The following is a 286,030-nucleotide window of genomic DNA, read 5'->3' on the forward strand; positions in this document are numbered from 1 at the left end:
ATGTTGACTGGACATGATTGTACACTTTTTCTGTCAACTTCCTAGAAAACATCTTTATTTCCTTACTTTACCTTAAGGTGTTCTGCCGAGGTTAATTTACTAAACAGTTTATTCACAACTGGCATGACAGTTCTAAATTTGAGTGGAGAGGAACTTTTAACTGTGTTTTCTAAGGTTGGTGATTGTCTGGGAACTTCTGGGAACCCCACTGTTCCACTGGAACAGTGGGGTTTGAGTTGTGAAACATGAAACACATTGTGGATACGCATGGTCCTGGGGAGCTTGAGACGCACAGAAACGGGGTTAACAACGGAGTCTACTTCGAACGGTACTGCTGTCCAGGTGAGTATGCCAGAGCCGGGGTCCTGTGGCGATCCGCCAGCTGTTTGTTTCTGTCTGCCGTGCGAAGAAGGGCAGCTCTAGTGGCCCGCCATGCGCGCTGACACGGCCGCAGGTGCTGCTGAACAGAGGGCACAAAGTGCTCACCTTCGATTGCAGGGAACAGGGGAGGTTGGTACCCCAGGGAAGCCTCGAACGGAGAGACGCCTGTGGCTGACGAGGTAAGGCTATTGTGAGCGTACTCCATCCACGTCAGTTGCTCGCTCCAGGTGGTCTGATTAGTGGATGTCAAGCAACGGAAAGCTGCTTTGAGTTCTTGGTTGGCCCATTCTGCCTGACCGTTGATCTGTGGATGAAAACCTGACGAGAGACTGACCTGGGCCCCTAAGGAGGTGCAGAACTCCTTCCAAACACGCGAGGTGAACTGTGGACCTCGGTCCGAGACTATTTCAGCGGGGATCCCGTGGAGGCGAAACACATGAGTTGACAAAAGCCGGGCGGTCTCCAGGGCAGTGGGGAGCTTGGGGAGAGCAACAAAGTGGGCAGCTTTAGAAAAATGGTCGACGATGGTGATGATGACTGTTACCTGATGACGGCGGAAGACCAGTGACAAAGTCAACTGCAATGTGGGACCAGGGGCGGCTTGGCGTAGGTAAGGGATGAAGTAGGCCGGCAGCGGGCTGGTTGACAGGTTTATTCTGGGCACAGGTTGGGAAGGCGGCGATGAATTCTTGGATGTCCTTGGCCAGTGTAGGCCACCAGGCAAACCGCTTGATGAAGGTGATGGTGCGATGAATGCCCGGATGACAGGTGAGTTTGCCCCCGTGGGCCCATTGTAGCACTCGTGAGCGAACAGACGTGGGAACAAAGAGCGATCCCGTGGGACCAGTCTCTGGATCCGGTTCTGTCCGCTGGGCCTCCCATATGGCGGACTCGATCTCCCACGACAGGGCTCCGATAACGCATGTGGGAGGGAGAATGGGAGACTTACGGGTGTGATCCTCTGAGGTGGTGAATTGGCGGGAAAGGGTATCGGGTTTCACGTTCCGAGAACCGGGCGTGTAGGTGATGGTGAAGCAGAATCTGGTAAAGAACAGAGCCCACCTGGCTTGTCGGGCGTTTAGTCGTTTAGCCGACCGGATGTATTCGAGGTTCTTGTGGTCAGTCCACGCCACAAAGGGTTCTGCTGTGCCTTCTAGCCAGTGGCGCCACTCCTCCAGGGCGAGTTTGATTGCCAGCAGCTTCCGGTCCCTGATGTCGTAGTTCTGCTCTGCAGGAGAGAAACGACGGGAAAAGTAAGCACAAGGGTGGAGCTTTCCCTCTAGTTGCTGGGAGAGAATGGCTCCGACCCCTACATCCGAGGCATCCACCTCTACAATAAACTGCTGCTTGAGATCCGGTTGCCGGAGGATGGTAGCCGAAGCAAAGCGTTTCTTTAGCCGGGAGAAGGCCTCCTGAGCTTGATCATCCCAGCAGAAAGATACCTTAGGGGAAGTTAAACAGGTTAGCGGCAAAGCAATCTTGCTGTAGTCACAAATGAATCTCCGATAAAAGTTGGCAAAACCGAGGAACCGTTGAAGCTGCTTACAGTTAGGTGGAGTGGGTCAGTCCAAGACTGCTTGTACCTTAGCTGGATCGGCTCTTAAATCGCCCTGTTCCATAATGTAGCCCAAGAATGACACAGTACTCACACGAAATTCGCACTTTTCCCCTTTAACAAACAGGCAATTCTCCAGGAGACATTGCAGGACTTGTCTGACATGGCGTACATGATCAGAGAGAGAGTGGGAGAAGATAAGGATATCATCAAGGTACACAAACACAAAATGATTGATGAAATCGCGGAGCACATCATTGACAAGACCCTGAAAAACAGCAGGAGCATTAGTTAGTCCAAACGGCATGACCAAGTATTCAAAATGGCCCAGGTGCGTGTTGAAGGCTGTTTTCCACTCGTCTCCCTCTCTTATTCTAAGTGACATCTATATCTGAGAGTGATGAGTTTCTGAATTTCTTTGTGGATAAAGTTGATCATGTCCGTATGAGCATTGGTTCTTCAATACCATCGGTTTGTGTCTCTGGGCCACCTCCCCCTCATTTACTGTCAGTGTTTAACCCAATGACCATACATGACCTTTCACTCCTGCTGGATAAAATGAAAATTACCACTTGTGCAAATGACATTCTACCTGCTGGGCTGTTTAAAAATGCTCTCTCTGTCATTGGCCCCTCTATTGTAGAGATATGCAATGCCTCTCTTTTAACAGGTGTGGTCCCTATGTTCTGTAAGCATGCTGTTGTTGAGCTGATATAAAAAAAGGCAGTTTGGATCCAACTCAGCTTAAGAATTATAGGCTTATCTCTAAGCTTCCATTATTATCGAAAATTCTGGAAAAAGTAGTTGCAGATCAACTTACCACTTTTTTTAGAAAAACATGAAATTTATGACAAATTTCAGTCAGGTTTCCGTAAACATCACTCAACAGAAACCGCATTACTTAAAGTCTCTAGTGGCATTATGATGTCAGCTGACTCCGGATCATCCTCAGTCATGGTTTTGTTGGACTTGACATCTGCCTTTGACACTATTGACCATACCATCCTGATTAACAGGCTCCGGGACATAGTCAGTGTGTCCGGTCTGGCTTTGAAGTGGTTTCAGTCATACCTCTCCAACAGATCCTTTAGTGTTTTTGCGAATCGGTTTATGTCACATTCTAATGATCTGACATGTGGGGTACTGCAGGGTTCAGTTCTGGGTCCTATTCTTTTTCTTTTGTACATGTTACCTCTACGACTTATAATTAGGCAGTTCCCTGAGGTGTCTTATCACTTCTATGCTGATGATATTCAGCTCTATTGCTCTTTTAAGCCGATGGAAGTCCATAAACTATCCTCTTTAATTAAATGTTTAGCTTCCATTGAACAGTGGCTTGGTGACAACTACTTACAGTTGAACTCTGAGAAGTCAGAAACATTAATTATTGCCCCCGACAACCAGATATCTCTAATCAAACAGCATCTTGGTTCTCTTGGCTCATCTGTTCACCTGAGCCTCAGGTACCTTGGTGTGATGTTTGATTCTGCCATGTCCCTAGAACAACACTCTCGCCAGTTAATTAGGAACTGCCTTTTTCAGCTAAGAAACATCTCCAAACTGCGAACTTTGCTGTCTAAGTCTGAGTTAGAAATGGTTATTCATGCTTTTATTTCTTCTCGCTTAGATTATTGTAACAGCCTTTTTCTTTGTTTGAGCAAAAGGAATCTTGACCGTCTCCAGTTAGTCCAGAATTCTGCTGCAAGGCTTTTAACTAAGACACGAAAAAGAGAGCACATTACACTAGTGTTACGTTCATTACACTGGCTTCCAGTACATTTCAGAATTCATTTTAAAATTGATTTGATTTGATGTGATTTGATTTGGTAAGCATTTTGCAGATCGAGCTTAGTGAAAACGGTCGCCCCCTGCAGGAGTTCAAGCGGATGATAAGAGTGGCAGAGGGTATTTATTCTTAATGGTAATGTTATTGAGACCCCGGAAATCAATACATGGCCAAAGGCTTTTATCCTTCTTGGTTACAAAAAAGAACCCGGCAGCCACGGGGGATGAAGAGGGGCGAATCAGTCCATTAGTCAAGGATTGATTAATGTACTTCTCCATGCATGCACGTTCAGGTTGGGAGAGGCAGTGTAAGCAACTAGTGGGAAGAGGTGCACCTGGGAGCAAATCAATACTGCAATCGTACAGGCAGTGAGGAGGAAAAGAGCGGGCTCAATTCTTACAAAAAACTTGCTTGAGATCATGATACTCAGACGGAACGGCTGAAAGGTCAGGGGGCTCGTGTGGTTGTGGGTTAGACTGTTTTACGGGAGTAGCTGCTTTTAAACAGGTCATGTGGCACTCCTAAACCCCACCCCAGAACCCTCTCCTCTAGGGATGGGTACCGGTGTTCTGACATAAAAGGTAGTAACCAGACCGAAAAGCAGCACGCATTTCGGTGCTTTACTTCGGTGCTTTTTTTTTCCTGAGCTGTGATACACTTTAGATTCTAGCCAATCATTTTACGTTTCCGAGGATAGTAGGCGGGTCCAGGTATGTACGTTCTTTTAGAGCAGAGCTACAGATTAAAAATGCCCAAGGCGAAGCGGTCAAAAGTCTGGCTGTACTTCACAGCAAAATATGCAAACTCAGCAGCCTGCAACAAGTGCTTTAAGCTGATACTGTGATACTGTCAAAGGAGGTAACACCTCAAATCCGATGAAACACCTGGCGACGCATAGCGTTTTTTTTAAAAGCTGAGAAATGTGCCGTATTTGATAGCTTGCTGCGAGACCTCACACCGTGCACATCTACTGCGGGTGTGGTGCCTGTTATCGGACCCGGAGTTAGAAACATCCCCCAAAAACCCGAAGAGGAGAGTCCTGGCCCCTAGCCCTGCCAGTGTAGCAGAAATGATGACGGATGATGATGGCAGCAGCAGCTGTTCTTCTCTGCGTGAGTAGCTTAATGTTGTTCGTGTGTAATTTACGTTGAGTAGGCTAACCACGTTATTACATTAATGCATGTAAGGTGAACTAGCAAACGCCATCATAGCTACATGCGGCTGTCTTCTTGTTTGATGGCGGATACTCCCTTCACCCTGGCCAAAAAGGCTAAAATGACCAAAGAAAAAGTGGAAAACAGTTAAACATGAGAGGTTTCCAGGAAGGCGTGGACCGAGGGTGTGAACCCGCCATGAGTTCCGCCCTGGCAAAACAGGGGAGAGAAGGAGAGAGGGGGAGAGAGAGGGAAAAAGAGAAGGAGGGCTAGGAGTGGAGAGATTCTGATCAGCACCTGGCTGATCCTGCAGGTCGTGACACCATCTCATGAGAGCCAAACTTATTTCTATAATTGTTCCCATCTCAGAGAGCTTGGATTCAAGGCTCTCATCACTTGAACTAAAGGAGCTGGGTAAAGTCCCCCTCATGCACAGGCAGCTCAGCTTACCTTCATATCTCTTCAGAAATGAGAAAGCATGAGAAAGCATGCATCTGAGGTTTTTTTATGTTTGTTATTTTTCTGGTGACATAAACAGAATCAGGGTTTTCTGGGACTAGAACCCAACCCGAGTTGACTTTATTTGAGATCTCCTCCTCAACCATCTGTGTCAGCTCCACAGCACTCTCACATTCCTCATGGGTGACATCAAGAGCGGCAGCAAAGCTGATTGAGAGAGAGTCTCCCAATACGGGTCTTATTTTTCTCACGGCTATGCTAAAGCTTGTCTGGGACGATGCATCTGTCAGTCGGTCCTGAACTGCTACAAGTGAAGCTTGAATGATGCTTGCACTAAGTGATTTCATGACATCAGTAATCATATCAGCTAGTGTAGCTTGGACATCTGAATCCCAGACTGCATTTTGTATCATGCCCCACTGCAATCCAGAGAGCCTATGTGAAGATCGCGGTCTGTATGTCTGTGTCTATATGTCAGGTTGGGTATCAGACGCCACCTCTCTAGGGACATCTCAGGCCCTCCAAGGTATGGAGGCCTATCTCCCCCCACCACCACTTCCCCTACCAGTGGCGGACTCCCTCAGGTGTCGGTGCGTTGGTGGTTCTTTGTGTCTGGGGATGGGCGTCCAGGTACACACCGGCTCACTCCTTGGCGGCCGCTTATCGGGGCCTGGAGCCTGGGGCTCACTTGGGCCACTTCAGAGGTGGGGTGCCCCCGGCCTCTCGGCCTGGGGCTCGGTCACTCAGGCAGGGCTGGCTGCCGGCGGAGCTCACGGGCGCGTCACTGCAACTCCCCCTGGCTTCTGCTCCGCGGCTTCTGAGTGAACCCTCATCTGGGACTCTCCTCAGCCCTTTCTGGGACAGTGGCGCGGCTGCCCCTCTGTTAGTCTTCCTTGGTCTCTTGTGTTCTGGGGGCCTCTAGATGTCTGGAGTTTTGATCTCCTCCATACCTGCTTCATGCCCTGGAGGACGGGGCAGTGGCCCCCCCCACACCCTCTAGCAGATCATTACATGAAGGAACCTTTTAAAAAAACAAGCGCGTCCATGCTCACAGGTGTACACACGGGTGATCACACCCACAAACTACACCCTTTTTGGCTCCTACCTCAAAGCACACTGTGTTCTGTTGATCTTATGTGCTGCACAATAATGTTTATTATTTAGTATTTACTGTCATATTCCCATATATCATTGTGATGTTGTTTATTCTATTACTCTTGTTCTCTTCTGCTTGTTTTCTTTTTTCTTTCTCAACAGGTGATCCAGGTGATTATTCATATAGCACCAGTCAACAAATCTTGTCTCATGTCACTTCATATTGTAACGTAGAAAACAATGTTGCAATTATATGTTAATTGTAAATAATAGGCCATGTGTTCTTTCTTAAATCTGTGTTTATCTCAACACATGCTGAAACCAGCAAACTTACAGAATATACACAAAGTAATTCTGAAATCGCACCTCTATAATGTACAGCTTTTTTTTCTCACCTTGTGTCAAATCTTTTGCTTCTCCAAACGGCTTCAAATTGTCCACCATCTCCTTCAACAGTATCATTCTGGAATAATAACTCCTTGTGCCCAGCCATGTCAAGAACAGCAGAGAGTTTTAGATGTTCACATTGAAGAACAGCCTTTACTTGTCTCAGTGTTGAATTCCATCTTGTGATTAGGGATCGTTTTCTGTTCACCAAATTCAGCTTCAAATACATCTTTGAATGTTATGCTTGTGTGCAGTAGAGAGCTGAGCTTAGATAACTTTGAAAAACTTTGAAAAATAAGGTGTGGATATGATAGTAAAAGTTAGTAAACCTCTATTAAAGTCCCCCCTCTACAGCCTGTTGTTTCTTAGATTCAGCAATGAAACTGAATTTAAAACAAAACATAGATGACATTTTGTCACCTTGGCAACCACCAAGATCCCACTGCCTGCACATTTATTATGATGATCTGGGAACAACAGAGATATCAGATCATCTGCAACTGCAAGCCTCCCAAAAACATCAGATTATTGGAAAATGTTAGCTGCTAACCTGAGGGCCACTTTCTACCATACTCAAGTGATCGAACTTTGTTCACACATGAACTACAACAGTAGAAATCATGAGGAAACAAGTAAAGACCTCATCGAGCAGCTGGAGGAGGCTTCTAGTAATAAGCCCAATAACAACAGTGAGACAAAGGCTCTCACAAATGACAATCAAGCAGTTGTCAAAATAGATGATCTGATAATTACCCTGCAGGAACAAATCAGCCACCCTACCAAAGAGCAGTGTGTGGAGTCTGCCATTCAAACCACAGAGGCTTCACACACAGACTCTGTAGGCCTGAAGTCTTCTAGAGAGGCTGAATTGAAGCTCCAGTGTAAGAATCAACAAGAGCAGATAGAGATGCTCCAGAAACAGCTCCTAGGAGCTCAGAACCAATTAAAAAGCAGACCGTTAAACATAGCCAGGAGCAGGAGACACTCCACATGGAAATCAGTGACCTGAAGTCCCAGCTCTGCTCCAACAAGGCCCTTCATGATTTGAAGGTAGAGACTCTTGACCGAGAGCTGAAAGAAGCCAACGTTAAAATCACACAGGAGCCAAAAGAACAAAATTCAAACACAGCAAATGAAATCCAAAAATTGGAGCCTATGGAAGCAAAAGACACTGGAGGACAGGAGAAGAAAAAGAGGCCTCTCTGCCATCACCTTGAACGTCTTTGCAGGAGACTCTGAAAGGAAAAGACACTGGAGGAAAGGGGATGACAGAAACTTTCTCCCTCTCCCTTCTCACTTTCTCCCTCTCCCTTCCCTTATCTTTCCTGCTTGGCTTTCTCATGTCTCTGTCTAGTCTTGTCTGCTTCTCTCCCTCTACCCTGAAAGAGTCTCGCAGTCTTTTCTCTAAAACCTAAAAGAGGAATTATGGATTTGATCAACTGGTCCATGAATGCAATTGACACCCTCTTCTCGACGAGAAGCCTGGGTGTAAAATTGACATGCAGTGGTTCGGACTAATGCAAGAACACCACCATTATTTCATGCGGCTACCATATCGGCGCCAGCTGCGGTCTCAAGGCTGGAGCTGAACATAACAAACAATTTCTGCCCTGATAACAAACGGTGTTTAGACTCTTCGTTCCAAACGCCCTTGTACATTTATCTCCAAGGCCGAGTCGGACCGCGGGTCTGGGCCCAGCGCTGGATGAATAGCTGCAGGGCAGGATGGCTGTGTCTGGCTTACTTCTCACCCCTTACCCAGCCCTGTTGCTTGTCATGTGCTTCATGATGTTGTGATGTGGACATTTATGTGCTCTTTGTGCAGAGGAGATTTTTTGTTTTCTGTTCTCATGCTGTCCCCCCATAGGAGCCCAGCATGAGTAGAGGTCTCTTTTTTTCGCTTCCTCAACTTGCCCATTGTATTGTACATTTCAGTGTTTTTCCATAATACTACCAGTCTCCGACCTGTCTCCCCATGTGATGTCTGTGTTGTGTATGCAAGGTCGGGAGGGGGATCCCGGGGGGGTCCCATTTTGCTGCAGGGCAACTTGGATGTGACAAATAAAGGCATTCTTGACTAAAAAGAGGACTTGCTGCCATCAATTGCAATCTCTAGTCAGGAGCCTCTGAAAGAAAATGAAACCAGAGAACAAGAAAAGGAAGATAAAGAGGACTCACCTGCATTGTCTTACAGGAATCTGTACAGACAATGCCTCCGATTAAGAAGAAGAAGAAGCGGAACTGGCTGCTTCACCTTTTCACTTAAATGGTCTCAACATTATGTCCTGGAAATCATAGTTATATACAACTAAATTGTCAGTGAACATTTGAACCCCAGTCAGTCGAGACAGATGGCCACCCCTTCTTGGGCCTGGTTCTGTCGGAGGTTTCTACCTATTAAAAGGTAGTTTTTCCTCCCCACTGTCGCCAAGTACTTGCTCATAGGGGATTTGCGGGCTTCTCTGCAAATATGTAAATGGACGATTCGTCATCAAGTGAGGAATCATCCATTTAAAACATATTTGCCACTCATATTTAGTTGTATATAAATATGATTTCTGGAACACTTATATTATAGACTAATATTATTATATTAGTCAATTATAGACTAATTTGGACAATTGGAAACAAATAAATGAAAAAATAGGAAAAAATAGATGTCATTGTTTCATATAGATTGCAAATACGTCACCTTTTCTTTGTTACACTTGCAGTGCTTGTGGTCTTACATTCTTACGATTCTGTTCTTTTTATGAGAATGAAGGTAAAGATAAAGCCAAGAAACAAACAAATTTTCATAAGAAATCTTTTTTCTGCAGTAAGGGAAATTAACACAGCAGTGTGTGTGTGTGTGTGTGTGTGTGTGTGTGTGTGTGTGTGTGTGTGTGTGTGTGTGTGTGTGTATTTCTGGTCCTTACACACAGTCAAAGCCAAACAAATCCCCCTCAATTGATGGTTAACAGACACAGGTCCAGTGGAACCCTCTTCCACAAAGGGTCCACCTAATACACATAGTAGTTATTTCAATAATTAAGCCATGAGCTATAAGTGTTCCCAAAATGTCCTTACCCTTGATTACAGACTGTGCTGATGTCCTGAAACAAATGGCAGTTGCATTAGATAACTACAGAGCACTTTATAAGCTGCTACTTTAATGAGCATTGGGGTTATTTGCATTCAGTGTTTCAGTGTTTCTGACACAAGGGAAACAAATTCTGTTGGCGATACCTATCTTGGCACCTTCGTTGTGCAGGTGAAGCCACAGGCAAGATATGCTTCATCATATTTTCTAGTCTTTGGCTTGGAAGGAAGTTGGTTTGGAAGTCTAAGGAGCTTGGAAAGAAAAGCGTCTGGACTTCGTTCCTTGAAGACGTTTTGCCTCTCATCCGAGAAGCTTCTACAGTTCTAAGGGTCAATGGTGGAGAGTCCCAGAGGTTTGGAAGCATATTTGGCGATGTCTTATCTTTTGCTTTGCGTTTGTGTGGAAGTCTAAGCATTCTTTTTTTAATTCATACCATGCCCCCTGCAATGGCTCTGCCACCTCATCCCTCAGGAGGGATATTAAATATGTCGGACAAAGATTGTTAAGCTTGGAAAAAGAGGACAGAGAAAGATTCATGGATGTAAGGAAGGAGGTCATGGAGATGCTTGGTGTGAATGAAAAGGATGCTAGCGATATGGTGAGATGGAGATAGATGACGGAGTAATAATAATGAATAGGATTTATATAGCGCTTTTCAAGGCACCCAAAGCGCTTTACAATGCCACTATTCATTCACTCTCACATTCACACACTGGTGGAGGCAGCTACGGTTGTAGCCACAGCTGCCCTGGGGCAGACTGACAGAAGCGAGGCTGCCATATCGCGCCATCGGCCCCTCTGGCCAACACCAGTAGGCGGTAGGGTAAAGTGTCACAACGACCAGGACAGAGAGCCCGGGGATCGAACCGGCGACCTTCCGGTTACAGATACGCTTCCCAACCCCCTGAGCCACAGTCGCCCTGTGAGTAAGCAGAAGAAGAAGTTTGATCTGGATTTACTAATATGGGAATGACTGGACAGCATCCCTTCTTCTTCTTCTTCTTCTTACAATTTTAACAGCAGCTTGCATCCAAAGATGTTGCACTACTGCCATCTCCTGGGTTTTACTTTTACCTCACTTCCAAATCCTTAGATCCTCTGAACAGCGTCCCTCTTGAGAAGCAGCTCATTACAAAAAATAAACAAATAAAATAAAACAGAAATGCTTGCTCTTTCGTCCAGCCTCCAGATCAGCAGGTGGCGGTAATGCTCCGGTAAGCTGACTTCCAGCGCAGTAATGCGAAGAAGTAATCGCAGGAGGAGACACCTCGGCCTGCAGCACTCAGTAGCCCGACAGTGGTCTGAAGCAGGACCATGCAGGTGTGATTTGTTGCATTCTGTGATTTAATGGTAAGTCATGTCAAAGTTCACTGCTCGAGTGACAGTTTGAACACTAAGATTCCTTTATGGATATATATATATCGAACTGCAGTGCGTTTATACCACTACTATGAAGCGGCTAGCAGCAGTACCTCCTAGCGTTAGCTGTGTGGCTACAATGGTAATCCTCCGCTTTAGATGAAGGTAAAACATGTGTGTGGCTTTCCTCCACGCTTGTTTTTAACGTTGTTTTTTTTCCCGCTCATCCTTTGTCAGCGCATAATGTATTTTATTTTAGTATGGCTTTCACAAAGTATGCTAACGAGACGACAATCGGCGGCATACAGCTTCTTTGTAAACCGGTACTCTTAAGCTAAACCGTAAACAAATCTCTTTGTGTTTAATGGCGATGGATGATATTTTCCGAAGCTTGTTACTTGTAATGGGGGAAAACAAGAGGAACAAAATAGATTTGCACGGTGTATTTCTTTCATAATCTGCAAAATGTATGTTTTGTTGTTGTTGTTTTTTTGCAGTGTTAATTATATTGCTTCTAGGGCTGTGTGGCCAAAATGATAATCATGACTGTTTTGATTAATATTTAGCACGATTGTTCCTTTTTTTTTAAGTGGATATAAATATTTTTGATTGTCAGGTAGATAACAGTGCTTTCACATCCACGTTGTGCAATATTGCCCTTACTGCGCAAGTTTTCACGTGAAAATGAAACTGATTCTCGGCTTTCACCTAAATGCTACTATTACACTGTGCTCCATTCCTTTTTCTCAAAATATCATTGCAGACTATCAGGCACTAATTCATCTGACCTGAATGCATCTTTCAGAAGCAAAATAGGAAAACTAAAAATTAATAAATAAATATGCTATCATGGAATGAAATCATCTGAGAAGAATTCAAGGCAGACTATGCAGAAACTTTAGTGTTTTAAAGGAAAAAAATAATTGCTTGAGGAGATAATGTCTTTTTTCCTAAAGCCTTTGTTAATCACTGTATTTATTAGACATGTAGCTTTAGCTGAAAGGATTACAACTGCATTGCTGATTTCAGTGGAAATGATTTCTATGCATATCTGAGCTGTTGTTTCCAGTAACAACCATTGTTTTGTTTTTCCTGGCGTTCTTGCATTCATATATCTGCATCCTGAGTGTTTTCAGCCTGTTAAATAGGTTAGTTCTCTTACTTTGTAGCACAAACACAGCTTAACAGCATTGTTTACATATTATGATTTGTTTGAATTTAATTTTTGTGTTTGTTTTTATATCTGTAGGAACATGTTTCACAATCCACTGTTCATCTTATAGCTATGTTAGATAATTATAGTAGGTTAAATCACTTGCTGCTCTCTGTCTTTCCATGCCTCAACCGCATGTTTCTGAAGTGAAAGCAATTTAATATCTGTATATATGCTGCTCAGTCATTGCTATATAACACAAAGTCAGTTTCACTTCAGAACTATCAGTCAGTTCAGTTACAGGGCTCTCAAAATTTCAAAATCCCTGGTAGCCCTTCGGGCAGGGACTCTTCAGTTTTTGGTAGCCCAAAATAAATGTAAGTAGCCCGAATAAAAAAAGAGAGCAATTTTTTGATTGATGTTTTGTTTCCTGTTTTGTTTCCTTTACAATATTATACATTAAAGTATAATATTGTAAAGGAAACAAAACATTAATCAAAAAAATGTTGAAAAACAAATTACAACATTGTATAAAAATTACAATCATCAACTCAAATACTTGGTTCTAATTGAACAGAAATTTCTATGAACTTGTAAGAACTGTAGGACATGAATCAGTCTGTGTCAGATCCTGACTTTGAAATTTCCGCTGAAGTCACTTCAGAAATGACCAAAAATAGAAACTCCTGAGCATATTTAAAGATCTCCGCACTTAAACTACACTGATTCTTTGTTTTGATGATGTTCAGTTTGTCACTGGTTCATTAGTATTTCATAGAGACAAGTGGAACCAAGATCGAGGCCATTTGCTTTTTGAAGTTTGCAAAGACTGCTAAATTTTGCCAGTGGTAGTTCACTCTTTGCAACATAGTACGCTGTTCTAAACAGATTTTTCAGGTTTATTTTTAGTATGTTATTTGCAATTGGTGTTTGTTCTGGGAAAGATATTGCAGACTGAGCAATAATGCATTTCTTGCATTTCTCATGGGTTCTAATGGGGGCCTTTCTTAAAATGACTGGTCCCAGTAACAAAGGCGCTTGTCGACTCAGAAATCGAGAGAAAACCAACAACACACCCGGCAGAACATTATGTTATTTACACGGGTGCACATAAGTGGTCCGCATGTGCGCATTCCCTGTCAAAATAAAAGACGCGCACCAGATAAGAAGTTGCAACGCGCGTTTGCGTCCATATAAAAAGCACTGTTTTTGTCCGCTAGAGTGGGATTTTCACGGCACATTCCGCACCACATCTCTGTGCGTTCATCATTTGTTTGAAGCCAGCTCACCTCCTGCAACCACTTTTCTGAGAATACGCGCTTCTTTTGTGGTTCGGACTCCTTCTGACATTTCTTTGGAGGTGGAGGAACACCAAAGTAATTGCTTAAAGGAGCTTCTTCGACATCTTTAAGAGTTCTAAACAAATGTCTGTCCTCCTCCAGAAAATCTTATGTATGCAAACACGCGTTGCAACTTCATATCTTGTGCGCGTTTTTTATTTTGACAGCGAATGCGCACCTGCGGACCACTTATGTGCAGCCCTGGTTATTTAGCTCGTCATATTGCAGCCACAGAAATTATTTTGTCCATGAAACCATAAAGCTGCACTTTCTTTTTGCCTTATAGTCTGATTTGTCATAACTTTTCCGTTTTGTGGTAAGCTTTTCTTTGGCTGTCACTTCTTCACCCTGACCTCTCTTATTTGGCTCAGCAGAACTAAAATATATATCCTGCTGCTTTTACATACACACACATAACGGTCAGCGATTCTCTGCTCAATCAACCTCTCATATGTTTAAGCTTGCTGCGGGAGATTTCACTTGTCATGTTTGCATAGTAAACTAACGATTGATAAGACGATGTCAGAGGAATTGGTGCGCAAATTATCTTCACTCACCAATCAGTGCTGTCGCTCTCTATACACAGTTCGCGCGATTGCAAAGTGAAAGCAAAAAACAAGCGCAAATTCAAACGCGATTTCAATATGTCACATATTGACAGTGGCTCACCGATGCCAATGACATAATTACCCAGCTACATTTCTGAAAGAATGCAAAAGCATTGGCATATATTTTTCCTTCCTACAATAGCCCGACGGGCAGGGCAGAGATAGATTTTGGTAGCCCGACTGGAAAAATCGCTAGCCCCGGGACGTCGGGCTAGCGATTTTGCGAGCCCTGAGTTAGGAAGCATAAAATATTGTGAATCTCTTTTATCTTCTTTGGTGTAAATGAAAGTGAAAATGGATGCACTGGATAGGCAGCAACAAGATAATCTGCAATAATAATGGTTTTGCAGTTGAGCAGTGTGTACATGTAACAGACTTGAAAGAAGTCACTTTCATTTGCTTCAAAGCAGGTGAAATTGACTCGCAATGGTTGATGCTTCCTACCTGGACAGATGTAACGGTGTAAAATTTACATTAAATATAGAAAGAATTGCATTCGTAGGACTGTTGTTGTATGTAACCAATCTAGGTACATGTTATCCACCTGATAGCTGATAAAAACAAGGTAAAAGACTTCCTAAACTGGGTAGCACTACATTACTTTGAACCAGTGGAAAATACACATGAAACTTTGACAAAGACCTTGGTGCCAAGATTGTGGTGTACTGCTTTTGATATATAATAGAGGCTGCACTGTCATCTGAGGTTACTTGTCTAACCAGCTCACTCGGGGTGCTTTGTTTTTGTCAGCATTGTCCTTTGTTGAAGATGTTTATTGATTATAATTTTACTGGTGGTGACAATCAAGTGTGCTTGTAAGGGAAGTAGGTTTTCATGAAAGCTGTTTGATTGTTTCTGATTCTAGACATAGTGGAGAAATTGAGTAAATAAAATACCCTTTTTGTGCTTTAGGTGTGCAAAAGATAAGCAAATGTCAAATGAAAGCCAACAATATAGAGAGATTTCCCTGCCATTTAAAACCTGGGCACAAGGGGTGGGTGATCTGATCCGTGGTCCAGTCTTCCTACTGTGTGATTGCCAATAATGAATGCCATTCCCAGCAAAGTAGAGAATGGGATTAATGCTCACCAATTAAAGTAGTATTATTTACCCTCAGTCCACAGCCCGTGGTGTAATTGAGCTTGTTTGAGTGAGGTTTTGTTTTTATACACAAATGAATGATTTAGGTTTCATAATTAATATCCATTAGTGGGTAGCTATTAAATGAACATCTAAGACTGTATTAGAGCTTAACATTATCCTGATTCTACTAATGTATATTTTTAAAACAATTTTTTAATAAAATGGCTCACCTGTCTCTTTACCCTTTCACTTTGCTCTCCCACACAGTCTTACACCAACAAATACACTTGATGAGAGGAGATTCTTACAATTATGAAATTCATTTCTAATCAAATTAACAGACAGAAAATGCCCAGCTTTTATTTATATATTTTTTCCCATTTGATAATGATGAACCAATTAAGCTGATCCACAATCGCCCATTTATTTCAAAGAAAGCAGGGATGCAGACTCTTATGTCTTTTAGTGTCAGTTGTATGCAAAGATTAGATAAGAAAATACACCAAGTAAATAAAATTGCAATGAAGAACATAATGCTAATATTAACATAATGCCTTAATTGGGAATCAAGTACAAAATCACCTTCATTGGCAATTGTTCCCTGAGATCATTATCTAATGGTACAAACGTATTGAGCACAGTGGTTATATATTTTAATGAAGTGTGCATGTCCATTTTTGTGTTCATAATGTAATCCATAAGCATCTGTTGAAGATGCCAATACTTTGGGAAAAGGGTGAGCATATCTGTTTACTGCTAAAGAATGTAATTGTTAATTATATACAGGGTGAACATGCATAAAAAGGTGCTCTTTACTTAATTTCTGGACTATCGTCATGTTCATTTTTCCATTGCCTCTTGTTACCAGCTGAGCCTTCCCACTTAGACTGCTTCCAAGTTCTCCTCCCTGAGTGTGACCTAGATTCAGTGGGGCTTTTATTGTCGGTGGTAAGCTACAGTCTTTCTCTGGTGCAAGAGTGTGTGTGTGAAATGTTGACACAGACACTGTAAAGTGCACGCAAGTGGGGTGACTGGCACTGTAATGTAGTCTTGGGTGGTTCCAGACTGTGTTAAGTACAGTGTTTGCTGGTCCAGAAAGGGAACTGTTCTGATTTACCAGTAACCGGCTCGAGTAAAATAATGAGCCAAAAACCAGAGGTTTTTTTACCATCCTGAGAGCATGGATCTTTTAAAGTAAAAAAAAAAGTTGTTTTTTACTTGTGAAAGTAAAAATTAAACAGTAGGAAGTAGCTATAGATAGGGTTGAATTTAGTTATACATATAAAGAAGTTCATTTTTACGTGTGAAACTTCGTGCTAGCTGTTGTGATGCTTGCGCAAAGTTACCTAAGTGGTCACTTTGAGAAAACGGAAACTAAATAAATAAAAGTGAACATCATAAGGGACTGGGCAGTTGTGTTTTTAGATGCTGTTTTTTAATTGGAGCATTTGCAGCCCAGTATGACCGTCAGGACATTATGAAACTCCAATGATGTGAGCTACTTCTGGGAACATTTTCTCTTTATTCAGATACTTAACAGTATCAGCCACTTGGTGTACTTGTCCTTAGTTATTCCCATTTTGTTGTTGGGTAACATGAATCCAGGTGTTACACTAAATATTGAATTAGTAGTTTCTGTTAATTTTAATTTGGTAATGACAAAGGCATTTAATTTAAAGTGCCTCTGCTGCATCAAGGGCAATGTCCAGTCTGCCGAGTAAGGTCTGCACTGGTGTCAAGATGGGTCTAGATTGATGAAATGATGTCTACTTGATCATCATGTAAGATACTGTTATTCAACAAGATGAGGGCTGGAACTTGGAATTCTAAAAGGGCAGATGGAGAAACTCAGTGACAGGCTATAAGCGACAGGCTAAGGCTATAGGAGCCAGTTGAGTTGGTTTGGGCATCTGACAAGGGTGTCTCCTGGGCAAGGTGTTCTGGGCATGTCCCACCGGGACGAGGCCCCGGGGAAGACCCAGGACACACTGGAGAGATTATATCTCTCAGGTGGTTTGGGAATACCTTGGTATTCCCCCGGACAAGCTGGAGGAGGTGGCTGGGGAGAGGGAGGTCTGGGCTTCTCTGCTTAGGCTGCTGCCCCCGCGGCCCTGGCCCAGATAAGCGAAAGAAGATGGATGGTCCTTACCAGACTTTCTTTCTTGTGTCTGTGAATACTGCAGCACCACCCATAGCAGACCTTTCCTCTACTGACCCCCTCCAGTCGCTGGGAGTGTGGGATGTCTATTCCCTGCTGGTTGGTGCTAGGTTTAATCAGTTGAAAAGAGGGGGCTGCACCTAAAAGTCACGGGTGCCCATAGTTTGCATGGAAGAAACTGACTTGTCTCACCATTAATTCTCCAAAATGTAGTAAAACTTAAAAAAGTGAAAAGCGAACCAAAAAAACGAAAATGTTTGCCTTAAAAACTAAAAGTTCCCCCTTTATGAAATGCATTTGCAGCAAAAGGGTATAACTTCTATGAAGACAAGCCGAGGCGGTCACACTCAGTATCACTGCTTGTGGAAGCACTTTGAATTAGTTTGCAGAGGAGTTTGTGTCTTATATGCAGACAAAAATGATCACATAAGGTTTTCAGCACTGTACCCCTTTTTGTGACCAATTTCACACATGCAATCACCAGCAACCACTAACAACTTGTTGGAGAATACACATTGTTCTGTCAGGATAGGTGGTTGCGAGATGGTCACAGACCAGCCACTAGGCCTGTGTCACTGGGGACTTATTCAGACAGCTTTATCCGATAGACTGATTGACTATAGCCGAGCTCTGAAACATTTTCACAGTTAATGCACAGTTAATTGGTAATTGTGCTCTGAACTGCAGATGCCCCAGATGATTGGTCATTCCTGTTACATGTCTTTGAAGTCTACCTGAAAGACGCATGCATAGTTGGTGCATTATAATGCAAGTCTCAGTGGTAGAGTTCACGTGTTTGACCAAAAAAAACTGTCACACACATGGATGCTGACACACTGTCTGACACAACTTACGTCATTTGGACCTTACCGGATCTATGGATACAGAAATTATAATAGGTTTTAGGCATGTTAAACCTCTATTGATCATCGTTTTTGCCTAGTGTAGATCATGGGAAATGAATGCTGACTTGCACTACTTGTCATACAGTTTGAATTTTAAACAAACTTCGGAGTCAGTTGTTTCGTAATACTTTTCTTTCATCCCTCCAGGTCCTAATCCAGCATGGAAAAGCAGAGGAGTCAACATGCATCTTGTGAAACACATCTTTTTCGAATACCAGGGTTTTGAGCAAACCCACTGATGGCCACATGGAGACCAATTTTCTTGGTGCCTGGATAGTTTTACTTGTACATACCGGTTAAAAAATGATGCCATCTGTACATGGACAAAATCATTTCATAATGGAAAAGCAGAAGTCTGGGAACAGTGCGTCTTCAGGCAATTCAGCCGCAGAAATTAACTTCATCTGCACTGAGTGCGGTGATGGATTCAGTCAGTACGCTAATGTATTGGCACATATGGCAGTTCATGGACCTTTGGAGTCATTTTCCTTTGATGGCTCATCCAATGGATTTGAAGTCCCCCGAGAATATGTGCTACAAGAAAATGGTACACTGACAGTTGTGAATGGTTTGACACAGTCACATTCTCCTTTGAAGCCAGTATCTCCTGGAGTTTTGCCATCACATTCACATTTCCCATCCTCTGTAAGGCCAGTATCTCCAAACGTAAAATCGCAGCCTGCTCCTCACAAAGAGGTATTCAGGCCAAGGCCGTCTGATGTGAACTCGGACAAGTCTCGCCAGGGACATTACCGCTGTGAAATATGTAATAGATCATTTAATAGCTTGCAGAGTTTACATCGTCACCAGCAATATCGAAACACAGAACGAGGATACAAATGTACTTTGTGTTGCAAAATCTTTGAAGATAGGCAGGATCTCAAGAGACACCTCCATGACCACTTAAATGAGAGGTTTCACTGCTGTCGTCTTTGTGGTAAGCGATTCCTGAAAGCAGATGCCCTGAATGCTCACCAGAAAGAAAATCACCCTATTTCCAAAGGTACAGCTCTGGGTAAATCTGAGAATAAACAGGAAAAAAAGCTTGAGAAAACATATCCTTGTAAGAAGTGCAAACTGAATTTTTTCTGGATGTCAGATTTCCAGACACATTCCCTCTACCATTGCAAGGGGAAAGAGCCTGATGCTTTATTTGCATCTGAAATCGAAATTGACATAAATTCTAAGGACCTACACAATGCGCAACTTGAAAACTGCCATAGTAATGGCACAGCGATTGAGATGCAGAATGGGGAGACTAAAATCTTTAGGCGTTGTAGCGATGACTATGACTACTCTTTCAGAAAATATAGATGTGGTTTATGTGGGGATCATTTCCAGAAGTTAGCAGCTTTAAAGGAACATCATCTCACACATCAAACTCAGGAGGAAATTGATCAGATGAATCAAGAGTCCCAAAAACCTTTAAAGCAAAGAGTCCAACCTAAAGCCAGACGTAGAAGAGGGGGTAATCCAAATGGAAAGCTCCATCCGTGCAAGCACTGTCATCGTGTCTTTAATCATTCTAGTAGTTTGTCCCGGCACATGAGATATCATAAAGGTACAATGCACACATGTGTATTTTGTGGTAGGCATTTTCCTCAGCGCTGCGATTTGAGGAGACATGTAGTCATGTATCACAAAGCTGAATTGGATAAGAAGCCAGGTTTAAAACACTTGTACACAACTCCACCAAAAGGTCCTCCATACACTTCTCTTAGTAATAGTGAGAAAAACATGAGCCCTGCTAATGAAAACACCAAGAGCTCTTCTGACTATGAAGCTGTAGCTTCACCAGAGCAGAATCAAAATGATAAACAATCAGGAAAAGCAGGTAGAGTTAACTACAAGTGCCAGGAATGTGGAAAGAGATTTGGGCTGTTATGTGTGTACCAACGGCACTTGCGTTACCACAAAAAGGAACCCAACAAGTGTCCCCAGTGTCCAGCTCAATTTAGGAATTCCTCATCCCTTGAGCTTCATCTTCAGAATCACCCAAGCACTGAGGAAGTGGGCGATGCTGGACAAACATCTCATGGCACTGGTACTAGTGTGGATGTTGTCTTGGAAAAGGGTAATGCAGAGGACATAGAGGATGACTATATGGACCATACTCAAAATGATAAAGGAAGTTCTTCAGAGGCTGTCTATGAGTGCACAGAGTGTACTGAGACATTCTCATGCTTGGAGACGTTCCTTCAGCATCAGACTTCTCATGGTTCAGAAAACAATGGGTAACTATCCTGTCAGACGCATTTTTCATTATTCCTGCCAACAATTAAGCTGTAGGGAGTTGAGTCTTTTTGACTTTAGAATGCATCTAATTGGATAACTCTAAATATGGACTGTAAAGTTTGTTTGTGCTGGTCATTTTATATAAGTACTTTTATACATTTTTCGTTGGCATGCCATGAAAATTATGTTTGGTGAATTTCAGAGATTAAACTTGGAAATGAAGCACAAGTGGAGACCATACCAAATCCGTTCTTTATTAAAATCATTGTGAAAATGGGTTACAAATGCAGTGTTTGCGTGTGTATGGCTAGAATGCATATTTATTTCTATTTTTCTGTCTCAAACTATTGTTGCAGTTGAAAGTAAATATGTTGTTTTCTCCATTGTATTTTTAATGGTTACCTATGCTGTCAGTGTAAGTCAAATTGCTGCATTCATCTTTTACTATGTAACTTTTTTAAATATTTTAAATCTTATGCATACTTCTTTATTTTGAAAGGATTGCATTGTCATTTAGTAGGGTAATTGTGCCAATAAAGTTGTAACAAGAAACAACTTAAGATCCTGTTTTGCTCTTCAAAAAATCTGTAGTCATGTTTTTCTTTTTTTTTCTTTTTTTTGCATTAACATAAGATAAGAAACCACTTCTGTTGAGGAAATATCGACACTTGTCTTTCTTTGGTTGCAATCTTTGATAGTCAAAAAAGTTATTAGTTGACAGCAGGTCACAGTGCAGTGTTAAAACTAGGGATGTTCCTGGCTACTTTAAGTAGAAGAACATGAAAAATCAGGCAAACTAATCTTAAAGTAACAAAACACTCAAACTGCCAAAACTGAGCATAATTAAAGTTAACCATTGTGCGGACAGTTGGTATGGTTTAAGAACCATTTAAAGCTGTTAATCACATTGTTCACAACATTGCATATATATTTTAACCAAGTACTCGGTCACAGATTTCTGTATAATATATTTAGCTACATCTCCAGTAAGTATGTTGTCCCATGGTTGGAGGTACTCCAGTCTGGTAGTCCTTTTTTGGCTTTGTCCCAAGTGCTAGTTGAGGTGGCCCTCCAGAGCAGAGTTCCACCAGCTATTATCGTTGAGCTGAGTCAGTGTGACCATTAGAAGAAACACCTTTGTAAGAGGCAGCTGAATGATATGAAGGACCTCAACAGCAGTAGTCTGGTCGGTCTGTAGGTAGACAAGTGCAAGACTTAAAAATGAAGGGGCAAGGACTAGCTAAAAAAGCACAATAGACACAACAGGGAGTGCAGTGTTGAAGATTTAAAAGGCCCATTATGGTTATTGCACTGGTCATGTCGCATGCAAATGTTGATGCCACTATTTAGTCCACTACTGAGAGCGCAGGTACTTAGTATTCTGAACCATAGGTATGGCCACTCAGACAAAACCTCTACATCAGTGCCAGGATAGGAGTAGAAGTTGTTGAAATCAGAAACAACAAAACTGCAGATTTTTCTTTGTAAAGTCTCATCTTCTTAATCTCATGTAAGACCTGGGAAACTCTGAACTTCAGCACTGATGGCGATAAAAACTGACACAATCATACACTCATGGTTTTTGTCAATCGATATACAGTCACTTGAGCCATGCGCTGTTATTCAACGACAGCAACACTAGGGTATAATGGGGCCCTAAGGTGATGTATCAAGCCTAGAGCAGGTGCTTGCTTGTGTTTTTAGGTGGGAAGGTAAGGTGTACTCTGCGTTTGTACCCCATGATCAATCAGGTCACAAACTTATATTCTAATGTCCGGGCCCATTGATGGTGGAACATTTGGCAAAAATCACCTGAACGGTGGTGCATACCATGGATAAGCCGATGGCACACTAAAATTTCTATCTGAGAATTCAATCTTCGCACACTACTTGCATGTCAAATTAAGAGCATCGTGATGTTTTTTTTTCCACTTCCCCAAAATGCAATTCAAGTTGAAGGGCAACTGGTCTGACAAAGGTCCTGTATGAATCACAGATGCACCAGTGGGAAACTAGTAATTGTTGATTCTTGCAGGAGCACTGTAGGTTGCAGTACTGTAGCTGGGTTTATAAATGGTATAACTTCAAGTTATACAAATCTTTTAACTGCATGAGAGGTGACACACTCTTTGTTATTGCTATGGTAAGCCATCCATTGCCAATCTATCCACAATTCACTAGAATCTCTACTCTTACAGTATTGATCAGAAATAAGTGAAACTTGCACACATAGGGAAATGGGGGTTTTATGGATCAGCGGCGGGAGCGTGTTGGCAGTCAGACTATCTACATGCCTACCTATGATACAGCCGATCTTTTGGCTACTCTTGCTTGTACTGTTGTTGGTCCATCAGCCTACCACAGAGAAAAGTGGAGTTATATAAACAACTGTAGAGCTTCTCCATAGGCAAATGTGTCAGCAAAAGACGGGTACAGTAGCAGCCTTGGTCACACAGGTCTAGAGATTGGACAGAGACCCCGTGGAAAGCTCTGGTCACAAGGGAAAGATGTCATCCCCAACCAGTTGCCAATTGGTTGTTGGAGGTTAGTGGCTGGCAACAGGTGAAAATGGTCACAAAATGGGTGTTGTACCAAAAAAAACACTTGTGAATGCTTTGTTCACAAGCAGATTGCCTGTAATTTCCAGTGATTTGTCAACACTCACTATTTACTTTCCAAGTGGTAGTGACAATTGAAGAATTTAACTTTGCATCAAAGTTACAGTTTCACTGCCACTTGGCCAATTTCATGCTACGGACTGCCAGTAACTTCTAGCAAACACTTTGATCATAAAATGAATGAGCTACTATGTCATTGATATTCTGATTCTAAATGTATTCCTCTTCCATAGACAGTAACAGTAGTGAAGAGCACTTATCCTTAGTGGTTAGTTGCAGTTTGTGTTTGCTTTTTATTGCATTTACCACATTTAACTTCTCAGGCAATAGCACAAGAAAGCATTGTGCTGGTCAGTGTCAAGAAATGTACCATTTAGGCTTTGGCTTTTGCACCATCTGCACAGGCTGTGTAGATGGCGCCACTGCTGTCTGACGTCCCTGTCCAACCCATACAGTCCTGATATCAAGTATGTATGGTCAGTCACTTTTTAAACACATGCTGCGTTCACAGCAGCAATGGTCCTTCACTGTACATATTGGCCCGACTAGGGTGTAAAACATATCTATCTCCTATACCATTCTCAAACTTTAATACAATAGGAAGTTTTTAATCCTGCAAATGTTATGCAGTCTCTCACTCGCCTTCCACCCACACAGGAGTAGGAAGAAAGAAATTCAGTCCTGGACATATCCCTCAGGACCAGTCTGAAGGGAGGGTGAAATGTGTGGTCATTGAAGGCTAATAACACTATATCCAGCAAGGGTAGGGTCAGCACCCTCAACACCAACCAACAATGGACAAACAGAGAAGAACATTAAAGACTGCAGTTTTTCACAGTCTTATCAGATCAACAGTGTGGTAGCCCAATTGGATTTGTTCGGGTATGCCTATTGGCTAGTACATCACTGTACCCACAACTAAGCCCATATAGACGACTGAACCCATTGTCTCTTATGTGCTTGCTGTAACTGATAAGACTTCATCTAAGAAGGAGCTGGTTAAATTTCTATTAGATTGCTATGTTTCTGGCAAATATTTCCTTTAAATTCAATAACCACTGTCAAGAGACATGGAAAAGACTGACATATATAGCTGACTACATAGTAGAATTACCATCCATGCATTTTCTTAACGACTTGTGTGTTGAAGCCTATCGTGTGTCACGGGGCTGGAAGTAGGGCCTGGACAGTCAAGGCTGAAATAGAAAGACAGACAACATCCACTCTCACATTCACATCTATGGCCAATTTAGAATCACCAGTAAACCTAAAATTCATGTCTTTGGACTATGGGAGGAATCCGGAGAAGAGAATACACACAAACAGACACCCCATCTGGGCAGTGAATTCAAACCCATACCTTCTTGCTTTGAGGCAACATTTCAAAGAGCTGCTTGTTTTTCTGGTCTTTCTGACCAAAGTTCTCTACACTAGCAACCACATTTGGGTATATACTCTAAAGCACTTTATTCTGTTCACTTAATCTCTTATACAACCAACTTTAAATCACTAATTAGCCGAATATGCATGTCTTTGGACTGCAAGAGGAAGTTGGAGCAACTACACAGGCACAGGGACAAGTGGCAAACTTAATACAGCACGGTTCCAATCGAGCAGGAGATTTGACCCAAAACCTTGCTTCTGTGGGACGATGCCAACTACTCCACCACTGTCAAAGCTGTTTAAAAAATAATCAAGGGAAATACATGGACCGAGCTGACGTCTATTAGCTAAAGTTCTTGACAGTCCCTGTCCTTAATGCACACCATGTATTTTAAACTGGTGCCTCACACCGAGCTTTACTTATTAGTAAGTAATTGTTAAGCTGAAAGGCCAACATGTGTCCAATCTTACGGAGTGTGCACTCGGGAAACATAGTCAGTGGCGTTGTATGACTTTGAGGAATGTCGAGCTAATTAACCATTGTCATACAGTCTAGGCCTGTATGACTGGGTCCTTATTTATTTAATCCTAGACTGCATCATTACTGTCAAAATAGTGGACAAGCCATGTGGTTGGTGATCACATGTCTGCAAAACCTCAATAGGTGTTTTGCACTTTTTAGGATTTTCCGCCAAAGTGTACATAAATGACTTGGGGTTTAAGAGTTGGCATTTATGCAACTGATGTCACCAGCACAAAATTTCAGTACCCATTTTTCTTCACTTCTTGGGGGTTGTCCCTTTTCTTCATATACACTCTAGGGATTTGACCAGACATGATTTTCACCCATTGACAGATGGGAAATAGACTCCCACTGGTAAAGAAAATGGATCGATGGGTGGAAGTTACTAATAAAACTGTATGACAAGGATTTAATACCACAAAAAGTATCTATGATGTATTTATCATTTAAGGGCTGGACTTTTTTTGTTGTTGTTGTTGTAGGAAAGTGGGGGGAAAAATCATCTGGGCAAGTGCATGCCAATTATGTTGCAATACCAATTGCTACCACCGTGCTAATATGGCTCCATGTTCCAGTGCTTTGTCTGGCTTGTTCCAAATTGCACTTATTCTTATGGCAGCCAGTCACTGACCCTCGTCTGATCACTTCTGCAACAAACTTATCAGTCACAATCACATCTTTAGAAAATGCTTGTTAGTTTATTTTTAAGTTCTCAACTTAAGGAACCAATCTGCTTGACAGATTATCAGTAAACATTAGATCCCCCCATCACCCCACCCAGCGTTGCAGACACATAGGGGTATGCCTTTCCAAGTTGTGTCATTTTCCAAAACTGACAATGCAATAACTTAGGACTGCTAATTTATGGGAAAAACCATAATCTCAACTATTTTGGTCACTGTCCTGATCTTGTATTATTAACATAATTATTCATTGACTTTGCAAACATTGTTTACTAGGTTAAACTTAAAAAATGTGACTTTTATAGGGTATATCCAGAAACGTTTAATACAATTCAAATGAAAAACATTAAAGTGGTGAAAAAAAATATTTTTAGGAAGTGGGTGACACAGGGTTATCCAGTAGGAAGTTTGGCCCAAACTAGTTGGTGTTTCTGTAAAGTCACAACAAACATTGGCCTCTGCCCTCCTGGAGCTTCTACCACACAATGTGTGTGCTGGCAGATGGGGATAAAGAAAGGCCTAGACAATAACTGACTCATGTTGCTTGGAAGAACTGCACAGTAGCCTCTGGGAGAGCAAAGGAGAGCCAAAGCAAACAGCAAATGTACACCTCAGTTGGGCACTGTTGAAAGGGACCAGCTGAGAGACCCTTAGGGACAAGCATTATGGTCCTTTTACAGGTTCACTTTGAGAAATCTTAAGCTGAACTGAACAGAGATTGATTTGGGGGTTTTAGAGTGGGGTGAAAGAACAGAACTCTTAATGGGTGTGCTTGATTTACTAAAATATATATTTTTTTAAAATAACATTTTATCACCATTTTCTTGTTTACATAATTACTGAAAGCCAAAATCATATTTGAAAATTAAAATCCATGCCCATTTTAGACAGCATTTGCTCAGATATGTGGAAACATGAGACGGCAGATATAACTGAGGTATCTCTCCTCATTTCCCATGGTATTCCCACCACTTTCCATCCACATGAACAAGCACAGCGTCACAAAACCCCTCCAGGCCAGAGAAATGGAGGTGGGTGGTGGGGTTTCTTTATCCAGATTGGCTTTTTATGGACAGTCTTGGGATTTGAGCCGATGACCCAAGAGCCACAGGTATACTGACTGGGAAGACTTTTATTAAGTATGGTTTTTCTACCATTTCAGACAGGATCAGTTTAGTTTTCCAGAATAGTAGGAAATTACATAACATAATCCCCAGAAAGTCATGCAGGAGAAGATAAATATCTATGGGGCAAACCTTGACATTAGGGAAAAAGACTAAAATGGTCAGATCTCCACTTTCTGATATTTCTAGATTGAATCCCACATGACAAACAGTGATCTAACGAATTCCATATCAGTGGAGCCTTTTCTTGCTGCTTGGGGGTGTAAAATCTGGTCAGAAACAGTTGAACATTAATTTGCAAAACTTTTGTAGTACACATTTAATTTCATCGAATGACTTATGGTTAATTATCCAATTAACTGCCTATTCCTTAAAAGGTTCATATGTTAGGAGCATGAGAGCACCAGTAAAATAGCCCAATGTCTGGTCACACTGTTATCAGACTGATCCACGAGCTCCTGTTCAGTCTTTTGAACATTTTTTCCCTCCTATGGGAACTGGTTCTCATGTGCCTTCTCAGCCAAAGGGTTTTTTTTTTCTTTTTTGTCTGGCTCACCAGCAGAAGAAGAGGTGGCGCCATTTTGTGTGCAAGTCTTGCACACAAAATGGTTGTATGCGACTTGTTAACCCTTTAAATACCAACCACATCCTGCACAGCAGACAAGTAGGCACATAGGTCTGAGTGCCCAGATAAGTTTGGTGATGCTCGTGCAACATCAGCAGAGTACTGAAACTGCACAGGGGAGCAGGAAAGCCCCACTGAGGACTTCATTAATGGGCGCAGTCACCGTCAGCGCAAGAGGTACAGGGTGTTTGTTACAGCACGTAGGGAGCGCAGGAGCAGCAGCTGCAGCAGCACGCAGAGAACCGCAGCGTGGTCGCCCGGAAGAGATCCTCCTACCGCCCAGCCAGACTCTGAGAGCCATAGAACATGAAGGGGCGGGCTCAATTGGATTCCTCGCACATTGTCATTGGTTGTTAGCAGATATTGTGTAACATGCGCAGAATTTCGGGCACACTGTCCGTAATTGCGCAAATTCAGATAATGGAGGCGGATCTAGCACTGCTATCATCGACAAAGCGAGCTTTGTTGCACCGGACTTAAAATAAAACGCTTTAGTGTCTTTGACTGAACAACCTCCATTAGCTCACTGAAAGGAAAATAGAAAGATTATCCTGACGGTATTGCACAGGAAGACGGAAGACATCGACAAGGAGGACTGCCGCTTTCTCTTTACACTGGCAAACAAAGCCGATGCTTCAATGGGAGCCTGTTGAGTGGTTATTACAAGACGGGACATCTAGCTGATAAACCACAGGGGAAGAGTGGCTGTGATGCACGCAAGACCAGCGCGGAGCTTTGATCTGGTAAGGGGGTCGTGCTAAAGACCAGCCGCAGCGTAGCCATTAGCTGTTGGGTGCCAATGCTAGCTAGCACGGTGCTAGGCACTAAGGTAGCTACTGTCAGAACATCGGCTATCGTCAATGTAAAATTAACAGACACGTGGCTGGAGTCGAGAGCCGCACCGCTGCCCTATTCGTGGTTTTGTTGACCCGAATGCATCACAGCGCTTTGTTTTGGTCTGCACTCTTGCGTCCAGGCTCGCTAAAAAAAAATCAGTGTCTAACATCAGGGCAAGAGGAGCACAACGATTTCAGATGGTCACACAATAAATGATGTAAAGCGCTAATCTGTTTAACCCAATTTAACAGAAAATAGCCTGTACACTGGAGCTGTTTTTGTACTCTTAAGTGTGGGCTCGTTAATCTAAAGGGTCATTAGTAATATGCATAATAAACCCATGTGGTAAAACACATCTATATATTGCTTTACCTGCCAGTGGTTCATTAGAGCTCAGGTTGCTGTTGGAACGGTAAGACAGGTGTGTGGTTTAACCCACTGTTATAATGAGGTATAGTGGGCAGACCTGCTATTTATTTACACTATTTAACACAATAGTTCTGCCCCATATTAGCTCAGCTTTCTGTTTGTTATTAATGTGGTCACAGTGTTGGTGTTCTCTGTGACCCTCCAACAACAAATGCACAATAAAATTGATATTGCTAGTAATTTCATTTAAAAAAAAAAAGAAGTTACTTTGTGGTTTGTATCAGATTTTACAATAATAATCAAATAAGTGCACTTTTAAAGTTTTCTTTAAAAAAAACAACAACTCTTACTCTTAAATTTTACCTCAAAAAACGAGTTGAATGTGATAGTTAACAACATTTTTTTAATCATCCTAGAAAGCTTAAGGTTTAGACTAATAGCAAAAATAGTGAAAGGGAAACACCTGGAAATACCTGGATTTCATATAATATCAGTTTATCATACTTGTTCCGTATACATGTTTTCTTGTAAACTGCTCTAATTTTATTCATATACATATTGCCTTTCTCATGGCTAGTTTCGTTGTCATCAAAAATAGTGTATTATTTGCTCAAAAGGTGACAGAACTGTTTAATGAGTAAGGTATTTTAGCATTTGTTTAAAGATCACATTTTGGTTTTTATGACACTGAGCTACACAAATAATTTGCTATTTGACTAAAAAGCTTTTGTTTTTGTTGTTGTTTTTTGTGGATAACCGGTCAACACCATGTTAGTTAATAAATACCAGATTCATAGTGCATTCATTGTACCTCTTGAAACAGTATCCATAATGAAACACCTGAAGCCAAGCTATTTGGCCTGAAGCAACTTTAAAGATTTGGGAGGGAGAATCTGCTTAGGTGCTAGCATTTACTACTATTAATATTATTATTATTATTATTATTAGTTGTAGTATTGTTATTTGTATTTTAGGTTGTTGTGGAAAGTGACATGATACCTTATGAAGTTCTATTAGCTATTTTGTAACATCTTGTGAAATCAAGAGTCCTATATCACTTAACCATTTGTCACCAAGGCAGTTTGAAGGCCAGTTGGGACTTATTTTGCCTCAAGTCAAACCAGATCCTTTGCCCCAAAGGAACTGGTGGGGACTGCCTAGTGTAGAGATCCTGCTCCATAAAATATTTACATACAGGCTCAATGTAACTGTAAAATTGCAAAAATACACTCATCCTTAGATTTACTCTTCTGGAGTGTACTTTAATAATTTGACCTCAGACATGTTCTACATCTTTTACACCGTCATGGCAGGTGGAACATTCTCAATTTATCAGCAGAAGGTCTTTGTTTTTAACCGGTGTTTTGTTAAGTTCAGTTTTAGTTTTGTTTTGTAACAGTTCATGAGTGCAAAGAGCACTAATTGGTCATACTGGTTTTGTTTTTGTTTCATACTTGTGCTTGAAGGTTTAATTTTCACTGTGACACAGCAGCCTAGACATGGCTAGGGTGCTATATAGTTGTAAATTTTTACTTAAGACAAGAGTCCTCTAACACCCCCCAACACTCCTCAGTTTGTTATCTGCCACTTGTGTTAGCTTGAGCCTTAATCCTTGTCCTTGGTGAGTTTTGTTGAAATAAAACAAATCTCTGCAAGCATGTGAAGTTTTATATAAGTTGGGTCTAATTTATTGACAGCTATCATTGGTCAGAGTTTTTTGTAACTCACCACAGTTGGATGTTTTGACACATTTAAAATGTGCTGATCATTCGATCTTGTTTGTTACTGCTGCACTAAATTATAACAGAATTTACTTTAAGCTTTGTTAAAAATCAAATCAGCATTTTAATCAATTCAGCTAGTAGTTAGTAAGCACACCAGTGTAGAATTGTTTTGGGTAGTCCAGTTGCAGGAGTTGGAGAATGAAGGTGGTAGATGTGGATATGGAATTCATATGTGCCTCTGTCCTATTTTGTGTGTTGGTTTGCAATTGCATTGAGGGAGTGTGCACAGTACCAGAGTGGTGGAAGACTGAAAAAGGCACCTTGTTAAGATGGGCTTCACAACAGTTCTTCTGTGGGTTTAGATGTAAGTAATATTTATTCATTGGTGGCACCATCCTGTTTTCCTTTTGTTGTTTCATTGACATTTCCAGAATCCCGCATTTGTTTTGTCTTGATCACAGATTCGGACTATAATGGCCTTTTTCCACTAGTAGCTACTTGACTCGACTCTGTTTCGGTTACAATTGAGTTCTATCTAATATGCGAGGGGTACATATAGCAATGCAGCCAAAAAGTCCTGTCATGTCATTTGTATGCGGAGGATGCTGAGGCAATGGTACACCTGCTTCTCGATATATGGCTTTTTGTTTCTGTCATGACAAGTGGTGCAACGGATCAAAAATCTCACAGTTCAGATCGGATCACGGTTTTAAGTCACGGATCGGATAAATTTTTGGATCAGCAAAAATAGAAAAAAAGGCAAAAATTCGACTCCCCATTTACTCAAGTATTTTTTGCCTATTAAAAAACATTCAACTGAAGACTCATTCCACGGACTTATATAAAAACAAATTAAAGTGCAATAGGTTTGAAAAGGCTGGTTTCAGTCATAATGCAAATGTACTGTTTATAAGATTGGGGAAACCTGCAGTCAGCTGAGACTGAAGAAGTTACTTGGATGAGTGACAAAACGTTTCTCCCACAAAACACTACGTCCAGATGAACAGAATCAACTTTTGGAGATAAAGTGTAATATGGACATTATGGACCATGCTGGGCATCCTCTGCACATGGCCATAAACAACCAGAGGAGTCTGTTCAGTGACGGGTTGCTTCTCCCAAAGTCAAGGACCAGCAGACTTAAGAAGTCCTTCGTCCCACACGCCATAAAACTGTTAACTCCTCGCTGGAGGGGAGAGGAAGGGGAAACGGGAACAAAGGAGGGGGGAACAAGTAAGCTGTAGTGCCTTAGTTTTTGTTAATATCCAGCTGTGTAATAGACTCACAATACTTGAAATGTGCCGTTCCCTTGTATTCTTATTCCTATTTATTCTATTTATCCCTTTTGTATTCTCTGTATTTATATATGGTATATTTCTGCTCACATTCTGCAACTTCTGTCAGTGCTGTGCTACTGGAAACTGAATTTCCCGGAGGAACCCATCCGAGGGATAAATAAAGTTTCATCAAATCTAATGTAATCTAAAGGGCAGTACAGGGCTTTGTATCTACCACTCCGCTGTGATATAACGAGCTGTCACGGTCACGTGGCTTTCCGTTGTCCTGGAGGTCCACCCGTTTGTAGTTAGAGCAACAGAAGATGCCTGGGACAGTTCAGCCATACCCTTAAACTTTTCCTGCTCATACATGCTTGGAATGATCTTGTCACACTGAAGTGGACGCGCAACGAGATATCATAGCGTGGCTCAAGCACGTTCATCACAGTTTAAACCCCCTGTTTTGCACAACGGAATACGGCCTCCCATCTGCAGCTAAACACCCCAGTAGCTTTTGTAATAGCTTTAGCCCGGTCGGATTGGGCAACAAAAGCCTGCTTAAATGCCGCAAGCTCCTCTGCTCTGCCACTTGGACCACTAGCACTGGCCATAACTACCGCTTGACAGACTGACCACGCGCACCATACACATACTTTTCTTTTTCGAATCTTCGGATCACGTGCGTACCGAACCGTGGAGTGGGATCGGTTCGGATTTCGGATCAACCGTGATCTGTTGCACCACTAGTCATGACTGATTGATTGATTGATTGGGTGACGCCACTGACTAACCTACAGTCTGTTGACAGCATATTGTGGGATCACCTCAGATTGCTTGGCCCTGGCCGAGTAGGTACTAAAACAGGAACTTGTACCTGTTAAGACCACGTAATGGATAACCCTAAAAACTGAGTCAAGCCATTCAGAGCTGACCAAAGTAGATACTAGTGGGAAAAGTACCTACTCGGGTTGACTCGTTACAGATAGACTCAAGTCAACTTGCATCGACTGGTTTTCCATTACAATCCAGTAGTACCTTGATTGCGTGCTTGTCGTCACAATGACGTGTCTGCGGGTCCTGCAATGCTAATAATATGCGGCACAAATGCTACAACAACGGTGGACATCGAAACTGAGATATACCCGCTGCTCGGTCTGTAGCTTTTCACACCCAGGGAAACATGGCGTTGGTTTTTTGTTGCCATTTCCTACGTTGCCGAGTTTCAAAAATGGCGGTTTTGATTTTCGGGACGAGACACTCTCATGACTCATCCAGTGACGCTACTGGACAGCCAATCGGTGGCATGCAGTCTGACAACAGCATATTTTAGTACCTGTTTGGATCGCTTGGAATCCCGGCCAATAAAGTCCTAAAAAAAGTAGCAGGTACTATGCTGAGTTGATCTGAGTAGGTACTAATGGAAAAGGGCTTAAGTGTGGTTTTGCACGATGATAGTTGTCTCTTGGGCAGTCAAAGACGATGTCGTCACCAAGCAATAGCATGACAGAGAAAGTTTTCCAGTTGAATGCCAAAGGCTTTTATATTCTTCCCTGCACTTTGTGCACCAAAGATAGGGACAAATAGCTGCCATGTTGGGTTGAAATATGTACGAGTCTTAGGCTTTACCATCATTACAATGATATGTCATTATAGGGTTCTCAGAAAATCAAAGATTATACAAAAGCTGAGACTTTTTGCAAAATGTTATCCAGTTGCTTTGCTTTCTATTTTGTTTCCTTCTGCTCCTGTTCCAGTAGGTTATTAGAGAGGGGTGAAAGTGCATGGTGCTAGAGGAGAGGACTGGATTTGTTAAAATGCAAAAACAAACTTTTCAAAAACAGGAAGTTTAAGATTCACTGCAAGTCAAAATCATGCTTGAAAGCTCCCTCCTCAGTTCCCTTGGTACTTCCTGTACTTCTCGTGTGTATTAACTGCCACAGCTCCACTAAAACACTCTTGGATAAAGAAACTGAAATGAGGGGTGGGGTTTCTTTGTCCAAATTGGCATTTTACATCCAGTTTTGGGATTTAGGCCCATGACCTTGGAGCCACAAGTACACTGACAGGCAAGAGCTGCAATGAGTGTGAAGTTTTCAGACAAGATCTGTTTAGTGCTTTTTCCACAATCAGAGACATTATTAAAGACTTCCCAGAAAGTCTGCAGGAGAGTAAACAGTTTATAGTGAAAATCCTGAAATTGGGGAATAAAATGGTCAGGTGTCAAGCTTTAGCATTTTTCTAACAAGAATACATGGATTGAATCTCACTTGAGAAACATGTATCTAACCAGTTCCTTATCAGTGGAGCGTTTCATTGCTGCTCCCCTCGATGGCAGGTCTACTTTACTCAGTCATGTAGTAAAGCAGCTCAGTCTGTCTAGTCACAAAGTGTCAGACTGATGCAGGAGCTCCTGTTCAGCCATTTGAACATTTTATCTGCTCTGTAGTAGTTTTTTTTTTTTTTTTTTTTTTTTTTGTTGTTGTTGTTGTTGTTGTTGTTGTTGTTGCTGCTGCTTGTTTTTGTCCGCATGGGCACTCGTTCTTGTGTGCCCTTGCAGCCTAAGGGAGTTTGTGTAATAGGCCAGGAGAAGAGAAGAGGGTGCCATTTTGTTGCAAGTCTTGCACACAAAATGGTTGCTTCTTGTTAACCCATTAAATGCCTATCACATCTTGCATAGCAGACAAGAAGGTGTATTGGCTTTGCAGCATTTGGACTGACCTAGTAAGCACAATACCTCAGTAATGGTATACTGGAAAAGAAGGGCTAAATTATGATCAGCACAAAAGATGATCTTTACAAAGCCAACTTTACTGGTTGTTAACAACATTTCTAATTATTGCTACAGAAAAAAATCTTCACAGTGGCTGATCTGTGAGATTAGTAGCAAGTAGGATTCATTTGTTGATAATGCTAACCATCCTTTGTTCTTTTGCTGATATTTGTTTTAGCTCAATCAGACTAAGACTGTAAATGTGGGCTAAACCACAACTTTTTTTTGTGCCATGGACCGGCCTTTAAGGTGTTACGGATAAATACAAAAAAATAAAACCAGTACCGGTACAAAAAAAAGCAAGATTTATTCATAACACATGTGAAAATACCCAGGGAAACTGAGTTAACGATAAAAACCCTGAAACCATTAATTTCACACCCAAGCCTCATCTCTCGCGGCCCGGTACCAAACGACTGGTCCGTGGCCCGGGGGTTGGGGACAGTTTAGACAGTGCGGTAGAAACAATGATATCCTCATCGGTCTTTTGACAAAAAGACAAATGGCACTGAGCATATAGCTTCTCAAAAAGAAAAAGGCAGTAATATATGAAACAGTGGAAACAAACACTTCGAAGTTCTTCCACTAAAGGTCTCAGGGCAACACGCATGAATGTTGATTCTGTTGCAGGCGTTTTGCTTGCTTTTGACAAAAACACATAAAGCAACTAATGAATCTTGGGATATAGTTTTATTTTTTTTATTTTTTTAAAGGTGATGGGATTACATACTAGGATTATTAGGCTAAAATGGCACCACACAGACCACCACAGTTGCCAGCTTGGTAAACAGTGTCTTGCATGGTCTATAGGGGCTCTGTGTACCGGAATATGCTGCTCCTGTAAAGCTTGCATAGTACTTTCTCCTTGCACTTTCTTATTGTAGTCAGATGCTAAAGTGGTGTAAAGAAAATTAAGTTAGTTTAAATTGTGGGGGTCATTGGGGTGAATCATAAATTTTATTGAAGGCTAGAACCATCACCCAGTTAAGAAATTGCTCACTTTATCTGTGGCCTCGCTTCAGTAAGCAAGGGTAACAAATGACCCCTGCCAGGGTGCAGTCACTACCACAAGATGTTTGTTCTTGCAGATGGGATCAAAATGAGGTCTAGGTAGTAAGTGACTTAGAAAACTGCTCAAGTAGCCACAGGGAGATCAATGGAGATTCTAAGGGGCTCATTATACCCATGGCAAGTGATGTCACAGTACTGACGCAAGGCATGCTTTGTTGTTGTTTTTAGCCATTTATTCATCTCTCAGGTTTTGTAACATCGTACCGGTGCTGAGGCTGGGAAAGCAGAATTGAAGACGATTGCGTTAGTTTGTTTACCGCCATTTTAATGATATCACTGAGGAACTTCAGAGCTCCACAGATTATCCAGAGGGAGATGTTCCAATTCTAAAAAGATTATGTTTTCTGGAAAAATCTTTTACGCCAGATGCCCTTCCTGTTGTGGAGAATTTGTAAGCAAGCAATTCAATCTTTGCTGCCTAGATATCATTAGAGCAGCTAAGAGATTCTCAGCTTTTCAGAGTTTCTGGGGAAAAAAACTTTTAAGAAACTTCTGCAGCTGATTCAGAGGGGGTTTTTGTGAGGAGATTTAGTCTAGCCTCAAGCTTTAATGGTGACACGAAGGACTGTGGTGAACTCTCAACTAGCACATTCAGCAACCAGTGTGGCGAAAGTAATAGCCCTTTTCAATTCGTACCTACTTGGATTGGCTCGACACAACTTGACGCAGTTCGACTCTGCTTGACTCTTTTTCCAATACAGTGGAGTACCACCTAAGGTGCGTGGGGTCATTGTAGCAACATGGCCAAAAGTCCTGGGACATCATTTGAATGCAACACGAACACCACAACAAAGTAGGATGTTGAGGCGTGGTGTACCTGCTGCTTCGGGGTATCACTTTTTGTCACACTCTGCGATTGCAGTGTTGTTTTTTTTGTGCAGTTTGTTGATGTCACAATTCCGGACTCGGAATGCTTGGAACACCAACCAAGTAGGTTCTAAAAATGGAGTCTGGAACCATGTACTACCATCTAAGGGAAAACCGTGACGAACTGTACTGAGCCGACCCGGGTAGGTGGTAGTAGTAGAATCAAGCTATTAAGCCCTTTTTCATTAGTACCTACTTGGAAGAACTCAGCATGATTCATCACGGTATTCAGGGTTTTCCATTAGGTCATAGTACCTGGTACCAGGTACTCTTTGTAGTACCTTCTCAGCCGGGATCCCAAGTGATCTGAGCAGGTACTAAAATGTGACGTCGTCAGACTACGTGCCACTGATTGCCTGGTCAGTGGCGTCATGAGAGTCTCTCGTTTACTAAAATCAAAACCACCCATTTTTTATTTTTTTTTTAAATTCAAAATATTTTTATTGAGTAATTGTGGATACAGTTTACACAGAAAAAAAAAGAAGAGGGAAGAGATCAGCAAGCCACTGAACATGGGAGGGCGGGGCAGCAGCCTTCCACTTCATCAAAATGGCACGCCTAGCCAGGAGGGAACCAAAAGACGGCACCCTACGCTTTGCTCTGGAAATATACTTATCATCCTCTCTTGTTGTACCAAAGAGAGCAAGTTAGGGGGTTGAAAGCTAGTTTCAAGCCTTGTGCAAAGTGCAGAAAATCTCCTCCCAAAAATTTGCCAGGGCAGGGCAGGTCCAAAACATGTGGGTTAGATTAGCATTATCAGACCTGCATCTGACGCTGCACCGGTCCGTCGTGGTGAAGAGGGAGCTGAGTGTAAAAGAGAAGCTCTCAATTTACTGGTCGATCTACGTCCCTACCCTCACCTATGGCCACGAGCTGTGGGTAGTGACCGAAAGAACGAGATCGCGGATACAAGCGGCAGAAATGAGCTTCCTCCGAAGGGTGGCTGGCCTCTCCCTTAGAGATAGGGTGAGAAGTTTGGCCATCCGGGAGGGGCTCAGAGTAGAGCAGCTGCTGCTCCACATCGAAAGGAGCCAGCTGAGGTGGTTCGGGCATCTGACAAGGATGCCCCCTGTGCGCCTCCTGGGTGAGGTGTTCCAGGCATGTCCCACCGGGAGGAGGCCCCGGGGCAGACCCAGGACACGCTGGAGAGATTATATCTCTCGGCTGGCCTGGGAATGCCTTGGTATTCCCCCGGATAAGCTGGAGGAGGTGGCTGGGGAGAGGGAGGTCTGGGCCTCTTTGCTTAGGCTGCTGCCCCCGCGACCCGGCCCCGGATAAAGCGGATGAAGATGGATGGATGGACCTGCATCTGTTACAGCAAGGGTTAGGGCTGTTCGATATAACGATATATCGGATGACGATATAAAAACATCTATCGTTTCATTTTACGCTATCGTTTGTTTCATGGTGTCACAAAATAAACTGTTTACGGCAATATTTTTTTCATCGTTTTGATGGTCACTGTAGTGGCTATATTCATTTCTTAAAGTTCTCTCTTTCTCTTATATTTAATATAACCACACTACGGATGGATAAGTGCCTGCTTTTATGCATTGTCGTTAGCAACAATGACGGTAAAACCATCGCGTGTCCGCTTGTTTATCTTCCACAGAAACCTTTCACAATAAAGCTCAAGCTCCTGTTGAGACTTTTCAAAATAAACTTAATAGTATAAGCGGAAGTTGGGGAGTGCCAGATCCTCTTCAATCTTAGGTTTCTGTAGTTGCACCTTAGCTACTCGAGGTCGTTTACCCTTCCAAATATAAGAGGAGATTATAGACTCTAGAGTTGTAAAGAAAGACTTGGGATGACGACTGGTAAAGATTGGGGGGGGTGGGGGGAAGAAAAACCCCCCCACCAATTTTGAATCCTGGCAACGAGGGAAGTCTGAACAAAGCCACAGACTGAGCAGCAGGTGTATTCTTGCCTCAGTGTCCACCTTTGTTGTAGTTGTTGAACAATCAGAGTAGGTACTAATGGGGCAAAAGGGGCTTTAGTTTAAGTAAGATGACACCTTAGTCTGGCACAGGTGATAGATTCCTGACAGATTAGAGCAGCAGCAAGCAAGCATTAAATAGCCTTTCAAAAGGTCACTGAACAACATATTGATTTTAATTTTTTCTAGACAGAACTTGTTGACTAAAGTTGAAACACGTGGTGAGTCTGTTTGGACTTTTAAAAGTACTAATTAAGTGCTGAGCCTCACAACAACAATACCAATTTTACACAGCATTTGGTCAGATGTGTAGCAGTGAGATAACAAATAGGACTAAGACTTTCCTCCCAAGGTCCCGTGGTACTTCCCACTTCCCACAGCACCACAAACGAACACTAAAACAGTCTGAATGTCTCCTTTTTAGAGGTAAAGTATGGAAAGAGGGTTTTGTTTTTTGTTTTTTTTTTTTGGATATTACAGAAAATTCCTACGGACCAGTTATTTTCAGACATACACCAGTATCAAGCATTTGACCTTACAGAGACTAGTGCAGCCAGCAGAGAAGTCATTTAGCTGTTATCCAAGGAAGCATTTTACAATGAATCTCAGGATTTAAGCCTATGACCTTGGAGATACAAGTGTACTGACAGGCAAGAGCTGCAGTGTGAGTGTGGCATTTCTACAGAGTCAGGTGGGATCAGTTTACAGTTTAGCAGAGGACCTTTGGAGTAGCATGGAGCAAAGTCTGACATTAAGAGTACAGATTGAAACAGTTGGATGTCTGGGATTTTATGTGCAGTTGAGTAAAGCAACCTCATCTCAGTGTCAGACTGATCCATGGGCTTCTTTTCAGCCTTTTAACGATTTTGCCTGCTCCTATTCCAGAATTTTTTTCCTTTGTCCCCTTTGGAACTGCTCCCTGTGTGCCTTCACAAGCAAAAGGCGTTTGTGTAATAGACAAGCAGAAGGAAAGAGGGTGCCATTTTGTAGCAAGTCTTGGACACAAAATGGTTGCTACTTGTTAACCCTTTAAATGCCAACCGCATCTTGTACAGCAGACAAGAAGGTGTATTGGTTTTGGAGTTTTAAACTGACCCAGTAAGCACTATACCTTAGCAGTGGTAGACTAGAAAAGAAGTGCTAAATTATAATCAGCACAAAAGATGATCTTTACAAAGCCAAGTGATTTATGTTTGAAATGAGTAAGAAGGGTAGCACGATCCTTTTTTCTTCAGGTGTTTTGTTAATGGGAACCTACATTTATTTTTGGCTTGTGTTACACACATGTTAAAACGGCGTGTGGTTGAGGTAGCTTGTAGCTTGAAGCAATGAAGCAAAGCAGCAAACTTCATGAAGGCCAACTGAACGTGGTCTCCTGGACATGGAAACAATGTATCTTTACCAATACAATATTTTTGGAGTTTCATTTTGCAATCCAGATCTGTGCCACTTGAAAAGATTCATTTGCTGCCCATGACTCACATCTCCGAGGCCTCAAGGTTTTACCATGATCTTTCTGACACATGGCTCTTCCAGAATAATAAGCCAATAGTATAAACTAGTAAAATAAAACGCCAATTTAAAAATTACTTCTAAGGAAAAGCACAAAAATTAACAAGGGAAATAATATGTATTATTGACTTGACATTAAAATACTGCTTCCTTAAGTAGAAGTAAAGGGTAAAATCCTGTAGCTGTAGGGTAAACTGGAACTGCACAAACCAGCACTATTGCCAGCTTGACAAGCATTGACTTGCATGGACTGTCACAGCTGGCTTGGTTTGCAAGAACATGCTGCTCTGTTAAAGCTTACAGTGCTTTGGCCTTGCAAATTAGATAGAAGATACAGTGATGTAAATAAATCTAATTCTGTTATTATTTCCCCTTTTGGGGGGGTTGGGAGGGTATTGAACCATAATTCCTATATTTAAAAAAAACAAACAAAAACAGAAGCATGGCATGGGTCTAAAGCTGCTCATCTGATTTTGATCAGTGAATACTGTCCTGATAAGGTGATGGTTTCAATGGTTAGTGTCACATCTTACTAAATATGATGTTCTTATACTGAAAAATACAGTTCCGATTTGAGTGAAAACTATGAAAAAGTAAGCGGTTCATTGGGATGGGCCTACATTGTAATTGAAAAGTCTTTGCATTGTGGGGTAGGCAGAGCAGGTCAGCCACTATTCAGAAGGTCGGTGGTTCGATCCCAGGCTACCTCCTAGCTGCATGCCAAATATCCTTGGGCAAGATACTAACCCCATGTTTGTCTACTGGTGGTGGTCAGAGGGCCCGGTGGCGCCAGTGTCCGGCAGCTGTGGCTACAATGTAGCTTGCCGTCACCAGTGTGTGATTAGATTTTTGTGTTTAAATAAAGCCGTTGCTTTTTAAAGATCCTGATTCTTATAAGCACAACATAATTTGTCAAGTGCCACACTCATAAGTAAAGACAGAAAGCAGCCATGTCCCCAGTGAGGAGCACTGAACCCTGGCAGTCACTGCTGTGACTGAGTGAGAGGGAAGTGCTCACGCTGAGAGCAATGGCTAGATCACAGCTACTTATCCAACAAAAACTAAACTAAAAATGCAGTAACAATGTGTGGGAGGAAAAACTAAGTACACTCAAGTTTTCTATACCACTTCGTCAGTCTCTTAAATTGTTGTGAAGGAATTTTGGTCTGTTCTTCTTTGTTTCTTCAGTTCACTGAGGTTTGCGGGCATTTGTTTGTTCACTGCTGTCTTAAGGTCTGGTCAAGGTCTGGACTTTAACTAGGCCAATGCAACACATGGATTGTTTTCTTTTTCAAACGTTGCGTTCTAGATTTGCTACTGTGTTTGGGATGATTCTTCTGTTGCATGATCTAATTTGTACACGGTGCCAAAGCTACTGTTAGTACTCAAAGTGATGATGATGACAATAATAATGATGTTAACATATTTTATTTATTTTTGTTCTTTTACAGAAAACTGAAAAAACATCTTGAAGATTTGGATGGCAGCAGACATTTTACCACCAGGTAAAGAAGAATTTTAGTGTTAAGCTTTTGAGTGTGTTCTTTCTTTTTGTTTTAAAATGGCACATCTATGTCTTGAGTTCAGGACTGGTGTATAGGTAAGTAAACAAAACCGAAGTACATCAGGTAACCTAAATTAGCTCAAGTGGAATACGTTCCACAAACTAGCCCAATAAAAAATCAAAAACCGTATGTGATGTTTTTGAATTTTAAGTATTTGCTTACAAGATAATCGTGTGCACCTCTGGATCTCTTCCAGCACAGATCCCCTATTGTTTGCTCAGTTGAAGGTCCATTCTGGCCACTTGCCCCTGCGTTATTAACAAAGATCCAACATTTTCCCAAAGAAAATAACTTCTGTTTTAAACTGACCTGAGTTTTGGATGTATCATCAAGACAGATGACAATAGATGGTTACTGGCTGTGACCCAGCAGTTTACAATTGAAGACTCATCATATTCCAAGCTAATAAGCAGCACATGAGTTGAGGAGTCCAGCCAGTCATATTTTTTTTCAACATTCAGTGGGATGTGCACTGGGAAGTTGTCCACCATTCACACAGGGATAGGGACAGAACAAGATTTCCATAGAGCAATCTACAAATAGCAGCAGCACTGAAAAGGGTCTGGATGTGTTTATCTGGAACAATAGTAGTCAAACTATTATTTAAAAAATGGATATTCACAAAGTCCCGTCGTTTGCCCTTGGCAATGTATGTTCGTCTTTCCAGGCCTACAGATTCTGCAGTTTCCTACTTCTAGAGTCCCATGGAGTGTGCATCCATACTCCTCCAACATGGGCTGAAGTAGTCAGTAGCCAGGCTACTTCTGGCTTGAAGTAGTCCATAGTCCAGTAATTTAGTCAGCTTTTTTTAGTTGTTACCAAGTACCCAGAGTTTAACCATTAAGGGGATTTTTACATTAAACATTTCAGACAAACACTTGGCAACATCTTTCTACAATTCATGAACTTCAGAACATTCCCATAGACCAGGGGTCGGCAACCTGCGGCTCTTTAGTCCTTATAGTGCGGCTCCACGTGGTTTGGGAAAATAAATTTGAAGTATTTAGCTAAAGTGTATTTTATTTATGTTAGGGTTTTTTTTATTATGTACTTCTAAATTGGAAGATTATTGTGACATTGAAATATAAAAATAAAATTATATTTTGATATTTTTTCATCGCTCAAAATAAGCGTCACACTCGCGGAAGCCGGTGTACCCGCTGAAACGCCGTGCATTTATAGAGACTTTCAACCCCAGGTAGGCCAGTTATGGATCTTCGGATCCACATTATGTCGGCAGCTGTTCTCCTCCGTGAACTATGTTAAAAACAAACACCGCTCACGCCTCACAGATGACAGCTTACAGTCCTGCGTGAAGATGAAAGTGACTTCGTACAGCCCCGATTTGCAGACGCTGTGTGCAGAGATTCAGGAGCAGAAGTCCCGTTGTAAACATACCACGGCAGACCTGACGATGTTTGCATGAACATGCTTTTCAGCATCTCTTTATTGACCACTTTTCACACACGGTTGCTGTACGCACACAGCCGGCTGTAGCTTTTCAGCTCACAGCCCGACATATACCAACAACAGCAGAGAGAGCACAGACGTTAAACGGCGAGCCACGATTGCGGGTGCCGCTCAGGTGCTGGGTGTCTTTCCTTTTGTTATATTTCTTTAAGAGTTCAAAATGTGTTAATTACATGAATAAAATGTAATTTTCTCTGTAGCACTTCATGGATTTCATAAGCAACACACTTTAGTTCACACAAAGCATAAAGGTAAAAAACAATATATACAGTGTTATCTTCATTTTAGATGTCAAAAAGTATTTGCAGCTCCCAGTGTTTTCTTTTGCGTGGAAACCGGCTCCAAATGGCTCTTTGGGTCTTAAAGGTTGCTGACCCCTGCGATAGACAATGGTGAAGAGATAAGATAAGATAAGATATACCTTTATTAGTCCCACAAGTGGGAAATTTCATGTTAAGGCTGCTGACCTATTGCACGCAATGGCGGTGTAATCTTACCCTCCGACCATACACACATTACACAAAAACATCACATGAGGAAGATAGGTCAGAGAGGTATAACAATGGAAAATGCACCACATGAGGAAAGATAAGGAGAAAAAAATAACTCCCCCCAGACTGAGCTCCAATAGGGAGATCCGTTTGAGAACAGAAAAAAAACACCTCTACACATAGCACATGAAAAAACTCTTAATACACCAAAGAACCACATGACAAGCAACAGGGGTGGGTAAAGGGTGAGAGACGGCCAATGTAGACAGTACATCTGGGCCTGGAGCCTATGTGCTGGTCCTCGATCCACCGTCAGCATCGGAAGGGAATAAGCGTCGAAGGTGTTTGGAGGGGGAGGGGGGATGAGTGTACATCTGCATGTGTATAAATGTCTGTGTTTGTGTGTGTATGTGTCCAGAGTTCAGCTGAGACAGTGTCCTTCGCCCTGCCAGGCTAAGTAAACAGTCTTCCAGCCAACCCAGGTGGCCTTGAATAGAATGGGAAGAACAGTCTAAACACAGTCATTATCAGGGTGTTTTTGTTCAGCTTCAGCCTTGAGACCGCAGCTGGCGCCGAAGGGGTATCCGCATGAAGTGATGGTGGTTTTTACTTTAGTGCGAACAACTCATATGATTTTCAAAGCTCTTCTAACAGTCTGACACTGGTCTCTCAATCTCCCGTTGGAGAGCCGCGAGCTTCTCCAAGATCTTATCCGTGCTGCACTCAATGAGCCCATTTTGAGAAACTCATGCGTCGTCCCATCGTTTCAATCCCAGCGGGCAGCCTTGTGGGGGTTTGAACAGCTGGTTCCGCTTTCTTAATTCTTCGATAAGTCAGGGCCAAGCCAGCTCCGATCAGCAAGAACCCTGTTATCATGGTTCCTAATAGGTCGATATCTTCTGCACTCAGGCTCACCTGAGCCCAGACTTCTTGTTAAGAAAAGGGTGTCAATTGCATTCAGGGACCAGTTGATCAAACCCATAATTCCTCTTTTAGGTTTTAGAGAACAGACTGTGAGAGTGTTCCAGGGAAAAGTAATACAAAAAACACGAGACTAGACAAGGACATGAGGCTAAGCAGGGAGGAGAGGCCTTCGTCACCATCTGGCCTTCGTCAAGAGCAAGAGCAGAAAAAAAGTTCCTCCTTCAACTAAACGTTTGGTACAAATGTCTGGAATGTGATTGGACATATGATAGAGTCTGACGGGTGTTATACTGTACGTATGAGTGCTTTAAATTGCACAAGTTTAAAGCATGTTTTTATTGTTTGTTTTTGTGTTTTTAAACAAAACAAAACAATGTTTAAAAACATTTGTTTTCTTGGATATCCCTTCTCCATGCATCTAACTTATCCGCTGCTGAGTCTGAGGACGAAAGCGTCAATAAGTTATAATGCATAGAGAGAAAGCCTTTCCCTTTTATATTCCCAACGCATACCACCTCTATTTTTGTTAACGTGGAAGCTGATGTTAGTTGGGCAGTCATGTAATACCATCTGAGACTGGGGAGTTGGAGTCGTCCTATTTCATAGGTCAAGTAAAGTAGCTTTAGACAGAGCCTTGCCCTCCTATTACTTCAAATAAATTGGTTAAATAGTTTGTTTAAACTGTCAGAGAATAGAGTTGGCAGCAGAGGTGTTTGGAAATAATATAAAAAAAACTTTGTCATTTTTTAGTATATCTAGTATATCTATCTACCTATATAGGCAGATTTGACCATCGATTTAGTGCTTCTGTGACTTCTTTTACAAGTTGGTCATAATTTATTGAGGTCAGTACCTTGGGATCCCACAGGCAAATGAAACCACGAAGAGGCCGCTAGCAAAGCTGCAACCACGAAGTACCTGCAGAGGGTCAGGCAAGTCCTGAGGAGTAAGCTGAATGGTAAGAACAGATCCGGGCTAACGCCTACACCCTGCCTGTGATCAGTTACATTGCTGGAATAATAAGATGGCCAAAGGAGGAAATAGAAGCCACTGACATCAAGCTGGAGGGTTTCACACAAAGTCCAGCACCCTTAGGCTGTATGCTAAGCGTAAGGAAGGAGGCCGGGGACTGGTGAGTGTCAGTACCACAGTCCAGTGTTAGACAACAAACGCCCACGAATACATCAGGAAGATGCCCCCAACCCACCGCATGCTCAAGACTAAGAGGAGGAACCATCGTGGAAGGATAGGCCCCTGCACGGTATGTGCTACCAGCAGATAGAGGAAGTGGCTGACATCCAGAAGTCCTACCAGTGGGTGGACAAAGCTGGACTGAAAGATTATGTGAATTACCCTCAGAAGATCTACTAGATGATGTGAATGCAGCACTATTGGACAGTACCTATGGTACCAAAGTACGGTATCATTACCGAGACTAACCAGCTAACACTACGGCAGCAGTGATCAGTGAGATGCTTGGCTACAAGTTGAAAAGCCACACGAGCAGTACCCTAGGAGACTAGAGGCCAAAGTCAAGGTAGCACGAAAGGAGGTTAGCTAACTATCAGGGCTGCAGAAAGGTGCAATGAAGAATGTGGTACATCAGAGAGATAGAAGGCAGGAGAATAAACCAGCTGTTCCCCAGAACCAGACAAGATGAATTGGAGGAGATTGATGTGAAATTGATTAGAGAGAAGTCTATAGAACTGTGAGAAGTGGTGAAATTATGGACAGTGGAACACAAACCTGAAACAGAAACTGTAAAAGTTGGACCTTTTGCTTTCAGTAAAGCATCAGTTATAATTTGAAGGCAGATGTTCTCTGTTCCTGGTTTGCATCCCAATTCTTCAGTTTTGGCTACTGCTCAGCAAGTCATTGGCACCGCAGGCCATGCCACATACCCCGATTGGCCGACTGAGGCCAGGGAGCCACCTGGCCAAACCTAAGCCCACCCCGCGTGACTGAGAGAGGGAATCGGCCTGGACCGTCGGCACCCCCAGCCACAGGTGCAGCAACAGGGCAATGACAGCTCGGGCAGCCGCCCACTTCTCCAGCAGCAACAGCGAAGCTGGAATCAAATTAGTAGGTCGATGATCTGTGCCTGCTACTGTGCCAAACATATTGTTTGGAGTTCTGTGCAAAGAGTGGAGTTTTATTTCTTATTAAACCAAAGACTTTTTTCTTTAAAATGCCGTATGGGTCTCATAGTTGCTCAGATCTAGCTGCTCTACCATAAAAGTCTGTAAGGCAGGGGTGGGCAACTCCAGGCCTCAAGGGCCAGTGTCCTGTAGGTTTTAGATGATCCAACACAGCTGATTCAAATGGCTAAATGACCTCCTCAACATGTCCTGAAGTTCTTCAGAGGCTTGGTAACAAACTAATTATGTGATTCAGGGGTGTTGACCCAGGGTGATATCTAAAACCTGCAGGACACCGACCCTCAAGGCCTGGAGTTGGCCACCTCTGCTGTAAGTGCTGCCTATTTGGTCATCTATTATGACACCTGAAGCTCCATTACAATACTGGGATTTGGGCACCCCCCTGACCAAGAATCAACTGACTTAGATATTAGGTATGGCCAGAAAGCCTACTGAAGAGGTTCTCAACTTGGTGGCTTCCATGGTGTCAGTTTCATTAGCCTTGTAAATGCGGACTCATCAAGTTGTAGACACAGGCCTTTCTCAGATATTATTTGGAGTGCCATAGCGGATGTGAATACTTCCAAAATAAGAGATTGTAGTTGCAGAGAAAACAGTTATAAAATATTTTTTCATATAATTTTTGACTGTAGAGTGGTGGCAATACCAATTTGATCATTGAAACTTTAATTTATACTAACAACAGCAGTGTGAAAGAGGTGTGATGTGTTTTTTGTGATGTTTTCTGTAGCTTGTAAAATGTTCAGAGCAATAAAAATATTCATTTTAATTTTTACACAGGTTTCCAATCAGATGTAATTCACATTTCTCTGGACAGTCCATAGATGTTTAAAATAAGGTGAGATTTTTTTATTTTATTTTTTTATTTTTCTGTGGATGGTTTTGGTTTTAATTTGTATTTATTCATTCTTTGTTTATCTGTGTTTTCAGGCTACAGTAAGCCTTAGTTACTACTCCGTATTGAGGATGGCGCATGGGTGGGATTCATATTTCCATAATCCCCCACCTCTACCATCAGATCCAGGGACTTTGAGAAGGACATCTGAGTCAGATGGGTGCCTTTCCCATCATATTGAGGACTTCACTGGACATCATGGCTTTGCCAGCGCTGGTGCTTCACATGAAGCCCCTGTCTTTAACTCGGACTTTAACACAAACTATTGCTCAGACCCCAGTGTTGTGAATTCCAGGTCAGATTATGTTTATCAAAGATACTGTGGTGAAACACAATGGCAAGCTGATGGAGAACAAATGGGAAAGGATTACTTGCAACGATGTGAAAATGGTAATATCCCGGATTTTGCTGCAGACGGATTGCAAACATCTGACTCTTTTCCATCATCTTTTGGAACAGACTTTCAAGGACTTAAGGAAGATTATGAAATGCCAAGTACATCATTTCTTGAGAACTACTCAGATGTCAGTAGCTGCTCTGATGCAGACGCTGGTGAAACAAGACCACCTTGTAAATTCATGGCAAGTAAGTCCTATTCAAATCCTAAAACTGATGGTTCCGAAAAACAAGGCTCATCATCATGGTTTTTTACTCATACGGATAATATGACTTTTCCGACTGAGAGTTTGTGTTCAGATATGTCGGAGACTGATGTACTTTTATCGTCAAATTTGAAGGCACGACAAAACATAGTTCAGTCTCCAGAGGACAGTTTGGAAAAATTAGAGAAAACAGTTACATCATACACAGGACATCATCAGTCCTCTACTACCTCCTACATGAAGACAACTACCAAGAGCAAAACTGAGCTTGAAATAAGTGAATACGGTGGTTTCCAAGATGAAAAACAAAGGAAAGATGTGGAGGGAGATCTTGCACATACTCATTCAGACCTCTTGATAAGTGGTCATGAAAACTTTGGTCATGGAATAGATGAGTATCCAGATGACAGTGAGGAAAAGCAAATTACTTCAGCTTCTCCAAATATCATAAGTACGTTAAAATATGATCAAGTTCCCATAAATGAAAATGGCTCACAAAAGGACATGAAAGAACTGTTGAACCAAGAAAAGGCAGGACTTAATCATCCAAACTCAGCAGATGGTCAAAATGGAAATATGGGTCAAGATGTGCAAAACAATGATGAGGTCTTTGAAGGGGAAACGAGAGAATCAGATTTACTTGAAAACAAGATTTCAGATGAACATAAATCCCAAATTCCCAAATCCAACAGAGGTCAACTTGAAAATAAGGATTCTGACTGCCAGAAGAAAGAAATTCAGACAGATGCCATTAAATCCTCCAAGGCATCCAATTCTAATGCTTCTACACAACAACTGTGGAAATGCACAAGGACCAGTCATGATGTTAAATCTAACTTATTATCTACACAAAAGTCTGATGAAAGTGTGGCTGGTGAAGTTTTTAGAAACCTTGATGAGCACAGTGAAGATCTGTTGAGCGATGTCAGTATTTCAGGGCTTTCAGAACCAAGTTTGATGCTTAAAAGCTGCAGCAACAACATACATCTCAATGTAGATGAAGTACAAGCAATTGCAGGAGAAAAGTCAAACGTTGAGATTTCTCCTGATCCAGAATGTAGTGGCCGAACTGACACTAAAGACTATTTATGTATGGACACTAAAGATGAGAACAAGCAAGGTGCAGGCATTCATGTAGGATCCTGTTTAAAGTTGAACAGCTTGAGCCAAGGTGCAAATGCCCATGTAGACACAGAACTTTCAAGTGCAGCAGAGAAGACAAATATGACTTTTTCTTCAGATTCAAATTGCAGTCATCTCTCTGCCAGTAATGAAGGTCTTTCTACAAATACTAATGACTTGAACAAAGACAGTGTTGCCACTCATCCAGATTCCTCCTTGCAACTGCAGACGCCTGGTACGGATACACATCCCTCTCTAGAAATGGAAGACACTAGTCAATCGGAAAAGAAAAACCCAACCTCTCTTCCAGATCAAGATCATAGTGATCTCAATATCACCAGAGACAGTCTTTCTATTGACATCACTGACAAGGACAGGCAAGGTGTTGATCATCATTCAGAATCCTGTTTGGAGCCAGAGAGCTTAAACACAGATACACATTCTTGTCAAGAAAGGACATTTAAAACTTCGCTAGAAACAACCTCGGTCTCCTCTCCAGATCAAGACTGTAGTGGATCCAGTGTCACTGTTGATACTAGCAACAAGAATCTCAGCCATTCAGAATCTCCTTTTAAACAAAAGAGCTTAAACACAGATGTGCAAACCTCTGTAGAAATGGAATTCAAAAGTCAGTCTGAGAAGAAAAACCCTACCTCCCCTCTAGATCAAGACTGTAGCAGCCCTAGTGCAACCTGTAAAAGTCCCTTTGTTGATGCTGTTGACAAGAACAAGGGAAGCGTTGCTGCTAATCCAGAATCCTCCCTTCAGTTAGAGTACTTAAACACAGACACACATCCTCTTCTAGAAGGAAGCAAGGAAAGTCCAACCTCCCCTCCAGATGTAGATTGTAATTGTCCCAACATCACCAGTGACAGTCTTTCTGTTAATAATACTGACAAGAACAAGCAAACTGTTCCTAGTATTTCACAATCCTGTTTAAGCACAGACACGTGTCCCTCTAAAAAAATGGAAATCAAAACCTCTTCTCCAGATCAAAATTGTGGCAACACCACTGTAACCGATGACGGTATTTCCATCGACACTAGTGACGATAACAAGCAAAGTGTTGCTGCTAATCCAGACTCTTCCCCACTGAAAGAAAGCTCCAACACAGACACACATGGCTGTGTAGAAAATGAATGTATAAGTCCCGCTGATAAGGCAAGAGCAACCTCTTCCACAGATTATGAATCTAATAGCCATGTGGTGACAAGTGACTGCAACAGGCAAAGTCCTAATAGTTTTGAATCCTGCTTGCAATCAAAACCCTCAAGTTCCAACACAAATTTTTCAGACTGGGCAAGTTCAGAAGTGAACGCAAAGACAACCTGTTCTCTTGATCAGCAGCAATCACTACGTGAAAGTCCAGTTGGCCAAGAACCTCTGGGTCTTGGGGAGGATTGGTCTGAAAATGCTAGAGACTCATTTGAAGACATGGACATCTCTACAGAGGAACAGCCAGACATGCTGTATGGTGAACCTCTGTCCAGAGATGACTCCTCATGTGACACTAATGAATCACAGTATAAAGAAGCATTTGTTAATGAAACTGATGGGAAGAACATGGACCATTCAGGAGGACAAGCTCCGCAACTAAAATCCGCAGCTGAAATGAGGAAAATGCTGCAACCTGTTGTAATATTGAAGAGTTTGGAGTCAGAAAACGGAACAAGTGACTCGTATTACTGTGCAGATTGCAAACACACAACTTGTAGCACAGATCAATCAATTGAACACTACCATTGTTGCCATACAGTGAACAATTTTGACTTTTGCAAAAGTTGCAGTCTCTATTTGGTGAAAAATGAACAAGCTCGAAAACATTTGTGTGGTGACGTTAAAGACGGGTCTCAGCGTCCTTCAGATCCTAGCCCACAGAAAAAGGGAAATCGCCAAGGCAACCATAGGTGCAATAGGTGCAGACTGACATTTTCAAAAGTAATGCATTATATCAAGCACATGCGGACTCACACTGGGAAAACACCATTTAGGTGTAATGACTGTGGCTCTTATTTTGCACAAGGCGGGAGCCTGAAAAGACACAAGCGTGTACCTGGTAGATGCAAGCAGTCCAACCTCCCAGCTAAAAATCCTGATGTGGCTGTGAGACAAACTGACACACCAAAACAAAAGGATGGGGTGCAAAGTAACATAGATATGCCAAAATGTTTTGTTAAGCTTTTCGACATCTCCCAGACAAATCTGTGTGGATTATGTGGTAAAACCTTCCCTACTGCAGAAAAGGTTAAAAAGCATCTCTATAAAGTACACCATGGAAAGGGTACAGTAGTGTCGTTAAACCAGAGTCCCACAGCAGTCAGTGAGAGTGATGAAAAGCAGGAGAAAACTCAAGAAGTGGAGAATGACATAATAGGAAAATATAAATGTCCTCTATGCCCACGGCTTTTTAAGTACTCTTACAATCGAGCGCGACATTTGCGTGACTGTGTTCGAGATGCGATATATGGTGGCAAGGAAAAAATTGCTGGTAAATATCGATGTCCTTTGTGCCACACTATGTTCACTATGACATCCAATCGATATAGGCATATTAAAACAAGCTGCCTCAGAGAATTTCTTAATCAACTAGCAAAAGAGAAAGCAAAAGAAAGGACAACGGTTGAGAAAGAAACAGTGGAAAGAAAGCGAAAAACACAAACGGTTGAAAAAGAGCAGAAAATGCAAACGAGGGAAAAGGAGAAGAGAAAACAACCACCATCAGCTTTGACAACCTCCACGTCTGTGCCACGATACAAATGCAACCTCTGTCCTGCAGTTTTTTGTTACGCTTCTGGAAAGTACAGACATATGAAGAAACACGAGTTGTTTAAACTCACTGGGAAAATTATCAGGTACCGGAATTCCATTTTCTCCACCAAGAGTAATCCTGAAACTTTAAATGGTACACAGAATGAAGATGGAAAGGAAAACTTGAACTCAGCTGAAGCAAAGAGCAATCTCAGTTGTCGCTTCTGTGGTAAATATTTCAGCTCTTCACAGTCACTGAAGAAGCATGAACGCAATCACCGCGGTGAGAGACCATACCGCTGTCTGGAATGTGGAAAGGGATTCAAGAAGCGATCCCATCTGATTGCTCACAAAATTATTCACCAGAGGAGGATACAGTGCACTGTCTGCAAAAAGATTCTACCGACTATTGGAGAACTGATCCAGCACAGAAGTTCACATCTAAGGAGGGGAACGCTTCAATGTCCAGACTGTACTATGCAGTTTCAGCATCCCGCACATCTCCTCAGACATCTAAAAACCCACAAAAAAAGAGAAAACAGGGCACTTAGACTTGAAGAGGGAACAGAATCAAATCTTCAGCAAACCTTGGAATCTGTGGAAGAAGAGGATGAACCAAAGCAAATGCAGTGTTCCTTATGTAAAGAAGTATTTGATGATGCCCAAGTTCTAAGAAAACATTGTCTCACCCATATATCAGGGTCTTCTTCAAACCAGTGTCCATTTTGCAAACGAAATTTTAACAATCGCCGTTATTTATTGCGCCATATGATCAAACACACTGGGGACAAACCCTTCTCTTGCGCCAATTGTGGAAAACAGTTTTACCGTAACATATGCCTTAAAATTCACAGTCAGAAGTGTTCCCCTCCTGAAACCCGAACTCTCGAGTCTGAAACAAAGACAAAAACACTATATCCGTGTCCCTATTGTCCACGGAAATTTTCTAAGAAAGACCGTTGGAAAAATCATCAGCATGCCCACAAGATAAATTCTGTGCATCCATGCTCAAGATGTGGGCAGTACTATGGACCTAATAAAATGAAACAACATCAGAGGAACTGTGAAGAGACAACAGAGCTGAGCACTGGCTTATCTCATGACACCAACTATAATAAAAGCAGTCTACCAACAAACCAGGATACTCCTAAAATGTCTACACAGCCCAATGCAACCACTCTGCTTCAGTTTAAATGCCCCTACTGTACCCGGAGGTTCAGGTTCAGGTCATTATTCTTGAGACATCTGGTCTCACATACTGGTGAGCAACCATATGCCTGTATGCACTGTGGTCAGAGATACAGATCAAAGACATTATGTTTGCAGCATGAAGCTTTCTGTGACGGTGTTAACAAAGATGCGCTATCAAAACTCAAAAGCACTGCTGCAACGAAACCTCCCAACATTCCTTCTGCCATAGAGGCAGAACCAAAGCCCAATGCACATGGTGAAACGGAGTACAAGTGCAAATTCTGCACCAAGACTTTCATGAAACCAAGGTACCTGAGACGTCACATTCTGACACACAATGAAGTAAAACCATATCGCTGTAAGGCCTGTGATAGCTGCTTTTCAAGGTACGATCATCTGAAAGTACATCAGACTCGCTGCAAAGGTAAAAAAACAAGGTTGGAGGTCCGTATTCCCAAAATCAGTTTAGAAGATGTTGGCAAAGGTTGGCAAAATAAGTTTGGCATTGAGAGTGCTAAAGAGCAGGAGATGTTTGAGTGTAAGGTCTGTTCAAGAAGCTACACAACTCAGTCTAAACTTTCCCGACATTTCACCATGTTCCATGCCACAAAGTTATTCAAGTGCACACGCTGCGGCTCCTCATTCGCTCATGAAAAATCTCTGAAAAAGCACAAAAAGATGAGAAGGTGCAGAAAGGTCTTGAGGGAAACAGCAGCTGCTTTACTGCAGGGAACCTGTCCTCCAGCAGAAAACATGCCAGGATCTCTTGATGGGATCAGAAGCCAAATGCTGAAGAGGATCCAGCCTTGCTTTAACACGAAGTACAAGTATGTTTGTAGCTATTGCCCCCGTGTTTTTGGAAACAGCTGGCAGTTAGGTGTTCACAACCGCCTGCACACAGGAGAGAAGCCATATTCATGTGATTATTGTGGTGAGAGATTTATAAGGAAGGATTATGTCCAGCGTCATTTTCCAAAGTGCCCCAAGAAACACCAGACAAGTACAGTTCTCTGTGACCTATGTGGTGGCTTTTTCCCTGCAAGCAAGCTTGAAAATCACAAGAAAGGTTGTGGTTTAACAACAAGCTCATCACCAGTTTTCCAAAGCCAGCAGTCAGCCACTCATGACCCACCAAAAGGCTTTTCTTGTGCATACTGCAGCTCCCGATTTCTGCTTTTTTCACAGCTCCAAGAGCATTTTTTGAGCACGCACAAGCTGGAAACAATGACTCATCCAGTGTCAACTGCCCCCCTACAGCAGCTTCTGTCAGGCATCAAAGAAGAGCCTGTGGATGAGAGTTGTGATGAAAGACTTAGTGACAATTTAACACAAAGTCTTAATACCGCTATTAATATGGAGCCCTCCAAGCAGTTTTTTTGCCAACAATGTAATATGTTCTTTGCAAACAAAGCGGGACTAACTGGTCATCTCCGTACACATGCAGTGGGCCATCCTTTTAACTGCAAGTCCTGCAATAAGGGCTTCTGGAATAAAAGTCTCCTCCGAAACCACTACAGGAAGTGTAGAAATGGACGTATTCCAAACCAGCAGTTGGAGACACCTTTAAAAGCAAATTTTGATTTTGCTCTTAATCACTCTGCTCTTGCGTTTGGAGGCGGCTCTACAATGACTAGCACTGGGCTTTTCTGCAACGATGATTTAATGGACGAATCAACAAAAAATTCAGAAGGAAATGAGGTGCAAAGCAGCTCAAGTAAAGAGAAGAAAGCCGTGCAGTATCAATGTTCAGAATGTGAAATGAGCTTCACAGATGGCTTAGTGCTCATCAGTCACCTTGAAGACCATGGAAGACAGGAACAAGAGAAAAAGCGCAATACATGTCCTAAGTGTGGGCGGGTGTGCACTAGTCAAGGAAATCTGGAAAAACACATGAGGATGCACACAGGCGATCAGAAATTCCCTTGCTTCGACTGCTCCAAGCTGTTCTATACCAGGTCTGATCTTGAAGCCCACAGAACGTGTCACGATCTAAGCAGGCCATATGCTTGCAAACTGTGTAATCAGCGGTTTTGGACAAGACCATCTTTATGCAGCCATTATAGGGAGGATCATGAAGATGATGTATTTAGTTGTCGATTCTGCAGCAAATCGTATGCAGTAAAAAAATCACTAGCAAGACACTACAGAAACTGGCATCCAAAACAGTATAAGGATATCAAGGCTGCTGTGAGGGAAAAGAGCAGCAGCGAACAGCACTCAAGCAGCCAAGTGAGCACAGCTGGTGACAGCGAGGAGGATGAAAATAACGGCAGCGAAGACAGTGACTCAGACTCCGCACCATACTTCCCGTGCCACGTGTGCGGAAAGACCTTCCCAACGTCAGAAAGCCTTGAGGATCACCAGCTCTGTCACCTGGGTGAAAAGCCGCATGAATGTGAACAATGCGGTAAATGCTTTTTCCAGGCATCTCAGCTGCAGCAGCATCATCGAATGCACAAGTCTGAATTTCAGTGTCAAACATGTGGCAGAGGGTTCATGTCTCTCTTTGCCCTGCGTAACCACAAGCACAGTCATGGTAAAAGTCGCTCACATCGTTGTTCCAAGTGTCACCTATTTTTCAATGGACCTTTGCAGCTAGCAGAGCATATGTCGACCCACCGTGAAGAGAATTTTCCATGTGATATTTGCAATCGTGTGTTTCTGTCAAAGAGTAGCAGAGCTGAACACTGGAAAACCCATTCCACATCAAGTGACCATCCTTCACCTTCAGTGTCAAGGGGAGAACGTGAACAACCTGCCTCACGCTCTGAAAGCTCATTTGTATTCACCTCAGAGCTTAAATACCGCTGTGGTGTTTGTAGCGAGCGCTTCAGAGATCCAGAGGAGCTCTCAGAGCATGGCTGCATGGAAGCTAAAGAGCGACCATACTCTTGCACCGAATGCAATAAACATTTTCTTCATGCATCTCATCTGAAAAAGCACAGGAATACCCATCAACAGTTACAGTCCAATCGTATATATTCTTGTAATCAATGCAACAGTAGCTTTGCTTCCTCTCAGCTCTTCTTGACCCATCTTAAGAGCCATATTGGCACTGTAGCAGAAATTAAACAAGAACTTGATGATGAAGATGGTGAACCATCACATGTTTTTAAGTGTCCAGTTTGCAGCCAGTGTTTTCCATGTGCCATGGATCTGTTTCATCATTTCCCAACGCATCCTGATGGTACAATTGAAAAAATTAAATTTGCCTCTGGAAGCAAGCTTAAGGAACACGAGCAGTATAAGCTGACCTCAGCTGCTGAATATGAATGCACAGAGTGTGAGCAGGGCTTTTTGGGAGAAGCTGCTTTCCGCCAGCATAAGTGTTCCGGGCAACAGCAGGCAACAAAAACAGAATGCTCAAATCCATCCTCTAAAAAATCCAGCCCATCATATTTTCAAGCAGCAGAGGAGGAGGAGGAGGAGGAGGAAGAGGTCGATGTTACAGGAGACGACTTGTACAACTGCCTTGTCTGCTCAATGCGGTTCACCTCTAAAAATGTCCTTTTGGAGCATCAAAATAAAGAACATCCAAATGAGAAGCCATTCACATGTGAGCTTTGTGGAAAAACATTTGCCAGGAAGCGATACCTGAAAGAGCACGAGCGCAGGCATCGTCAGAAAGCCCAAAACGAAACTCAGGCTGAGAATAAGTTCAAATGTTCCCAGTGCGAATGCAAATTCACTACAGCCCAAGAGCTGTCTCTGCATATGAGAAAGCACGCTGAAAAAGACGTTGGAGAGTACCGATGTGACATGTGCTACAAGTCATTTAGCCAGTGGTCTCTTCTTAAACAGCACCAAGAAAGTCATGTTGGTGAGGTTGTGTATGAATGCACAGAATGTGACAAAGCCTTTGCTTTTCCTCACCTGCTGGAGGAACATCAACAAACTCATGCGGGGTCCACTGAGTAATGGTTCCTAAATACCACATACTTTAGTTACAGGTATTCAAGGGAAGTTAAGGTGTCTTCAAACCCTCTTCATGCCTTACATCTAACAGTAAATCTCCACTTGTAACTGATAATTAGAATTACTCCTTATTTGTTTCCTCTTGTGCGTACTTGGAAAGCACTTGGAGAGATATGAGACTAAGATTTTCTGTGATGGATCTTCTCCTGGGTTTTTATTCCCCTTGTATATACTTTTAGTTCTGATGTTGGGATTTGTATACAATAAATAAGTAACATAGTTTCTTGACAGTATTTGTAAAATTGTCAAAAGAAGTTTAATATTCTGTTTAAACAGAAAAGGCATGACAGAATAATGTCTTGGATTAAGACTTAGATTTCTGATCTTATATTTTTGTTTGTTTGTTCGGCATATATTTTGAAATAGTTTTAAACAGTTTTTTTTTTTTGGTTTTTGTCGGTATGTAAAGTAGACTTTACACTGGTCATTTTAATCCATTGATATTTTGTATGGTATGACCGTTCATGTAAAAAGTATATATGTCTATATATATATAATTTGTAGATTTTAGTTTCTTTTCCTTTGATTGTCAAAGGGTGCTTTTTGATAAAGAAAAATATCTTGTACACTCAAAAGATATTCTGATTGAATTTTCTTTCCACAAACTGATGTTACTTTTGAGAAATTTGAGTTCATGCATTTAAGTAAAGTCAGTGAGGAAAGCTATCTGTGTCTTTGTGTATTTGTTTGCTCTGGGGAAAAACTAACAGAATAGAAGCTGTGAAATTTTTTTAGCTTGTCAGGAAAATGATTAATTTAACAGGAACAGCTGATTGGAGGAATTCACCAACCAAAATTAAAATGATAAAGTTTTTCCAAAATTCGTACATGTTCTTACTTCTTTTTTTTTCTTTTTGCTGAAGACCATTATCAATTTGAGAACTCAAGATGATGACCGTTTTCACACAGTCGACAAAAAAATACATGGGGGGGTTGTCTGTTTTTTCAGATAAAATAAAATGGACTTGCATTTTTCTGGTGTCAAATACTTGTTCAACCATGCTGAAGTCAGCTTTAGAAGACTTAAATAGTTAAATTTTATTAAAGTAATTTGCAATGCAAACTGATTTTTTTGGTTGTAGTAGAAGTAGTAATACCTTTATTCTTCAATCACATCAGGATGGACCCTGTTACATTACTCAGTAGTTCCTTAGTTCTCGCATATGGCCTCTGAAGTTGTTCTTGTTTATGGTGGATCAGGATTTGGAGGAGGCCTGAGGTTAATCCTCCAGCTTCTGCACATATGTTGAAGTGTCCTTAGGTAAGATACACCCCAAATATCCCCTAATGTGAGTTTGCATGTGTGTGTCCATCCTCATATAGGTTGTTACTCTCCATAGAGACAGTAAATTATGTCTCTGGATGGTGCTTGCACCAGTAAAAAAAGTGCTTTGAGTGCTGGATAAAAGTGCTATATATTTCAATCCATTTAGAGAGGGTAGAAGATTACCCTGTATAATTTTTTTTTCTTTTTACAGATTAGACAGACACTGGTGATATTACTGCTGTGAAACTTGGGGTTCAGTGTTGGATACCTAGCCTTAACTAGTTAAAAAAAAGTAAGATTAGTTAGCATCGAGGCAATTTTGTCATTCCAGCACACGTATTTTCATGAGGTGAAATGAACTTTGCACTCAAGTGCTCGTGAAAGCCACCAAAAGTAATAGCAAAATATACAGAAATAAGGAATACCGAGATATTTACAGTTGACGTGTATATTAGAAAACCGCTGTTTTTAAATTTAAGAAAACAGTGTGTGGCGGATAGTGCAAAGACAAGTGGATTCACATGTCTATTACCCTTCGGCTGCGAGCAGCAGAAATGAGATGGCAACAGAGTTCAACGGCCCTCAGGAAGAAGCTGTTCCTCAATTGACATTGTAGTTCACAAGTTGTGCTTTATCCTGAGAAAGTAGAGGTTATGGTGTACCAGAAAATGTTAAGGTCTTTAGTGGGGAGTGTACCACGATACATAAAGCTGCAGACCACTTCCACAGCTGCTCCCCTAATGTACATAGGTGGAGGGAAGGTTTTGCTGCTACTGAAATGATTATCTCCTTTGTTTTCTTGACATTGATGCAGAGATCCCTGCACCAAATCTCCAGCTGCTTTATCTCCTGTCTGTGATCACAATCATCATTTTTGGTGCTGCATTCCACAATTGCTGTGTCATCTGCAAATTTCACAATATGACTGATGTGATGTTTTATTTAGCAGTCATCAGGTGGCCACCTGATTAATATTGTCTTGGAACTTTCTTTGTTGCCAAAACAGCCTTGACTTGTCAAGGCATGGACTTCACTAGATCCCTGAAGGTGTGCTCTGGTATCTGGCAGCAAAATATAAGGAGCAGATCCTTTAAGAACCATAAATTGTGAGTTGGAGCCTCCATAGATGAGACTTGTTTTCCAGCACATCTCACGGATGCTTAATTGGATTGAATTCTGGGAAATTTAGAGGCCAAGTCAACAACTTAGACTTTTTGTTCTCTCCATTCTTGAACCATTTTTGCTTTGTGGCAGGCCGCATTATCCTGGCAAAAGAAGCCACAGCCATAAGGGAATACAGTTTCCATAAAATAATGTACAGGGTCTGCAACAATGCTTAGGTAGGTGGTATGTGTCAAGGTAACATCCACATGGATAGAAGAAACCGAGATTCCCCACCAGTGTCAATGTCCCACAGTAAGCAAAGCACACACCACACACCATGTGATGTAAAAAAAAAAAAAAAAATTAAAAAGTGATTAATGAGACAAGGCTACCTTCTTCCATTCTTCATGGAGCTCATTGTTAGTGCTTTAGGCCAGTGGTCCCCAACCTTGTTTGCGCCACAGACTGGTTTATGTTCAACAATATTTTCACGGACCGGCCTTTAAGGTACAACAAAATAAAACCAGCACCGGTGTCCAATAAAAAATTTTTTTTATTCATAATACACAGGAAAACACCCAGGGAAACAGAGTTAACGATAAAAACCTTGAAAACCATAGATTTCACACCCAAGCTTCAGCTCTCGCGGCCCTGGGGTTGGGGACCGCTCTTTTAGGCAATGGATAAGGGTCAGCATGGGCATCCTGAGCACAATCTTATATTCCTGTGTTGTTGTTCCTTGATCATTAAAATTAATGTTGGTCCAGGTTGACATTGCAAGTGACCAATAGCTTAGACTTATATTTCTCATTGTTGTGATGTCATAGTTTTGTGACATGGACTCATAACCATAACTATAGCCCCTAAACAGACTCACCCATTCCTAATCCTGACCCTAATTGCCCCTTTGTTGGATTTTTCCTGAGTAGACAGTGACAGGTTTTTTTTTTCCCCATGCAGAAAAACTATGACATCATTACAATGTGATTAGTCACTTGCGATTTTGAACTTGGAACAACATTATTTATGGTGATGCAGGCTGATAGCTTTCAGTACCAGCCCTAACTCTTTTGGCAGTCTGACCTACAGTAACTCCTATGTTGAGTCAGACCACACAGGCCAGGCTTCACTACCCACATGCATCAGTGAGCCAAGGCAGCCCATGAACCTGTTGCTGGTTCACCACTTTTCCTTCCTTGAACCACTTTTGATAGATTCTGACCACTGCAGAATGGGTAACATCCTACAAGAGCTCTAACCCAGTCATCTAGCCTTTACAATTTAGCCCTTTTTCAGACTTGCTCAAATCCTTGCACTTCCCCATTTTTCCTGCTTCTCGCACATAAACTTTGAGGACAAAATGCTCACTTGCTCCCACTCATTAACAGGTGTCACGATGAAGAGAGCATCAGTGTTATTGACTTCATCTTTCAGAGGTCATAATGTTATGCCTGATTAGTGTATGTCAATAGAATAAACAAGAAGGAACTCGGCACACATCCCTGAGGGAAACCAGTACTGAGGATGATGGAGTAGGAGATGTCATGGATTTTTACAGACATCAGGACATCAATGGGCTTACTGAGTGTATCAGTGACTATATAACCTTCTGCACTGACTCTGTTGTTCCAACTTGAACTCTTCATTATTACCCAAATAAAAAACCATGGCTGGCTAGGAACATCAAAGCCCTCCTCAATGGCGGAGGGGCGAGTGGCGCGGAAGCAGTCTGAAAATCCAGTGGTGGAGAAGGGTTGGAGGATGGCAGAGGTGACCTTACCAGTGGGGTACGTTGAGCTAGGACTTGTGTGAGAGCAGTTAGTTCCTTATTGCTGTGGAGCAGCATCTCTTTGTGACGCCTGGCCCGACGTACTGAGTCGTCTGCTGACTCCATCGTGGCTGGATTGTTCTGTCACGTTGGATTAGTCAAAGTCAAGTCAAAGTCAAAGTCAACTTTATTGTCGATTCTGCCACATGTACAGGACATACAGAGAATAGAAATTGCGTTACTCTCAATCCCTAGATAAATAGCAAATGAACATTTAAATATATTTAAATATAAAAGTGATTAAAAATGCAAGTAAAATAATTAAAAAGTAAAAATTTAAATAAATACAATTTTACATATAACAAGAAAGCTATATAATATACAATATAATGGGTAAGTGACATTGAGTGTAAACCAGGCAGAGTAGTGCAAATAGGCAAATAGTGCAAATGGAGATTTAGTAGTGTACGGTAAGAGAAAGTGTAACAACAAAGTCTTATGAGGTAAGAGAAAGTGTAGCAACAAAGTCTTATGAGGTAATGGCAGTCCAATGCTCCACAAAGTGACTGGTAACTGGTGCAGGCCAGTGAGTGAGTCAGAGAGTGTGTGTGTTTGTGTGTGTGTGACAGAGTTCAGTGAGACCGTGGAGGAGAGAGGGGAGAGGGGGCAGAATCGGGAGGGAGTTAAGCTTCCTGACAGCCTGATGGATGAAGCTGTCCTTCAGCCTGCTGGTCCTGGCCTGGAGACTCCGCAGTCTCCTCCCCGACGGCAGCAGCTTGAAGAAGCTTTGCATTGGGTGTGTGGGATCAGCCGCTATGCAAAGGGCTTTTTTAGTGAGACGGGTGCTGTAAATGTCCTGGAGGGAGGGGAGAGAGACACCAATGATCCTCTCTGCAGCTCTCACTATGCGTTGGAGGGTTCTATGACAGGACGCATTGCAGGCTCCAAACCACACAGTGATGCAGCTCGACAGGATGCTCTCGATGGTGCCTCTGTAGAAAGTGTACATGATGGGGGCTGGAGCTCCTGCTCTTCTTAGTTTGCGGAGAAAGAAGAGACGCTGCTGTGATTTCTTGGCCAGTGCTGTGGTGTTGTACGTCCAGGAGAGATCCTCTGTGATGTGCACACCCAAGAACTTGGTGCTGCTCACTCTCTCCACAGACGCTCCGTCAATGGTCAGAGGAGCATGTTGGGTGTGCATTCTCCTGAAGTCCACAACAATCTCCTTCGTCTTCTCCACATTCAGAGAGAGATTGTTGTCAGCACACCACGTGGCCAGGCGTCTCACCTCACTTCTGTAGTCGGTCTCATCCCTGTTGCTAATGAGACCCACCACCGTTGTGTCGTCCGCAAACTTGATGAAGAGGTTGGAGCTGTATGATGGAGTGCAGTCATGGGTCAGCAGAGTGAAGAGGAGGGGGCTCAGCACACATCCCTGCGGGGCCCCCGTGTTTAAAATGATGGTGCTGGATGTATTACTGCCAACCCGTACTGCTTGAGGTCTTCCGGTGAGGAAATCCAACAGCCAGTTGCACAGTGAGGTGTTGAGCCCCAGCTGGACCAGTTTTTGAATGAGCTGTTGGGGGATTATGGTGTTGAATGCTGAACTGAAATCTATGAACAGCATTCGAACATATGAGTCATTTTTGTCCAGGTGTGTGAGTGCCGAGTGGAGTGCAGTGGAGATGGCATCATCGGTTGAGCGGTTGGGCCGATAGGCAAACTGGAAGGGATCCAGGGAGGGGGGCAGGACAGTCTTGATGTGTTGCATGACTAGTCGTTCGAAGCACTTCATCAGGATGGGAGTAAGTGCAACAGGACTAAGGCAGGAATCAAATGCAGGACTTGGAGCTGTGCAATCAAAGGGAGATTTTTTTTTTTAACAATATCAGGTGAATGATATACACATATACAGTGATAGGGGATGAGGGCTCCAGGGATTCCAAGGGAGAGGTCCAGGGCAGGGGTAACACGTTCACACTCCTCTTCGTCCCACTCACTCTCACTCACATAAACATGGTCCAAGGGAAACAGGCAGGGGTCCAGGAAGATCTGTACAATGAGACCAAAACGGCCTTTAGGAGAAAACCAGGAAACACGATGGAAGACGAGGAAATTCACAGGAGAGTATATTGTATTATTTAATTTAGGTGAGTCTGTTACTGTCCTTTTTGTCTTGGAGCAACATAAATAACCACATAATTTCCTTAAGGATCAATAAAGTACTCTGATTCTGAGTCTGACAATGTCCTGTTGGTTAAGAAGTCTGAAACCCAATTGCAGAGGGAGAACCTTAAACCGAGCACTTTGAGTTTTTCCACTAGAGTCTGGAATCATTGTGTTGAAGCCAGAAGTAAAGTCTAGGAAAAGCAGATGTACATGTAAGTTCATATAACATATATGCATGTACATACTCCATAAATGCATGGCAAAACATAGGGTGGGCAGTTTTGACAGGACAAGACTCAGCTGTATAACTGCACCTAAAGGACAAACATCACTCTTTTGATGATGCCAATGTTCACATTTTGGACCAAAAAGACAGATGTTTTCAAAGTGGAGTAAAAGAGGCATTCTATATCCACAGTGAAAGATTGTCATTGAACAGAGGGGGTGGCTTACAACACCAACTGTCAGCCATCTACAGTGCAGGCGCCTCACAACCCTCTCACATTTTGCCTCAGGTGACCTCAGGATGTCACATGATAGGGTGATGCAAGGTCTAACAGTGGTTTCACCCAAAACCTCTGGTGATAATGACCCATGGTTTTTTCACACTTTGGATCATGTGATAAGGCACATGAGTAATAGTGAGTTAACAACCCTCTTAAGAGACAAACCCCACAAGGATTAAGTACCTGGGACTCTGCACCATTTAGTTTTGGAACTGAAGAAGCTTCTTGGATAAGAGGTGAAACATCTTCAAGAGAAGTTTTTAAAAATCAAGTCACATTATTTCCAAGCTCTTTAGACTGCCATGACTTACATGACTGAGAACCTACACAGACAAACATATAGGTTGTTACTCTCCAGGCATGTGAGGGCCACATAACCACTCATGAAGTGGTATCATCTATGAAGCGGCTTTTGACACTGACTTTCTGGTGATGGGGACGATATCAACGGTAGCATGAGAAGGAGGGAGGCGTCAGGTGGTGCCCCCATGGCCTAAGTGTGAGAGTCCCAGAGAGAACAGGCAGCCGGCCACCCTGGCACCCAAGAAACCCCCGCCACTAGCAGAGCAGTATAGTGTGCTGTTTCCCCATGTTTTTATGGTGACATGCTGTTAAAAATGTAGGCAGGATGTTCATCAGATTTACTTGATTAATGTCTCCAGCTATGACATAAAATGCCCCGATGCATATTTTGGAGCGATCAGGTTTTTCCTGTTCAGCTCCTTCAGTGCCATGTTAGCATTAGCACCTAGTGGGATGTAAACAGTCATGACAAAAACCACTGTAGACTTGTGAGGCAGATAGAGCGACCAGCATTTAATGGTCAAAAGTGTAGTGACTGTTTACCAGAGCACAGTTTATGCACCAACCTTTGTGTATGTACACAAACAGATTTCCTCCTCTAGTTTTCCCTGACAGATGGTTTTAGTCCACATGGAAAAAGTAGCAGGGTGTTGATGTGGAATGGGAGTCTGGCATCCTGTTGTTCTAGCCAGGGTAGACATGCCCAAAGTACAGCACAGTTCATCATCTCCCAGCCTCAGGTGAATTAACTCGACCTTGTTGTAGAAGGAGCGCACGTTGGCCAAAAACGGTTACCTTTTAGCTTGGCTAGCTAACCAATTTTTTTTTACCTCCTTTTGTACACTGCTTCTTTTTGTCTGCACTACACTGTGCTGTGCTAGTCCTACTCTCCCTTACATGCTTTTTCACACAGGCAGAGATGTTATAAAACCCGGGTATAAACCCCAGGAACCTGGAAAAGGTGCTATGTGCTTTGGACACTTGTGTTTATCATTCAATACGCATTTTCTTTATTACACACAGTTTTTGCTCTATTTACTACTTGTACAATAACACCCGGTCAGCTCTAGTCCACTGCTGCAGTCTCTCTTTTGCCAGTTTTGGTCTCTTCTCTCCACGCTAACCTCAGTCCCAGCCTCCTACACTGTGAAGGAGAGGCATGATTAGATGAAGGCTAGCAGCTGTGCGAGCCAGCCTCCCCTGGCACTGCTCCTGAACTGACTGCATCAACCCTCCCCTGCAGCTGAGCCACAAACCACACCCCACCACAGTGCTTCATCGCTGTGCACTGTGCTCTAAAGCTTGAGTTTTACACATGTTAGCCAGTACAGCACAGTGGTGCATCAGCTGCTTTGGATCAAGAAGGTCCTAGGTTTACTCTGTATTTATAAAAATCAAAACATTAAATTAGAAAAAGGAATACTTTCTGTGAACTAAATCAGTACAATCAAACATCTTGTACAACTAGACTACTGAAAATTACAAGTGAAGGTGCCTAAAGTTATGATCTATGATTGCCTTTATTTGGGGGGTTTTCATTGGAAACGGTTGTAGTAAAATCCATAAATGAATAAAAAATGTCAAGTAAAATACACAAAAAAATGCTGAGTTGAAGGACTAGGTGCTTTAGTGGTTACAGTAACAGCTGCAGTTATCTTGGTTTCATTGAAACTGATCTTTTTTTCTGGGACAAATGGTTGCCTTCCTGAGCTTGAATTTACCAGATTTAATTAGATAGCTGGAGTGAAATCATTTACTTAATTAACATATAACATTAGAACTAGTAAAGACACTCACGGAACACATTGTTAAGTAAACCTTGCAAGCACTTGTTTGGATCCCCATTTGCCTTCAGACCTGCCTTAACTTTTGGCACAGATTCAACAAGGTGCTGGAAGCATTCCTCAGAGATTTTGGTCCATAGTGACATGATAGCATCACACAGTTGCTGCAGTGAACTGGCTGCCATGTTCAAGAAACGAATTTGAGATGGTTTGATCTTTCAGGGGATGGGGATGATTTGAGCTGAGCTTTTCTGGTGCATTATCCTGCTGGAAGCAACCTTCAGAAGATGGGTATACTGTGTACAAGTGTACATAATTAATTAGCTGGTGAGTTAATTTTCTATGGCTCAAGAGGACATATAGATTGTAATTATTCCAATAATAAATGTGTACATTTGATATTTTTATATTTATTTTACTGAGATCTTTTAAGTACTTTTTTTTTCAAATCACAATTCCTAAAAAGTACATGGCAGAAAACCATCAGAGAGGAGAGAACAACAGATCTGCTGTATACAGACATAAAGGATGCATACAGCTCATTTCCCCTACACCTATTTGGTAGTTCAAATAAAAGTATGGTTAACCTCACCCCTGCCACACCCCTGTAGTCAAAAGTCAGGCTGTGACAGTCAGAGGACCTCTTGAGGCTCTGCAGAAATGTTTTGAGGTGCCTGACTACAAACCTCTCTGTGAGTCGCATGGAGAGGATTTTGATGGGATCACAGAATTAACCATGGACTGTATACACTGCACTGAATCCATAATTCCAACAGAGACTGTGTTATGAATCTTGTAATCCAGTTTTGAGATCCCTTCCCAGACGCCTTAACGCCCACTCACACTCTGGGTCATCTGACCTCAGGAAATCACATGATAGGAAACACTGGCTGATTGTGACCCACACCCGTTTTCACACCCTGGCTCATGTGATTAGGTAGAGGATCATCAGGGGGTCCCTCCTTTGGGGGGATACTCCCACTGGGTTTAAATCTGGGACTCTCCACCATTTGATCTTAGAACTGAAGAAGCTTCTCGGATGAGAGGTGAACGTCTTCAAGCAACTTAAAGAAGTCCAGACGCTTTTCTTTCCAAGCTCCTGAGACTTGTGAAGAGATTGCTCTTCAGCCACTGAGGGACTGGAAGGTTGTGCAGATTCTCAAAGAAAGGGAAGGTGCTAGTTTCTTCAAATAAGATTTCGATGTGACCCTGTCTACTTATTAGCCCTGCGACACACTGGCGACCTGTCCAGGGTGTACCCTGCCTCTCATCCTAAGACAGCTGGGATAGGCTCCAGCGCCCCTGCAACCCTGAAAAGGATAAGTGGAAGTGAATGGATGGACAGATATACATACTCTGGCTCATAAATCAGAACAAAATGTTTTCCAAAACTTGTTAACAGGACTGTGATCAGAAAATCACATTTGGAACTCAACACCAGAAAGGATTCTGACTTTTTGCGGACCAAGCTCTAGCAACAGTTGTACGTGGGCTAAATGGCTCATGACAATGGGCAAACACCCCATAGTCCCAAAGCATCCCTTACAGGACACACTGAGGGACACAGTAAACACAAAACACATGTAGATAAGCAAGCTTCCATGTACACTTGTATATCCTTGAGAAGATGAAGAGCTTGTCCTGCATTTTATGACAAGGACAAAAAAACATAATTGTTCCTCCTGAATCTGAGGTTTGACTAACAAATAAACTCTCCTTTTTATCATCTTAGCATAGATATTCCTTAGAAGCTTAGGAGCGTGATCCCTAGTTTGGACCCATAGTTGGAGCACTCCCTCTGGTCCCCCTTCTTAAAGATGAGAACCACCAACCCAGTCTGCCAATCCAGAGGCACCACCCCAGATTAGGGGGGTCACTGTCTTTTGGCCACCAGAAACACTGTTCACACTGAACACTGTTTATAAACCAGTGGGGTTTTAAAATTTTGAGTAACAAGTGCGAGTACTACCTTGGTTCAAATGCAGGCAATTTTTCAGAGTTATTCACGTTGGTGTTGATTCAACCATTTCACTGCTATCGTGCAGTTCTAAGTGGTAAGTGCAATTAAGTCAAATTTACTGGAATAGTCATAAGTTAGTGCCACAAACTGCAATATGTACAGTGAAACATCTACCCATCTATCCATCCATCCTCCTCTGCTTGTCCGGGGCCGGGTCGCAGGGGTAGTAGTGATGGGATTTCCGGCTCTTTTTAGAGAACCGGCTCTTTCGGCTCAACTCACTAAAAAGAGCCGGCTCTTTCGGCTCCCAACCGGCTCTTCAGGTTGTTTTGTTGGTTTAATTAACTTATTATTATTAACAACAATATATAATTATGCACAAAAGGAATTACTAATGTAAAAAAAGAACTGTGGTTTTATTTATATATGTTTATATTAGAGATGGACCGATCCGATATTACGTATCGGTATCGGTCCGATACTGACCTAAATTACTGGATCGGATATCGGAGAAAAATAAAAAATGTAATCCGATCCATTAAATATCACGAAAGCACCTCACAAAACTTGCAACACGCCGTAACTCACCTCAGAACGTTAGCACATCGGAGCAGTATGCATCACGTGATAGAGCGGCTGTGGCATGCGGGACCTGTGGTGGTCTGGATAGCATTTGGAGCTTTGCTAGCAACCTGGCATTTCATCTCCGACAAAGTTATCCCCGAGAGAAGTAAAGCAAGTGTGTAAATCCATCTCTGAATGTTTGTAAAGCATTCCTGCGTTAAGCTTAACAAGCGACTGCCTCTTCTTGCTGCTACTTCAATCATGAAACTGCTTAATGATCAGCTGATCGGCTTTTCTGTCGCGACTCCGTCTCTCTTCTTTGTTTTTGGCCCACTTTGCACCAGAAAGAGGAAACCAGCGGCTGAACAGCAGCACATTTAAGCTTGATAAGCTGTTGTTAGAATTTATTTAATATTACTTTCTGCACCAGGATCCTTTTCTACGCAGCTGACGGCTGTAACTGTGCAGGGGCAGATCTAGCAAAGTTTAGCTAGGGGGGCCGATAGGGCATTAACAGGGAAAAGGGGGCACAAAGACATACTTTTCTTTCTTATTCTCATTTAAAATGTCTGGCTGTTATTAAATAATTAGCTGAATCTTACACCCAAAGTTTTAATCTGATGTAAAATGTATAGAAGTCCATTACTGTATATAGTAACTGTTAAGTCTAATATACCCTAGTAAGCTATAGTACATTTTCCTTTGGGAAGGTACCATCTGTGCAGTCTGCAATTTTGTTGAAGAAAGATGTTGAATCTATTTAATATTTCTTGAAAAAGAATTGATTTCTGTGCATTTTTTTTCACACTGCATCAAATACACTACCAACATTCAAACAATATGTGGACTGTCCCACCAGGGGAGAGAAAATTTTAGACTTACTGTATGCTAACGTAAAGGATGCATACAGCTCCTCCTCCCTCCCCCCACTTGGTAGGTCAGATCATAACCTGATTCACCTCACCCCCCGCTATGTGCCAATTGTGAGGAGGGAACCTGTGAACACCAGGACTGTTAGGAGGTGGTCAGAGGAGGCAATAGCGGAACTACAGGGCTGTTTCGAGGTGACCGACTGGGAAACACTCTGTGAGCCTCACGCCGAGGACATCAATGGGCTTACTGAGTGTATCACAGGCTACATAACTTTCTGCACCGACTCCATTGTTCCAGCTCAGACTGTTCATTGTTACCCAAATAACAAGCCGTGGGTGACTAAGGACATCAAAGCCCTCCTCAACAACAAGAAGAGGGCTTTCAGAGGGGGCAACAAAGAGGAGGTGAGGAAGATCCAGGTGTTACTAAAGGACAAGATCAGAGAGGCTAAGGACAATTACAGGAGCATGAGAGAGGTGTGGAGGGGCATGAAGACCATCACTGGATTCAGGCCAACCAACAGCAGGGGAGCTGAGGGAGGTGAGAATAGAGCCAACGAGTTGAATCTGTTTTTCAATAGATTCGACACCACAGTGTCTGCTCCCACCCCCACAACCTCACCTGTAGTCAGCCTGGAATCCAGAGCCACACCACTGTGCCAGCCTCTCTCTTCACATGTTGCCTCCTGTGAGATTCCTGACACCCCTCCCCCACCCATCACCTTCACTCAATACCAGGTTGAGATGCAAATGAGGAGACTTCACTCAGGCAAGTCTGCTGGACCAGACGGAGTGAGTCCCCTCGTCCTCAAGACCTGTGCCCCCCAGCTGTGTGGAGTCTTTCATAAACTGTTTATGCTGAGTCTGAGTCTGCAGAGGGTCCCGGTGATGTGGAAGACATCATTTTCTTTAGGTCACGAGCAGTTGTCCAAGCATTTCACTACATATCGTACTGTGTATGACTGTGTACGACTGTGTACGTGACAAATAAAATTTGAATTTGATTTGATTTGATGCCTCGTCTCTGTACCAAAGACGCCACGTCCCAGTGGCCCCCAGGATTACAGGCCCGTGGCATTGACCTCCCACATCATGAAGACTCTGGAAAGGCTCATCCTGGACCAGCTGCGACCCATAGTAAGACCACATCTGGATCCCCTTCAGTTCGCTTATCAGCCTCGTCTCGGAACTGAGGACGCCATCATCTACCTGCTCAATCGTGTCTACACCCATCTGGACCAGCCGGCGAGCACTGTGAGGGTCATGTTTTTTTACTTTTCCAGTGCTTTCAACACCATCAGGCCGACCCTCCTGGGTGATAAGTTAGCAGTGATGCAGGTGGATGCTTCTCTGGTGTCCTGGATTGTTGATTAGCTGACAGGAAGACCACAATATGTACGTCTCCCACAGTGTGTGTCTGACAAGGTGATCAGCAACACAGGGGCACCACAGGGGACTGTCCTCTCCCCCTTCCTCTTCACCCTCTACACCACAGACTTCAGCCACTGCACAGAGACCTGCCATCTTCAGAAGTTTTCTGATGACTCTGCGGTGGTTGGATGCATCAGCAGGGATGATGAGACAGAGTACCGGGCTGTGGTCGACTCCTTTGTCACGTGGTGTGAGCAGAATCATCTGCAGCTCAACGTGGCAAAGACCAAGGAACTGATCGTGGACTTCAGGAAGACCAGGAAACACTTGACCCCTGTTTCAATCCAGGGGGTCAGTGTTGACATTTTGGAGGACTATAAATACCTTGGAGTACACATTGACAATAAACTGGACTGGGCTAAAAACACCACAGCACTTTACAGGAAGGGCCAGAGTCGTCTCTATTTTTTGAGGCGACTGAGGTCCTTCAACATCTGCCAGAAAATGCTGAGGATTTTCTATGAGTCTGTTGTGGCCAGTGCGATCCTCTATGCTGTTGCATGCTGGGGGAGCAGGCTGAGGGCAGCAGATGCCAACAGACTCAATAAACTAATCCGTAAGGCCAGCAATGTTGTGGGGATGGAGCTGGACTCCCTCAAGGTGGTGTCGGAGAGGCGGATGCTGTCCAAGATAAAGACAATGTTGGATAACACCTCCCACCCACTCCATGACATGCTGGTCAGTCACAGGAGCTCGTTCAGTGAGAGACTGAGATTACCGAAAAGCACCACTGAACGACACAGGAAATCTTTCCTGCCTGTGGCCATCTCCCTGTACAACGCATCCACTTAACACACTGTTTGCTGCTATAACTACACGTGTTTCTTGTTCAGCTATTTATTTATGAGTGACTTATGTATGTATGTATGTATATATATATATATATGTATATATTGTACTATTCTTAGTTAGTGTATTGTCTGTCTTGTCTTAATGTTGGTTTATAATGGAGCACTGTAACAAAAAATAATTTCCCCCAGGGATCAATAAAGTATTCTGATTCTGATTCTGATTCTGAAATTAAGGTTGATTATGTCGATTAAGCATCATGAGGTGGAGCGTGAGGGGTGGTTCCCTATTTTCTATTTATTTATTTTTGTTGTTGCTAGGAGTTGGAACCCTATTAGTTAGGTTGCTTAATATTTACGCTAAGTACTCTTTAAAATACCAGAATAGGGAGAATGGTGTAGGTTTAAGTTTATTAGATTGATCAGTATTGCTGAAGTATGAAATATTTGTTTTTGTATACAGGTATAACAGAATAGCTTTAGTGTAGTTGTTGTTTTAAACTTGAGTATCAACTTAAACAAAATGCAGCAAGATATTTAAAAAAACAGTTTTGTTGATTAAAAAACACTATATCGGATTCATATCGGTATCGGCAGATATCCAAATTTATGATATCGGTATCGGACATAAAAAAGTGGTATCGTGCCATCTCTAGTTCATATATAAATATATACGGTGGCCCCTAGAGACAAAGCACGTACAAACTCCAAAAAGCACGTACAAACTCCAAAGCACATTTCTAGCGTTAACTGAACTTCCAAAACAGAGCTATCTAGATGACTTAAATTACACAATTGAAAGCATATGTGTATTGTTTGTGTATTTATACACAGGCACTCATATATATTCAAATAATTTTAAAAAAAAAAGTTAATTTACCTGTTACTACCACACACCAAATCTGGTCGTTGGTACTTCCTGGCTGGTGTAGCCACTAGGTAACAAAAGCTCAACACTAGTGGTGTGCGATACTGCATATTTTGGTATCGATCCGATTGGGGCTATGGAGAATGAAATGTTGCGGGATCAACTTGTAGAGAAGACATATAATGCTCATATACGTGAAAGACTGCTAATGGAGGAGGATTTGACGCTTGATAGAGCTTTGTAAATTGCTAGGCGTACAGAGGCTGCAATAGCTGATACAAAGGCCATTGCTGTTGGTGAAACAAAGCCTGTTGCCGCTGTTCAAGTACAAAAGAAAATGCGCAAGCCAAAATACAAAGCAGCTAAAAAAACGGATACAGCTCCGACGTGCTACCGTTGTGGTTCAGCTAATCACAAAGCCAATGATAAATCCTGCCCCCCAAAAGACTGCAAATGTAATACATGTGGGACATTTTTCGAAAGTGTGTAAATCTTCCCATAAGCCTGTTAATGAAGTGACTGTGCCTGAAATGTGTGTTTTAATTGTTGACAATTGTGTCAGTGGTGATCTGGCTAAACTGATGTGCACTGTTACTGTCACTGTACCAAATACTGCACAGGCATGTACTGTTAAGCTACTAGTAGACACAGGGTCTGGTGTTTCCATACTGCCTGAACATGTTTACAGCACAAATTTTGGCTCAGTTAATTTAAGTAATCCAGCTGTTCAGCTTATTACATATTCAAAAGAGAAACTGGACGTATTAGGGTGTCTTAGAGCTGGCATTACTTACAATGGCAAGAGTGCCTCCACAGATCTCTACATTGTGAGAACAGGAACACCCATACTGGGCATGGACTTGGTGACCGCCCTCCAGCTACACATAAAAGGGGGACAATTAGTCCTTGAGAGTTCCAAGGTCTGTGCTACACTTCAGCAAACCTCTGCTCTGCCCACTCAATGCAAACAGGAATGTGATTCTCCAGTTGCATTCGGATGTGCAGAGGACTTTGTACATAAAGTGAAGGTGCGACCTGAAGTGAAGCCAATACAGCAGAAACTTCGACGCTTACCCCTGACAGTCCGTGATGCTGTTTCCGCAGAACTCAAGAACCTTGAGGAACATGGCATCATAGAGAAAATCGATGCATCTGAATGGGTCTCCCCGATTGTAGTCACTAGAAGGAAGACTGGTGGCATACCATACGCATGTGCGTTAATTTGAGAGAACCTAACAAAGCGGTGGTCGTTGACAGTCATCCCTTGCCACTGATAGAGGACATACTGTCTGAGCTGCGTGGGGCTGTCATGTTCCCCACCCTGGATCTTAAATCCGCCTACCATCAGCTGAAACTACATGAAGAGAGTAGAGGGCTCACTGCTTTCATTACACATGAAGGACTGTACCAGTACTGCAGAGTTCCCTATGGGTTGAGTTCAGCACCTGCAGTGTTCCAAAAGATGATGACACAAATCCTACGTGGCCAGAATAGGGGTGCAATGCTAATCTTGATGATGTCATCATATACAGAACTTCAGAAGCCGAACATGAGGCCAATCTGCATGCTGTGTTACACAGAATCAACAATGCAGGACTGAAACTCAATGTTGACAAATGTCAACTTCGTCAAACTACTCTGAGCTTTCTTGGTCAAAAGATCGGTCCAGAAGGTCTGCTGCCAGATGACTCTCATGTCACTGCTATCCTGCATGCTCCGCCCCCTACTGATCCTGCAAACCTGCGCTCATTTCTTGGCTTGAGTGCATGGTACAGCAAGTTTGTGCCAAATTACACGACTGAGAGCTCTTCTGCGTAAGGACTGTTCATTCCACTGGAACGAAGCAGCTCAGGTAGCGTTTGATCAAGTCAAGCGGTTAATCATGCACAGCCCTGCCCTGGTGATGTTCGACCCCAGTAAGGCAAGGCAAGGCAAATTTATTTGTATAGCACAATTCAACAACAAGGTGATTCAAAGTGCTTTACAGAGACATTAGAAACAAAAGCAAATTAAAAGCATGATTTAAAATTGATTAAAACAGTAAGCCCACCATAGTCTCGACAGATGCCTCAAACTACCGTGTAGGTGCTGTTTTGACTCAACTTCACGGTAATAATGCAGAACAGACTGTTGCATTTGCATCTCGCAGCCTGTCTGATGCAGAGAGGAAATACTCAATCGTTGAGAAGGAACCCCTAGCTTGTGTCTGGGCTGCTGAAAAATGGTGCACATGGCTCTGGGGCAGAAAATTCCTCCTACGAACAGATCACAGAGCACTTACAACACTGCTGACTACTAAAGGCAATAACAGAGCCAGTCTACGCATAGCCAGATGGTCAACTCGCCTGTTGGAGTTTGACTATGAAGTGGAATATAGAACTGGGTCATTGAACCATGTTGCTGACTATCTTTCTAGGCTCCCACTTCCCGAGACAGACATGGCATGTGCAGAGGATGTGGAGTCAGTTGCAGCCATCCTCACTGATCTGAGTGCTGTGTCTGAGGATGACTTCCAGTCAGAGTGCAAAGCCTGTCCAGTGTTCACAAAGCTCCGTGTGCAGATACAGAAAGGCTGGCCTGCAAGGAAGATGTCACTGGAACCTGACTTACAGCCACACTTCCCAATCCACCATGAACTCGCGGTCTTGAACGAGTGCATCGTCAGAGGTACACACCGATTGCTAGTGCCTGAGTCGTTGCAGAAAAAACTCGCTGATATAGCTCATGAAACTCACCAAGGCATTGTACGTACCAAACAACACCTGAGGGAATTGTACTGGTGGCCCAAAATGGATTGTCACATAGAGACACTGATAAAGAACTGTGCAACATGCAGACAGAATGACAAGTCCACTATCACCCATGATGCTCCACTTCAACCCATTCCTTTACCAGCTGCTGCTTGGGGAAAGGTGTCTGTGGACATCATAGGCCCTTTTGAAATAGCCCCTTCTGACTGTAGATTTGCCATCACATTAGTAGACTACTTTAGTAAGTGGCCTGAAGTAGCTTTTGCTTCCCGAGCTGATGCAGCTACTATCATTCAGTTCCTTTCTGTAGTTTTCTCTCGTGAAGGGAATCCAAAGACATTGATAAGTGACAATGCCTCTCAATTTCTCTCTGCTGAGTTCGCTGACTTCCTTAAAAGCAGGGGAATCCAACACCTGAGATCCTCAGTGTATTACCCAAGAGCTAATGGGGAAGTTGAGAGATTCAAAAGACTGCCTACAGACTGCCTTGATTCAAGGACAACCCTGGAAATCGTTCCTGAGAACTTACCTGATGGACTACAGAGCAAACCCTCATTCAACAACTGGAGTTTCCACTTCAGAACTGCTCCATGGACGACGAATGAGAACAAAGTTACAGGTAATGGATATGCCTGTTCCTCAGACAGAGAGGCATACCATGTGTGAAATAGTTAAGAATAAGCAAATGAAAATGCAAGAATACACTGATGCTCGCAGACACGCCAATTCATCCAACTTTCAGCCTGGTGACAAGGTACGGGTTAGGAAGCCATGGAAGGTAAAGAAAGGCGAGTTAAAGTTTTCTAAACCAAGGACTGTCATGACAAGGAAAGGACCAAACACTTATTTACTTATTTGACGGACGGACCTGGAACACCTCACACTTATCGGCTCTGTCAGAGCTGAACACAGGTACTGATTCTGACACAACAATGGACTGTCATAAACCAGGAACTGATCTAGCATCTAACTCTGAGTCTGATAGTAGGCTTAGGCCCACCAGGATGAGGAACCCACCTTGCTGGACCCAAGACTTTGTTATGGGAAGTTGAATGTCACTGAGTAATGTGAAATATGTTAAACGTGTATTAGGTGACATACATCAGAATGATGAAGTCAGGTTCACATAAGAAATCCTTGTTCAAAGGGGGAGATGTTGTGTCCACACATTATTGCATTTGTTCTGTAGATGCATTTACCAGAAGCGCTAGAGGGCACTAGTGAGTATGTTGTTCTGGTTGTGGTATTTGGAAAAAGAAGAAGAAAACAAAGAAAAATAAAGAAAGGAGTTATCTCCGGTGATCCTCTGTTCCTGCCTGTGTGTGTGTGTAATGCCTGCTGAGTGCTTCAGAGTTTTTACGTGCTTTGGGGTTTGTACGTGCTTCGGGGTTTGTACGTGCTTCGGAGTTTGTACGTGCTTCAGAGTTTGTACGTGCTTCGGAGTTTGTACGTGCTATGGAGTTTGTACGTGCTATGGAGTTTGCACGTGCTTCGGGGTTTGTATGTGCTTCGGAGTTTGTACGTGTTTTGGAGTTCGTACATGCTTTGTCTCTAGGGGCCACCGTAAATATACTTTTATTTATTCACTCCACATAAAATGTAATAAATAAATCATATAATACAAAAACCAACTGTTTACATTTCAACTTTTAACTATTTAAAATTTCAGCGTTTTCCTTTTACACAAATTTAAAGTGAAAAAACACAAAACACTGCAAACCACAACACAATTAAATATACATATGAAAAAATATGAAAACAAAAAGAAGATGCACATTCTCCCAATAAGGAGCCGGCTCGTGTCGTTCACTTCAAAGAGTCGGCTCTAAGGGGGTAGCAGCCTAAGCAGAGAAGCCCATACCTCCCTCTCCCCAGCCAGCTCCTCCAGCTTGTCCGGGGGAACACCAAGGTGTTCCCAGGCCAACGGAGAGATATAATCTCGCCAGCGTGTCCTGGGTCTGCAATGGGGACTCCTCCTAGTGGGACATTCCCAGAACACCTGCCCAGAAGGCATCCTTATCAGATGCCTGAACCACCTCAACTGACTCCTTTCGATGTGGAGGAGCAGAGGCTCTACTCTGAGTCCCTCCCGGATGGCTAAACTCCTCACCCTATCCCTAAGGGAGAGGCCAACCACCCTTCAGAGGAAGCCCATTTCTGCCGCCTGTATCCCTGATCTCATTCTTTTGGTCACTACCCAAAAGAAGGGTAGGGACATAGATCAACCGGTAAATCGAGAACTTTGCTTTTACACTCAACTCTCTCTTCACCACGACGGACCAATACAGCAACCACATCACTGCAGCCGTAACACCAATCCATCTGTCAGTCCTCCGCTCCCTTCTCCCATCACTTGTGAACAAGTCCCTAAGATACTTGAACTCCTCCACTTGGGGCAGAAACTCATCCCTGACCCGGAGTAGGCACTCCACCCTTTTCCAGCTGACGACCATGGCCTCAGATTTGGAGGTGCTGATTCTCATTCCCACTGCTACACACTCGGCTGCAAACCGTTCCAGTGTGAGCTGGAGGCCATCACCTGATGAAGCCAACAAAACCACATCATCTGCAAAAAGCAGAAATAAGATTCTGAGACCACCCAAGTGAAAGCTTTCCATAACTTGGCTACGCCTAGAAATTCTGTCCATAAAAATTACGAACAGAATCGGTGACAAAGGGCAGCCCTAGCAGAGTCCATCACTTACTGGGAACAAGTCCAACTTATTGTCGGCTATGTGGACCAAGCTCTTGCAACAGTTGTACAAGGATCGAATGGCCTGTAGCAATGGGCCAGACATCCCGTACTCCCGCAACACTTCCTACAGGACACCCGGTAGGACATGATCGAATGCATTCTCCAAGTCCACAAAACACATGTAGACTGGTTGGGCAAACTTCCATGCATCCTCAAGAATTCTTGAAAGCATAAAGAGCTGGACCAGTGTTCCATGACCAAGACGAAAACCACGTTGTTCCTCCTGTATCCAAGGTTCGACTAACGGATGGACTCTCCTAGACTTTTCCAGGGATGCTGAGGAGTGTGATCCCCCTATAGTTGGAACACCCTCTGGTCCCCCTTCTTAAAGATGGGAACCACCACACCGGTCTGCCATTCCAGATGTACCACCCCTGATCTCCATGCAACATTGCAGAGACGTGTCAACCAAGACAGCCCTACAGCTCTACAGAGCCTTCAGGAACTCATGGCAGACCTCATGGCCAATTCCAGACTGAGACAGAGTCCAGCCCCTCTCCAGGAGAATGGTTTCAGAGCCCAAGCCATGCGTTGAGGTGAGCCCAACTATATCTAGTCGGTAGATGCTGACACACAGCCTCACGCACTAACTCAGGCTTCTTCCCCAACAGAGAGGTGATGTTTCATGTCCCAATTGCTAGTCTTGATAGCTGGGGATCAGTCCGCCAGGGCCTCTGCTCCTGACCGCCGCTCAGCACACATTGCTCCTGACCCTTACGACGCTTCCTGAGGGTGGTGGGCCTCCAGGAGCATGGGCCGATGTACTTTTTTCGGGCTGTGCCCAGCCGGGCCCCATCCAGACGCTCACCCTCGGGCACCCTCTCCAGGCCTGGCTCCAGGGCGGAACCCCGATAACCCTATCCTGGACAGGGTGAACTGTACCCTTGGTCTTTTACTCATAGGGGTCTTCTGAAGGCTCTTTGTCTGGCCCGTCACCCAGGACCAATTTGCCATGGGAGACCCTATCAGGGGGCAAAAGCTCCCAGACAACATAGCCCCTGGGATCCCTGGGCCACACAAACCCCTCCACCACAATAAGGTAGCGATTCATGGACGGGAACATATCCGGAGAATAAGTGCGTTACAAAGTCTTGTTTGGTGCCAGCACTAGTGTGTCAGAATGACTAGCTAGCGCTTGGCGAAAATACAAATTGTAAAGGATTGGATTATGAGTTAACTTCATTGTTGCGTTCTCAGTGTCATTGTGTCCAGAATTGCCACATAGTATTGGCATAGTTGTTCCACACCTGCAACAATGTGATTTAGCGAGTGTCCTTGAAGGTGTAATAGTCTAGAGGCTATTAAGCTTGTCAATCATATCAGCTATCTATGACAGAGAGTCTGTAGGAGAACATGCTTGTTGTTGGATGAGAGTGTATGGGGGTGGGAGTTATGGAGTGTGTGTGTGTGTGTGTGTGTGTGTGTGTGTGTGTGTGTGTGTGTGTGTGTGTGTGTGTGTGTGTGTGTGTGTGTGGGAAAAAGGAGCGTGACTTTAAGAGGAGAGAGAGGGATTGTTTTGATTCTTCAGGGAGCGCTTTTTTCTGTTTTGGCGTTGGCTATGGCCCACAGTAGCCTGTGTTACCATTCCTAATAAACCGCCGGTAAACTGAATACCGAACGCCTCTGTCTTCTGTGGAGGGACGATACAATACAAAGTCCTCTGTATGTGGTCTGTTTAGCTAACCTTGTCACGCATTTTTAATGCAGTCAGGGCATCTCAGCTGTTTTCCCTTTAAATCATAATTTGCTTTATCAAACTTTCTTGTATGTCTTGGTAAAAATGCTGATGAAGTACAACCAGCAACAGAACTATATCAAGCTGGAGGCCTTGGAAGGACAGTTTGAATTTCTCGAATTCCACGAAAAAGGTGTTCAGTTTTATTGTAGCTTCTGATAGGGAAAAATTTTAGAAACAGATTTGTATTGTTTTAAACCTTGCCTTTAGCAAACCGTTTTGTAAATTAAGGAAACATGTATTGTATATGTATAAAAAGCAAATCATTAACTTTGAAATTTGGACTTTAGAATTTGGACTTTAGGTTCTGCAAGGGAAGAAATGTACCTATTTAATGGTTACTAAGTGGTGGCTTAATGCATTTAAAATGGACAGTCTTTACCTGTGACCTATACAAAGTGCTGCCTCAAAACCACATGAATTTTTATCTTACAGTTATTGAGAGATTTTTCGTGCCCCCTGATTCAGAAGTCATATACAGGGATGCAACAGGGACAGAAGCTGATGTGGAAATAGTCAGGGCCTTGTTGGACAAGGCAATGTTGTGCTGACTGTCAGAAGTCAGCGTGAGCTTGAAAGGCAGGTTTAATCAGTCTGTTGGTGAAGACATACTACAAGAGTATGAAACAACAGAAATGCTAACTGATGCCACAAGAGGACAAATGGTTAACATCCTGGTGGCTCACATGATTGTGAGTGGGTATATATGTGGGTATATGTGTTTCAGGGTTTCTTTTTATTTGTGCCAATTTTCTGCATGGCCGTGGCATACATTTTGATGACTAATTTAATATCTCCTCTCAGACACCTCCCCACAAAAGCAGTCAGAGAGAAGTATCCTCTTGGTATTGTGATGCTCTTCCCTTGCCTGAAGAATCCATATTTTAAGAAAGGCTATGTAAGTGTCATTTTTGCATTTCAAAATTCTGAGTTCTATGAACTGAATGTGACAATAACCTTTCTTAATTTAAGGATGCTATGATGCTGCAAGCAGCACAGGATACGTTTCTTGGCATCTGAAAACAGTTCAAAGAAAAATTTGGCGAAGATCTGCAGTGCCACAGAATAGCTCTGTAGACCTTTTTCCAGGAGGCCCAAATTTCCAAAGGACTGTTAATGTTGACAGGCAGCTTGATGGGGATGCTTGCCAAGAGGTAATATCTTTGCTCAATCATACTACAGAAATTGCCTGATTTTCTAGAAGATGAGAAAGACATTTCAAAAGCTTGTTAATGAGACAGGCAGAAGTGCTGAAATCCTCTCTATCTTCCCAAGATTCCTGTATAGTAAAGGACTAGTGAGTTTGAAATGAGATGTTTGAAATAGCTTGACATTTCAAAGTATTTGTGTTGTTTAATATCTTCTCTGCCAAAGGTGTAACAAGATTTCATTTACCTGTTTGATGACGAGACATCCTCTAGACTGTTTCAGAAATGGGACGACGAGCTAAGCAGCTCACTTCAACACTAGAGATGCATCACTTGGTGCAGTCGGCAGAAAGTCCTCCAGGAAGTGATCTTGATGACTCAACAAGTAAGTTGTTTCTTTTTCTTGTTTTGAAGCATTTGCCATAATTTCAGGTACAGCTGCTTCATTCATGATTTTTGCGATCATATGATTAATATTAGGAAATGAGAACACCTGTGAGACAGTTTTTTTCCCTTCAATGTTATTTGTTTGTTCAGTGAATCGCTGAAAGATTAATCTGATTTTTGTCATAAATATGAACAAGAGTTTTCAGTTAATCCTGTCACTCATTGTCCTCAGCCTACGACCAAGAAATGGCTTTCTTGCTGTTGCTGGTACATCTACTTCCACCATCTCCAGGGGAACAAAAGTCTCAAAAAATTTGTGCAATTAGTGCATGCGAGGCAATTGGGAGACTTGTACTCTTTCATGAGGTAATCATATTATTAAGGTGGTTAAAATAATTTATGTCACCTTTGTAGCCATATATAAATAATAACATAGTCAAAGGAGCTTGCAAAGAAAAGCGTCTGGACTTCTTTAAGTTGCTTGAAGACGTTTCACCTCTCATCCGAGAATCTTCTTCAGTTCTAAGGTCAAATGGTGGACAGTCTGGCTGCAGGTTATTCTCATGTCTAATGTTGAGTTTCCTTATCTTAAGCCTAGTCGTGCTGCAGTTTGGGGGAACATCTCCGTAATCAGCAGGGTTGGCAACCATACCACCGCGCTGTTGACCATCAGAAGAGGAAGTCTGACAGTGTCCATATCACCATAGCTAAGCATCTCATCCAATACAATGCAAACCACTCCCTTGGGGCATTTGATGAACTTTTCAAAACACATTTTGTGTTCAATATGTCTTATGATGCTACGTTGGAGAATTTTTACACATTCCTGCAGACAACAGTGTATTGTGTAACATTAATATGGGCAAAATGAGAGAGTCACCCAGATTTAAGATTTGAGAGCCAGACTGCTTAATCAGCCACTACCGCTCTCACTCAGGGAGTGAGAAGTTAAAACTATGCTGACTTGTTTAATTTATCAGAAACTGTATCCCAACAATCAGCAGTTGATTTCACATTTAAGAGTTGAACATGGTTAATATCCTAGGCCCAAATTAAAATTGTTTTGTTCTCAGCAAGGCTGTAGGTTTCAGTTCTTGACATACGCAGGTTTCCGAAAGCACCTTAACAGTGGTCATGTTTGCAATGTGTGCCTCCATTGTGGCCAAATTACAGGGGAGTGGGATTTCCAATAGTTTGGTGTCCTCAATTGTAGGATACTTGGACGAACTAACAAGTGAAATTTACTCACAAGCAAAGCATACTGCCATTTCTGCTTTACAGCATATCTGGGATAAATCAATCTTTTGACAAATTTGAAAATATTTTCACAAATCTGAATACAGAATGGAAACTAAATAAATACTTCAACCAAAATGGGGAGTTGAGCACCCAGCTGAAATAACACTGGGAGTGAGATATGACAACAGGCAAAATCCAGTATTTATGATCAAGTACTGTAAGTGATACTTTTATATATGGACCAATTTTAGAAACACTGAGGTTAGTGTGCAGAAATCCAGACATTTATGTGCTCTTAAATGAGTGTAGACCAGAACCTAGTGCTTACACTGACTTCTCTGATGGAAGTTATTTTAAAACTCACTCTTCGTTTTCAGCCAAAAGACAAGCATTACAAATTCAGCTATGCTATGATGACTTTGAAACAGCCAATCCCCTTGGCTCCAAATGTAGAATTTCCAATTTATAAGAAACTTGCCCCCCAAATTTATTTTGGTTTTGAATAGCATTCATTTGGCTTGGTGCTAGAATCGACCAGAATTCTTTGTAGAATTCTGCAGGAAAGCCATCTGGACCTGGAGCCTTATTATTGGGCATACTTATCAATGCTTCCTGGAGTTCACCTGGTGTTAGTGGTGAATCCAGTGCCATTGCTTGAGTGTCTAATAATTTTGGAAGAGTTATGTTGTCTAAAAACTGATCAATTTCTTTTTCTTTTTCTTTTTTCTTTTTTTTTTTTTTTTTTGCCTGTCCCGTTTGGCTCTTTTGCATCAGAATTGTTGTCTAAAGGCAAAGAAAGATGCCCAACGGATTTACTTTACCAAATTGACCATCCCAGCCTTGGGATGGTCCATTTGATTCACCTTTTATTGTTCATTTTATTTTCACTTACTGAATATGGGACAGACTTGACTGGGGGAAAGAAGGGGAGAAAGAAAGAGGGAAAGAGAAACAGCTGAGAAGAGGGACGGGGGAGAAGGGCAAAAGACAAAAACCAACAGAATGAGCAGGAAAAAAAATAAGAAAAAAAATGCATATATCAATCACCTGGGTCACCTGCTGAGAAAGAAAAAAGAAAACAAGCAGAAGAGAACAAGAGTAATAGAATAAACAACATCACAATGATATATGGGAATATGACAGTAAATACTAAATATTAAACATTATTGTGCAGCACATAAGATCGACAGAACACAGTGTGCTTTGAGGTAGGAGCCAAAAAGGGTGTAGTTTGTGGGTGTGATCACCCGTGTGTACACCTGTGAGCATGGACGCGCTTGTTTTTTGTTTTTTAAAAGGTTCCTTCATGTAATGATCTGCTAGAGGGTGTGGGGGGGCCACAGCCCCGTCCTCCAGGGCATGAAGCAGGTATGGAGGAGATCAAAACTCCAGACATCCAGAGGCCCCCAGAACACAAGAGACCAAGGAAGACCAACAGAGGGGCAGCCGCGCCACTGTCCCAGAAAGAGCTGAGGAGAGTCCCAGATAAGTGCTCACTCAGCAGCCGCGGAGCAGAAGCCAGGGGGAGTTGCAGTGACGCGCCCGTGAGCTCCGCCGGCAGCCAGCCGTGCCTAAGTGACCGAGCCCCAGGCCGAGAGGCCGGTGGCACCCCACCTCCGAAGTGGCCCGAGCAAGCCCCAGGCTCCAGGCCCCGATAAGCGGCCGCCAAGGAGTGAGCCGGTGTGTACCTGGACGCCCATCCCCGGACACAAAGAACCACCAACACACCAATGTCTGAGGGAGTCCGCCACTGGCAGGGGAAGTGGTGGTAGGGGGAGATAGGCCTCCAAACCTTGGAGGGCCTAAGATGTCCCCAGAGAGGTGGCGCCTGACACCCAACCTGACATATAGACACAGAAATACAGGCACACACATATACAAACATCCATTCCCACCCTCATGCTCTCATATGCACTTACTCCACACTCAACCAACGTGGAGACAGACATAAAGAGACGCTGTACACACGATCACACTCCCCAAGCGTACTCTACGAACCGGGTCTAGGTACCCTTGCCCCTGGAGGGGGGAACTGCACCCAGACCCAGGTGGTGTTACCCTTTTCCCTGCGGTGGGGGGAGGCAGACCGCCCCGACTCCGCAGCAGCAGGGAGGCCCCACACTCCAGACCGCAGTCCAGATCAATTTCTTTTTTAGATGGGTTTATTTGTGGTGAATACAACGTTTTATAGAAATCCCTGAAAATGTTGTTTATTTGTATGGGTTCATATATTGTGTTCCCAGATGAATCTTGAACAGCACATATAGTTGTTTTTTCTTTATTTATTTTTAGCTGGTTTGCTAGAAATTGACCGGATTTATTACCATGTTCATAATTTTGTAAGCGTAGTCTTTGTACTAAGAATTTAGTTTTTTTATCAATTATCTCATTTAATTCTAGTTTTGTTTTGCGTATTTTGTTCAATGTTTCCTGATCTTGGTGGGACGCGTAGGCTTCTTCTAGTGATTTGATGTTTTTTTCTAATTCCTGAATATTTTTGTTTTCTTTTTTCTTTTTATGTGATGAGAAAGAAATTATTTTACCTCTCATCACAGCTTTCCCTGCTTCCCATAGAACAGAAGCTGATGTTTCGGGAGTGTCATTATAGTCTAAATATGAAGTCCACTCTTTTTTAAAATATTTAATAAAGTCTTCATCTTTAAGTAGTGATATATTAAATCTCCAGTTTTTTCTTGGCGTAGTATTATTCTTGTGCATTAGTGTTAAAGATACAGGACCATGATCGCTGACAGCTATAGGGTGAATCTCAGTGTCTGAAATGTCGTTCAGCAGTGAGCTGCTGACCAAAAAATAATCCAGACGAGAGTAGGAGTGATGAACATGTGAGAAAAAAGTATATTCCTTACTGGTGGGGTGAAGGGAGCGCCATGCATCGCAAAGACCAAAGTCGCTCATATACTGTTTGATTATATTTATGGACTGCCAATTACGCTGAGTTCCCGCTGTATTGAGCCTATCCATGTCTTCATTTAGTCCAAGGTTGAGGTCGCCTCCAAGAACAAGTGTGCCATCTAAGTGTTCAGAGAGTGCACTGAAAAAACCGTGAAAGAATGAGGGATCATCAACATTTGGACCATATACACTTGCAATACATAGCTTTTTTATCAAGTATAGATAGTTTAATAATTAAGAATCTGCCCTCTGGATCTATAACTGTATCGAGTACCATGAAATTAATATTTTTATGTATTAAAATTGCTACTCCCCTTTGTCTAGAATTATAACAAGCTGAGAACACATTGGGAAACTCAGGTGTTTTAAGTTCATTCGAACCTCTAAGAGGTCTGTGGGTCTCTTGTAATAGGACAACATCTGCCTGTAGTTTTTTGAGTTGGTTAAATATTTTTAACCTCTTTTCTCTGGAGCCAGCTCCATTTATATTCCATGTAATAAGATAAGATAAGATAAGAAAAGATAACCTTTATTAGTCCCACACGTGGGAAATTTGTTTTGTCACAGCAGGAAGTGGACAGTGCAAAAGTTATGACGCAAAAATTAGAATACAATAAGAATAAATACAGTACACAGCTGTACAGAATAGAATAAAATAATATACTATATACAGTAGAATAAAATAGAATAAAAATATACAATAAGATAAAAATAGAATACGAATGCTATATACAACTGAGTAAAAATACAACGATGCCAGAAAAGATTATTGCACTTAGTGTTATTGCACATGTGTGGATGTGTGTGTTTGTTCAGTTAAAGTCTTTGTTGTGGAGTCTGACAGCAGTGGGGAGGAAAGACCTGCGAAATCTCTCCGTCCCACACCGTGGGTGCCGCAGTCTCCCACTGAAGGAGCTGCTCAGTGCTGTCACAGTCTGCTGCATGGGGTGGGAGACGTTGTCCAACAGGGATGACAGCTTAGCCGCCATTCTCCTGTCACTCACCACCTCCACTGGGTCCAGAGGGCATCCTAGAACAGAGCTGGCCCTTCGGATCACCCTGTTCAGTCTCTTCCTGTCCCCAGCAGAGATGCTGCCGCCCCAGCAGACCACACCATAAAAGATAGCAGAAGCCACCACAGAGTCATAGAAGGTCTTCAGGAGTGGGCCCTCCACCCCAAACGACCTGAGTCTCCGCAGCAGGTACAACCTGCTCTGCCCTTTCCTGTAGAGGGCGTCTGAGTTATGAGTCCAGTCCAGTCTGATGAACACCAAGGTACCTGTAGCTGTCCACAGCCTCAATGTCCATACCCTGGATGTTCAGTGGTTGCAGTGGAGAATGCTTGTGCCTGCGGAAGTCTACCACCAGCTCCTTGGTTTTACTGGCGTTGATCTGGAGGTAGTTCAGCTGGCACCAGTCCACAAAGTCTTGAGTCAGTCCTCTGTACTCTTTGTCGTCCCCATCAGTGATGAGGCCGACTATTGCAGAGTCATCAGAGAACTTCTGCAGGAAGCACTGGGTGGAATTGTGGGAGAAGTCTGCAGTGTAGATGGTGAAGAGGAACGGAGCCAGAACCGTTCCCTGTGGGGCCCCCGTACTGCAGACGACCCTGTCCGACACACAGCCCTGAGTCCTCACATACTGTGGTCGGTCGGTGAGGTAGTCCAAAATCCAGGTAGTGAGGTGATGGTCCACTCCAGAGTTCTCCAGCTTGTCCTTCAGAACCGAGGGAAGAATAGTGTTGAAGGCACTGGAGAAATCAAAGAACATGATTCTCACAGTGCTTCCAGCGGTCTCCAGGTGAGCGAGGGAACGATGTAGGAGGTGAATGACGGCATCATCCGCTCCAATGCCAGGCTGGTAGGCAAACTGAAGTGGGTCCAGTGATGAGCTTGTTAGGCGCCGAAGCTGAGCCAGGACCAACCGCTCCAGGGTCTTCATCAGGTGGGATGTCAGAGCCACCGGCCTGTAGCTGTTGAGGTCCTTGGGGCGTGAAGTCTTTGGCACTGGTACAACACAGGAGGTTTTCCAGAGCTGTGGGACTCTTCCCAACCTCAGGCTCAGGTTGAAGAGGTGCTCCATCACCCCACACAGTTGGTCCGCGCAGGACCTGACGACCCTCGAGCTGATGCCATCTGGGCCCGCTGCCTTCTTGCCATTAATCCTCCTCAGTTCCCTCCTAACCTGGGTGGTTGAGAGAGACAGGCTGGAGCCTTGTGTTGAGTGTGTATTGGATGCTGTTGTTGGGGGTGGGGAGGAGTGAGCAGGGTGAATAGAGGAGGTGTGAAGTGTCTGAGGTGTCAGAGGTGGAACAGCAGCAGTGGGGGTGGGTGAGTCTGCAGCCGATGTTGTAGACTGTCTCATGGTTTAATCAAATCTGTTGAAGAAATGATTCAGTTCATTTGCCCATGAACCTCAGTGTACCCATAGATGTTTGTGTATAACTAGGGATGTATGCTGTATGCGTCGCTTAGACAGGTGGAGAGAATACGTCACTTGTTCATAAATAATAAAGGAGAGAGAGAAAAAATGTGTGGCGAGATGCTCCCTGAGTCTGACTTTGTATATGCATAGTTACTAATATGAGTAGGCTTGGCTTAAGTGTGTGTATCCTAAACGACTGTGTGCGCTGTCTGACTGAAGTAAATGTGCTGCCGTTGAGCGCATGGTGCGTATGTGTCGAAATAAAGGATGTTTGTGGATGAGTGTTGAAGCAGGTGATCGAGGCAGCGAAAGGAATAAAGAAAGAAACCAAGGACAGGGGTTCTTGATAACAGGTTGCACGACTGCATGTTTAAAGACAGTCGGAACATAGCCAGATGACAGTGATGAGTTCATTAAAAATAAGATACAGGACCCGATTGTATTCAATGCATCCTTAATGATACGAGAAGGAATAATGTCATGCAGAGAATTTGACCTTCTCAGGTTATTAATTATTTCCTTTAAAGTCGAGAATGACACAGGTTCAAACTGTTGAAAAACCATTGAACATTCCGAAACTGGGGCTTGATTTACTACCGGAGAATGTGGGGCCCTTAACACTGAGATTTTATCTATAAAATAATTTAGAAATTTTTCGCAGAGGGCCGGGGAGGCACCCATCGAAACATCAGAGCAGGGATTAACCACTGAGTTAAAGATTTTTAACAGAACTCGAGGATTGTGACTATTAGTCGCAATAATGTTTGACAAAAAATAAGTTTTTGCCATTTTGGCAGCCTTCTGAAATTTAGACTGACTCATATGCAGGATGTCAAGGGACACCTGAAGTTGATCTTTTTTCCATCTCCTCTCAGCTTGACGACATTCACGTCTAAGAGCGAGGGTGGATTCATTTAGCCAAAGTTGGCGAGAGGTTTTACGGCTTTTAGTTTTTACTGGAGCCACAGTGTCCAAAATAGAAGAACATGTAGAAATAAAAGAGTTGACTACGCCATCAACCGAGAGAAGTGCATTACTGATGTCATCGTAACAGAAAGAGTTAGCAAAGGCCGCAGAGAAAAGGGCAACAGCCTCAGAATTAATCAGACGCGATAGGCTCAGTGGACCCTCAGAGTTCAGTTCAATATTGCATAACTGAACATCAAACATAACTGGGAAATGGTCCGAAATCCCAGCATCATTAATGTCTGTGATGCAAATATCCAGTCCATACGACAATACCAAGTCCAGCATATGCCCTTTAGTGTGGGTTGATTTTCTCACCCACTGAGTGATATTAAAAGAGTCAATAGGGAAAGAAAGTCCTTAGCCAATAGGTCCTCCTCACAGCATATATGAATGTTAAAATCACCACAAATAAGAACACGATCATAATTTAAAAAGATAAATCCTAAAAGATCAGCAAATTCACGGATAAAATCCTTGTTGCGCTTCGGAGGTCGATACACCACCGCACAGAGGGTCCGGGGGGAACCGGACAGCTCCAGTAGTTGTACTTCGAAGCTGGAATGCGAGGCAGGAGGCAGTTGCCGCACTCGAAATTTACTTCTAAAAACCAAGGCTAGCCCTCCACCCCTGCCCGCGGTCCTAGGAGAGTTAAAAAAAGCACAATCCAGTGGAAGAAGTTCCAAAAGGGATGTAGAGGCTAAGCCTACGCTTGAAGCCACTGAGGTGGTCGTTAACGGGGGTGACGCGATGTCACTGGTATGCATGAATTAAGTTCACAGTCCAATAACTCCAGCAGTATGTATCTTGTCCTTTTTGGTCTTTATTCTGTATCGACTTAGCATAACAGCGCAACGGTCACAAACTGTTTGCCTTCTCAATGACACACCTGACGCCGATTACGTGCGTCTACCTTAAATACCTTTACATTACATAATCAAAACAGAAAAAGGTGACCTCTAGTGACCACATAAGGTATTAACCCAAGAATGGCTCCTACACCCCGGCCCCTAATTGAAATGGCTATCAGACATGGCAATTCTAATCACAAAGAAAATAAGGAGCCACTAATACAGTCTACTTTAGACCTATACATTCACATAAATAAACATAAGTAACACACTTTTAGATTACAGTCTCATGTAACAAGCAAAGTTTAGTTACAGGTCTTTCCAGAATATTAGTCTTTGTTTTTAAACGTGCAGATCGCACAAGTCCTTTTTTGTCACGAATGGCTTCCAGAACTCTTCCAAGTGGCCAGGAACCACACGGTGCAGAAGAATCCATTATAATGACTATATCTCCAGGTTTTAGATTCTTCTTCTTTTGGTTCCATTTTTGTCTCTCCTGTAACAAAGGCAGGTATTCGCGTATCCATCGTTTCCAAAAAAGATCTGAGATGTACTGAGCCTGTTTCCATCTTCTCTTCAGATACATATCCTGAGGGTCAAATAGTCCGGGTGGTAAAGATGGTTTTCCTTTCATCAGGAGGATGTGATTTGGTGTAAGTGGCTCTAGGTCTTTTGGATCATCAGAAAGCTTTGTGATGGGTCTGTCATTTAAAATTGCTTCAATTTCACATAGAACCGTATTTAATCCATCGTCGTCCAACTGTTGTTGCTGAAGAACGGATCTCAGAATCTTTCTGATCATACGAATTATCCGTTCCCAAGTTCCACCATGATGTGATGCTCCAGGTGAATTAAAACTCCATCTTATTCCAATGTGTCGCAAAGCATCCACTATTTGGGTATGTTTCAGCAATTCAAGAGCCTCCCTTAACTCTCTGTCTGCTCCGACAAAGTTGGTTCCATTGTCCGATTGGATGTGAGCGACTTGACCTCTTCGACTCACAAAACGACGCAAAGCATTAATGCAGGCATCTGTGTTTAGAGAGCTAGCCACTTCCAAGTGCACTACTCGGCTGGCTAAACAGGTGAAAATGACTCCATAGCGTTTAGCTGTACCTCGTCCTCTTTTCACTTCAATAGGTCCGAAGTAATCAACCCCGACATTGGTGAATGGTGGGTTATCTGGCAAGATTCTTTCCTTGGGTAAATCTGCCATCTTTTGCTCCAAGGCTTTTCCATGATATTTTCTGCAAAAATTACATTCTGCGATAACCTTCCTTACAGCTGAGTTGGCCTTTGTGATCCAGTATTTTCTCCTTAGTGTGGATAAGGTGTGGTTACGACCGCTATGACCAAGCTGTTGATGAATGTGCTTTAGGATGAGACTTGCTACATGTTGATCCTTTGCAAGAACAAAGGGATGCTTTATTTCTTCTGGTAAGGAGCCCTTTGTCAGTCGTCCCCCAACTCTTAAGAGGCCTTTATCGTCAAGATAAGGATCTAATCTATAAATTGAGCTGTGCCTGCTCACAGAACCTTTCCCACTTGACAACGTAGCAATCTCCTCTCCAAATCGTTGTTGCTGGCAAAATCTAATAATGGCAAGCTCAGCTTCCAGAAGATCCTTTGAAGATAGTCTGTACAGTTGCGTTTTCTTTACTTTCTCCTTTGTAGTACCTTTACAAATTGGGTTATCTGAGTAAGGTTGCGGTCTTTTTTTCTTATTTCTCATTGAACGAAGGATTTCCTTCAGTCTAAGGAACCAAGCAACAGCAACCTTGAGCCTTCTCCAGTCTGAGAAGTACACCATCAATTGACATGTAGCATCAAGCAAGTCTTTTACCTGAGTAACATTTACTGTGGCCTCACCTTTGACTTCAGGGTCCTCTAGTTCTAAGGAGCATTCCATTAAATTGGTTGGCCAATCACTTTCTGGCTTCTGCAGAAAGCTTGGTCCTTTGATCCAGCGGCTGCTATGAACAACGTTCCCAGCCTTGAGCCCTCTTGTAGCATCATCTGCTGGATTTTCCTTTGAGCTTACATATCTCCATTGTGATTGTTTAGTTGCAGTTGTAATGAATGAGACTCTGTTTGCCACAAAGGTAAGGAATCGTTTGTCCTCATTCATTATATATTTGAGTACAGATGTACTATCTGTCCAAAATATAGATTGCTCGAGTTTCATTCTTAACTGAGCCCTTAACATGAGATCCACTCGGACGGCAACTACAGCAGCTGTTAGTTCCAGACGTGGAATAGTGACAGGTTTTAGAGGTGTTACTCTTGCCTTGCCCATCAAGAACGCGACGTGGATGGATTTCCTATTATCTTGCATGCGCAGATATGACACGGTTCCATATCCAGATTCACCAGCATCTGAAAAATGGTGTAGCTGTGCATGTGAGAGAGGTCCAAACTCTCTTGGTTGTATACACCTTTTAACCTTGAAATGGGAAAGCATTTGCAAATCACTGAGCCAACCTTTCCACTTTTGCAACATGGTTTGGGGTATTGGTTCATCCCATCCCAGTTTCCTTTTGCAAAGCTCCTGCTGCATTCCTTTGGCAGGCAGCAGGACTGGTGCAAGAAATCCCAATGGATCGTAAATGGAACTTGATATTGATAACATTCCACGCCTAGTACAGGATTTTTGAGGGATATCCATTTTGAAGTTGAATGTATCAGTTTCCACGCACCACTGCAAGCCCAGAGCTCTTTCTACCGGAAGTTTGTCTCTGTCAAGATTTAATTCTTTCAAGTCTTTAGCCCTTTGCTCCTCAGAGATACTTTGCAACAGGGTGCGATTGTTACTGACCCACTTGGTCAGTGTAAATCCTCCCCTTTGACAGAGTGCTGAAAGATCTTTGACCAAATCGACAGCATCTGAGGTGGAGGCCACACTCTTTAAACAGTCGTCCAGATAGAAGTTCTCTTTCAGCGTTTCACATACCTTGTCTAGGAATTCAGTTTTATTGTCCTCAGCTGTTTTTCTCAAAGCGAAACTGGCACAGCTAGGGGGAAGATACTGCACCGAACAGATGAACAGTCATGCGAAACTCAATTATGTCCTTGCTCAGATCTCCATCTGGCCACCATAAAAAACGCAGAAAGTCTCTATCCTCTTTGGCAACTTTAACTTGATAAAACATTGCCTTTATGTCACCCATAAATGCGACTGGATCCTGTCGAAATCTAAGCAAAACCCCAAGCAATGTGCTTGTGAGATTAGGACCTTGTAAGAGCTGCTTGTTTAATGATGTCCCCTGGAATGATGCCCCACAGTCAAATACAATTCTTATGGATCGTTTTCTGGGATGGTAAACTGCGTGATGAGGAATGTACCACTTCTTTCCATTTTCGCAAGACAGCTGCTGTGAAGGTATTTGCTCTGCATATCCATTACTTATCATCTCGTCCATAAAGTTTTTATATTCTTTATGCAACTGTTCATTGTTGAGAAGTTTTCGTTGTAGACTTTGCAATCTTTGTTTAACTATGGAGAAATTGTTTGGCATCTTTATGTTATCCTTTTTAAAAGGTAACTTCAAACAGTAGTGTCCATCTTCCATTGTTGCAGATTTTTCCATGATCTTCATGAACTTAAGGTCCTCCCTTGACAAACCCTTTTCCTCTGTAACCCTTTCATTAAAGTCATAGTTATATTGACTTTTCAACATCTCCTCCAGCTTACAAACAGATATCCTATTTACAACTGTTGGTGGGTGCTCACTGTCCAAGTTGCTTTTACCATCTTCCATGGGCCCATTTATGACCCAGCCCAATGCTGTTCTTATAGCATATGAGCCATTCCCCTGGCTATGAATGACCTCCCATGGTTCCAATAACTTGGGAGCGTTGCATCCAATCAACAGGTCCACATTAGCCATTATGTGGGGAATTTGAACCTTTGACAGATATGGCCACCTGATCAGATCTTCTTCCTTTACAAAGTTATCCGTGGTGACAGGCATCCTTTCCTGTGTTAGGATTTCTGGAAGTTCATAGAAGGCATTGCTGCCTAAACCAGAAACTTCAAGACCAGTAAGTGAGTGGGCAGAGACGACCTTTTCTTGACCCATCGTTTGTAACAGGAAGTGAGTTCTTTTGCCCACAAGATTTAGCCTTTGCATGAGGTGCTCTGAACAGAAGCTAGCTGAACTGCCAGGATCTAAAAAAGCATATGTCTGTATGACATGACTACCTTTAACAGACTTTATTTGAACTGGCAGAATGGAAAGCAAACCGCTTTCTCTTCCGGCCCCTGTATGACCACAAGTTTTTACATTCTTTGAAGAGGAGGGCTCTCCATAGCATTCAGGGCTTACACCATCGTTATCAATATGGAGGACAGTGGGATGACCTTTACCACACGTTCTACATATCAAATGCTTAGCACAGTCCTTGCTTATGTGCCCAGCACCTAAGCAACCAAAACACAGCCCTTTCTCTTTTAGAAAAAGCATTTTGTCTCTGTGCTTCTTCCGCTGAAACTGTTGACACTCCTCCAGTGTGTGTCGTTGAGTACAGCAGACACAAGATGGCTTTACTGTAAAGTCATGGCTTGTTGTAGTAATCAGCCTTTCCGTGCTGTAGGTTTTATTCATGTTCATGGGTGTGGCTGTAGCAGCAAAGCTGTTCCCTTTAATTTGTTTGCTTGGTTGTGACTTCAGTCTGTTGTCAACCTTTGAGACGGGGATTGTTGACGTTACATTCTGAATGTCCCCAAACAAAGGATCTGAAAGAATTTTCACCTGCTTTTCAATAAATGCAACCAAATCTTCAAACCGAGCTCTGTGTTTAGAGGTTTCCAATATATCATATGCAAACGCTCTCCATTTCTCTCTCATTTTATATGGCAACTTGCACAAAATGATTTTCATGTTCACTGGCATGTCCAGTTCCTGCATATGTTGCAATGTTTCCATGACATTACAACTCCCACGTAAGAAAAGGGAATATGCTTGCAATGATTTCACATCTTCAGTTTTAATTGCAGGCCAAGATAACGCCTTGTCAATGTAAGCAGTTGCAATTTTATATTCATTTCCGAAGTGTTCTTTGAGCAGTTGCTTTGCTTGTATATAGCCTTGTCCTGCAGCCATATGTTGACAACTGCGTACCAGCTCTCTCGGCTGTCCTGTTGTAAACTTCTCCAAATAATACAAGCAGTCCCTCTTATTGGCCTTTTCTTCCACTCCTTGTTCAAACGCATTAATGAAAGAGATGTACTGAAGAGGATCACCATCGAATACAGGTATTTTCCTGGATGGTAATGACGATGCACGCTGATGCTGAACAAGGGTTGCAGTTATTTCATTTTGTCTTTGTAAAATGGTACAAATGTCCTCCGACCGTCCTTCTGCCGCTGTAGGAATTGACCTGGGCGATGGAGGATCCACATTGTGAAATTGCGTTGTGATGACCGTTTCAGCTTGTGGCTCACCTTCAATTTCCGTTCCTGGCAGGATCATTGCAGATATGTTGCTTTCAGTCTGTACTATTTGCACTGCAGGTTTATCTTCATTGACTGGTGTACTAGGCTTGACTGTGGCTGAAGCAGCTGTTTTCTTGATTTCACTTTCATAATATGAATTCATAGCATTGGACAATATGTTAGATATACTTTGAACTTCAGCAGCTTGGAGAACAGCTAACTTTGCAGAAGAGGCAGAAAACAACGCTTCAAGCTCAAGCTGTTCACGTTTCCTCCTTAGCTTTAGCTCTTGCTCCTCCAAAGCATGCTTCTCTTTTAAGACTGCCATACGAGCGAGTAATGCTGCCTTTTCTGCTTTTGCTTTGATTTTGGCAGAAGAAGTTGTGCTCACTTTACCACTAGATGAGCTTTTAGTGACTGAAGATTTACCAACAACATTTGAAACACTGTCCTCTGGCTTAACACCATCATCAACACCATGATCACCCTTTAAATGTAAATGTTCGCAACCTGACAACCATTCTTTCACTTCATAAGTGAACTCATCATAATGCATTGTTTTTGCTTTAAACCATGTTTCATGCTTTTCTTTTTCATCATCTGGTAACAAACACATCAATGAACCATGAATTGTTTTTGCTTCATTACACAAACCAACAAAATCATTGAATGATGCTTGAATCATAGAAGTTTCATTTTTTTCCATTGAGACCCTTATACTCTCTTTTAAATTCCATCCATCTATCCATCTTCATCCGCTTTGTCCGGGGCCGGGTCGCGGGGGCAGCAGCCTAAGCAAAGAGGCCCAGACCTCCCTCTCCCCAGCCACCTCCTCCAGCTTATCCGGGGGAATACCAAGGCGTTCCCAGGCCAGCCGAGAGATATAATCTCTCCAGCGTGTCCTGGGTCTGCCCCGGGGCCTCCTCCCGGTGGGACATGCCTGGAACACCTCACCCAGGAGGCGCCCAGGGGGCATCCTTGTCAGATGCCCGAACCACCTCAGCTGGCTCCTTTCGATGTGGAGCAGCAGCTGCTCTACTCTGAGCCCCTCCCGGATGGCCGAACTTCTCACCCTATCTCTAAGGGAGAGGCCAGCCACCCTTCGGAGGAAGCTCATTTCTGCCGCTTGTATCCGCGATCTCGTTCTTTCGGTCACTACCCACAGCTCGTGGCCATAGGTGAGGGTAGGGACGTAGATCGACCGGTAAATTGAGAGCTTCGCTTTTACACTCAGCTCCCTCTTCACCACGACGGACCGGTGCAGCGTCCCCATTACTGCAGCTGCAGCCCCAATCCGTCTGTCGATCTCCGGCTCCCTTCTCCCATCACTTGCGAACAAGACCCCGAGATACTTGAACTGCTCCACTTGGGGCAGGAACTCATCCCCGACCCGGAGTGGGCACTCCACCCTTTTCCGGCTGAGAACCATGGCCTCAGATTTGGAGGTGCTGATCCTCATTCCCGCTGCTTCACACTCGGCTGCGAACCGTTCCAGTGCGAGCTGGAGGCCCTCACCCGATGAAGCCAACAGAACCACATCATCTGCAAAAATCAGAGATGAGATTCTGAGGCCACCAAAGCGAAAGCCCTCCGCCACTTGGCTGCGCCTAGAAATCCTGTCCATAAAAATTATGAACAGAACCGGAGACAAAGGGCAGCCCTGGCGGAGCCCATCACCCACCGGGAACGAGTCCGACTTATTGCCGGCGATGCGAACCAAGCTCTTGCAACGGTTGTATAGGGATCGAATGGCCCGTAGCAATGGGCCAGACACCCCATATTCCCGCAACACCTCCCACAGGACACCCCGAGGGACACGGTCGAATGCCTTCTCCAAGTCCACAAAACACATGTAGACTGGTTGGGCAAACTCCCATGCACCCTCAAGTATCCTGGAGAGGATAAAGAGCTGGTCCAGTGTTCCGCGACCAGGACGAAAACCGCATTGTTCCTCCTGTATCCGAGGTTCGACTAACGGACGAACTCTCCTTTCCAGCACCCTGGCATAGACTTTCCCAGGGAGGCTGAGGAGTGTGATCCCCCTGTAGTTGGAACACACCCTCCGGTCCTCTTTCTTAAAGATGGGGACCACCACCCCGGTCTGCCAGTCCACAGGTACTGCCCCTGATCTCCACGCAACATTGCAGAGGCGTGTCAACCAGGACAGCCCTACAACGTCCAGAGCCTTCAGGAACTCGGGGCGGACCTCATCAACACCAGGGGCTCTGCCACCAAGGAGTTGTTTAACTGCCTCAGTGACCTCTTTTAAATTATTAGCTTTATTTAATTTAGCTTTTCTATCACGTTGCAGTCTGTCTAGTCTCTCTGCAAGTGCCTTAGCAGTCAATTTCACCACTCGTTTTTCCTTTTCTGGATGTGTCTCAGCCTTGCTGGCGTTGCTACTTTGCACAGCTGATTCTGCAGCAGGCTCCGGGGGCCTGTCAGCAGCTTTATTTGTGTCCATAGTTCAAATGTTCCAAAACTCAAATATTTATCAAGTATTGAGGGTTTATGCGCACATGCGAAAGTTTGTTTATAAATCAGTTTTATTTGGGTTGACCACCAATGCATTGGAATTACGTCTTCTTAAATAAGTGTGCACACTTTTATCAATGGCCATTTATTAGTAGCGCTACTCATACCTTGCGTTGGGCGCCGTACTGATTCCGATGAAGAATTCTAAGTCCTCTCCAACATCCACGGAACAATCGCCAAGCATTCCATGTCATCAGTTGACAGACCGCTAGTCCAGCTGTCCGCTCCTCGTGAAACCTCCACGGTAACTTTTCCAAACGGCATTCAGCTCTCCGCAGTGATAGATCACTCAGACTTTAATTGTCCTGTTTGCGCCGAGTCTCCAAAACACCGCGGCGAAGTTGGCACAAACTTTTCCCCCAAGAAAAGCAGTTTGTGACTCTAATGTAGAGGCTAAGCCTACGCTTGAAGCCACTGAGGTGGTCGTTAACGGGGGTGACGCGATGTCACTGGTATGCATGAATTAAGTTCACAGTCCAATAACTCCAGCAGTATGTATCTTGTCCTTTTTGGTCTTTATTCTGTATCGACTTAGCATAACAGCGCAACGGTCACAAACTGTTTGCCTTCTCAATGACACACCTGACGCCGATTACGTGCGTCTACCTTAAATACCTTTACATTACATAATCAAAACAGAAAAAGGTGACCTCTAGTGACCACATAAGGTATTAACCCAAGAATGGCTCCTACAAGGGAAGAGGACTCACCATGGCGAATCCAGGTCTCCGTTAGAAACAGGACGTCTAGCTTTGACGCGAGAAAAAAGTCGTTTACAACGAAGGACTTGTTCACCAGTGACCTAGTGTTTAGCAGAGCCATTCTGAGCGTAGCCATGTGGACGCTACTAGGAGCACGTCCCAGCCGGCGAAGATTGCTGTGATCCACACCTCCTCCAGAGACCCGCTTCCAGCTCCATACAGGTGGGCACTCAACTGGTAGGACCGAGTGGGCTTGCTGGCCAGCATAGCGAATCCATCGATGACAACACAGTCTGAAAGTATACTGGGAGGGCCGCAAGATGTCTATCATGGAGCGGTAATTAATCACTCCATGTGCTTTTAAATAGGCTTTAATACGAACGCGAAAACCACTCCGTTTACCCCGTTTCCTATATCGTTTCTTGTGTGGTGGAAAAAAAGGCAGGTAGTATGTGCAGGCGGAAGTATCCGTTCGAGACTGGGAAAAATTCCCTAAGTTCCAATATAGATCCGGCTTTTGATGATTCAAGGGTTGAAGATTTAAAAGAGTTTGTTGATCATAGGCAATTAGAGCAGTAACATCCGGAAAGCATATAGAAAGTAGTAAGGCAAAAAGTAAACAACACTCAGGAAGACGGATCCAGAGACGGCTTGCCGTACACACTGGCGCCATAGTCATTCAGTAGCAGTCATTTCTGTCACCTTTGTTTGATTTAGAAGAATGATCATCAAAAAGGTACACAGTGAGGATGATCCTTCCTGAAAAAGATGTGTTTGAAATGCATTGCCAGTCTCTGTAAGAAAACCCACAATTGAAGGCTTTATAAGGGTTGAAAAAAAATTCCACACTAAATTTACTTAAGTACAGGGAGTGCAGAATTATTAGGCAAGTTGTATTTTTGGGGAATAATTTTATTATTGAACAACAACCATGTTCTCAATGAACCCAAAAAACTCATTAATATCAAAGCTGAATGTTTTTGGAAGTAGTTTTTAGTTTGTTTTTAGTTTTAGCTATTTTAGGGGGATATCTGTGTGTGCAGGTGACTATTACTGTGCATAATTATTAGGCAACTTAACAAAAAACAAATATATACCCATTTCAATTATTTATTTTTACCAGTGAAACCAATATAACATCTCCACATTCACAAATATACATTTCTGACATTCAAAGACAAAACAAATACCAATCAGCGACCAATATAGCCACCTTTCTTTGCAAGGACACTCAAAAGCCTGCCATCCATGGATTCTGTCAGTGTTTTGATCTGTTCACCATCAACATTGCGTGCAGCAGCAACCACAGCCTCCCAGACACTGTTCAGAGAGGTGTACTGTTTTCCCTCCTTGTAAATCTCACATTTGATGATGGACCACAGGTTCTCAATGGGGTTCAGATCAGGTGAACAAGGTGGCCATGTCATTAGTTTTTCTTCTTTTATACCCTTTCTTGCCAGCCACGCTGTGGAGTACTTGGGCGCGTGTGATGGAGCATTGTCCTGCATGAAAATCATGTTTTTCTTGAAGGATGCAGGCTTCTTCCTGTACCACTGCTTGAAGAAGGTGTCTTCCAGAAACTGGCAGTAGGACTGGGAGTTGAGCTTGACTCCATCCTCAACCCGAAAAGGCCCCACAAGCTCATCTTTGATGATACCAGCCCAAACCAGTACTCCACCTCCACCTTGCTGGCGTCTGAGTCGGACTGGAGCTCTCTGCCCTTTACCAATCCAGCCGCGGGCCCATCCATCTGGCCCATCAAGACTCACTCTCATTTCATCAGTCCATAAAACCTTAGAAAAACCAGTCTTGAGATATTTCTTGGCCCAGTCTTGACGTTTCAGCTTGTGTGTCTTGTTCAGTGGTGGTCGTCTTTCAGCCTTTCTTACCTTGGCCATGTCTCTGAGTATTGCACACCTTGTGCTTTTGGGCACTCCAGTGATGTTGCAGCTCTGAAATATGGCCAAACTGGTGGCAAGTGGCATCTTGGCAGCTGCACGCTTGACTTTTCTCAGTTCATGGGCAGTTATTTTGCGCCTTGGTTTTTCCACACGCTTCTTGTGGCCCTGTTGACTATTTTGAAAGAAACACTTGATTGTTCGATGATCACGCTTCAGAAGCTTTGCAATTTTGGGACTGCTGCATCCCTCTGCAAGATATCTCACTATTTTTGATTTTTCTGAGCCTGTCAAGTCCTTCTTTTGACCCATTTTGCCAAAGGAAAGGACGTTGCCTAATAATTATGCACACCTGATATAGGGTGTTGATGTCATTAGACCACACCCCTTCTCATTACAGAGATGCACATCACCTAATATGCTTAATTGGTAGTAGACTTTCGAGCCTATACAGCTTGGAGTAAGACAACATGCATGAAGAGGATGATGTGGACTAAATACTCATTTGCCTATAATTCTGCACTCCCTGTATATGCAGATTGTAATAACTACTCATTTGATTTAATGCATGATCTTCTTGAGGGTGTAGCTTATACGACATCAAATAGCTTTTTTGAATATCTCATACAACTCGTCATGTCAGAACATGACTTGCCTTCCAGGATTTATGTTTTGATTATGAATCTTTAGAACAAATAAAAAAGTCCAACAAAGATTATTTCGGAGAGGGCATTGGTTTGAATTATATTCCAATGCTGTGTCCTGTTTGAAACATCCCATTGTTCTTTGGTGACAATATTCCTGCAGGAGACAAAAACTGGAATTTGTTGTTATGATTACTTCAAATAATGAACATAGTTTTCGTACCATCTCTGGATATATATATATACATATATATTAGGGGTGCAACGATACACAAAATTCACGGTTCGGTTCGGTTCGATACTTTGGTGTCACGGTTCGATATTTTGTCGATACAAAAAAAATGTTCATGCCTTTTTAATTTGTCATTTATTAAAATTATAAATATATATTTTAACTCAAAAGTACAGTTTTTAAATTTAACCCTAACCCTTGTGCGCGTTTTTTATTTTGACAGCGAATGCGCACCTGCGGACCACTTATGTGCAGCCCTGGTTATTTAGCTCGTCATATTGCAGCCACAGAAATTATTTTGTCCATGAAACCATAAAGCTGCACTTTCTTTTTGCCTTATAGTCTCATTTGTCATAACTTCTCCGTTTTGTGGTAAGCTTTTCTTTGGCTGTCACTTCTTCACCCTGACCTCTTATTTGGCTCAGCAGAACTAAAATATATATCATGCTGCTTTTACACACGGACTCACATAAGCTCAGTGATTCTCTGCGCGATCAACCTCTCACATGTTTAAGCTTGCTGCGGGAGATTTCACTTGTCATGTTTGCATAGTAAGCTAACGATTAATAAGAGATGTCAGAGGGTAGGGTAGCCCGTCTGAAAAAAATCGCTAGCCCCAGGACGTCGGGCTAGCGATTTTGCGAGCCCTGTATCTGATTGAGGAATCACTCATCTTTGGAAAAGAGAGTTTATTACAGAGAAATGTCTCTTTCCAAAATAAAAGCTATACTATCCGCTTCTTCTGGGCTATATTCTCAGCAGCATAAGGAGAATCATGTGCTAACAGCTGTCTAAATGACTCGGCTAAAGTTAGTAGCATGCTTGTTGTTTTTGTCTTTGCACTAGGATGATGTCGGCGTAAATGTGCAGTCATATTCGTTGTGTTCCCACTAGTGCTTTCAGGTTAATCTCGTTGAAATGACCTTAACGCCACAACACGGCAAATCTCCGTTAACGAGCTACCGCCGATCGCCCCGTGCATGGGGCTAGACGGCCAACACGTTAACGAGCTAACTGCGCTAACACACTAGTTCCCACCCATGTAATTGAGCATTGCATGGCACATCCAACATACTGTTTTACTTTAGTCCATGACTCGCTTACCTTCAGGGTCATACGTCACATGAAAACCAAAATAATTCCAAACGCCAGATCTGAATGAGAGTGGGGGAGGTGCCCTGCGCTCTTCCTTCTGACTATGCTGTCTGTGTGGAGCGCTCAGTGAATCTGCGTTCGACTACTCCTGCACTGTCGACCCTAGGCGGAGTAGTCGAACGCAGATTCACTGAGCGCTCCACACAGACAGCATCGTCAGAAGGAAAGTTGATAAAATAAATTACAAATGTTGTATTGTTCGATACATATGCGTACCGAACCGAAAGCACTGTATCGAACGGTTCAATATCGATACGAATATCGTTGCACCCCTAATATATATATATATATATATATATATATATATATATATATATATATATATATATATATATTAGGGGTGCAACGATATTCGTGCTCAGGGCAAGCTAGCGAGACAGAATTTAAGCTCTGCTTTAGAGCTGGGCGATATAACATTTTTTCATATCACGATATGTTTTTTTCATTTCAGGCGATAACGATATCTATCACGATTAGGGCTGGGTATCGTCACTGATTTCTAGAATCGATTCAATTCCGATTCACAAGGTCCCGAATCGATTCGATCCACGATTCGATTTAATTCGATTCGATTTAAATCTGGGAAATTTTGACAGTCAGAGATATAATTCAGATCAGGACATTTACATATTTTTGTATCTATAAAAAGGAAGCTGACACTCTCAAGACTTTATCCAAGGTGTGAGCATCACAGCAGAGGCCTTTGTGTCAAAGTAGCTGAAGATAAAACACAGAAAAACATGTAGGTGATTTTCCTGGCCTGGGATTTTATAAAAATATTCTGCAGTACATCAAAAACGAAAGAAAACCATTAATTAATGAACATTACCTCTGACGTTACAGCGGTTTTATTAGAGACACGGCTAAGCATTTTGCATTTTGAATAATTTTAAAAAGTTTTAATTTGTTCAGTATTGAACAGCAGAAATTAGGTTTTCTTTTCGGAAGAATGTAAAAGGGGAAAAAACAGCGGCCGACAGCGCTGTAAGCAACAGTAGACTTGTGTAACAAGCAAGCGAATAATGAAGAAAGGGAAACTGTTCGAGAGAGGGGGGGGGGGGGAGGGGGAGGGAGAGAGGGAGAGAGAGAGAGCTGCGCATCGCAATGGAAGCAAAACAGTAAAAGAGTGAATTCATGACGATGTTTATGTGAAGCGTTTGGATCTTCTTTTGCTGCTGGTTCGGTCAATATTGTTTGGAAAGAGATCAAACTAACAGCTTTAGAATCAGCGCATAAAGGGCGTGAACACAAAGCGCGGACCCGGATCAGCGAGCTGTCGGCTTTCAGCCCCGACTGTGAGAAAGGCGACATCTAACTGATTCTGATCCACGGGTCGCGCTGTGTGTTTAAGTCTATGTGCAGAATCCGTGTACCTGCTCTCATTTACTGTTTGGTGGTTCTTGAAATTTTGTGAGATGTCACCAGAGATTCTGGCATTTCGGACAAAATAAATTTATATTAAAAAATCGATTCAGGATTTTAATGAATCGATTTTACGTTATCCAAGCCAGAATCGATTTTAATCGATGAATTGATTATAAAAACCCACCCCTAATCACGATATAAGCCAAATAACTATATTTGTAAGATTTAAATGTGCCGTTGCTCACAAGTAAAATGTGAAATAATCAGCAGCTTGTTTTTATTTAAATATTTATTTCCCATAATAAGTTCATCCATTAAGCGGACGCGAATGGATGGATGAAGTTCAACAGGGTAGATGTACTTAAGGAACATGAGACTTTTTCAGATAAATAAAGGCAAATATTGCAAACTACACAAAAGACAGCCGCTAAAGCGTTTAAGTTTCAAAATAGAACAAATGAAACAGACTAAATTGTCAATTCCACTTAGAAACAAAGTATTAATTCTAAAAATAAATCTTAGTTTGTTTTACAGAAGAACAGACAAAACTGACTAACTTTTGTCAATATCAAATAAACTGAGAACTAAAAGGAAATTCTCAATCTCTCCTTGTTGTATAGCTGAGCTTTTCAAAACAGTTTTAACAGTTACTTTAGTCTGACAAAAGCCGAATGACGAATTAGCGCTTCCAGTCAGAGACTGAGGCTACGTCCACACGTACACGGGTATTTTTGAAAACGGAGATTTTCCGTTTTCGTTTTAAAAACTAATCCCGTCCACACATAAAGGCAGAAATGAAGGAAAACGCTGCTATGAACATGCCAAAGCAGCAGGTGGCGCTAGATTCCTAACCGTGCAGAAATGTTGGCCAATCAGAAGTCTAGAAGCCTCGGTGGGAAAAAGTAAACAAAGCTGGGGCATAGAAGCAGAACCGAGTCGTATGTGTGGAGGGACAGTAACTGTGTGTATATGTAAGCATTTAAACACTGCAGAGAGTAGAATTAACAGTAACAGTATTGTAGAAATTCATTTCACCGAAACAATAACGTGGCGCACAGTGTGACGCATGCACCAGTTTATTGTATTTCCAGACTTGCTTTCGGCACAATTTACAGTGCACGCTACTCTGTTTTTTGTCAGACTTGAAATAGCCGAAATACCTTCACACTACGGAATTTCTATGGCTCTTCCGTTCGACAATCTCTCCGGCATTGGAACCATCATCTGTTTTCTCTTCGGTAACCTTCGGTCACGCTCGGTTGATTTTTCTAGTCGGCACACTCATTTCCTCCATTACCCGCTGGCTGCTTCCCAAACAAACACACATGTGCGGCTTGGCACTTGTGCTGTACATAACAAGTCACGCGACGTGACGCTGCGGCTGTGATTGATTCGGCTCTGCGCTACTTAATTTGGATTGGCTGACCTTTTTCTTTTTTTTTTTCTTTTTTTTCTTTTTTTTTTTGTGTCCCGTTTGGATCTTTAGCCATCAGAATTGTTGTCTTAAGGCCAAGAAAGATGCCAAGCGGATTTATTTTACCAAGTGGATCATCATGGCCTTGCCATATTGGTCCATTTGATTGACCTTTATTATAATTATGAATTTATTTTATTTTCAGTTGCTACAAACGGGACAGACATGATTGGGGGATAGGACAGGGAGAAAGAATGAAAGAAAGAGAGGGAGAGAAAGAAAACCAAAGGGGAGAAGAGACTGTGAGAAGGGGGGGAAGAAAGAAAAAAAAAAAACACCTGGGTCACCTGAGAAAGCAAACAACAAAGAGCAACATAATAAAAAACACGGCACCATCACAATAAACTAGCTAGCAGTAGATATCAGTAGATACTAAATAATAAACGATATTGTGCAGCACGCAAGATAGACAGCGCACAATGTGCTTTGAGGCAGCAGCCAAGAAAGTTGTAGTCCGCGTCTGTGAATACCCGTGTGTACACCTGTGTGCATACCTGTGTGGATCAGCATGCTTGTATTCCAAAGGTTTCTCCATGTAACGATCTGCTAGGGAGTGTGGGGAGCCACAGCCCCGTCCTCCAGGGTATGAAGCAGGTATGGAGGAGATCAAAACTCCAGACATCCAGAGGCCCCCAGAACACAAGAGACCAAGGAAGACCAACAGAGGGGCAGCCGCGCCACTGTCCCAGTAAGAGCTGAGGAGAGTCCCAGATGAGGGCTCACTCAACAGCCGCGGAGCAGAAGCCAGGGGGAGTTGCAGTGACGCGCCCGTGAGCTCCGCCGGCAGCCAGCTGTGCCTGAGTGACCGAGCCCCAGGCCGAGAGGCCGGGGGCACCCCACCTCCGAAGTGGCCCGAGCGAGCCCCAGGCTCCAGGCCCCGATAAGCGGCCGCCAAGGAGTGAGCCGGTGTGTACCCGGACGCCCACCCCCCAGACACAAAGAACCACCAACGCACCGACACCTGAGGGAGTCCGCCACTGGCAGGGGAAGTGGTGGGTGGAGATAGGCCTCCAAACCTTGGAGGGCCTGAGATGTCCCCAGAGAGGTGGCGTCTGATACCCAACCTGACATATAGACACAGACATACAGGCACACACAGACACAAACATCCATTCCCACCCTCATGCTCTCATATGCACTTACTCCACACTCAACCAACGTGGAGACAGACATAAAGAGACGCTGTACACACGATCACACTCCCCAAGCGTACTCTATGAACCGGGTCTAGGTACCCTTGCCCCTGGAGGGGGGAACTGCACCCAGACCCAGGTGGTGTTATCCTTTTCCCTGCGGTGGGGAGAGGCAGACCGCCCCGACTCCGCAGCAGCAGGGAGGCCCCACACTCCAGACCGCAGTCGGACGGCCAACTCCTCCTAGCCCCCCCGCTCCAGCAGGCCGCAGAGAACGGGGGTGAGAGAAGACTCCAAACCTCCCTCCACCCGCTCATTGTAGTGTTGATGCATGTGTGTTCTAAGGTGCAATTAAAACCCAAGCAGCAGGTAAGCGCATAGTCCCTCCTGCTAGCCCTCAATGTCTACGTGTATTCAAAATTGAGAGGTGGGCAACGACGCCAGGGGTGAGGTGTACACCCTGATGGTAAATTGGACTCCGTGTATCGTGCCCACCCCCAAGATCCTATATGTATGTGTAATGAGAGTGTGAGTAATGTGAATGTCTAAGTTGTGGGATAAAATTGAGGCAGAGGCAGCTAGAAGGGGACAGAGGGGGGGGGGGGGTAGCCTCCTCTGCACCCTGGTGACATACCCCTACTCCAAGGCCCTGCATGTGTGGGTGGTTGTGGTGGAGCGGCGAGGTCTATCGCGATAGTTTAATTTCTCTATCGAGTAAAAGTTATATCGCGATACATATCGTTATCGTTCTATCGCCCAGCTCTACTCTCCTTGCAACATGGCAAATTGAACCTCCTCCACCCTCATTCAGATCTGGCGTTTGGAACTATTTTGGTTTTCATGTGATGTATGACCCTGAAGGTAAGCGCGTCATGGACAAAAGTAAAACACTATGTTGGATGTGCCACGCAATGCTCAATTACATTGGTGGGAACTAGTGCGTTAGCGCAGTTAGCTCGTTAAGGTGTTGGCCGTCCAGCCCCACGCACGGGGCGATCCGCCGTGTTGTGGCGTTAAGGTCATTTCAGATTAACGCTGACAGCACTAGTGGGAACACAATGAATATGACTGCACATTTATGCCGACATCACCCTAGTGCAAAGACAAGTGGAAGCAGACAAAAACAACAAGCACGCATGCTACAAACTTTACCCGAGTCATTTAGACAGCCATTAGCACATGATTCTCCTTATGGGGCCTGATATGTTTAATATGCTGCTGAGAATATAGCCCAGAAAAAGCGTATAGTATAGCTTTTATTTTGACCGCGGTAAAGTGAGCCGTCATTTGTGAGCCGCGGTCAAGCCAGCCGCCTCCTATCCGCCGCATAAATTTCCTTGCGCTTTTACACCAGTCTTTACGGTAGCGCCTTTTCGCTTTATATAAAAATTCATTAAAAATCATCCTGAGTAGTTGAGGTCCAACTTTCAACACATCCCTCCTCTAGGACACCTACTGTACCTGTGTGCCAAGTTTCAGCCAGATGTACTGTAGAATTCCTCAGAAATTAAAGGGTACTTGTATCCAATGCAATACAGCCAATACACTACAATTATGTCAATTTTCAAAAATTCATGAAAAATCATCCTGAGTAGTTGAGGTCCAACTTTCAACACATCCCTCCTCTGGGACACCTACTGTACCTGTGTGCCCAGTTTCATCCAGATTTACTGTAGAATTCCTCAGAAATTAAAGGGTACTTGTATCCAATTCAATACAGCCAATACAATAGAATTATGTCAATTTTCAAAAATTCATTAAAAATCATCCTGAGTAGTTGAGGTCCAACTTTCAACACATTCCTCCTCTGGGACACCTACTGTACCTGTGTGCCCAGTTTCATCCAGATTTACTGTAAAATTCCTCAGAAATTAAAGGGTACTTGTATTCAATTCAATACAGCCAATACAATAGAATTGCAGTTTATTTTGGAAAGAGCCATTTCTCTGAAATAAACTCTATTTTCCAAAGATGAGTGATTTCTCGATCAGATAGATTTATTTTTTTTATTACTTTGTTGTTTCAGCAACATTAAATTTAAAAACTGTACTTTTGAGTTAAAATATATATTTATAATTTTAATAAATGACAAATTAAAGAGGCATGAACATTTTTTTGTATCGAAAAAATATCAAACTGTGACACCAAAGTATCGAACCAAACCGTGAATTTTGTGTATCGTTGCACCCCTAATATATATATATTTATAGCATTTGATTGTTGACCCCACATACTATTTAAATACTTGTATCTACATAGAGACTTGATACCTAAGCATCATTTTATGAGCCATTACCCATCTTCTGTTAGTAAAATTGGCCCCTTATTACACATGTGGAGTATGAGGTTTGAAGCCAAAGTGAAGGTGTTTAAAGATTTTTATAAACATTTCAAAAATGCAACCAAATCACATGCTAAAAAGCATCAGTGCTTATCACCAGGAAACCTTCACCCTAAAACAAAATGAATTTGGGCCAATTAAATGTTTTTCTGTCAGAGACAAGAATGTGGTCAGCAATTAAGTTCTTAAAATGATTTGTTCAAAAGAGCTTTTCTCAACTACTTGCGTTAAAGTTGATAGTTTAGAATATAAAGCTGGACTTGTTGTTTGCAGTACCATGGAAGAAAATATGCCTATCTTTTGTCAAATAAGTGATATACTTTTGGTAGAAAATCCCTTTTTTAATAACCATTATCATGCAGTCAGTACTGTAAAGTGAGGAAAGGTGAATTATTAAAAATATCTGAGTTTAAATTTCACAAACAACTTTATATGCAAAGCTTGTACAATGTTTCAGATTTAAGTTTGTATATTGTACCTTAATTTTCATTAATAGTGTTAAATATTTAACTATTTTGAAAGTGTTAATTTACATCTGGAGAGTGTGGAGCTATTAAAAAAACCCTGAAAAAGTGTTGAAATCAACACTTTGATAGTGATACTTAATTCACCTTTTTTTTAAAAAAGTGAACATTTGCTGAGTGTAAAATTTCTACAGATCTCGGTGTGTAGTGTGTTGTATTGTGGGACTCTGTGCTTCATATGCAATCTGAACTCTAGTACAGATACAGAGCCAATCCGGCACGCGGCCATGGGTGCACAGGGTAGGCGCTGCTAGAGGCTTTCCGTTAACTGCGCACGCGCGGTGCAACCCCTTCCGCGCTTGCTGCAGCTGCAGCTTTCCGCTCAGTGCTCTACCTTCTGGCACAGCATCACATTTGTTCACCATAGAGCTGGGTTGAGCTGAGCTTTCCTTCCCTTCCCTTGAGAGTTCGTTCTTTGCGTGGACAGATGTCTACCGAGCCATTTCCTCTCCTTGTTCCCAGCCTTTGTGATTCCTCGTCTGCAGAAAACGTTCGCGCTCCTGTGACTGGTGAGTACGTGAAGATAGAAACGGGCGGTTTCTGTGGAGCTGCTGCTTCGTAGGTCATGGTAGCTAGCTTGCGAGCGTTAGTTAGTTATTCATTTCTTGGGCCTACTCGGGAACGTGGCCGGGCACCTCCTCCTGGTTAGCTTTCACTAGCAAACCCCCTTTGAGGTGTTTCAGCTAGACACTGTTTATGTACGGTGGGCGCGAATGTCAAGCTAGCTATCGGAGCTAGCAAAAGCTCTCATATGCGTCAGTTGGAGCTGTTTAAGCATTTGTTAGTGCAAAAGTAAGTTGGCAAAACATTGTAGCTGTGTTTGTTAGCAGTGCGTCCAGCATTAGCAAACCAACTTACACGGGCAACGCTATTATTCTTATATTACTTAGTAACGACCCTGTCAGTGTGCATATTTATGCTCACCTTGCATTGAGTGTCTTGGCTGTGGTTGATCTTCTTGTTTATAGTCCGATAATGCAAGCAGCAAGTCAGACTGGCCTCCTCATGCTTGAACTTCAAATATTCAAAATATTCATAACATGATTATGTGTCATTACTTTAATTAATAACACTTTTAAAGTTATTGTGTTGCACATAGAGGAAACACTTTATGGTTAATGTTTCCCTAGAATTAATATCATATCAATGACATTAACCTTTTTTGTTTTTGAGTGAAATCTGTGGCAGTTTTTAGGTTTCATCCATTCTTTGCCACATAAAAATGCACATTAAATTAAAGCTCAGTACAGAAAGTAAGGAAACTTTTTTGGGTAATTATTTGTTTGTTTTAATGCTTCTTGGCAATAAATCTGATATTGTTGGAAAGCATATTTATTTTCCCTTAAATGGTGCCATATTTAAATGGGGCGACCATGGCTCAGGGGGTTGGGAATCGCATCTGTAACCGGAAGGTCGCCGGTTCGATCCCTGGGCTCTCTGTCCTGGCCGTTGTGTCCTTGGGCAAGACACTTTACCCTACTTGCCTACTGGTGATGGCCAGAGGGGCCGATGGCGCGATATGGCAGCCTCGCTTCTGTCAGTCTGCCCCAGGGCAGCTGTGGCTACAACTGTAGCTTGCCTCCACCAGTGTATGAATGTGAGAGTGAATGAATAGTGGTATTGTAAAGCGCTTTGGGTGCTTTGAAAAGCGCTATATAAATCCAATCCATTATTATTTGTTTGGAAATTGCATTTGCGGGTTGAGCAGCAGAGTTGAGTATATAAGTTGCGCCCGTGGGGAAAAAAACGTGCCAAACCTAGTCTGGGACTGATGAGAAGATGTCATCTAAGATGACAACATCACAGAGCAGGGTTTATCAGAGACTACTTCCACAATTTAGAAGTGAGAGGATCCCTGCAGTTCTGGCCTCAACCTCACCGAGCACTATTGAGATCAGCTTGGGCGTATTGTCGTGCTAGAGTGACCAACACAACTGTATAGAGATTGACAGACCATGTGACTTTCGCCCATTGCATGCTGGGAACTCGTGGCAAAACAATTCAAGTACCGCATCAAATGCGAGCATTTGCAGCACCGCAAAACGTTCATTCTCCGGTTCCAATACCTTCTTGCTTTTTCTTTGTCCCCCCCCAAAAAAGGAATGTACAAAACGAAGGAGAACAATGCCGGTCCGTACAAAGACAGACTTGATGAAAAGTCAAAGAAAAGATACGAGGACAAAATCAAAGGAGTGAAAGGTTTAGACCCTTACGAGCACACAGAGTGGACAAAAGACGTTAGCGTGCTGCCCAACTTTCACCACGCTCATATTTATAATTATACGGTTCTTGGAGTGAGTGCATGCACTCATGAAGTTTTTAGTAACTTCAGGTCACTGCAACAAGCCCAGGTACAGTTTACCGACGGATGGGTACAGGACCTTGAAATGCACCGTGTAGAACGAAAGACCATCGTACATATTGTAAGTTTACCAGTCTCACAAATCGTCTTCATAAATACACATTCGTTAACAGTTTATTAATAGGACCTTTGAGCTCAACGGTAATTAATTAGTAGTGGAAATAATTTCTGGTTCGCATTACAGAAATGTAGCAGTGACAATAATACTGTATGCTGTAATCCTACTGCGCAATTAGTGATACAAAAAACTGTTTTATCCTGTGAATAAAAGTATATGTTTTTGTCAATGTACCATAATAACAGAAGCGAAACGCAATATTGTGTCAAGACAATTCATTATTTATGCACAATAAACAAAGGAGCATAGCGCGACAATTTCTGTTCAGCGCCAGACTTGCTTGTAACCTATATCACCAATTATGTTATGAAAAATGACGTATTAACTACTACAAAACACTGACCTTTGTGGGAATGCTTGGAGCAGACTAACCTGTGAGCTGGAGTGTTCTGAGACGTTATATTTGGTCTTTGATGGGCTGCAATCCAGGCCATCCGTCGCCTCTTTGTTACTTCGGAAACATGGCTCGAACAATTTCTCTTCAATGACGTAATCCGATAACAACCGATCTCTTTACCCGTCGGCTTCCCGTGGCTGTCATACAACCGGCTATTGCAGTTAATAATACAGCAGCTTCTTGCCATTTTTTTGTGTTTCTTTTTATCGCTGTGTAACTGATTTCAATTGAAAGCCTGCGTGCGCTAGTACCTTTTGCCACGAGTTCCCAGAATTCTTTGCGGTTTTACCCCTGAATGACGTCACATTTTCAATCTCTATTGGCTGACTATCCCACGCAGCTTTCTATTATCTTTGCCACATCAGTGTTTTGATTTCTGTAAAAACTGTAAAAAGCTGTAGGTGAAGTAGAGTGACAAATTCTTGGCAAGAAACATTTTTGCAACCCTAAATATCCCAGCATTGCCAGTATAAATGCACAGCTATTTGGTCCATAGAAGTGCGATCACTTGTGACTTAAAATAACATTTTTGATATGGCAGCAAGGTTAAGAAAGTGTTTGAAGCTTAAGGCAAAGTAACAATAAAAATGTTGGAGTCAAACAAATCTTTAAGAACACAAAATATGGTAAACAAAATAAAGGTAACAGCAGCTACAAATGATTGGTGTGAAAATTCAGTAAGTGACTGTCATCACTGTCTTCTTTCAACTGCTCTCTTTACAGCTTGCGACAGCAGATCATCTGCCTTCATCTATCCCTAGCATACTCTTCTGTTGCATCAACCCGCTGTACGTTGTCTTTTACTACATGCCTCTTTTCTGCGTGGTTTGCAACTCCATCTTTAACATCCTTTGTCCAGTATATCTACTGTCACTCCTCTGCACATGTCCAAAACATCTCAGCCTTTTCTCCTTTGCTAACTGCTCTATCTGAGCTGCCCCTCTAACATATTCATTTTAAATCTGGTCCACCCTGGTCTCTCACAGTGAAAATCTTAACATCTTCATCCCAGCTTCCTGTATACATCATAGAGGTCTCACTACCTTCTCTTTCACTCTCGGTGCTGTCCTTCTATCACAAATCACCCCTGGCACTCTCTTCTTCACCTGTTTTGCACACATTTCATTGCTTTCAGCCAATTTCGGCTACTCCCGTATTGCCACAGCAGGTAGCTATCCATGTTTGACTTGGCAGATTTTAATGCCAGATGCCCTTCCTGATGCAGAGACCCTAAAGGATTTGTCTCCTCCCCGGACACTGTCCATCACTTTGCATTTTGCAAATCATAGAACACTTTATGTTGGTTTCTCCTTTAATTTATCACCCTATCTGTATCAGCTAAGAGATTTCCTTTTCTTTTTTTTTCTTTTTTAAAAATATTTGGGTAGTGTAAAATTAATGATGGGACCTGTGTTGATTTGCATTACATGTGAGTGGCTGTGAGTGAGTGCAGTTTATCGCATGACCAAACATGCAGCCATCTGGTTTTGCTCAGCCGCACAGCTTTGTTGAGGCTCTCCCAGTTGGGCATGCTTCAGAGGCAGAATCACAGTATCACAGGTCTGCACATTTTTTTCCTGCTGTCAGGAGTAAGTGGAAATGCACCTCATCATGCCAGTGGAAATGAGGGTCAGTCTGTAGCTTGAGGACCTGATCCCATTTCTGCAGAAAGACCTGATAGATTCTTCTGCAGTCCCTCCAATCTAGGGCATGCTTCATCTGCTCTGTAGAATGAGGTGTTGGGAGGAAAGACCTCTGCAAAAGGCAGCTCTGTCCAAGCGTGTCTTTTACCACGTATTTTTTTATGGTTTCAAATGTATCGCTTTTTTTTGGAGTAGACATGATAAAGCATTAATATAGTTTGGTCATAGTCACTAACATCCCAAATGACAATGGGCCTCATTAATAGTGTTTCCTATATTATTTGTTTTTCCCTTTTATATATATATATATATATATATATATATATATATATATATATATATATATATATGTATATATATATATATATATATATATGTATATATATATATATATATATATATATATATATATATATATATATATATATATATATGTATATATATATATATATATATATATATATATATATATATATATATATATATATATATATATATATATATATATATTAGGGGTGCAACGATACACAAAATTCACGGTTCGGTTCGATACTTTGGTGTCACGGTTCGATATTTTTTCGATACAAAAAAAATGTTCATGCCTTTTTAATTTGTCATTTATTAAAATTATAAATATATATTTTAACTCAAAAGTACAGTTTTTAAATTTAACCCTAACCCTTGTGCGTGTTTTTTATTTTGACAGCGAATGCGCACCTGCGGACCACTTATGTGCAGCCCTGGTTATTTAGCTCGTCATATTGCAGCCACAGAAATTCTTTTGTCCATGAAACCATAAAGCTGCACTTTCTTTTTGCCTTATAGTCTGATTTGTCATAACTTCTCCGTTTTGTGGTAAGCTTTTCTTTGGCTGTCACTTCTTCACCCTGACCTGTCTTATTTGGCTCAGAAGAAATGAAATATATATCCTCCTGCTTTTACACACGCACTCACATAAGCTCAGCGATTCTCTGCGCGATCAACCTCTCACATGTTTAAGCTTGCTGCGGGAGATTTCACTTGTCATGTTTGCATAGTGAGCTAACGATTAATAAGACGATGTCAGAGGAATTGGTGCACAAATTTTCATCACTCACAGATCAGTGCTGTCGCTCTCTATACACAGTTCGCGCGATTGCAAAGTGAAAGCAAAAAAACAAGCGCAAATTCAAACGCGATTTCAATATGTCACATATTGACAGTGGCTCACCGATGCCAATGACATAATTACCCAGCTACATTTCTGAAAGAATGCAAAAGCATTGACATATATTTTTCTTCCTACAATAGCCCGACGGGCAGGGAAGAGATAGATTTTGGTAGCCCGACTGAAAAAAATCGCTAGCCCCAGGACGTCGGGCTAGCGATATTGCAAGCCCTGTATCTGATTGAGGAATCACTCATCTTTGGAAAAGAGAGTTTATTACAGAGAAATGGCTCTTTCCAAAATAAAAGCTATACTATCCGCTTCTTCTGGGCTATATTCTCAGCAGCATAAGGAGAATCATGTGCTAACAGCTGTCTAAATGACTCGGCTAAAGTTAGTAGCATGCTTGTTGTTTTTGTCTTTGCACTAGGATGATGTCGGCGTAAATGTGCAGTCATATTCGTTGTGTTCCCACTTGTGATTTCAGGTTAATCTTGTTGAAATGACCTTAACGCCACAACACGGCAAATCTCCGTTAACGAGCTACCGCCGATCGCCCCGTGCATGGGGCTAGACGGCCAACACGTTAACGAGCTAACTGCGCTAACACACTAGCTCCCACCCATGTAATTGAGCATTGCACGGCACATCCAACATACTGTTTTACTTTAGTCCATGACTCGCTTACCTTCAGGGTCATACGTCACATGAAAACCAAAATAATTCCAAACGCCAGATCTGGAGAGCTTAACTTCTGTCTTGCTAGCTTGCCCTGCGCTCTTCCTTCTGACTATGCTGTCTGTGTTGAGCACTCAGTGGATCTGCGCTCGACAGTGCAGCCTAGGCGGAGTAGTCGAACGCAGATTCACTGAGCGCTCAACACAGACAGCATCGTCAGAAGGAAAGTTGATAAAATAAATTACAAATGTTGTATTGTTCGATACATATGCGTACCGAACCGAAAGCACTGTATCGAACGGTTCAATATCGATACGAATATCGTTGCACCCCTAATATATATATATATATATATATATATAATTTTTTTTTTTTTTTTTATGGGTGCAACGATACTCGTATCGATATTGAACTGTTCGATACAATGCTTTCGGTTCGGTACGCATATGTATCGAACAATACAAAATTTTTAATTTATTTTATCAAATTTCCTTCTGACGATGCTGTCTGTGTTGAGCGCTCAGTGGATCTGCGCTCGACAGTGCAGCCTAGGCGGAGTAGTCGAACGCAGATTCACTGAGCACAGGGCAAGCTAGCGAGACAGAAGTTAAGCTCTCCTTGCAACATGGCAAATTGAACCTCCCCCACCCTCATTCAGATCTGGCGATTGGAACTATTTTGGTTTTCATGTGACATATGACCCTGAAGGTAAGCGCGTCATGGACAAAAGTAAAACAGTATGTCGGATGTGCCACGCAATGCTCAATTACATTGGTGGGAACTAGTGCATTAGCACAGTTAGCTTGTTAAGGTGTTGGCCGTCCAGCCCCATGCACGGGGCGATCCGCGGTAGCTCGTTAACGGAGATTTGCCGTGTTGTGGCGTTGACATCATTTCAACGAGATTAACACTGACAGCACTAGTGGGAACACAACGAATATGACTGCACATTTACGCTGACATCATCCTAGTGCAAAGACAAGTGGAATCAGACAAAAACAACAAGCACGCGTGCTACAAACTTTACCCAAGTCATTTAGACAGCCATTAGCACATGATTCTCCTTATGGGGACCTGATATATTTAATATGCTGCTGAGAATATAGCCCAGAAGAAGCGTATAGTATAGCTTTTATTTTGGAAAGAGCCATTTCTCTGTAATAAACTCTCTTTTCCAAAGATGAGTGATTTCTCAATTAGATAGATTTGTTTTTTAAATTATTTTGTTGTTTCAGCAACATTAAATTTAAAAACTGTACTTTTGAGTTAAAATATATATTTATAATTTTAATAAATGACAAATTAAAAAAGCATGAACATTTTTTTGTATCGAAAAAATATCAAACCGTGACACCAAAGTATCGAACCGAACCGTGAATATTGTGTATCGTTGCACCCCTAATATATATATTGTGAACAAAGATGGAACATTCTGTTGGCTTTTTGCATCAGTGACTTTGCTTTTCTCCAACCAAACAAAATTGGTCAGTGGTCATATGCAAATCTTTCTGCATTTTTTTTTTATGCGCATAAATTAAGGTGATTTGTATACACATAGGTAAATAAAGCTCAAGGCTTAGTGTGTATGGGAAATGTTTCTCTATAATTTCTCCAAAGGGTTTATGGGTAGCAGGAAACTTAGAATTCTTGCTTCCTTATTGTTGTTTTGTTTTACTCGGGTTTCTGCTGGGTCAATTTAATGTTGCACTAAATTATTGTCGCACAAACACCTGCTATAATGCTAATTGGCACAATACAGACAGACTCCAGGGAATTAATTTTCTTCAAAGCTATATTAACAAGAGATTATCCAGTCATAGTTGACCACTTTTACATACAATGATAAAGGCTCTACCCTTCTGTAATCTGCAATTGGCAGACTAATACCTGACGGACACTTTCCTCCTTAAATCTACTTTACTTTTTTTTTCAGTTGCCTTTTTTCTGTGTGAAAATGTACTCTCAAACGGTTTGGGGGTCACCGTAGGTCTGCCAAACCACAGGGTTTGCTCTACACTTGGGGAACCCTGGCATCAGTACTCAGAAAAAACACATTTAACTGTGGAATTAATTGAAATAAATATGTGTGCTTGTGTTGTATACTTTTAAACGGAGACTGTCTGCTTTCTATTGCTGACATCCTTTTGTTCATGTTGTTTGTGTGATTTACAGGAATCCATCCTGTTTGACCACCTGATTGCCTGCCTCATAGGGTAAATTGGCTGCCATGATGCTTGGGCTACAGGGAAACGCTGCCAAAGTGTATCGCTGTGTGGCTTGTTCAGCCACCTTTACTGGATTGGCCTCATTGCTAGTACATCAGGCAACCCATGCCAGCCCACCCTCCAAGGTCACCTCCCCTCCTCCAACCCAGCCTAACATCAGCCCACATGAAACGCCGTTTGCAAGTACAGACTCATCCATCGAGCACCTAAGCTCGCCAACACTCTTGCCTGACAGCCCTACACCTTCTTTCTTTATTTGTGATTGTGGAGAGGAATTTCAGGACTTTGGTCTTATGCTGGAGCACAAACGTTCACATATATCTCAAATACAGCTGCTGCAGCCCCTGGATAGTAACATTGTTCTCCCCAGTGCAACAGATTGCAATAAGGATTTTCCAACCCAGCATGTATCATTCACTCCTGTAACCCAGTCCAGTTTGGCCCTTGCTTGTCCCTCTACCTCCAAGTCCCCAGCTGTTGAATTACCTACTTTAACAGCCCAAAAAGCAGATGTAAGCCTGGAGGACAATATTGCCATAGTAACCGATCCTCAAGGCCAGTGTGCTCCCCCTGAAAATGATAGTGAGGAGCAACTTCAGAACATGCCATCCACTGCCGAGCAAATAACAGAGACTGTAGAGGAAACTAATTTCGAGGAGAACACAAATGCTGTCCGCAGCTGTGAAAAAGGAGAGAATTTGCCCACAAATAACATCCTTATGAAGCTGCTCGCATCAGCGTACATGAAACACTTACCCCTTCCTCAGAGTCAGGATCAGAACGAAAACACAGTTATCCCCAAGCAGGAAGCTGTACCCATGGATATAACACCAGGATCAAAAACAGAAGCGGCGCCAATCAATGATCTGTCTATTGCACAGTTGAGGCGACTCCTCGCAAAACCCGATATAAAGACAAAGGCTCCATCCATTAGCAGAATTCTTGAGTCCAGTAAGAAGAGGGTTGTCTCTCTGACTAAGACTTTATCTCCTGTTGTAGTTCTCGAGACTCGTCAAAAGCTCATGGATCCTGTTGGTAGCGGAACATATGGGAAATACCAGTGTGGCCGCTGTCGTAGGGTTTTTCAGAACCTGGACAGATTGACAGAGCATCATTTTTTACACAAAAAAGAGAGGATTAAGTGTTGTCGTCGATGCAAACAGCTGATCATTGGGAGACTGCCTTTGCCTGACAATCATGTGTGCCCTCAGTTCGGAAACAGGGCTCTACCGCCATCAAGCGCTTTAAAATCCAAGTTTCCATTTGCACAGAAAATAGTGCCGTTCCACAGTCTCAACAATGCGAAAAAGGTTTTCTTCTGTCCAATGTGCAAGCACAGCTATGCACGGAGGTGGAACCTCAAAACACACAAGTGCCAAGGTCCAAGGTCAGTCCTCTCTCAGCAGATCAATCCCTCAATACAGAAGATGCTAGCACTGCAGTCCACTAAAAGCATTGCCAGTGATGGTGTGGATGAAGTCAGTGCTGCATCCCAGAATTCCAAGAGCATTGGCGTGGGCACGGAAGTTACTGGCCGTATCAAGGTAGAGGTGACCTCTCCAAATGCAGAGCAGTCTGCAGTTTCACAATTGGCCTGGGCTCGCCCAGCACAGAACTTCTCCCCATTCTCCCTGAAATCTCCAGTGATGGAGCAGCACAAGGATAATTCTGTGTGTAGCATTTCACTCCAGCAAGGAGAAGAAAATAACTGGGATGCAGAAGCAGCCAATAGTGACGGTAGTAACGAAGGGCAGTGGACGATGCCTTTGGATGATGAAACGCAGGTGTTCAGTTCTGCAGAGAAGGGTGTTGATGATGAAGCGAAGAACTCCTTTTCAGTCGAACATGGTCTGCGCTATTTCGTCCGGGATGGAGTGAAACGATACCCGTGCAACAGATGTCAAAAAACCTATAGCCGTGCTTCAACTTTGAGGCGCCACCTGCGACTCTGTGGTTTCAGGCCACGTGGGTTTGGAGCTATAGCACAGGGTGGTAGTCAGGGTTTGGTTACACTGAATGCCAATAATATCAAACCAATGTTTTCCTGTTTTGTCTGTGGGAAAACCTTCAACCGCAAAGATAACATGATGGTTCATAGAAAAAGATGTCAGTTTCAACGAACCATGGCAGATGTGGAAAGAGGGACTGTGCAGACGAGCTTGCCAGGCAATGGATCAGCAGAGCCAGCAAGTCAAACCCAGGAGGATGATGGAGGAAACTGGGGCATCATGTCACTGCCGTCTGTACTTCCAAGGAGGGTGACGTGTGAGTGTGGGGTTGGATTTACGTCTCCGAGACTTCTCTTGGAGCATTTGCAGAAGCATGCTCAAGAATCGTACACTTGTCCAACTTGTGGAGAAACAGTCAATTCCTGGGCAGACTATGAAGTTCATTTGCAGATCCACATGCATCCTCATCACCAGTTACTGAAGGGACTACAGCCACAGCGATCACAACCACTGTTGATTCGATTTCAGCAGCAGCAACCTCCACCGCCGCAGCAGCAGCAGCAACAACAACAGCAGCAACAGCAGCAGCAGGTTCAGTCAGTGCACCCTCCTCCACAGAAGCAATCACACCCAGAGCCACTACCAAATCCACCAAAGAAGCAGGGGAGGATTGTGTGCACACGATGCGGGAATACTTTTGCAACTCGCTGTTCCCTCCGAAGGCACATATCATGGAATCGATGCAAAGGTGCACGGGTTACAAATCAGTTTGCAAGCCCACCCAAAAGTGTGCACTGTTCCCACTGCAACGCTGACTTTCCAAACACCATCAGTCTGATTTTTCACCAGAGGAGCGGTGCCTGCAAGCCTGCCATCAAGCCTGTCCGCTGTCCTGTTTGCCTCCGCTGGTTTGGTACAGTGGAGAGTTTGCAGAAACACCTGCTGACTCACAAACAGTCTGAATCGTACCGATGCGACGTCTGCCAGGGTACGTACCCAAACCTGAAATCACTCAAAAACCACCGCAGGAGGATTCATCGCATCATGGCTGGGGACATAAATCCAAAACCACAAGAACAGCTTACATCTTAACAACATTTTTTAAAATTGTGTCTGTCTTGAGAGTGTTGGATTAAGAAATGAGCTCTTTTTTTTTATACTGTGTTCTTTTTGCTTTTTTGTTTTTAAACTTTACAGGATGTTGTACAGCTACATAAGATGTTTTTTTTAAAGTGCGATAGTAGCTTAACCCTCTTTAAAAATGTTTAAAAAACAAAACAGACATACTACACATTTTAGTTTTACTAAGTTGATCCTTATTTTCCCTGTGCTCAGTAGCCTGTAAATGATTGAATATTTTATTAACCAAACTTTTATCATCGGGTTGGTGCTGTAGCTTGTTGTTGTTCTTGGTGTTAATAAAGATACCAGTATGTGAAACAGAAAAGTTGTGAACTCTCTCAATGGACATGTTAAGTATATTGACCAAACCTTATCAAGTAAAGGGTGCTTACTTCATGTCGTCACAGTTTGATATTTTATGCCACCTCCATCATCCTATGTGGTCTTTTGGAGTATTGTATTGATATTTCTGTAACTTAAGGTTTTCATGAATGTGATGTACCAAGATCATTAGATTGCTGCTTCATACTTAAATTGTAGGTACCCAATAGAAAGTAAACATATCTGAGATTTGCATATTTATGAGAGAATACCAATTTCCCTCCCATTTTTTTTATTTCCTTAATCTTTGTGGTCAGTTATAGCTCACTTTTCATATTACATAAGTACTAAGTGGCTTACTTACCAGGCATTACAGCTTTTCTAAAAAAACAATGGAGGAGCTCAATCCAGCCACAATTACCTGGACTCAAGGCTGCTGTCTGAACAGGCCATGTTAAAGTGTTTGTGGTATAATGGTAATCAGAATAAATCAACATGGTTGACAAATGAAAAGTACATGATGTGGATGTGTAGTAAAGTTAAAATGCTGTGATCTACACTTGAGAGCACAGTGCTCAAAAGCTGTACAAACGGGATTTCAAGCAGTTTATTTAATCCCTACTTGAGGAGATTTTAACTTTATCAAATGACCCTCATTAGCAGAATTAGAAGTGCTTAATATCTGTGTGTCCAAGGCAACATTCTAGAGCAAGTGGCACTGAGTCTGCTGCCATTTCCAAGGTCTGGATTGAACATTGTAAGTCAGTGTTTTTCTTTACAGCGTGAAATCTACAATTCACTGACATAAACTGCAGCAAATGCAAAAGTAGATTAGTAACAATCAGTATAGGTATTAGTTTAAGTAAAACTCACAGGCTGTGCCTGCTGTTGGAAGGTTTAATAACATTCGTGTTAACTTGTTTGTGTAAGACTCACTTAGGCTGGATTAAATGTACAGGTCTCACTGAGCTAGTGACATGGATAAAGGTCTTACCGCACACTCACCAGACACTATTAGGTACTTTTGGTGAAGCCATTTTTGCTTTCAGAAATGCTTTATTTCTTTGTCTCAGAGTCAACAAGGTGCAGGAAACATTCCTCAGAGATTTTGGTCCACGTTGACATGATAGCATCATAGTTGCTGGAGCAACTGTGTGATGCAGCTTTGAGCTGCACATCCATCATGTGAATCTCCTTTTCTCCCACATCCCAAAGGTGCAGTGAACTCACTGCCATGTTCAAGAAACCAGTTTCAGATCATTTAAACTTTGTGATGTGTTATTCTGCAAGAAGCAGACATCAGAATATGGGTACACTGTGGTCACACAGGGTTGGACATAGTCAGCAACAACAGGTAGGCTTTGGTGTTTAAATGGTGTTCACTTGATACTAGTAGGTCCTAAGTATACCAGTAAATTATTCTTTACACCATTATAGCAGTATTGGGGTTTTTAAGGAGAAGGAAATATTAGCAATATTATGAAAGAATGGAAAAGATACTGAAACGAAAGGAGTAAAGCTTTGACTTATGAACCTTTGTTGTTGTAAAGTTTGATTTCAACAAAATCTCTCTTTATCAAACTATTTGTCAAAGTTCTTCAGGCAATAACTAAGAACTTAGTTTATGTAAAATGAAATTGTAAATTGTATAGAAATTGTATCTAAACCTAAATGTCCAAATCTAGTTCAGTATGGTCAAAGTTGAAGACCTCATATACAAATAAATTCACTGTGTATTTAGATTATTCTCATATAGTTCCATATATAATTTAATGTGTAGATGTGTTTGGAAACTTGAGACAAACTTCTAACTTTTTACTTATATAAATAAAACCTAATAAAGAAATAATTATTTTGAAACCATATGAATAACAACTATCAAACCCTACAGTGAGTCAACAAATCCAATATATATATTCAATAAATACATTGAAATAAACAAAGTATGATAGATTAGTAGTTTTAAGCATGATTCAAATTATGGACAAAGCCTACAAGAGATAATTACCACTTAATATCCAGAAGCTGTTTCGTATTGGTAGATTTGGCAAGTTTTTCACAGGCACAGCCCACGTGCTCAGCTCTACTGCTAAATCACCAAATATGGCACCATTTAAGAAGAAATTAATAGGCTTCCCAGACAAAATTATTCAGTACTGTGATAACTGTTTACTGCGAAGATGCTTTAGATTTAAAGAGTTCATCTGTAGTTGTAAATTTGACATCAGTGATCTATTATTTCTTTGTTTTTCTTCTTTTTGTCTTGATTAAAAGGTGAGGTGAGTTGTAGTTGAATTGATTTTCTTGAGGTGTTTTAGCATCAGCCTACACCCTTTCGGTTTGTTCTGTAAATTGAATAAAGATAGGGTATCTAAAACTTTATTGCTGGTTTTGTTTGTTTGTTTTGTTTTGTTTTGTTTTGTTATGTTTTGGGGGATTTTCTGATTTTCCTGATTTTTATTGTTATACTCGGTGAATGCGTTAAGATTCCCAGTTGGTGGCGCTAGTGCAACATAACAGCGTGTGATGTTTAAGAGAAGAAGATGAGGATTTCTTTTCTTTTTTCCCCTTCTTCCCTCTTGTTTGTTCGGTGTGGTTACAGGCTAACTGCTACCTATTTGTGCTACATACCGGCGACTCAGCCCATTTGTTAATGTCTCGCAAAACGACACCAGACAAACAGTTTGCAGCTTTTCCAAGGTAGTGCCTTACTATTGGGATGGCAGCGGTTTCGTTTTCATGTTGGAATGAGCTAATGATGTTGTATGTGATGTAGCAGAGGCTAACGCTAGCATGCTAGGCATGTAGCAAAGGAAGCGCGCGTTAGATAAAAAAAAAAAAGCCGTTATTAATTTTACAGCGTTGCTAGCTAAGGTGCTTTACCCTCCAGATGTCTCAAGTGTACAGTGCATTTTTGTGAATAATTCACCGCCTAATAATTTGGTTTTCCTTTCAAAGTTGTAGTGATTTGCTAGTAATTGTGCAGAAGTTTGGACTTTCCTTTATAGGCGAACAGCAAATGCATTTTAAACATGTAAAAAGAAGGTAAAGGTGATGTTCCGTACACTGCTTGTGATTCATATTTATTCTCAAACCTGCTTCTTCTACCAGGACCAGCGTGCTCCCCGTTAGCAGTGAACACACTAATGCTCAGTGTGAGGATGGAGACAGGAAGGCAAAGCACCCTGGATTACAACTTGGTCACAGACCTGATGAATGGAGGGCAGTTTTGCTTCAGCTGTGAGCAGATATTTGCAAACAGGAAATGCCTGGAGGAGCATATGTGTTCATCCGCGAGTTTCATCTGCTCCTGCGGGACCGAGTTTACTGAGTACAAGCACATGCAGGAGCACAGCACTATGCACGAGCCCGGGCACCAAGTGCTTGATCACAAAACCATACGGAACCGCAGGATAGAGAAGCGCATAGAGGAGGAGGAGAAACTTAAAAGGATACAGAAGGGTGAGGTAATCTGGAATACGCCTAAAATGACCAATGCTTGGACAAAGGCCAGTGCACCCCCAGTTTCTTTGCCAGTGACTCCTGTGCTGCAGGTACCCAGTGCGTCGGTGTGTGTGCCGCAGCTTTGCGTGCAGCCTGCAAAAATTTCACAAGTGCCTGAGTTGTACCCATCAATGTCACAAGCATCTGTGCTCCCAAACCCCGCATCCTCAACAACAGACATGCAGAATATTTTCGCAGATGTTGGCGCACCGACAGTGGATGTCTGGACGCTTTATCAGCCAGTTGTGTTGCTTCCAACAGTGCGCAAGTTTAACAAGCAAAAGCCATACTCTTGTGGTAAGTGTGGGCAGTGTTTTTTCTCAAAGACCTTACTCATCTCCCACCACAACTTTCATGTTCCTGACAAAATTTCGGGCTGCATAGGATGTGGGCTGCTGCTCTCCAACAAAAAGATTGTGCCTCGCTACCATGTATGTAACTCATCAAACAACGCATCCAAATTCAGGCTAGTCACAGCAAAGCCACTTGGTTTCAAGACTATGAACGTGACAAGTGGGGAAAAGACTCTGAGCGCCCTGGGTCTTCCGACTACTTCCTCTCTGCAGGTGACAAATCAGAATATTGGTGAACTGCCCCCTACCTCCATCTTGAAAATTAAGAGTGTCCCTTTCATTACCAAACAGGGGGTACGTGTCACTCCATTATTGCAGTTTAAGAATGCATCCAACATCGGTGTGTCCTTTCCATCAAAGCCTCAGACTCAAAATCCTAGTTTGCAGTTAAAGATGCCCACAAACTCTGCAGGGGTGTCTTCTGCATCAAGTGGCTTCTCATGCCGAGTCTGTCATATTTCTTTTGAATCTGCTCAACTCCTTCAGAGGCACAAGTGTGTCAAAGCACGGGAGTTTATGGCCCAACACGTGCGAGGTGGCATGCAGCAGTTCAAAAAGATGATGCCAGCGGCAAGCCAAGTTCCTGCTCAGGTAAATGGCAAAAGGAAATGCATTATACCATCTTCTGGTAATGTGAAGAAGAGCCAAATCCTGACTGTAAACTTGGAAAAAGGGCCTGTCAACGGGAACACGGGAGTAGATAGCGATGATGACTGTTACATCGTTGAAGGCGGACCAGACAAACCTGCTGAGATGATTTACCAAGTAATGTCATCTGTACCAATCAAGACTTGACAAAACTAGTGAGGCACATCCAGTCTGCATGTCATGTAAAATATGGACCAAGCGCATAGAGATGGCGACATCCTGGTTGAAAGGAATCTGCTCAGTTCACTGCACAGGAGCATGATGCTTCCTGGTTTGCTCAAGACTGTTTTAAGATATAGAGAGTAGTGATAATAAAAATGCATCTTTAATTCACCTCGATTTCTTTTGTTAATGCATTTCGAATTTATAAAAGTATGAAGGTGGTACCTCTGTGGTGGTTGCAGAAGATGAAAAAAAAATGTACGTATGTGGGGGTTGAATCATGTTTGGTGCCCTAACCGGCACTATTATAGTTTTTGCTCTGTTTTTATGTTTTTAGTATGATCAGAATGTGTTGTGAAGCTGTGGGGATTGGCCAAAATGCCCAGTGTGTTCATACCAGCTTTGTAGAGACTTTTAAGAATACAATATATAATGTATTAAAGTATATTTTCAAACTCAGTGTTTTGTGTTCACGACACTTTATAGTATTACATCACAACAATGTGATTGGTCACTTGCAATGTTGAACCTGGAACAACATTTATTATGATGATGTGGAAACGACACGAGGATATCAGATCCTGCATATTTTAATACTGCATTGTAAAGCGCTGGTAATCTTTCACAAAAGTACATCAAATACATACAAACGTGAAAAATAATTCATTATAGATATTTTAAAGATACTGTCTGAAAATGAGTTATATTAATAGTGTATTAGGGGTTGTTTTTTTTTTCTTAATTTTTATCAAGTTTTGTGCCTCCACTCTTAAAATTGCCTGTTTTTTGTATCCACCAAACTAATGATGACAGTTTCATTGTCATTAGTGGTTCTCCAGCAGAGGGAGCTGTTTCAAAGCACAAACAAAGCGACGTAGTGCGTCCATTCATTATGAGGTAACATCCATACCTTAAAATCAAAGATGCTGCAGAAGCGCTCATGCGGAGTTCACTTGTTGTCTGTGTGTAATAGAAGCGTCAATTTAAATCCTATGTGTTAAGATAACATATGCCAAACTGGATATATATTGGGTGTACATTGAGATACTTGATGCTTGCACATCTGACACGGACTCCCTGCGAAAACTTAAAACTGCAGAACGAGTAGGAGTTGGGCATACTCACGTCATTGTTAATTGCTAAATGAATGTATGTCTTTTTGCCTTCCACGCTTCTTGTTTATAACATTTCTAATTGTCTCAGCAACACACACATATTGACAAACAGAACAAATCTGCTGTTTTTGTGTGCGCGTGTTCTGATTACAATTTTTAAAGTTTTCCCCATGAGGAGTTCCGAAATTTCCCACAGCACTCTAACTACGCGCTCTGTGCGCTCGGCTTAATTAACAGTTTTTTCAGATTGCTTTTTGTGTGTGGATACCGACTGATTCACTTCTGCAAACTGTTCAGAAAAGAAGAAAAAGCGAGGCCCACATTAACAGCTCAGCTCTTAGATCAGTGCATCCCTGTAAGAAAAGGGCGTCCAAAATGCCTCGTAGCCACAGCTTGAGTTAGCCAGTGCTAGCTAGTTCTAGTTTGAGCGGCGGTCAGCGCATGGCTACGCAGAAACCAGTTCTGACTCTCTCCCACGCAGGCAAGCACTTTGTGTTTACTATCACCCATCACAGATGAACTACACATGCGTTACTTGCTGTAAAGAAAGTTGTGTGAGCAGGCGTAGAGATTAATGCTTAAGGTTCGTGTGGCCTGTGATGTCAAATTATCGGAGCTAGCGATGTGGCCTAGCACACGATAACGCCTAACTCACATTGTTAGTCACGGCTTTGGTAGCTTTGAATGATAACTGGTAGCCGTGTTTCTTTTTAAATCTGTAAATGCTGTAAAACATTATAGAAGTGAGCCAGTGGGGCACGGCTGTGTCTGAGAGGGGGTTTAAATGTGAGTCAGCAGCTCGTGAGCATCACAAAGTCTCCATCAGATGAAGTGTTCCTGCAGTGGAGATGAAAGGCAGGATAACAATAGCAACCATGCACATCTTGTCAAGCTAGGCTGGATTTCTTCTGTTACATCTAATGCATATGCCCTGTGCTTTTGCAAACTGCAGTGAATCTACTTTGAGCCTGGATAGTGTGCATGTTTCTGCGGGTCCGGTCGCTTTAAACTGTTGGTGATAGATGATGAGCTTTAAATATTGTCATACAGAGTATTGTTATTGATGCTAAAGATACCTATTGATACCTAAAGATACCTAAAGATAAATAGCTTGTAAGCAGTTGTGTAATGATACATCATTATTTATAAGATGCTGTATGGTTTTTATTTTTTTAAATTGGCAAAGTCCATCTGCTTCTGACTAACTTTTATATAACTGTTGTAGAAGAAATTCTAGATTTACCTCTGGAAATATAATGGGAAAAGGGTGTCAGTCCCCTTAGAGGTGTATTTTCAAGTCTTGAGGTTATGAAACTCAGCAGTTCTCTGTAAAACCAGTTTCAAACTCTGCTTCTTTCCCAGCGGATTTAGATAATTTTAAAAGGTTGCTCATCTTTTTTGGGGAAAACTTGAAGTTTTGCAAAGCAGCATATGCTTATTGAGCTTAAATCTGGCTGTGTGTGATCCAGTTATGGCCTTTACTATACTTCTCCAGTATAAATTTGCAGTTTGGTACCCCTATCTGTAAAAATAGTCAGTGGGTGCATGAGATGATCCCAGTTCAACCATCCACTTTAAACTTATCACGACAAATGGGCATGGCATGCAGTTTATTAGTAATTTTCTATTTTTCATCCTGGGAATAATTACTCCCCAGCCCGAAGCGTTTTTGCTTTTACGCGTCGCTGCTCGTTTTACAACCTCCTTGTCGCTGTTTAATCCACAGACTCTTGACATGGGGAGTAAAATGTCCTTCAGCAGAGGAAGCAGTGACCAAAATACAGTCTCTGAGTTAACTTCTGTGGCACCTCAACCTCGCAGTTCCAATCATGCCTCTTCGGACTGCAAGCAGGTAGCCAGTAAGAAAGACAAGTGGATGAGCTTGTGCTGTTTATTACAGTATACAGCGTCATTTAAATCTGCACTAATGAAGACCGCAGTCTGATGTGATGTGTTATGAAGTCATGCATCTGTGCATATGTGAATATGCACGCTTAGTTTTCCAGTTTGAACCAATTTTGGTAGATATATTTGTGCAAATATCGCTCTATAGTTTTTGAAATGTGCAAATGATTCATGTTCATGTGTTTATTCTTTCCACCTTTAATAAACATGCTTTTCCAAATGATTTGTGCAACAAAAAATAAAATCATTAATTCATTCATGTTCACTCTTCTTTTTACTTCCACAGATACCCGAAGGTAAGACATGCAGTGAGGGAGACGTGGACTCCAGGCGGGGAGATAAAATGAAAGGGACGGCGTTGAAACAGCCTGGGAGCCGGGAGTCTGATGTTCATGTCAGCTCTGAAAGCGCTGGTGAGAGAAACTGTCAGCGCAGTGAGGCAGTGCCCTCGCAGGCAGAGGTGGAAGCAAAATCTCTGACTCCTGCTAGCGTGTGCAGCTCTGCAATAGACAGCCAAGGGAAGCCCGTGATCATCCACAAGAAACGTGGGAGACCCCGTAAAATCAAACCAGCCCCGACTGAAGACAAAAGAGGTCCAGATGCTGCAGATGCTGTTCAGCATAAGGAAGTTAGCACCACCATACCTTTGCCAGCAAGTGTGGAAAACCACAACAGTGACGATTTGCCTTACGCTGTGGATAGTAAGTTAATAAATAGTGCGGCTCATAATGAGATGCCCGCTCCTCAGCCTGTCCTGGATAACAACGTACAACTCGCTGCTCCTTTGCTGCCAAAAAGAAGACCAGGAAGGCCAAGAAAATCAGAAATGGCAGCTTTTCAAAACCAGGTTTCTATGGCTGCTCCTGGTTCTCATGCTAATAAGTTTAGCAGTCCTGCACGAACACTGAGGAGTAGGGTGGAGCAACCTACTTTGATGCAGGATGATAAGTTAGAATCTCATAGCAAGAAGGACAAGGAGGATCTAAAACAAACTGAAGCGGAGACTACAGAAAGTACTCGTACATCCAACTCTAAAGGTGTGAAGAGACGAAGGACTAAGTTGCAAATTGATCAGCAACTTCCAGCAAAAGTGTCCAAGCTGGATGAATCCCAGGAGGCCTTGCTGACGTTGAGCACTGACATAGACTGCGGAAAAAGCACAGAGACAGAAAAACAGTTGGACACTGACAAACATGAGACTGATTCAGATGTGAGGGATGATCAGCTCCCACTGCATTCTGGGGAAGGACTAGAGCAGGAGAAGCAACAAGACAAAACTGCATTACCAAAAGCAGAGGTGAATTCCCAGCCTGAGCCTGAAGCTATTCCTTCAGACAGCTTGAAAGAATCTGATTTGCCAAACCCAACTCAGACTGATAACCTTAAAGTAAATCAGTCATTGGACATAAATGGCAGCGAGGAGTCACCATCAGAAACACCAGACTTCTCAGAGTCTCCAGCAGATGCAGAGCTGCCAAAGCCCTCTAGCACAGATACCCTGACTCCCCCTGAGCAAATGCGGACATCTATTGGGGCCCCGTTTGCTGTCAAAGCTGAGAATTTAGAGCTGGAGCATTTAAAACCTGCGCCCAGGTCAAATAGCCCCAATTCTTCCCAGCACAGCACCACTCCCTTAGTTAAATCTGAGGTTCCAAATGTTGTTTTTCGACGCAAGAGAGGTGGTAAGAGAAGGAGGATGGTAAACAAGGTTTTATTACCAAGAGAGCGTCTTGTAGAGAACCACGAAGCGGGTAGTGACACCCAACCAAAAACAAACTGCAGTGATGAGGAAAAGGAAGCTAACGCCAATGTTGGCGAAAATGTCATCTATACTAAAAAGGGGGGTAAAACCCTGTTGAAATGTGGTTACTGTGGTCGTACTTTTAAGTTTCTGTCTCAGTTCGTCATCCATCAGCGCATTCATACAGGAGAGAGGCCGTTCAAGTGTTCAGAGTGTGGCAAGGGTTTTAGCAAAAACTCTAACTTAAATCTTCATCTCAAGACCCACAGAAAGAGCAACATATATCAGAAGTGCCCATATTGCAAGATTAAATTCTCTTGCTCTGAGTACGCTGCACATATGGAAATGCACGCACACGAGCTGAACGAGGAGTGTAAGAACAGCAAGGCTGAGGAACAGAGCAGAGAACCAGCAGAGGAAAGCAGCAGGGAGCTGCAAAGAGCAGTGGAAAAAAGAGAGAAAAAAGTCTGCCAGTACTGTGGCAAATCATTCCCATTTCAATCGGCGCTCATAAGACACGTCCGAGTCCACACAGGAGAGAAGCCTTATAAGTGCGACATCTGTGGCAAAGCTTTCGGGCAGGCCTATTTCCTCCGTGTTCACGAGCTCACGCATTGGTCTGTGAAGCGTTACAACTGCACCCATTGTGAAAAATCATTTACTCACTACAGCAATGCAAAAAATCACTCATGTAGACCTTTGGGAAGCGATGACAACGCGCAAGAACACAGACGCCCAAAGCCTTCGCTAACGTACACATGCCACATCTGCAAGAATGTTTTTGACCATTTGCAGGAGTTCAACACCCACATGCGAGAGCACACCGGCGCAAAGCTTTATCGCTGCTTGTACTGCGACAAGCTGTTCGGTGTGCTGTCTGAATTCAACGCCCATCGCAGTCAGTGCAGCGTGGAAAAAAATGCCTCCAGCTCTGCGATTAAGGAGGAGGAGACTGTGTCGTTAATTCAGTACACAGTGCCTGCGCTCAGGTGCTCATCGGCGCACAATTCAGCTCTGGTGGCAGCTGCCAGCTGTGAAACACAGAAGAAACAGCCACAGATCATCCGCAAGAAACGCTCCAACAACTTGAAAAAACCGTTCCAGTCCACGGTCATACCAGCTCACAGTCTCTCACACCTAGTGTCAAAGTTAAACAAAGTAGACAACAGATCAGATCCCAGGAGATATCTGTGCCCAAACTGTGGGCGACTCTTCAGACACATGGGCAGGCTCAGAGCCCACATGCTCACACACGCCCCAGGTCAAAGCTACACCTGTGCCTGCTGTGGTAAAACACTAGGAAGCTGGAAAAAGTTGTGGCACCATCAGAGAATTCATCGTCACAGGGATGGCCGCTTCACGTGTCCTCAGTGCGGGCAAGGTTTTCGGTTTGTAGAGCCTTACAAAAAACACATGAGTGAGCACCCAGAGTTCCAGTGGGTTCAAGTCAGGCCCAAGAAAGTGTTTCTGCCTTATCAATGCGAGCGCTGCAGGTGCAGCTTTAAAACTCTAGACATGCTGTTTAGTCACCAGCTCTGCCATTCCTCAACGCAAGACATACGCAAAGACTCTGATTTTGATTTATCAGTAGATGATCGCAATGCACCGTCAAACACGAAAACGCTAAACCCTCCCACCAATAATGGCATAGAAACATTACGCCAGGCTTCTGAGGAAATTAAATCTCTCTCAGATCCCTTATCTAAATATCCAGACCCGGTTTTTCAAGAATCAATTGTGACTTCCTGTGTTCAAAGCCGGGATCCTGATTTGGGTAATTCTTCTGAGCATCCCAGCAGGGCAAACGTAGTGCAAGATAAAGAGGCCAGTTGTGACAGTGTAGGTAAAAATGGACTTGGAAAACCCATTACCCCTTTAAGAACTGTGAAGAAACACGTGACTCAGAATGCCAGCATGTCAAATGAAAAGCCTTCAGATGGTGTGAGCTGTGCTGTGTGTGGAAGTTCCTACGCAGCCATTTCAGACCTTTATCAGCATTATTTGCAGCACGCTAGAGGCCAGGTGTAATGATTTTAAATCAAAATACATGTCAGTGGCCATCGACGTTCTGTGCCCATCACGTTTTTCCACTCTGGGGTCCTTGTAATCCTGTATTAAGCTACATTTCCACACAAATGTCCCAGGAAATTTCAAGGCACAAAAAGCTTTCTTCAGACTGTTGGTCGTCTGCGTTTCCACCATGATTTAAAGAGCTGTGAAGATTAGGCAAATTAGGCATGCCACTATATTGCAGATCACTACTTCAGCGTAGAGCACACTAAAATGTTGATGTTGTAATGTGAAATGAGGGAGGTGAGCGCGCAATTCTTTGTCACTAAATAGACATGCAGTCATCACAAAGTGGATCCAAAAGGTTAGATTGAACATATTTTGTGAGGTATTGCAGCATATTGTGATGTGAGTGAGAAGTGCAGTAGTTGCAGACGTGAACCGAAGCCCCATTCACAGTAATACCGCTTAGAAAGGATGTTTTGTTAGGGTAAATGGTAAATGGCCTGCATTTGTATAGCGCTTTTCTAGTCCTTAAGGACCCCAAAGCGCTTTACACTACATTTAGTCATCCACCCATTCACACACACATTTACACACTGGCGATAGCAAGCTACATTCTAGCCACAGCTGCCGTGGGGCGCACTGACAGAGGCGAGGCTGCCGGACACAGGCGCCACCGGGCCCTCTGACCACCAGGCAAACATGGGGTTAGTATCTTGCCCAAGGATATTTGGCATGCAGCCAGGAGGCAGCCTGGGATCGAACCACCGACCTTCTGATTAGTGGCTGACCTGCTCTGCCACCTGAGCTACAGCCACCCAAAATATTAAATATTTCCTCAAAACTCTAAAATATTGCAGGTCCCTGGAAAACATCCTGATTTACTGCGCAGGTTCCTTATTCTTTGGGAAACCTGTGGTGGAAATGCAGCTTTAGATAAATCCCCAAAAGTAGATTATGTTTATCTGGACGCAGAGCTGTGGGAGAAATGTTTCATCACTAATCCAAGCGACTTCTTGGGTCTCAGCTCAATGCCGGTTTCGTTGGGTTCATTTTATGAGAGAAGACAAATATGCAAAGTACATTTTCTTAAGTTTATTAAGCAGTTAAAGGTTCAAGTTAAAAACAGCTGTGGAAATGCAAATGTACTGTTTAATATGTTGGGGAAACCTGCAGTCAGCTGAGACTGAAGAAGTCACTTGGATGTCACACTGAAAACATCACGTCCAGATGAACTGAATCAACTTTTTGGGATTTCCTTACCTGGATGATTCAGCATGCATCAAGACAGCTTTGAATAAAGGTAATGAAATGTTGTTGCACACCTGGGAAACTTAGACACTCAAGTGACTTGGAAGGTTATGCTCTAATCGTTTAGTCAGCCGTTTGTCAGGTTTAGACAACGCCTGCGGCTAAAAGCCACTAACCTTCCTTTTAGTATTCTGTAATTAAATTCGTATAAAATGAACAGAAGACATGTAGATAAAGAGAGACGTGCAAATTTGATACGAGTGCTCTGTGTCAAATTCAGTTTAACCAGAAGCCACCCTGGGATTATGCATTATGCCTATTTCGCAGCAGCCACAGCAGATAGTAGGGAGAGACAGGTGTCACTAATCTAAACACATTATTAAAGCTTCCTGTCTGTTTAGCTGCTATTTTAAGTCAAATGGCTGCTGTGAAATAGGCCTGTTGGATACATGTTTATGATTTTAGAAATTTTACTTGATGTAAAAATTTCTAAAATCATAAAGAGAGTGCTCCTTGGATGGATTTTGTTTTGCTTTTGAGCACATTATTCACTATTCTTTTGAACCGTCACATTCTTGCCGCCTTACATCTTTCTCATTTTACAAATTGGAGAAAATACACTGTGCTCTGTGGGGGGGGGACACAGTACTGCTCCCACTAATGAGGCATGGATTGACTGACTAACAAGTAAATACAACATATTGGACATTGACACTGTGGGTTCAGTATTAAAATCTACTTCATGCAGATGTTTTCTTGGCTGTTACAGTGTACCGATTACAATTTTGTTTTGTTCCACAACAATAACGTGTTCTGGCATTTTGTATTTACATTTTAAGAGTGACTATCAGTTTTACTCGTGAATCATTTTGTGAGCCTGTGTGATAAACTGAATTATTGCAAAGTTTTTCAATAAATACTGACAAACACACACTCCTCATTTGTTGAGCCAAGCTTGTTTTGTTGAACGACGATCACTGTTTACAGCTTTTGGAAAAGATGCTTTTTCATGCTTTGTGTTTATGTCACGCTTGAGTTCAGTGGAGTCCTTTAAACCAGTGGTCCCCAACCTTTTCTGCACCACGGACCGGTTTAATGTCAGACAATATTTTCACAGACCGGCCTTTAAGGCCGCGGATGAATACAACAAAATAAAATGATGCGACCAAAACAAAAACTGCGGTATTTCGTAATTATAATAATAATAAACGCGGATTCACTGTGTAATTGTCTAACTTCATTAGCAGCTAACAATAAAAACCCTGAAAACCATAAATTTCACACCCGAGCCTCTCGCGGCCCAGTACTGGTCCGTGGTCCGGGGGTTGGGGAGCGCTGCTTTAAAGAATTATCAATTCAAAGCAGTTTCTGAATGGACACCTTGCAGTGTTGTAAATAATTTTCTTCTATAGTTTGTCTTAATTAAATAAACATCACTTTTGTAATCAAATCGTTATTCTTTATTTTTAAGTTATATCGCCTTCTCCGGCATGTTTTCGCACTGAAAGGCAATAAGTCAGATTGATCAATAGGTACCGAGTTTGTGTATTTAAGTTAATAAGGGGTCTTAATAAAATATTTTAAAGCAAAAACTTATAATTGTAGTATTTGACCATCTTTAAAAGTATTAAATTATCATCAGAGGAATAAAAGCCTTCAAAATATTGTTAGACCTACCATTTCCTTGTTATTAGATAACAAGGACACCAGTATCTTTGTCCTTGTTTTTTTCCACTGTCTGGAAGATAAGGGCAAAGTCCTGATGTTTATGTATCCCACTGAAACCCAAATACTACTTTTATTATTGTGTGATTTTAAAAAAAGTTGGTATACTATAATGTGTGAAAGTATTGAACTTACCCTCATTTCTTTATGTTTTGCTTGGAAAATGAAGAATATCTGTGGAGATCTACTGAAATATGTATATTTCAAAAAATATGAATGGGAAAGACTGAGTTTGTACGATTGCAACAAGTTTGAAAATCAGTATTTGGTATGATCGCTTTTATTTTACAACACAGCTTAACCCTATAATGCCTTTCTATCATATTTAATACATGGGTTTCTGAGACTTCTATCTCATCAACATGATCAATAGTTGATATAATTTCAAAATGTTATGCACAAAAGTTCTTTTTGTCTAAAATTAACATTTTTGTTAACAAAAAGTTGCCAATCTATCGAATGTGATACAAAAAATAAATCATACACAACATGATATAGGAAAAAAAAAAAGTTTTGTGGATTTTGTTATAACGATTAATAAACATCTCAGTTCCAAATAATTAGAAATTTCTTTCTTACAGGGTTAAACTCTCTTAGACAACCTTTATTGTCTGAAGATGTCTTCAGGATTGGGCTTCTTGAAGGACATTCACAGCTCTTCTTTGGCTGTTGACTTCATTTTGTTCTGTTCTCAGGATGATTCCACACTGCATCAATAATGTTGAGTCTGGGCTCCGGGGAGGCCTGTCTATGGCTGATAGTGTTTCATTTTTTTGTTGTATTTTTCTATCCAAGTATGCTTTTTCTGCGTTGGCATTATGTTTGGGATCATTGTCAATTAGATGCCTTTCAGATCGTATTACATGGTGCAACAGCTATATGCTAGCTATATACTAAAGGTGTTATAGTGTTTCACAACCAAATAATAACAGAAGAACAGTTGATAGTCAAACAAATTGCTGCCATTTTAAACCCACTGTGACCTCTGTTATCTGACCAGCGTGTGAAAAGACATCTGGTTGATAAAGGTCAGTGCTTATAATCTAGGTTTAGTCCTACCACCAGTCACATACACTTCATTTATAAAAGATTTGAATTAATGATGGAAAAACTGTATAATTATGTAGCATTATATTTTATTTTTTATTTAACCTTTATTTAACCAGGAATGTCCCGTTGAGATCAAAGACCTCTTTTTCAAGGGAGTCCTGGCCAAGAGGCAGCACATTTCAAGACAAATACATACGAACAAACAAAGTTAAAATTACACAAAACAATTACACATTATTGAGGCAGCCTGTAGGCCTTTGAGTTTAGTTTTAAAAACATTTAAAGACAACAATTCAGTTAGTTTCCAGTCTTTCTGTAACATGTTCCACGAAAAAGGCGCAGAGTGGACAAAGGCTTTCTTACCCAGCTCTGTGCGGACAAGGGGAACAGACAACAGCAGCTGATCATTTGAGCGCAAGGAGTAAGAACCACTATTTGTCCTTGTGACCAAAGTACAAATATAAGGAGGCAGCAATCCAAGCATAGCTTTGTAAATAATACTCTTATACTCTTAGTGTCTCTTCACAAAGAAGATACAGTAAGTGAGAGACAAGTATAGTGCTAAACAAATGTATTAGACTAGACACCTGCCATAAAGATAAGAAAACATAAAAAAAATTTTTTTAAAAACTGTCAAAAAAAGGTTTACATTTTTTAAATTATTTTATTATTTAATAGGAAAATATTTAATTGAACTCCTATTTTCACACATTGTATCAAATTTGACCCCGCACAAATAAACCAAGCATCACATTGAACCACAAAAACACGTTTTCTGTTCAGAAGTACAAGTAAATGAGTGTAATGTGGAATCTCAATAAAACAATAATAATGTGCTTTACTATTTTTTTTCTGCATTTTTGTAAAACTTTGAAGTTGAAAACTCATGGATAACGACAATAATTATATTTTAGTGGAAACAATACAAGTTTGATTAAAGAGCTTGAGCATACTTAATTCACCAGTATGTGTCAAAGTCAAAGTCAACTTTATTTGTCGATTCTGCCACATGTACAGGACATACAGAGAATAGAAATTGCGTTACTCTCAATCCCTAGATAAATAGCAAATGAACATTTAAATATATTTAAATATAAAAGTGATTAAAAATGCAAGTAAAATAATTAAAAAGTAAAAATTTAAATAAATACAATTTTACATATAACAAGAAAGCTATACAATATACAATATAATGGGTAAGTGACATTGAGTGTAAACCAGGCAGAGTAGTGCAAATAGGCAAATAGTGCAAATGGAGATTTACTAATGTACGGTAAGAGAAAGTGTAACAACAAAGTCTTATGAGGTAATGGCAGTCCAATGCTCCACAAAGTGACTGGTAACTGGTGCAGGCCAGTGAGTGAGTCAGAGAGTGTGTGTGTGTGTGTGTGTGTGTGTGTGTGTGTGTGTGTGTGTGTGTGTGTGTGTGTGACAGAGTTCAGTGAGACCGTGGAGGAGAGAGGGGAGAGGGGGCAGAATCGGGAGGGAGTTAAGCTTCCTGACAGCCTGATGGATGAAGCTGTCCTTCAGCCTGCTGGTCCTGGCCTGGAGACTCCGCAGTCTCCTCCCCGACGGCAGCAGCTTGAAGAAGCTTTGCATTGGGTATGTGATGTATGTGATGTGTGATGTGTATATATATACTGTGCTGCCTGTGGATCTCTTTGGATAATTTGTTTTTATTATCTGTTTATGAAAAAAATTCCAGACTTACAGACCAAGAGTGTAAGACTGTGACTTCAATTTAAACATAAAATTATTGTTTTCTATAAAATGTATACACACTGCTGAATTAAAACCAATGACTTTAGAAAACTTTTATAGAGTCATTGACCAAAACAAATATTAATGTTTATAAGGTTAATTAATGCATTACCACTAAGTGATGAATGAAAAATTACAATTTTATTTATAAAGTAATCAATCTATGCAGCTCGCTGTGGTCTTAAATGTAAAGTAGTTAAAAAGAACTTAATTAAATCTTAAATACTAAAAAAAAATATAATTTTCATTTTTGAACCACTGTCTTATGCTAATTGTTAACAACATGTGTGATTATGATTTATCTGCTTTACTGATGATTCTTGTCATGATTTACCCAACAGCACAAAACAAGGAACAACATGAAATGATGTTGACTATTTATTTATTTGAATCAGATTTCATAGTTAATTATACAAGAAACTTTAGTTAGAAAACTGTAGTTTCATTTAGTTGTTAGCCATGGTGTTGTTGATCCAGCTGTTGTAGTTGCAGACCTTGGTGTAGACTCCAGGCCTGTTCCTCTGAGCACAGCCGTAACCCCAGGACACAATACCCTGCAGCCGGCCATTGCACACGACGGGGCCACCGGAGTCACCCTGAGGCACAGAAAAGACAAGTGTGAGCAGAGGTGTTCTGAAGTTTGGTTTGTCCTAAAACAGTCAGGATGGCTTTAGCTCATACCTGGCAGGAGTCCTTGCCTCCCTCAAGGAATCCAGCACAGAACATGTTGTTGGTGATCTCTCCAGGATAGGAGTTCCTGCAGTCTGTGTCACTCAGGATGGGGGCATTCAGGCACATCAGACGGTCAGGGTAGTTGCCTAGAAGGGGCGGGAAAAAAGTTAAAAGTTATACAACTCATACATCAACATTTACACTTTTTTTTCTGAATGTGTGACTTTGACTCACTTCCACTGGTGCTGGTGTTGCCCCATCCAGAGATCAGACAGGAGGTGCCGGCACTGGCACAGCCAGAGGGCAGGGACACGGTCTTGACGTAGCTGTTCAGGGTGGCGGGGGTCTTCAGCTTGATCAGCATGATGTCGTTATCCAGGTTGTAGCTGTTGTAGCTTTGGTGACGAATGACCCTGGAAGAGCTGATGAACTGCTCAGTGCCCTCATTGACAGCAATGTTGTGCTCACCAAGGCGCAACTGGATGCTTCTGCAGGGAGAGCCAGAAGAGGAATGTATTCAAGTAAAGTGTCTACTTGTTTGGTTAGTATGCCCTTTTAGAGGGGTTAGCAGCCCTGCGTGCATTTTTTCATTAGATTAATTTGATGAATGCTCTCTGTACTTACGACTGGTAGCAGTGAGCAGCAGACACGACCCAGGAGCTGGAGATCAGGGAGCCTCCACAGAAGTGATAGCCAACGTTCAGAGAAACCATGTAGGGCACAGAGTTCTTTGTGCACTCATAGCCTCCAATGATCTTGTCATCGTCAATGGGAGCAGCATCTGCAATACAGAAGGAGAGTTCCAGTGTTAAACTCTCTGTTCAAATGATCAAATCGAGAAATTTTGTGCAAAGACTTACATGCTGCAGCAAACAGGGCAAGGAGAATGAAGTACTTCATGTTTGTTTTCTGTGCCTGCAAGTCTACACATAGCAGAGGAGTGTGCAGCAGCCTTATATACAGATGTGCAGCCCAGCTTCACAGCTCTTTATCTCAGTCATGCTCCCACGTATTTTTCCATGTGCCATGCACACTGATTAAATATTAGCCCACCTGGGAAACAGCAGCATGTTTAAAGATAAAAAATATATATATATTTTTTTCCTTTTACTTATCACATCTTGCTAAATTGTCACTCTGCAACATGTTATGTTTTATCCTACATGAGCACTTTTAAGATCACTTCAATGACGGTTTTCGCTGACACACTATGTACAAATTACTGGAGAAATATTTACTACAACCTATTTAATTTTGCCTAATTTTATTAAGTTTGTAGTTAATCATACTTTTTAAAAACCTTTTTGTGCCCAACAAAGAAACCAAGAACAAGTCAACATGTTAAAGTTCAGCGCATGAGTGTGACTTATACAACAGTTTTTAGCATGACATGTAAAGTTTTGGTGGGTTTTTTCCCCTCTTCTTTGTCCCCCCCCCCCCGCTCTGCTAACACAACATAACTTCTTCCTGTCATCAGACATGTTCACACAATCCAACACAGATTCTTGCATTCTTTGATTTAAAGCCAATGCTTTACAGTAGGCAACATTTTTCTGATAATAGCCATTTGGTTTTCAGGTGCTTTTTTGCTTCCTTGGCATAATAGCATTAGTTAACTCCTCCCAGTAAACAACACACTCAGGCTGAAGGCTTTTGACACTCACAGTCCAGTGAAGCTTTTACAGTAATTTCACCTGACAGCTTTTAAAATCCTCCTTAGGTTTTGTTTTTTTTTTATTAAAAAAAACAACATTTACTTTCCTTAACAGCTCCATCCTCCTCATGACCAATCAGGCCATTTAACATGTTTTTATAGAGAAACTTAAAATGCCACTTGTTATGTACACGTTGCTTGTGTTAAGTTGGACCAGCATTTTGCCTAGGAAATATTCCTCAGAGGTTTTGGTTCATGATAGCATGAAACAGATTAGTCAGCTGCACATCCATGATGTGAATCTTCCTTTCCCCAAAGGTGCTCTACTTCATTGAGATCTGGTGACTGTGTTGATCATTTGAGTACAGTGAACTCACTGTCATGTAGAAGAAAACAATTTCACATGATTTGAAGTTTGTGACATGGTTTGTGATACTGGTGGAAGAAGCTATCAGAAGTCAGGTGCACTGTGGCCATAAAGGCAGGCTGTGGTGTTTAAACAATGCTCAGCTGGTATTAAGACCCCTAATGGGACCTGGGGTGGTTTTCTGCTATTCATGTGCATTCAACATGTGCATTCAGAAATGCTCTTCTGCATATCTTGGTTGAAATGACTGGTTATTTGATTCTGGCTGTTCTCCTGTTTCCTCTGACATCAATAGGACACTGCTGCTCATTGAATATTTTCTTCTTTTTGACTATTCTCTGTAAATCCTAGAGATGGATATGCAGAAAAATCCTGCAGATCCCAGTATGTCTGTGAAAACTAGGTCTAACCTGTTTGACACCAACACGTATGCCACGGTCAAAGTAACTTTGACCTTTCTTCTGATACTAAGTTTGAACTTCAGCAGGTCGTCTTAACCATGTCTTACATGCTTAAATACAGGGACGTGCAGAGAGGTTTAAAGGGGCGGGTGCTCAAAGTTAAAAAGGGGCACATTGAACCATGCTGAATAACAACAACACACATTCATCAAGAATCTAATATGGGAAGGGCAGGGCTGTGTTGATCTGAGACTGTAGACATTAAAAAGTCCACAGGAGAGATGGTAGCTGATTAAACAAGTGTCATGAGATAATAACAAAATGCAAAGATTGGTGACAGCGCTTGGAACCATAAGGCAACGAAAAACTGTGACATAAACTCGGCTCTGCCTGTGAATCACTCTTTGCTTCTCTTCTTCCTTCCTTCCCATCATTTCATATATCACTCTCCACTTGCTGTCTATCTGAGAACAAGGCACAACTTGCTATTGCAATAAACTATAATCTAATTATCCACACCTAACAACTCTTGCACTTAATCTATAATAAAATGATGACAGAAAAATGTTATAGCCCTGCCTTTAGTAGCCTCATACAGCTCCTACTGTTTCCTCCTCATGTCCTTACCAGCCATGTCTGCACAATGTTATATCATGAGTAATATTTTTTTAAATCCAGCTAAATAAAACACACACATGCACACACAGTGACATTTTAGACCTTCTTCAGAATACTGTATATACTATGGGCATCCTTACATTATTATTTATTACTAGAGCTACAATAATAAAGCAAAGAGGAGGGGGAAGTAATAAATATGAAATAATGTATTTATGATGATTCCATTTGTTTCACTATCCACTCTGTGCAGGGCAAAGCTTATTACATTTTTAAACTGTAGAGATACAATCATTTTACTGCTGTAAAATCCAACTTTTGTCTTATTTAAAATATAAATCTAATATAATCTGCTTCTTAATGTATGTTCTTTAAAATTCAGCGTGTGTTTTTTAATATATTATAATTATAATAATTATTATGTGGACATGCATATTAGATCGTTTTTTAGTGAAATATAATCCCTCCAGAAAGGCAGGAAATGCCCAGAAACTTACTTTAAAACTAAATATGTTCCCTAAAACGGTGACAGAGCTACAGACCCATGACAGCCAGGTAGCCAGCAGCTATGACCAGCACTACTTGTGCAGTTAATAAAAGGACAGGTAATGTTTGTCGCGCTGTTGCACACACAGCACGCTGTTTGTTTCAGTTCGTCAGTTGCAACAAGACAGCTTACCAACGTGTACGTAATAAGCTAATACTCCTGGGTGCTACACACTACAGTGTGCGCTGTACACCTACTTACTGGGTTTGTCGCATCAGTCTGTGTCTCTGAGTTAACTTGTGTTTCTCCTACAGCTCCGGACCGCAAAAAATGCGCGTGCTCTTTGTGAGCTCGTTCCCGGCTCGTAACCAGCGCGTTCTGCCGTCGAGGGCGATCATTGGTTAAATGTGATCATGTGACTGATGCAAGCCAGATCCTTTTAGATTAGATTAGATTAGATAGAACTTCATTAATCCCTCGGGTGGGTTCCTCTGGGAAATTCGATTTCCAAAAAAGCACAGCACCGACAGAAGTTACAGAGTTACAGAATATTATATATATATATATATATATATATATATATATATATATATATACACACACACACACACACACACATATATATAAATACAGAGACAATATAAATAAAATATACGAAGGGGATAAATAGAATAAATAGGAATAAAAATAAAAATACAAGTGAATTGCACATTTCAAGTATTGAGTCTATTGCACCGTTGACTATTTAGCAAAACTATGATTAATAGTTAAATATTATTGTTGAGGGGCACAGACAGGACTCCGCACGCACACACACATAAAAAAAATAAATAAATAAATAAAAAAAATTTAAAAGTTGCCTCAACAAAAGGGCACTTTGGGCACTCATCAGGAAAGGGGCGGGTGCTCAAGCCCCTCTAGCCCCCCCCTCTGCACGTCCCTGCTTAAATACACTGAGTTGCTGCTATGTGATTGGCTAATTTGACATGTGCGTTAATCAGAAGGTGAACAGGTTAACCTAATGAAGTGGCAGGAGAAAACAAAATAGCTTAAAACAAAATAGAAAGGGCAATCACAATAACAAAGTGTAATATATAAAACTGTTCGTACTTTCAGAACTGAGAGTTTTCGGGAGTTTATAAAAATATCATGAACGACACAAAGCAGAAAACAACAGAGACGTTTTATTAATAAAAGTAAAATTAAAAATCCTCCAAGTCATCTGTATACTGTGTGACATCGCGATGTGCCTGTCCATCATCGTTAAACGGATGAATTGATAGCTCTTCAGCTGATTGGTCCTGAGCTTGCACCTTCAATGACGTCAACAACAAGCGACTGTCCTCGGTCTGTTTGTCGGCTGCTGAGCTAACAGCTGCACCGATTGTGTTTTGGTTTGCTTTTGCCTCCCATGTGCCCTTATCATGAGGTAAGAAACACAACAGCGTCAGCTTTCCAATCGCGTCGGCTAGCTTGTCAGTGGGAGTTCCGACAGAGCTGCCGCTCCACCTGAAGCTGCGGTAGCCTGTTAGCTTAACAACTAGCTCCATCCCAAGACCAGCACCTAATGTATGCGGAATGCGCAACCATTGCGGATGTGGTGCAGAAAGAAATGCGCATCGATGCGACATATCGCAGACGTGGAGATTACAGGGGGAAAGCAAACGTAGCCGTTCTGGTTCTCGACATAGTTGTAAGCAGCATTTTTTGATGGATTTCAGACCTGGGAGGCGATCCTCTGCCCTGATGTTTCGACTCGGTGTTAAACAAGTGGACGTTTAGATACAGCACTCAGCCTTCTTCTGGTGTTTTACACACTGCACTTAGGTTTGCATTAACATGTCAGTACTGGTGGAAATGATAGAAATGGATTTTAGAGGTTGGAGCTAGCGATCAATCAGACAATGTTATTTTGTATCTCTCTACAACAATGATTTAAGCAGCTTTAATAAATGTGCTAAAGCGGGTTTAAGACTGCTTTAACTTTACGTTTCCTGAGAACCACCTCCCCCTCGCACTTTTAGTGTGTGGCAGCTGTACCCTTAAAAGGTTGATAGTTATGTGTACACAGAAGAGTTGTATTGTCTTCAGCAGTAGGTTCACCTCTGCTTTGAACTTTTGTTAATGGGGCAGAAGCTGTCAGTATCAGAATTGGCCCGCCAGTCAGTTCTGCTGTAAATCAGGTCTGATCCATGACTGAGTACTACGAGGAGGGGGGGCTGCTGTACGAGCAATCACCTCCCATGCACATCAAAGTGGAGTCTCCGGAGGGACCCTTTGGGGGGGGAGCCTCAGAGAACGGCTTCCCCCGGGAGGATGAGGATTCGGAGGGCAGCTGCGACCAGAGCAGCGGATTACCCGGAGGACTCCCCTTCAACGTTGTGGTGGTGCATCCAAACATCATGGCACCTGGCATGTCCTCAGATGACCTTTTGTCCATTGAACAAAGTAAGCATATTTGTAACAGCAGAGATTCCTGAGGCACTCTATTGGTCTGAATTATAAAGATATTGATTAAAAGTTGTAAAAATATAAAAGAACTGGAGCAATAGAGCAAAAAAAAAAGAAAAAAAAAAAAAGAAAATACAAGCTACTGTTGATCAGATGAAGACTGGGTCGTTGTTTTGTTTTTTATCTGCAGTTGTTTTATATTTTGGCAACTTTTATTAACTATCTTTATAATTCCAACAAACAGGAGTCTGTTTGCTTTTATGCTGTTGATTTGCCCTGCTGATGAGCACCTGTTTAGAGTAATTCTAAACATGTGCATGGCACATGGAAAACGGAGTTCTTTCTTTTTATCTTTTTTGTAAACCAGCCTTACTCCTAATGGAAATCCTTGTGAAATTATTGTCACCCTTAGTCAGCAAAATCATCTGGATTATGCAAAAAATACTTTTTATTATTGTTAGAAAATGTGTAGCTACATTTTAGTGATGGAAGAAAATTCTGATGTCACAGGGCTCAGAGGTTTGCCAAGAGTTGTTGTACTTGCCCATGTTGTTGTTTAGCACAGTTAAAATAAGACTGCTAAAGCTCTTGACACTTATATTTATATATTTATTTTTTTCTTTCCCATTTGGCTTTCCTCTCAATTTTCTCTTGACAGACCGAGCTATGTCAGCTGCACTGGCTGCTGGCGGCGCAGGAAAAAGAAAGAGTCGCTTCAGCGGAGCGGAGCTTGAAGTGCTGGTGTCCGAAGTTACTCGGTGCGAAGGAGAACTCTTTGGTCCGGCAGGGAGGCTCCGGCGACGTGAAAGAGAGCGCATCTGGGCAGGGATCCTGGAGAGAGTAAATGCTGTTTCCAGAGTCCCGCGAACCCTTAGAGAGGTGAAGAAGCGCTGGGATGACTTAAAGAGGCGCAATGGGGGCAGACTGGCGGATGCCCGCCACCGCAGCTGTTACCTGCCATCTAGCAGAGGGACCTCAATGCTCGGGCGTCCTTCTCAGCCAAGCCCCAGGCTTCAGCAAGCCAGACAGAAGCAAAGCACCAGACCAAAGCCCAGTTTTCCATGCTTCGCTGACTCTGATACAGGTAAACTGTTGTCTGAGAACTGGGTTTCTTTTTAGATTTTTAAATGCAACTAATTTCAACAATGCTTGTGTCCATTTTTATTAATAAATTAACTAATTTATTTTCAGGTGTAGGAATGGAAGGATCAGAGAGAGATTGTTTGGAGAAAGATGAGGACAATCTTGAGCGTGACAGAGACATAGGAGAACCTGAGTGTGAACCTGTAGAGAACAGTATGGAGGACAAACTGGGATTAGGCCTTGGTCTGGGAATAGGACCACCCCCTCCATCAGAACGATGGCTGCCACCTTCTCCTCTCTACAGTGCTCCTTTCCTCAATGGTAGCCCGCAACCCAGCAGTCCTCAGCCATCCCTTGGAGCACAGCAGGGTCCTCTTGAAGCCCCTCTACGGAGTTCCTGGCTCGAAGATGAGCTACGAGGGTTGGGGGAAGCTGCAATTCAGCTTGGAAATCGGGTAGAAAAGAGTCTGCGGGAGTTTGGCGAAGGTTTCAGACAGGACATGAGAACACTTGTCACTTCACAAGAGGCATTAGCAGTCAGTCTACAACAAAACAATGTCCTCTTGCAAAGGCTCTTAGGAGTGCTTGAGGCCCAGCAGCAACCACAGCCACAGCAACATCGTGTACAAGCGCACCAATCACAAACACCTCAGCAGCACTTACAGCCACAGCCAGTTCAGCAGCAGCTGCAGCACACAGAATCACAACAACAGCAAATCGAAACACCACAGCAGTCACAGCTACAGCAGTCACAACAACATCAAACACAAATACAGCAGCAACCACAGGTCAGCCAGCATTCAAATAACCAGTCATCTGTAGCTGTTGTACCTGCACCATCATCCCCGGACATGCACGAGTGCACTTTTTCCTCCGATCCACCCACAGACACAAATGGAAGTATGCAGCGACCACGGCGAGGAAGAGCTGTTGACCACAGACGCAGGAGACGGCGCTGAGGAGAATGTATTCAGAAACTCTATAAACTGCATACCATCTGTATTTGATGTTTCAAAATGTGACAAACAAATGATGCTCTTTTTCTACTGACAGTATTTCAGTAACAATAGTTGTTTGGAGTGCTATGCCGTACTCTGGATCCATCTCGCACTTAGGTTTGTATTCAGACAGGACTGAAGCAGATATGAAAATTAGACACTTGAGATCATAGGTGGCCTTAACATTAGATTGGTTTCTCAGACATGTGTACATACTCATGTTCTAAAAGACTCTTAAAAACAGTGACTCTGTTGAGTGGCAACTTCACTCGTGGACTTTAAGAACTCAGAAAAATGACATACTGTAGGCAGTGATGTTCAATATGCATGTCTCTGTACATGGTTTGCAGCAGAGCTGCAAAGCTCAATGATGCTCTTACTAGTTCAGTACTGACTCAGCTCTCCTGATACACTAACCATGTTGTCATAAAGTACCTGTAACCTGCTGTTATTACCATATATTGTAGCTATACAGCCATTGTAATTATCTGCTAATGTATGCTTGTGCTTTTCAACAGTTTTATGGTACATAATTTTCCAACTTTGGTTGGACAATAAAGCTAGACTGTGTTCTGTTCAGTGCGTTTTGAGACAAAAATGATGTATTCAGAAGAACCGAGACTTTTTGGGATATATTTAAAAACAAAAAAGACACCATGACAAATACATCACAGTATGTTTTGGGTTTAAAATCCTATGTTTATGGTTGAATTTAAAAGCATACATAAGTATGTAGGAGCTATTTATGGTAATCTTGCATGCAGTGACATGGATGTATTTGTAAATAGTTGCAAAGAAACAGATTATTGCCATCACTTAAGTAGTTTTGCACAGGCTATATTTTGTAGATAGCTACTGTTCTGATGAAATGTAACTAAACTTAATAAAAGACAGACATGGACTCCAAATAAACCCAGCCAATCACTTGTGGATTTGTCACCGCATATAAAAATAATAATAATAAAATATCAGGGCTAATGTTGAAAAGTTAAGCTGATTTGATACAATTGTCAAGTGTTTATAAAAACAACTCCAAAACAGTAGTAAAGAGGAAACGCGTGATTTAACGTTTCAAAATATATTTACCGAAACGATGAAGTGAACCGTGCTGAGCGTAATTACCGTTTTATTTTGAAGGTTTCGACCGGAAATTTGATTCCTGACTAGCATGATCCTTGTGTGCTCTGGTCTGGACAAGGGGGTGCATGGGTGAAACATGGCCGCCGCAGACCCAGCGAAGTCTCCCAAACGGCAGAAAATAGCCGAGGAGGAGGTGGAAACATGTGGGGAGAAAACCGAGGCGGTGGAGTCGGGGTGCAGTGCACGGCAGAAAGATGAGAATACGTGTAATAAAACCGGGGGTAGCCCCAACGATGAGCAGAGAGCTGATGTTGGCAGCGACGGCGGCGGTTGTGTTGCCAGCCATTCGGAGGTTACTGTCGAGTCCGGTGCTGGAGCCGACAAAACGACATGCATTTTACCGGAGGACCTGAGAGCGGCTGAAAAAATGGCCGAGGCCAGTGGCAGTGACCAGCGTCCATTCGACTGGTCCGAGACTGAAGATGACGGCAAAGAAGCACAGACGCACGCGGAGGAAAACGATAAGTGTGGTATGCTAACATTGTTGATGTATTTTACCGTTAGCTTTAGCCTCCGGGGCTAACCTGAGCTGTAGCTCTCACTGCTGGTTCTGTTCTGCACTGTGAGTTCTGCTGACATTATTGACCACAGCACTCCGAAGCATCAACCCTGCACCGCTGCTTGTTAAAGACGCTCATGATGCATATGCTAGGGTGCTGCATGCAGTTTGTCAGACTGTTTGTTTTTTAACTTGTTACTGTGCTGTTGTTTTTGTGTTTTTTTTTCTCTTGCAGACCTCAACAGTGTCTGTGAGGATGCTGAAGAGGTGCAGCAGGACAAGCGTGTTGACAGTGACATTGCCACAAATGCAGAAGAGCCACATGTGGAGGAGAAGAGCGCAGTTAAACCACAGAATAAGGATTTTGTGGGCGAAGTGGACGGCATAGAGGATGTGGTTGAAGACGATGAGGAGGCAGACCGAGGAGTGGATACTGATTTGACTGCTAAGCAGAAAAAGTGCCGCTTGGTCTGCAAAGAGTGCGGGAAGAGGTTCACCCGCCGCGAGACGTTCAACCTCCACCGGCACTTTCACGCGCATGAGGATGAGCTCACGCCCCTCACCTGCAAAGAATGCGGCCTTACCTTTCAGCACCGCAGCAGCCTCATCAAACACCGAAACGAACACAGGGAGAGTGAGGAGCCGCAGCTCATCACTCCAAAAAAGGAGGTGCAAACGATGGAGGAGGGCATTTTTCAGTGCGCAGAGTGTGAGAGGATATTCTCCACAGTCAGCCAGCTGAGGGACCACAACTGCAGCAATACAGTAGAAAAGCCTTACCACTGCCCCCTGTGCCGCCAGGATTTCCAGTTTAAGGTCTCCGTCACTAAGCACATGATGACCCACTCTCATGAGAGCGCCTTTACGTGCCAAGAGTGCAGTCAAACTTTCCCAAACACTACAGCCCTGCGCTTCCACCAGAGGTGTCACGCCGCCCTAAAGCCCTATGAATGCCCCGAATGCGGCATGGTTTTTAAACACTACTCCGTCATGGAAGACCATCGTCGCAAGCACACCGACAACAGCCGCTCTCACCTGTGCAACATCTGCGGTAAGACTTTCAAGTACAGCAGCCTCCTTCATCAGCATCAGTATCTGCACACAGGGCAGAAGCCCTTCCGCTGCCCCGAATGTGGGAAAAAATTTGCTTTTGCCCAGAACATGAAGGCGCACTGCCGCCAGCATAGACTGCGTGAAACCAACTCCTGTAGTGCACAGACCAGTAAGCAGGCCCCTGCTGCCGAACAGGAGGAGGTAAGAGGGCCGGGAAAGGAGAACGCACACCAGAGCGAGGAACCAAAACGCACATTTAACTGCCCCCTTTGTCCCCAGACATACTGTGCACCAGCTAACCTGAGAGCCCACATGCTCATTCATGAAGCAGAGTATGAAAAGCTGGAGAGATCACCTCGACTCCCAAAGGATGTGAACAAGTACTGGGATAAGGGACACACCTGCCCACACTGTCCGTCCATTTATCGGGACGAGTCCAGTTTAAATGTGCATCTTTTAAGTGTCCACAAGTCTGTTTCACAGTATTTAGAAAGACTGGCTGCTCCACCTAAAAAACAATTCACTCCATTAACCAGTGATAATGTGCAGGTGAAGTGGAAAAGCGAAAGCATAAGTGTTAAGTCATACAAGTGTTCAGAGTGCGGAAAAACTTTCCGCCACCGTTCAGTGTTGGAACTGCATATGCGCATACATTCCAAGGACAAGCCTTACCAGTGTAAAGTGTGCGGCAAGGGCTTTAGATTCAGTAGCTATTTACAGCAGCATCTCATCATTCACACAGGCAAGAAGCCATACAAATGTTCAGACTGTGGGAAGGACTTTGCCTTCCTGCAGAACATGAGAACGCATCAAAAGCTGCATCAGGAAAAACCCTTCCGCTGCACCAGCTGCCGCAAAGGCTACAGCGACGAGATCCAGCTGCAGCACCACATGTTGTCACATAACGGTGACAAACCTCACAAGTGTGACCAGTGTGACAAAAGCTTCGGGTTAGCTTATCTGCTCCGTGATCACATGAACACCCACACAGGAGAGAGACCTCATCGCTGTGAAGAGTGTCACAAAACCTTTTCGTGGTTTAGTAGCCTGCTGGTACACCAGAAGATCCACGCTCGTAAGCGGCAGAGTTTCAGCCAGTACAGTTCTTTCCCAATGAGCTCTAGGATGAGGGGGCGGGGGAGGAGGGGTGGGAGGCCAGTGTGGGGATTTTCTAGACCTTTAGGAGGCTCAGGGATGACTACTCCTCAGCAGCTTTCTTATCCGGTTTCGGTAGTGAGAGACGCTGAGCTCCACAGGAGGGCAGTACAGCCGCCATCTTCCATGCATGCATCTCGCATGGATTTACAGAGCAGGCAGCAAAAGGAGCAGTGGCTGTCTGAGCTACACCCTCAGCCAGTGCAGTGGAAGGTAGATGGTGGGGAAGTAATGCCTGTTCCATCATCGCAGCACCAACATGGAGCCCCACAGCAGACACAGTTTGACAGCTCAGTGCTACAGCAGCACCATCGGACAAGTTCATCCTGGGCAGATATTCCTCTGATAAGTCAGTCAGGCTCCACGTCTGTTCAGAGTTTAGATTCGGCACACACAAAAGACGGCACGTCTTCTGTTGCCGCCTCTCACCTGGTGTCCGTGCCAAAAAAATCCAGCCCGTCAGCAGTGAACGAGATGGTGCAGCACAGGCAGCACAAGCCTGTTTCCTGGAGCAGCACTCCCACTTCTACAGTGCTAGCTTCCACAAGTTCTGTGCAACACGAATTTTCTGTTCCCTCCTCCTACATAGACGGAGCAGCTCTGTGGAGTGTCAGGCCTACTCCACTAGTAAATTCACAGGGCTCACCAAGTAAGCTCGGGCAAGAGCTTCAGCTGCCAAGATGGTCAGTTATCCCAGTGTCCTCACAAAAGGAGCCGTCAACACCTCCTAAGAAGGAGGACAGAGTGTGGGACTTGAGTAATCCTCAATTAATACCTTCGACTGTTAGCCAGCCAGAGAAGCCATGGAACGGCTGTGAGCCGCAAAAGCCATGGGCTTCTGGCTTAGCAGGTGCATCCACCTCAGCTCAAATAGACCAAAGCAGTGCTATGCCAATTTCCAGTCCCGTCTCTCATGGGGCCAGCAGCACCTTATGGGACATACAAACACCACCAGGAATTCCAAAGACTATAAACTCCACGGAGAAGTTAGTAAATAATCAAGATTTTCAGCTGCAGCAAAAGCAGGCGTCATCTGGCTGGGCCAATGTACAGACAGCAACACAGAAGGTTCCCATTTCCATTCAGTACGAGCCTCATCGTTTTGGACAGGGCATGGGAACACCAGTATGGGGCTTCCAAAACAACCCAGTGGGTCCTCAAACCCTGCTTTCTGGGCAACTCAAACCAGGGAATGGACCGGAGCTGCAGCAACAACCAATGGTAACAGGCACTCAAATAATCATAAATCAGCCTTCTCCTTTTTTCTCACCTCCACTTGCTCCGCTCCCTCCTCTTGCTTTGCCTGGCCCTCACCCTCTTCACTCTGTCGCAGTTGGTGCACTTCCAAGACCTCCACACCCAAATATTTTTTTCACACCACAGGCGGTCATGAGCGAGAGGCCACACATGCCACAGACCCTGTCCCTACCTCAACTTGCCCCGCGGACAGAAACTCACAAACTTGGATCTCGTTTGCCTTTTGCCCCTGAACGGCTTCTCCAGTGCATGATATGCGGGTGCTCTCTTCCTCGGGAGCTGGATCTACAAATGCATTACTTGCAACATGCACAAGGAGAGATTTGACATTTCTACTCTAGCAACAAGACTTAGTTTTAGTTTTTTGTTTGTTTTTGTAATAATTTTATTATTTGGTGGAACCTCATTTATCACACATGGATGAGCATCAGCAAAAAGATGGGGAAGGTGAAACATGGTTTAGCCTGTACACTTGTTACACATTTTAAGTCTTTTGGCTTCAGATTAGATTGCACAGTCAGGGTGTGTTTTGACATGAAGGGTGTGTACACGTGCCATTCAAAGTGTTTTGCTGTCTTTTAAAATGCATATCCCAGGTGCACAAAAAGTTATTTACAAAGAAATAGAACTGACTTAAGTCAGCACAAACAAATATCTATATACAAAACACAGTCTGCATGTTACCCTCTCTGTAACAGCTCACTGGAAAGAAAGCAAAAGCAACAGGTGGGCCCTGACCGCCTTCTCTTATACCCCATATCAGTCTCGGTCCACTGTTCTTCTTTTTCTTGCAGCAAATCCATGAGTACAGGCAAGTCCATCCCCAGATGTTTGTCCAGATTAATGAGGTTCTACTGTAAGGTCTACATTTCATTTATTGCCAATGACCTTTAGATTTAGATAATATTAGTACTTTTCTAGTTCCGGTCATATGTCCTGAATCATTTGTACTGTGTTTCTTCATGTACAGTATACTGTGTGCCTTTTTATGAGTACAGTCTGCATGTCTGCTGTCTTTGGTATCCTAGGCCTAGTTTGTGCTTATTAAGGTAGACTCAACAATGTGACCTCCCTCCCAAAATGCAGAGCAACTGTTTCAAAGATACTGTAAAGAAATGTGTGTTTTTGCTTTTGGAGAAGTGAGGGGGATTGTTGTGCTCACAGATTAGATTTGTCAGAACATAACAAGGAAAAAAAACTGTACACATACAGTATAATCCTCTTAGGGAGCACTTGTGATCACAGGGCCACTGGCCTGGTCCAAATATGCGACGAGTAAAACGCAAAACCATTTCTAATATGTAATTGTGATTTCACAGTAAGAGTTTTCTGTAACTGCAACACTTGGGGTGGCCATTGGGGATGGGGCAAATTGGCACCTTTACACAATTAATGACTGCTGACCAATAGCTCATTTTGTAAGAAATGTTAGACTTATGTGATGTTTTGTCATTAACATTTTTTTTTTTTACAGTGGCAAGAAAGGAAAATAATTGGTTACATAATTTTTTGCTTCAATTGGTCCAGTCTGCATCTCTTACCAGAATAAGTATTTCGGATTGGAATGTACCCACGTTTGTAAAAATTAATTCCACTTTTTAGTGCGTAAATGTTTTGTTTTTGTTTTTTTGTGAATAATGAATGATCTCATTCCGTAACAGTAGATCTAGGTGAGTACATCATCACATCTCCTTCCGTTATGAAAATGGGCATTAGATTAGCTCTGGTGGCCCGCCAAGTGACTGACAATATTCATTACTGCTATCTGCTGTAGAAATAAACAAATGGTTCATATGTAAAAATAAAATGAAAAAAAAAAAAGCCACAAAAAGAAGGAAAAGCAAAACAACTTCCTGTGCATTTCAACATTCATCGATTCAGAAACGTGCCCTTCTACCTCTATCCACTGTTTTAGCATGGAAGATTTTTCCCATGATGTCTACATATTGGATTAAAATAAAAACCTGCCTTTGATTATAAACTTGTGTGGTGCAGTACTTCACAGTTAGCATAAACCAGCATTAGCACTTGGACATTGCTATTATAGGGAACTCCTTAACCTTAATATGACAGGGTAGGATCAATTTTGAACATGTGCTATCAGATTAATTTTTCCTCCCCAGGAATTAGGTCGCTGAATAATGGAAAGCTGTATGGGTTTGTGCATAACCCATGAAAATATGTTTTGCATTATAGGCTTTATTTATTGTGATTTTCTATGTTTAGTCATTACATTGTAATCTTTTTCACAGTTTAGAGACCCGGAGTAGCAAGATTTACTACTTGTAGGAGCCTTTAAATAGATATTTAATGCCGAATGAGACGATGAAAATGACTCTGTGAATGATGGGTTAACTCCTTCAATGAATAAACATATTAACTTATTTGGAGAAAAAACCCCCAGATAAAACGTGTATGAGAAACAAAGTCATGAAACATATTCCTGTATGAATTATTTAAAATGTGTTGATCTCTTGAGGACTGATGCAGTAAGAAAAAAGTTACAATGTTCTGTCGTGGAAATTGGCCAGGTGGTGGAGTTAAACTCAGTACCTTCTTGCTGTGAGGCAACTGTTTCAAACCACCTCACCACCATGCTGCCCTAAGCTTCAGTTCCACCAGTCAGTAGTGAAGTGCCAGAGTAAATGCCGTAAATAAACCAATGTATAAGAACACTGGATAAACAGATTAAAAACCACGCTGAGATGACGTGATTAGTATGAGAATTAAAGAGATACTTTTAGTTTCTTATCAGCCATTCACATACTCTTGTTTAGTGGTGTGATTTTTGGGGGGTTGGACAGGGTTAGTGTCCAAGTTTGACAGTGTAATGAAATCTTCATATACCAAATACTTTTCTAGATTTTTTTTTTTTTAGAAGTTCAATCTGCCCACTTTCAAGCTTTTTCATTTTACATTGAAATTGCAATTTTTGAACATAATTATATCTCAAAAACCATTAACAATTAAAAGCCTGAAAATTTCCGTGGTCTTTGGAGAGGAGCCTCCAAAGACCACGGAAAGGGCAATGTGCATGCTTACAAAGTGGGTGTCAAAAATGTAAAATATTTACCAAAATTACTCTCCCAAAGAAAACTAGCATAACATCTAGAAACTTAACCATGCTTTGTTTATTTGGTGCAACTTGTCATATTTGCTTAATGCAGCATAAAAATTGAATGAAAATAGTATTTCCCTGTTTTTAGTGACATAGGAATGTAGTGTTAAAAATATTATAGATTATTTATTTTGCATTATTGTGAAATAAATTGAAAAAACTTCACAAACTGTCTTTTACAGTGTGACAGGGTTTTGTTTTTTGTTGTTTTTTTGTATTAGTGTATACTCAAATATGGGACTTTACGGGACTGCTTCTTTTTTCACATTTTAACTACCCAGTATTCAGACATGAATATTATCTGTCCCAAATTATTGATGCTGATTCAGTTGTATGGTGCAAACAACATGGTTAAATGCAGCTGTTTGGGTTTAAGTCCGACCCAAGGTCCTTTGGTGTGTTTCCAGTTTTCCTGTGCAATACTCTCCTATCAAATAAAGGAAAAAAAGCTATCCAAAAATAATTTTGAAGAGGATAACCACTTGTGATATCCATTTACTCTGACTAAGATTAAAGGGGGAAAAAAAGACTAGAACAAATTTCAGGCTTTTATACATGGTAGTCTTTGAGATATTCATTTTCAAACATTTGCTCAGATTTTAATGTGTGCAAAAAAGAGCTAAAAATGAATGGACTGGCTTTCTGAAATATCAATATATCAAAAATGTATTTGATACATGACCCTAAAATTTCACAGGTCACCGAATTAAACTTTAACCCTGTGTACTGTTGATCAATTAGTATAAGTAAATATATTTTATTCTCTAAGGTGTTTTTTTAAAAATCTTTTCAAATAGGTAACTAGTTCCAATCAACTGCAGTATATATGTAACTTTAGTTTTAGTGGAGAACAGCTCCTCCTCTTCTGCAACAAGTGGAAAAGTTTGTGAGGGCGTTTGTTTGTCAGAGTAATGCACCACCACCACCACTGGCGTCGCTGCAGGGTGATAACTTCGTGTTGAGGCAAATAAAAGAGAAGAAGAAGACACTTCCGCTGAGGGGAAGGATAGGCGCACTGCGCAGGTGTTCTGACTACAGCTCGCCTTTATATGTACACCAACCGCATTATTAAAACGGTTAATGATACTTCTCCGTTATATTTTAGCGAACTAGACTTATATTACACACTGTTTTCACTCCCGTGGAGCTGACTGAGTGGTAAAAAATAATTTGTATTAAAAAAAAACAACAACAACGGTGGCGCTGTTAAGCTAACAAGCACTAGCGCCACCAAGCAGCCACGCCAAGATGGAGGGATCTGCTTCCTCGGCCAGCGTAGAGGACGGAGCTGAAAACAAACGCCATGCTGACGAAGGGACACCTGAAGAGAACGCCGGTCCATCGACTGAAGAAACCGCTGACAGTAAGCACCCATCAACAGGCCGTGACTTAAACATTTACGTTAACACAGCATCAGTGCGTTCCTGTGCATTGTCTTCCTGCACTCCATCAATAGGAAAATGTAAATATTTGACTTGAAGGCAGATTTAAAAAGTGCTCTTTTAACACCAGTAACAAATATAAAGTTACCAGTTCGAGTTAAAGGCTTCCCAGCATTTTCAGTGGGGCGTATTGAACAAACAGCGCCAGCCCTGGTCAAAGTTAATACTCAGCCATATGGATCGAAAATTATGTGACCGCTTTGATAATCTAGTCTTATGACATTGAATCAGGGCATTGCCAGAAGCAAATCTATGTATTGCCGGAAACATGCTTTTTCTGTAATCCTACTAAATAATATAAATGTTTGGTCAGGCCATAAATAGGGAAGTGCTCAATCTGCGGTATCTCCAGGTTCCCCCCCCCCCCCCCCCCCCCCGCCGCCCAATAATAATCTTTCCCTTGGTATTTATTTCATTTGCTTTAACAATCTGGCACTCTTAATAGAAGATTAACGTAAACGGATTTTAGATTTAGAACTAGTTTTAAATTAGACTTTTCTGATTATTGTTTTATCAGTACACAAACTTTAGCAATCAACGGAAGGAAGTTTTGTTTTCCTGAGCATGGTTGTGTAACAACTAAAGCATTGCTTGTTGTGTTTTGTTTTAGATCAATAGGAAATATTTATTTAAACAGCAAACAATACTACTCATACAGTTTCTCTTGGCTGTTTCCATCCAAAGCATTTAGTATACTTTTACGTGTATATGTAGGTGGAAGCAGAATATCTTCACTACTTTTACGCCTCGACTTCTTCCTGTTGAGACATCAGACTAAAGTTTCAGCAGGTCAGCAGGCAGATTGTCACTATTCCTTTGTATTAGAGCTGGGCGATAGAACAATAACGATATGTATCGCGATATAACTTTTACTCGATAGAGAAATTAAGCTATCGCGATAGACCTCGCTGCTCTTGTCCTCAAAAAAAAAAAAAATAGGTCAGCCAATCCAAATTAAGTAGCGCAGAGCCGAACCAATCACAGCCGCAGCGTCACGTCGCGTGACTTGTTACGTACAGCACAAGTGCCAAGCCGTGTGTTTGTTTGGGAAGCAGCCAGCGGGTAATGGAGGAAATGAGTGTGCCGACTAGAAAAATCAACCGAGCGTGACCGAAGAGAAAACAGATGATGGTTGCAATGCCGGAGAGATTGTCGAACGGAAGAGCCATAGAAGTTCCGTAGTGTGAAGGTATTTCGGCTATTTCAAGTCTGACAAAAAACAGAGTAGCGTGCACTGTAAATTGTGCCGAAAGCAAGTCTGGAAATACAATAAAGCGGTGCATGCGTCACACTGTGCGCCACGTTATTGTTTCGGTGAAATGAATTTCTACAATACTGTTACTGTTAATTCTACTCTCTGCAGTGTTTAAATGCTTACATATACACACAGTTACTGTCCCTCCACACATACGACTCGGTTCTGCTTCTATGCCCCAGCTTTGTTTACTTTTTCCCACCGAGGCTTCTAGACTTCTGATTGGCCAACATTTCTGCACGGTTAGGAATCTAGCGCCACCTGCTGCTTTGGCATGTTCATAGCAGCGTTTTCCTTCATTTCTGCCTTTATGTGTGGACGGGATTATTTTTTAAAACGAAAACGGAAAATCTCCGTTTTCAAAAATACCCGTGTACGTGTGGACGTAGCCTCAGTCTCTGACTGGAAGCGCTAATTCGTCATTCGGCTTTTGTCAGACTAAAGTAACTGTTAAAACTGTTTGAAAAGCTAAGCTATACAACAAGGAGAGATTGAGAATTTCCTTTTAGTTCTCAGTTTATTTGATATTGACAAAAGTTAGTCAGTTTTGTCTGTTCTTCTGTAAAACAAACTAAGATTTATTTTTAGAATTAATATTTTGTTTCTAAGTGGAATTGACAATTTAGTCTGTTTCATTTGTTCTATTTTGAAACTTAAACGCTTTAGCGGCTGTCTTTTGTGTAGTTTGCAATATTTGCCTTTATTTATCTGAAAAAGTCTCATGTTCCTTAAGTACATCTACCCTGTTGAACTTATTATGGGAAATAAATATTTAAATAAAAACAAGCTGCTGATTATTTCACATTTTACTTGTGAGCAACGGCACATTTAAATCTTACAAATATAGTTATTTGGCTTATATCGTGATAGATATCGTTATCGCCTGAAATGAAAAAAACATATCGTGATATGAAAAAATCTCATATCGCCCAGCTCTACTTTGTATCCATAAGAAAAGCTTCAATAGGGACATGTTTTTAACACATAAGAAGCACTGCACTTTACAGAGTAACAGTTGTGGTTCACTGCTCTAAATTTCAGAAATATGCGTTAAAAATCTGTTTGGATTGAGTTTTGTTGAAAAACACAGCCTTTACTTATTAATTCTCTAAACGTTTAAATATGAGTTGACATTAAATGAGATTAGGGCTGGGCCATATTATACCGTTCACGGTAATACCGGTATAATGTTAGGCAACGATAGGAAAATGAATTATCGCGATAGAATATGAGTAAAACGCGCATATGCGCAGTGCCTTTGTTTTCATACGCACATGGCCGATTGTTGAGTGAAACAGATGAACCAGAATTGGTTTGTAAAAATGGTGCAACTTCAGTGATGTGGAACTGGTTTGGTGTTTGTCCGTCAGATACACGACAAAGCACATTTTTTTGCAGAACATGCAAGCGGCCGTCGTTATTGTCGTATTTGTCGGACTAAGATGCTCTTAAATCTGGGAGTAATCTGTGTCCTAAACTCCGTATCCTTCAGGTCAAACAAACACTGCAGCATCACTGGGAGTTAAAAACTGTCTAAATTCTTTCATCTTTAATGAAACGATCAGCATTGCTGCTTTACAAGGTGAAACTATGAAGTTTAACTTCCAGGCATCCATGAAAACAAAATGTATTACATTTAACGGAGTTAGAAGTTAGCAGGAAGCTAGCGGAAGTTAGCTCGCTAGTTTCGCTAGTTACCTAAGCATGATATAGCATGTTCTGACAGAGATTTCTGGAAAAATTCAAACGTACAGCTCTGCTATCACGTCCAACATAAATTAAGAGAGGAAACTAAACAGCAGTGACGTTTGTAGGGTTACTGAAGTTGGGCTAATTGGTATATAATGATGTGATACGTGATCGCTAGCGACACAGCTATGTTAGCATAACATAAACAGTGAAGCTGGAGGAGAACACTAACACTTTTCCACTTATAAAAGTTAACGTTAAAGTTCCTGATAGTTAGAGACAAATGCAATCGCATGGCAGGATGCTGTAAACGGACCAAACTTCAGTCAGGAGAACAACTGAGATAATCCATCCACAATACGAGGTTAGTCATTAATATACTGCAACAACATGGGAATAGAGCAGAATTCAACATTAATGAATCAATGGTACAGAAGTGGAGGAAGCAAGAAGAATGAGTTTAATAAAATTTGATTCTGACTGCTTTGTTTCGCTTAATGTGCCTTATAATCCCGTGCACCTTATGGTCCGAAAAATGTGTACTGCACACTGCAGTTTAATGTTGCAAAGCAACTCTTTTTAACTTCAGTGGATATTATACATGGTTATGCTCAGGATATGTCAGCCCATTTCTACTGGAAATGCCTTTTGGTTAAACTTTCAGCAAGGAATTTGCATTTGCACTGTTACATTTTTATAAAGCTTTAATGTACATAAAAACCAGCTTCTTGTTTAAGTGAAAATAAATGGAAGGTTTTCTTTTTGCGCTAGTAATGTTGTGGAGTTGTATTTTGTCTCGCATCAATTATATCGTCGGTTATATCGTTATCGCAAATTTTCAAATATATATCGTGATAAATATTTTTGGCCATATCGCCCTGCTCTAAATGAGATTTTATCTAAACATGGTTGTCCACAGTGTGCAGGTGCTTTGCGGACATTCGTTAACCATTTACCATGTCTATTAAAAAAAAAAAAATGCAACTACAGCAACTGTATTAAATAACAAAATAATTCATCTTCAAGGTATTTTAGCCCTAAACAGTGTATTTGCACCTCAGTAATGACACTTTTTTTTGTTGTTGTTTTTTTAATAAGTGTTATTTTTCTCCTATCATTTCTTTGTTTTATATGGAAATTGTGCAGTTGTGTGATTATACTGTAAGCTCAAGTTACTTTAAAATAAAGACATGTTTGCGCCTCTGTTTTTTGTTTTGTTTTGTTTTTAAATTTCCTTTCTTTTTTTCTTCTCTGAAAACAGGAGTGGCTTTGACCTCCTCTTTTCCCCTTTTCTATTTTTAGGGAGTGGGGTTTTCTGCTGTCAGCATTGTGGAGAAGGCTTCAGAGAGGAGGCAGCCTTCTTGAAGCATTTGCGTGAACATCCACAAGAAAGCATGTATTTGGACAAGCACATGGATGAGTTACATGATGGAGAAAAGGACAATGAAGCGCTTCACTTTTGTTCTTTATGCTCATCCTCATTTATTGACCTGAGTGAATACCACTTGCATATGGAGAAGAACCATGATCAGATCTCTCAAAAGGAGACTGGTATCCGGATTAATGCTGCCATAGCAAAGCAACAAACTTATGAATGTCAGGACTGTGGGAAATCTTATGGTGTGATTGGACACTTTCTCAACCATCAGCGCTCACACAGACAACCCTCCAAATCAGTTTTTCATGACCTTCAGCATTTGAAAAAGAAGTCGTTTCAGTGCGAATCTTGTGGGAGAAATTATTCTCGTGCTTCAGCTCTTGATGCCCATCGTCGTTGTCATGAGGAAAAGTTGATTAAGCCCAGAAACAGGAGTTCAGGAGATGCAATTCCAGCTGGGGAGTCATTAGCAGAAACAAAGGCAGGTGAAAGTCAAACGGAGGATTATTCTGAAAAGGTTTTTACATGCTCATGTGGGAAAGCTTTTTCTGCCCTGATGCGACTTAAGACTCATCAGAGATTTAGCCGCAATAGTCAGTGCTCTCCTGAAGAAATGAAACAAAAGCCAAAGAAGAACTGCAACGAGTTTTACTGCAGCGAGTGTAAAAAGGGTTTCAGTGGCCATATTGCTCTCTTTAACCATCAGCGATGGCATGCCAATCATGGTGATAATTCTGCAAAAAGGTTCCCATGTGAGGAATGTGGAAAAGTGTTCATGACTCTTACGTTCTACTACAGGCATCAGCGCACTGCACACAGTGACGAAACCCCAGCAAAGTCATTTCACCATCAGCTGTGCCAGCTACAGAAGAAGGCATTTGAATGTAAAGATTGTGGGCTAAAGTTCTCCAGGTCTTCGGCACTTCATTCTCATCAGCTTCATCACACAGATGTTTTTAGAGAAACTGAGAAGGAGGCCCAGATGTGTTCCTCTCTACCTCAAGACCAAATGGCAGAAAGCGGAAGACCAGAGATTGACTTGGAAACGTCTACAGAAGGAAAAGTGCAGCTGGACAGTTTGCCTCCGACCAACATGACTGAAGAGTTGTACATAGTTGAGACTGATGAAGACATGGAAAGTTATGAACCCGGTGACTTTAACGTACAGGTGATCAGTGCAAGTGAGTCTGAGGATGAGCCACCCCAAGATCTGAATCCTGACCTGGAGCTGGTGTGTGAATCCGATCAGGAGGGAAGAGATGACAGTGATATTGTTTCCAAACCAGAAATGGACTTGAAAATTGTACAAATTGATTTTGAGCAGGCTGATGAGCCGATTGCACTGATAGCGAGGGAAGCTGAGAATAAATCAGCAGAAGACAGGTTTGATTGTCCAGAGTGTTATCGCTGGTTTTCTAGTTCTTCATCGCTGCGTGTTCACAGAATGTGGCATGGCGTTTATAAGAGAAGACAGCAGGCACAAGGTCAGTCAGCGCCTTTTTACACATGTGACACTTGTGGTCATGAAGCAAGTAGCTTTGAGGCACACTGCCATCACATACAGACCCACGGTGGTCAGATGCCAAGCAGCGATGCATTTCAGGAGGTGGAGGGATTAGAGAAGAAAAATCTGACGTGCAGTGAATGCGGCAAAGTTTTCTCTCGTTTGTCTGCTTTGGTCTCTCATCAGTTGCATCATCCCAAAAGAAAACAGTTCCAGTGCCCAGATTGCACAATGTCTTATTCGCATGCAGCTAGCCTGTTTAACCATATGAAAACCTGCTCTGCACAAAAAAAGGAAAATATTTCAGTCGGTAAGAAAGAATACAATCCAAAGAAAACCCTACTGGGCCCAAAGATCTATCATTGTGAGCAGTGTGGAAAGGGATTTTGGTCTTTAGGTGCTTTCTCACACCACAAGCAAAATCCGACAGAGTGTGCAGATTTGAGGCTGAGAAAAGGTGTCCCGGGATCCTCTGTTAATGGACACCAACGCTCTAGCATGAAGGTTGCATGTCCGGTGTGTGGCAGAAAATTTCGGCACAGAGGCATCATGACATTGCACATGCGAAAGCATGAAAATGGAAATCACAAATGCGAACTCTGCAACAGGTCATTCCGCCTTTTTTCCAGCCTCCTTAGACACCAGGTAGTGCATAATGACCAGTTGCTCCCACCACCCATCAAGTCTTTTCAGCATCAAGTTGAACAGCTGAAAAAGAACACCTACAGCTGTCCTGACTGTGGGAAGTTGTTTTCACGGGCCAAAGCACTGCAGTTTCATATGAAAAGCCATGGCTATGAGAGTGGGCATTCTCCATCATCATCGTGGTCCAGAGTCACGCTGGAGGATCTACAGTGCGCTACATGCCTTGCACATTTCAACAGCAAGGTCTCTTTAAGGGTTCATCAGAAACTGTGCATTAAAAGAGACAATCAAGTCGTTGCAAATACAGAAAACGATGATGCTCTAAGATTGTGCGAAGGCAGCGTGGATGCTAGCACATGGGAAAGCTCTGACCAGTCAAAGGTACGTACACCAGTAAAGAGTGAAATGGATGGCACGGAACCAGAGATGGAAAATGACACAGGTGAAGGAGAACTGGAAAACCCAACTGCATCCAATATGAAATACAAATGCAAAAAATGTGACAGAAGCTTTTCAGTAGTTGGGGCTTTAAATTTTCACAAAAGAATTCATGCTGAGGGCTACAGGTCTTTACCAAAATCCAAACTGGCCATTTCTACAATGTTAAAAAAACCTAAACAAGAAGAGCAGGGTAAAGGACTGTTTCACTGCTCTGAATGTGGGAGACGGTTCATGTCTAACTCAGCCCTGGGCTCCCACAAACGATGGCACAAAGAAAAGAAATCTTCGCGGTCCCTGCTAAAAGATGATGATTTGAAATCTCTTAACCACAAAACCATAGATGGAACTTTTCAGTGCAAAAACTGTGGCAAACAGTTTTTTAATCACCGCGTTCTGCAGCGCCACCAGATGTTTAATCCACCATGTCAAAGCAAAGCTGTACCAGAGCCAGATTTGAGCAGCAACGAACCAGGCAAGACATTTGTGCAAGATTTACTTCCAGCCAAGCACAGTAAAACTTTAGAGACGGGAAACGAGGCGTTTGACCAGGCTCCAGAACAAGTCAAAATAAATTGCAGTGAGAGTGATGCCGTATTACTGGCACTGAAGCCAAAACCTCACCAGTGTCCCCTCTGCTCGATGACCTTTACTAAAGCAAGAGGACTACGTGCTCACAAATGGCAGGCCCACGCAAAGAGCACAAAAGGCAAACGCAAAGCTGCTTTGCGCAGAAAAAAAGAGCCTGTTGCCTCAAGTAGTGAGATGAGGAAAACTGGAGATTCATCAGCAGCAGATAACACCAGTGTGATGTTAAAAAGTAGCACAGTTGACAGAGATTGGATGAAAATCACATTGGATTCTCCTGTGAAATTGTGTCCAGACTCCAGGGAATGGGGCATTTCTGAAGGCGCCCCCAACTTTAAGAGAGTTTACCTGGATGTGAAGCAGGAGTCGAAACTGGATAATCAAACTCCTAGAGCTGCAGCTGAGGTTCCTCCACAAGTCAGCTGTGTATCGGAGAACACAGCCAAATGCTTCTTCAAGTGTGATAAGTGCGGGAAAGCTTTCCAAACGGAGGAACAATTAGGGACCCATAAGGCAAAGGCACAGAGTCGGCCTTACTCCTGTGCTCTGTGCTGCCAAGGCTTTTGGACTGAGAATCAGCTACATCAGCACCTTGCTTGGCACGACGAAGTCCGCTGCCGTCTGCCGAATGAGGTACGCTATAGACTGAGTGCTGCTATGACCTCAAAGCCTCTAAAACCCAATCCCCCCGCTGCTGACAACAGAGAAAAGTTTTTCCCATCTTCTAAAGTGATTCGGCCTACGCTCAACTCAGCGGGCCAGTCACAAAGTAGCCATAAGTGCCAACACTGTGGCAAAGCCTTTCTTTCACCGACCGAATTACAGAAACACAAAACGGAGCAGTGCAGCAGCAGTGACTCATACCATTGCTCCGTTTGCCCCAGGACCTTCCGTGAAATCCAAGACCTCATCGAGCATCACCAGGAATGTATCAGCGATTACAAAAAACAAAGCGATGCTCCTGCTGCTGTCTCTGCAGGAGATTCCAATGGCCTTACCTGCCTTGAATGTGGAACTACTTTTTGTCAAGAAACTGATTTGCACCAGCATTATATTGAACACACCCACAGAGTGAATTAAAGCAAAGAAACCTGAAAAGACCTGAAACAATGACTCTGTACATAGATGCTGGCTTTTCTGAAACTTCTAAAAATCTTTGTTAGAAAATTTCTTTTTTGCACCTTTTACTTTGGCTAAATAGTTCCTAATTTGTTCGTATAGTTTTTGAGATTCGTTGTACTTAAACATGTAACACTGGACTAGTATATGCTGAGCAGAACTGGCAGGTAAAATCGGTAACAGAGATCACTCTATCCCGTTATTAAGTTGATGTTAGTTCTATTTTGACCTGCACCACAAATCAAGACCAAGCAACCAGACAGCACCAGAAAGAGCTGCACTGTGCAAGAGTTAAGTTTAATGATCTGACTGGTGGCGGTACAAATGTGAAAATACACAGTGTTGTTTTTTTGGGGGGGAGCACTGATGTCATAGATCTCATATTTTTTTGCTGTTTTAAATTGACCTGTTGTGAATGTAAATTGAACTTGATTAATTTCTTTGGGGACCACTGTCTTTCATTTTCAGACAAATTTATGCATGTAAATTGCCCAGAGAAATGAAAAATGCTGTTGACACACTACTTGCAAAGTGTAGAAAGACATGCTAAACAATGTTGCGCCACACGCATGTGCTAATTTTGCTGCTGTTTTTGTTAAGAACTGATGTTTTGTTGAAGGATGATTGACGTTTTGCATATTTTACAGAAAGATAAAGAACCTGAAATTCAGCAATGCGTATTCTTTACATAACCTGGTAGGAAAAACAAAATTCTTGTCTAACATCACTTGGTCACTTCCATTATTATAAACTATACTACGTTCATTGTATGCTTTGTACAATGCATTACGCATTAACTGATTTATAAGCTCCTCTGTTGATTCTTTATAGTGTTATTTCTATTGTGTGATAAAATATTCATTACTTAAAGTAGCAGTTATGTTCTTGTAGTATAGTTCTAAGTAGTTTGTTATATTTATTTGTTTTTTATTCCTAGAAGTCAAAGAAGTTGAAAATAAACGAACTTGTTTTTGCCATGATTAATGGTTGTGTGATTAATTCAGTCAGTCTGCATATTCTAGTCATGTCTGGGTTGTTAATATTGTTGTTTCCCATTTCACGATTACTTAGCTTATGAATATGCCAATATGCGGGTGACATAAATTGCTCTCGCATTACTACATTTCATATCTAGCATGTATTAAATAGAACACCTTGATGTGTCAAAGGAGCAAACTAAAAGTTTGCTACTAAAACAATGTACAAATAAGTAAAAGCATGTGTTGTTGATCATATTAGTTAAGGCTCTGCAGTGATATAGGTCCAGTTTCCTCCAATTTAAAGATGTTTGCAGTGCCTGCTGTAGCACTGATCAACAAACATTTTGTTCCTGGGATTCTTTCACCTGTACTTCCACTAATTTCACTTACTGACTCCAAATATGAGAGCTGTTTTCTTCTAGCTTCACGTTTTTTGTCGCTGTGATGTTCCACTGATTCACTGGATAACAGGACTGGACAGAAATGGAGATGCATCTCAGTGTTTAAGACATCAGTGCACTAAAGGTGATTTTCTTGGTCCTGATGAACATGAACTGATGCTTCATGATGAGTTCAAAAGGGAAAAGTAAACCAGCTGAATCAGCAGCATTCAAGCATGTTGTTTCTTGGCAGTCACATAGCTGTTAATAGTGCTGAGCTTGTGGATAAACATGCTGAAAGTATATCAGATAACGAGTGCCAGAATGTCACTGAAGATGCACTTTCTACATTTTCTCCACCAGATCTGTGTGATGTCAGCGATAAGTGCCGCTAAAGATTTAACCAAAATATGAAAGTGATGAAAAACTGATATCAGGGAAAATTGAGTCAGAGCATGATGAGTGACCACTGTTGGTTCTTGCAAAGAGAAATGAATGTGCAGTAAAATCCAGTGCCTCAAACATCTCTGAGCACCCTGAGCATGCTTGTTTTTATTTTTAGCTAAATTGATAGAAATATGCTTAAATGCAACTCCGGTGTCGTCTTTAAGAAAAAAAACACAAAAAACAATTTTGTTGGCAAATAGTTTAAATCCCAGATATAGTGTCAGTATATTGTTATTAAAAAATATTGAAATGGCAACGTGACTCTCAAAAACCTAATGTGTAGGCTTAAATCAGATTTCTTATCTAAAATCAGTGTAAAAAAAATTCTCAGTGGCAAACAAGAAAATATTTGAATACATCAGTGTAATCAGGAGGTGCTAAAAGATGTCTTTACTGTCAGTGCTTGGAAATCAGTATTTTTATGCTTAATTTTAGGTTGTTTTTTTTTTTTTTTTTAAATTTCCTATTTAAGTTTATTTGAGTTTCGGTTTTGGGGGGGTTTAGGGGTTTTTTGCACAATTTTTTTTTTTTTTTTTTTTTTTTTTGCTGACGTGATCACTTTCTAATGCCTGCTGAAACAGAATAATTTATCTCAAACTGTCAAAATAAAATATTACTCAGACTTTCCATGTAAAACACAAGCTGCCATAATAATCTACATGGTAATTAAAATTTTCTCCTGTTGCTCTTTGCAGATAAAGAACTCAGTGTTGAATGTAAGGACTGTGGGCTGAAGTTTGCACAGCAGGAGCTCTATGAGACTCACCTGCACCAGCACGCTGTGGAAGACGAGGAAACTCCGATGGAAGAGGACAGAACAGCAGAAACAGTCTCTGAGAGAGCAGACGATGTAGAAAGCAGAGATGAAGATGTGAGAAATACACTTAGACAGGGTTACACCTGCGTGACCTGTGGAAAGAATTATAAATACCGTGTTTCGTTCCAAAAACACCAGCGTCTCCACAGGAAGAGGACCTCTAAAGGAGATAAAACAAATGCAAACATGCAAGAGGAGACGAGAAAAGAAGACAATGTGGAGAGAAGTGAAGTTGAAGGCCCAGGCGAGGATGCAATGACTGCAGAGCGTGACAGCTCTGTGGAGTCTGATTGTACAGAGCCTGTGTGTCACTCAAAGGTTTCCAAACTATCTGATGGGTCTGAATCAGAAGATGTACGATCGCAAACCAGAGGAGAGGTGGACGAGAGTGAGTCATAGCATGCGAACATGCACACACATAGATAAGTGGTAATAAGAGTGCTCGGATTCTGATCTTAGGTGATGACATGCCAGTTCTTCACACGTCTCCAAGCTGACCATCTCAAGTTTGCCTGAAAAATAATTCAAAGAGGGGAGTTATACTTATTAACAGGAAGTAAGCAAAATTCCAGGTCTCTACTGGCCTTAGTTTTCTTTGAAAGAAATTTGCTCGAAGTCCCTAAAATATTTGTTTTACTGACAGATCTGAAATGCTGTTGTTTTACAGGCAGGGAACTGAGATTTTATGTACAATTTTTCATACAAAAGGCTCAAAATATTCTTTAAAAGAGTCAATTTCAGGTGAAAAAAAACACATTTTCATCCAGCTATGACACTGTTGCACCAAATCTAAATGAACTTGTTTGTAAATAACAAGTTCCTTTTAATATTACATCCAAAGTTTGTCATGATGATCGCTCTGATTTTCCTCAAAATAAATTCTTTATATCCATGCTTAAATTTGGCAGCCAGAGTCTATAATACATTCTAAGATTTCCTGATTTAAGATTAAGAGTCTAAATTTCACGTGGTGCTTTTTATTTACAAGGTGAGATAGCATGCTTACGAAATTTTATAGACCACAACCCAGTGTAAGGTTTATGCCACAGCTGCTGTAGATTACGTTTTGGTAATTACCAAATCGTATTTTATTTGTCTGTAATGTGCAAGCTCTTTTATCAAAATTATATTTTTAATGCTATAATATAATTATTGCTCTACTCCATGTATTTTAAAATTGACTGCTTTACAAAAGAGCTGAGAAAAAATATAAAGTATGTTATTATTTGGTTAAGATGGCAAATTACAGTCATTTACTTGTATTTGTGAATAGATGAGTTCTTTTTAGTGTTTGAATGATTAATTTCCGAGTTCTTAAAGAAATCTCGTGTGCAGCTGAAATCTGGGTGTAAAAATGCAGACCCCAGTTTATTTTCCTAATCTCTAAAGTTTTGGAGTTTTCTTGTTTTTATGACAAGTGATGTAATAAATGTAAGCACTGTAACTTTTGAGGCAGTTTGATAAATTGCATTTTCACATTTATATTAAATTATTGCTACGATAGAATTCTTAATCAAGAATAATCTCACCAATGATGCTGAATCATTCGGCTATTAAACTAAACAGAAACCATAACTACTCCACCACAGTGTTTATTTCTTTTGCAAGAACATAATACATATCAAACTAAGTGAGTGCAACACATTCACTTTCCTCAATTGTTTGTCTTCAGTGTTAATAAAACAAATGTTATTCAAAAGTGTTTCCAGTCACAAAATATGTAATTCTCAGGATTTTGATGTTGTTCTCCTTAAATACATATCTGTGTCCAGAGGTGGAATCATGAACTTGTGTTTTTGTGTTGTAACGGCATTCAGCACACATCTGTTCTTTCTGTGCAGAAAAATCTACTTGCTGCATGATTCAGTTTAAATTCTTATAAAATGGGAAAATGAGCAAAAACATGATCTTAAATTTAACAGGAACTTTTGTGTGTCAGAAGCTGTAAATTAAAATCTGGTTTCTGCAGGATTCCAGATCTGCTGTCAGAGGCTGGACATCCAACAATTTTAAGTACTTCAAGCATCTATCGCTGAATGTTAATTTGAGCTACACTCCTTCCTGAGGGTTTATATTTATAGAGCTTTGGTATCAAATATTTAAACATGTAAAGAACCTAGCTCAGATGACTTGACTGGATAGTGGGATATTAAAATAGGTCCTCAAAAATGATAGAAAAACATAACAAAAAACACCTACTTTCTTCTCCTGAAATACTTAAGTGGAGTCCAACCTGTACTTTTTGTTTTGTTGTTTTTTTTTTCTTGTTTGTTAAAATTTTAGCAGTTTAAAGAGTAATGTTAAAAATTGTGCAAGTTTTCCACAGACTGTGATCAGTTGGTTGCTTTACATCAGATGGTAACTTTGTGACTGAGCTGTCCTCCTGAATTTGAGAGAAACTTTCAGATGATGAAAAACAGAACGATCATTTGTCTAAAATAATTTATAAAATCATAACAGGTTTATTCTACTTCTTCATACTTACCCTAAACATTTAATCCATGTCAATATTTTTTGTACTTAAAATTTCTCCTGTTGCTCTTTGCAGATAAAGAACTCAGTGTTGAATGTAAGGACTGTGGGCTGAAGTTTGCACAGCAGGAGCTCTACGAGACTCACCTGCACCAGCACGCCGTGGAAGACGAGGAAACTCCGATGGAAGAGGACAGGACAGCAGAAACAGTCTCTGAGAGAGCAGACGATGTAGAAAGCAGAGATGAAGATGTGAGAAATACACTTAGACAGGGTTACACCTGCGTGACCTGTGGAAAGAAGTATAAATACCGTGTTTCGTTCCAAAAACACCAGCGTCTCCACAGGAAGACGACCTCTAAAGGAGATAAGACAAATACAAACATGCAAGAGGAGACGAGAAAAGAAGACAATGTGGAGAGAAGTGAAGTTGAAGGCCCAGGCGAGGATGCAATGACTGCAGAGCGTGACAGCTCTGTGGAGTCTGATTGTACAGAGCCTGTGTGTCACTCAAAGGTTTCCAAACTATCTGATGGGTCTGAATCAGAAGATGTACGATCGCAAACCAGAGGAGAGGTGGACGAGAGTGAGTCATAGCATGAGAACACATTTTATTATTATTATTAGTGTTTACTGCACCCTTGCTTAACAGCATGTCAGCATGATACTACATCTTCACAATTTACACTAAACATTTAATCAGTACCAATACTTACTGTACTTAATAACTTTTTTTTCCTTTGTAGATGAGGAGCACAGAGTTGAATGTAAGGACTGTGGGCTGAAGTTCACACAGTGGGAAAACTACGAGACTCACCTGCACCAGCACGCTCTGGAAGAGGAGGAAGCAGAGATTGAAGACCACATGGTAGCAGAACTAGTGCCAGAGAGAGAAGATGCTGGAGAAAATGGAGATGAAAGCATGATTGGTAATACAGCTGAGTGTGATGAGAGCGATTCAGCCCAAACAGGGACCTCAGACCCGATTCAAAGCTTTGGAGTTTCCACCGCCTCAGTGAAGAATGCACCTAGAAAAGATTATGTTTGCTCGATCTGTGGAAAGATTTACGCGTACCTGGTTTCTTTTAAAAAACACCAACAGCTGCACGAAAACGAGTCCTCTGCATCAGCGAAACCTCCGGACGAGTCAATTTTGCGCCAGTACGAGTGTCCAGATTGTGGGATGCTATTCATCAGACGAACACGGCTAATCTCCCACCTGAGAGTTCACAGAGCAAGCATTTCATTAAAATCAGCCCCTCACAGATGTGATACTTGTAACAAGGACTTTGCTTCTGCGGGGCTGTGGTTGGCTCACGCTGAGCTACATAAACAGAATCCATTTTGGTGTTTGAGCTGCACTCGCGGCTTTAGAGATGAAGCGTCACTAGACAAACACCTGCAAAATCACTATCACAGGCACGGGAGCCTCCGCACGTCTGCACAACCCACAAGTCACTTCAGCAACCATGGCGGAGCTAAGCAGAGCTTCTCCAATCCCGGAAAGGTAATTTCGCATCAAAAACAGCATCGTACCAACTCTGTGAACCTGGGAGGTTTGATTCAAAGAAGTGCTCTTCTCCCTTGTGTTGAAGAAGAGCCAGAAATGAATGCAGACTTAAAAGAACGACCAGAGGAGGAGGAAAGCACACAGAAAACAGGGCTACAAAGCCCATGTGAGAAGATCGAGGATCGTGACAGATCTGACAAGTCAGACTGTGGAGAACCGGTGTTTCACTTTAAGATTTTGAGACAAGCTAACTTGGCTGATCTATCTGACGAGTCCAAATCAGGAGATGTACAGTCAAAAACAAGAAACGAGCCGGACGAGGCAGAGTCACAGGAAAGAAACGTGCACAGCGACCATAAGTACTGGGAATGGGAGTGCTTTGACTGTGATATGGGCTTTGATGATGTGGCAAAGCTGCACTCGCATTATATAAAACATGCAACTGGGGAGTTGCCTATACTGTGGGATAACACAGAGGGATGAGGTGTCACTGAAGCATTTGATTTCTCATCCCTGCTTCTGTTCAGATTTTTTTTAAGGACGTCACACAGCTGCTACAAAAAAACTTTTGCTCTTTTTTAAAACATTTTTTTTTACTTATTCCTGATGAATTTATTTTTAAAAATCATGCGTTACAGTACCCTAACAACAAATATCTACACCAAGGAGGCCTTTTTGAGGTATAGCCTCAATGTGCTTTGAGATTAAACTTTTTAAGGCATATTTTCAGTACGTAAAATCCAAGAGTCTGAGAAACATTCTTGAATTAAACAGGTCAAAGAAAAAAGGAAAACTTGAGTACAGCTGTCCACTCTGTTCCTTTAATGTTTTCCTTAAAAAAAAAAAAAAATCCTGGGGAATCCTTTCACTGCAGATGTTGACACGGAGAGGATTTTATGAATGTGCCAGTTGAGGACGTACAAGACATCTGTCTCTGAAATTAGACACACTGATCTTCATGTCTTCTTGCTCCTGTCACTTCATTCTCTCCTCTCTCCAGAGTTTGTGGAAGGTCACAGGTCACTGTGAAATGTGGATTACACACTGTTGTAGGAAATCTTCAGTTTTCTGTCGGTTTCCCACATAAAAACTCTTGAACACTGTCTCACTCACTGCTGGGATATTTATTGAATTCCAGCCTTTCTGTCCATCCGACTTTTATCAAGTAAATGGACAATATTCCTTCTCCCTCACCTCAATTATTCCAGTATCCAGAGGTGTGCACAGATATTTTGTGTGAGATGTTTTCCAAATAAAAAGGCATATTCTTTTATAGAAGTTTCTGAAGTCTGTTTTTATTTTTGACATTTTAAACGTATAATTAAACTCAGACACACAACTAACCAAATCGACATGTGCTTTTTCTGATGTAGTAAGTGGAGATGTTTTTTCTTCTAGTGATTAATTAGGTTTATGACTTCAAAAACGTTGAATTTTTTTTTGTTACTAGTTGCTGAAAATGGGCATCTGGATGCCTAATCAGAAATTCCATCCAGATATTGTCAAATAAAGCATTTCTGATCACTTTAATTGCGCATAAAATGGCAACCTATAAAGGAAGAATGATAAACGACTTCACTGATTTTAGAGTAAGTGTATTAATGAGCACTAAGATAGATAGTTGGCCAGTCTGCAACAGTCACTAGTTTGAAAAATGTAACAGTTCATGATATTCAGTGGTTTATTTAGTAATACAATGAGAGCTAATTGCACTAAAGAGACTTTTATGAGATTTCATGAATTATAAATTAAGCAAATAAGCACACAACTTCATAAGCTTCTGTACTTGCTGCTTCTAAGTCTAGTAATTTGTGCTATATTAAAATCGAGGGCTGCACATAAATGCAAGATACATCTACAACTCAGTATACAAAGCCCATTCCAAAAAAAAATGCAATGAGTAAATGTAAAAAACAAAACAGAATGCAATCAATTGGAAAATACACAGACCAGTTTTTATTTTATTTTTTTTCAGAGAACACTTCAAATGTTTAAATGTATAAAATGTAGGGTTTGAAGAAAAATGTTTAATCATTAAAAATTTGATGGCATGTCTCAGAAAAGTTTGCATGGTGGCAATAAAGGCTTTAAAGGTAAGTGGTGCTAAAAGGAAACAGCAGGAGGAACATTTTTTGCAGCTCATTAGGTTAATTGGGAACAGTCCGAGTATATAAACTACATCTTAGAGGGGCAGAGTTTTGCATATCTGCAAAAAACAAAAACTGCATCTACAATTTTAGAATAATTTCCCTCTACTTAAAATAATGAAGATTTTGAATATATTGTTTTCATAACATCATCAAAAGATTCAGAGAATCTGGAGACATTTCTGTGGGCAAGGGATAAGGCGAACGTCTACGTCGCATGCCTGGGATCTTTGACACAATTCTGTCATTGAAATCACTGCATGTCGAGGTTTGTGAAGAAGCCAAATGTGAACATGATCCAGAAACACTGCTGTCTTCTCTGGGTCAGTTAAAAAGCCTGCATCTCTGATGGTATGGAGGTGCTTTAGCACCTATGGAACTGGCAGCTTTCACATCTGGAAAGCATCAGTGCTGTAAGGTATATACAGGTTTTAGATCAACACATGGTCCCATCCAGGCAACCTTGTTTTCCAAGGAAGTGCTTTCATATTTCAGACTGCATTTCTTACAGCAGCTTTGGAGCAGAAGAGTCCAGATGTTGAACTGACCTGCCTGCAGTCCAAACCTTTCACCAGCTGAAAACATTTGATGCATCATCAAATGGAAAAAGTTAGAATCCTACATCAGACAAGAATGGGAGAACATTCCTCTCACAAAAGTCCAGCAGATGCTCTCCTCAGTTCCCAAACATTTACAAATTGTTGTTACAAGGTGAAGGAACGCCACACACGTGTTTTGTTACCATCAAATACAAAATTAGCTTTTTTTTTTCTTGAAATAGTACAATTTCTCAATTTAACCATTTTCCATGTTTTCTGTGTTGTATGGTGAAAAATGTATGAGCTGATGACTTTTGCAAATCATTGTGTCTGTTTTTATTAATCTTTTACGCAGTATCCCAACTTTTTGGGAATTGGGTTTGTATATACAACAGACGCTTCACATTAGAATGACGGTTTTTGTGATTATGTTTGCATGCGTGCACATGACATGAGTGTGCAGTCACAGTGTGAGTTTATGAAGGTTATACTACAAAGTCTGTGTCTCTGTGAACACCTGCACTTTGAGGATTCCTGGAAATTTTACAATAAAAATGAATATTACACTTTTTTTAAAGGTTTTTGTTCTCCCTCTTCTGATATTTTATTTGTTGCAACAAAAAAACTGAAACGGACTTAACACTGGTCAAGGAAGCCAACCGGTAGTAACAGTTTTCAGAGTGGCCCAAACTTGCTGGAAAACCACATTTCCCGTCACTCCTCCGCGAGCTTTGTCAGACGTGACGTCACGATGTCTGCATCTCCTCCGTGCAGGCTTTGTCAGAAACGACGCGGTGATGTTTGGGCGGACGAGTGAGTCTAGGTAACGCTGAATCTACATCCTCCTACTTCCACACACCGTGTCTGTGTAAGTGGGCGTCTGTGTAGATGGATGGTCTTAAATCGAGAAATATTATTTAGTGTATTTGGCGCTTTATCAGAGCGGAAGTATCGCATTTTGCACTCTGATTTTTACCGCAAATCAGTGAATTAGGCTAACCAGGCTACCATTATCTTCGTCTGGTTATTAGAGAGACATTGCTCAAGGAACTCACCAGTAGGAATATGGTCCTCAAATGTTTTCACGTCTTTAATTTTTATTTATTTTTTTATTCTTTAACACCTCATTGTGGCGGCTGAGCCCCATGTTGTTGTTGTTGTTTTTTGGGTTTTTTTGCTTTGTTTTTTTTGTAATGCAAATGTTACAAGCTCAGTAACAATATGCGCTAGTCCCCCAGCTGTCGCTATGTGGATTACAAAGATGCTTTTCACTCCTTTTAAAATGTGTAGAACCCGCAGTCTTGGCAAAAAGGTAAATGAGGTAGGGCGATTAATATCTGTGTAATTATCAGTCATATGTGTTTCTGTCTGGAACCTGATTTCGCAGAAACATCTGAACAAGAAAGACTACAAATGCAGACTGCAAACCAGGCTCAGAGTGGGTCAAACCCTGTGACCACAGCGACCTCAAAGCCACCGCTGGACACTGAGGCTCAGCCAGCACAAAATGAGCTAGATGCACAAAAAAAAGACAGCAAGGGAGCTGCTGCTGAGACTGAGGAGGTAATTGCACCGGAGGGAAGTGCAGCAAGGCTAAAATCAGCAGAAACACCTGCAAAGGTAGGGATGGACGTGGACACAGCTGCAAAACCAGCGGTACCTGAAACTAACACGAATGCTGGATGTGATGGGCAAAAGGGTAAAAAGCAGGAGAAAGCTGTGAGTGACGGCAGGAAATATGTTCCTTCCAAGAAGGCCATGGTAGATCCTTTGAAGATGGATATGTCCAAACCGCTGGTCATGCCTCTCACATGTGAGTCTTTTACTTGTCTTTCCATGTTATATGTTGTCGAGGACTGAGAGACCTGCTTGATTGTTATTATTTCAAATTTAGAATTACAGGAGACATCATATTCTGCTGTAAACAATATCTACAGTATTTAACTGTGTATGACTGTATCCTTTGCAGTACTTTTACAAGATGTAAACCTAACATTGCTTCATTAAGCTGATACTGTTTGAAGTTTGGTTAAATCTGTACAGTCAATAGAATCTAATGTTCAGTAGCAGACAAAACTCAAAGTGAGAAATTATTTTGGTTGGGTTGATATTAGAGGTGGGAATCACCAGACACTCCACAGTACAATATTATCACAGTACTTTACCCACAGTACGATATTATTTTGATTTCTAACAATTTCCAGTATGCTTATATATGCATATTCTGTGATTTATCCTCCCTTTCTTCAACTGCAAACTATGTTCTTAAACTTGACTCAACAAAGACTCATTCACATTGATGGAAATATGTTGGCAATCTGTCTACATTTGTAAATTAGAGAGGAAATATTTGCAAACATTCCACAATCTCTTTATGAGTAATTGTCAGTCCAAGCTCTAAGCAACCATTTAGTTACAGCAAGTTGGGATTGGTCACAGAATGTGAAAAACATCAATGCAATCACCAGGCACAAAACAATTTTTTATTTAATCGTGTTTTTTGTAGCTGTAAGGAGGTTGCTGTCCTGTCTTTAACTTTGTGACTGAGCCATTAGCTTTGTCAGGCTAAGTGTGTCCAGTTTGGGATGTTTCTTTTGTCGAGTCAATTTAATCTGTTTTGCTTGGCTACATGTGTTATCTCAGGATGGAGGTGCATGAGATGCCCTTTTGTTAATAGTATTTCATTTATTTAACAAACTATTGATATTTGGTTCCCATTATGGATACAATATTGCCATAGAAAAAATTTGCAATACTATGCGGTATAATTTTTGTCGGGTGTTTCTTAACCTGTCTTTACCTCCATCCAAATTTACCTACACATTCGCAAATGAAATAATCCTAGAATCATGTGTTTGTTTTTGCGAGCATGTATGTTTTGTATGGATTTGAGTCTAGGGATACAGACGTGTGTTATATGTATTTACTCTGCTTCTGCCCTTTTCCCCTGTAGCATCTCAGCTTTCCCTCCAGTGCATGGAGTGCCATATAATCTTCAGCGATCACAAGAGCAAAGAACGTCATCTCAAGCTGAGCCACCCAGCAGAATATGAACAGTGCATACTGAGGAATGCCCTGTTTGCTTGTTATGTTTGTGATCGACATTTCACAAACTCCACAGAGCTCATGGTCCACCAGAAAGCCCACACAGAGAAGAAACCTTTCAAGTGTCCAATCTGCAGTCAGGCCTTCAACAAGTCATCAGAGCTGACCGTTCATAAAAAAATTCATTTTGGCCAAGATGGTTATGCCTGCACTGACTGTGGCAAACCTTGCAAAACGCTGACATTGCTGAAGTATCACCGGCGCACACACACTGGAGAGAGGCCTTATGTTTGCAAGGAATGTGGAAAGAGGTTCACCATGTCCAAGGCTCTGCAGAAACATTTGGTGTTACACTCGCCGGAGGGAGCTGAAGGAGAGGGGGGAGAAACCACAGCTAAAGCACAACCGAGAAAAAATGATGGTAAGGAAAAAAGCCATTGGTACAAGTGGTAAAGTGTTGTTAAATAGAAATGCCATGACTTGAAATGAATTAAAAGCATCACCATAAAGTTTCTTCGTTTATTGTCTCTAGGTGCTTCAGCAACAAAGTATCCCTGTTCTATGTGCAAGGCCACTTTCAAGAGTTCCAGGACACGTTTGCACCACATGAAAACTAAACACAATTCCTTGCCTGCTACTGCCAGTAATGTTCTCCCAGAAGGTCAGCAAGTGAAACAGACTACACCCATTATAACTCCGATATCCATCTGCCAACCAGCACTACTACAGGTGGAGCCGAACGGACCCCTGCAAAAAGTTGATGCCAATATTGACACAGAGCAGATTCGCAAACTTATTGAGTCTTTGGGAAATGTGCAGAAAGTGAACCAAGTTGTCATACTGGGGCAGGTGCCACCTCATGCTCCACCACTGGAGGTGCAGCAAGTATCACAAGGGTTAGAGCCGGTGAATGTGAATCTCAGTCCACCGCAGATAGATTTTATAGGACTGAAACAAACAGACTCTAAGACAGATGAAGGTGACCCGTCAAACAATCCATATGATCCAATGGAGCAAACAATTATACTGGAACCTATTACTCCAGATGGACAGCTAGAAAATCCCTCTTTCTCAGTATTAGGTCCTCACATAGCAGCAGGTGAAAATGCAGAGCTTACACTTGTTCCAACTGAACAAGCAGAGAGACCTGAGGGAGAGGGGATGCATCAGATCCTTCAGCAACCGGATATTGATGTGCTTCATTCTAATCCTGTGGAGCAAATGGTTAGTCAGAATGAGGTAGATGATCCTAAACAAAATCTGGAGCAGATGGTCATATTAGAACTTACCCCTGCTTTGATACCAACTGAGGTGCTAGAGCAATCCCAAGCAATCCAACAAAATGAAATCCCTTCCTCCTCTCTGGTACCAACTACAGAACTAGAGACTCTCGATAAAACTGCAGAGCATACCGTTCTAGATGAGCAAGAAACCAGCCTGTCAGTTCCACCTCTTATGCCTACCGTTGAGTTGGAGCAAACATATTTACAACCAGAGGAACAGGACATTTCTTCTTGCACAGTTGTTCAAGCAAACACACTCACGCAAGCTTCAAGTGAATCGAAAACCCATTCCACAAAAGTTTTTGATTCACATATGGAAACAGTAGATCTAAATCAGGTGCACCCTGTGATAGATCCAGACACACAAGAAGAGACACAAAAGAAGCCTGAAGAAGAACCACCTGACAAACTGCTGGAAGATTCCAAGAATAACCTGTCTGAATCAGAAAACCCGCCTGCTGAAGAAAAGGTTCTGTCGCAATTACAGTCTAAGAAGGTGGCAAAGATCTCAGAATTACCCATTAATGTAATGTCAGCCCAAGAGCTGGTGAAAGTCCGGAAAAGAAAGCCAGCCAGAGCTTTTTTCTTTCAAGGATATATGCAAGATTTTGTGGGAAGCATCTACCAAGACGACTTACAAATTGATGCCAAACCTGCCAAGCGCCAAAGGTCAAAAAAACCCCACCTTGTTGTTAAATTTGGCCCACAAAGCAAAGAAAAGAAAAACAAGAAACAGAGGAAGCCTTCGCAGCAGCGTCAGCCAATGCAAGAAGAGGCGACAAGAAGCAAGACACCACCCAAAAAACTCACAGAGCAAAAAGTACCGTCACAGAAGAAGGGAAGGAAAGGAAAAAAGGATAAAAAAGTAGAAAGAGTATTATCTACTGCTGAAACAAACTCACCCTTATCGCCCCAAGCCCCACAAGTAGAACAGCTCAAAGAGGATACAAGAAAAAATAAGATGAAAAAGCAAACGGAAGTGGCCAGTGTGGGTGTTGTGCAAATAAGTAAGCACAAAACTGTAGCATCGCCTATACTTACAAAGAAAAAACAGACAAAAATAATACAAAAGAAGCAAAAGCGCAAAAATGCAAAGGATGGGAAGCCAAAGACAGACATGGAAAAAGGGGGAAAAGTCAAAAAGGCAGACACACCTTGCTCAAATATAAAGCAAGACTCTCTGCTTCTACTAAAAGGCCATAAACAGCCTCAGCTGAAAGTTTACAAGTTGGACCCTTCCAAGGCATCAACCCAAGCCTCAGAGGCTTCGCCTCATGAGTCCCAGACAATGTCTCAACAGACTAACAGCAACAATCTCAAGCATCCAGCAAGTGAGTGCACAGATAATCTCACAGCAGAAGGTAAGAAAAAAGGAGGAAGACCCAAGAAGAACCAGAAAGCACTTTCATTGATGTCCTCGCTCCAGCTTTCTCATCAACCACCTGAGCCAACGCCTGCCAAGCCAAAGAACACCAGAAAACGTAAAGCTTCCTCAAAAATAGAGACTGAAGGAGTGATAACATCTCATTCCAAGCGTTCCTTAGAGTGTAAGGACTGTGGAGAGCGATTTGGTGAAGTCTCATCCCTACAGAAGCACAAGGCAACTGTGCATATTGTAGAAAGTCCCAGTCTCACTTACACCAATGGGAACATCTTTGAAGGCGTCTCAACCATGGATCTTTACCAGCTTCCCAAAGGAAGTGAAAAGCTTGTTGGGGTGAAGAATGCTGCTACAGACTGGGACACTGAGACAGAGATGGGAGAGAATGCATTAGAAGAAAGGGAACAAAGTCTCTCCTTTCCAGCTTTGATCCCCTCCCCATCTTTACCCATACCTCCTCTAGATGCTGAAGTGAAGACCTATGAAGATAAGAATGGAAGCAGAACAGAAGATGGTAATCCATCTCATATATCGCCAATCATTTACTCATCATCTGAACAGGCGAAACATTATGGGACTCTTCCAGATTTCACATCCGAAACCACTTTAAGTAGCTCTACTCAGACAAAGACTGATGAGACAGAAAAACCTTCGGCATCAGATGATAAGAAGCTAGAACAAGGTACCCCAAGGAATTCCAGCTCTGATTTTGAAGTCCAGGGTACTGCAGAGGAAGATATTAAGGAAGATTTACTTCTAGAGGTAGATTTAGTCACTGTTGGGGAACAGAATGAGAAAGACGATCTGACTTCTCAACGTGACACTGTTCCTCAAAATGAATCAATTGCAAGCTGCAGTTCTGAAAATGGAAATAATGATAAAGGATCTATCCTAGTCAGTACTGATACAACTGAAAATAGTCTGACTTCGCAGACTGTTTCATGTTCCACTTATCAAGTGGAGATCAAAGAAGAAGAAGAAGAAGTTTTAATTCAGAGGCAAAAAGCAGAAGGAAAGGGAGCAGTTATGAATTCTGCGAGAGGTAGGAGTAGAGGAACAGGGCGTCTGAAAAGGGATTTACCATCAAAGAGGGTTTCAGCTGGAGATGCTCCCAAAGACTCAGAGAAACAGCAGGATTATTGTCAGGTAGTTTATGAAAAATGTCCCATAACCTCAGATTCAGAAATGATTGACTGTGAGATCGGCACAAAGACGGCACAGCCGGAGACAAGTTCCAAATTAAATATCAACAAAGCAGATGTTCCTGGTGCTTTGTTGCCTTCCATTCCCTCTACGTTAGAGGAATCTCCCGAAGACCAAGTCGTCTTTGAGCTGGAGTCAATTACCACGAGTGTTGAAGAAGTAATGAAGGAAAGAGGGCTCCATGGAGGAACGGAACAAGATAAGGTGATGGACCAGTCTCCAGGCCTCATACTGGAGAAGTTCCTTACTTCTAGACAGAGAGCGACTGCTGAAAAGGAGCAGTGCCTGATGATGGCAAGCGACAATCAAGCACAGGTGAGACGCTTGCAGTACCAGCTATGTTAGATAGAATTCAACACTGCATACTTAAGACTTGTTTTCATTACAGGGTTTGGGCTACATCACTGAAAATGAGGTACAAGTTCTTGGAAGTGATGAGATCAAGGTTGAAGAGAACAGTTCGAATCAACCACTGACTGCATCCACTAGTCAAAATAGACAGACTGCAAGCGTGCAGCCGCTGCATCATCGCGATATAAGGACTGTTCTGGTGAAAGAGGAAAGCAGCCTCATAGTGAATGATGTTCCAGCCACAAATGGCAGCAGACACATCCGCTGGAATGTAGAGGCACTTAGTGAAAATACAGTCATCCCAAGTAAGTATTAAGGTTTCTCAACCAATATGTAATTATAAAACTATTGATTTCTGCAGTCTGCATACCACCTGGCACAGTATCTCTTGATTTCTTTTTTTTTAAATCAAATGTTACTTTTTTGAGAGTAACAGGATTTCTGATTATTGGATAAACCAAAGTTTAGCTGTTGTCACCTCTGATTCCACTCATGGCTAATCACCTTCTGGCTAATGAGTATAACTCTTGGAAAACCACTGTGCCATGTTAAATCATGTTCTTTGATTTGTATTTTAGCAGTAGAGGTTGGGGAGAGGACAACGGACTGTTGCATCTTACCAGAGTTCAACACCAGCCAGTGTATTTTCTATCCAATAAAGGAGGAGGAGAGAGAGGTCCTAGTAGAATCTGCTGGGACCGGCAGAAACCCAGAGGGATCCCACGATGCAAATCAGACAGAAAGTCAAACAGCTGATTGTGATATACGTAAGTAACTCACTCGACCTCCACTTACTTTGAAATCCACCATTTTTAATCCTCAGTCGTAAAAGGCTGATGGGGTATTGTCATCACCCTGCTGGATGGGCGGGTGGGCAGCGTTGACCCCTAAGTCTGTGAATGCGATAATTGCATAGTAGCTTCAAAGTGATACCACAGGTTTATTTGCTAAAAACCTTGGATGAGTTTGGATCTTGGTGACCTTGGCCTAAAGTTCAGAGGTCAGGTTTTCTGAAAATCTGGTCAATGCAGTAACTTGAGAATGTAGGGATGAGGATTTTCAAATTATTACTGTCAGTGCAGCTACTAAAACTCTCAGGTGATTTTAGTCTCAGTGACCTCAATGTCAATATCAGAGATCAAGATTTTTGAAAATCTTACGAGTGCAATAACTCAAGAAGGAAGTCATCTAGGATTTTCAAATTGATAGCATAGGTGCATCTACTAAAAATTGTGGATGAGTTAAAATCTCAGTGACCAAGGTCAGAGTAAGTTCTGAAAGTTTTGTGATTATGATGACAAGGACCACATAAGATTTTCAAATTGATGACATAGGTGTGTCTACTAGCAGGTTGAGGGGTTGCACTGACGATCGCCAGTATTTTTCAGTTATACAAATGGAAGAGACTTGACTTTCTTATTGATTTTTATATTTGGTATTCTCCAAATACTACTTAAAGGCTTATATATTAATTTTGAGTCTGTTTAAACAGGTGAATCGATCAATTCTGTACCAGACTATCAGGAAACAAGAGTCGAAGGTCTTTTCTCAGATCCTGAGGTCATCGAGCAACAAGGTTTGTTCCCTTTTGTGGAATGATTAGTATTTATATTTAAGAGACTTTCTTAAGCTGTTTATTGATGATGTCAATAAAACTTAATAAATCTGTCCTTTAGCTGTGTCAGACTCTGAGTGGCAGCACCTACCAGATCTTCATGAGTTTCTCCTTCAAAGTCCCGATGAAGAGGATATGGGTGGCTTTGAATTGTCAGATCCTCAGCTTGATTCAGAAGCAGAAGTAATGGCCTATTTCTCCAAGAACTCGGCCATCAGCGCACAACAGTCAGATCACACATCGCAAAGGTACAGTAAGACTTTCTTTGAGTCTACAAAACTATCATACATAGAAATAACTCTAAATACCCTTTTTTCTATTATTGCTGTTGTTCCTCTGTTAAATACATGTAAGATTTGCTCTTGATGTTCTTTTGACTTTATTCCCCCCTTAGTTTGCCAACATCCGTGATCCCGTCTAATGCACCAAGAGATGGCAACAGAACCAGAGAGCCCATTGATTACTTCTCTAAGTACTTTGGTTGGGATACCTGGGTAGAACTTGCCAACTGTACAAATAAACTGTCCAACATGCCTGACGCTGTCACGGCCAGGGAAGTTGCACGCTTTGTTGGGATCCACATCGCAATGGGAACTTTGAAGGTTTGTATTTCTGCCTGTCTGATTACTGAAATTATTACCTCATTTTTGGTTAGATGCTAAAACCTAATTTTATTTATTTTTCTATTGTTACTTTCTTAGTTTCCCAGTGCAAAGCTCTACTGGGAAGACTTGACTAAGGTGCCGTTGATTGCTGAAGCCATCCCGTTGTCCCGTTTCCTCGAGCTGTCTCGCACGCTGAAGCTGACTTCTTCAAAGTATCCAGCCAACGCTAATCCCCACAAAGGAACTTGTGATAGTGATCAATGTGGTGATGAGGCAAATGGCTCAGATGGTTCAAAACAGGCTGATCCCCTGTGGAAAGTTCATCCATTATTGTGTCGTTTCAAAGCAGGGTGCCAGTCATTAAGACGAGAGGGCGATTATGCAGTTGACCAATATCCACTTCCTCTCACTGGGAAGGTGCACAACAACAAACTGTCTCTCTACAGCACTGCTTTAATTGGATTTGACGGCTTACTCTTACATGTCGATCTTAAGGTGGATCTCTCAGACAAAGAAGGTGCTGTAGAAAAAATGGTCCCCAAAGGTAGTATGGTGTTCCTTTGCAAACAGGAACTGTCCACCCCTGTGATGCTCGAACGCCTTTTAGCTGCTGGGGTTCATGGAGCAGGCAGGGTGGGAGGGGCTCGAGGACAGATCGGTGATGAGTTTGTGAGCTCAGATGGGAAGTTGATGCTGCGCAGATCCCATTGTGGCTTCATACTTTCTACTGCGGGAAATGGCCAAAGGAGCGCGGCCTTTCTCATTGAAAACTTTGAGAAAGCCCAGATGTCGGCCCGTCTCCACAGAGAACTGAAAAATCTTTATGCAATTCCCCTCACGGCCTCTGCACCAAGCTGCTGGCCCCAAGCAGTGCTCTGGTACCTCACGGATCTGGCTTTGGTAAACTCCTGGCTCCTGTATCGACAGGATTTCAGAGCATCCGTGCCACCTTTGACTCTCATGGCTTTCAGATTGGAAGTGTCCAAGGCTTTGATCTTCTCTAGTAGCTCGGATACCCAAGACTCAGTTCCTCCCCAGCCGCCGGCAGCAGAGGTTCACACAACAAATGAAACCCGCAGTCCCATCCTGGTGGAGGAGAGTCCTCTGCCAGACGCAGCCACACGATATGACGGTTCAGGTCACTGGCCGGAGCAGCTTGGAGAGGGAGAGGGGGGCAGGTGCCGTTTTGGGGACTGTCAGAGGACATCACGAGTGTTATGCCTCAAGTGCTGTGTCTTTCTTTGTATCTCACGTAACCACAACTGCTTTTTGAATTTCCATAATCAGGGAAGTTTGGGAAAAGAGTAGTATCTGCTACAGAATTTACCAATCTCTGATTGTAACTGTGTTTTTGGTGTAGGGAAACTCACTGCCTTTCACTGTCATGCTTTTATAGGGCTGTTGTGATGCATTTTAAAAAAATCTTAATATGTCATTTAGGAGTTGTAAAAAATGAATTTGCCTTCAGAAAGAAAAAAAGACTCAGAGCCACACACTGTGCTGGAAAAGAAGTGTAAAAAGTTGTTTGTTTTTTTCACTGTGGCCATCATGATACTTTTGCCCTCAACTATTTATTTTCACCTGATCTAGTTTACATTCTACAGTGAGCTTATTTTTTGGCTCTATGAATTGTAGTATAAAAGAAAGTATCATTTATTTGAGTTTTAGAAAACAATAAAGGACAAATGGGGAAAAAAACATGCATCTTTTGATTATTTATTTAGTCATTTGAGGATTTTTTACAAGTACATTTTATCACGGTTTGAGCTGTCCAAATGTTGTTGAAAAAGAAAAATGTGCCAAAACATATTAAAGCTCTTGTGTACTGAAATAACAGAGTAGGACACAGTACTGCAGCAATGTGAGTAATTAAAGTCCATCGGTCATTAGAACATTATCAAAAGAAAAACTATAGTAGCACATAGAGCTGATGCATGCTTGTATGAGTTTTGAAATACAGAGTACTGTACAAATTGGTGGTAAAAAATAAATAAATTTAAGCTACAAATATACGTCAAAATGGGAGAAATGTTTGTAGAACTTGCAACCAAGTTTTTACTCACCCATCATTTCTTTGTATTGTGTTAAGAAAAGGTGAAATAGGCGCAGAAACATGCAAATATATATGTATGAAAAATCTAGAATATTAAGCAAAAACAATTTATACTATTCTAGCAAGCTTGAAAGTCAACATTTGGTATGAGCACTTTTATTCTACATCACAGGTTGAACTCTCTTAGACAAGCTTTCTTTTAGATACTTTGGATGTTGACTTCAACATGATCCCACACCACTTCAGGTCCATGCTCTGGGAAGGCCAATCCATGACTCTTTTTTTTTTTTTATCCAGAAATGCTTTAACTGCAATTTACCGCGGAAGTGTGTTTGGGTCATTGTCATGCTTAAAAATCAATCAAAGCAATTGCCAAACAGAATATTTTCCTTTTTTTTTTTTTTTTTTTGTGTCCCGTTTGGATCTTTAGCCATCAGAATTGTTGTCTTCAGGCCAAGAAAGATGCCAAGCGGATTTCTTTTACCAAGTGGATCATCATGACCTTGCCATATTGGTCCATTTGATTGACCTTTATTATAATTATGAATTTATTTTATTTTCAGTTGCTACAAACGGGACAGACATGACTGGGGGATAGGACAGGGAGAAAGAATGAAAGAAAGAGAGGGAGAGAAAGAAACCCAAAGGGGAGAAGAGACGGTGAGAAGGGGGGGAAGAAAGAAAAAAAAAAAACCAAACAACAAAAAAAACAAAAAACACCTGGGTCTTTGTTGAAATACTAAAGCGAAAGAAGCTCACCGAAAACGACCGTCATTATGAGGTCTGAGGTCACGCAGCATCTGTGTGACTGACAATGTTATTTAACTCAGGATTTTAAAAGAGTTTTATTTTTAGTCAGTTTATGGACTAAAAATATGGAGAAAAAAAACAGAAGAGAAAGCAAACAACAAAGAGCAACATAATAAAAAAAAACAGCACCATCACAATAAACTAGCTAGCAGTAAATATCAGTAGACACTAAGTAATAAACGATATTGGGCAGCACGCAAGATAGACAGCGCACAATGTGCCCTGAGGCAGCAGCCAAGAAAGCTGTAGTCCGCGTCTGTGAATACCTGTGTGTACACCTGTGTGCATACCTGTGTGGATCAGCATGCTTGCATTCCAACGGCCTCTCCATGTAACGATCTGCTAGGGAGTGTGGGGAGCCACAGCCCCGTCCCTCAGGGCATGAAGCAGGCATGGAGGAGATCAAAACTCCAGACATCTAGAGGCCCCCAGAACACAAGAGACCAAGGAAGACCAACAGAGGGGCAGCCGCGCCACTCTCCCAGTAAGAGCTGAGGAGAGTCCCAGATGAGGGCTCACTCAACAGCCGCGGAGCAGAAGCCAGGGGGGTTGCAGTGACGCGCCCGTGAGCTCCGCCGGCAGCCAGCTGTGCCTGAGTGACCAAGCCCCAGGCCGAGAGGCCGGGGGCACCCCACCTCCGAAGTGGCCCGAGCTTCCCCAGGCTCCAGGCCCTGATAAGCGGCCGCCAAGGAGTGATCCGGTGTGTACCCGGACGCCCACCCCCAGACACAAAGAACCACCAACGCACCGACACCTGAGGGAGTCCGCCACTGGCAGGGGAAGTGGTGGTGGGTGGAGATAGGCCTCCATACCTTGGAGGGCCTGAGATGTCCCCAGAGAGGTGGCGTCTGATACCCAACCTGACATATAGACACAGACATACAGGCACACACAGACACAAACATCCATTCCCACCCTCATGCTCTCATATGCATTTACTCCACACTCAACCAACGTGGAGACAGACATAAAGAGACGCTGTACACACGATCACACTCCCCAAGCGTACTCTACGAACCGGGTCTAGGTACCCTTGCCCCTGGAGGGGGGAACTGCACCCAGACCCAGGAGGTGTTACCCTTTTCCCTGCGGTGGGGAGAGGCAGACCGCCCCGACTCCGCAGCAGCAGGGAGGCCCCACACCCCAGACCGCAGTCGGACGGCCAACTCCTCCTAGCCCCCCCGCTCCAGCAGGCCGCAGAGAACGGGGGTGAGAGAAGACTCCAAACCTCCCTCCACCCGCTCATTGTAGTGTTGATGCATGTGTGTTCTAAGGTGCATTTAAAACCCAGGAGGGCATGGAGCTACCTGCCAGAGAGCAGCAGGTAAGCGCATAGTCCCTCCTGCTAGCCCTCAATGTCTACGTGTATTCAAAATTGAGAGGTGGGCAACGACGCCAGGGGTGAGGTGTACACCCTGATGGTAATTTGGACTCCGTGTATCGTGCCCACCCCCAAGATCCTATATGTATGTGTAATGAGAGTGTGAGTAATGTGAATGTCTAAGTTGTGGGATAAAATTGAGGCAGAGGCAGCCAGAAGGGGACAGAGGGGGGGGTAGCCTCCTCTGCATCCTGGTGACATACCCCTACTCCAAGGCCCTGCATGTGTGGGTGGTTGTGGTGGAGCGGGAGGAGGGAGGCAGCTGGAGATGGGGAGGGAAGGAAGGGAGGGGCAGGTGACCCCTCCCTGGGGCCAGCTCCCCCGCTGACCCCAGTAGGCACTCCCATACTCCGCGACCCGCCAGGGAAAGGGGGCCCAGGCCCATCCAGCCCATCCAGCCCATCCAGGTCCAGCGCAGCAGCGCCCCCCGGCCCCACAGAGCCCGGGACAGTCCACCCAACCCCACCACAGAGAAAACTGCACCCACCCCACCATCCACTCATCTTCCAGACTACATGAGACAATAGACACCCAGGCTGAAATCTTCCTCCACCTCTCCTGTATCTCCCCCTCCTGCAGAGAGTTCCTGGGGAGAGGAAAGCTCCTGCTAGGTGTGACAATCTCCCCCACCAGTTGAAGAGCCCCCCCAGGTGGCTCGACGCACCGGCGGCACCCTGCGCCAGGGATGGGCCCCCATGCACCCACCCGCCCACAACCCCAGCAGCACACAAACCAGGACCCAAGGCCCTGAGGCCCGGCCAGGGCCCCAGCCCAGAGACGGAGCGCCCCCAGAACCTCACGCCCATCCCGGACCCACCCAGGGGCAGACAGGCTACCAGGTCAGTAACCCACGTCCGTCAGCACAGACCCTCCCCTAGCCCCGCTGCACGCAGCCACGAGGAAACAGTCACCCGAGAGCCAAAAGAGCCCCCAACCGGACATGACCGCTACCCTGGGTTGAGCCCCCCAAGGAATATGCCTCCGGGGAACCCCCCGACGCTCTAAGCCTGTCCCTACCCCCACACCAATCACAACAGTGAAGGCGGGACCAAACTATGACCCCCCACCCCCACTAGGTGATGGAGCTGATCAAAGGAGCCCAGAGCAATTGATCTGATGTGGTGGCAGAGGCTGTATCAAGACTAATCTAATCTAATAGATAATTTCTATATTGGTTAGAATTAAGATTGTTTTTATTTTTCCAGTTCATGAGGACAGTTTTCTTGGCTATGCATAGGGCAGTGAAAACCATATGGGCGATATTCTTTTCTGAAGTGACATTATCTAAGCTGCCCAACAAACACACTAAGGGGGAAGTTGGAATGTTACATTTCTTCACATATCTCGCGCGAAAACTTCTGAACTGGTGGACAGAACCAAAGAGCGTGGATATAATTGTCCGGTGAATTGGTTTGGCAGTGTGAGCAGTTGTTGGTAGACGTAAAGCCCATCTTGAACATCCGATGACCTGTATAGTGCACTCTATGTAGTATTTTGTATTGTATTAATTGCAGACTGGGATTTTTAATCAATTTAAAGGTTTTTAAGCATACCTGAGACCAGAAGTTTTGGTCTAAACTGACTGATAGATCTGCTTCCCACTTTGCAATAGGAAGGGATATTGATTCATCTAATTTAGAAAGTGTTCTGTATATTTTAGATAATAATTTGGGGGATTTAAGAGTAAGGAAATGTGCCGCACTTGGTGGTGTTTGTAATTCAACTTGACTGAGGTTAAATTTCTTTTTTACTATGGATTTAATTTGTTGATATTCTAAAAATCTTTTCTTGTTGATCCCATATTGTGTAACTAGTCTGTCAAATGGAATAAATTCTGTTCCCTCTAATATATGTTCTAAGTATTTAATTCCTTTACAACTCCATTCTGGGAAATTAATCATATTATTGTTTTGTAATATGTCAGGGTTATTCCAGATAGGTGTACGTTTGCATGTGTAGCGTGGTATAAGCCACCAAGTAACCACTGTGGGCCTCTCTTATGACTAGTACGAACTTTCAGACCAAAAAAAACTCTCACAGGATCGAATCCAGAATAAACAGGACAAGAGGGTCAATATCAGTAAAAGATGTTCAACAATTTATTAACATGACAAGACACCAAAGTTTTGAGAAAGAGAAAAAAAACCTAAAACATCGCTACAACAAAAAAAATAGTAGCGGTGCAACCTTGCCAGCAACGAAGCTATCGCCTGAGGGTTTGTTCCTCCTTGGCGGTCCCAGGTGCTCGTCACTCTAAAAGAGACAAATCCACCTCAAACATAAAAAGGCCCAACCGAACACTTATAGCATGCACTAAGTGCTAGTTCAGGCAATAGACGGTGGTAATACAAAAGCACTCTTAATAAACCTACTCTGCTATGCTAGTGGTGGGCGCTGCTCTTGCGGCGACCAGCAGGTTGTCTCTGTCTGTCAGTGTCAGTGTCTTAACTTATTTTTTATTCCTTTATTTTATCCTATTTTTCTTTCTTTTTTTTTGCCTGAGGAAATCCTACAGCATCGGCTTGTGCTTTGTGGAACTTCTTTGTTGAAGATGGGTTTTTTATTTCGCTTGGTTTTATTGGCAATCCTGACGGTTGTTTGGAGTCAGTGCTACTCCCACACAATTACATACTCACGGGAGTTTCTTCTGGATCTTCGGTGGACAGGCCCGTCTTTGGACTCTTTTCACCCTCCAGTGTTTTCCAGCTCTGGATTATCCAGTAATCACAGGGGCACTTTTATTTTTAACAGAGTCAAAGCAAGGAAGCGGGGTAAGAAGGGAGGCCTACGTCAGCGATTGCGGAAGCAAATACGGTACAACCGTATTCCTTTACCATCAATAATCCTGGCTAATGTGCAGTCTCTGAGGAGTAAATTAGATGAACTGCATTTGAATGTTGCACATTTACGTGACTACAGGGATGCACGTCTAATGGCATTCACAGAGACTTGGCTCAAGGATTCTGACCCTGATTGTTCTCTGGAATTAAATGGCTTCGGGGTTCCCATACGTTTGGATCGAGACCCCGGAGCTACCCAGAAATCGCAAGGAGGAGGGGTGTGTTTGTATATAAATCAGAAATGGTGTAAAAACGTGACCGTTCGTAGACAAGTGTGTCTGCCTGACATTGAGCTCCTCTGTGTCTTTGAGGCCGTTTTATCTGCCGAGGGAATTCCCACAGATCAACGTCACCGTCGTTTACATCCACCCCAAAGCGAATCCTAAGAATGCGACTGACACCATCTCCAATGCTATCCACTCTCTACAATCTCTCTCTCCTGAAGCCCCTAATATTGTTCTTGGGGACTTTAATCGCTGCGACTTGAAGAGAACACTGAGCAGTTTTTATCAGTATGTGCACTGTCCCACTCGCTTCAATAAGACTCTGGATTTATGTTATGGCTCCATAAAAGGTGCATATACATCTGTGGCTGGCCCCGCCCTCGGATCCTCGGATCACAACACGGTGCATCTTCTGCCAGTCTATAAGACTGTACTGAGAAGAGAGAAAGTGAGGAAACACCGCATAAAGGTTTGGAGTGATGATGCCTCTTTAGCCCTGCAGGGCTGCTTTGACTGTACAGACTGGTCGGTGTTTACCGAATCATGTAGAGACATTAATGAACTCACTGACGTTGTCTGCGGATATATATCCTTTTGTAGAGACATGATTATTCCCTCAAAGGTTGTGAATTCTTTCCCTAATAACAAACCATGGTCCTCTAAAGTTCTTACGAGGCTGATTTACGAAAGGAATAAAGCTTTTACTGAAGGGAATACCTTGAAAGTCAGAGAAATTAGGAAGGAGATTAGATCAGAAATTAAAAAAGCTAAAATAAAATACAAGGATAAGGTAGAGGCGGAGATGGGTAGCAATAACTTAAGGGTGGCTTGGGCTGGCATGAAACACATGACTGGTCACTGTCTCAGTGACTGTAATAAGATAAGTCTCCCTGGTTTTAGTTCAGATTTTCAGTTAGCCAATGAGCTGAACAGATTTTATTCGAGATTCCAAGGAATACACTGGATTCCTTAACAGAGAGCACCAGAGGCCCCCCAGTTTTGTTCTTTGATGAAAGAAGGGTGGGAAATCTTTTTAAAATGAGTAAGACTAATAAAAGTCCAGGTCCTGATAATATATGTGGCCAGGTGCTTAGAACATGCGCTGAGCAATTATGTGGTATTTTTTATCACATCTTTCTTTTATCTCTTCAGCAACAGAAGGTTCCAGAGGTATGGAAAAAATCAATTATTTCTCCAGTTGCTAAGACCACAAAACCTACATCATTAAATGATTTTAGGCCTGTTGCTCTTACATCTTTAGTGATGAAGTCCTTCGAAAAACTTGTCAGGAAGGAGATCCTGCAGCAAGTAGAGAAGCTGATAGATCCACTACAATTTGCATACAGGCCTTGTAGAGGTGTTGATGATGCAGTGGTCACTCTGTTGAACTTCCTTTATCGCCATCTTGATGGCGCCAAAGCTCATGCTCGGCTTTTATTTATTGATTTTTCTTCTGCTTTTAATACTAATACTAATCTCGTTGGTTGGATCTTAGACTTCTTAACTGATAGATCACAGTGTGTGAGAATAAACGGCTGTTTTTCCAAACAGCTGAACTCTTCCACTGGCTCACCACAAGGTTGTTGTCTCTCTCCTCTTTTGTATATTTTGTACACTAATGACTGTCGCAGCACACAGGCCAATAGGCATTTCATCAAATACGCAGATGACACAGTCATTGTAAGCCTCCTTCATGGTGAAGAGGATTCCCATGGGCCTGTTGTGGAGGAGTTTGTTTCATGGTGTGATCAGTCCTTCTTAATGATTAACACCTTGAAAACCAAGGACATGGTTATAGATTTCAGGAAGTCATCCCCTCATCCTGCGCTAACAGTGGTAAATGATGCAGCCATTGAAATGGTGGATAGTTACAAGTACTTGGGGGTTGTTCTTGATAAGACCCTGTCCTTTGAGTCACATCTTGCTGCTACAGTGAAAAAGGCCCAACAAAGATTGTACTTTTTGAGGTTGAGAGGTTTTAATGTTTCATCTGAAATGATGACTCTCTTTTATAAAAGTTTTATTGAATCTGTTTTAACTTTCTGTATCATTGCTTGGTACGGTAGTATGTCCATAGATAATAAGACCAGACTTAACAATCTGGTTAAAGTGGCGGGCAAGATTTCAGGGAGGTCTCAGGTCCAGCTTGTGGACTTTTATAACAGGCAGGTGCTGAGGAAGGCAACTTCTGTCCTGTTGTGTTCAGATCATCCTCTCTTTAACGATTTTCAACTGCTTCCATCAGGTCGTCGTTATAAAATGACTGCAGTGAAGACAAAGCGACACAAATTGTCATTTGTACCTAGTGCTATTATCTTAATTAACAACACTAAATTGTAAGTGTTGTTGCCATTGCACATTGCACTTTTTTCGATGGAATATCTAGGTTGTTTTATCAGGCTTATATTATATTATAGTATTTTTTTAATGAGTGTACGTGATGTGTTGGTTGTATGTTTGTTGTTTGTTTTGACATACTGCGAATCAATTTCCCATCAGGGACAATAAAGTTACCATTGAACCATTGAACCATTTGAACCTTAATCACGGCAAATCCACACACAGAGCACCACTAAAAAATCCTCATTCCCCCGAGGTATGAGCCCCACTCAGGGATTGCACGTTGCCCGCTTAGTATTGCACCAACCCAATAAAAATAAACAAAACCCGAAAATTATAATAAACATCAAATACATTTCAACAAAATTTAAAAAAGGACACTAGAAGACAAACAGCCTATACCTTGAACCTCATCTATAGAGGTTTAAAACCACAGTTTGCGTCGTAGGCGATTAAACTTCTCGGCTCTTCACCTACTCACGCATCCATTACTCACAGCCGCTTGTCAGTGGGAATCATCAGCACCTGTTACTACGACACAGTGAAGCCCTTTACAAAGAGAGGTCCCTTAGCTACAATAAATGGTCTTTTCAATCCCATAGGATTTGCTTCGCCAGTTACAATGCAGGGAAAGATGCTACTGAGAGAACTTTCAAATGAGACCCTAGACTGGGACACTCTACTGGCGGGAGAAAGGGAAGCTGAGTGGAATAAGTGGAAAGAATCTTTTGTTGATCTCAAGAATGTACATATTCCGAGAACCTATGCTTCTGCTACGATGTCAAGAGCAATCAGAAAAGAGTTACACATCTTTTCAAACACTTTGACTAAAGTCATTGCAGCAGTTGCCTTCCTAAAGACCAATGTTGAAGATCAGAACCATCATGTGGGCTTCGTTCTGGGGAAAGCAAAATTGGCCCCACAATCTGCTCATAGAATTCCAAGACCGGAATTGGGAGCTGCTGTGTTAGCTGCAGAGCTTGCCGAAGCCATTACAGCTGAACTGGACCTAAATCTTGATGCAGTTGAATTCTACACAGACAGCCGTGTGGTTTTAGGCTATATAAGTAACCAGACTAAGAGGTTCTATGGACATGTTGGCAGTAGGGTGCAGCAAATCAGGAGGATTTCAGAACCAAAACAATGGCACTATGTTTCTACGAGCTCTAACACTGCTGACATAGGCACATGCTCAGTGCCTGCTTCCATGCTTGGTGACAGTGCTTGGCTTAAAGGACCTGTTTTCTTGTTACAAGCCAGTGTTACAACAGAAACTGAAACCTATGACCTCGTGGACCCCATGTTGGATGATGAAATACGTAGCTTTGTCTCTCACACGAGTAGGGTTGCCAACTCCCTGAAAAATAAATAAGGGACACCTCGTGGCCAGGGCCGGGCGACCCAGTTGTCTTCACCCTTCCCAGTGTGGTGAATTTTCTAGCTCTTTTTTTGTGTGTGAAATTATTTTTTTAACCATTTGACTTGAATTTGATTTAAGTAGATGTTTATTCTTTGTGATATGAACACATGTGAAACAAATGATCATTTAGCCATTGTTACGAATGTGTTTGTTTGTGCAGGTGTTGTGTTTTTTCTATGTTAATTTAGCTGTGCCAGGGCCCTGTTCCGATTGGTGCGTGGATATACTGCCCCGGCGTGATTGGATCCAGCTGGAGGACCCGCCCATAAAAGGCGGCTGGAGTGCTACAGCGGGAGAGGCCCTCGCGTTTCTCCTCATCACCCAGCAGTAGTCCTGTGGTAGCCGCTGGCTGCAGTATACGCTTGAAAGTTGTGGAAGTGGAGTGGGTAGGGGTGAGCTGCCATTTCTTTTGATCACCCGTTTTCTCCTGTTTTGAGTTAGTTAAGGAGGTCAGACTCTGTCTTTATTTTTGACTTTGTTTTGGTAAGGTCAGGGGTGCGGGATTTGTGTAGGTTTGTTTTGTTTATTGTTTTGGCCTTGGCTCACCCTGAAGTGTTGACACTCCCGTTTTGGTTCTCTTTATTCACATTGTAAATAAATCACCTCATATCTAACGGATTGGTTGCGTGTGACTGCTTGGGTCTTGGGGGGGAAGCGAGTGCCTCGCTCATGTTATGGCCTGGCCCTAGACGGGTCGTAACATGAATTGGGGGCTCGTCCTCTGCCTTTTTCTGTGGGTTTTTGCGTGTGTTTGGTCTGTTGGCGGTTTTCTTGGGTGTGGGGGTGGTAGGTGTGTGGAATTATGGAGTTTTCTTTGGATGATTTTGTTACTTCGCCTTCGTGGGATAGAATTGTGAAGTGCAGGAAAGCGGATTTGCTTATCATTGCTAGTTGTTATGATGTTCAAGTGTCCTATGGTGCCCGCAAAGCGGTGGTTAGGGACGCTTTGTGTGCAGAGTTGGTGGAGCGAGGCGTTCTTCCTGCCCCGCAGGCAGCTGTAGAGCAGCCTGATGGCGGGGGTGTGAAGGTGGCTCCGGAGGCTGAGCCGGGGTCGGATGCCAAAGGGCCTGTTAACGTGCTACCAGCCGAGGCGGACTCTGATGCGGCTGAGGCGGGCTCTGACACAGCCGAGGCGGACCTTGATGCTGCTGGGGCGAAGCCTGAAGCAGCTGAGTCTGGTACAGCCGGGGAACCCCTGGCGGGGCGGTCTACGGAAACTCTCCGTTTGACCCTCCGTATTAGGGAGGTGGAAGCCCGTGCTAAAGAGCTTGAGGTACAAGCAATGCACCTCCGTGTCAGAGCTTTGGAGCTGGAGCGAAAGCCCTCCACATCTGCCTCTAGTCATCCTAGTACGTCCACCGCGGTCCCGACAGGTTTTGACATCACCAAACACGTTAAACTGGTTCCCCCGTTTCGTGAGGCCGAAGTGGATTCCTATTTTAACGCTTTTGAGCGTATAGCGGCCGCGTTAAGTTGGCCGAAGGAATTTTGGCCGCTGCTGTTACAATGCAAATTGGTTGGCAAAGCCCAGGAGGTGTGTACCAGTTTATCAATTGAAGATAGCCTGGATTATGACATCATGAAGAAGACTGTGTTGCAGGCATATGAGCTCGTCCCAGAAGCCTACCGTCAAAAATTTAGGAAGTGTGAAAAAACCGCCAATCAGACATTTGTGGAGTTTGCCCGTGAAAAAAGTCGCCTGTTTGAACGATGGTTGCAGGCCAGTAAAGTAAAGGATCTCGAGGGGCTGAAAGAGCTTCTTTTGTTAGAGGAATTCAAAAAATGTTTGCCGGACCAAGTAGTCATTTATCTGAATGAGCAAAAGGTGACCTCACTTGCTAAAGCAGCAGTGATGGCTGATGAGTTTACTCTCACCCACAAAACTATATTTTCGGCCGCTGTCTCACAGAATATCAGGGTGGGACAGGAAAGGAAAATAAAGTCCCCAAAGATAGGACTGAAAGATAGACAGGAGGATGGTGTTAATCGCGACTGTTTTTATTGTCGCGGACCCGGACATCTAATCGCTGTCTGTCCTGCGCTCCGGAGGAAAGAGCAGCGCAAAGGCTCTAGAAATCCAGCGGGCGTAGGTCTCATCAAAGTTGTCCCTTTGCCTAAATCGCATTCCACTCTCACCCGTGATTTGCACCATGTGGATGCAGAAATAGAGCCACGTTTTAAACCGTTCATCACGAAAGGCTTTGTTTCTGTGACGGGAGAAGAGGGGGACAAAGTGCCTGTTACTATTCTTCGGGACACAGGTGCGCATCAGTCGTTTATGTTGGATAGTGTACTGCCATTGTCAGATAAAACTGCTTGTGATTCAGATGTGTTGGTTTGGGGAATTAAGATGAGCGTTCTTCGGGCGCCGTTACACAAAGTCCATTTACATTCGCCCGTGAAAACGGGGCATGTTAAAGTTGCTGTGAGTTCCCAGTTGCCTATTAAAGGGGTTTCATTTATTCTGGGAAATGACTTGGCTGGGGGAACAGTTTTCCCACCGCCTGAAGTGGTGGAAACGCCTATTTCTTCTGTCACTGATGTTGCCGCCCCTTTATCAAGTGTGTTTCCTGTTTGTGCTATTACTCGTGCGCAATCGCGCAAATTTGATGATGTTGTGGATGTTGCTGACACGTTTATGGCGACGCTAGACGAAAGAAAATCTCCCAGCCGTGAGAGTGGCAGAATAGCAAGCGGAAATGATGTGATGAAACTGATGCCAGAGCTGGATGAGAAATTGAATAGGGATGCATTGATAACCGCTCAGCAGAATGACTCATCACTGGCTCCCTGTTTTCTATCTGCAGCTAAGAGTGCAGGAAGTGAATCACCCACTTCTTATTTTTTGCAAGATGGAGTTCTTATGAGGAGGTGGTCCTCTGACCGGTGTGGTTTGCCTGGTGCTACGCAGGTGGTGGTGCCGAAGCCACATCGAGGGCAGGTGCTTAGCTTAGCGCATGATGCCAGCATGGCTGGACATCTTGGGGTGAACAAAACTTATCATCGGGTGTTGCGCAACTTCTTTTGGCCAGGGTTGAAAGCTGATGTGGTGGCATATTGCCGTACCTGTACCACATGTCAGATGGTGGGGAAACCTAACAGACCTATTCCACCTGCTCCGTTACATCCTATTCCAGTAATAGGTGAGCCGTTTGAAAAAGTAATATTGGATTGTGTGGGTCCCCTGCCAAAAACCAAATCCGGACACCAATACATACTTACAATAATGTGTTCAGCAACAAGGTACCCAGAGGCAATTCCACTACGCACGCTGAAAGCAAAACCGGTGCTAAAAGCACTACTTAAATTTTTCTCTACTTTCGGACTTCCAAAGGTTGTTCAAACAGACCAAGGAACGAATTTCACCTCAAAAATATTTGCACAGGTTGTGGAGGAGTTGCACATAAAACATGTAAAATCCAGTCCATACCACCCGGAAAGTCAAGGTGCTCTGGAAAGATTCCATCAAACCCTCAAAGCTATGCTGCGCAAGTTCTGCGCGGGGTCGGATAGAGAATGGGATGAGGGTCTGCCGTTATTGTTGTTTGCAGTCAGAGAAGTCACTCAGGAATCCTTGGGATTCAGTCCGATGGATCTGGTGTTTGGACACGTGGTCCACGGTCCCCTCCGCCTTCTGAAGGAGAGGTGGTTGTCAGAAACTTCTGAAACTCAGCATAATGTTCTGGATTATGTTAGCGGACTTCGGGAAAAGCTTCACCTTGCATGTCAGTTAGCTCGAGAGAATCTGTCACATACGCAAGCTAAAATGAAAACTCGCTATGATAAAAAAGCTGTTTGCAGAAGTTTTCAGCCGGGAGAGAAAGTGTTGGTGTTGTTGCCTGTGGTAGGGTCCAGCTTATCAGCTCAGTTCGCTGGCCCATATGTGGTGGAACAAAAACTCAGTGACAACAACTATGTGATCCAGACCCCAGACCGCCGGAGAAAGTCTAGGGTTTGTCATATTAATCTGTTAAAATCGTTTCACTCAAGGAGTCCTTCGGGTGCGCCGTCTCCAGTGTGCGCCGCTAGTACTGTTTCTCCCTATGAACCCTCTGATGACGGGCTACTCCAGAAAAGTGAAGCGCTGGGTAGCGGCCGGTTGAAAAATTCGGAGATCTTAAATGATTTAGACACATATTTAGTCCACCTGTCTGAACCCGCTCGAGCTGACATCACTGAGCTGATAGAAAACAACTTATCACTTTTTTCTGATCACCCTCGTCAAACTGCGGTCCTGTGCCACGATATTGATGTGGAAGGACATAAACCGATTAAGCAACATGCTTACCGAGTGAACCCAGTGAAAAGGGCGATAATGCAGAAGGAAGTTGACTATCTCCTAGAACACGGTTTAGCCTTTCCGAGCGCCAGCGCATGGAGTTCGCCGTGTGTGCTAGTACCAAAATCCGACAACACTCCTCGGTTTTGTAATGATTACAGGAAGGTTAACGCTGTTACCAAACCTGATTCATTTCCTCTTCCTAGAATGGAGGATTGTATTGATAGAGTGGGATCGGCATCGTTTGTAACCAAACTTGATTTGTTAAAAGGTTACTGGCAAGTACCTTTAACTCCCAGAGCCTCTGAAATATCTGCTTTTGTTACACCGGACCATTTTCTCCAGTATACGGTTATGCCGTTTGGGTTGCGTAATGCACCCGCTACTTTCCAGCGCCTTATGGCCAAAGTACTGGCGGGCGTGAATAACTGCGATGCCTACCTGGACGATGTTGTCATTTACTCATCCACCTGGTCTGACCACTTACAAACACTCTCTCTTGTTTTCAGCCGTTTTCAGGAGGCCTCGCTTACGTTGAACCTAGCCAAATGTGAATTTGGCAGAGCCACCATCACATATCTGGGAAAACAGGTGGGTCAGGGGCAGATACTGCCGGTGACCGCGAAAATACAGGCGATCGTTGAGTTTCCAGTCCCACAAACGAGAAGGGCGCTGCGCCGATTTCTGGGAATGTGTGGTTATTATAGAGGGTTTTGTAAGAACTTTGCCACTGTCGTCGTTCCTCTCACCGATTTGATCAGTCCGATGAAGCCTTTTGTGTGGACGCCTGTTTGTCAGACTGCTTTCGAGTCTGCGAAAGCATTACTGTGCAGTTCCCCTGTTCTTACGGCCCCGAATTTCATGTCCCCTTTCAAGCTCGAGGTTGACGCTAGTGCGGTTGGTGCAGGAGCTGTCCTTATGCAGGAAGACCATTGCGGCGTGGATCGCCCAATTTGTTACTTCTCAAAAAAATTCAACAAACATCAGATGAACTACAGTACCATTGAAAAGGAAGCCCTTGCCTTGTTGTTAGCCCTACAGCATTTCGAGGTGTATATCGGATCCAGCTCTATCCCTGTTCAAGTGTTCACTGACCATAACCCATTGGTATTTCTCTCCCAGATGCAAAACTCAAATCAGAGACTTATGCGTTGGTCCCTTCTTTTGCAAGACTTCAACCTGCAGATCAAGCATAAGAAAGGGACGGAAAATGTCATCGCGGACGCCCTGTCAAGAGCAATTTTGTAGTTTAGGAATTAAACAATAGGAGGATTGTTTAAATCTTATGGAAGGGGGTGTTACGAATGTGTTTGTTTGTGCAGGTGTTGTGTTTTTTCTATGTTAATTTAGCTGTGCCAGGGCCCTGTTCCGATTGGTGCGTGGATATACTGCCCCGGCGTGATTGGATCCAGCTGGAGGACCCGCCCATAAAAGGCGGCTGGAGTGCTACAGCGGGAGAGGCCCTCGCGTTTCTCCTCATCACCCAGCAGTAGTCCTGTGGTAGCCGCTGGCTGCAGTATACGCTTGAAAGTTGTGGAAGTGGAGTGGGTAGGGGTGAGCTGCCATTTCTTTTGATCACCCGTTTTCTCCTGTTTTGAGTTAGTTAAGGAGGTCAGACTCTGTCTTTATTTTTGACTTTGTTTTGGTAAGGTCAGGGGTGCGGGATTTGTGTAGGTTTGTTTTGTTTATTGTTTTGGCCTTGGCTCACCCTGAAGTGTTGACACTCCCGTTTTGGTTCTCTTTATTCACATTGTAAATAAATCACCTCATATCTAACGGATTGGTTGCGTGTGACTGCTTGGGTCTTGGGGGGGAAGCGAGTGCCTCGCTCATGTTATGGCCTGGCCCTAGACGGGTCGTAACACCATTTATTTTTAGCTCAAAATGACAACATTAACACAATAAAACAGGTCTCCTTCTTAAACAGAAGCCTGTCATGCTTAACTTTTGAGAATATAAGTAAATCTTTCTTTAAAAGAACTCTGTCCTGCTTAACTTAAAATAATAGAAAACAATAGAAAGAAAAATATTCTTGTAACAGTGCACATTTAGTGCATTTAGTACAATTGGCTTCAGTTGAGGTATTATTTCAGCTTTTCTAATGCTAATCAGCTGCTCCTGTTTGTAAACCCGCTTGTTCCCATGATTACGCATCTTAACTCATCATCATTATTCATCTATGTATTACTTTTATGTATTAGTCATCTATTTTTAATCATCTATCCTTGCAGTTGTTTATTACACAAAATAAATTATATTATCACACTTCTGGCCACATAGCGCTGATATTCACTGCACATGCCCATATTAACTTTTTCCAGCCAGGTGTTTTCCTTTTCCCATTCTTCCCTTTCTCTGAGGGGAACAAACATTGCTGCTCTAATGCTGGGCTTACACTGTGCGGTTTTAGGCCCATTTTGAGCCGATTTTTGAGTGATCTTCATCGTGCATCGTGTAGTATACGTGGGGTAACGAGAAGCGATTAACACCTCACGACCAGCTCCCGATCATCAATCGCTCGTGAGGGTCTCATCACAGCCGCTCACACTGCTCGCGCGCAAACACGTAAACGTTGGTGTAAAAGATGGAGCAGCACGGCTGTGCAGCCTGTGATCTGGACACAAGCGATGGAGGCACAACTTGTAGAACTTTTCAAAGCTCATCCGAGCCTTTTCGATGTGGCATCACAAAATTATCACGACCACAACAACCGTGAAAATAGTGGGATTTACACTGCTGCTCAATCACAGCTGCCTGATTAATGTTTTTCATTAGCAATTTAGCAAAGTTGATGGTGGTGGTGTGTGTGTCTGTGTGAGTGTAATGCTGGGCTTACACTGTGCGATTTTTGGCCCATTTTGAACCGATTTTTGAGTCGTGCGACCGATTTGGCGATCGGCCCGATTTTGGCCTTCATCGTGCGTCGTGTAGTATACGTGGGGTAACGAGACGCGATTAACACCTCACGACCAGCTCCCGATCATCAATCGCTTGGTCGTGAGGGTGTCACCGCAGTTTGTCACACTGCGCACGCGCAAACACAAATGTCAGTGAAAAAGACGGAGCAGCACAGCAGTGCAGCGTGTGATCTGGACACAAGCGATGGAGGCACAACTTGTAGAACTTTGGAAAGCTCATCCGAGCCTTTTCGATGTGGCCTCACAAAATTATCACGACCACAACAACCATGAAAACAGTTGGATTTACACTGCTGCTCAATCACAGCTGCCTGATCAATGTTTTTCATTAGCAATTTAGCAAAGTTGATGGTGGTGGTGGTGTGTCTGTGTGAGTGAAAGACAGAGGGAGAGCGCGACAGATTTTCTGTTATAACCTTCATTTTATGGAGGCACAGTGTGAGCACTCAGGTCGCATCAGAGCATCGGGCCGTATAGTGTGAGACCTGCATCGTGACCTACCAACTTCTAACCCCTGCGAGTCAATCGTGCAGTTTGAGCAGGAGCTGAATAACGCGACTGAAAAAATCGCACAGTGTCTGCCCAGCTTTAGGTGTACTGTCGTCCGAGACTTGCACCGCAGTGTCGGCGTTTGTTTCCCTGTTGGCCATGCTTCTTGTTGTGGTCATCTGTTGTCTTCCGGTATTTTCTCCGTAAGCGACCTTTCCTCGACCAATGAGATGAGCGGTAATCTGAATTGTCATACTCGAATTGTCATAAGTGTGCTGTCAGCTCATTGGTCACAAATCAGGAGAGGGGCTGGGAATTATGTTTTCAAACAAAGCGTTAATTCCATTAACATTTATAGACTACTTTTGATTCTCACTGTATTACGGGACAAAGTGCGTCCCTTATTAGCTCAATACGGGACGTGTACTTTTGTTTCGAAATACGGGACGATTCCGTTTTTTAAGGGACGGTTGGCAACCCTACACACGAGCAATGATGGGTCTCAGCTAGGATCGCAAAGTTTCAGACGTTTTTCCTCTTTGAAGAAAATCCTCAGGGCCCTTGGCTTGCTCATTCATATTGTGAAGGTCTTCAAAAACAAAGATGAAGACCTCTCTTGCAGTTCATGGCATCATTGCAAACAGTCTCACACAGTAGAGGAACTGACAAAAGCTGAGATTGTTGTGATCAAAAGTGTGCAGAAGGAAATGTTTGAGGAGGAACTTGCCTGTATTGCCAATCCGGTCGTTAAGTGATGATGTGACGAATCCTACTTCCGGGCCTAAAGTAGTCTGCGTTTAATATGGCTTTTGCGTTGTTAACATGTTTAATGTTTTGTATTTTATTCTATTTAATCTCAAAAAGCTCCTAAAACAGTCAGTGATCACTGTTGACCTCCCTCGGCTTTTATTACCGCTAATCATTTATTTAAGCTCAGTTTTTAAAACCTTAGGATGTAACTACAGCCCAACCCATGCAGCAGTATATGAATTTCCATAAACATAGCTGAGTTGCAGGTTGAGTCCCTGTCCCGCCACGTGTTCTTGTTTTGGTGACGCAAGACGATTGGTAGTCTACAGTGGGCCAGCGCTCCTATTGGGCCAGAGTCTACCGAATCTACAGTCACCGTAGTCTCCGGGCCAATGAAAAGACGTAACTGTCTGCAGTCACCGTAAACTTTTCGGTACCGTAGACGCGACATCTAGAGGTAATGGCTTGTAGCGAATTATTTGCCTTTCGTTTAGGTCTTAGCTTGTTTCGTATTGATTCGCGGCAGATGCATGTAAACGTCACAAGATAAGTTTAAAATAAATAAATAAATTGGTATGTAAAAAAGGGGGACATGGAAACTCAGCGGTCCTCTCTGGGAGTCGGTGTCAGCGCCAACCTGTAAACTAGTATTGAGCTAGCATGGTACTTTTGTTATTAACGTTAACGTAAACGTTTAGCTAAGGCGGTTATCTGTAATTGAAACAGCCTCAATTTACCGCGTGGATATATCAATGCTTTTTTTAGTGAAGTGTATGCTGTATAGAGGTTTCACGGCCTTTGGCTTTTATACGCTGATGATTCTAAAGACTGTTGCATTGGCGTTATTTCAACCAACCTAATCAGTAAGGCGATTATTTTTCTGTATAGTCAGCTGTTGAACTTAACGTAATGAGCACATATCTGCGTTTCTGGCGCTGTTATGTTTCCCGCTGTCTATTAAACTAGTGTTTGTTCCACGTGGTAATTAAACTTTGTTTCGTGTCTTGTTTGTTTTTAAATTGACTCCAGGAAGAACAGGGAACATCGCACCATGGACTCGGAGATCTTGAACATAGAGGAGATCGTGATGGGACGGGGCTTGCCGGATCCACCACCCGAGGCTCCCCCGGAAAAGCCGGCAGAACCATACAAACCCATCACTCTGAATGGACCTCCGGCTCCCTCGGTTCATTCCTGTGAGTGATGCAGCGATCATACCTTTTAAATCAGCTTCCTAAAAGCAACAACACATAATAAATTTGACATTCTGTTGTGGATTCAGACCAGCATGAAAACCTGCAGTGCTTCCAATGCTTCATCACGTTCTGCAGTGCAAAAGCCAAGGAGAGACACATGAAGAAGAGCCACCGGGAGGAATACAAGCAGCAGCTTCAGCAGGTGAGAAGAACAGAGTGTGTCATTTTTAACTAAATTGATGACCTTTTTGTGTCTTAATCTATTCACCAGAGTTCAACCCTGCTCAATGATGGATAGTTGGGATTTTTCTTTTTAATTTCTTTCCAATTTTGCAATAATGAAACTTAAAACTGTAGATTTGAGGGTTTTTTGTGGTTTTAGCTGCCATTGACCCATAAACAAAGTCCTCCTTTGATAAAGTTACTCTAAGAAATAGGGATGTTCCAGTTTATGTTGAAGAACATCGATCTGTAAAAACACCCCATGTGTTTGAGAACAATTTATCAAGAGTAATCACTTTCTCAAGTCACTAGATCATCCTTTACGTTCAGCCTATGTGTGTAGCATCTTGCACCAAGCAGAATATTGCACACATTGCCCTGGTGTTGCAAATGTTAGCATTCCGAGGGCTAGTAATGTCCCATTTGTGTTCGCCTCATTAGTTGCTTCGCACGTTACATTACGTGCTGTTATGGTGCTTTTGTCCATTAGTGATCTTCTGTATCATGCCATCTGGAAATCCCTGTGCACCCTTTTTTGTCATGTAAAAGCCTGCACAATCAGACTTCCTCAGTCCATCCTCATTCATTTTGAAAATGGCTGCAGCAAAAAAAAATCGGGACGTGTCCAACCCACTGTAACAACACCGTAGTGTAGCTTACACTATATAGTCTAAGGAGCTTGGAAAGAAAAGCATCTGGACTTCTTTAAATTGCTTGAAGACGTTTCACCTCTCATCTGAGAAGCTTTTTCAGTTCTAGGGTCAGATGGTGGGGAGTAGATTTTAAGCCCTATGGGAGTGTCTCTTCCCCCCCCCCAAGAGGGTTATGGACCCCCATATTGATGATTTACGTAATCACGTGAACCAAGGTGTGAAAACGGGTGTGGATCACAATCAGCCAAGGTTACGGGTGAACCCACTGTGAAACCTAGCCTCACCCTGTCATGTGACTTACTGAGGTCAAATGGCCAAGAATGTGAGTCGGTGTTAAGGGAAGGGATCTCCAAACTGGATTATAGATGGCAGACAGTGTCGTAAGCCACCGCCTCTGTTCAAAAATGGTCTTTCACAGTGGGCATAGATGGCTTCTTTCAAACCATCTGTCTTTTGAGGATGCCAATGTTCACATTTTGGATAGAGAAGACAGATGGTTAGGGGGCCCATTGTCCCTCTTGGGGGGGGGGGGGGGGGGGTGACACTCCCACAGGGCTTAAATCTGTGAGTCTCCACCATTTGACCCTAGAACTGAAGAAGCTTCTCAGATGAGAGGTGAAACGTCTTCAAGCAACTTAAAGAAATCCAGACGTTTTTCTTTCCAAGCTCTTTAGACGACGATGACCTGGACGACTGAGAACCTTCACAGACATACTTACACTATATAGCTTTTACATTATACACTCAAGGTGCCAGATTCCAGTTGAGTGAGTAGAAGCCCATTTTTCTCTCAAAGAGCGTTCACAACTCCATGTCCCTGATAGCAGCTTTAGGTTTTAAATGTTTCTCCTCCCCGTTCTTTTTGGTCATCTTTTCTCAGGGAAACACATTGTTCACATGCTACGTGTGCAACTGCACATTTCTGTCATCTGAGGAACTGACGCAGCATCAGCCAACACACAGCAAGGATGACAAGCCCTTCAAATGTGTTCACTGCAAAGAGAGCTTTAAAACGTTCTCTGAAGTGAGTATAATTTAGAACATACTGCCGAATGAATCAGTTTCTAGCTTTATGTATTTGTGCTTAACCTGTTGCATAACCATTTACTTCTCTCCTGTCTAGCTCAGATCCCATAGAAGACAGGTGTGTCCAGAGAAACAGATGGTTTGTAAAGATTGCAATGAAACGTTCCGTAGTGCCGGACTGCTGCGTGCTCATCGCCTGACCCAGCATCCACACCCAGATGTCGAGACTACAGAACAGCCAGAGGATTCTACAAAAACTCATCGCTGTAAGAAGTGCGGCCAGGGATTTGAAGCTGAATCAGAGCTGATGGCACACCAGGAGAAATACCCCGAAGGTCAGCAGTGCAACGGCAGCACTTCATCTGTCAAGAAACGCGGACGGCTTGCCAAGGCCGAAGACCCGGCAGGTGCTGAGAAAAAGGGAAAGCGGAAAAAGAAAGAGGAAGCAGACATTAACGAGGAGACCGTGAAGGCCGGCAGCACATCAGACGCGATGGCAACCCCAGCGGAAGAAAAAGGGAAAGCAGGCGGAGCAAAGCGTGGCCGTCCCTCGAAGGTGACAGCAAAGTCAGAAACGGAAGATAAAACTCCCGAGGACGAGAGTCAGGCTTCAGCAAAGGAGAAGAAACCTAAAGCAGAGCCGACCCCACCCCGTCAGCACCCGTGCCCCGAGTGCGACCTCACATTCCCCCGCTCGATTCAGCTCTGCGCTTACAAGAAGAAGAAGCATGCCCCAAGGAAAGCCCACCCCTGCGAAGAATGTGAAGAGAGCTTTGCCCGTCCAGAGCAGCTGGATGCCCATATTTCCCGGGCGCACGCCAATGGCCGATTTGCCTGTCCGACCTGCGGGGAGAGCTTTGGCCGAGAGCGCACATTGAAAGCTCACCAGAAAAGTCACCCAGAGGAAAAGCATGAAAACACAAGTGGAAAAAGATGATTCAGAAACTAAGTGAGACAAATTAGATAGAATTCAACACTGCATACTTAAGAAATTGTTTTCATTACAGGGTTTGGGCTACATCACTGAAAATGAGGTACAAGTTCTTGGAAGTGATGAGATCAAGGTTGAAGAGAACAGTTCGAATCAACCACTGACTGCATCCACTAGTCAAAATAGACAGACTGCAAGCGTGCAGCCGCTGCATCATCGCAATACTGTTCCGGTGAAAGAGGAAAGCAGCCTCATAGTGAATGATGTTCCAGCCACAAATGGCAGCAGACACATCCGCTGGAATGTAGAGGCACTTAGTGAAAATACAGTCATCCCAAGTAAGTATTAAGGTTTCTCAACCAATATGTAATTATAAAACTATTGATTTCTGCAGTCTGTATACCACCTGGCACAGTATCTCTTGATTTCTTTTGTAAATCAACGTCCCATAACCTCAGATTCAGAAATGATTGACTGTGAGATCGGCACAAAGACAGCACAGCCGGAGACAAGTTCCAAATTAAATATCAACAAAGCAGATGTTCCTGGTGCTTTGTTGCCTTCCATTCCCTCTACGTTAGAGGGATCTCCCGAAGACCAAGTCGTCTTTGAGCTGGAGTCAATTACCACGAGTGTTGAAGAAGTAATGAAGGAAAGAGGGCTCCATGGAGGAACGGAACAAGATAAGGTGATGGACCAGTCTCCAGGCCTCATACTGGAGAAGTTCCTTACTTCTAGACAGAGAGCGACTGCTGAAAAGGAGCAGTGCCTGATGATGGCAAGCGACAATCAAGCACAGGTGAGACGCTTGCAGTACCAGCTATGTTAGATAGAATTCAACACTGCATACTTAGGACTTGTTTTCATTACAGGGTTTGGGCTACATCACTGAAAATGAGGTACAAGTTCTTGGAAGTGATGAGATCAAGGTTGAAGAGAACAGTTCGAATCAACCACTGACTGCATCCACTAGTCAAAATAGACAGACTGCAAGCGTGCAGCCGCTGCATCATCGCGATATAAGGACTGTTCTGGTGAAAGAGGAAAGCAGCCTCATAGAGAATGATGTTCCAGCCACAAATGGCAGCAGACACATCCGCTGGAATGTAGAGGCACTTAGTGAAAATACAGTCATCCCAAGTAAGTATTAAGGTTTCTCAACCAATATGTAATTATAAAACTATTGATTTCTGCAGTCTGCATACCACCTGGCACAGTATCTCTTGATTTCTTTTTTTTTAAATCAAATGTTACTTTTTTGAGAGTAACAGGATTTCTAATTATTGGATAAACCAAAGTTTAGCTGTTGTCACCTCTGATTCCACTCATGGCTAATCACCTTCTGGCTAATGAGTATAACTCTTGGAAAACCACTGTGCCATGTTAAATCATGTTCTTTGATTTGTATTTTAGCAGTAGAGGTTGGGGAGAGGACAACGGACTGTTGCATCTTACCAGAGTTCAACACCAGCCAGTGTATTTTCTATCCAATAAAGGAGGAGGAGAGAGAGGTCCTAGTAGAATCTGCTGGGACCAGCAGAAACCCAGAGGGATCCCACGATGCAAATCAGACAGAAAGTCAAACAGCTGATTGTGATATACGTGAGTAACTCACTCGACCTCCACCTCCACTTACTTTGAAATCCACCATTTTTAATCCTCAGTCGTAAAAGGCTGATGGGGTATTGTCATCACCCTGCTGGATGGGCGGGTGGGCAGCGTTGACCCCTAAGTCTGTGAATAATTGCATAGTAGCTTCAAAGTGATACCACAGGTTTATTTGCTAAAAACCTTGGATGAGTTTGGATCTTGGTGACCTTGGCCTAAAGTTCAGAGGTCAGGTTTTCTGAAAATCTGGTCAATGCAGTAACTTGAGAATGTAGGGATGAGGATTTTCAAATTATTACTGTCAGTGCAGCTACTAAAAATTGTGGATGAGTTAAAATCTCAGTGACCAAGGTCAGAGTAAGTTCTGAAAGTTTTGTGATTGTGATGACAAGGACCACATAAGATTTTCAAATTGATGACATAGGTGTGTCTACTAGCAGGTTGAGGGGTTGCACTGACGATCGCCAGTATTTTTCAGTTATAGAAATGGTAGAGACTTGACTTTATCGATTTCTATATTTGGTATTCTCCAAATACTACTTAAAGGCTTATATATTAATTTTGAGTCTGTTTAAACAGGTGAATCGATCCATTCTGTACCAGACTATCAGGAAACAAGAGTCGAAGGTCTTTTTTCAGATCCTGAGGTCATCGAGCAACAAGGTTTGTTCCCTTTTGTGGAATGATTAGTATTTATATTTGAGAGATTTTCTTAAGCTGTTTATTGATGATGTCAATAAAACTTAAGATGATCCTCTTACATAATAAATCTGTCCTTTAGCTGTGTCGGACTCTGAGTGGCAGCACCTCAGAGTCATAGTGAATGATGTTCCAGCCACAAATGGCTGGAACATCCATTTGTGGCTGTTCTTGCCATTGCCAGTGTGTGAATGGGTGAATGACTGAATGTAGTGTAAAGCGCTTTGGGGTCCTTAGGGACTGAGTAAAGCGCTATACAAATGCAGGCCATTTACCATTCACCTACCAGATCTTCGTGAGTTTCTCCTCCAAAGTCCCGATGAAGAGGATATGGGTGGCTTTGAATTGTCAGATCCTCAGCTTGATTCAGAAGCAGAAGTAATGGCCTATTTCTCCAAGAACTCGGCCATCAGTGCACAACAGTCGGATCACTCATCGCAAAGGTACAGTAAGACCTTCTTTGAGTCTACAAAACTATTATCCATAGAAATAACTAGGGCAGGGCAATATGGCCAAGAATATTCATCACGATATATATTTGAAAATTTGCGATAATGATATAACTGATGATATAATTTACGCAAGACAAAACTTTTTACAAAACTACTTTACAACTCCGCAACTTTGATGGTTTTTTTGCACTATTAATGCATTTTCACTTAAACGGGCAGCTGTTTTTATTTTTATTTATTTATTTATTTTTATGTGCATTAAAGCTACATAAAAATTTAACAGTGAAAATGCAATTTTTTTTTGCTGGCAGTTTAACCAAAAGGCATTTCCAGTGGAAATTGGCCGACATATCCTCAGCGTAACCATGCATAGTATCCACAAAACTTAAAAAGAGGTTATACACACACAATACGGTAATATTATGTTGAAGCACAGTACGTATCACTCCGCGAGGTTCCTGCCTACGGTAGCCGTAATGCTCTGACAATCCATCAAGCTGTGCGGCTTCATAGCTTAGCAAAGTTGTACTAAAACATTTTTTACAGATTTTTGAGCGCCGTGTACCACATAAAATCTGTTTGAGGTCAGTAATCACAACCAGAATTCATACATAAGAATTATAAGGGGCACTGTCGATTTTTTATTTATTTTTTTCTTCAGAAAATCAAAGGATTTTAAGAGCAACTTATTTTCCGTAAAACACGGTAATAACAATGGCCCGCTTGCATGCTCTACCAAAAATTGTGCTTTGTTGTGTATCTGATGGACGAAAGCCAAACCAGTTCCACACCACTGAAGTTGCAGCATTTTAACAAACCAGGTCTGGTTCATCTGTTTCATTCAACGATCCGCTTTCGCCCTTCCCATTCTCCGTTGCTGCCATGCTTTTTCTGCCATGTACGTATAATTTCTTATCTTCTTATCATTTTCTTATCGTTGCCCGACATCATACCGGTATTACCGTGAATGGTATGATATGGCCCAGCCCTAGAAATAACTCTAAATATCTTTCTTTTTTTTTTTTTTTCTATTATTGCTGTTGTTCCTCTGTTACATACATGTAAGATTTGCTCTTGATGTTCTTTTGACTTTATTCCCCCCTTAGTTTGCCAACATCCGTGATCCCGTCTAATGCACCAAGAGATGGCAACAGAACCAGAGAGCCCATTGATTACTTCTCTAAGTACTTTGGTTGGGATACCTGGGTAGAACTTGCCAACTGTACAAATAAACTGTCCAACATGCCTGACGCTGTCACGGCCAGGGAAGTTGCACGCTTTGTTGGGATCCACATCGCAATGGGAACTTTGAAGGTTTGTATTTCTGCCTGTCTGATTACTGAAATTATTACCTCATTTTTGGTTAGATGCTAAAACCTAATTTTATTTTTTTTTTCTATTGTTACTTTCTTAGTTTCCCAGTGCAAAGCTCTACTGGGAAGACTTGACTAAGGTGCCGTTGATTGCTGAAGCCATCCCGTTGTCCCGTTTCCTCGAGCTGTCTCGCACGCTGAAGCTGACTTCTTCAAAGTATCCAGCCAACGCTAATCCCCACAAAGGAACTTGTGATAGTGATCAATGTGGTGATGAGGCAAATGGCTCAGATGGTTCAAAACAGGCTGATCCCCTGTGGAAAGTTCATCCATTATTGTGTCGTTTCAAAGCAGGGTGCCAGTCATTAAGACGAGAGGGCGATTATGCAGTTGACCAATATCCACTTCCTCTCACTGGGAAGGTGCACAACAACAAACTGTCTCTCTACAGCACTGCTTTAATTGGATTTGACGGCTTACTCTTACATGTCGATCTTAAGGTGGATCTCTCAGACAAAGAAGGTGCTGTAGAAAAAATGGTCCCCAAAGGTAGTATGGTGTTCCTTTGCAAACAGGAACTGTCCACCCCTGTGATGCTCGAACGCCTTTTAGCTGCTGGGGTTCATGGAGCAGGCAGGGTGGGAGGGGCTCGAGGACAGATCGGTGATGAGTTTGTGAGCTCAGATGGGAAGTTGATGCTGCGCAGATCCCATTGTGGCTTCATACTTTCTACTGCGGGAAATGGCCAAAGGAGCGCGGCCTTTCTCATTGAAAACTTTGAGAAAGCCCAGATGTCGGCCCGTCTCCACAGAGAACTGAAAAATCTTTATGCAATTCCCCTCACGGCCTCTGCACCAAGCTGCTGGCCCCAAGCAGTGCTCTGGTACCTCACGGATCTGGCTTTGGTAAACTCCTGGCTCCTGTATCGACAGGATTTCAGAGCATCCGTGCCACCTTTGACTCTCATGGCTTTCAGATTGGAAGTGTCTAAGGCTTTGATCTTCTCTAGTAGCTCGGATACCCAAGACTCAGTTCCTCCCCAGCCGCCGGCAGCAGAGGTTCACACAACAAATGAAACCCGCAGTCCCATCCTGGTGGAGGAGAGTCCTCTGCCAGACGCAGCCACACGATATGACGGTTCAGGTCACTGGCCGGAGCAGCTTGGAGAGGGAGAGGGGGGCAGGTGCCGTTTTGGGGACTGTCAGAGGACATCACGAGTGTTATGCCTCAAGTGCTGTGTCTTTCTTTGTATCTCACGTAACCACAACTGCTTTTTGAATTTCCATAATCAGGGAAGTTTGGGAAAAGAGTAGTATCTGCTACAGAATTTACCAATCTCTGATTGTAACTGTGTTTTTGGTGTAGGGAAACTCACTGCCTTTCACTGTCATGCTTTTATAGGGCTGTTGTGATGCATTTTAAAAAAATCTTAATATGTCATTTAGGAGTTGTAAAAAATGAATTTGCCTTCAGAAAGAAAAAAAGACTCAGAGCCACACACTGTGCTGGAAAAGAAGTGTAAAAAGTTGTTTGTTTTTTTCACTGTGGCCATCATGATACTTTTGCCCTCAACTATTTATTTTCACCTGATCTAGTTTACATTCTACAGTGAGCTTATTTTTTGGCTCCGAGTTTTATTATTAAAGTATCATTTATTTGAGTTTTAGAAAACAATAAAGGACAAATGTTCATTTATTCATTTGAGGACTGCTTACAAGTACAAAAGAAAAATGTGCCAAAACATATTAAAGCTCTTTTGTACTGAAATAACCAAGTAGGACACAGTACTGCAACAATAACAGAAATTAAAGAGCATCGGTCACTAGACCATCTTCCACTAATGCCGCGTAACAATAGTGAAAACTGAAATGACTAAAAGAAAATCTATACTAGCACACAGTCGATGCATGCCTGTATGAGGTTTGAAATACAGTATATTACAGAGTACTGTACAAACTGGTGGAAAAAATTAATTCAAGTTACAAAAACACATCAAAATGGCCAATCCATGACTGATTTTTTTTTTTTTTTTTTTTTTTTTAATCCAGGTATGCTTTTAATGCATTGGAAGTGGGTTTGGGTCATTGTCATGCTGAACAATTAAGCAATTGCCAATCAGAATATTTTCCGGTGGTATTACATGGTGAGAACAAAAACAATCTGATGGTACTGATGCTGCATTCATAATTCAGTCAATGTTGATAAAATTGGGGCGATCATGGCTCAAGAGTTGGCAGTTTGTCTTGTAATCGGAAGGTTACCAGTTTGAGCCCCAGCTCGGACAGTCTCGGCCGTTGTGTCATTGGGCAAGACACTTCACCTGTTGCCTACTGGTGGTGGTCAGAGGGCCCGGTGGCACCAGTGTCTGGCAGCCTCGCCTCTGTCAGTGCGCCCCAGGGTGGCTGTGGCTACAATGTAGCTTGCCATCACCAGTGTGTGAATGGGTGGATGACTGAATGTAGTGTAAAGCGCTTTGGGGTCCATAGGGACTAAGTAAAGCGCTATACAAATATAGGCCATTCAAATCACCAATGCTGTCAGTTAAATTTTGGACTAGACCATGACAAAGCCTTCACTGATTTTCAGGCCAGTAACTTGACATACCTCAGCCCTTTTTCCCTGTTTCCCTTCCTTATGAATGGCTTCTTGGCAGCCAGGCTTTCACTGAGACCATTTTTGATGAGATTGAACAGTAGATTGATGAAGTCAAGGGCCAAATCCACCACTAAGGATGTCACTTTTAGATACTGTTTGTCTGTTATTTAAAAGCGCTTTGTGAAGAATTATTATAGTTTTCATTTTCAAATTCGTTTTATTTGTATTTCGTTTTGACTTTTTGTTTTTATTTAGATTAGTTTCATTTAGTTTTCAGAGTGGATTTTCTTGTTTCAGTTTAGCTTTTACTGTTTATAAATCTTTAGTTTTTGATATTTTTTATGAGTTTAGGTGTAAGCATTAGAGTTTGTTAATTATTAGTATTCGTTAGAGACAAGATTTCAGAAAATTATTATAATAAAAAACATTTTCTTTAGATTTTATTTCATGTTAAAGAGTTTTACAATAGCTCACACATTTTCTTTTTAAATCTAGTTTTAATTTTTAATTGCCTTAAAAAATTGTTGCATCTAGTTTTAGTTTAGTTTTAGTTTAGTAATAATAACCTTGTTTGGGAATTACCTAGTTGGTGCAATATAAATTGGTCCTTTGCTAAGTTTTCTGTTTTCTCTATACACAAAATCACAAAATCGTCACTCTGCAAATCCGATGAACATCGGTGATGTTCAATTTTGGGAGCTCTTGTAGGCAGCGAGTGTAGAACGTCGCCATGGTTTAACCGCACCGGAAGCACTGGAGCAGGACTACATAGAACGCGGAAGTGTTAGTGCAAGTAGTCCATTGGTCATTATTTTATAATCATTTAGAGTGAGCTACTTTTTATATTTAAAACTGGAATTTAACCATTATTTAAACTTTTCTGTCTAGATTTTATCACTCCTGGGAGAGAACCCCAGTTTGCGTGTTCTGCTTGACCTATCGGGGGAGGACAAAGATCTGACAGCCAGTTTAATTGCTGGGGTTCTCAGGCCAAGCTATTCTGTCCTTGGGAGCAACAGAAGAGTTAGAGAGGAGCTGATGGTGGTCAAATTTCGGGAATTTCTCCAGTGTGTCGAAAGTAAGCAGAAATTCACATAATGTAGTCTGGCCATGAAACAATTCGGGACACTAAAGTAAAACTTTGTCTTTTTATGTCACATGTGCGCACACAAAACAGGAATAAAGATGTATGATAGCTTACAACTGACAAGCAAGGCAAAGACAGAACCTCTGTATTTTTTATAAAAACATTAGCCATCATTTAGTTGTTAGCTCAAGCTTTAACTATTTTAGTGTCCCCAGGTTAACGGTGGTTTTTCTTTGTTTTTAGATGAAGAGCTGAGAGACTCACTTGGAGAAAGGACTCTTACCAAGGATGAAGAGGCATTTGTGAAGGCTTTGAGGCCTGGTCACATCTTGGCTTTTGCCACCGGGAGCAGCAAGGTTCCAGCCATAGGTTTTCAACCAGCTCCTAAAATAACATTCATTCACGATGAAAGCAAACATCTCCCGATTGCACACACATGTGCAAATGAGCTTCAGCTTTTTGTGAATGAAACAACAATGGCTGATGATGATGCTTTTCATTACTGCTTCTTAGTAGCACTCATGAATGGAGCTTTATTCAGCACCATCTAAACATGTTCCAAAAAAAGTGAAATTAAAATGGTGGGTTTGTTAACTCTAATCCTGTTCATTAATTGTAGTTTCAAGTAACTTTGCTTCATACAAGATAGTTGAAATGTAATAATTTTCAAAGCTTCAATAGATTTATAAAAATGCTAACTCTGTATTTTCAACGACAAATCAATAAAGTCACTGGTGTAATACAATAATTTTATTAAGCTTTTCTTTTTTAAACAAGGACACTTCAAAACAGTTTATGCACAGAGTATACTAAACATGCTTTGTAGAACAAGCCAGGATTACTTAGACATCTAACAGCAACATTTATTAAGACTATTGCAACTTTACAATGATTAGCACAATACTGTAGATAATCTTGTGAATTGATTTAAAGACTGACTGTTCCGTGTTGATAATTTTCACTGTTATACTGTATTACAGTGTGAATTTGATCTTTACTTCAATCTGAATAACTGGTTTTACCCATAAACTAAAAGTGGTTGTAGCCTTCTGAATAGCCTATGAGTCACTGTCAGTCATTAACTCTGAGTCCTTATGTGGCAGGAGGCATCACTGCTAGAGGGGAGGGGCTTCTGCAGTAGTACAAAAACTGCATTTGCTGTACAGCATTTAAGAATATTAAGTGTCATCACTCTTTAGAACATCACTGGTATCCTGTGGTTGAGGTCACACATTTACAAGTTTGTTAAAAATATACTGCTGTGTTCATTGAAACAATGTTTTACCATTATTGTTGTCTTCTTCAAAAGGGTGAATGCTTGTATATAGCTCTTGTAAATCGCTGTCATTTAATGGGACAAACCTACTTTCAGAGTTTGACAAGGAGGGTATGGAGACCTCTGCTGTAGAAAGTTCTGGGTTGTGACGATGAGACACATGAGTTCCGCAGGCAAAAAGCTGGATGGGAGTTCTATTACCTTCAGTGGAAACAGAGTGATTGTTATATCCAGCTTTGAATTCCTTCAAAGTGCGGTTGATTCGTGGTAGAAACACATAATGAAGGCAAAATAGGTCTGTTGCATTTTCTAAGTCTAGGATACCAAGTGATTCCAATTCATAAAATATAGGTGCATAAATGCGGCTACAGTTGTTGTTTAAGTCTCGGTTGAAACGCTCAATCCTCTGGTTGTGCACAGAACTTCCCATTAAGACAGAGCTTTCACCCCTGCTTGCTCGCATGTCCTCCCAAATCTGAGCATTCTCTCCTCCGTGATCAGTCCTGATATGCAGGGGTCTGCCAAATTGTCCAACAGCTGCAGTAAAGAGGGCTTTCACAGTCTCAGCTCGATTATTGCTGGAGCACTGAAGAAACATCAACATCCTGCTGTATCCATCTATTGCACCATGAACAACAAACTTCCAACGAATCAGTTTGTGATTTCCATCTATGTGCCATATGAAATTTGGATGAGGCACAGAATATACTCGCCGAGCAACTGCAGTTCTTCTCCTGGATAGAACACCAGCCGAGTCCACCCTCCGCAGTGACTTTCTTACGCGCCATCTTTGAACCACTATGTTTTTGGAACGCAGATGACCCATCAGCATCACTTCTCCAACATTTGGATGTTCAGTTTTTATTTGGGACACTATCTGATCTAACTCATGGTCACTGATTACATTGAATTTTGACTCTGAGATATTATAGTCTTGCAGTAACTTATACAGAGTGGGCCTGGAGATGGAAAGGATAGATGCAGCTTCAGTAAAAGATGTTTTCAGGGAAAGAACATTTTCCAATTCCTCTTTGGAAATCTGAAGCCTTCCTTGGTAACCATCCTAGAACACGGCACAGAAAATCTCAATGAGCACAATTCTATAACAAAAGATGGGTAATTTGAGGCAATTGTACTGTGACAGATTAGCTAGAGTAATATTTTATCAATAGTTTTAAAATATGAAAGTGAGCAATCAAAAGACACTTCACAGCAAAAACAGTAATAAAATATGACGTAAAACTTGTGAATGTTGTTGGTGGTGATGTGACACTGCTAGTGATGGACCCCTAAGAAGATGAAATGTATGTAGAATCAGAATCATTACTTTGACAGGATTTAATTTAAGGTGACATATTACACCAAAGAAAAAACAAAAATTAGTCAGCTAAATGATATGTGTAAGAAGGCCTACCGAGCAGTATGGTATCCCAGTGGAGACGGCAGGTCTACTTGGTCCAGGTGCATTGCTGGATTCCTAAGGAAACATTTACATCAAGAACGACTGTTACCTACCTACCAAATAAATAAATAGAGTTGTATGATGTTCGATCTCTGTCTGCTGCCTACCAAATGAAATAATTGAGGACTAGCTAAGTAATTTAGCTTTGCTAGTTTTGCTAACACTGCTATCAACCCGTCCAAAATGCTATACAATAAACTTACCAAGTGCTGCGGCGTTTGTGAGGTCGAGGGTGCATTACCGCTGAATCGTTGGATGGCCGACAAAACGGCTCTTCCAATGTTTTCAGCTAAATCGCTGGACATGCTGGTAGGGAATAGTCGAAGCAGCTCATGGCAGTCAAAAGTGACCGTAAGAGGAGCGCAAACACAGAACCTGACCGCGACCGGCACACTTTAGCGCGGGAGGTTTTCTTGAAGCTTTTATTTTGGTATTTCCGTTGACCCGTACAATAAATTTGCATATTAGCTAAATATTTAGTTTCCCGTAACATTTAGATTTAACATTTAACATTTAGATTTATATATAACATTTAGATTTAACATTTAACATTTAGATTTATATATAACATTTAGATTTAACATTTAACATTTAGATTTATATATAACATTTAGATTTAACATTTAACATTTACATTTATATATAATATTTAGATTTAACATTTAACATTTAGATTTATATATAATATTTAGATTTAACATTTAACATTTAGATTTATATATAACATTTAGATTTAACATTTAACATTTAGATTTATATATAATATTTACATTTAACATTTAACATTTACATTTAAATATAATATTTACATTTAACATTTAACATTTACATTTAAATATAATATTTACATTTAACATTTAGCATTTAGATTTAACATTTAAAATCCTGTTTTAAATATGAAAAGTTACAAATATTATACTAAATGTTGTAAAAAATGACTCGAAAAAACATGTTTTTGTAAGATTTAGAGCTAAATGTGGAAAAATGTTGCTGTTAATTTCGGCATGTTTCAGTTTACAAACGGCGCCCCATAGGTAACACCTCAAATCCGATGAAACACCTGGCGACGCATAGCGTTTTTTTTAAAAGCCGAGAAATGCACCGTATTTGATAGCTTGCTGCAAGACCTCACACCGAGCACATCTACTGCCGGTGGGTTGCCTGTTATGCAACATCCCCCAAAAACACGAAGAGGAGAGTCCTGGCCCCTAGCCCTGCCAGTGTAGCAGAAATGGTGACGGATGATGGTGTCAGCAGCCGTTCTTCTCTGCGTGAGTAGCTAATTTACGTTGAGTAGGCTAACCACGTTATTACATTAATGCATGTAAGGTGAACTAGCAAACATCATCATAGCTACATGCGGCTGTCTTCTTGTTTGATGGCAGATACTCCCTTCACCCTGGCTAAAAAGGATAAAATGACCAAAGAAAAAGTGGAAAACAGCTAAACATGAGAGGTTTTTGGACAAAGTTTGTGTTTTTTCCATTGTTTAAGCACTGCTTCCAGCCAAGAGTGATGCCATATATGCCCCATAGCTGCAGAAAAGGCTAACATTGTTATATTTTTACAAAAACCAGCTGAATATGAGAGGTTTTTGGACCAATTTTGTGTTCTCCATTCTTTAAGCACCGGTTTGAGCACCGTTTGAGCACCGGCACCGTTTCAAAAGTACCGATTTGGCACCGGTATCGGATAAAACCTAAACGATACCCATCCCTACTGTAGAGTAATGTCATATTATGCTGCTTTTTTAAATGTGCATTTTCTTCTGCTTTTACTTTCTTCTTTAACTTTTTAAAGCCACTAATTTGATGCTAACTATGAAATGTAGTCTCACAATTATAAACTTTTTCCGTTTGGTTATGCCAGTAATTCTCAAAGTGTGTGGTGCGCTGTTAGGTTTTGTATTGTTGATTGTCATTTATGCTTAGAAATATTTAACCATATATGCTTAGAAGTATATAATCATTTGTAGATTGGAAGAATGTCTCATCCAAGGAGGTCTGTAACAACTCTGTGTAGCAGGAAGAGGGGAGTGCGTTCACTCCTCTACAGAGTATTCTGGCATAGATCACACACCTCCTAGGAGAGGTCGTATCTTCTCTTTTGCTGATATATGGTTTAGCAAACTTACGTATATTTCTTTAAGTATAAGAGCCTTTTGTTCAGATGGAGCCCTAGACTCCTGGCACCAGCCTTTGGGGAGTCTTCACAGGGTCACATCTTGAACACACACACACACACACACACACACACACACACACACACACACACACACACACACACACACACACAGTATTCTTTGTTCACATGTATACCTATGTAAGATGTTATATGTTAATGACCCTATGCATATTCATGTAACCACAATAAAAGGAGTGCTATGGGGGACCTGGCTGAGAGTCTGACGGAGGTCAAGTGGTGGAACGACACTTGGCTCCAGGCAGGACTCCCTCATGCATGAGTAACATGAAGAACTTTGCCTACTCGTGTCTTGCTTTGCTGTGTAATTATATTGTCTTCAACGTTCCAGCGGATAGGTTCAAGCTACAAACCTATCATGCGCCCCCCTGTGTGGGGCAGAAGTCTGACAGGTGGGGCGCAAGTTACCTGGCAGAAAAGTCATGTGGAAGTCACGTTTAGCATCGGAATCACTTTTAAAGCCGAACAAAGAAATTCGCAGCAGTCACATTAATAATATGGGCACCCACTGCATCTGCTGAAAAACCGCAGCCGCGTGTGTAAGTCAACAGCCGCAATAAAAAAGTGTACTGAAAAGTGCGAACATGTGGTCGGGACTGTCGTGCATTTGTTTACAGTGGTGCCAAAACCAGGATTGGGGCATGACAGACCTGACCACATGTACTGTATTGCTCTTTCATTGTGATTTCTTATGTTTCAGTCATTTTTTGCAGGGTTTTAGTTTGTTTCTTGTCTATTTGGGAGCTGACACAGTCTCTAAGGGGATGGGGTTCTGGGGATAACAGGATGAGAGAAGCTGCAGAGAGGCATGTAAGACTGCAACTCTGCTTCCTCGTCCCAACTCTGGATAGTCACGTTTGGGAGGTTTTGATTAATTTGGCCAGATTTCTAAACATGAGATCTGCTCCATCCAAAATGGAATGGATGCGGTCCCTCCTAATAAGGGAGGTTTCCTCCAGAAAGTTTCCCAATTATCTATCAAGCCCACATCATTTGTGGGACACCACTCAGGCAGACAGGAATTTAAGGAGAACATGCAGCTAAACTTGTCATTCGTGGTCCAATTGGGGAGGGGACCAGAGAAAACTACAGAGTCCGACATTGTTTTGGCAAAGTCATCCTTTCAATATTGATTTTAGTGTCCTCTGATTAATGTAACCAGGTGTCATTACTGCTTGGAATTAGGATTTTAGTGAATTTACATTTACCCTTAGCCAGCAGTTTTAAATTTCCCTCAATAAGATAAGATAAGATAAGACTTTATTGATCCTACAACGGGGACATTTTTACGTCACCTCAGCTCAGGTACAGATATCAGAAGGAAATACAAAAATACAAATAAGTACAATCAATGAAAAAAGTAAGATAATACACTACATACAATGGTAGCATACACAGTATGTGATTATGGATATGGTTGGAAATATGGAAGACATAAACTATATAGCTTGATATAGCTATTGTAATATGATGGAATTAGGTGTTTTTTGTTCGGCAGTTGGCCCTCGAGTGGTTGTTTTGTGTTTTTTCACTCTGCAAGATCTAGTCAGGGGCAGTTTCACCTGTGTTAATCTGTTGACATCCATGCCTTCACTGTTGATAAACAGCATTATCTATAATTAATATAGTTTGTTATCACTGAAACAACTTGTGCGCGTTATTATTTATTGTGAAAGAGTGATATAGTTTGTGGTTTGACTCTAATATGCGCATTGAAGGCTCTGGCCTCTGGAAGACAATTGGCTATGGTTGCTGGTGTTTCTAGCTTCACATCTCAGAACAGAATCGCCAATTACTGGAATTTAATCCTTGGATGGTGTGTCGCCGAGTGGAGAAGACACATGAACATGTTGGTGCTACCTCTGGAGCTTCTGTTTAAGACTATGCTTCCTCATCACCATCACCCAGCGGTCCTGTGCTTGGGACAGTTTTCTTGGGACAGCTTGCCAGGGGTCAGCAAGCGTTACAATCAGCTACAGGGGCCTGGCTAGATAGGGGTTTTTCAAGGGTTTGAAGCAAACTCTCCAATTCAGGGATACTGGCCTCCAGAGCTGCAAATATTTATCAAAAGTTTATCTGTATGTTTTAGCTAATAGTAAATCATATTTATTTTTAATCAAATTTATAAATAAAGTGTAAGTCTGATTAAAAAGATACCATCCATGCTTTATTACTGATGAAATGAATGATGATGATGATACAGACAGCACTGTAAGCTCTATGTGCAGGCAAATACCATTGCATCAAATGATGAGTACATAACCAGGTCTCTGGAGAACTTCAAGACATGTTGAGGAGGTAATTTAGCCATTTAAATCAGCTGTGTTGGATCAGATCACATCTAAAACCTGCAGGACACCTGCCCCTGCTTTGAAACGTATTGCACACCGCTATGTACTGCCCCCTTGTGGTCCTCTTACAATCACTGTTGCATGCAGAAGCTGCATGTTGCATGTAGTGATGCAATGAGAATCTTCTATAGGATACCTAGAAGGTAGTAGTGTCAGTCAGATGTTTGTAGCTGTGGGTTTTTGCACTTTTAAAGCACTTAAAAAAAAAGTTCGTGTTCACTTTTAGAGAACAACTTGATGGTTCCTGAGGTTGAAAAACAAAAGCAAGCCTTTATTTAGGCTGATACATGAATAACAAAACCAAAACCGACAACTAAGACTAGACTATGAGTTTGACTATGATTTTAACTGTGACTATGACTATAACTATGACTGTGACTACAAGGGGGGGAACATAAGCAGACGACCTGACAACAGTAAGAGACACAAGACTTAAATACACAGGAGTGTAACCAGGGGCGATTTTAGCCCATTTTTGGGGGTGCTTCAGCATTTAACCTTCAGTTACTCTTTATATAGTTAGGTAGGAGTCAGACCATGTTTGTTTTTAGCTGAAAAACATTACACCCAGGTAACCTGCTGTGTTGAAAACGTGTTTCCTGACTATGTTTGCTACCCTACAATCCGTCCTAATCTGTAGTAAATTCAGCGATATTTGACCGTCCTGTTGCTCCCATTGAAATTTATACAGCCTATTTAAAATCTAAAACTTAACATTATCCGTAGCCTGCTGCTGTTACCACTGTCTTGTTTGAAATATAATGAGAGAAACTGGTTATTTTATCATATGTGCCGATATTGAACCCAAGGTACTAACTAGCTAACTGACTGGATGCGCATTAACCTTATAACTCCTGTTGTGTGTGTGTGTGTGTGTGTGTGTGTGTGTGTGTGTGTGCAGAGAGACAGCCAGGTTCATATTGGATATGAGGACGTTTTTTTTCAAAAACAGGAGCCACATTCAGGTAAAAGTGTAAGATCAAATGATCCGTCAATAAAGGATAATGTTGGATCAGTGTTTCAATATTTATATCCTTTATTAGTTGTACATGTGCTTTGGTTATTTGCCTTTTGGTTGAAAGTACAGTGAGAGAGGACTTTTTTATTAGTGATCTTGATATATATTTTTTTAAATCTAATTGAATACAATCTATTTGTGTATGATTGTCAGTCCAAAGAGGGAGAGAGGAAAGAGGAGAACATGAGGAGAAAGTACAAGATCAGGAAGAACCAGGTAAGAAAACAGACAGGGAGTACTAACAGGTGTGGAGATACAGAAATTATTTTACTGCAACAATATAACCTGCATTATTAACATTGCATTAATAATATACCTTACAGCATTGATATTGCATTAAAGATGTTTATGAAACTTACTGCTATTAACCTTTTTCTTACAGGTGCAGCCCTAGTCAGTTTATACACACATTGCATGTCTGTGCTTTATTCAGAGTTGATGCTCAGTCTCAGTCTATTGAAGGTTTCAAGCTTCGATAAGCGCGATGTCTCAGTCGATATATTGTGGGTGACTTGGAGCATAGAAGGATAGACACATACACGCTTACAAACACATATAATCCAAAAACCTGCCAGACCAAAGGCCTGAAACTCATTTAGCTTCTGACTGCATTTTAGTCTACTTGGTAACAGATGACAGAAGACCTGTCAAGAAGAGGACAAGCCCTCGGGGACCATGTAGGCTTGAAATTTATTGCCATGTATGGAAGGTGTTATAGAAAAGGGAACTTTGGTGTCTGTTTTTAGCCATTTAAGATGTACCATTTACTGCAAATCGATGTATCTGATCTGTAATCGAAGCGAGAAGGGGCGTGAACCCTGATGTTATAAAACACTTCCACGTGTATTCTTAGCAGGAGACGTTTTGCTGGTGTGGTGCTGTATACTTCTCCTCCTGCGTGTGTTTAATAAACTCCTTGTCTGATTGCACTCTCCTGAGCCTCTGTTGGTTTGTTCTGTTGCTCAACATTTTCGAATTCAGGACACAGGCAAAACAGAAACTGTTAAACTAATTTTACTCGTACAATCTGGAAGTTGTTTTCTCCCTATATTAAAGCTGCTGTACAGAATCTGCAAAACAAACTGGGTTGTCAGCCCTGGCACTGCATTACCATATTGAGCTTCAGTCAGAGGAAGTCACGGTTGCCAAAACCTTTTTGAAGCTCAAGAATGAGGCTGGTGCCATCCCAGATATGTTAACATTGTACAATCTTCTGGATAATCAGATCGTCCCCACACTGAAAACTGTTATTCAGGTTGCCCTAACAAACCCAGCTAGCAGCTGTAGCTGTGAAAGGTCTTTTAGTGTCTTGAGTCAGCTCCATACCTGGCTGAGAAGGACCATGGGTCAAAGCAGACTCCAGCACCTGGCTGTGATGTCAGTTGAGAAATGCTTGAGAAACTTGACCACCAAAATGTGATAGACAGATTTACCAACCTCAAGGTGAGGCGACATAGGATAAAAGAAAAGAACAAATCTGCAGAGCCATAGTAGTATCTGCAGTAAAGATCTTTTCATACATTGTATACATTGTACCAGAGGCCAAGGTGTCTCAATTTTTCTAATTTTGTAATAATATTTTGTACATTTCAAGGACTCTTCTATTTTTGGAGTGTAGGACCCAGGCACAGAGAGACTTGATGAATTTAAGAATCTCATGATTTAATAAAGAAATTTGCAGACTTGCACAGAGAGGGTACAATTATGATGAGTGATAATGGAGATGAAGACAACAGACGATGAGGACAGGGAGGAACAGGGGTTTAAATGCACCAAGGAGACAGTCAGAGGGAACTCGGGACAACTGGAGACATTTAAGGATGCAGGGACTGACAGAGACGGGGAAGAAGTCTCATCGTGATGACTAAAGTTTACCTTGCCAGGATGGGCAGCTCTCTGGGTGCTCGGCACCCCCAAAGCTCTGATCCTAGAATTGCCCCTGAGTGTAACAGAGGGAAGTGAACACACATGGAGAAACAGCGGACACAATTGACCATAATGGCACCACAGTGGAAATACGCACATAGAACATGGAAACAAGACTTTCAGAATAAACAGGAAACAGGACAACAAGAACCACACAGGCAAGAACCATGATAGGTAGACACACAAACCAGGGAGACTTACTACAGGGGCAGATGACACAAAAGGATCTAAAAAACAAAGGACTAAAATGGCAGAAATTAACTAGATAAGCTAAACTGAAACTAGAACACAAATGAATAACAAAATACAACAAAACTGGGTCACCCAGTACCGTGACACAACCCATCATTATACGTGATTGTGAATAAGAGAAATGGTATTAGGTATTTTTTTTTCTGATAGTCAATTATGCTTAATTGCTTAATACTGATCAGAATATAATCAGGTATGTTTAACCGTTTCACGCATAGTGGTCACTACAGTAGACAGCTATTCAAGGGCTATTTTCTTGTATTTGTGTCAGTGTCGATGGTATACTTGCACATAAACCACTACACTGGACATTGATGTCTCACTCTATACACTATAAATTGTCCACCTAAGTGAACATGTAAAAAACTCTTTAAAAAGTACATGTTTAAAAAATGAAGTTCTAAAATGTTCTTTTTATGCCTAAAGATGAATAAAAAATGCTTAAATATGTATCTAGAATATGAAAATATCAGAAAAAAATGTAAACAAAAAAGGAATTATGTTATTTTTTTACTTAACCTTTTTCATTGTGTTCTTCTTCCCCTTAACTCTGATTTCCAGCTTCCTGAATTCCTGAAAGTTGTGGTGGTGGTTAATTTCTGATGTTTTCAGTTTGTTGTTTTCTGGACTGATGGTGTCCGTTAGTTTACATCACCTTCATATGACTTCAAATATTAATCACTTTTTTTTTTTTTTACACACATGCTTTGACTTTTGAGCATGTTTTTCTTGGTTTTATTTTGTGCTTTGTAATGTTTAATGAAGAATAAACCATATTCCATTTTATCTATTGTTGCATGTTCATGTTTTTCAATATTTCAAATTCAGATTTTTTGCTGAACCTTTTCAGGAACTGCTATATTTAAATTTTGGTTAACAGCCCCATCTTCTGACCAGTATTAATATTTTCATTGACTACTGAGTCACAGTCTGTTTAAATATCTTTGATATAAAGGTCTGTGTTAACTTGAGTTGAAAGCAAGCTGTCTCTGGCACAGATGATTGTTGTAAGTCTTTGAATTAAACCTTTTCCACACATTTCTAACAACAGAAAGATCAAACTAATAAAACTCTGAGCAATTCCACTAATCTCGATCAAATATTCAAAATCATTTTTTCAAAGCAGCATTTACTACATTTGTTCACCTTGGCATGCTGGCCTGCAAAATCCAGACCTGATTACCAATTAGTCTTACTTGTGTTGCAATTGAATTGCAAGAACTTTGGTCATGTATCAAAATATAAAACAGGCCGTGAGTATATTGCAGTGGTAATAGGAAACAGAAGGAAATTAGCATAGAATGTGTAACATGGCTTCATAAAGCAAAAACATACATGAATAATTCTGATGGTAGTTTTTTAAATTTTTTTATTTTAAAACATCACTGTGTAAACGATTGTGTAAGACATTAAATATGGTTGAATAACACACTTTTTTTGTTCTTTATTTCATTTTGCATAAATGCTCAAGACTAATCTATAGTTATTCTCCACAAATACCCACACCCCATGAAGGTCAAACATCCTTCAACTAGACCTGTGCTGATAGACCAATATCATATAACTTGACTGATGTTGTATTTGATAACCCATAACAGCTCTTAACAAAGGTAATAATAAAGAAAAATGATATTGAGTATAAATAATGAACAACATAGTTTCAAAACATTTTTAGTAATTTGACAAGTTTGCACATAATTTAATCAGACAATATGTTGCGATAATTTTGAACATGAGTACACTCTTAGTGTAGATTTTTACAAACCTACAGTAAGAATGTACAAATGTGAATTACACATTTGTGAAAAAAAATATGTCATATATTATATACTTCATAATAATAATTTTGCGATTGAATTTTTTTAAATCTGCAACCTTTGCGACCTAGCAACTTAAAGATTTTTACAATACGTTATTGGTAATTTTTTAAACAATATAATTTGATAAGCCAAAGGAAATGTTCTAGATGAGATTAACAAGAGCACTTTAACAAATACTATTTACTTACTCTATTTTCCAAAGAAAGTGTGAAAAATATATGATAGAAATATGTGATTAAGTTGCACAAGGATGTTTTTCTTGATTCATATCAGAAGACACAAACATGGACTGCAGCTGGTTTTCCACACGCTACACATTGTTGTATATTGACTCATCGCAGTCAGTCTGCACAGAGAAACAAGATTAATTCACTCCCCTTTTCATGCATGCACAAAATGAATGAACTAATGAAGGAAACATTACTTATCCCTACATTGCCATAGACAGGAGGGTTGTTGTACATGTCAGGGCAAGGGATATCGTTACAGCGGTTTTTTCTGGAGAAAGAATGCAAAAGGTAAAGATTAAATCTAGTTGCATATCTTCTTAAATCATATTTAATCATCAGTAAGATTTGTTTGTTTTCAAACAGAAGTGAAGAATTAAAACCTTTTTTGTGGGGCACTATGAGGGAGCTCCACAGGTCTGTCTGACATCATGTTGCTCAGGTTAGTGGTTGTTGTGTCTCTTGATCTCCCCCTGCTGGCAATAAAATGTTTTTAATTAAATGAGAAAGGAAACTGACACTTTTCACAGCCTCTAACCAAAAAGACATAGATATTTTAAATATCTATCTATCGATCTATCGATCGATCGATCGATCTGCACACACACACATACATTCTGGTGTTCATTTGGTTGTAATTATGACTATTATTTCACAAATGATGCAATAATAACAAATGCTTATTTTCAATGATTATGTTCATGACAACTTACCATTTTTTAACAACTCCCAACCCACTTCCTATCAGAATAATCAGAAAAATCACACCTGCTCCAGATGAGATAAGAATATTCTGCATGTTGTCTGTCCAGATAGAAACCATAATGAGTGTTTTTGTCATGTAAAAACAGAGAGATCAGTGCATCTTAAGCCTTTCTTACCATTAAGAGGTAAAGAGAGCAAGATGTTGTCATATCCCACCACGTTGTTTGCCAGGCACTGCACACGCCTGAAAGACCCAAAGTCTGTCTGCAGAGTCTCAATAGTAACAGAGCCATTTTTCTCTGCTTTGCTGCTTTGCATGACTCTGTCACCCAAAATAAAATAGACCATGCTGGGAGGCTCGGACTCTACGATACAGTCACACTTTATGATGCCGTTCTCAGAGGAGCACTTTGAGGAAGTCTTGATGTCAGGGGCAGCTTTAAGGACAAGAAATATAATTAGTGGGGATTTATCATATCCTGTTAGCATCACTGGAGAACTTCAGGTGTACAGATTCTCCCTCATTTACATCTGACTTATACTCAACCTTTAAATTAAAGCTTTAAAATCTAAATCAAATCAAAATGTATTCCTATATCACATTTAAAAGCAACAAAGTGTTTTACAATTAATTAAGAACAAGAGAAAACAATAGAAAAAAAATGCATTAACAAACATAAAACAAGCGTGATGCTACTCAAACTAAACTTGAATTAAAAGCCAACACTAAAAAAGTGAGTTTTAAGATACAATTTAAAAAGACTGAATAGACTCTGAAGTACGAATATCATCTGGCAGATTATTCCAGAGTCTAGGCACTGCAACTGCGAAGGCCCGATCTCCTCTATGCTTCAATCGAGACCTTGGCTGTAGTAAGAGCATCTGGCTAGACGATCTCAGTGCTCTTTTGGGGTTATACATGTTGAGGAGTTTGCTTAAATAACTGGGCGCCATATCATTTAACTTTAAAAGTAAGTGAAAGAATCTTAAAATCAACATGATATTAGACAGGGAGCCAGTGTAAATTTGCTAAAACTGGAGTGATATGTTCATACATTCTAACACTAAAAGACGTGCAGCAGCATTTTGGTCTACCTGCAAGCAATGGAGAAATGAGTGTTGAAGACCCAAATAGAGAGAATTGCAGTAGTCCAGTCCAGAGGTGATGAAGGCATGAAAAGGTTTTTCTAGGTCTTTTGGAGGAAGATAAGGCTTTGCTCTGGCAATTTCACATAACTGATAAAAACGGGTTTTCACCCGTTTTCACCCGAATTTGATTATCTGCACTGGTAGAATTATCTGCTATTAGTATAAACTGATATAGTATACTTACATTTTACTTGAAGTATCTTAGATGTTTCCAGGTGCAGCCCTCGATGGTATGTTACTCTGCATTTTAAAGGCTTGTTGTGATCAGAGCGGTTTGGGCGAAAGGTCAGAGTAGATGTTGAATTCCACTGGCCTTCATGAAGCTGCTGTGTTTGATTTTGCTGTTCTCCAAAGTGACTCCAGATGAAAGAAGGTGGATATGTGGGGCAGGAGTGAAACACGGAGCAGGATGCAGACACATTCTCACCCTCCTTTACTTCCTCTTGCACAGATAAATCAGGTTGACCTGTGTTAACAAAAAAGATTATAGTCATAAACCAAATGCAGTTGTGAAGGTAAGTGTACTGTATTGGAAATACAAATGCACTTAAACAGTATAGCTGCTGATGTTGTGTTTTATGCAGCTATCAATTTTGATCAAGTGAATTGATTTGATAAGTATTTAACTGTAAAAAGTAAAATAGATTAAAAACAGTGACTGGGCATAGGGATTATTTAATGGAGAGATATTTCCTATTTTATTGCAAACAAAACAGTGAAAACATCCGTTGGATATTACTGATGTTATCTTTTCACAAATATAGTTATGCTAATATTCACAACATGCTTACAATAATTTTTAAAATAAATTATTTTACATACTGACTGAAATAGAGACTTTGTTATTTTTGTAGGAGTACTGGTCATAGCCTTTAATTTCAATCCGGAAATATAAAGGCCCCACATCACTTTGTTGAAGATCATCAATCATCAGAGAACAGTTCTTCTTGCTGAGGTCTCCCAGCAGCTTTGTCCTATTCCGAAACTGACCCGGAGTTTGAGATGCATCAGAATGATAGACGACTTGATCATTGTCATTGTACCAAATCCCTGTAAAGCTTGTGGTATTGGTTTTTGGATCTGGGTAGTTATAAGAGCAGGGGATCACCACACATGATCCAAGGAGACCTTTCACTGAGGATGACACAGCAGCAGTCCAAGATGAAGCTTCAGGTTGAGTCACTGCAATAAATTTGAGAGCAAAACGTGATGAAGAAACAAACAAAAACAGGGTAAACAATGAGAGGAAGACAATGCACAGGACAAAATCTTAATAATGAAATTTTTTTCCTCAGCTAAATAAGATAAAAAAAACAAAACAAAACACATACTGTTTAACTCTGTATATTTTAAGAATTTATACATTATACAGAACACACATACCTTTGGAGCAAATGCACATGGACAACAAAAGCCACTGTAGAGCATTCATCTCTTCACTTCAGCAAATAAAGTGATAAAGCTGCTGTTTTTTCTCTTTGTAAAAATATGACATGATAGTTTCTGTTCTTTTTTTGACACAGTACATTTAAGTCAGACCTTCCCAAAGTGTGGGGCCCGCCCCCCAGGGGGGGTGCAGAGCCATTGCAGGGGGGGCACGGTATGAAAAGGGGGGGGGGGAAGAAAAAACAAAACGCTTGGACACTGCTAGCACAGGGCGCCCACAGAAATGCAAAGCAGGAGATGAAGCATCGCTGAATATGTTTTCAAACCAACTTCATTCTAAGCCAAAGACTAGAAAATATGGCGAAGCATATCTTCCCTTTGGCTTCACCTGCACAAGTGCCAAGGTAGGTCTCCCCTGCAGGATTGGTTTTCCCTGCGTCGGGAGCACGCACTGGGCTCTCCAAATCACGGACAAACAGTATCCTACAGTTGTTTATGTTTTTAAGCCCATTTTGCACAGAGAGGCATTTTTTGAAAAATGCATTGATAGCAATGTTGAATATTATTACACACATACAGTAAAATAATTACACCGTGACGCCTCTGCCTTTCTAAATGGAGGGACAGTAACTGCGTGTGTATATGTTAGTGTGTAAAACTTGAAGACAGTAAGATTAACAGTATTTTGTCTCTACCTGCCATTCTGTAATTCATCTCATGTAAACCATAACGTGGCGCACAGCGTGACGTGAAAAAGGCACATACCTTTGACGTTGCGTGACCAACTCTGTATTCCTCGTGTTAAGATTCAAAAATTGAGGAAGGGTACAAGAGGTGATCGAAAAATAACCACACTGGTCCGGCCGGGTGAAGTCAAACGAAGATTTTAATTCACATGTGGGAAGATCAAAGGAAACAGCAATTGATCTTCAACTTACTCAAAGCATTAAACAGATATTTATACCGTCAGGGCTTAAATTTAATGACGCCCCTTCAACGTCACAGATACATTTTATACATAGATCAAATCAAAACCACAACGACTTTTGACACCGTTTAAAAGAACAATTGTCTCCTATCTTCACAACAGGTGCTTCCTGTCACTGCCGGATGCTCGCAGCAGTTCTGCGACAAACTGCTCTTGTTGCAACCCCAGCAAAACATGATTAAACTTTCACCTATAAATGATTCTCTAACTAAGTGTGTGTCTGTGTGCTAACCACAATTGCACCCTGTTTCACCTCGCGACTAGCTCCTAACCTCTAACCAGACAGAGAGACAGAAGCCACTCTGATATGCAACAACTGAAACTATGTATGTGTCCTCTACTAAATAAATGTTTTAATCAAGAACCCCTACTTAAAGCTTAATACAAGAATATGAACATATAAAAGATATTAAAATGAACTGTTGTGTAAGCATGTAGTGCAATTCCTTCTATGTTCTAGTTTTCCCTCAACATGGATCATCTAGACACTCTCACTAGATGAAGCTCACAACCATTAATGAACCTGAACATCAACTCAAATAAGCACAGATATGCAATATGTATAAAATAGTTATAACTGCACCTGAAATACAAAGTTAACATCATCATAAACATCTTAAGGCCATCTTAAAGCTATCTGTTACATTGTTAAAGCAATGATCATACTGCAGATTATATTATGCTGGTAAAATACTTTTTGTTCATCCCCACACTCGTCCACACGTAAACAGAAAAAAAGGAGTTTTAAAAAAATCTGCGTTTTCGGTGATTCGAAATGCCGTTTACGTGTGGAAGAAACAGCTGCGTTTTCAAAAATACCCGTGTAGGTGTGGACATAGCGTAATAGAGTTAGTAGTTTACTTTCTTACTACCTGTAATTTATTGCAGATTACTTGTATTTGCTTAATTGTTTACTAAATGTTTGAGGTGTGAAAGAAACCGCAATGGAGCAAAATATGGGTGTGTGTGGTTGGAGGATGTGTTTGTGCGTGTGCGTGCATGCGTGAGAAAGGGGGGGGGGGGTGCGAACATTTTTCTTGTAAAACAAAGGGGGCCTAGCAAAAAAAGTTTGGGAACCACTGATTTAAGTCAAACTCAAAATCTAACCTTTCTTTCATATATTGTATGTCTGTGAAAGGTCTCAGTGATCCAGGTCATCTTAGTCTAAGTAGCTTGGAAAGAAAAGTGTCTGGACTTCTTTAAGTTGCTTTAAGACCTTTCACCTCTCATTCAAGAAGGTCAAATGGTGGAGAGTCCCAGATTTTAAGCCCTGTGGGAGTGTCCCCAAGAGGAACATGGACCCCCTATTTGTCCTCTACCTAATCACATGAGCAAAGGTGTGAAAACGGGTGTGGGTCACAATCAACCAAGGTTTCAGGTGAACCCACCATGAAAGCTAGCCCCACCCTATCATGTGATTTACTGAGGTCAAATGGCCCAGGATGTAGGTGGGTGTTAAGGTGTCTGGGGAGGGATCTCAAAACTGGATTATAGATGGCAGAGAATTGGTGTTGTAAGCCACTAACCTTGTTCAAAGATGGCCGTTCACAGAGGACATAGATGGCTTCTTTCACTCTTCTTTTAAACCATTTGTCTTCTCTTTCCAAAATGTGAACATTGGCATCCTTGAAAGAGTGACCTTTGTCCTTTAGGTGCAGATGAACAGCTGAGCCTTGTCCCACCAAGGTGGCTCTTCTATGCTGTGCCATGTGGCTCTTCACCCTCCACATTTTCTGGAGCTTTTCTCTGAGCGCTTGGTACTTCTCCAGCTTCTTGTGTACATTCTTCCTGATGTTGCTGTCATTCGGTATCGCTATGTCTATCACTGTGGCCGTCTTACTCTGTCCAACACTACTATACAACCACTATACCTAAGATAATATAACTATATTTATACACACACACATAAGCACATGAGCGTGGCACAGAAAGGAATTGGCAAGAATATCAGAGGAGCGAAACACCAGTAGAACAGTCACCTGAGACTGCAAGGCTAGACGGACCAATCTGTGCATTGCCTGGATTGGTTACAACAGTGACTCCCAAAACTTTTTTTGCTGGGCCCCCCTTTGTTTTTACAAGAAAAATGTTCCTCTTTTCATACTGCGCCCCCTGCAATGGCTCTGTGCCCCTCCCTAGGGGGCGGGCCCCACACTTTGGGAAGGTCTGGGTTACAAGAAGGATTATGAAATGCCTGGAATGCCTAGAACTGTACAAGATCAACAGGACCCTAAGAGCCTTCATCAGGAACTTAATGGGACTGTGGCATACAACACTAGAGGCCAACTTCAAGCCCATAGCACAAGTCACCATCAAGCCAAGGCGATGCTCTGTCCCCAGCGCTGTTCTGCATAGGCCTGAACATCCCACCAGCCGCGTGCTCAGTGAATACCCTAAGCAGAAACCCAAGAAAGAGGAGGAAGAGGAGGAACTACCATGGAAGGACAGACCCCTGGACTGTATACATCATTGGCAGATAGAGGAGGTGGCTGACATCCAGAAATCCTACCAGTGGCTAGACAAAGCTGGACTGAAAGAGGCACAGAGGCACTAATCATGGCAGCACAGGAGCAAGCTCTGAGCACAAGATCCATAGAGGCTGGGGTCTATCACACCAGTCAAGACCCCAGCTAAGATACTGCACAGGACCCTCAAGCTCCCAGGCCTCTGATAGAGGACCTGAGCCTGAAGGATAGACCGCAAAAGGGGACTTTTATTTTTTTTACAAATATAAATCACATGACAAATTAGGCCCCAATTCTCTGAAATGACACGGCATCGGCTTTTTATGTTATTCGAACTGTTCAAAAGACGCAGGAATTGGATCTGAGGTGATTCTGAGGTTGAGGTGGATATTGTAAGCCCATTATTGTGCCATCAAACAGGTTAAAAAACACACACATAAAAGCACTGTTTAATGAGGCTTTGTGCGCTCAACCTTTTGGCAAAGCAATTGGCAGTCTGTGATGAGTGAGCACAAGGAGAATAAAAGTTTACAGGACAGAAGCCCTTTCAGCAGAGAATGAGGCCACGAGCTGGTCCATAAATGCTGACTCTTAACTGGAAATGATGGGATGCAGTTGTGTTGGGAAAAGAGTGGGAAGCTGGACTAACCAGGAGGAAGGAACCTGGATTTTGTGGCAGGAACAGAAAAAGACTGTCCCTCAACTTAACACTCAGCCTGGACTTCGCTACAGCTGGGTTCATGCAGCGTTTTCTGCTTTTTCAGAAACAAAGGCAATCTGTACTTAAGTTACAATCATTTAAAGATTAATTTCAAATTACTTCGTTTTTTTGTTTTACTAGTTTATGTTTGTGGATTTGATGTATTCTATTACATGCGTATGATATGAAGATTAACTTAAGAAGAAATAGCTGTTTCCTATTAGTCCACAGACCTAGATTTGTCTACATAGAATAGGAAGAAATAATTAGCAGAAGACAAGTTTTTACTAAAGGTGTCTTTACTAAAGGAAAGTAATAGAGAAAGCAAAAAGATATTTCTGTACGATGCTGTATTTTGTGTTGTGGATCTTACCGAGGGCGGCCTCAATGGTAATGTCACGGTCTGGCTGGCAGACCGTGGGGATGTGGGGAAAGGAGGACCCAAAACGCAGACTCTGCGATGCAAACAGTGCTCTTTATTCACAGTGAAAAACTGTAAACACAATAACTCCCCGTTGCTCCCTTGAACCCCGTGTGCGTGCTTCCCTCCGACGTCTGTGCTCGTGCTCCCCGCTGTTGTGTTTCCGCACACCCCGTGCGTGCTGCCTTTCTGGACCACTCTTTCTCCTGCAGGGAAACCATAGAGGCAGCCGTCAACACTAACCCTCGGCGGGCATATACGAACAACACAGACATATGCTGACACACTAACTTGGTACGATAACTCAATGATCCCGCGCCGGTGGGAGCTCCAACACTCTCCTAAGTAGCTCCCCCGACAAGCCCTGATCACCAACAGGTGTGGCAGGAACTTCAGGTGTGGCCAGTCCTTCGCAGGGCCACACCCATCAGGCCTGCAGGTGGCTGTGCTCCATCCTCCAGCCACACCCGCAGACATACACACGTATACACCCACACCCTGCCTATACATACGAGTGGGACACAGACTAACACAGCATTGTGGAGAAAACACACATCACCAAATAATAATAATACTAACAACAATAACAACAGTCAAAACTGGTCACGGACCCCCGAGTCCTCCAGAGCCGGGTCCGTGACAGTACCCCCCCTCTAAGGGTCGGCTCCCGACGACCCAAAAACACAAACCAAAAACAGTACAACCAACCCAGGGCGGGCGGCGGGAGGTCCAGGACGGAGGGCAGAACCAAAACAAGCAAAAACCCCCAAAGAAAACAACCCCCCCATGGTCACAGTCCCAGAGTCCGACCGCGCATCCCGCAGCGGAGCAACAAAAAGAAAAAATGCCACAAAACAGTCTCAGGCGGCCCATCAACATAACAAAAGAGTTCAGGGGGCCTACCTCGAGTCCAATGGTGGCGACATTGCAGCTCCGGCGGGCAGCCACGGGTCCGGCAACAGCAGAAAAACGGTTCTGGGGGCCTGCCACTGCTCCAGTGGCGGCGGCACTGCTGCCCCTCCGGTGGCGAGCCCCGGGCCCAGTAGCGGCGGCGCTGCTCCCCAGGCGGCCTGCCCCGGGTCCGACGGTGGCGGCGCTGCTCCCCAGGCGGCCCGCCCGGGATCCAGAGGCGGTAGCGGCGCTGCTGCTCCTCCGGTGGCCTGCCCCGGGTCCGAAGGCGGCGGCGCTGCTCCCCAGGCGGCCTGCCCGGGATCCAGTGACGGTAGCAGCGCTGCGGCTCCTCCAGCGGCCTGCCCCGGGTCTGACGGCGGCGGCGCTGCTCCCCAGGCGGCCTGCCACGGGTCCGGTGGCGGCGCTGCTCCTCCGGTGAGCAACAGCGAGGTGTGGCACACGGTTCATGACGCGCTGGTTCGTTGACCTCCGGCTCCGGCTGAGCGGGTCCCTCCTCGGCTGCTGGCAGCGAGAGCCCCTCCTCGGCTGCTGGCAGCGAGGGCCCCACCTCGGCGGCTGGCAGCGAGAGCTCCCTCGGCTCGCCGAGCTCCTCCTCGGCTGGCAGCGCCGGTTGTTCCTTCCGCTCGCCGAGCTCCTCTGCTGGTGGTTCGCTGAGCTGCTCCTGCTCGCTGAGCTGCTCCCGCTCGCTGAGCTCCGGCTCCCGCTCGCTGAGCTCCGGCTCCCGCTCGCTGAGCTCCGGCTCCCGCTCGCTGGGCTCCGGCTCCCGCTCGCTGGGCTCCGGCTCCCGCTCGCTGGGCTCCGGCTCCCGCTCGCTGGGCTCCGGCTCCCGCTCGCTGGGCTCCGGCTCCCGCTCGCTGGGCTCCGGCTCCCGCTCGCTGGGCTCCGGCTCCCGCTCGCTGGGCTCCGGCTCCCGCTCGCTGGGCTCCTGCTCCGCCACGCTGAGCCGCTCCTCCGGCTCGCCGGGCTCCTGCTCCGCCACGCTGAGCCGCTCCTCCGGCTCACCGGGCTCCTGCTCCGGCTCGCAGGGCTCCACAGCTGGCGGTGCAGGCTCCTCCCGCTCTCCGAGCACCCTGAGCACCTCCGGCTGCGCTACAGCTACTGACGGTCGATCTGGAGGTGAAGATGGTGATGCGGTGTCTGCAGGTGGGGAAGGTGAAGGTAGAGTAGGTGATGCAGATGGCGAAGCCGAGAGTGCTGCGGTCGCTGCAGTCTGATGGGACTCTGGTGGAGAAGTAGCTGCAGAGGGAGGAGGTGATGATGGTGCGGCCGCTGCTCCCGGTGGACTGGCCAACGATGCAGGGACAGACGGGTGAAATGATGGCAGAGGTGGTCCAGCAGGCATATCGACCTCCAACTGAGGATGAAGGTGAGAGGCTGACCGGACTGAAGACTCAGTCACCAGCTGGGCAGCAGACTCCGTTACTAGCTGGGCAGCGGACTGAGTTGAGGGTGATATGGCTATTATGAAGGGTGGAGAGGATGAGAATGTTACAGCTGGCTCAACAAATTCCAGGGGTCCAGAGGCAACTGAGGCCTCCAGTTCGGCCTCTGGGGAAGCCCTGGGGAGAACCTCTGTCTCCATATGGCCAGACTGAGCCAAAAAGTCATCTGGGTCTGTATGCTGTGAACTCCCTAGCTCCCAGCTCACAGTCTCAGAGTGAACATCTTCTGAGTTTTTGGAGGTAAAGCAAACAGTTTCTGACCCCACCGACTCTGAGCTAACTACCTCAGGGCTGTCTATGCAAAATTCTGCCCCAGCATTAGCACTCAGGCCACATTCGTCCGTCGGTGGTCCAAAAATCCCCACTGGGAGTTCAGTTACACCTCTTACAGTTTCTCCATTGTTAATTGCCGTAGTGGCTATAGTCTCTATGTCCATGTTCACAGGAAGGGAATTTACGACACCGGCAGAGTCCATTTTACTCACTGTGGCGTCCAGAGCCGCTGGTCCTGAGCCTTCGACCAGCACAGGAGTGAGTGTAGAGGTGGCTGAACGCTGCTTGCGAGGACGCCTTCTCCTCCGTGAAGGCGGGGCCGGGTGTACGGAAACAGTCCTCTGCTGTTCATCTGTGTTTTGATTTTCAATGACAGGAGTAATAGAAACAAATGAGTCGGGTTTACTCACTGCGGTAATGAGTGCTGTCGGTCCGTCGCCAGCTGACCGGACTGAAACCGCAGGAGTGGGTTGAGGTGTAATGGGGTGATGATGGCGAGTGCGACATCCCTTCTGTAATGGAGGATCAAACAATTGTGCCACAAGCATCGACGGGAAAGTCCTCCGCTGATGCGCAAAAAACCAAGCGGCTAGAGTTTCTAGGTGAGCAGCCGAACCTTCCTTGCTCGGACTGCCCAAGCCGAATAAATCAAAACTAGAGCTCTCTCATAAAATAGTGACCAATAGCCTAAGGTTGTTAATGTCCAAAAAGTTCATGGTGAAGGTAGTGGATGAGAGATAATTGTCAAAGAACACTACCTGTATGTCTCTTGTGTGGGTCTACAGCCTGGGTTACGCTCCGGCAGTAATCCCATAGCTGCGTGAGCGATCTCTCCTCCGTGGCAACTCCTGAGTTTGCTGGGTCCATGGTGGTTGGCGGGATCATTCTGTCACGGTCTGGCTGGCAGACCGTGGGGATGTGGGGAAAGGAGGACCCAAAACGCAGACTCTGCGATGCAAACAGTGCTCTTTATTCACAGTGAAAAACTGTAAACACAATAACTCCCCGTTGCTCCCTTGAACCCCGTGTGCGTGCTTCCCTCCGACGTCTGTGCTCGTGCTCCCCGCTGTTGTGTTTCCGCACACCCCGTGCGTGCTGCCTTTCTGGACCACTCTTTCTCCTGCAGGGAAACCATAGAGGCAGCCGTCAACACTAACCCTCGGCGGGCATATACGAACAACACAGACATATGCTGACACACTAACTTGGTACGATAACTCAATGATCCCGCGCCGGTGGGAGCTCCAACACTCTCCTAAGTAGCTCCCCCGACGAGCCCTGATCACCAACAGGTGTGGCAGGAACTTCAGGTGTGGCCACTCCTTCGCAGGGCCACACCCATCAGGCCTGCAGGTGGCTGTGCTCCATCCTCCAGCCACACCCGCAGACATACACACGTATACACCCACACCCTGCCTATACATACGAGTGGGACACAGACTAACACAGCATTGTGGAGAAAACACACATCACCAAATAATAATAATACTAACAACAATAACAACAGTCAAAACTGGTCACGGACCCCCGAGTCCTCCAGAGCCGGGTCCGTGACAGGTAAAGTGCAGACAAGAACCCTGGAGGAGGTCCTTAACTACAGGAATCTGAGTAAAACCTTTCTGTAGAGCTGATTAGAATTCAGCTTCAAGTCAATGGTACTTTCAACTGTTCTGTTAAAATGTTTAGATTCTTGTTTAAGCCCTGTTCGTTGTTTACTTATTTTTATTTGAGTACTAAATTTGTCTTCAGCTCATTTGTTTCTTAAACAGCAGAAGTAGCTGCTGTGGATGCGTAAAAAACCCTCACACGTCTTGTAGTCCCATTTCTCCTTTTGTCTGAGTTTTAAATTACCAAGACGATGTTAAACCAATTACATTTATGTGTTATTCACTAGACCATACACAACTGCAAAAGAAATTTGCACATTCATTTCAGAATAGGAAAAAGTGACACAGCTCACGAGTTTTGTACAGACAGTATTTAATCACGAGTGAAATTGTTTGTTTAAACTTAAGATGAAGAATCAAAACCTTTTTGTTGGGGCATAACGAGGGAGCTCCACAGGTCTCTCTGCTTTCATGGTGCCCAAGTCTGATGTTGGCGTCTCCCCTGATCGCCCCCTGCTGGCAGAAAACAATAAAATAAATAAGAACATGAGAAAGACAGCTGTCAGTTTTGGTAACCTCTTAAGTAGAGCCACATTTGGCTGCTATATTTGGATGGGCAAACAAAAATAAATGAATTTCAGATGCAAGCTCTGAGATAAGTTTTTTTGTACATGTTGGGTGACAAAAATAAGCATCATTACAATGATCTCATGGAACATAGCAGCCTATGATGGTCTGAACTGAAAGAGCAGCAGCAGCAGTTTCAGGAGTCAATGTGTGCATGTTTCATTTATAGAGAGATTATATTTTGAACATTTTTATTTTTTATTTTTGTCAACATACCTCTCATGAGTAATGCTACTGAAGTAAAAGCACAATGAATAGAATCAGTGGATTTTGTTTTTATTAAAAAGAAGAAGAACACAATTAGCCTGTTTTTTTTCTCTCTTCCCCAACTAAACATGAAGAGAGAGGAAGAGGGGTGTGTGTTTGTGATTTAGGATAATCTGTTTTTAAAGGAACATTTTTAAATACCACAGTTGTCTTTGATACTAGTTGTTAATGTTGCTATGCTGCTCATTTAACAGTCTTTCTATAAATGAAAATAACAAAGAATTCAACACCATAACACACATCTAAAGGAAAAGTTGATCCTCACAGCAGCAGCTTCTCTCTGTGCTGATACTCAGAAAAGATGCAAATAACATCTGAGATAGATTTCACTAAAGTATTGACTGTTATAACTCACCAAAGTAGAAGTAAGAAATGAATGTGTGTGACTTCTTCTTTCAAGCTACAGGATTGTGTCTGTGTTTTATTTGTAGCTCTGACTTCATAGTTAATCAGCTCTGTACTTTCCAAGAGACATGGTGCTCTGCTTCTTACTCTGAATACTTTTTTAACTCCTGTGTTATGTGCTGCTTTTTCTTTTAACTGAATAACAAAGGACATAGGCAATATACCTTGTTTAGGTGGTCTGGCTGTCAAAACCTCAAAAAAATGTCTGTTATTGTGTAGATTTTTTTCCAACCACCATTTCAGAAATACAAATATTTTCTAAAACTCACCATTTTCTAACAACTCCCACTCCAGTGGCTATCAGAATAATCAGAAAAATCACACCTGCTCCAGAGGCTATGAAAATATTCTGCATGTTGTCTGTTCAAAAAGAAGGCATATTGAATATTTTTTGTTTTGCCATGTAATTATAAACTACAGGAATCTGAGTAAAACGTTTCTGTAGAGCTGATTGGAATTCAGCTTCAAGTCAATGGCACTTTTAACTGTTCTGTTAAAATGTTTAGATTCTTGTTTAAGCCCTGTTCGTTGTTTACTTTTATTTGAGTACTAAATTTGTCTTCAGCTCATTTGTTTCTTAAACAGCAGAAGTAGCTGCTGTGGATGCGTAAAAAACCCTCACATGTCTTGTAGTCCCATTTCTCCTTTTGTCTGAGTTTTAAATTACCAAGACGATGTTAAACCAATTAAAATTATGTGTTATTCACTAGACCATACACAACTGCGAAAGAAATTTGCACATTCATTTCAGAATAGAAAAAAGTGACACAGCTCACAGTTTCAGTTCCTCTCCAGTGTTTATAGTGAGAGAAACAGTTCGTGTATGAGCTCTGTCCTGGTTCACATGTGCCTCCTAAATGTCTCTCTACTTATTGAGCCATCCCTTGACTTTTTGTCAGATAATTAAAGTGACAAAAATTTGTGTTCAGGCTCAATATCTATTGTTCTTGAAAGTTAAAATATCAGTGAATCAAAATCAAATCTCTTGTTCTTTTTCAGTGCACCTGACCTTTAGTGTGGGTCAGCCAGTTGCAGCTTTTTGCCTCAGTCACAAACTTCTGCATTAACATTTAGCTATACCTTGTCAGCCCTTTCCAGACCTTTTTCCCCTCACCACATCCTGACTTTCCTTTCCAAGTGATATTGTGAATATGTGTTAATATGGTGCTACGGCTAATTGTAGCCACATCTGTCACTGCAGCCATCTTCCTCTGCTTGTCCACCACCACTATGTCCGGTTGGTTAGCCAACACCAGTTGGTCTGTTTGTATCTGGCCACAGGATATTAGCTCGTTCATTTTCAACCACCCTAGGGGGCTTTTCTTGTTTTGCCTTAGGGACTTCCAGGTCATACTCAGCACAGATGTGTCTGTATACTATGCTGGCCACTTGTTTATGGCGTTCCATGTATGACTCGCCTGCCAGCATCTTGCACACTGCTGTTATGTGCTGGATTGTCTCAGGGGCATCTTTACACAGCCTGCACCTGGTGTGGTAGACCCCAACTCCTCTATTTCTTGTGCTTAGAGATTGTTCCTGTGCTGCCATGACTGGTATGTCTGTGCTGTCTTTCAGTCCAGGAACCGGCAGGACTTCTGGATGTCAGCCAATTCTTATATCTGTCTGTAGTACATACCATGCAAGGGCCTGTCCTTCCGTAGTGGTTCCTCCTCTTGCTCCTCTTTCTTTGGTTTCTGCTGCCTGAAATATTCACTAAGCATGTGATTGGTTGTGACCATCCTCCCGATAGATATATAGATATGTAGATGAATATGTATGTATAACTATGTATCTACTGTATATCTCTTGTGTCTCTGCTGAAATTTCCAATGGTGGACTTCTGAGATCCAATCTTCTTAACTGCTCATCTCAAAGGTTATTTCATGTCTTCATTTTATGTTACTTTACTTAGATTTGTCCTTAGCACATTTTCACAAGAATATTTATTTTACCATTTGTTATTTATTGTACTCCCTTTTAAACCAGTTGTAGTAACATTTTGTCTTTAAAACTGTTTGTCTATCAGACTTTACTCAATACGTTTATTAAATCATAGACATTTTTAAAGTAGACATTCAGAGATCAGAGTGCCACACACAGTACATACGCTTCGTCATATTTCCCGTCTTAGCTTTCAGGAGACTTTCGTTTGGCTCATTATCTCCGTCTCTCTCCACCTTTCTTTTCGTCACCGTTAAATATTTTTTCCATTTTTCTTGCAGGTTTGTTTACGACACTTCATATCTCCTGCTCTGTGTGTGTGTTCGTGCATGCTTGGTGCCAAAAACCCTGCCACCTACTGTAGTAGACCTGCAATTACAGTTTATTCTAGGGGAAAAGAAGCATGTTCCGCGGGGTCACAGATGGCGCGCCCCACTATTTGAGAAGGACTGCCTGAATCTACTGGTCAGGTTAAACAGATTCATATTTACTTAGTTATATTCTGATCAGTAGAAGCATAATTAACTATCAGCAAAATTTGATTCTTTGTTTGAGCATTACAACACTTAATGCTATTTCTCTCATTCAAAATCATCTATAATGATGGGCATGAATGAATTTGTGACACAGCCTCTTCTCAGTCCCAGGTGTGAATATAAAAGCTGGATCGTGTCTACACACAAAATCCAGACATTAGACCAGACATGTTCACTACTCCAACCACATTTCTCAGTAAAAATATTGATCAGGCTTATATTTTTGATTTTTCTTGTGGTTTTTGACTAAGATTAAAGATCTTAATCTACCATTAGGATATATGGAAAAATGATAAATGAGAATGGTTCTGTTTCAGCCTTCAGATCAACTTTTATACATGGGTGGGGCGACTTCAAGCATGACCCCATATTGCACAACAATTTATATTAGGCCTGCACTTTTGCAGAACAGTTTTCAAAGTCTGAAAGGTTTTGAGGGAAAAAAACTAAACATTTTGGTTTTTTGGTTCACTCGCTGTTTTGAAATTTGCATGAACAAAATAAAAAAATTAAAAAAAAGAAAAAAGTGAAAAGAAAAGAAAAAAAGAAATTGTGTTTCAAAACCAAAAAAGAACAAGAACAAAAGCAAATTAACAAGAAACTCAAAATCCTGGGTCCAAGACCCAGGAGACCCAGGAACCATTACTTTTAGTTCCAATCAGGCTATCTTCAAAGTAGCCAAATGTTTCAAGTCTATTATCAAATGTGCCCCATTTTATACACAAACATTGAAATTAGGCACACGGTTCTGAAAATACAAAGTCATGTATCAACATCATGACTCCAAACTGCTACACTCTCCACTGGTCTCACTCAAATAATATAAATCAGGCAAATGATATAGTTCAGGCAAATCTCTGAATACACGGCTGCCTTTCCCAAGACAGCCTCAAGAATGAAGGAGGAGATACCAGAAGACAGGCTGTTACACAAAGAAAGCTAGGCAGGCCATAAAAGTAATACCAGCAGGACTGGCATCTCTTCCTTTCTATTCCACTTGGGCATATTTATGATTAAGTTATTAGAAACAGGCTCCAAAACGGTGGCATGAAGGCCCCACATCCTTTAGCGGAACCTGTGCTGACAGACCAGCATTACCCACCTTAACTGGTTTTTGATAACCCATGACACAAATAATAAAAGACATGATTGAACTCAAATAATGAACAAAATAGTTATTGACTTAGCTAACTTAATAATTCATCTTAAGGGTGCGTCCTATCGCCCTTATTATTCACTCTCTATACAAATATGTGTCAGAGCAGACATGAAAACAGGGCCATCATTAAATATGCAGATGACTCTGTTATTGTCAGCTTACTGAAAGAGGGTGAAACTAACCACGGTCCAGTCATTGATGACTTTGTTCAGTGGTGTGAGGAGTCTTATCTCCAGCTGAACATATCTAAAACAAAAGACATGGTTGTTGATTTTAGGAAACAACAAAATGGGCAAGCAGTCACTTTAATTAAAGGTCAGAAAATAGAGCAAGTACAATCATATAAATATCTTGGGACCATAATAAATGAAAAACTGAACTTTAATCAAAATTGCAAATCAGTTTGTAAAAAGGGTCACCAGCACCTTTATTGCCTTAGGAAACTTGTTCATTTCCACATTGACCAAAAAATTTTAACTTTGTTTTATCGTTCTTTTATTGAGTCTGTTTTATCCTTTTGTTTGGTGGCATGGTTTGGTCAGACCTCTGTCACAGAGAAAAACTCTCTAAATCAGATAGTGAGATGGTCCAGTCGTCTGATAGGTGAGCCACAGTCTTGTTTAGCCTCCCTGTACTCTAAGCAGGTACAGAGGATGGCTTTATCAATCCTTAATAATGGTTCCCATCCTCTAAGGGGTGAATTTCAGCTTCTTCCCTCAGGACGGAGGTTTCTGTTTCCGAGATGCAGGACAAAGCGTTATAAAAATAGCTTTGTCCCCGTTGCTGTCACTGAATTAAATAAGAACTGTTTTTGATTCGAAATATTAAAGTATGTGTCACAGTGAGTTTTATATATTTACTAGGTATGTGTGTTTTTAAAGGGATGTCAAATGCTGTCATTTTTCTGTAAAGCAAATTTACCTTGCCTTTAGGTATAAATAAAGTTACCTTACCTTACCTTACCTAAGGGTAAATAATTCATAGCACATTACTGTCAGACACTATGCTGCAATAATAACTCAGAATTATTATTATTAGTTATTATTAAAAATGATCTATTTCTTATATTTTGTTACATAAGAAATTATTTAGGGCAGCACTGTGGTGGAGTGGCTGGCGCTGTTGCCTCACAGCAAGAAGGTCCTGAGTCTCCACCACCTGACCGGGCCTTTCTATGTGGAGGTTGCATGTTCTCCCTGTGTTTGCATGGGTTCTCTCTGGGTACTTTGGCTTCCTCTCACAGTCCAAAGACATGCAGTTAGTGGGGTTGGTCTAAATTACCCGTGAATGTGAGTACGAATGGTTGCCTGACTCTATGTGTTAGGCCCCCCCCCCCTTTTTTTTTAAATTACACTCATTTATATAATGAGTTAAATAAAAATCAAAGCTTAAATATGTTTAGTAACCAGACAACTTTGGTATTATTAGAGTACTTTATTGGTAATAATTCAAAGCACATCATTTAATAACCAGTAAAGAAATCCTCTGAGAGCAACAAGCACAAAGATTAGTATTTACTTAATTGTGTTTTAGAAAGAAAATGACAGATGACAGAAATAAACAATTAATATTTCAAATTGTTTAAGGTTTTTCTTTTTTCTTGACTCATATAACAACATGGACTGAAGCTGATCTTCCACACGCTACACATTGTTGTATATTGACTCATCGCAGTCAGTCTAGACAGAGAAACAAGATTAATTCACTCACTTTGTTTATGCATGCACATTATGAATGAATTATTGAAAAAAAATCATTACTTGTCCCTACATTGCCATAGAGATGATCATTGGCATAAATGTCAGAACAAGACATATCCTTCCTGTCCTCTTTCCTGCAGAAAGAATGCAAAAACATTAAATCAAGTTACACATCTTCTTAAATCATATTTAATCACGAGTGAGATTGTTTGTTTAAACTTAAGATGAAGAATCAAAACCTTTTTGTTGGGGCATAACGAGGGAGCTCCACAGGTCTCTCTGCTTTCATGGTGCCCAAGTCTGATGTTGGCGTCTCCCCTGATCGCCCCCTGCTGGCAGAAAACAATAAAATAAATAAGAACATGAGAAAGAAAGCTGTCAGTTTTGGTAAGCTCTTAGGTAGAGCCACATTTGGCTGCTATATTTGGATGGGCAAACAAAAATAAATGAATTTCAGATGCAAGCTCTGAGATAAGTTTTTTTGTACATGTTGGGTGACAAAAATAAGCATCATTACAATGATCTCATGGAACATAGCAGCCTATGATGGTCTGAACTGAAAGAGCAGCAGCAGCAGTTTCAGGAGTCAATGTGTGCATGTTTCATTTATAGAGAGATTATATTTTGAACATTTTTATTTTTTATTTTTGTCAACATACTTCTCATGAGTAATGCTACTGAAGTAAAAGCACAATGAATCAGTGGATTTTGTTTTTATTAAAAAGAAGAAGAACACAATTAGCCTGTTTTTTTTTCTCTCTTCCCCAACTAAACATGAAGAGAGAGGAAGAGGGGTGTGTGTTTGTGATTTAGGATAATCTGTTTTTAAAGGAACATTTTTAAATACCACAGTTGTCTTTGATACTAGTTGTTAATGTTGCTATGCTGCTCATTTAACAGTCTTTCTATAAATGAAAATAACAAAGAATTCAACACCATAACACACATCTAAAGGAAAAGTTGATCCTCACAGCAGCAGCTTCTCTCTGTGCTGATACTCAGAAAAGATGCAAATAACATCTGAGATAGATTTCACTAAAGTATTGACTGTTATAACTCACCAAAGTAGAAGTAAGAAATGAATGTGTGTGACTTCTTCTTTCAAGCTACAGGATTGTGTCTGTGTTTTATTTGTAGCTCTGACTTCATAGTTAATCAGCTCTGTACTTTCCAAGAGACATGGTGCTCTGCTTCTTACTCTGAATACTTTTTTAACTCCTGTGTTATGTGCTGCTTTTTCTATTAACTGAATAACAAAGGACATAGGCAATATACCTTGTTTAGGTGGTCTGGCTGTCAAAGCCTCAAAAAAATGTCTGTTATTGTGTAGATTTTTTTTCCAACCACCATTTCAGAAATACAAATATTTTTTATTTTTTTTGCCTGTCCCGTTTGGCTCTTTTGCCATCAGAATTATTGTCTAAAGGCAAACAAAGATGCCCAACGGATTTACTTTACCAAACTGACCATCCCAGCCTTGCCGTAATGGTCCATTTGATTCACCTTTTATTGTTTCTTTTATTTTCACTTACTGAATACGGGACAGACTTGACTGGGGGAAAGAAGGGGAGAAAGAAAGAGGGAAAGAGAAACAGCTGAGAAGAGGGACGGGGGAGAAGGGCAAAAGACAAAAACCAACAGAACGGGCAGAGAAAAAAAAATGCATATATCAATCACCTGGATCGCCTGCTGAGAAAGAAAAAAGAAAACAAGCAGAAGAGAACAAGAGTAATAGAATAAACAACATCACAATGATATATGGGAATATGACAGTAAATACTAAATATTAAACATTATTGTGCAGCACATAAGATCAACAGAACACAGTGTGCTTTGAGGTAGGAGCCAAAAAGGGTGTAGTTTGTGGGTGTGATCACCCGTGTGTACACCTGTGAGCATGGACGCGCTTGGTTTTTTTTGTTTTTTTTTTAAAAGGTTCCTTCATGTAATCATCTGCTAGAGGGTGTGGGGGGGCCACAGCCCCGTCCTCCAGGGCATGAAGCAGGTATGGAGGAGATCAAAACTCCAGACATCCAGAGGCCCCCAGAACACAAGAGACCAAGGAAGACCAACAGAGGGGCAGCCGCGCCACTGTCCCAGAAAGAGCTGAGGAGAGTCCCAGATGAGGGCTCACTCAGCAGCCGCGGAGCAGAAGCCAGGGGGAGTTGCAGTGACGCGCCCGTGAGCTCCGCCGGCAGCCAGCCGTGCCTGAGTGACCGAGCCCCAGGCCGAGAGGCCGGGGGCACCCCACCTCCGAAGTGGCCCGAGCGAGCCCCAGGCTCCAGGCCCCGATAAGCGGCCGCCAAGGAGTGAGCCGGTGTGTACCTGGACGCCCATCCCCGGACACAAAGAACCACCAACGCACCGATGTCTGAGGGAGTCCGCCACTGGCAGGGGAAGTGGTGGTAGGGGGAGATAGGCCTCCAAACCTTGGAGGGCCTGAGATGTCCCCAGAGAGGTGACGCCTGACACCCAAACTGACATATAGACACAGAAATACAGGCACACACATATACAAACATCCATTCCCACCCTCATGCTCTCATATGCACTTACTCCACACACCAACGTGGAGACAGACATAAAGAGACGCTGTACACACAATCACACTCCCCAAGCGTACTCTACAAACCGGGTCTAGGTACCCTTGCCCCTGGAGGGGGGAACTGCAAATACAAATACAAATATTTTCTAAAACTCACCATTTTCTAACAACTCCCACTCCAGTGGCTATCAGAATAATCAGAAAAATCACACCTGCTCCAGAGGCTATGAAAATATTCTGCATGTTGTCTGTTCAAAAAGAAGGCATATTGAATATTTTTTGTTTTGCCATGTAAATATAAAGTGATAATAATTAATGCTTGAGATTCTTGAGATTGAAATTTTTTTCTTACCAGTAGCAGGTAACAAGAATGTGAGGTTAGCATTTCCCAGTGTGTTGTTTGCCAGGCAGTGAACAAACTTAAAGGACCCAAAGTATGTCTGCAGAGTTCCAGTAGTAACAGAGCCAACTGTCTCTATGCTGGTGCTTTGCAGGACTCTGTCACCAAGAACAAAATGGACCATGCTGGGAGGCCTGGACTCCACGATGCACTCACACTTTACCACATCATCCTCTGAGAAACACTTAGAAGAAGTCCTAATATCAGGGGGATCTGTAAGGACAATAGAGAGCTATAATTAGGAGATAAAAGATAGTTGTGCATTTATTATATACATTATATGGATAAAAGTAGCTGCTCAGCAATCTAAATTTATGCCATGTTGCCATGATGTAAGCAGAAGTTTTGAACTTTGGAGTTATTGAGTCAGATGACTCAATAACACTATGCGCCTCAGTACTTGGTGACACTGCTTTGTAACTTTATGTTAATTTTGAAATTTCTTCCTCCTAGATATTCCAAAAACTGGCTTCTCAAAACAGTAACATCCTATTACAGTACCACACTCAAGTTAAACGATCTCTCGAGAACGACCCATTCTTTCACAAATGCTTGTAAAGGCAGACTGTACGGCTGGGTGACTGATTTTATGCACCAGTGGCAACGGGACTGAAAACACCTGAATTTAAGGATTAATAGGTGTCAATAAAGTTTATCTTTGACTCACATGAAAATCTATTTTGTTGTTATATTTCTTCCATTTTGTACTCACATAACACATTGAGCTTCATGGTGCTTGATCTGTCTTGTCCTTCCTCATTGACAGCAGTGCAGTACACGGACTCTATTGAATGTCTGGAGACATTTGACATTGTGTAGGTTTGTCCCTTATTCAGCAGAGCACCAGTTTCACTGTGCCACTCATAGCTGCTGACAGGGTTAGCATCACTGGAGCACTTCAGGTGTGCAGTCTCTCCCTCATTCACTGACTGGTACTCAACCTTCACATTCACTGGAGCATCTGCATAGAAATATTAATCCTATTATGTTACTGTGCAGCATGTTATCTTATTTTACATACTGTCAGGTCAAGGTTGAGCTTATTTCAACATTCTGACATGACGGTGGCACCAAATGAAAAAGTTCAGGAAGTCGATGAAAGTCACCAATATTTTGGAGATGATGAATATACTGACAAAATATCAAAGCAGTCAATCCAGTAGTTGTTAAGACTAAATCGACTTTCAGTCAGTGAGTCATTGTCATACCACTAGACTGACGTCGCTGTTCATTAAACAAACAAACAAAACAAAAAATAAATAAATAAGAGAGAAAAACGAATTTATAAATAATTCATAAAAACATTTTAAAAAGGATGCATATAGAAAGGCATAGAATTTACAGTTCTTTTTGGCACAAGCTCATTCAGTGCAATTATCAGGCAACTGAAAGATGACTTATCGTGTCAGCAAGCAGAGGTTTTGGCAGTTTGCAGGTCTGTAGCATTTTGGGTGTGTGTTAACCCAGCGGTCCCCAACCCCTGGGCCTCGGACCGGTACCGGTCCGTGAGTCGTTTGGTACCGGGCCGCGAGAGTTGAGGCTCAGGTGTGAAATGTATAGTTTTCAGGGTTTTTATCGGTTTTCAGTATTATTTTGTTATCGTTTTTATCGTTTACTCAGTTTTCCTTGGTCTTTTCACGTGTGTTATGAATAAATTTTCTTTTTTTCGGTACCGGTACTAGTTTTATTTTGTTGTATTTATGCGCGACACCTTAAAGGCCGGTCCATGAAAATATTGTCAGGCATAAACCGGTCCGTGGCGCAAAAAAGGTTGGGGACCGCTGTGTTAACCACAACACAAAGGAAGAAATACATTAGCAGCTAAATTAGATAAGTGGTTGTTTTTGCCCATCATTCTGAAATGGATCATAAGGCCATTTCCAAATAAGTTTCTCATTCTGCAGTGTGAAAGCTTATTCTCACTGTAGGAAACATTCAAGAAAGTTTGCAGTCTTTCCAGGAGTTGATGTCCCAACAAATTCACCCCAAAGTCAAACTACAATGCTAAAAAAAAAAAACTAGTAATAAAAATGCAGTGTTAAAAAAAAAAATGAATAAATCAAAAAACCCACCAAAAATCTGGGCAGCATGACTGCAGTCATTCACTCAACCATGAACTCCTCAGTATATCAAAGTATTCTAGAGTCAAACATGAGGCTACAGCTTGTTTGCAGCTTGGTCTTAACTAGTTAATAATCCCAAGGACATTACCTACCAAAGAATGACTGACAAAGAAAAGAATCAAGGTTTTGCAGTTGCCTCGTCAAAATTTAGATCTCAGATTTAAATTGTGTGGTGACAATTTAAAAGAGAGCTGTGCATAAAGAAGTGTCCACAAACCTCAATGAAATGAAGCAACCTTCTAAAGATGTGAAAGATTTCAAAATGATGTGAGAAACGGCTACTTACTTTACAAGTCATTGTAGCCAAAGGTGGTTGTACATGCTACTGGGTTTTGCTTAGTTTTCAAATTACTTTGGAGTTTTGTGTAAGTGTTCTTTAACATGATTGCACATACAGTGGCATGCAAAAGTTTGTGCAACCTTGTTAATAGTCAATATTTCCCTGTATTAATCGTTGGTTGTTACAATAAAAAAAAATGTCAGTTAAATATATCATATAGGAGACACACACAGTGATATTTCAGAAGTGAAATGAAGTTTATTGGATTTACAGAAATTGTGCAATAATTGTTTAAACAAAATCAGGCAGTTGCATAAATGTGGGCACTGTTGTCATGTTATTGATTCCAAAACCTTTAGAACTAATTATTGGAACTCAAATTGGCTTGGTAAGCTCAGTGACCCCCGACCCTACATACACAGGTGAATCCATTAATGAGAAAGAGTATTTAAGGGGGTCAATTGTAAGCTTCCCTCCTCTTTCAATTTTCATTGAAGAGTAGCAACATGGGGTCTCAAAACAACTCTCAAATGATCTGAAGACAAAGATTGTTCACCATCATGGTTTAGGGGAAGGATACAGAAAGCTGTCTCAGAGATTTAAGCTGTCTGTTTCCACAGTTAGGAACATATTGAGAAAATGGAAGACCACAGGCTCAGTTCAAGTTAAGGCTTGAAGTGGCAGACCAAGACAAATCTCAGAAAGACAGAAACGACGAATGGTGAGAACAGTCAGAGTCAACCCAAAGACCAGCACCAAAGACCTACAACATCATCATGCAGCAGATGGAGTCACTGTGCATCGTTCAACCATTTGCCACACTTTACACAAGAAGATGCTGTATGCGAGAGTGATGCAGAGGAAGCCTTTTCCCTGCCCACAGCACAAACAGAGCCGCTTGAGGTATACTAAAGCACATTCGGACTTCATTATTCATTCTGGAATAAGGTGCTGTGGACTGAAGAAACTAAAATGTAGTTATTTGGGCATACCAAGGGGCGTTATGCATGGAGGAAAAAGAACACAGCATTCCAAGAAAAACACCTTCTACCTACAGTAAAATATGGTGGTGGTTCCATCATGCTGTGGGGCTGTGTGGCCAGTGCAGGGACTGGGAATCTTGTCAAAGTTGAGGGACACATGGATTCCACTCAGTATCAGCAGATTCTGGAGACCAATGTCCAGGAATCAGTGACAAAACTGAAGCTGCGCCGGGGCTGGATCTTTCAACAAGACAACAACCCGAAACACTGCTCAAAATCCACTAAGACATTCATGCAGAGGAACAAGTACAACGTTCTGGAATGGCCATCTCAGTCCCCAGACCTGTATATTATTGAAAATCTGTGGTGTGAGTTAGAGAGAGCTGTCCTTGCTCGGAAGCCATCAAACATGAATGAACTAGAGACGTTTTGTAAAGAGGAGTGGTCCAAAATACCTTCAAACACAATCCAGACTCTTGTTGGATCCTACAGGAAGCGTTTAGAGGCTGTAATTTCTGCAAAAGGCGGATCTACTAAATATTGATTTCATTTCTTTTTTTTTTTGTGGTGCCCAAATTTATGCACCTTCCTGATTTTGTTTAAACAATTACTGCACACTTTCTGTAAATCCAATAAACTTCATTTCACTTCTCAAGTACCACTGTGTGTGTCTCCTATATGATACATTTAACTGACATTTTTTTTTATTGTAACAACCAACGATTTATACAGGAAAATGACTACTAACAAGGTTGCCCAAACTTTTGCATCCCACTGTACAACATTTTTCTCCTAAAAATGAGCACTCTGTGCTTTTTTTTACTGTTAGTCATATGAAGTAATTGACATACACAAATCAATTGGCACTTTGTTCTATGCCAGCTTGTAATAAATATATATTTAAAGATAAACAGTTTCACATTCTGTGTAAAAAAATAAAATAAAATAAAAAAATAAAAAATAAAATATGAGTAACAAATTAAACTGTAAAAGTTTTAACTTGTTCTGCTTAGTTTTTGTTTTGAATGTAATTCTCAATATTTATGTTTCTTTTCCCTAATTTCTTTCTAATTCTAACAACTGCAAACACATGTAACAAAGCAACCATGCCTAGTGTCGGAACACCCTTAATTTTCATTATGTTGGTTTGTGCTTTCTTAGCCTGGTTTGTTGCAATTTCACTCGTGGGTTTTACGATTTCTATAGTCTTCTCTTTATAACTATAAAGACCATTGTATTCTAGATTTTTTAAAAGTGATCATTTTTACAATATTTATAAGATTTTCTTTCATCTACATGTATTTGTCAGTGCACACTTACATTTTACTTTAAGGGTCTTGGATGTTACCCGCTGCTTTCCACCGTGGTATGTAACACTGCATTGTAAAGGTTTGTTGTGATCAGAGTGGTTTGAGCGAAAGGTCAAAGTAGATGTTGCATTCCACTGGCCATTTTGAAGCTTCTGTGTTTGATCATGCTGCTCTCCAGAGTGACTCCAGTGGAAAGAAGGTGGATATGTGGGGCAGGAGTGAAACACAGAGCAGGATGCAGACACAGTTTGACCCTCCTTTACCTCCTCTTGCACAGAGAAATCAGTGGGATTTGGTTCATCTGTGTTAACAAGAAAGATCAAGATGATTTTAAGACCCAAACTAACTGTGATTTTTTTTGCAAATCCAAAGACTAATCCAATTGTTGAATTTCCAAATACCATAATGCGTAGAACTAATATAGGAAACAGATTAAGGTGAGGAGAAGGGAATAAGAGAAAAAACAAAGCAAAACACCATTCTTATAAAAATCTAACAATATGATAATGTGGACTTCACTTTACTATGATTTGACTTTATGCTGTGTGGCAGGTAAGCCAGGACCCAGCAATGAAAGACCAAATAGTAAACTAAAGAAGCAGCTTTATTGCTGTACGGAAAAAAAACTCAAAAATTCTAACACTAAGCTAAGGAACAAAACACAGAACTCTAAAACACAGAGAGATGCATACAACAGTGGGAAATGGGAAACTGAGGACATAAATATACACAACAGGGTAACGAGAGGATGGGTAGCAGGTGGAAATACAGCTGACACTAATTAGGAATCAACGAGGAATATTCCAATAACACTATTTAGTCCGGAAACATAGAAATAACGAACCAGTACCATAACACTTTCCACATGAGTGGATAATTTGAGTGTAACTGTATAGCATTCATTCAGTTAACTTACCGATCACTGAAACAGAGATTTTGTTCTTTGAGTAGGAAAATACGGTATAAGCTTCCATTATAATCCTGAAATGAAAGGTCCCTTCATCTCTTCTTGTAAGTTTATCAATCATCAGAGAACAATTCTTCTTGCTGAGGTCTCCCAGCAGCTTTGTCCTATTCCAAAACTGAGCTGGAGTTTGAGATGCATCAGAATGACAGATGACTTGATTATCATTATTATACCAAATCCCCGTGAAGGTCTGGGGGCTTTTTTGTGGTTCTGGGTAGTTATAAGAGCAGGGGATCACCACACATGAGCCAAGGAGACCTTTCACTGAGGATGGCACAGCAGCGGTCCAAGATGAAGCTTCTGTTGGAGTAACTGTAATAAATTTGAGAGTAAATTATGATGAAACAAAACAAATAAATAAGACTACCAACATAAGAAGGACAATGTAAATGTGTGTGAAAATAAAGAAAAGATCATGTAATACCGACATTATGTGTTACACAAAGATGTATGAAAATGTGAGAATTAAATTTTTCAGCTATACTTTAAAGGTCTATACTATCCATACCTTTAATGCAAATGTACATGAAGAACAAAGACCATTGTAAGACCATCTTTTCTTCTCACTGTCACGCCAACAAATACGGTGACAAGGATGTCTGTGTTTTTTTAAATTTCCTTCAGAAACATGTGACATGAAGTTGCCTCTTTACTTTTCACACATTTTGCAACCACTTTATCACACTCATCTTACTTTTTTCTGCATGTTCTGCAAAATAGAGAAGAAAATTAACTTCATCATATCTATTTTTTTCTTTGTTAGGTTTTGTAAATGGTTTGTGCTTGATCACAGCGTGTGGTTTCCTGCTGGTTTTGCCTCCTTATTTACACATCAGTTTGACATGTTCAGAGTGAAATGTGGTTACCCTCTCACGTGCACACAGACACACGCACAGCAGAAAGTCCATTTTGATGGCTCTACATGTTTAAGAGTATGAGTTATTGTAGATATGCATTTTAGCCTTTGCATTTCTTACACTGACCCCGGCCCCTGAAGAAAAAAAAATAAAAAAAATCGCTGGTCGCCAAATATGTGAGCACGAGAGAGGAAGACACCCTCGAAGTTCATCGAAACATTAACTTGATATTTATTCCTCCTTTAAACAAATTATTGTAAAGGAATTTTTATTTTGTTTTTATATGTATCTATTTTTAGTGAAATCAACTTATAAACTTATAATTCTTTTCTTTCTCGACATATTTTAAGTGACCTATATTTGACAAGAGCATAATAAAACTGAAATTCTGTTTATGGTGCGCCACTCCAATATTTTTAGTGGCCTCGCTATGGCCACCCCTATGAAACAACTCTGCACCCATGATTCTATCTATGAAAAAAAATATTTTTGTGTATCTAAAGGAAGAAATTTGCAATTTGTTTGGATTTCAGCTCTATTATATTTCTCATTAAATTAACAGGGACCCGGCTTCTTTGGTATATAGAATGACTACCAAAATAGTAATGGATTATTTTTAATTTGACAGCACTGTTTCACTGTCCAGCTCTGTTTTAGTCAAATGCGATGTCACATGACAGTGCAGCAAGACCTCACTCTTCATTTTGTGGCTTTTCTAAAGTAATGTGGGCAACAACCGGTGAATATAACATTTTAGCTAACGTGCAAAAGTACACTACCTTTACTCTGTGCTTTCTTGTAAAAAAAGTGTTTATATGGGTACACACGTGTGCAGGTAAACACGAGTTCATCTTTTATTTGGCTACACTGGTTGATGTGTTTGTGTACTTGCTATGGGAAGCAGAGCCAATCCACACCAAATGTTTCGGACTTGTGGCGCTGTGAAGAAGGAAAACTGGTGAAGGTAACTAAATGGTGTTGACAACGCCACCTAGGGAGGGAGTTACACCCCAGGAGAGATTACAATAGCCAGTGTAAGCATCGTAACAATTACAAGTGGCACACAGGCTCGTTATTAACAAACAGAGTCCATTTCACCGATTATTGGACAAAACAAATATAAATAAAGAGCTGCAGAAAAGACAGCAACTTAAGTAACAGGGTTAATTAAGACACTTTATTAACAAACATTACTTAAAAGAAGAGGAGACCACCACTTGGGGAGGCAACCTACACTGAGGAGTTCCCAAGGTTGCAGTCTCTCTGCAATCCTCACTGCCACTTTCACTGCAACTTAAATGGTGCGTTATACTTGGTTCCCGGTGTGTACATTCACAGGCATAAAAGGGAATTCCACCACACGTGCCTAGCCTCTGCCCCAGCATTGGCGGTGTCTCCACTCAAGAAAAGATTTAAATTATAAATAAAGCAATATAAAAACAACCCAGTAAATAAGATACAAAAGAAAAAGGAGTAAACACACACACACAACCTTTAAGATACAGGTCCTTTTAAAAGCTTGATTAAAATATAACAAACAGTTAACACTGAAACGCTATAAAACAATGAACAAATGCCAATCAACACGACAGCAACAAAGCAAAAACCAGGCTACAACAAGACAGCAGCAGTGTGTAGGCCTTTAACAAGAGAAAGAAAGTAGTCAGCCAGGGTTCACGCTACTTTAAGCCAAACTGCAGACAGTCAGGATCCTACTTACCACCCTTTTACAGTTACAAAGCTTTAAGCAATTGGCAGGACAAAAGAATGTGATCTGCAATACTTAAAGACAACTTGTGATCTTCGCCACCCTCTACAGGAATGAGTGCAAGTTGCCAGGAAATGGGAGTAGGCTACAGCTGCTTACATTAGGCGTGAATGTTCATGCTGCGTTCACAAACACCATGCATTAACCAAACATCTACCAAATCTAACCCACTATAAAGAAAAACAAGTTTTTTAACCGCTTGTTTCAGGAATTTCTGTGTTTGTCTGGGAAGACTAATTAGAAAGTTTTTAATAGTGGACAACTGATCACATTGGCAATGTTTTGTCTTTTTTGTATTCTGAATGTAAACACGTGGTATGTAATAAATAAAAATAATTAAAAATACAATTAAAATAAAATACAGACAACTGAGAGTAAAGCTAGAATATGACAATATCAAAAGACAAAATAAATAAACTCTCTGTCTGAATGAATACCGCCCTGTTGCACTGACATCCCTCATCATGAAGTGCCTTGAGCGGCTGGTCAAAGGTCACATCTGCTCCTCCCTTCCTGACACACTGGACCCTCTTCAGTTCGGGTGTCGGACAAACAGAGCCACAGAGGATGCCATCGCCCTGACAGTGCACACCGCCCTCCCTATTTTTTAGATTTAGATTTTTTTAGATTGATAAATATAAAATTTTTATTTGTTAAATTTAAGAGTACCGAGATAAATCATATGTATTTCTTAATTTAAAATGGCACCCAAATTGTATTCAAAATTGAGCCACACTTATGGAGGTCCACAATTCTTTTCCTGGTGTTTTAATTCAGCGGTCCCCAACCTTTTTTGGGCCACAGACCGGTTTGTGCACGACAATATTTTCACGGACCGGCCTTTAAGGTGTTGCGGATAAATACAACAAAATAAAACTAGTACCGGTACCTCGCGGGCAGCAGCTTCTCCCCCCTCGCTCACATGTGTAAGTGCTGTGCTCAGTTGCCTAGTGCCTGAGCTCGGATCATACCAAAATTAGGGGGAATTTACGACTGTGCGCTATGTGCTTCGAATAATGTGTGTAGCTTTTGTTTATACAGTTGTCAGTCAGGCATCTAACTATGAAACAAATTGGGCTTCTGAAAAAGAAGCCCAATTTGTTTCCCTTCTGTAGGGGTCTCTGCAGGCATACAGGGCTCTGAGAGGGTACAAGATGACAACAGTCGATCATATTTATCAGAGGTGTGGACTCGAGTCACATGACTTGGACTCGAGTCAGACTCGAGTCATTAATTTTATGACTTTAGACTTGACTTGAAAAAATGTTCTAAGACTTGTGACTTGACTTGGACTTTTACACCAATGACTTGGGACTTGAATTGGACTTGAACCGGTTTACTTGAAAAGACTTGATATTTTACCCCAAATATAAAATTTAACATGCATATTATATAGAGATTGAAAATGTGACGTCATTCACGGGTAGAACCGCAAAGGATTCTGGGAACTCGTGGCAAGCGGTACTAGCGCACGCAGGCTTTCAATTGAAATCAGTCACACAGCGATAAAAAGAAACACAAAAATGTCAAGAAGCTGTTGTATTATTAACTGCAATAGCCGGTCGCATGACAGCCACGGGAAGCCGACGGGTAAAGAGATCGGTTGTTATCGGATTACGTCGTTGAAGAGAAATTGTTCGAGCCATGTTTCCGAAGTAACAAAGACGCGACTGGATTGCAGCCATTCAAAGATCAAATATAACGTCCCAGAACACTCCAGCTCACAGGTTAGTCTGCTCCAAGCATTTACACAAAGGTCAGTCTGCTGTTGTAGTTAATGCGTCATTTTCATAACATAATTGGTGATATAGGTTACAAGCAAGTCTGGCGCTGAACAGAAATTGTTGCGCTATGCTCCTTTGTTTATTGTGCATAAATAGTGAATTGTCCTGACACAATATTGTGTTTCGCTTCTGTTATTATGGTACATTGACAAAAACATATACTTTTATTCACAGAATAAAACAGTTGTTTTGTATCACTAATTCTCTAGTGCGATTACAGCATACAATATTATTGTCACTGCTACATTTCTGTGATGCTACCAGAAATTATTTCCACTACTAATTACCGTTAAGCTCAAAGGTTATATTAATAAACGGTTAACGAATGTGTATTTATGAAGACTATTTGTGAGACTGGTAAACTTATGATACGTACGATGGTCTTTACTTTCTACACGGTGCATTTCAAGGTCCTGCACCCATCCGTCGGTAAACTGTACCTGGGCTTGTTGCAGTGACCGGAAGTTACTAAACTTCACGAGTGTATGCACTCACAAGAACCGTATAATTATAAATATGCATATAAATATGCTAAGATGAGATAGCTGACTTCATCTAACTAGCAAATGTTGTCCAGGCTACGTTGGTGATGCAGTTTTTTTTTAATGTATATGATATTTTTGTCATGCGATTTTAAAGCCGGTGTTGTGCCAAAAACTGATTTCCAGTGTTTCTGTGTATTTTTTATGTGTAATATCTTTACGTATGTTCGTAAATAGACTTCGGTGAACAGGGGATACAAAGGGGTTACATAAAGAATTAAAAAATTATCTGTTTTTTAAGTATCTTTACAACTTGTACTTACATTATAACCAATCTGGTCCTTTATCCCCACTTAAAATATTTTTACAGAACTATTGTAATATTTGCTGCCATTTCTGCTGTCCTGTTGGGCAACTTACTCTTACAAAATACATTTTTAATGTTAATGAGATTTTTTTTTACTGCATAAATAAAGGTTATATAAAAGTCGCTGCCAAAAACTGATTGCGGCTTGTATCTTGCTACACGAATGTTGTTTGTGGCTCAAGATGACTTTGTCATCCATAAGGGATGCATTTGACATATGTTTAACATATTATAGCCCAACAAGTTACTTATAGCACTTTAAATATGAGCAATTGCTTTTTGGCAAATACCGGAAATCAGTTTTTGGCAGACAATCACTTTTTGGCACAACACCGGTCCTACAACCGCATCCAAGAATAACATGCAGCTTATCTCAGAACTGTCGGTGAAAATTATTCTTGGAGCTAGGTTTAATTGAGCTGCATTTTAAAGAGGTGCAATTTCACAATTTGTGTATATTTTCTAAGTTCACTATTTTGTCATGTGTTGAGAAAAACACAGATTTAAAAATTACATGGTCTAATATTTACATTTAGCATAACTGCAACATACTTTTTTCTTTTCTTTTTTTTTTTTAAAGACTCGAAAGGACTTGAAATTCAAAATTTCAGACTTGTGACTTGACTCGGACTTTTACACCAGTGACTTGAGACTCGACTCTGACTTGCCTGACATTACTTGAGACTTGACTTGAGACTTGAGGATAAAGACTTGAGACTTACTTGAGACTTGCAAAACAATGACTTGGTCCCACCTCTGCTATTTATTTGTCAAAGCTGAATTCAGGGCAAAGTACGCTAAATTAGCGTTTTTAGCTAACAGCTACAATAAGCATAAAAGTTACTGTACGGCTATCATTTGTTAACATGACGCTTGTTCTTATACATGTAATACATTTATTACCAACCTGAGAGTTTATCCGCTGGTCATTCGACATGATGAATGACTTCTGAAGTCTTAATTCTGTCATGGTCCTGGGGCATTTTGACCCAGCGTTTTGTGTTTCTTTGAAGTTCATTTTTGTGCCTTGTGTTTATTCTGATTTTGTATTAGTTTAGGGTTGAACCTGAAGTTTAGTGTTTTATCAGCACTACCTGTGTCTGTCCTTGGTGCTCTGTTCATGTCCCCGTGTTGTGTTGTAAATCAGTCTGTGTGTTTCCTGCTTTACTTTGAAGGCTCGTGTTCTGGATTTCCTGTTCTATTCTGAAGGTCTGTGTCTGTTGTCATTGTGTTCAGCTTGTATCCTCCAGTCATCATGTGTATTAGGATCAGCTGTTCTCCCCTCCTGTGTGTGATTACCCGATTACCGTGTGTGTGTATATTTAGTGGGTGTCGGTCTGTGTTTGTTGTTGGCTCGTCTGAGTTCATCTGTGTATCTCTGCGTTGCATGATGCGTCGGTCCCGTCTCTGTGTCTCTGCCCCGCAGCCCTTTTCATATGCTCTCAGGTTTGTTATTTAGTTTTTCCCAGTTTAGATTTCCGTTAGTATTTCTCATGCTTCGTTGTCTGTTTCTGCCACTGCCACTTGTAAATAAGCGTCACACTCTTTATCAGTCGCTTGCTTGCATTTTGGGTCATTCATCTACAACACGACTGCTGCCCCAGCCGTGACAAATTCAGCTCAAGACGTTGTAGATTCCCGTCAGTAACACTTTCGGTCCGCTAGTAAAACGTAGTTCTACTAATCTGCGCTTGATTACTCTTGAACCGGAACCGGATGTAAGTCCCAAAAAACTTAATTTTGGAACTGAAATTGAATTGTAGAACTGAAACTGAATGGTGAGAAATGAATCTGCAATTATTCGAGAGCTAAATTTTTAAAGGATAAAATACGGTTTCAAAGGAAATGGATTCATTTTCAAACTATAAAATTCAATTTCAATTTAGTGATGATCATTTATAAACCAATAAATTGAATTTCAAATTAGGCAAATTCATATTCAGTTTGTAAAAGCATTTATTCAAGTTACAATTCTGATTCAATCTGAGCAATTCAAATTTAACTTATTCAAATTCAGTTTCTGATGGCACAGATTTCTGCCCATATAATATTCACAACTATTTTCAGTTGCGGATGATAAAGGATTCAGAAAGTTTATTCATGCAGGCCCATATGACAGAGAATATGCATGTTCTTTTTGTTTTCATATTTTAATTTATATTTAATTGTGTTTTGTGTTTCATTTTAAATTTGTTTAAAAGGAAAAAGCTGAAAATTTAAATAGTTAAAAGTTGAACTGTGACTAGTTGTTTTTTGTATTATATGATTTATTTATTACATTTTATGTGGAGTGAATAAATAAAAGTATATTTACGGTGGCCCCTAGAGACGAAGCACGTGCAAACTTCAAAACATGTACGAACTCTGAAGCACGTAAAAACTCCGCCCATACAAACTCCAAAACGCATACAAAAGACAACAGAAGTGCTCCAGGATGCCAGGTGCAGTGTTGAGCTTTTGTTACCTAGTGGCTACACAAGCCAGGAAGTACCAACGACTGGATTTGGTGGTAGTAACAGGTAAATGAAAATTGTTTTTAATTGTGTGTGTGTGTGCTTGTGTACATATGAGTGCTTGTGTACATATGAGTGCTTGTGTACATATGAGTGCTTGTGTACATATGAGTGCTTGTGTACATATGAGTGCTTGTGCGTACAGCAAATTCAAAAGTGTTAAATGTTTTGGTGTTAATGGTCTTCTTGCAAAAGTAGAGTTAATTTTACTCTAAGCAGAGTCACATTCTTTTAATGTAACTCTGAGGTGTAAAATGATAGTAGTTAAAATCGAGTGTTTCTCTGTCAAATCTGGAGGTGTTACAATGGAAACATTAACTCTTGACCTCTTAACTCTGAACTCCTACAGGGGCTATGACACCAATAGAGTGAATTCACAGACTCCGCCCCCAGCACGGCTCCAATCGAAGCTGAAGTGAAGCCGTTTCAGAACATTTTGCTCTACATATTTGAGTTGTTTGCCATGCTTGGTAAGTCATTTTTTTTCAAAGATTGTTTCAATTATTATTATGAGCTTTTACTTCTGTGGCTCTTTGGAGTTGAGACAAAGCTGTGTGAAAGGCATTAGCCATGTTGCTCGGTGATAGCATAATATTCTGTTTTAGCTAGCTGAAAGGTATTGTTTGCGGGCAAATACCACAGCCATGAAAAAAGTTTGCATGTGAATTTTCAGTCAAACTTTTGGTCAAATACACCTAAAACAATGTCTAGAATGTGAAATGTTGGTATGATGGTGCTACTTGAAGCCTGAAAACGATCGCCCATAAAAAACAAAACAAAAAACGAGCAAACAGCAGTAGCAGACGTCCTGACTCGATTCTACATTAGCATAGATCCCTCCAGAGTTTTGTGCACACGGTTTAGGTAAAAATGAAAAAGGTTGAGGTTTTACATTTAGTTCAGTATTACCTGGCTCAAAGAGGATTCCTTTTTTTTTTTTTTTTTTTTACTGTTCTGCAATTGTTTACTGGATTATTTGTGCCATTAATTAGTGTCAACTAATTTTTATTCAATCTCCGCACAGGATATGCTTGTGAAGATGGAATATGGGGGAGAGCAGAAGTGCGTTGAAGTTCCACAAAGGGATGAATGAAGGACATGCATATTGTATTGAAGAAATAAGTGATGAGAATGCTGTTATTTGCATTTATGTCAGACCTTTTGATAAACAAAATTCTAATGAAAGTGAGAACATGTACACTGTTACATCTTTCAGAAAATGTTTTGAAATTGTGGTACACAGTTCAGAATAAATGTTTTTCAAAAACCATTGCATCTTTTTAGTAAATGTTTATTTCCAAAATAAATTTCTAGAAGTTCAGAACAGTAAAATTCCCGCTTTTTAGAATGAATTAGAAGATAACTCTTAAGTAGTTAAACTAAAATACTCTTTGAGAGTTAATATATAAACTCTTAACACCAAGTGTTAAATTATCAACTCCAGACAGATTTGGTGTTTAACACTAAATCAGAGTTAACGTACCAACTCTCCAAAAAGAGTTAAATTAACACTCTATGGTGTGGACCCATATAGACACTTTAATAGTGTTGAAATCAAATCCGACAGTGTTAATTTGGACATGCTGGATTTGCGTGTATAAATACACAAACAATACAGATATGTTTTCAATTGTGTAACTTAAGTGATCTAGGTAGCTCTGTTTTGGAAGTTTAGTTAATGCTAGAAATGTGTTTTGGCGTTTGTACGTGCTTTGTCTCTAGGGGCCACTGCCCCTAGACATAAACCTTAGAACTGAAGAAGCTTCTCGGATGAGAGGTGAAACGTCTTCAAGCAACTTAAAGAAGTCCAGACGCTTTTCTTTGCAAGCTCCTTTGACTACGATGACCTGAATGACTGAGAACCTTCAGACTTTCAGAGTTGCGGAATATTATATATATATATGGTGCAACGATACACAAAATTCACGGTTCGGTTCGATATTTTTTCGATACAAAAAATGTTCATGCCTTTTTAATTTGTCATTTATTAAAATTATAAATATATATTTTAACTCAAAAGTACAGTTTTTAAATTTAACCCTAACCCTTGTGCGTGTTTTTTATTTTGACAGCGAATGCGCACCTGCGGACCACTTATGTGCAGCCCTGGTTATTTAGCTCGTCATATTGCAGCCACAGAAATTATTTTGTCCATGAAACCATAAAGCTGCACTTTCTTTTTGCCTTATAGTCTGATTTGTCATAACTTCTCCGTTTTGTGGTAAGCTTTTCTTTGGCTGTCACTTCTTCACCCTGACCTGTCTTATTTGGCTCAGCAGAACTGAAATATATATACTGCTGCTTTTACACACTCACTCACATAAGCTCAGCGATTCTCTGCACGATCAACCTCTCACATGTTTAAGCTTGCTGCGGGAGATTTCACTTGTCATCTTTGCATAGTAAGCTAACGATTAATAAGACTATGTCAGAGGAATTGGTGCACAAATTATCATCACTCACAGATCAGTGCTGTCGCTCTCTATACACAGTTCGCACGATTGCAAAGTGAAAGCAAAAAAACAAGCGCAAATTCAAACGCGACTTCAATATGTCACATATTGACAGTGGCTCACCGATGCCAATGACATAATTACCCAGCTACATTTCTGAAAGAATGCAAAAGCATTGACATATATTTTTCCTACAATAGCCCGACGGGCAGGGAAGAGATAGATTTTGGTAGCCCGACTGAAAAAATCACTAGCTCCGGGACGTCGGGCTAGCGATATTGCAAGCCCTGTATCTGATTGAGGAATCACTCATCTTTGGAAAAGAGAGTTTATTACAGAGAAATGTCTCTTTCCAAAATAAAAGCTATACTATCCGCTTCTTCTGGGCTATATTCTCAGCAGCATAAGGAGAATCATGTGCTAACAGCTGTCTAAATGACTCGGCTAAAGTTAGTAGCATGCTTGTTGTTTTTGTCTTTGCACTAGGATGATGTCGGCGTAAATGTGCAGTCATATTCGTTGTGTTCCCACTAGTGCTTTCAGGTTATTCTCGTTGAAATGACCTTAACGCCACAACACGGCAAATCTCCATTAACGAGCTACCGCCGATCGCCCCGTGCATGGGGCTAGACGGCCAACACGTTAACGAGCTAACTGCGCTAACACACTAGTTCACACCAATGTAATTGAGCATTGCATGGCACATCCAACATACTGTTTTACTTTAGTCCATGACTCGCTTACTTTCAGGGTCATACGTCACATGAAAACCAAAATAATTCCAAACGCCAGATCTGAATGAGGGTGGGGGAGGTCCATGTGTCTTGCAAGGAGAGCTTAACTTCTGTCTCGCTAGCTTGCCCTGCGCTCTTCCTTCTGACTATGCTGTCTGTGTTGAGTGCTCAGTGGATCTGCGCTCGACAGTGCAGCCTAGGCGGAGTAGTCGAACGCAGATTCACTGAGCGCTCGACACAGACAGCATCGTCAGAAGGAAAGTTGATAAAATAAATTACAAATGTTGTATTGTTCGATACATATGCCTACCGAACCGAAAGCACTGTATCGAACGGTTCAATATCGATACGAATATCGTTGCACCCCTAGTGTGTGTGTGTGTGTGTGTGTGTGTGTGTGTGTGTGTGTGTGTACACACACGCGCGCGCAAATGAGGGAGAAAGAGAAACAAGCTCCAGGTGGCAGCATTGCGTCATTTAAAGATTGGATAGAGGAACTGTTCACAGGTATTAAAAAATAAAAAAAAATACAAAAACATGAATTCTGATGAAGTAACCTTGTTCCAGTTTTTTGCAGTTTATGACAGGAATCACAAGATCATCACAGTTTTAGACATTAATATTTACTTATTGTATTCTGCAAATAAAATGTGAATTATATATGACAGATATAAGTGATAAACATTGAAAACTGAATGAGATTGGGGAAAAAAAAACCTTGACTCATTCTTAACTCGTATATCAGAGGACATAAACATGGACTCCAGCTGGTCTTCCACATGCTACACATTGGCATATATTGACTCATCCCAGTCAGTCTGCACAGAGAAACAAAATTAATTCACTCCCCTTTTTAATGCATGCAAAATATGAACTAATGAAGAAAACATTACTCATCCATACGTTGCCATAGACAGGATAATTGGTGTACATGTCAGGGGAAGGGATATCCTTACGGCTCATTTTCCTGCAGAAAGAAAAGCTATTATTAAAACAAGTGACACATCTTTAAACTTATATTTATGATTACAATTTTTTTTGTTTGTTTGCAAACAGAAGTGAAGAATTAAAACCTTTTCGGTGGGGCACTATGAGGGAGCTCCACAGGTCTGTCTGACATCATGGTGCTCAGGTTAGTGGTTGTTGTGTCTCTTGATCTCCCCCTACTGGCAGTAAAGTGTTTTTGATTAAATGAGAAAGGAAACTGACACTTTTCACAGCCTCTGAAATTAAAGACAGGCTGTCAGGACCTAAAAAAATTGTTCTGGTGCTCATATAGTTGTAATCATGATTGTGACTATTATTTGATACATGTTGCAATATTCACAGATTCTCCTGCATGCATGACATACTTGTTTATCTGCAATGATTATGTTCATGACAACTTACCATTTTTTAACAACTCCCACTCCACTTCCTATCAAAATAATCAGCAAAATCACACCTGCTCCGGTTGAGATAAGAATATTCTGCATGTTGTCTGTTGACAAAGAAACCATGTTAAGTATTTGAGGAAGGCTTGATGTCAGGGCCATCTGTGAGAACTAGACATATATTAAGACATAGCCATGCATATATTATATATGTTTGAATGAAATAAAAAAATCTATTTTCTTTTTGGATTTACTCTCGCGTAATGTAACACATAACATGAGCTGCACAGGGCATGTCTGGTGACAGCTGACAGTTTAACTGTGCCACTCATAGCTGCTGACAGGGTTAGCATCACTGAAGCACTTCAGGCATACAGTTTTTTAGTGTGTGTGTGTGTAACAACCCAAAAAACCCCTGTAAAACCGACAACTTTAATTAATAATTAATAATTAAGAAATATAGTATGTAAGAAGGCAATGTTTCACAATTTTCCCTTTCAATACAAAAAACCCCCAAAAAACCCAAAAAAACTCCAGTGAACTTCATTTACTGGCAGCATGAATAAAGTTTTCAGGTGAGTAGTGTGAGGGCTGTCATACTCAGTCATGGTGAGAGGCAACTGTGTCTACTGTGACCATACAACAAATTGTAACTTTCTTTATTTGTGCTCCCTTCCCCTATTTTGTTCTATTTTATCATGTTTTAATCCAGATTTTTAATGTTTTTTTCTTTTTTTTAAAAATTTGATTGTAAATAACGTTTTCGTTTAAATGTCTTGATGCATGCTCAATCATCAAGGTAAGTGAATCTCCAAAAGTTGATTCTGTTCATCTGGACGTAGCGTTTTGTGGGAGAAACGTTTCGTCACTCATTCAAGTGACTTCTTCAGTCTCAGCTGACTGCAGGTAAGATTGGGAAATCTTATAAGATTGGGGCATTGCGTCCCGATGAGCAGAATCAACTTTTGGAGATTTTAGTTTAAAAAGGCTTGATACTAGCTACAGCGGTTAATACCCATGTAAATCTGCAGTATACTTACATCTTACTTGAAGTATCTTAGATGTTTCCAGGTGCAGCCCTCGATGGTATGTTATGTTGCATTTTAAAGGCTTGTTGTGATCAGAGTGGTTTGGGCGAAAGGTCAGAGTAGATGTTGAATTCCACTGGCCTTCATGAAGCTGCTGTGTTTGATCATGCTGCTCTCCAGAGTGACTCCAGATGAAAGAAGGTGGATATGTGGGGCAGGAGTGAAACACAGAGCAGGATGCAGACACATTCTCACCCTCCTTTACCTCTTGCACAGAGAAAACAGGTTGACCTGTGTTAACAAACAAGACTGTGGTCATAAACCAGAACTCCATCATGGCAGTAAGTTTATACTGTAATGGAAATACAAATGTACTTAAACAGTACAGCTGCTGATTTTATGTTTTATGCAACTTTAAATTTTGGTCAAGTTAATAAACTGTTCACAGTAAAGGGTTTTGAGTGTGATTTCAAGCTTAAAGATGAATGAAATAAGAAATAAACTAGGTGATAATTACTTTCAATATCTGACTGACAAAGAAGAAGAAGATGAGCAGTTTTACAATAAACAATTTATAAAGAACAAAGCGAATTGATAGTTGATAACATGGTTGGAGTATAATGATAACTTCTATTGCCATTGATTTTGATTGATTATCATAATTTGATGAGTTGCACAAATACATTTTTACATCTAAGGTTTGAATGAGTAGTTCAACAACTAATGCAAGTCTGCAAAAATTAATGTAAAATGTTCCAGAGCACTGCAACCTGACCCTACAATATTTACTTCATATTTATATTCAAATGAGTATAAAAGACTTAGATCAGGCCTGTTTCACTAAAACTAAAATGCTCAGGAATGCTGAATGTCAAACGTCCAACATGATGGTAAAAATACTGGAAATAAAAAGAGAACTATTAGAGCTAGAACACAAGACTTTACTGGTAACCATATTTATTTTACTTACTGACTGAAACAGAGACTTTATTTTTGTAGGAGTACTGGTCATAACCTTTAATTTCAATCCGGAAATATAAAGGCCCCACATCACTTTGTTGAAGATCATCAATCATCAGAGAACAGTTCTTCTTGCTGAGGTCTCCCAGCAGCTTTGTCCTATTCCGAAACTGACCCGAAGTTTGAGACTTATCCGAATGACAGATGACTTGATTATTCTTATTATACCAAATGCCTGTAAAGCTTGTGGTACTGATTTGTGGATCTGGGTAGTTATAAGAGCAGGGGATCACCACACATGCGCCAAGAAGACCTTTCACTGAGGATGGCACAGTGGCGCTCCAAGATGAAGCTTCTGTTGGGGTAACTGTAAAGTGCAGAGTAAAATGCAATGAAATAAAGCACAGGAATAAGACAAAGAATGAAAGAAGGACAGCAGCATGGAATAATACAGACCAGATCATCTAACACTTGTCATAATTTGTCTGTACAAAAACACAAAGGCCTATAAAAGAAGTGAGAATTAAAAATTACAGCTAAATATATGAACTATCCATACCTTTAAAGCAAATGCACATGAAGAACAAACACAAAGACCACCGCAATGCCATCTTTCACCTTGTTGTCACTCAAGTAAATACAGACAAGTTTTGTTTGTCGTCACACTTCATGTGCGAGGTGATTGCGACGTTTCAATTCTATTTTTAAGATCCACTGAATTGAAATGCATGCCATAGCCCTGAGTCTGAGGACTCAGTGGTTTTTTTTCATTGTTATTATCCATGTTTTCGATTTTATTCCGATTAAGGTCTTCTAGTTCTGAGGCCATTTGCTATCTTAGTGCGTCTAGTTTTTCTTCCCCTTGTCTCATTATGTCCTATTAATCCCAGCTGTGTCTCCCTCCTGTTTCTCATTCCCTGATTGCCCCTTTGTGTTTATGAGCCCTGTGTTTTCTCCTGCTTGTTGCTGGTTCGTCTGTGTTATTTCCCTGTGTCATCCTGTGTAGTTTCCCTGCACCTCCATTTCAGGTTTCAAGGCTGTTTTTGGTTAGTTTTCCCCAGTTTAGGTTATCCTTAAGTTTTATTTCATACCTGCTACGTTCCTGTTTGTTTCACCTACCATATTAATAAAGCTCACTCGCATCAGAAGCTGCCTTCAACTTGGGTCCTTTATTAAAACTCATACAGCTTGCCCAGCTAGCCGTGATGCTTCTCGGATGAAAGGTGAAACATCTTTAAGAAATTTAGTCCAGTCTCTTTTCTTTGCAAGCTCTTAGATAGCCCTCTGAAGCCACTTTATCAAACACAAACTGTCACTTCTTTCCCTCATATGCTGTAAGGTTGAGAAAATAGTCATGTTAATCATAATTTCATTTTTTTCTATGATAACCTAATAGCGTTATAGTACCATATCACCCCATTAGAACACTTCACTCTCACACTGCAGGCCTACTTGTTGTTCCTAGTAGTAAAGTAGAATGGGAGGCAGAGCCTTCAGTTTTCAGGACCCTCTTCTGCGGAACCAGCTTCCAGTTTGGATTCGGGAGACAGACACTATCTCTACTTTCAAGATTAGGCTTAAAACTTTGCTTTTTGCTAAAGCATATAGTTAGGGCTGGACCAGGTGACCCTGAATTCCCCCGTAGTTATGCTGCAGTAGTTTTAGGCTTCTAGGGATTCCCATTATCCATTGAGGATTTCTTCATCAGTCACCTTTCTCACTCATAATGTTTTGAATCATACTTGTTATTGATATATGGATCTGTTCCACAGCATATCTTTTATCCTGTCTTCCTCCTGTCAGCCCAACCTGACGCAGCAGGTGGCCACCCCTCCCTATAATTAGTTTCACTGTTTCTTTGAGACTGACATCACAACTTGATCATTACATGCCTTTCTTGTTGCCTTTTGCTTCTTTATTTAGTTTCTCATATTATATATTAATATATTTAGATTTTCACTTTTTGGTCAATTTCTTTCTTTCCGTTTTTAAAATAAATCTTATTTGTTTTCCATTAAATTGATTCTTTTTTGTAGTTTCTACCATACTGAGTTATTGTCTTTACTGCAAGCTGACCTCTATGTGTCCCTTGTATAAAGTCATTCCTTTTGTGTTTTGCAAGAAAGGTCAACCTAGTTCACAGGTGTCGAACTCCAGGCCTCGAGGGCCGGTGTCCCGCAGGTTTTAGATGTGTCCTTGATCCAACACAGCTGATTTAAACGGCTAAATTACCTCCTCAACATGTCTTGCAGTTCTCCAGAGGCCTGGTAATGAACTCAGGTGTAATGACCAGGGTCAGATCTAAAACCTGCAGGACACCGGCCCTCGAGGCCTGGAGTTCGACACCCCTGACCTAGTTTAAATATTTCTCTGGTTACTGGAATTGTCATGTTACATTAAAAGAAAACCAGCCTATAACCACCAGTGCTATATGTAGAATATTTACCATAATACAAATGGGTTTATTTTTAACATTCATCAGAAGGGTTACACTTGACAGTCATGCATCACTTCACAGCTCTGTTTTGCAATGCAACACGTTAACCACAGTGCAGCATCCCACCTCAAGCTTGGTGCTTTAGCTAATTACCATAAGCTTTGCTAGAATAAATAGATGAATAAATAGACTGTGGATAGATAAAGATGATATGCTAGTGTAACCACGGTAACCTCTGACCCCACTTCCGCCAGTCCCTTTATTGTGGCGGGAATGAATCCTGTATAAGTTCCGGGTCAATCAGCTGCATGTCCCTGCTCCTCTGGCTGCTGTTGTCCCTGTGGTTGGTGTACTTGTCAGATCACGACAAATTTTGCACTACAGGCCAGTTGACAGCGTGCAATAACCCGGCCGATTCATTCATCTTTACACTACCTCACACTCGACTCAACGGTCAGGTTTTTTTTTTGTTCTCCCGCGATCAGCCCTGATCAGCGCGAGATGGCGAGCCACCCGACCACCGCTACGGTGCGGTAGGAATTGTGAACCTATGGACTGAATCACAAATTGTTGACAATGACCTATCACAGGTCCATGGAACTAAACTAAATCACATACTGGACTACACCTCATCCCACCTCCTTTTGGAACCTACTAAGCTGTTTTGTATTGTCAACATTATTTTTGTTTGTGATATATATGCATATGTTTTTATTTTCTTTTGTACATCCGTCTATACACTTCTCATAACAAACATAATATATATATATTTGAGCTCTACTTTTGTTTCCTGTGTTTTATTCACACCCTCAGGCTCCATAGTCGAATCTTAATCTGATAGCTCATTGTCTATGAGGCTGCAGTCAGGCGCCCTGGTCCTTTAACCGCGTTACAAGTGGCGAGCCAGCCAGGAGCCTTTGTGTGTGAATATTTTGGGGTCTTACGTACAATTTTCTTTACTTATTTACTTCGCTTTTGCTGAACATAAAATCTAAAATGGATTCAGTTGCACTTTCTGGCATAAATATATCACAGTCTGTGATGATCTCCGGTGTGTCTAACACAAAATCTGATAATGAAATTCTTGACTACTTGCGTACTTATGGGAATCTTAGCCGTCATTTTTACGTAAATGATCCCGCAAGTACTTTCTTCAAAAACCTGATCGCTGAGTTTGTAGATACCACTGCTTTTACAACTCTAGAGCCGTTTCTGCCATACACCCACTGTTCTAAAAGTGTTGCCGACCTTGTTTTCCGCGTCACAGCTTTGGCCTGTGAGTACGCCGCCACGGAGGACAGCAGCATTCCCCTTCCAATTACCTCAAAGAGCTCAAGCATATTGCTGATCGCAGCGGGCACCGGTTTGAAGATGTCTTGAAGACAGTAATGAGGCAGATTGGTCAACATTTGCATGAAGCAGGAGCAGGTGATGATGGAAAAATTGAATATGATGAGGAAAATGGAGTAGATGAGGACATTGGTGTAGAGGAAGAAGAAAGGGAACTGGAGCGGCAGCAATTGTCTTCACCTCCTGCCAGACAGGTTTCCACTGACCAGCAGGGGGCACGACCTCGTCAAAGCCAGACTGGACCAACTCCAAGAGTATCACTCACAGCCCCTGATCTCAACCCACCACAAATACAAAGGGTTGTTGTTGAGCATGTGGTCCGAAACCCAGACATAAGCACCACAACTTCACTACGTCTCCGTGCTTTTTCAGGAAGGATTCCTAAGCCAAGTAGTGAAGCAGATTTTGAATCATGGCGTTCCCAAATTGATCTACTGCTTGCCGACCCCAGTGTGTCAGCTCTATACGTCGCCAGGCGTATTATAGAGAGCCTGTTGTCACCTGCTGCTGATTTGGTTAAAGGTCTAAGTCCCAACACATTGCCTTCAGTCATACTAAGTGTACTTGACTCCGCTTTTGGAACAGTTCAAGATGGTGAAGAATTGTATGCTCAATACTTAAACATTCTTCAAAATCCAGGTGAACGACCATCCGCTTACCTCCAAAGATTGCAGCTAACCCTCAGCACTGTTGTAAAGCAAGGAGGACTTGCAGCTGCTGACATGAATAAGCATCTGCTGAAGCAGTTTTGTCGTGGGTGTTGGGATAACTACAATTAGAACAGCAAAAAGGACAACCCACCACCTTTCTCTGACTTGTTGTTGTCGTTACGGACAGAAGAAGACAGACAAATTGCTAAGGAGTCACTTATGAAGAAATACATCGGTTCATCAAAACAAAAAGCTAACATCCAATCCCAAAGTACTTGTTCTTGTGGGCACTCTACAGCCAATGAAGAGCTAAAAGAAATGAAAAAACAACTCCAAACCCTCCAACAGCAAATGTCCCAACTTTTGTCCAAAAAAAGTCCAACCGAGTCAAAGTTTAAGCCACGACAAACCAAATCCAGTCATTCTTCACCTCAGTCAAATACCAGACCCAAGCCATGGTACTGTTTTAACTGTGGAGAAGATGGCCATGTTTCTTCCACCTGCAACAACAGAGCAAACTCCAGTCTTGTTGAACAGAAAAAGAGCCAATTAAGAAAAAAACAGCAAGAGTGGGACGCTAGAAATACTTCATCTTTAAACTAGAAGGAGTTTCTGTGGTGGGACACACAGGAGCTGCGTGCACGAACAGTCCCAGAAACCACAACAAATCTCCATTGTTGCCTAAAGGGCTTGTGGGGACGAAAAGCACAGGCCAAATTCAAATCAAAGGCAACCATTTCAACTGTCTTCTTGATTCTGGCTCTCAGGTTACTACGATTCCTTTTTCTTTCTATAATACTTACCTTTCAGACCATCCAATCAAACCACTGGATGATCTGTTGGAAGTAGAAGGAGCAAATGGACAAGCCGTACCTTACCTGGGATACATTGAGATTAACATGACGTTCCCAGCTAATTTTCTTGGTTCATCCATTAATGTTGATACACTTGCGCTTGTCGTGCCTGACGTCCAGCAATCACCCCCAATGATACTTGTTGGTACCAACACTCTTGACGTTGCGTACAGCAAACACTGTGATACCCTCGCTGAGCAGTCATTCCTGCCATCTGGTTCCGGTTACATTGCAGTTTATAAAATCCTCCAGTGTCGCCACATCCAGAATTCAAATGACCAGTATGCTCCTGTAATCTTAAAGTCAGACCAACCGCATACGATTACTGCCGGCCAAACCACTGTCCTTGAGGGATGCCTGGTCACAAGGCTATTCCAAGGTGAGAAAGCAGTTATTCTGGAACACCCCACCTCCAGTTCTCTGCCTGGTGGACTCCTAGTAAAAACCTGCCTTGTGGACTTACCTAAACGTCGGCCATATTCTCTGCCTGTTGTAGTGAGTAATGAGTCCGACCATGAAATCCACATTCCAGCTCGAGCTATTATTGCAGAAATCAGCGCCTTCCAAGAGGTCATTTCCAAAGAGCAACCCACCCAGTATTCAGACCAGTCTATAGAGTCGTTACCTCCATCTCAACCACCATACAACTTTGGAGATTCCCCCTTAACTCCAGACTGGAAAGAACGCATTGTTCAAAAACTCAACACTATTCCTGAAGTATTTGCCAAACACGATCTGGATTTCGGCAGGACCAACAAAGTTAAACACCAAATCAAATTGTCCGATCCAACTCCTTTCAAGCAAAGACCACGACCAATTCACCCTCAAGATCTTGATGCTGTCAGGAAGCACCTGCAAGAACTTCTTGACTCTGGCGTTATCAGAGAATCTGACTCACCATTTGCCTCTCCAATTGTGGTTGCACGCAAAAAGAACGGCAGTATACGTCTTTGTATTGACTACCGCAAACTCAATCTGCAAACAATCAAAGATGCTTATGCTCTGCCTAAACTGGAAGACACCTTCTCCGCACTTGCAGGATCAAAGTGGTTCACGGTGCTAGACCTCAAGTCGGGTTACTACCAAATCGAAATGGAGGAGAAGGATAAGGCAAAGACTGCCTTTGTCTGCCCAGTAAGATTTTGGGAATTTAATCGGATGCCACAAGGGATTACCAACGCACCAAGCACTTTCCAACGGCTGATGGAAAAATGCATGGGAGAATTAAATCTAAAAGAAGTATTGGTTTTCATTGACGATCTCATTGTCTTTGCACCAACTCTTGAGGAACATGAAGCTCGCCTGATGAAAGTTCTCACCAGACTCAAAGATTTTGGCTTGAAGCTTTCACTTGAGAAATGCATGTTCTTCCAGACATCGGTGAAGTATCTGGGCCATGTAGTGTCCCAGGCTGGTGTTGAAACTGATCTGGACAAGATTTCCACACTCACTTCTTGGCCAGTGCCAAAAAACTTGAAGGAATTAAGATCTTTCCTTGGTTTTGCTGGGTACTACAGACGTTTTGTCCAGGGATATTCGGCCATTGTCAAGCCGTTACATGAACTCACTGCTGGTTATCCACCTTCCCAGAGGAAACTGAGACGAACTGTAAAGCCAGAGAATTACCTCAACCCCAAAGAGCCATTTGGAGGACGATGGACGCAAATGTGTCAACAAGCTTTTGAGTCCATTATTGACAAACTCACTTCTGCCCCAGTTCTGGCATTTGCTGATCCCCAGAAACCATACACACTCCACACTGATGCCAGTGCCACAGGTCTTGGTGCGGTGCTGTATCAAGAGCAGGATGGAAAAAATAGAGCTGTAGCATATGCCAGCAGAGGTCTTTCCCGGAGTGAGTCAAAGTATCCCGCCCACAAATTGGAGTTTCTTGCTTTGAAGTGGGCGGTGACTGAAAAATTCCACGACTACCTTTATGGTGCTCAGTTTACAGTTGTGACAGACAGCAACCCATTAACATACCTCTTATCATCAGCAAAACTTGACGCTACCGGTTACAGATGGCTTTCAGCTTTGTCCACTTTCACCTTCAAATTAATCTACAGAGCAGGAAAGCAGAACTCGGATGCTGATGGTTTGTCTCGCCGACCTCATGGTGAACTGTCTGATGATCCTCTGTCACAGAAAGAACGTGAGCGAATCTGGAGATTTGCATGGCGACATCTCAATGAACCAGATTATGTCTCTATTGACCAGCATACCATCAAAGCAGTTTGTGACCGTCATCTGATGTACAGTTCAAGCACGGATCCTGATCTTGCTCTGGTGTTATCCATGTCTGTCAATGTCAACAGTCTGCCTGACAGTTTCACGGACGACATCCAGTTCACCTCCATGGTACTCCCCCAAATCTCAACAGCTGACCTTGCAGCCAAACAACGCCTTGACCCTGTCATCCGGCATGTCATAGCTCAGGTTGAACGAGGCGAGTCACCACCGCCATTCCTGAGGGAAGAACTTCCCGATCTACCTCTATTACTGCGAGAAGTAAATAAACTGGAGCTCCATAACACCCTTCTCGTCAGGAAGAGACAAGTGGGAAGTGACTTCGCATACCAGCTAGTGCTACCTGAGGAATATTGACCAGTTGTACTTAACCACCTACATGATCAAATGGGTCACATGGGAATTGACAGAACGCTGGACTTGGTCCGTTCCCGGTTTTATTGGCCTAAGATGACACGTGATGTGGTCAATAAAATAAGACAGTGCGAAAGATGTGTGAGACGCAAATCCCCATCTGAACGAGCCGCACCTCTGGTCAATATCAAAACCTCTCATCCCATGGAACTGGTGTGCATGGATTTTCTCTCTGTGGAACCAGATCGTGGAGTCAAAGACATACTTGTCATAACTGACCATTTCACAAAATATGCCATTGCTGTGCCAACACCAAACCAGAAAGCCAGGACTGTTGCCAAATGTTTATGGGACAACTTTCTTGTGCATTATGGTATCCCAGAACGTTTGCACAGTGACCAAGGCCCTGACTTTGAATCCAGAATCATCCGAGAGCTTTGTGAAATGGCTGGGATCCACAAAATAAGAACCACTCCATACCATCCAAGAGGCAATCCTGTTGAACGGTTTAACCGAACATTACTGGATATGCTAGGAACACTCACAGCTCAACAGAAATCCCATTGGAAAGATTTTGTAAAACCCCTGGTGCATGCATACAATTGCACAAGAAACGATGTTACAGGTTTTTCACCATATGAGCTTATGTTTGGCCGCCAACCTCGCTTACCGGTGGACTTGGCCTTTGGACTACCCCTTGCCAAAGAAGGATCAACATCCCACACACAATATGTGGACAAACTAAAGTCCCACCTAGAAGAAAGTTACAAGCTGGCCATCGAAAACTCAGAAAAGGTGATGAAACGTAACAAAAACAGATTTGATAAAAATGTCACTGCATCACAGCTGAATGTTGGAGACAGAGTTCTTGTGAGGAATGTGCGGCTAAGAGGCAAACACAAGCTTGCAGATAAATGGGAGTCATCTGTGTACATTGTAGTGAAGAAAGCCGGCACTCTTCCTGTGTATACAGTTCGACCCGAAGGCCAAGACAAGCCCCTGAGAACTTTACATCGGGACCTCCTACTGCCCTGTGGGTATTTACCACCTGAAAAGGAAATGCTTACTAAGCAGAAGAGGAAAATGCCTGTCTTACCCGTGTCTCCTGTACGTGCTGATGATGCTGATAACAATGACGAAGAGGAACTAATCTCATACCTACCTGTTCCCTTCTCTGCTGAACCTGTCACCTTCACAACAACCATCGACTTACCCAATACTCCGCAACCTGTGCCGCTTATCAACCAGCCCGATGTCCCTGTAGTATTGGCTACAGAGGAAGAGAATGCTATCCTCTCAGAGGAACCTGTACCTGCTGAAGAGGAACAAGTTATTGCTAGCGGAACCGTGGAAGCTGGCTTTGATCCAGTTGATCTTGTCGAAACTTCTCACGATGAAGAAAGTCTGTCTTCTGATTCGGAAGGATCCAGAAGTAACTTGTCACAACACTCACCTACTGAATCAGAGCCTCTCAGTCCTGAGGCAGAACCACCTTTGAGGCATTCAACCCGCACCAGGAATCCTCCTGATCGGCTGCAATACATCAAGCCTGGTAAGCCTCTGTTAAAGAGCGTTCAGACCTTCCTGCATGGGTTAAGTTCTGTCTTCTCCTTCGCTCTTCAAGACGATGAAGAAGAGGAGACGATGCCTTCACACCTCAGCCAACCAGTCATTCGCTGCCAGCCTAGTCCATGTACGAGGACGTCCATGAGATTAGGGGGGGAGAGTGTAACCACGGTAACCTCTGACCCCACTTCCGCCAGTCCCTTTATTGTGGCGGGAATGAATCCTGTATAAGTTCCGGGTCAATCAGCTGCATGTCCCTGCTCCTCTGGCTGCTGTTGTCCCTGTGGTTGGTGTACTTGTCAGATCACGACAAATTTTGCACTACAGGCCAGTTGACAGCGTGCAATAACCCGGCCGATTCATTCATCTTTACACTACCTCACACTCGACTCAACGGTCAGGTTTTTTTTGTTCTCCCGCGATCAGCCCTGATCAGCGCGAGATGGCGAGCCACCCGACCACCGCTACGGTGCGGTAGGAATTGTGAACCTATGGACTGAATCACAAATTGTTGACAATGACCTATCACAGGTCCATGGAACTAAACTAAATCACATACTGGACTACACCTCATCCCACCTCCTTTTGGAACCTACTAAGCTGTTTTGTATTGTCAACATTATTTTTGTTTGTGATATATATGCATATGTTTTTATTTTCTTTTGTACATCCGTCTATACACTTCTCATAACAAACATAATATATATATATTTGAGCTCTACTTTTGTTTCCTGTGTTTTATTCACACCCTCAGGCTCCATAGTCGAATCTTAATCTGATAGCTCATTGTCTATGAGGCTGCAGTCAGGCGCCCTGGTCCTTTAACCGCGTTACACTAATGTTTGCCTTTGCTGACTTATATTTGGGGATTTGCTGTTTTTAGCAGTAAAAACTATTACACTCACCACAGGCCAGTATGGACAGATGTGCACTTGATTCTCTGTTATGACCCAGGTCATGATGCTGTATGTTTGTGGTCCTCACACCCAAGGGTGACATTGTTCATTCTCTGTGTTGTTTGTGCTTGTGTAAGTTCCACGTGAAGGTTGTTTGAATTGTGTGGTTAGCCACAATGGGGTTTCATTTAGATAAGTTTGCCAGGAATCCAGTTAAATAAGTGTTGAAAGATAGATTTGAGGCTCATTGAAAACCTTTCTAATGTGCAAACACCATTGGCTGTGAGGAAAGAACAGCTGCGGCAGCTTGTAACTGGTTGAGAGGGTTCTGCTGGCAGATGTGGCAGTTGCAAATGGGGCAGGCAAAGCTGATGTGGAGCCTCTAGCTCCTTCCACGGGTCCTCCTGTAAACACTTCTCCTTTAGCTCCTCCCAGTTCTATGATGGGGACGTCAGCTGAGGAGCTCCAGCTAATGCTCTGCATTATGGAAGTGGAGTTGAGAAACTGGGAGCTGGAGGTGGAAGGAATGCATCTATGGGTGAAAGCTTTAGAGCTGCAACGCCACCATAGTAGCTCCATCCAGTCACCGCTCAAACTGCAAGCTCCCCCTATCTCCCCATAATTGCTTTGATTTGCGCATTAAATTGTTACTACCCTTTAGAGAAACTGAGGTGGATTCATACTTTGCTGTGTTTGCTAAAGCTTTGAAATGGCAAAAGGAAGTTTGGGCCTTGCTGCTGCAGTGTAGGCTTGTGAGTAAAGCTCAGGAGGAGTGTGCTAGCCTCTCAGTGGACCAAAGCTTAGACCATGATGTGGTTAGGGCTACAGTATTGTATGCTTGTCAATTGGTGCCTGAAGCATACAGACAGAAATTCCGAAACTATGGGGAAAGGGACAACCAAGTGTGTGTAGTTTATGTGTGAGAAAGGGTGCTTTTTGATAAAGAGTGTCAGGCTAGCAAAGTCAAAGATTTTGCACAGCTGAGGGAACTAGTGCTTTTGGAGGATTTTAATAAATGTTTGCCGGAGCATGTGGTGATTTATTTAAATGAACAAAAAGTTGAGTCTCTTGCAAACGCTGCAGTCTTGACAGATGAATTTGCCCTGACTCACAAGAGTGTTTATTCATCTCTGACACGTCAGGACCCTATTGCGCCCTGAAGAAGGGCGCTGCTCTTGCGGCGACCAGCAGGTTGTCTCTGTCTGTCAGTGTCAGTGTTTTAACTTATTTTATTTCATTCTTTTATTCCTTTATTTTATTTTATTTTTTTTGCCTGAGGAAAAAATAACTTAAGGGTGGCCTGGGCAGGCATGAAACACATGACTGGTCACTGTTACAATGACTGTAATAAGATAAGTCTCCCTGGTTTTAGTTCAGACTCTCAGTTAGCCAATGAGCTGAATAGCTTTTATTTGAGATTTAATGATAATTACAATCCAAGGAATACACTTGATTTCTTAATAGAGAGCACCAGAGGCCCCCCAGCTTTGTTCTTTGATGAAAGAAGGGTGGGAAATCTTTTTAAAATGAGTAAGACTAATAAAAGTCCAGGTCCTGATAATATATGTGGCCAGGTGCTTAGAACATGCGCTGAGCAATTATGCAGTATTTTTTATTACATCTTTCTTTTATCTCTTCAGCAACAGAAGGTTCCAGAGGTATGGAAAAAATCTATTATTTCTCCACAAAACCTACATCATTAAATGCTTTTAGGCCTGTCGCTCTAACATCCTTAGTAATGAAGTCCTTTGAAAAACTTGTCAGGAAGGAGATCCTGCAGCAAGTAGAGAAGCTTATAGATCCACTACAATTTGCATACAGGCCTTGTAGAGGTGTGGATGATGCAGTGGTCACTCCGTTGAACTTCCTTTATCGCCATCTTGATGGCGCCAAAGCTCATGCTCGGCTCTTATTTATTGATTTTTCTTCAGCTTTTAATACTATCCAGCCACATCTTTTAGTTGATAAGCTTCTTAACCAGTTTAAACTTAATTTTAATCTCATTGGTTGCAGTGCTTTAAGTGGCCCAAAAGAGGTGCCGGTACTCTATTTTTTTTCCGCCTCCCCTGAGGTAACAACAACTATATTGAATGGGTTTTATATACAACAGTCAACAGACAACTTTATACAAAATAATAAATCATTTTATTAGTTTGTGGATTTGCTTGAGCTAGAAAGAGCTACTGAACATAAATAAAATGTGCAAAAAGGTATTGAAATTTTTTTTTAACAAAATGTACATAAAATAAATTATAAACTAATTTGTATTTTGCTCTCTCTTGAGTCCCTGCTGGTATCAGCAGCAGCACTTGTAAAGTGTACCTGCAGAGCTTGGTAGTTCTCCCATACATGCTTTCACTGTTCTCTCACTTGAAGCAACCCAACGCACTGATAAAACACGGCCTATCACAAGGAGACGTTGTCCAACATTGTGAGCACTCTCGGTTAACTCCCTTTGGTTTTTTGGTGATGCATGGTAGAGGGAGTAAAGCTGATCTAAGAATATTTTAAAGTGGTTGATTCCTCCTACCTCCTTCAAAACATCACAAACTGCCAGTTCCAGTCTGTGATTGGAACAATGCCAGACAAACAGGTAAGGGAATTTGGAACAAAGCTGCACAGCAACTCCTGTCTGTGAAGGTTCTCACAAACTTAACAATGTGGTGTATGCTGTACAGTGCAGCGAGGAATGCTCAGACCTCTACATTGGAGAGACCAAACAGCCACTTCACAAGCGCATGGCACAACACAGAAGAGCCACCTCCACAGGACAAGACTCAGCAGTCCATCTGCATCTAAAGGATAAAGGACACTCTTTCGAGGATGCCAATGTTCACATTTTGGACAGAGAGGACAGATGGTTTGAAAGAGGAGTGAAAGAAGCCATCTATGTCCACTGTGAGCGACCATCTTTGAACAGAGGCGGGGGTTTACGACACCAACTCTCTTCCATCTATAATCCAGTTTTGAGATCCCTTCCCAGACGCCTTAACGTCCACTCACATCCTGGGCCATCTGACCTCAGGAATTCGCATGATAAGGTGGGGCCAGGTTTCACAATGAACACACCCGAAACTCTGGCTGATTGGGACCCACACCCAGTCTCACACCTTGGCTCAGGCGATTAGAGGATCATCAGGGGGTCCTTTTGTCCCTCTGTGGGGGGTTTCTCCCACTAGGTTTATATCTGGGACTCTCCACCATTTGACCTTAGAACTGAAGAAGCTTCTCGGATGAGAGGTGAAACGTCTTCAAGCAACTTAAAGAAGTCCAGACGCTTTTCTTTGCAAGCTCCTTTGGCAGCAACTCCTGCTTTCCTCCCAAGCATCACTGAGGCTCCATCACAAGCAAATGCCAACAAATGTTCCTGTAGGTAGTGAGGGTCAAAGCCATTATTATGAAGACATCCTAACAGTGCTTCAGTGATGTCCTTTGCTGTGGTCCCCTGCAGCTCAATCAGTTCAAAAAATATTGTGTCTGGATTTTCATTGGAAATAGCTGACCGCAGGCACACGACAAGCACAGACTTTCCACTTATTGTAGTGGATTCATCAATGAGCACACACAATTTTCTTTCATTCATCACTATGTCATTGACTACCTTCTTTTTCATTTCAGCTGCAATGTGATCCAGTATATTTGCACATGAGTTATTAGAGTGCAAAACTCTGCCCATCTTGACACCATTTAAGACTTGCAACTGGACATCTATTGGCATGTCTGTAAAGGGACGCCCATGCTTGCCAATCTTATAAGCTGTTCTAAACACATTGCAAGTTGAAGCGTAGTCAGCCTTTCTCATATCTTCAATGTGTTTTTGCATTGTATTTTGTGTTGCCTTCTCTTTTATTTCAACTGCTTTCTTGTGATAAATTGAGTCTCTGTGCTCTTTTATTTTCTTTCGTAGTGAGTTTTGTTGTGCAGCCTTGTCCCTTCCAAAAGACGAGATTAAGCACCCACTCCACTCCTGCGACACTCTCTGCCCTTGCTGCATGTCCACGCGAGCACAAACTTGACTACACACACTACAACCCAACTTTTGATTTCTGCTGATCAGCCACTTGTAATTTGTGGAGAAATACCGGACTTGTGCTTGGGACCAACATTCTGGCCACTCATGCTCGCAACGCGGCTGTTGTCATCGGTAGAAATGGTGTCATTCTCGTCCTCGTCGTCGCAAAAAGTGCCGTCGTCCGCGGCTGCGGCACTAGTGCAGCTTTCATTAGCTTGCGTGTGACCTGCAGCGATATCATTCTGGCTTGGTGGGGGGTCAGCCAGCGAGTCCTCTGATTCTGACCATGTTCTTTTACTACTCACAGTCTGAAGCCAGGAGAGCATATTAAGTGTTCATTGTTTTTGTATTTTAGCCGAGCAGCTGTTTGCGCGTTTTACACACCCTCTCCGGACCACGTTGAGTTGTTGACATGACAACGGCAAAAGCGACGCATGCGCTTTTCACTTGTAAAACACATTGGTGTATGGGTAATGTAGTCTCTGCTCTCGGTGGGACGAATTAGGAAGCGTGCTTGTGAAGGGCGCTCTGAAAAGCGGCAGCGCAGCCAAACGATTATAACAGATGTGCAAATGAGAGTACCGGTACGCTAAAAGCACGTTCTGGGCGCATGGAGAGGTGGCGGTACTCTCAAGAGCTATATTTAGAAGTGGCGGTACTGAGTACCGGCGCGTACCGGCCCACTTAAAGCACTGGTTGGTTGGATTTTAGACTTTTTAACTGACAGATCTCAGTGTGTGAGAGTAAACGGTTGTTTTTCTAAACAGCTGAACTCTTCTACTGGCTCACCACAAGGTTGTTGTCTCTCTCCTCTTTTGTATATTTTGTACACTAATGACTGTCGCAGCACACAGGCCAACAGGCATTTCATTAAATACGCAGATGACACAGTCATTGTAAGCCTCCTTCATGGTGAAGAGGATTCCCATGGGCCTGTTGTGGATGAGTTTGTTTCATGGTGTGATCAGTCCTTCTTAATGATTAACACCTTGAAAACCAAGGACACGGTTATTGACTTCAGGAAGTCATCCCTCCATCCTGCGCTAACAGTGGTAAATGGTGCAGCCATTGAACTGGTGGAGGTTATAAGTATTTGGGGGTTGTTCTTGATAAGTCTCTGTCCTTTGAGTCACATCTTGCTGCTACAGTGAAAAAGGTTAAACAAGGACTGTACTTTTTAAGGAGGTTGAGAGGTTTTAATGTTTCATCTGAAATGTTGACTCTTTTTTATAAAAGTTTTATTGAATCTGTTTTAACTTTCTGTATCATTGCTTGGTACGGTAATATGTCCCTGAATAATAAGACCAGACTTGCCAGCCACTTTAACCAGGTTGTTAAGATTTCAGGGAGGTCTCAGGTCCAGCTTGTGGACTTTTATAACAGGCAGGTGCTGAGGAAGGCAACCTCTGTCCTGTTGTGTTCAGATCATCCTCTCTTTAATGATTTTCAACTGCTTCCATCAGGTCGTCGTTATAAAGTGCTTGCAGTGAAGACAAAGAGACATAGATTGTCTTTTGTACCTAGTGCTATTATCATAGTTAATAACACTAAACCATAAGTGTTGTTGCCATTGCACATTGCACTTTTTTGATGAAAAATCTAGGTTGTTTTATCAGGCTTATATTATTTTGGTGAGTGTATGTGATGTGTTGGTTGTCTGTTTGTTTGTTTGTATGGACATACTACAAATCAATTTCCCGTTAGGGACAATAAAGTTACCATTGACCATTGTTTCCCCTGGCATGGGGAGGGCACGTTCACCTCAAGTTCCCTGGCGCAGCCACACAGTTTTCAAGCCTTTTATCTCTAAAGGTTTTCTATCACTGACTGAGAAGAAGGGGGACAAAATTCCCATCACAATTTTATGAGATGCTGGTGCAAAGTACTCTGTGGTGTGTCATGGTATAGTGCCTTTTTCTGACCAGTCATACTGTGGCTCAGATTTGTTGGTGTGGGGAATAAAAATGAGTATGTTGGGCATGCCACTTCATACAGTTACTCTACTTTCCCCCTAGTCTCAGGCACAGCAGGTGGGGGTGATAGTTCAGCAGCCAGTTGCTGGTGTTGAT

General features: G+C 42.1%; 17 protein-coding genes and 1 long non-coding RNA gene across 30 annotated transcripts in view; 12 read left to right on the forward strand and 6 right to left on the reverse strand.

The window, feature by feature from the left end:
* Positions 1–11,059: 11,059 nt before the first annotated feature.
* Positions 11,060–21,295, forward strand: LOC146563541 (uncharacterized). Its single transcript, XM_085290707.1, has 2 exons — positions 11,060–11,249; positions 18,653–21,295. The coding sequence occupies exon 2, from the start codon at positions 18,809–18,811 to the stop codon at positions 20,741–20,743; it is 1,935 nt and encodes a 644-aa protein (XP_085146833.1). The 5' UTR covers positions 11,060–11,249; positions 18,653–18,808; the 3' UTR covers positions 20,744–21,295.
* Positions 21,296–28,037: 6,742 nt separating this feature from the next.
* znf1035 (zinc finger protein 1035) lies at positions 28,038–58,025 on the forward strand. Of its 3 annotated transcripts, XM_085290709.1 has the most exons (5): positions 28,038–28,439; positions 41,511–41,564; positions 45,378–45,467; positions 47,449–47,506; positions 47,599–58,025. In XM_085290709.1, exon 5 carries the CDS (start codon positions 47,635–47,637, stop codon positions 57,142–57,144), a length of 9,510 nt encoding a protein of 3,169 aa, XP_085146835.1. In that variant the 5' UTR covers positions 28,038–28,439; positions 41,511–41,564; positions 45,378–45,467; positions 47,449–47,506; positions 47,599–47,634; the 3' UTR covers positions 57,145–58,025. The 3 variants fall into 3 exon arrangements, with proteins under 3 accessions (XP_085146835.1, XP_085146834.1, XP_085146836.1); XM_085290708.1 differs by lacking the exon at positions 45,378–45,467; XM_085290710.1 differs by lacking the exons at positions 28,038–28,439; positions 41,511–41,564; positions 45,378–45,467 and having other exon boundaries at positions 46,965–47,506.
* A 20,589-nt stretch (positions 58,026–78,614) lies between these two features.
* On the forward strand, positions 78,615–121,155 carry LOC146563543 (uncharacterized). Of its 2 annotated transcripts, XM_085290712.1 has the most exons (4): positions 78,615–80,723; positions 80,798–80,979; positions 81,200–81,358; positions 117,707–121,155. In XM_085290712.1, the coding sequence occupies exon 4, from the start codon at positions 117,762–117,764 to the stop codon at positions 120,798–120,800; it is 3,039 nt and encodes a 1,012-aa protein (XP_085146838.1). In that variant the 5' UTR covers positions 78,615–80,723; positions 80,798–80,979; positions 81,200–81,358; positions 117,707–117,761; the 3' UTR covers positions 120,801–121,155. The 2 variants fall into 2 exon arrangements, with proteins under 2 accessions (XP_085146838.1, XP_085146837.1); XM_085290711.1 differs by lacking the exons at positions 78,615–80,723; positions 80,798–80,979; positions 81,200–81,358 and adding an exon at positions 109,482–109,698.
* A 1,993-nt stretch (positions 121,156–123,148) lies between these two features.
* Positions 123,149–126,277, forward strand: LOC146563544 (uncharacterized). Of its 2 annotated transcripts, none has more exons than XM_085290715.1 (2): positions 123,149–123,425; positions 124,263–126,277. In XM_085290715.1, exon 2 carries the CDS (start codon positions 124,298–124,300, stop codon positions 125,801–125,803), a length of 1,506 nt encoding a protein of 501 aa, XP_085146841.1. In that variant the 5' UTR covers positions 123,149–123,425; positions 124,263–124,297; the 3' UTR covers positions 125,804–126,277. The 2 variants fall into 2 exon arrangements, with proteins under 2 accessions (XP_085146841.1, XP_085146840.1); XM_085290714.1 differs by lacking the exon at positions 123,149–123,425 and adding an exon at positions 123,449–123,851.
* An 887-nt stretch (positions 126,278–127,164) lies between these two features.
* LOC146563545 (uncharacterized) lies at positions 127,165–135,437 on the forward strand. Of its 2 annotated transcripts, XM_085290716.1 has the most exons (3): positions 127,165–127,414; positions 128,660–128,785; positions 129,125–135,437. In XM_085290716.1, exons 2-3 carry the CDS (start codon positions 128,669–128,671, stop codon positions 132,605–132,607), a joined length of 3,600 nt encoding a protein of 1,199 aa, XP_085146842.1. In that variant the 5' UTR covers positions 127,165–127,414; positions 128,660–128,668; the 3' UTR covers positions 132,608–135,437. The 2 variants fall into 2 exon arrangements, with proteins under 2 accessions (XP_085146842.1, XP_085146843.1); XM_085290717.1 differs by lacking the exon at positions 128,660–128,785.
* Positions 135,438–138,744: 3,307 nt separating this feature from the next.
* On the reverse strand, positions 138,745–140,067 carry LOC146563546 (trypsin-3-like). Its single transcript, XM_085290721.1, has 5 exons — positions 139,912–140,067; positions 139,676–139,832; positions 139,286–139,539; positions 139,061–139,197; positions 138,745–138,975 (listed from the first exon to the last, which is right to left on the reverse strand). Exons 1-5 carry the CDS (start codon positions 139,949–139,951, stop codon positions 138,826–138,828), a joined length of 738 nt encoding a protein of 245 aa, XP_085146847.1. The 5' UTR covers positions 139,952–140,067; the 3' UTR covers positions 138,745–138,825.
* Positions 140,068–143,901: 3,834 nt separating this feature from the next.
* On the forward strand, positions 143,902–148,022 carry LOC146563547 (uncharacterized). 2 transcript variants are annotated; one of them, XM_085290720.1, is made up of 4 exons: positions 143,902–144,007; positions 144,712–145,026; positions 145,688–146,113; positions 146,221–148,022. In XM_085290720.1, the coding sequence occupies exons 2-4, from the start codon at positions 144,771–144,773 to the stop codon at positions 147,069–147,071; spliced, it is 1,533 nt and encodes a 510-aa protein (XP_085146846.1). In that variant the 5' UTR covers positions 143,902–144,007; positions 144,712–144,770; the 3' UTR covers positions 147,072–148,022. The 2 variants fall into 2 exon arrangements, with proteins under 2 accessions (XP_085146846.1, XP_085146845.1); XM_085290719.1 differs by having other exon boundaries at positions 143,910–145,026.
* Positions 148,023–148,257: 235 nt separating this feature from the next.
* On the forward strand, positions 148,258–154,195 carry LOC146563548 (uncharacterized). The gene is made up of 2 exons (XM_085290718.1): positions 148,258–148,720; positions 148,985–154,195. The coding sequence occupies exons 1-2, from the start codon at positions 148,327–148,329 to the stop codon at positions 152,539–152,541; spliced, it is 3,951 nt and encodes a 1,316-aa protein (XP_085146844.1). The 5' UTR covers positions 148,258–148,326; the 3' UTR covers positions 152,542–154,195.
* Positions 154,196–156,318: 2,123 nt separating this feature from the next.
* LOC146563549 (uncharacterized) lies at positions 156,319–173,279 on the forward strand. 3 transcript variants are annotated; one of them, XM_085290723.1, is made up of 4 exons: positions 156,319–156,695; positions 167,893–168,402; positions 170,563–171,072; positions 171,233–173,279. In XM_085290723.1, the coding sequence occupies exons 1-4, from the start codon at positions 156,581–156,583 to the stop codon at positions 172,477–172,479; spliced, it is 2,382 nt and encodes a 793-aa protein (XP_085146849.1). In that variant the 5' UTR covers positions 156,319–156,580; the 3' UTR covers positions 172,480–173,279. The 3 variants fall into 3 exon arrangements, with proteins under 3 accessions (XP_085146849.1, XP_085146848.1, XP_085146850.1); XM_085290724.1 differs by lacking the exon at positions 156,319–156,695 and adding an exon at positions 165,351–166,895; XM_085290722.1 differs by lacking the exons at positions 167,893–168,402; positions 170,563–171,072; positions 171,233–173,279 and adding an exon at positions 161,021–166,370.
* Positions 173,280–175,429: 2,150 nt separating this feature from the next.
* znf576.1 (zinc finger protein 576, tandem duplicate 1) lies at positions 175,430–185,863 on the forward strand. Of its 2 annotated transcripts, none has more exons than XM_085290727.1 (10): positions 175,430–175,505; positions 176,070–176,495; positions 177,636–178,148; positions 178,260–181,909; positions 181,983–182,250; positions 182,524–182,712; positions 183,438–183,521; positions 183,622–183,808; positions 183,955–184,162; positions 184,262–185,863. In XM_085290727.1, exons 2-10 carry the CDS (start codon positions 176,096–176,098, stop codon positions 185,471–185,473), a joined length of 6,711 nt encoding a protein of 2,236 aa, XP_085146853.1. In that variant the 5' UTR covers positions 175,430–175,505; positions 176,070–176,095; the 3' UTR covers positions 185,474–185,863. The 2 variants fall into 2 exon arrangements, with proteins under 2 accessions (XP_085146853.1, XP_085146852.1); XM_085290726.1 differs by having other exon boundaries at positions 175,468–175,550.
* Positions 185,864–204,699: 18,836 nt separating this feature from the next.
* znf576.2 (zinc finger protein 576, tandem duplicate 2) lies at positions 204,700–207,703 on the forward strand. The gene is made up of 4 exons (XM_085290251.1): positions 204,700–204,865; positions 204,952–205,067; positions 206,621–206,764; positions 206,864–207,703. Exons 1-4 carry the CDS (start codon positions 204,721–204,723, stop codon positions 207,701–207,703), a joined length of 1,245 nt encoding a protein of 414 aa, XP_085146377.1. The 5' UTR covers positions 204,700–204,720.
* Positions 207,704–208,738: 1,035 nt separating this feature from the next.
* On the forward strand, positions 208,739–209,937 carry LOC146563552 (uncharacterized). Its single transcript, XR_014894256.1, has 3 exons — positions 208,739–208,837; positions 209,111–209,299; positions 209,885–209,937. It is a non-coding gene; the product is annotated as an uncharacterized LOC146563552 (long non-coding RNA).
* A 397-nt stretch (positions 209,938–210,334) lies between these two features.
* On the forward strand, positions 210,335–213,464 carry LOC146563553 (uncharacterized). Its single transcript, XM_085291003.1, has 3 exons — positions 210,335–210,447; positions 211,563–211,770; positions 211,871–213,464. The coding sequence occupies exons 1-3, from the start codon at positions 210,335–210,337 to the stop codon at positions 213,080–213,082; spliced, it is 1,533 nt and encodes a 510-aa protein (XP_085147129.1). The 3' UTR covers positions 213,083–213,464.
* A 2,726-nt stretch (positions 213,465–216,190) lies between these two features.
* On the reverse strand, positions 216,191–218,747 carry LOC146563554 (uncharacterized). Its single transcript, XM_085290728.1, has 3 exons — positions 218,393–218,747; positions 218,142–218,204; positions 216,191–217,790 (listed from the first exon to the last, which is right to left on the reverse strand). Exons 1-3 carry the CDS (start codon positions 218,492–218,494, stop codon positions 216,717–216,719), a joined length of 1,239 nt encoding a protein of 412 aa, XP_085146854.1. The 5' UTR covers positions 218,495–218,747; the 3' UTR covers positions 216,191–216,716.
* An 8,553-nt stretch (positions 218,748–227,300) lies between these two features.
* On the reverse strand, positions 227,301–232,430 carry LOC146563555 (myelin-associated glycoprotein-like). Its single transcript, XM_085290252.1, has 8 exons — positions 231,991–232,430; positions 230,662–231,021; positions 230,024–230,305; positions 228,867–229,127; positions 228,699–228,789; positions 228,369–228,461; positions 228,193–228,256; positions 227,301–228,104 (listed from the first exon to the last, which is right to left on the reverse strand). Exons 2-8 carry the CDS (start codon positions 230,768–230,770, stop codon positions 228,069–228,071), a joined length of 936 nt encoding a protein of 311 aa, XP_085146378.1. The 5' UTR covers positions 230,771–231,021; positions 231,991–232,430; the 3' UTR covers positions 227,301–228,068.
* A 13,962-nt stretch (positions 232,431–246,392) lies between these two features.
* LOC146563556 (sialic acid-binding Ig-like lectin 14) lies at positions 246,393–257,965 on the reverse strand. 4 transcript variants are annotated; one of them, XM_085290731.1, is made up of 11 exons: positions 257,368–257,935; positions 255,971–255,985; positions 255,785–255,894; positions 255,226–255,588; positions 254,320–254,610; positions 250,326–250,574; positions 249,566–249,826; positions 249,371–249,461; positions 246,908–247,000; positions 246,739–246,802; positions 246,393–246,647 (listed from the first exon to the last, which is right to left on the reverse strand). In XM_085290731.1, the coding sequence occupies exons 3-11, from the start codon at positions 255,828–255,830 to the stop codon at positions 246,612–246,614; spliced, it is 1,494 nt and encodes a 497-aa protein (XP_085146857.1). In that variant the 5' UTR covers positions 255,831–255,894; positions 255,971–255,985; positions 257,368–257,935; the 3' UTR covers positions 246,393–246,611. The 4 variants fall into 4 exon arrangements, with proteins under 4 accessions (XP_085146857.1, XP_085146856.1, XP_085146858.1 ...); XM_085290730.1 differs by having other exon boundaries at positions 255,785–255,985; positions 257,854–257,965; XM_085290732.1 differs by lacking the exon at positions 257,368–257,935 and having other exon boundaries at positions 246,908–246,997; positions 255,785–257,346.
* Positions 257,966–266,954: 8,989 nt separating this feature from the next.
* The window catches only part of LOC146563557 (myelin-associated glycoprotein-like), a 29,364-nt gene continuing 10,288 nt past the window's right edge, over positions 266,955–286,030 (reverse strand). The window contains exons 6-9 of the mRNA XM_085291014.1: positions 267,624–267,714; positions 267,308–267,400; positions 267,138–267,201; positions 266,955–267,052 (exon numbers count right to left, since the gene is read on the reverse strand). Coding sequence (XP_085147140.1) covers positions 267,017–267,052; positions 267,138–267,201; positions 267,308–267,400; positions 267,624–267,714 — 284 coding nt within the window. The 3' untranslated portion in view covers positions 266,955–267,016. The remainder of the gene's footprint in view (positions 267,053–267,137; positions 267,202–267,307; positions 267,401–267,623; positions 267,715–286,030) is intronic.
* Positions 282,485–284,054, reverse strand: LOC146563558 (E3 SUMO-protein ligase KIAA1586-like). Its single transcript, XM_085290583.1, has 2 exons — positions 283,226–284,054; positions 282,485–282,513 (listed from the first exon to the last, which is right to left on the reverse strand). Exons 1-2 carry the CDS (start codon positions 283,941–283,943, stop codon positions 282,485–282,487), a joined length of 747 nt encoding a protein of 248 aa, XP_085146709.1. The 5' UTR covers positions 283,944–284,054.

This window comes from Mchenga conophoros, linkage group LG11 (genome assembly GCF_057382185.1).
Source record: "Mchenga conophoros isolate Kocher_MC1m ecotype Shallow Benthic linkage group LG11, M_conophoros_male_GT1.1, whole genome shotgun sequence".
Lineage (NCBI taxonomy): Eukaryota > Metazoa > Chordata > Actinopteri > Cichliformes > Cichlidae > Mchenga > Mchenga conophoros.

What these genes read in the sequence shown, in the direction of transcription:
- LOC146563541 (XM_085290707.1), top strand. Translation starts at nt 18,809, where the DNA reads ATGATGCCATCTGTACATGGACAAAATCATTTCATAATGGAAAAGCAG.
- znf1035 (XM_085290709.1), top strand. Translation starts at nt 47,635, where the DNA reads ATGGCGCATGGGTGGGATTCATATTTCCATAATCCCCCACCTCTACCA.
- LOC146563543 (XM_085290712.1), top strand. Translation starts at nt 117,762, where the DNA reads ATGATGCTTGGGCTACAGGGAAACGCTGCCAAAGTGTATCGCTGTGTG.
- LOC146563544 (XM_085290715.1), top strand. Translation starts at nt 124,298, where the DNA reads ATGCTCAGTGTGAGGATGGAGACAGGAAGGCAAAGCACCCTGGATTAC.
- LOC146563545 (XM_085290716.1), top strand. Translation starts at nt 128,669, where the DNA reads ATGGGGAGTAAAATGTCCTTCAGCAGAGGAAGCAGTGACCAAAATACA. An exon ending in CCTCTTCGGACTGCAAGCAG is followed by an intron (nt 128,786 to 129,124) that starts GTAGCCAGTAAG and finishes TTACTTCCACAG; the next exon opens with ATACCCGAAGGTAAGACATG.
- LOC146563546 (XM_085290721.1), bottom strand. Translation starts at nt 139,951, where the DNA reads ATGAAGTACTTCATTCTCCTTGCCCTGTTTGCTGCAGCAT. An exon ending in TGCCCTGTTTGCTGCAGCAT is followed by an intron (nt 139,833 to 139,911) that starts GTAAGTCTTTGC and finishes TCTGTATTGCAG; the next exon opens with ATGCTGCTCCCATTGACGAT. An exon ending in GAGGCAAGGACTCCTGCCAG is followed by an intron (nt 138,976 to 139,060) that starts GTATGAGCTAAA and finishes TCTGTGCCTCAG; the next exon opens with GGTGACTCCGGTGGCCCCGT.
- LOC146563547 (XM_085290720.1), top strand. Translation starts at nt 144,771, where the DNA reads ATGACTGAGTACTACGAGGAGGGGGGGCTGCTGTACGAGCAATCACCT. An exon ending in CCTTTTGTCCATTGAACAAA is followed by an intron (nt 145,027 to 145,687) that starts GTAAGCATATTT and finishes TTCTCTTGACAG; the next exon opens with ACCGAGCTATGTCAGCTGCA. An exon ending in CTTCGCTGACTCTGATACAG is followed by an intron (nt 146,114 to 146,220) that starts GTAAACTGTTGT and finishes ATTTATTTTCAG; the next exon opens with GTGTAGGAATGGAAGGATCA.
- LOC146563548 (XM_085290718.1), top strand. Translation starts at nt 148,327, where the DNA reads ATGGCCGCCGCAGACCCAGCGAAGTCTCCCAAACGGCAGAAAATAGCC. An exon ending in GGAGGAAAACGATAAGTGTG is followed by an intron (nt 148,721 to 148,984) that starts GTATGCTAACAT and finishes TTTCTCTTGCAG; the next exon opens with ACCTCAACAGTGTCTGTGAG.
- LOC146563549 (XM_085290722.1), top strand. Translation starts at nt 156,581, where the DNA reads ATGGAGGGATCTGCTTCCTCGGCCAGCGTAGAGGACGGAGCTGAAAAC. An exon ending in GACTGAAGAAACCGCTGACA is followed by an intron (nt 156,696 to 161,020) that starts GTAAGCACCCAT and finishes TTCTATTTTTAG; the next exon opens with GGAGTGGGGTTTTCTGCTGT.
- znf576.1 (XM_085290727.1), top strand. Translation starts at nt 176,096, where the DNA reads ATGCAGACTGCAAACCAGGCTCAGAGTGGGTCAAACCCTGTGACCACA. An exon ending in CAAGCGACAATCAAGCACAG is followed by an intron (nt 181,910 to 181,982) that starts GTGAGACGCTTG and finishes TTTTCATTACAG; the next exon opens with GGTTTGGGCTACATCACTGA. An exon ending in TGAAAATACAGTCATCCCAA is followed by an intron (nt 182,251 to 182,523) that starts GTAAGTATTAAG and finishes TTTGTATTTTAG; the next exon opens with CAGTAGAGGTTGGGGAGAGG.
- znf576.2 (XM_085290251.1), top strand. Translation starts at nt 204,721, where the DNA reads ATGGACTCGGAGATCTTGAACATAGAGGAGATCGTGATGGGACGGGGC. An exon ending in ACAAGCAGCAGCTTCAGCAG is followed by an intron (nt 205,068 to 206,620) that starts GTGAGAAGAACA and finishes ATCTTTTCTCAG; the next exon opens with GGAAACACATTGTTCACATG. An exon ending in GCTTTAAAACGTTCTCTGAA is followed by an intron (nt 206,765 to 206,863) that starts GTGAGTATAATT and finishes TCTCCTGTCTAG; the next exon opens with CTCAGATCCCATAGAAGACA.
- LOC146563553 (XM_085291003.1), top strand. Translation starts at nt 210,335, where the DNA reads ATGGGTGGCTTTGAATTGTCAGATCCTCAGCTTGATTCAGAAGCAGAA. An exon ending in TCGGATCACTCATCGCAAAG is followed by an intron (nt 210,448 to 211,562) that starts GTACAGTAAGAC and finishes TTCCCCCCTTAG; the next exon opens with TTTGCCAACATCCGTGATCC. An exon ending in TCGCAATGGGAACTTTGAAG is followed by an intron (nt 211,771 to 211,870) that starts GTTTGTATTTCT and finishes TTACTTTCTTAG; the next exon opens with TTTCCCAGTGCAAAGCTCTA.
- LOC146563554 (XM_085290728.1), bottom strand. Translation starts at nt 218,494, where the DNA reads ATGTCCAGCGATTTAGCTGAAAACATTGGAAGAGCCGTTTTGTCGGCC. An exon ending in CACAAACGCCGCAGCACTTG is followed by an intron (nt 218,205 to 218,392) that starts GTAAGTTTATTG and finishes ATGTTTCCTTAG; the next exon opens with GAATCCAGCAATGCACCTGG. An exon ending in CTGGGATACCATACTGCTCG is followed by an intron (nt 217,791 to 218,141) that starts GTAGGCCTTCTT and finishes GCCGTGTTCTAG; the next exon opens with GATGGTTACCAAGGAAGGCT.
- LOC146563555 (XM_085290252.1), bottom strand. Translation starts at nt 230,770, where the DNA reads ATGATTGATGATCTTCAACAAAGTGATGTGGGGCCTTTATATTTCCGG. An exon ending in TAAGATACTTCAAGTAAAAT is followed by an intron (nt 229,128 to 230,023) that starts GTAAGTATACTA and finishes TTGTCCTTAAAG; the next exon opens with CTGCCCCTGACATCAAGACT. An exon ending in CATAGTGCCCCACAAAAAAG is followed by an intron (nt 228,257 to 228,368) that starts GTTTTAATTCTT and finishes TTCTTTCTCCAG; the next exon opens with AAAAAACCGCTGTAACGATA.
- LOC146563556 (XM_085290730.1), bottom strand. Translation starts at nt 255,830, where the DNA reads ATGGTCTTACAATGGTCTTTGTTCTTCATGTACATTTGCATTAAAG. An exon ending in ATTCTTGTTACCTGCTACTG is followed by an intron (nt 249,462 to 249,565) that starts GTAAGAAAAAAA and finishes CTTTTTGAACAG; the next exon opens with ACAACATGCAGAATATTTTC. An exon ending in CGTTATGCCCCAACAAAAAG is followed by an intron (nt 246,803 to 246,907) that starts GTTTTGATTCTT and finishes TTCTTTCTGCAG; the next exon opens with GAAAGAGGACAGGAAGGATA.
- LOC146563558 (XM_085290583.1), bottom strand. Translation starts at nt 283,943, where the DNA reads ATGCAGCAAGGGCAGAGAGTGTCGCAGGAGTGGAGTGGGTGCTTAATC. An exon ending in AGGAGCTTGCAAAGAAAAGC is followed by an intron (nt 282,514 to 283,225) that starts GTCTGGACTTCT and finishes TTCCAATCACAG; the next exon opens with ACTGGAACTGGCAGTTTGTG.